Consider the following 288,358-nt stretch of genomic DNA (forward strand, 5'->3'; position numbering starts at 1 on the left):
AACACTTCACTTCCTCCAGTTTTTCTCCATTCAAACTCACCTCCCAATTGACTTGACCCTCACCCCTACTGTACCTAATAACCTTGCTCTTATTCACATTTACTCTCAACTTTCTTCTTCCACACACTTTACCAAACTCAGTCACCAGCTTCTGCAGTTTCTCACATGAATCAGCCACCAGCGCTGTATCATCAGCGAACAACAATTGACTCACTTCCCAAGCTCTCTCATCCCCAACAGACTTCATACTTCATATATATATATATATATATATTTATTTATTTATTTATTTTGCTTTGTCGCTGTCTCCTGCGTTAGCGAGGTAGCGCAAGGAAACAAATGAAAGAATGGCCCACCCCCCCCACACACATATGTATGTACATAAACACCCACACACACACATATACATATCTATACATTTCAATGTATACATACATATTCATACACAGACATATAAATATATACACATGTACATATTCATACATGCTACCTTTATCCATATATGTATATATATATAGAGAGAGAGAGAGGTGTTGCTGGACCCTCAGCTATTTGAGGTTACACCACAAGTGAATAGTCAATTTTGGCAAGTCTTTATCATCTTCAGTTAACAAAAAGAGTACAGTCTTGTCAAAGAACATTTTTCTTCAATGGAGTCCATCCTGTCCTTGGTACTAAGAATAGGACAGCTCTGATATAGTAGGAACCCCTGGATAAAGGGTCTGCTGACACTGGCAGCAACAGTCATTAAGTGTAAGATTATCTTATATGGAACACCTATGATTCCAGCCATCTGTGATAAGTGATGTCTCAATGTCTCTGTAAGCTTAACCCTTTCACTGCAGCAGGCTTAAGTGCTAGAACACATATCCTGTGTGGTAAATTATTTTTGGATGCCATTGTTTGTACCATATCTGTGAAACACCAAGTGGTCCATGGTGTCAGTTGGCATACATGAGTCAGTGTTGGCAGACTTATGCTTCTACTGCACAAGTACAAGAGTGCATATCAGTGTTTGTTTTAGCACTTAACAGTTTATATGGACATCTGTTTAACATGAGCAGTTATATGGAAGATATATATTGAATCCCATACTGCTCTCTTCAACATCTTGAAGGTAATAGACCCAAAGAGGGGAAAAATAACAGATCTGCTGCATATGCTGGGTGGCAGTGGACAATATGAATACTGCTGTTTACATTCCAAAACTTTGTGTGGGATTTTTAGAAGAGATAACCTCTGCTTGTACTATCTGCAATGTATGGAAAAAATTAGAACCCATGTATGCACTAACCACAGTAAAAACATTAATTTTTGTCAGACTAAAGGTAATTCCTTTTTTCATTTTGCCTTTTGCTTGTTGTATTGGAAAACACTGCTTGCTTGTGAACTAAACATTGAATATCAGTCTCAGCCTTTAGATTTTTTCTGGACATTGATTTATCTTTAGTTTCTTCAAAGCAGCTCATAAGGGATATGCATGATTTTAATCCTTGATAATACCTTTACTTACCTCTTCATTAGAACAGGTTATCACAAAAATTCATCTTTTTGAGCTGATTACAAGTTTCACCTTATTCATGCAAGATTATTTTTTGTACTGCATAGAAGTTCAGTCTAAAAAAGTTATATTATGCATTATCATTTGAAACTCATGCAAACCAGACCATCATGATTAGTAAAAGTGGAAGCAAAGGGCTTAAAATGGATCTGAATTATTTTAAGTAAATATCCTATTATACATTACATAGTTTTGCGCCTGTGCATGTGCTGCATATGTATTTGCAATTTGCTGAAGATCTGTTTGGAGTATCTCATGATATTCTACAGTTGGGTGCTGTGCAGCCCATTTACATAATCATGGTACACACATTTATATATTAATATATTACATTAAGCTATTGATATCAGTTTATCAGATGCAGGAGGGACAACTTTTCTATTGATTTTTCTAAAGCTTGCCATGTAGACAATAAAAAAATAATTACTGTATCCAAGCTATTAAGCTCACAGTTGCTTGTTGTCTCTCTGCATCAGTATACTCATAGTCATGGTGCTCTGGTTGATTGGGTGTTTTGGATATAAGTCCATTTTGTATTTCAGTCTTGTAAATTGAGAAATTTGTCACAGATGGAGAATATGTGAGTTAACTATGGCTAGAAGAAAGCTTGTATCTTTTTAAGCATAGTTTATGTAAGACATTGGTGTCATGCAGAAAAACTAAATTCTGTATTCTACAGAGGAGGCATTAAAGATCCTTCATCCACAATGATATGCGTCCTGGTGTGACAGGTGTTTCTGTGGTAGATACTTTTACAGATCCTTAGCCAATGTTCAGGAAGCAATGCCAATAACTCTTTTAGGGAATAATGAAATTAACTTATTTAATTCCTTTTAAGAGTTGCAAGTGACTCACCCACAGAAGAAAGTTGTTGGGAGTATTAGATATTTTGTGAGGAAAGTTAGGATTTCCTTGTCATGGTTCAGCTCCCTTGACTGGGTAAGAGTGTCTGATATAAGCAGGCCCTTCATACCTCTTCAGTCAGAATGTAGAAATTAGTGCAATAAAATGGTAATGATTTGATTTTACAGCTTTTAGAAATACATTTAAGGAGAACCAGAATGTGTGGGTTACACATGTTCACTTTTGAATACGTTGCTCTCACTGTTCCGCACAGTGGTAACCTAGTTATTACATGCATTTATCTCTGTCCCTCACAGTGATGACCCTAGTATAGTTGTATTAGTAAGTATTTTACATGGTTAATCAAAATTATCCATGCACTTGATTGAGAGTTGATATATGGAAAGTGATTGTAAATACTTTTTACTTTATTGAGGTTAACTGATGAGATGTTTTTCACTTACCAAAATGTAAGTCTTGGTTGGCATTTTTGTACTACTGGCAATGGTGTGTTCCATTACTTTTTAAATTTGAAACAGGTGTTTGTTTCAGAATTACTAGTATCATAGACATGAGAAATGTCTCAATGTGCTCTATGTATCACTACCCACAGGTTTGTACAATTTAGTATTACTGACATACCTAAACCCTGATTAACACTGAAGATGCATTCTTCAAAAATTCAACTTGGCTGAATCACTGGATAGTGTATCCCATTTTACCTAGGACTGGAATGGGGTTAATGGGGTTACCTTCTTGGGAGGGATTTCTTAATGTCTTTCACACTTAGGTACAGTATTAATAGAATGCTGGGAAATATGCACTGCAATAGAAGTACTTCATTAATCAAGGTTTTTATTAGAAATTATAGCTTGAAATGATGTTCTCAAAAAGGTATTTTATGTTGATTTTGATTTTCAATCCAAACTAACATTTACTCTTGTTCTTAGCTTTACCTCTAGTGTAAGAGATTTTACTTGCACCCAAAAGCATCATGTTAGAGGTACACTGTCACTGCAAGTTCAGGAATTGCTCTTGCTGGTTCAGTGGACAAGACAAGAGCTTTGGTAATATCAGTAGCACTGTTTAGTATCGGAACCTTTAAAAACGTGTAACTTTGCCTCTGAACTGATGCTCTTCTTTCCACAAGCACATGACTCATAGGCTCTTTCCACTCATGGATGCGGAGGGTTTAAGGAAGTTATAATGAAACTTTTTTCCCATTTGTACATTATTTGATTCGTTTACATGAACACCTTAATGTGTAAGTGAATCACTAAATAGTAAAATATTTTTGACCTAGAGATATCCTCCAGTTTACAGTGATGTATTCCTTGAAAATGTAACAGCAAAGACTATAAAGTAAAAACAGTTATCATAGGATGCAATGAGATAGGGTTGGGGTGGGGGTTGTAGTCTTTTAGGAGATTTCTCATCATAATTCTCATACAGAGTATGAATAAAATATTAAAGAAACATTCTGTACAGTACAGGTATTTATTTATGTGAATGTTTAGATATAAATTAAAGCACACAATGTTGTATTTAAGCATAGTATAATAACTCTTGTTCAAAACAGATCATGATTTTGCATGTCGAGGATGTTGTAGGTAGGGTAGGCGTGGTGCAGTAGTGTAAACAAAGGGCAATGATTGCTTGGCTTTTCATCTAGGAATGGGTATCTGAAGAATTTTTGTAGGAGGTTTGACGAGGTTATCCTGAAACTTTTTTTATTCTGTATCTGTTATATTTTCTTTTTTTATGAGGCTATGTGTGATACCATAGCATAAGAATATGGTCTGTATCAAAACCACATAGCCACATGTTTCAGAATGCATATCTTGCTGGATACCACCACTTGCTAGTGAGGGATATCTGGCAAGGATGATTGTCCACTATAGCTGCACATGGTTTTTGAAACTTTTTAGATTTTATTTTGTCTATTTTCTTTTTTTCATGGAAGACATGTACGCTTTTATTGGTGGTATACCATACAGTGTGGATATCTGTATACTAATATATTTAGGTTTAAACTCCCAAACTGTTTTGGCTTTTTGTACCATATTTCACGCTTGCTAACATTAAAGTATTTAGCACAAACTCAGGCATGCTTTTCTACTTTGAGATTGCTAACGAAAATGTTCAGCATTTATTAAAATAAGGATAATACTTAATGATATTGGTTAAGTAATTTTGTGATTCATTAAAATCAAAAGAGCATGGCATACAAAATAGGAAGAAGTGAATTATCATCAGTGTGTATTCAGCAGATGTTACTTATTTCATTCCAGTGAGCAGACATGATATGAAGATTTTATCTAATGTGCCCCATGTACAGTGTGTTCAAAGTCTATGATGCCTTTTTGAGCTGGAATAACTGGCTGTAATCTGTGAGTAACAGTGATTTTTCAGTATTTTTCATCATTCCTATTGTCAGGAGCTTTAGGCAGTACAGCAAACACATTATAAATCTCACCTCATTTATGAACACATGACTTGTCATTTTTTAGATCATCCTGAAAGTATATAGCTCTTGATATAAAGATCACATCAAATTGCATACTGCATGATGCAAACATAAGTCATTTAGGATATTATTTGACTTTCAGGGTGTTTTAGTATTTGTACTAGGTGCTTAGTAGAGAGAGTTTGGGCTATATTGACAGAATATCATGAGTGAATTCTGTGTACAGATAGAATTTTTGTGTGGATGAAAGAATCAGTTGAGGAAAATGTTTCAGGCTTCTTATAATATGCCTCTCATTCATTGATTAGCTCATTTTGATAAATCACATCTGCAGTTTTCTTTAGTCATATAATTTCTCAGCTGAACCTTTATCCAAAGATATTGAGGTCGAAGTTAAATTTTCTCATTTCATGAGTGATCAATGGTACATTTTATTGAATTGTTTTTTCAAATGATTTTGAAATCACATTATTTCTTCTTTTTATAAATTTCAGTAACTCTGAAAATAAATGTCTCTTCTCTTTCATTTTTGCTTGTGATTTTAGGTTTTGTCTCCTGTGTGTTAAGTGTCTTAACAATGGAAATTACATCTTGGACATGATGGGTCCTGTGATATTTTGAATCTTTGTTGGTAGTGTTGTAGAGTCAAATGGTGTCCAGGACACAGATGAGAAAATGTCACTTATACATGTCTAATGAGTAATTTCAGATTGGTGTATGTCTGCTGGGAGAGAATTTATGACTGGGTTGGGAGGTTTGTAGTTTAATGTTTGCTCAGTTTTTACCATGTGTAGTTTAGTTAATGTCACATTTCTGTTTAGTAGAACACTACCCTTCCATAAATTCACCTTGTTTGTCTCACACCTCACCACTTGTAATCATTTTGATTTTTTCAAATCGCTGTTCTAGATACTTTTTTTCAGATGCTGATGAACTAATCCCTCTGTGATCTGCTCAACTGCAATACATTTGACATATAAACTTACTGTCATTGTATACACCCAATCCATTGGCAACTTAACTTTTTTGCAATCATTCTTACACATACCTGTATTAGTAGAAATATATATATATGTTGCCAAGCCTCCTGTCTCAGCATCTTTTTATTATCATTTGGTCCATTCCAGATGCTTTACCACCTTTTATCTTTAGTGTCATTTCTGATACATCTTATTCCAGCTGCCTTGGACATTTTCCGTACCACCCAGTCTACTTTCTAAACCTACTGTAATTTACCTTTCCCAGTTTTTTCTTAGTAACTGACCCATCCAAGCATATTTCCAATTTTCTGCACACAGACTATCTCATTTTAGAAACCATTATACTATTATCATGCTTTATTTTTCCTTTTGACACTTTTTAACTTATTCCTTAAATGAGTTTAAGTTTCAGAGTGCAGATTTCTCCCCTATCCCTCTTCTGCCATGTTTTTACTGTTCCTTACAACCTTTTTACCTTTTCCTATTTTTCTCCATCTCTCTGTGTTCATTGCCTCTTCATATAATCATTGATCCCTCCTTGTTGTAGCAATGCAAATTTTACGTGAAAAAAACAAAATGTGAACAAAGAATTATGTTTCCCTCAGCAAGTAAACAAAAGAATGGTAAACAGAGGTTAGGAAGCCTGAAAAGACATAGGTAAAAGTAAGGGGAATTATTAAAGACAGAAATAAGATAGTTATGAAGATATATTACAATTTTATTATGCTATTGATGTAACTTTTTGTGGCTAGAGATAAGATGATGCTGATATGAAGAGCAATAGAAGCTGTTAATTTTTTCCCCCAGGATGTAATTTGCTTCTTTGTTTTGAAAGGCTATCAAGCAAACTTGTGTGTTTTCAGTGCAAAGTTGGTGTATGCAAAGTTATTGATGGCTTTAGTTATATATCATTTGTGTTTTTGAATGTGATACAGTGTGAAAGTAAGTACTCAGGACATCATAAAGATTTAGAAAGTGCAATATGTAGAATTGTATATAACATTCTTACATACTTTATTTTACATTATTAGTAAATATGTTCACAGATGGTGTTTTATGTACTTTATGTAGTTACATAATCCTAGGACCTCTTTTATAAGACTCGTGCAGCTTCAAGGCTGTGTTGCAGTCAAAAACAAGAATATCATGGACTCCTTTAGAGTGAGAAGTTTCTTAATGAGATTTTACTTTTTTGTCTACTGACAATTATGCAGCCTCACCAAATGTGTCTTTTCAATTGTGGTGTAAATATGTACAGGCAAATTCTAGTGATGCTTCATTTTTTACTTACAAAGCTTACTTCCTCCTGTCCCAAAAGCTCCTTCTATCTTTTTGAGGCTCCTGTAGTGCTCTGGAAATCAGCTACATACACCAGTTGGGATTATAGGACATACAGTGTAATGATGTGTGTGCATCTATATGCAGAGAGCGCAGGACAGTGGAGTAAAAAGTGCTGGCCATCTTCCTTATGGTAGTTGCATTGTGGTCTAGATGGATCTTCATATATGTTGAAACAATGTTTGTAGTGTTGTAGGGATGGGTAATGTCCAGAGCATAGATGGGATAGTGTGACTCATGTTTTCCTGAAGAGTGTGGTTTCTGATGGGTTTATATCTTTTCTGTTGGGGTTTTAGACTGTGTTGGAAGGTCAGATGACTTCCAATACATGGTCAGATGACTTCCCAACACAGTCTAAAACCCTAACCCAACAGATATAAACCTATCAGAAATCACACTCCTCAGGAAAACATGAATCACACCATCCTCTATTCCGGAGGATGGGGAGAAAGAATACTTCCTACATATTCCCTGTGTTTTGTAAAAGGTGACTGAAAGGGGAGGGAGCCGGGAGCTAGAAATCCTCCCCTCCAGTTTTTACTTTTCCAAAAGAAGGAAGAGAGAAGGCAGCCAAGTGAGGATTTTTCTTCTTTAGCTCAGTCCTCTGTTCTAAACGCTACCTTGCTTATGTGGGAAATGGTGAATATGCATGAAAAAAAATATGTTTGTGTGTGTGTGTAAGGGAGAAAGATTTCCATCTTCCCCCAACCCTTCTTAGCCACCCTATGTGACACACAAGAGGTATGTAGGCAACATTTTTTTCTCCTCCCCCATCCCTGGGGATAGGAAAGTCTGCCAGCATGTAGTTACACCACAAGTGAAAAGGCACTTGTGGCGAGGTTATACCATCAATGAATGAAAAGGATTATAGTCTTGTTAAGGAACTTTTCAACTTTTCACTTCCAAGGAATCCATCATTTCCCTGCTCCTGACTGGAATGCATTATTGATACTGCAAGTGCTCCATAAAAAGGAGCTATGGGATTGTATAATTGTTTTACTTTTTATTTATAATTGCCCCAGTATTGATTGATTATATATTAGTACGCAGTTTGCTAGTCCCATTTACATACTACACTTCATTTACTGTGTATTATGTAGTTTTTGATTACGATATAGAATTGTTGAGTTATTAAACTCAGGTTTTATCCTATTTTTGATATGTTGAAACTAATATATTACCAGTATTTATGCACAGTATTCATATATAACCATGTTGCCTTCATTCAGGTATCACTTATGTCTGCATACATATATGTATAGGCTATGCACAAAATACATGCATTCAGTCAAAGTCATTCTCGTTCTTAAAATTGTTTACTCTCATTCACTGTACATGACTGTCGTCTTTCTGATATCATTCATGTTTATTGTTTGGTACAATTTTAACACCCTCACACCATTTGAATTTAGATATGATGATCTAAGTAATGATGCTTCTTGCCTTTCAAGTTTTTATTGCACCTGTCAGCGTCAAATAGACGTGAATGGCATATGAAAAGTATTCTACCTGAAACTCTGCCTATGATTTATTATCCCCACTTAACCTGTCTTCAAGCTACTGAAGGGCACATGTTTATATGTCATGTACTGTATGAAAGTCTGGGTTTTAACTAATATGTTACCTATATTTTTTCATATATTGTACAACAAATAAAGCTATACTGCATTTCGTGTGGGTTATGAGTATTCTTGAAAATTTTTTTAAATGTTTGTCAGAATGCGAAGTTATAATACCCGTGAATAACATTGAAGGGAAGTACCAGTGAACGCCTCAGAAATAAGGTTAAATGCCATTTACTGAAACTTTGAACAGCTCTCGTGGCTGTGCAGTCACTTCCATTGATACTGAACAATAAGGTAAGAGGTTAGTGCTAAAGCTATTTTTACTTGATGGCGTACAAATAATTTACTCCTGACTTTAAATGGTTACATTTTTAAAGCAACATGATTAGTATGGTGAACACCAATAGTATGTCAAACTCATATATGAAGATCTTGAATTAACGTAAAACTGAACATTGGATGAACATAGTATTACTGCACAGTAGTTTAATATACTTTTCAAGTAAGATGTAGGTCTTGTGTACAAAAGAAATTAGGCATCTCATTTTAATGTTAACTTTTATTGGGAAAGAATTGTACGTTATGAAGAAGTTATGAATATAGAAGGGATAATCAGTCAAGGATGTCAATGGGAAGGCCTTAGTTAAAGGAAGAGTGATGTTAGATAAGTAAGTGTTGGAGGTGGTTTAAGAGCCTCGATGAATTGTAGGGATTGTTCATTGATTACTGCATTGGATAGTTTTGAAGTGGCCAGTGAACTGTATCAGTGGAAGTTAGGAGAATGAAAATATGATTGCTATCCTAAATGCTAACCTAAACTGATAAGTGGAGAATCATTTCATCCTGGCGTGTTAGTACAATACATCAATGGAGGAATATTGTTTCACATGTACATGGAAGACATTTTATGTTAATACAAATTTTTTTTATGACTACATAATCAGATATGAAAGCTAACGGTTTTTACATGATTACATAATCATATATAATAGTTAACAGAGAGGCAGGTATAAATAGTCACTGTTCATAGCACCATGTCATTGAGGAAAGAACGATAGATTACCTTACATACATGCACAAAACTATATATATATATATATATATATATATATATATATATATATATATATATATATATTATCCCTGGGGATAGTGGAGAAAGAATACTTCCCACGTATTCCCTGCTTGTCATAGAAGGCGACTAAAAGGGAAGGGAGCGGGGGGCTGGAAATCCTCCCCTCTCGTTTTTTTTTTTTTTTTTCCAAAAGAAGGAACAGAGAAAGGGGCCAGGTGAGGATATTCCCTCAAAGGCCCAGTCCTCTGTTCTTAACGCTACCTCGCTATCGCGGGAAATGGCGAATAGTGTGAAAAAAAAAAAAAAAAATATATATATATAGTTCCAACAATGTTGTATGGTTGCGAGGCGTGGGCTATGGATAGAGTTGTGCGCAGGAGGATGGATGTGCTGGAAATGAGATGTTTGAGGACAATGTGTGGTGTGAGGTGGTTTGATCGAGTAAGTAACGTAAGGGTAAGAGAGATGTGTGGAAATAAAAAGAGCGTGGTTGAGAGAGCAGAAGAGGGTGTTTTGAAATGGTTTGGGCACATGGAGAGAATGAGTGAGGAAAGATTGACCAAGAGGATATATGTGTCGGAGGTGGAGGGAACGAGGAGAAGAGGGAGACCAAATTGGAGGTGGAAAGATGGAGTGAAAAGGATTTTGTGTGATCGGGGCCTGAACATGCAGGAGGGTGAAAGGAGGGCAAGGAATAGAGTGAATTGGAGCGATGTGGTATACAGGGGTTGACGTGCTGTCAGTGGATTGAATCAAGGCATGTGAAGCGTCCGGGGTAAACCATGGAAAGCTGTGTAGGTATGTATATTTGCGTGTGTGGACGTGTGTATGTACATGTGTATGGGGGGGGTTGGGCCATTTCTTTCGTCTGTTTCCTTGCGCTACCTCGCAAACGCGGGAGACAGCGACAAAGTATAAAAAAAAAAAAAAAAAAAAAAAAAAATATATATATATATATATATATATATATATATACATGTGTATGGGGGTGGGTTGGGCCATTTCTTTCGTCTGTTTCTACCTCGCAAACGCGGGAGACAGCGACAAAGCAAAAAAAAAAAAAAAAAAAAATATATATATATATATATATATATATATATATATATATATATATATATATATATATATATATATATAGACATTAGGTGTTACCAGATCCTTTCAGCAAGAGGTTATGCTGTGAGCAAGAAGTTACCTTTGGGAAGGCTGTACTATTGTCATGACATGGAAAGGAGTACTGTCTTATCAAGAACCTTCTCACTCTAAGGGAGTCCATCGTTTCTCTGTGCCTGCATTAGGTACAGTCTTGCAGCTTCAGGAACTCCATAGAAAGGGGTCGTAAGGTTTTATTATGGTGATAATGTAAACCTTTGCACCCAATTGGTGAACAGAAGGACCCCTAGAACACCATGCATGAACTCTCCTCCAACCACTTAACCATTCTGATATCACGTCAGCTAACCCACCAAACACAGACAGAAAACGAAAGGAAAGCAGATTCGCCAGAATTTACACCATAAATATAGCCCAAGCATCAAATCTAGATAATGGCTCGCTCCTAGACCAACCCACGCTTCATCAACACCATCAACCAAGCCAGCAAAAAGCACATACCACAAAGACATCGAAAGCAAACTTCCCCCCAAGTTACACAACTTATAACGGAAAGAAACACTCAGACAAAGTCACTCATTGTCAATAGAGACTCTAGAACAGATCAAACTCTAAACAATACCACCTCCAATCTAGTCACAACAAACTGGCATTCCACCCTTAATGAACCACAAAACCACTGGCGTCCAACTCTGGTGAATGATAAGAAAATCCACACCATCTAAAACCTCCCACATAAAGCACTTAATCCAACCCTACAATATTCCTTCTAATGAGCTTACAAACTTACTGAAGAAACGATATTCTAATGTCAGCCACAAGTCAAGCACACTTGCACAAGATAGTTATGAAAAACCTTCACACAAAATTCACCCTGAAACTGCTGACCCATTACTAACTGCCTCTGACACTCCTGCAACAGATATTGACAACATATCAAACTTTCTCATAAAACACGACTCGATTGCAGTTCATTCACTTGGATATCTTCAACCACTCCTGGTTACACAACAAATTTACAATCGTCAGAAAACTCACCACCCTTCAAACCACCCAACTCCCTACTACCACCCCATATCACTGCTGTCTTCAAACTCCTTGAAAAACTGATTCAAAATAGAATCAACCAGATTATCTCACTCCCACCTCCACAACACGACTAGGGACTTAATTAATCCACAAGGATGCTTTTCATGCCAATTACCCAAAGGAGCAGTTTCTTCGTCATTCGCTTCAGTCATTTTTTACATGTCCTTCCGCCACCTTCCGCAGAGCGCACTGTGAAAGTTCTCTCACACTCGCGTCTCATTACTATAACAACTCAGACAATAAAAACCATGTAACATAACGTTATCTAAAACACTAGCGAATTTGAAATATCTGCATTCCGTTGTAAATCCCTCTTAACCCCAAACGGACGTAACTCTATTAACCTAAACACTCTCATGACCGTGAATAAACAGCCATTACCACCCAACAAAACTCTACCCTTACCGGTTATCACATACAACACACAGATGAGTCATGCCTCCAGCACCACAAACATCAACACAAAGACCATAAGCAAAATAGAATCCCTGAGACCAATTATCAACTCCAGTTTCGGACAAGGAAAAAGTTCTTAAGCTTTGTCGTTCACAGCCCTCATATGACGGGTCATCCATCCCAGGAAGGAAAAGGAAACGCGAGAATCCTGAGGGCTTTCATGTATAGCCACATCTTCAGAGGAGTAGGTATATACAGAGAAAATAGATACAATGGATGTTAGGTATACGGAACCAGAGGAAACGTGGAATTTGGTCAAGTGACCTTTGTAATTAGCGAGATTGGCACAAGGTTCTGTGTGGTCCATCCGGCAGATCTCAGGTCAAGGTCAGGTAAAGTTGGTGTAGGTTACTTGCAACCTTGACCAAGCACTCTAGTCACCAGTCACGTTACAGGGCAGCCACACATTCTGCCAATCACGTTGACCGACTTTGAATAAGTTCTTGCTGACTTGGCACGTTACGATAATTTTTTTTCTAATCTTGTTTTTATTTGAGTATATCATCCATTTGCCTTCTATAAGTATAACTTTATGGTATTCACTGCTGCTCTTGCTTTCTCTCATCCGCAGGAGAGCGGTGAGAGGCAGCCGACGATCCGCTCAGGGACATCTCCCTCTCAGTCGTCCTCTGACCTTCCTCGCGTTCAGACGTGTGCTCCAGTTTACCCCTGACCGTCTACCACGCCGCCGCCAACCATCCCACGACCCCTTCGACCGACCGGCAGGCAGCGAGCTGCTCTGATCTCATCTTCATCTCTTTTATCAAGAGGAATATAATTATCTTCTCTCCTTCATACTCCACGAAAGGGGACAGTTTACAACTTTGCCTTCATGATGTACGTACGTTTTCCATCACCAGATCAACACCTACAGTGTTAAAAGTTTGACCTCAGTTCCGCTGCGGATCATTTTTTCTTTTTCACCACTAGTGCAATTTGAAGCATTCCCTGCTATTCTTGGCAATAATCTGTTGTCCAGTCCTCCCTTTCACGCGAACTGCAGTAGTCGCTCGTAAGTTTGGATTCTCGACTTGTCTTTTTTTGAAGACAGAATCAAACTCCCCAAACAGATCAACTCCGTCAGTTTGGTTTATAACAAAGTAGGGTCGCTACTGTTGCCGAACCAGTAACAGATATTAGGGCGATCTTGCCCCATGATTAACGCTTGAGCTCCTCATGATCTTACTGGCATTATAATGGCTGACACATGCCTTATGGTTTAAATGATACTCAATTGTTCTGGGTAAGTATGAGACGCCTGTTCCTGAATTGACTCATGGAACGCAAATCAGTTTAATCATTTGATGTTACCAGTTGACACTGTCACTGGAGGGTTGATTCTGGGTCGTCAGGAGGTGATCCGCTGGATGCTATATATAAGGAAAGTCTCTTGTGTCATGAGGGTGTGTTGTCTGTTCCTTTATCTTGTAACTTGAATTCGTTCGACGGTAGTAGCTACGTACATACGAGGTGTGTGTGTGTGTGTGTGTGAAGCGGGTAGTTTGTTTACATACAACCGTCGCCACCTCTGTTTACGTAAGTCACATTCAAGTGATGCCGGTCGCGCTTGCAACACATCTGCTCAGGACCGTGACTGAGGGTTGTAATACCTGGTATACCACTGCTCGACTTGGCACTCTTGATGACCAACAAGTTGGAGGTCAATGTCTCTCGTCGTCTGTTACGTTGCACACATACACACACACACACACACACACGTGTTGATCACTGCGTCATCGTCATTAGCAAGCGGAGGACATTGCGTCATCGTAATGTGTTATTAAAGCTGTGTGTTACTTTTACTGCGACGAATTCAGCACTGCTCCATCGTCACTGTGACGTGTTAGGCACTGCATCATCGTCAGTGCGTCGTGCTGAGCATCGCGTCATTGTTCAGTCGATGCCACGAGTTGCCTCGGGTGAGTACTTCGCCCAGCCCTCCGTCAGCACAGTGTTGAATGGGCGTCAAAGTGTTGCTGGCGCTGCCAACCTAACCTGGCAACCAGAAGTCTACCCAATATCCTCCATCGTTGTCCTGCTGTTCTGTCTTAGAGCCCCTCTAAATGCCCCTTTCTAAGTTGACGGACAACACTAATGCCTCGTGGTGTTCCAGCAAAACCAAAGCCGAAATAGAGTTCATCCTGAATACATTTTCCTTCACCAGTTGTAGTCACATTTCTGAGAGCACACCCACCATAACAGATGAACACAAAGCATAGATATCTTCAAAGGTCTGATGCACGAATTCACAATTCTAACGATGATTCCGCCTGCCCAAGTTAAAGCCGGACTGCTAGAAATATGAATTGCACCGAGAAATATAGAGCAGCAAAACACAAAACAGAACTCAAGACTCACTGTGTAGAAACGGAATAGGTCATTTGAATAAGTTTCTGAGGGATTCTGATTTTGTTATAAGGGATTCTCAGTTTGCCTAGCGCCGTGTTACGTGGAGCTGGCGGGTGTTTGGTACTTTATAGATGTATACAGAGAGTGGTCTGTCCCTCCTGTATACGACCGCCGTTTGTGTTCGTAGGAAATAGACGGGAAGTTCCTCTTACTCAACGCCATGCGAACAGGTACACGACTCACGCAGGAGGAAACAATTGAGAATCGCTATTCCTTCGGGTATGGTGTTCTGGATCGTGGAAAGTGTTTGTAAATAGGACATCGAGTAATCGCTCTATTAACTGCGGTAATTGCCTGTTTCCAGGGCGGGTCTGTTAATTTGCAGGCCAGACTTGTGTCACTGAAGTTTCCCAGGTGAAGCCTTTTGACATCAGACGTTCTATAGGAATTGTAGTTCCGGGTTGAAAGGGACAACATTTGAGTGATATGGAAAGCCGTGTTGCTTCGGCTGGAAACGAGTTATATTTCTAATGTACCACTGCAGTTGGAACCGTCTCTTATTCTGGCCTGTATGAGAAGGGATCTCTGTATAAACAACACTAGTTTCCAGTTCGTCATAATCGTTAGTAGTAACCTATGGTGGAGACTCTAGCGAAGCTGTATTACAGTCTTGGTAGGAGTCCATCATTTCTCTACGACTGGAAGTAGCGTAGCCTTTGAGCAGCAGTGGCGGTATATGTAGTTGTTTGTCTGTTTTTCAAAAGCTGTGGTCATGATCTTCAAGTCTTCACTGATGTTAGGCCTTGCATGAGTACGAAGGGAAAGTTGAAGCAGAGAAGATGCAAAGAAATTACAAAATATGGATATTACCTTTATTATCATTACTATTGTTATCTTAAACCTTATCTCTTATCACAGTCTTATTTTGTGTTTTCCATTATTGTTATTAATACAATGAGAAAACAAGATAGGCCTTAAGAATAGTCACAGTTAATTCGTTATGTGTTTCGAAGCTGTTTCATAAACAATGTGTGTTGATTCGCAAGGCCGACCCTCATGCTATTTGAGTATTGAGCTGGTCGAACGGTGTCTCGAAGCAAGGTGAAATTATTACCGTCATTACGACTGGCCAGATGTGCCTCGTGTAAACAAACATATGGTATTACCCTACAGTGTGACCCACATACCCGACGTCTGGGTTGCCTAAAGAAAACATAGAGAGAGAGAGAGAGAGAGAGAGAGAGAGAGAGAGAGAGAGAGAGAGAGAGAGAGAGAGAATCATAACCACAGGCGACGTAGCCGAAAAAGCTGTCCTGCTCCGACGGATAGTATTTGATAGAAAAATATTTCTAGATGAAAAAAAAAATACAAGCAACGTAACATATTGTGTCATTTGTTATCATGAATCATCATCGTACTGATACAGTCTTAATATTACTCAGAAAATCTCTGAACACTTTGGTGGATCATACTCAGCTCCGGGTATTTTGGTCGAAACTTAATTTGTTTTCTTCAGGTGTTCCTGACGCTGAAGCGAACAATTCAACTGTTTTAGTCGTTAAGTTTAATACAAGTGTAATATTTGTGTTGAGGGGAAAAAATTCAAAAGATCTGTGTGAAGTGCCAAGGAGACGATGTTTTTTCAGTGGGTTGCAGATATTTTTTCAGTGGGTTGTTTTTCTTCGGTTCAGTTAGCCTCCAGCGGGCAGGTGGGATCGATGTCTGGTCTTCACTACCCTAGCGCGCGACACAGGACGTTTTAATTAAACGGGTTCATTAGTGTCCACCATGTGTGTTATTGGTGGATGCAATCGGTTAGATAATCAATCAATCAGTTTAATAGCTTCATAATTAATCAGTAGAGGAAATAAACGCTAGTTAAAGTCAGTAATTAATCTTTTTTTAGATTCGTTGGTGGAGACATTGTCAGTGTTTTCGGTAAAATGTTGACTCGGTTTTGAATGAATACGGAGAGGATTATAAACCTGAGAATATATATATATTTCTCAACATTGGTGTGTGAGATAACTGAGCTGATGCCTGGGCTGACCCTAGAGGATGAGGCCTGGAATGCGAGGCTTGAAGATGCGATTCTTCACCGCTGGCGACGTAGTTGTCCCTGATGGCTTGTGACATTATCTAACGCCACACTAGAAACCACAGCACATAGCAAAGGCTAGCAGCTCCCTTGGAAACAGCGTGCAACTATTGTCCCTAAGCCGAGGGAGTTACTAGCTGAGGGGCGAATGTGAGGGAGTGTGGTGGGACGACACACAAGGAGCGGCGGAAGTGTGGTGACGCTAGCCACACCGGGCTTGATGGATGGAGGAGGTAAGAGGAGGCTGGGGCCTTCAGGAGAGAGCCTCAGACACTGGCTGAGACACTGGGAGTTGGTCACACTGTGTGTCGTTAACAGGGAGCTGCATTTACACTCCTCGTATAGGATGACGGGGTTAACTGGTTATCAAATTCATGGTTGCATGAGTGACGGATGAATTCCGAATATCGTATATGTAAAACAGCAGTTTGTAGCCTAATTACTTAGCTGACATGAACAATGATAATCTCTTGCGTTGTGCAGGATACATTGATATTGACAAAGATAATCTGCACAGCCATAATTGTCGGGGAAAATTCCTGATGATGGAAAACCTGTGAGACGAGTTTGGTGAGGCAGCTTAGGGAAAATTACGAGTTGTTGGTTGTTAATTGTTATGGTATAATCAGGATGTAGGCCACTACTGCTGGCGGAGGGAAGCGGTAGGACACTGCCTGACGCCCCTGGAAGCCTTATCTTACAACATCATACACGAGAGTCATGATTTCTGTGTCACTTTCCAAGCTGAATAGTTTTCCAGCCTTCAGTTTATACTACTCTAGTGAAGTTCACATCGAAATGGGTCTTTCAGTTTCGAACCACCACGAGTTCGAGACCAGTATATGGTGCACTTGTATTGAAAGATGGGCTCATGTAAGGACAAGCTTCGTTGAAGGTTCGATACTGATTTGATCACTTATTGTGAAGCTGATCATGTGAGGCCGGACCAGTGCTGCTTCTGCCTTTGTTCTGTGTCGATTACTGAAAATGTCTGTCATGGTGTAAATGACAATTAGAGAGGTCGCGCCGAAAGAGCTACTTCACAGTAGGTAAGAAATTATTGGTATGTTCCTGAGCTAGAAGGTAACGTGGAAAGCTGTTGAGTGTAGTGTGAGAATATCAAAGGTGAAACTTATCATCTTAGGAAATATATATGATAAAATGTAACGTGCGAATTGAGTGTCACTATATATACATACCATTTACTATCGTACCCTGTATGTAATTCCTTCGCTTATAGTGATTCAGGGGTCAGTAGCTTTCGTGCCTGTGTTGTGCTACCGTAACTCACAGAAGGGACAAGGTATACACTACTTCCAGTGTAGTTTCATCATTCTCTGAATATCGATCTCAACCACTTCTCTTGTTCGTAAAGACCTTCCAAGTTCAGCAGATTATTAGCTTCCCAAACTCAGTTTATCTTTATAAGGTGGAAATGAAAGAAAGAAAACAATTAATTTTGGTACAGTTATCCATGGCAGAACAAATTTCAAAAATCATTTAGTTAGTGTCCCACGCTGTGTAGCTCGGAGCTACGAGTCCTCAGCTCTTATAACACTTGTAATTCAAGCTGTAAGTGGAGGAAATGTTGCAGTCATGCACGTTACTCCACGTATATGTCAAATAATCCTGTCTAGGTTACGACGTCCCTTACCTTCGCTAGAGGCAGTGGCGCACGGTCGGGTGGCCTCCTTCTGCTCCACCGGAGTTAATCATACTGTTACAAACAGTATCTAACCATTTAGATATTCCCGTTGAACGCTCATTCAATATCCTCAGTCTTTATTTATCTATATCCTACGGGAACTTAAGATGTATCGAGCGGTGAGTAAAATACTACCAGTTTTAGAAGACAGTGTAAGTCATGGTGTTGAGAGCGACATGTTAGGAGACGGTACTGGGTTAAAGAAAGATATTTTGCAAAGAGACCTTCGCAAAATGGCAGTCCAGTATTAAATGAGATTTAGGCAGCTTTGTCTCTGATACTATACTCCGGACGACGGAGACGAAGGTGTTGATATTTTCCTTTCTAGTTAATCATAAATAAGATTGTCATATCGGTGGAACTGCAGATGACAGGACCGCCTGTGGCACAGGAGTCCCGGGTTCGATCCTGGCTGTTGGAGGTTTGTATGATATATATATATATATATATATATATATATATATATATATATATATATATATATATATATATATATATATATATTACACCTTTACGTCGAGGTCCCTCTGGTGGGTGTTAGCTACAGAGGCCCCAGTGGTGGATTCTCACTGTAAGGGTGTGGGTGGTGGAGGGTGTGAATCACTGAGCGTCGGCGGCGCGGGGGTTACTTAGTCCACGGGGGTCTTGAGCACGTGACCACGCTCCCATCACCTGCATATTAATACACACAGAGTCATTGTGCTCGCCTTAATACATGCAGATTGGCGCGATTGCTCCTGTCAAACGTTGGGAATAAATTTTATCTGTGGTTGTATCATTTCTGACAACACAACAGCTTCTCATAGCTATATCATGTGTAAATTAAGTGGTGAGTCAGGTCGACACTATGTTTTACTCAATTCAGTCCAATTCAGTTTCGTCTCTTTATTACGTAAGAAGGTAAGGAATAGGATACTAGCGTTGTCACTAGGTACCCCTGTACAATATTACCAAATGCATGTGGTAGATGTTAGACTTAGCTAATACAGTATATATACAATAAATACAATGCTTACAAAAAAACATACGTGGCTTGTGGCTTACTCCTCTGCATTTCTCTACATTATTATGGGTTTTACATACATATAGGTAAATGGAAAGCCAAATATATATACACATCATTCAGGGAATTGATAGACAATAGAGCGAAGAAGTAGACGTTCTGTTCATATGCAAATATCATATCCATACATTTCAATTGACAATTAAGATGACTAATTAATTTTCCTTATTGATAGAAGGGGTAGTGGAGAGCAAATGAAGATAGATTGAGGAGAATATTAGATGTGCAAGAGAGAGAGAGAGAGAGAGAGAGAGAGAGAGAGAGAGAGAGAGAGAGAGAGAGAGAGAGAGAGAGAGAGAGAGAATGTGTAATATCCACCACCACCTGGAACATGTTTAACATTTATGCAAGAAACATGTGAGTGTTGGAGTAAGGAGGAGCACGCAGGAGTGAGGAGGAATAAACAGTCAAGAGTGAAAGGAGGTGAAAGGAGTCGGGGGTGTGGCACCCAGGAAGCAAAATCGTATATCACGTGAAAGCAAGCCTTGAGCAAGCTGTGCTCACCACAGTCATTAATCTTACCTTTGTCTCCCATAAATCATTCCTCTTACGGCTGAACTCACAGTCGCCATTCGTTCACTTACAGACTTTCAATCTTTTACTCTTTAACAATGTCCTCAGCTGCGCAGCTGTGTTACCCGGCTGGTTGTGGCTGCCTTGTGTGTATGCTAGACGCTACGCGAATCTATCATACACGAAGCCCTGAGTCAAAGACTTGGGAAGCTTCATCAACGTATATCTAAAGGGATGTTACTCAATGGTTAAGTCATCCCTGAGGAGTTATCATTGTTTTTCAAGTGTGAAAATGACGTTGAAGAGTTGATGTGTTTTGAAACACGAGTGTCGAACTGGACGACAACATAAGCAGCACATCTGGGCATGGCCCAACGTTGTTCAGTATAGAAAGTACAGTGTGTACGTGAATGTATCAATGGCTTTTGTGTGCTGAATGTGAGGAAATGTTGCCTCATTAAGATCACACGCAAGAAAGTCCCTAATACTGCTCCCCACGTGGAGGAAAGAGTCCCATTATTTCTACGACGCATCAGAGATGATAAAAGATTCATTCAGACTCGAGGGGAAAGAACCAGTTGCTTCGTCATCATCACCAGACGAGCCTTGGGGAGAGCAGTGCCTCCGCCTGCCACACACACACACATCCACGATCGTGTTAGTCGAAAATGTCTTTGAGCGTTGTTACGATACTGATGGACCGTTCTTTCGTAGGTAGTCCAGTAAAGTCTTTGGGTCAAACTGGAATTCAATGAAGGTTACAACGAATGGTAAATATGTACGTCTGTTCGGGCAGGATGATTTTACGGCCGGGTCAACCATGGTTGGTGTGAGAAGCATGGAGGTCTTGGTGGTATGGTCTGCCTCACACTTTACTGAGAGAACAATCAAGAAAACAATAACGTGGGCTAACGTTCCCACCTTTAATGAAACGTTTTGGTAATATCTCAACTGAGGCTGGATAATTTTTTTGGGAGTAATTTGTCTCCTATATTCTTGCGAGGTGATTAATGATGATAGCTAGCTCATTATACCTGAGCGTCTCCAGGATCCACGAGGACAAAAGCAGAGAAAAGTGGCAGGAGCTGCTGCTGCTGCTGCCCGTCCCTGGAACCTTCCTGGAACCTGATGAAGCTGTGGCTCTTGAAACTTGCTGCAGGAAATGGTTGCTGCTGCTGCTGCTGCTGCTGATTCTTCTTCCTCCTCCTCCACCTTCTCCTCCTCCTCCTCCTCCTCCTCTTCTTCTTCTTCTTCTTCTTCTTCTTCTTCTTCTTCTTCTTCTTATATTTTATTGTTGTTGTTACTGCTATTGTGACTCCTGAAGAAGGCGTGGATAACTTTTCTTGATTGTGTATTTGATGATGTATACAGACCGAATGTCTATGCCTGTAAGTATATTTAAACCATATATCTGTGTACACAGACCGTATGTGTTTGTCTGTGTCTATGTATCTATGCAGGCAGAGTCCACGGGTCCGAGACCCACCTGGTGCACACGGCTCCAGGTCGTCCTGGCAGCCCACACCAAAACAGATACTGGAACTCTGATTTATGGTGTGTGGAAGACAAGCTTTAATTAGGAACTCCTCCCCAATTAGACTTGGCTGTTTCCTTCACAGTTTCCGTCAATGTTCCCTCACCGTCCCATCACTATCCCCTTAACTGTCCCCATCACTGTCTCTTCCCCGTCCCCTTCACATCTCTCTTCCTCTGTATGTTTTGTTCCTTCGACTGGTCCCCTCTACCATCCCTTTCATTGCTATCTGCACCAAACCTTTCATTGCTCGTTGGTTTTGTCCCACATCTCCGTATCTCCTTGCACCATACTCCTCCACATTCTCTCATTTCTTCTCTTTACCATCTTTTTAATTTCCTCACGACGTCACTTTCAAAATTTCGCTTACTGTTCCCATCAGAGCCCCATCCAAGATCCCTTAATGTCCCATTTAATTAGTTTACGTACCTTTCCCTTCACCAGTGTATAAATCGTCCCTTCACTGATCCATTCATTTACTGTTCCCTTCGCCAGTTTAGTTCACGAGACCACCTATCCTCCTCTCCATTGGTTTTCGCCGTTGCTAGCTGTTATTCTCGGCTGTACCGTTATGGTTCCTCTGAATCTTCTCGTTTCACTCTTCACTGTACACTTTGACTCTTCCGGGGACGCTGATATCACAGTGTCCACTGTCCACGCCAAGCCTTTTTCTCCAGTAAACTTTCACTGTGGTTCACGTACAGTTCCCTTCAACGCACGGCACAACTCTTTTGCACATCCCCTGCACGTGTTCACGGTCCCTTACAGCGTACCTCCCAGAACTTCAAGCCCTTCCTCAACCATTCCTTTACACTGTACTTCTCCCTTCCTCCCCTCATAACGTCCACGTCCCTTTACGTATTCCATCTCAGTGAAAGGCATGCATTAGACATCATGAAGCTCCTCTTAACGTGTCATCCTTTCCATTACATCCTTATTCCCTCTACCCTGCTTTCATTTCTCCTCTTTACGTCCTTCACGCCGGCTCCCCTCTGCTAATCCCACTTCTTTCATAGCCCATTGCTGATGCAGCGGCCACAAGGGAATCTGGAGATTATCAGAACGGTCATTTACCTACTTATACCACTCTGTGGGGTGGTTCCAGGATTTGTAAAAGGACTCTTCTTCTTCTCTATGAAGTCTTCGGCACTGCTGTCGCTCTTTGTGGTGCCGTGTGTCTGACAGAGCGAGCGAGCGAGCGAGCGAGCGAGAGAGAGAGAGAGAGAGAGAGAGAGAGAGAGAGAGAGAGAGAGAGAGAGAGAGAGAGAGAGAGAGGTCCCATATCCTGGGCATCCCCGTCCTCCCCCACACACACACACATCACATCACATTGTACGTCTTTCCTTACATGCAAGTCTCTTCCTCCAAGATTCCTCCAGGGAACCTCTTACGTTGCTCCTTCAGTATTCCTCTGCCACACATAACATCCTGTACCATCTTAAGGATCCTTCGTTCACATCATCTCCTACCATTTCTTTACTTCAGTGAGTTCAGTCCTACTGGAGCAAAACCCAAGTTCGAAACTTTCCAAACAAATGCTTGACATTAGTGAGGTGTTGGATGACCTGCGACCTTCTGTATTTCAGTTATAATTTAATCATAATCATCTGAAGCCTCACATTAAGCCATTCTCCGGACTGAATGATTATTTACCTCATAATACCTTCATTGATACATTGAAATCGTATTTATTGTTCTCATATGTTCTATCCTCGACCGGATTCCTGACCCAAAGTTACTTTTGATCGTAATGTGACTCGTATCAGGACGCTATTCTGAAAGTTTTTTTTTTATCTAAAGATCGATTTTAATTTTGCTCATATTTCAAGATAACTGACAAGCTCAGGGGCTGAGGCTAATGCATTGCCGGTCAGCCATGGTCGGCAGGAGATGCAGGACCCTGAGGGACCAGACATGTCGACGTTAACCCAGAGTCCTAACCTTTCCCACTGACCCTCAGTCTTGACCTTTCTCACTGACCCCTCAGTCTTGACATTTCCCACTGACCCTCAGTTCTGACCTTTCCCACCAATATGATTTCAGGTCGTGTGCTGTGCCAGGGCGGTGCTGTTCACGAGACTCAGTTCTTAGTGTTCCCCTGTGTCGGTTGTCACAATGTTCCCTTGATTAAGAAGGTGTGATGGCCTTACCTTTGACCTGATTTAGGGTCAGGCAAAGGTCACAAAATGGGTCGTACTATCTTGCTCTATTGTCTCCACGGCGAGCAACGTAAAAAAAAAATGACCCTCACTGAAGCAGGCACTGTACAGAACATTCGACAGACTTTTATTACATTTTGAAAATTTAATCTGATTTCAGATCTTTTGGAGAATTCTGAACATTCTTTTAATTAGTGCAAACCTGAATATATAGCGTGGGTTTCAGCTGATGAGATTACAAGCCATACTTTGGACTAAATTTCTAAATATAACATCGATGCAAAAAAAAAAGAATGTATATATTGTGTATATAATGTCGAGAATATCGTTGGCATAATATATTTTCCCACAGGGATAACGTATCGCATATAAACTCTGGCATCGCAATTTCTCTGTTCACTTTCAAAGCATTTTGGGAACCAGCGTCGTCTAGACTGTATTTATCGGAGGACATAATTCTTAGGCCATGTTTCTGACGTCGATCTTACCACACAGGAGCAGTAGGGAGGGAGTGTGTGTGTGTGTGTGCACCCCCGTGCAGTCTGACCTTGACAACCACGAATTAATATCCACAATTCTCTGACAGCTTGATCGGCGTGAACATTAAGTCATAAAAAAAAGAAATCAGTGGCACGTGAAGTATATAAACACGAATGTACAGGCAACTTAACACATGATTACATGGTGTGGTTTATACCGGAGCGCTTGTCTCTTCAAGAACCACCATGGACAGAGACATCTGTTGACGACCAACTGTACTGGCTTCTCCGCTGACCTGAAAAATGCTACTTTTTAAATTACAGACGATTATTACTTGCTTATACCGTGTATGAACTGGCCTCTCACTGATATATATGAACATATATGTCACAAGTTTATAAGACTATTACGAAATGACCCATGAGTCATAATCTAAACAGATGGTCTACGCCTTTTAAATCAGGAATCATCGGTAACACAGTAAGGTTAGCAATGGCTATGAGGGTGAGGGTGGATTCCACAGCCGTGAACGGAGAGCCGCACATATATACAACGTATATGATCTTTGAATTACCTTGAACACCTGAAGAAGGTGTGGTTATTTCCAAGTTCATCATTACAAAATCAAGTAGACAATCTTCGAAAATGATATATCTGGCAGTCGCTAGACAATGACGAAATGACCCCCCCCCCCCTTAAGCAAAACTCGGCCTCATTGTTTATATTGGTGTGCTCGTGTGTGGGTGAGGTATGGCGCCTCTCTCAGTGACCCGCTTCATTTATCCCAGATCAGGTACACAGAGATACAATATCACGTTATCAAATAATACTTGTAAACTTTCCCACCTTGGGTTGATGATGATTTGGTAAATTAGTGTTAGGTTGGTGTAGGAGTTTGATTGTAATGTGAGAAGGGTCGTTAGCACCAGTTGTTTAAGTCTGCTGTAGCGTATTGGTGTAAGCTTGGAACGGATGGATGTATATATATATATATATATATATATATATATATATATATATATATATATATATTTAGATAATAGATAGATAGATAGATAGGTAGATAATCATGTAACAAGAAATTATATTGGGCAGGTTAACAAGACGTATCTTAATTACGTATTTTAATTACCTCGAATACAACGGTATGATCCCTCAGCATGGCGTGACCCATGGGTATGATGTGACCCTTGACTTGACCCTTAAGGATCAGGTTAAAGGTCAAGTGTCATCCTGTTATGCTAAGTTGAATGAAAGATGTTTCATATGTATCCAACATCCCTTAAGCACGACAGCACGACCCTTCAGCAGCACGACAGCACGACCCTTCAGCAGCACGACAGCACGACCCTTCAGCAGCACGACAGTACGATCTTAGGCACGACAGCACGACCCTTCATCAGCACGACAGTACGGCCCATCAGCAGCACGACCGTACGACCCTCTAACCTGTAGTTACGACCCTTAAGCACGACAGTACGACCCTTCAGGATGATGGCACGACTCTTAAGCACGACAATACGACCTTTAAGCACGACAGTACGACCCTTAAGCACGACAGTACGACTCCATCATGACGATACGACTCCTAAGCACGACGGGCACGGGACGGTTTTGAACGTAGCGTGATCGTGCTGGCCTTTGCAGTGAAGTTGATGTAGTGAAAAGATAACGAACACTAATGATATCTAAGGTCAAGGTCAGCCGAAGGTCAGCCTTGAATGTTGGGTCTGATTCTCTCTGTCTGTCTGTCTGTCTGTCTATGTGTCTGTCTGTTTGTCTGTCTGTCTCCTTTTTATTTCTACATGTAAGTGTTCAGTAATGTTACCAAAAATTATGAAGCACTGTTCCAATCTTTTTTTTTTCATTAAGGCTGTATGATCACCTTTATGCCCTACTGGTTGTCCACTGACGCGATTCCCATTTTTCCAAAGTATTTATCTCTAATCTCCAGACTGAATGGCTCACTTTGATCCTTTTAAATGTCGAGCACTTTTGTCTGTGTGTGTGTGTGTGTGTGTGTGTGTGTATGTGTATGTGTGTGTATATGTGTATGCGTATGTGTGTGTGGAGGGCTCGAACCGGGGCACTAGCTGTCTCGCCCCGTACCACTGTAGGTATGGAGACTTTGTTGCAGTCTAACTGTTTAGAGAAGTTATTATCCTGGTGTACCGAACCTCTTAATATCATTATATCATTCTGGTGACATAAACATCCCACATCATTTTACTGTAAACAACTTTACTACCGTGCCTTAGTGTTTGTACTACGGGATAAGATGGCTAGAATATAGAACATTGTAATATGTTGGTGTCTACAGATTTCGCAAAACCTCATCGAACTCGCACAAATGATGAGCTCAAACGCCAGGCCGTGATACCTCAATGCCGTACTTTTTGTTTTAATAAGGTTGGATCGTCTTTATTAAGGATCAGGCCGTCGTGCTTAAGGGGTTGATACACTGATGATGCTGTGTTCCCGTCTATGACGCAAACAGAGGTTCTGTGTCGAGTACAGTGTTTACTCCTGAAGAAGATTGTTCTTCGCCTGTAAACAGAGGAGCAGTAGTTGTAAATATGGTCATGAGAATATATGTTGTTGGTGCGAGTAAGTTGCTTTATCAACCCCCGAAAAAATGTTGTACCTGTAGTCATTATTAAACAACGTTTTATACTATATAAGACAAATACTCTACACATTCTTGTATTGTGTTCTCAGACGAGACAGTTCTTTGTACTGATGTCTGAACTGACTTTATGGTTTGTGTGAGAGTCCTTGGATCAACATTTGATTATATTTTCAATATCTCTCTTAACTGCCTGGTATAGCTTGCCATGTAAACCCTTGCTCTATACACCTGGACATGCAGTAAAGCGTGTGTATCATGCATGAGCTTCCGTTTGAAACGCTGGGTTCTCCCGACGCAGGCTTGCCTCCGAGATGGTTGGACGTAGTGGCATTCAGTCCATATCAGTGTTGACTCTGATCATCAACAGATACAATATAAACAAGGGTTTTATATTCTTAACAGCAGAGAAGGTGTCTTGCATCTGTTCGTAATTTGTCGCTGTGAATCTCACGGCTGGCAGCTGAATATCCTGGTATATCTTGATTCTCTCCCTCGGGAATAATGAGTCTTCGTTAGATCTATGGTCGGGAATATCTGCCAGTGCGGTCAGGTAGCCACTCATCGGTGCGTCACGTAGAGCAGGGAGGTACAGGTAGGGACTTCCTTTGGCCTCTTTAACAGATCTGTTGGTGATGGCATAGTGGCGCCTTGAGGAGCAAGACCAGGGGACCTCTCTTCCAATACTGCCGCTTAAGATATTCTTTAAACCTTTCGAAATATCTGATCAAATTCTAGAATTCATGGGATATTTTTTTCTCTTCTATTATAGGAGAAAAGAATTTTAGATTGAGTCGGAAATATTAGACGGGAGAAATTTCGGGTCTCAATTTCTACCGGGAGACAATTCTCGAATTTGGCAGAGAATTTCAGATGGGACGGAGGAGGCGAGCTGGGAATTAAAGGATGATAGAAACTCACCCTGAAGATGAAAGTTGGCAGGCTAGCAGAGGGTCTGCTTGTAGGCGATTGGTGAAAGCAAACGCAGGAGCTGCTTGTAACCAGGTGAGGGGGTAGTGGAGCAAGCACAAGGCTCTGCTTGTGGTCGAGCGGGGGAAGAAAACATAAAGTCTGCTTGAGAGCGAGCGGTGGCAACGGCAAGAAAAATGGACTTTCCCTCCCCCCGATTCAGGCTGAAATGTAGACGAAGGTAAAACATTGAAACACGATATAAACGACTCTGAAAAAGCACCCAAAAAGCTTTCCCAGCTCACAGGTTTTCTTATGCCTCCCTCTCCTTCAATATGTCTTTCCAGGTCTATCCTCCTGCCTCCGTCATTCCATCTTTCTTTTCTTTCCCTTCCCTTCCTTCTTGGTTTTCTCACACTGCCTGTCCTTCCTCCTAACTTTTCCCTCCCTGCTTCTTGCCTCTTTCTCCCTGGTTTACTATCCTGCCTTTTCCTTATATAAGACCATGCCCTCAGGACACTACTGTTGTCCTCCTGCAGATAACCTCGTCATGGACCAACAGATCACCTGTCATCTATTCCTCTCGTGTCTTTCTGCATCTACTTTCCCCACTTTCGAATCCTCCTCCTCCTTCCACCTACCTACCCCATCCTTTCTGCTACCACCTGTTTGTTCCTACCTGCCTCCTGCCTCTCCCTTTCTGCTATTTACCTCTCCCTTCCTAACTCCTCCCTTATCCCAACCGGCTTCTTAATGTCTCCTTTTCTACCTTTCACTTTGCGTTTTCATTTCCTGCTCTCCCTGCCTCACTCACCTCTTACTTTTTCCTCTCTCCCTTCGTTCCTCTCGAATCACCCTTAACGCTCTCTTGTTCAGTGTGTGTGTGTGTGTGTGTGTGTGTGTGTGTGTGTGTGTGTGTGATAATAAGTGATGAGGTTAGGTACGGGAGAATACCAATGGAGAATGTGAGTTACTGGAGAGCTCAAGCAATGGAGAGCGTGAGTGAAGGAGGTTGGAACAAATACGAGTAAAGGAGAGATATCACCACCAACCCACTACCAGTAAATCACGGTTAGGATATTGTGGTATTTTCTGGTAAGTCAGACACACACACACACACACACACACACACACACACACACACACACACACACACACACACAGCTGCAGCAAGAATGGGGATGGGTCAGAGGCAGCGGGAGTGTGTAGTAGGACATATAGGAGCCAGAATATATGGTTAAGGGGCTGGAAGAAGGACTTGTAGGTGGAGGATGAGCCAGAGTGAGATCTGGGGAGCCATGAATACCGTTAGGGAAATAATGGAACATTCTAAGGATTTTCACCGGAACGTTTTGGAAATATCGAATCTCTCTTCCAGGATTCTTCTTTCTTTCACTGATTTTTTCCTTGTCGACCATCGACTGAATCCTTGTCTTTGCGCCAGACTGATACGAAAATACTTGTATTATTGACGTGCAAGGGAAAGTTGGATACTTCAGGTGTAATTTGTAATAGATTTAATTGTCTTATTCAGGACTTAATTTCTCTTCTGTGCTGGGGTGTGAATGTGATCGTATAGCAACGTGACTCTGTAATACACTCTTAAATGACCATTAGAGACACTCTGAGAGACTTGTAGAGACTGACTGATTGTTCTATCTTGTGTTTTTGCAGATCACTGGCAAATTGGTGGTTGGAGCGGTAGCAAGCCGAGGGAGATGGGTACAGAGGCTGTCGCATTTGACTTCACCGTTGTGGCTACACACGTAAGTTTCCGGATATGAACGTAATGTTGCACCGTATGTCTGAGGATGACGTAGTAATAGAGGGTATGTATCTTTTGTTCTTTATGCTGGATGACCACTTTACCGAGGGCTGAAGAGGTTTGTGTGTAAGTATAGAACTTTCGTAGCTTTGACGGTGTTAACGTATTTTGCTGAAGTTTGGTTATACAACTGTTACTTTTACATGTGTTCCTTAAGCTCCTTAGAGGATGTTTTATTTTGCTTGCTTCAGTCGTGATGCAGGACCACATCATCAATAGTGAGGTAGGGTCATAATATTAGTGGTGAGGTAGGTTCATAGGATCAGTCGTGAGGCAATGCCATATCCTCATTTGTGAGGCAGGGCCATATACTATCTGTGGTGAGACGTGAGGAGACATCATCAAAGCTGCCAACTCGATTCTGAGGTGATAAGAAACCATGAGAGTTGATACAGCTCACAGCAGGTGGGAGTGTGGTGAGAGCCACCCTGGCGCATTATGCTCTTGACTCGAAATTAATGACGGAACTTACTGTAGACACAGGCGGGCGAGGAGAAGGATCGCCGGTATTTTACATAGTAATGGTGTCTGGTGTGTCGTGGTGGCAGGGCATACACAGGCCTTATCGTTAGTCGTTTGTCAGTTGGTCTACTCCAGCATGGTCCGTCTGCTGCCTCTTCTCTCTCTCTCTCTCTCTCTCTCTCTCTCTCTCTCTCTCTCTCTCTCTCTCTCTCTCTCTCTCTCTCTGTTCTCTCGTAAGTCTAGATTCTCTTGACGAGTTACAATTTCCTGCTGCCTGAACCTCAACTGGCCAACTGCACCTCGTTCTCTTGCCTCAGAGCAGACATTCGCAAGTCTCTTTTTTTTCTTCTTTCTACGAGAGCTTTGCTCAAGATCTGACCTGAGAGGTTTGCTCACTGCTGTCTTGTTCCCCAGATATTTTGAACACTTCCAGCTCCTCTCCCTTTGGATGTCACTGAGCGTTTTCATGAACATGAGCGTCGTGTTGTTTTTTAAATGACTTCTTGAACGACGTTTGCCACTGCCATCTGCTTCATCATTCATTTACCATATCGCACAGTTATCCACAGTCAGCACTTTGCCGTGTTCGTCTTACATTCGTACATTTCAGTTTTTCATAATATTTCTTCGTACATCGTCTCTCAATAGATTAAGTTCTGATCATAAATCTTTCCCGCTGTGGAAATGATGTGGATATGAAACAAGTTCTTTGGTCGGGCTGAGGTCAGACGGGCGGGCTCATGGTTGTGATCGCTTCAGCCAATCGTTGTGCACGACGTCTGCTGCAGGAGAGTCACGCCCCAGTAAGGGTTCACGGGACGTGTTGTGTTGGTAACAGTTTCCGAACTCAAGATGACAATATATCCTCAACGATCCCGGGGATATGGCTTGAAGTCTCACTGTGGGCGAGGGTACTGGACGGATTGGTCGTGTTCTCATCAGCGGATCTGGTTTATGTGAGTTATGTAGCGGGGGAGGCGATGCTCCGTGTTACAAAATTATTGTTCACGTTTTAATTGGCCAAGTTGTTTCCCCAGACCCAGATGGTTCGGTATCTTTATCAACGGTAATGATTTTTACGGTATAGTGAATACACTGAACACAGATCGTGGCGATACCGCAAATACAGTGAATACAGACCTTGGCACTACAGTAGATACAGTGAACACAGACTGTGGCGATACAGTAAATACAGTGAACACAGACTGTGGCGATACAGTAAATACATTGAACAAAGAGCGTGGCTGTTGCACCACTAACCCTTGTACCTCACCAGCGCAATCACCAGAGCACATCAGAAACTGTTCTTGCCTGAGACGTTTCCAATACCATACTATTACTATTCTATTTTCCTGTTATTCCCACACAGTTGAGGGTGGTGCGGGTCGGGATAAGGCATGAGGAACTAACTGCCAAACTTCCTGCCTTAGTGGCAGTACACACACCTCCAGCCACTCGTCTGTTCAACAAACTTTCCCTCATATTTCTCTCCTTTATTCTCTCCCTTACTTCTGGTTCTGCCTCTCCTCTTCACCGATGGTCTGCCTTTCCTCCTCTCTACCCTAGTATTCTTATCCATATTCATATCGCAAGGGAGTTCCATCTCTCCTCTCATCGACCACATCTCGCTCACTTCAGTCTCCCGGCTCATTGTCCATCTCTTATGCTGGGTGGCGCCTTGCGTTGATGCCCTGCTCCTGCAAGCAGCGCCTCCTACCCCGTGTTACCTCGACTGGGTTACACTTCGCCATACCTGAAAGCTTAAACAGTTCCTCCTCTCATTTTCTAGAGATCTCACATCCTCTTTTGAACTAACGTTGACTGGATTTTTTTGTCTTCGCGTCATCTTTTCCATCAGTTATATTCATTTCTGACGCAAATTTCATATATAACCTCTGTTATTTTATCAGCATTTATACGTAAATGCCTAGACAGTAGTGTTCCAGCTTCCTTCACCAGGGACCGTGAGTGCTCACCACACTCCTCTTATATAGTTCTTATTAATATGCAAGAAAATTTCCTTGTTCACTCTCTTCCAGCATAATCAACCTAATTTACATTGTTAGATCTCATTAATGTGCTCCAGTGATATGATTTCCTGTTGGCTTTTGACTCTAAGCCAAACACTGAGGGAAGGATACGTTTCTGTAAGAAAAAAAGAAAGAATTCCCTCTTTTGCTATCAGCTTTTCCATCATCTGTGGCACTTTCGATATCACTCGCAACTCCTCAGCATCCGCTCTGTTGATTCACCTGACCGCACCAGCATACTCTCATGTGACACTACTTCCTCTCTTCTTTTGTACGCACATTGATGTTTCTTACTTTCTCTCGCATCTCACTTACTTCTCTGAGATCAGATAGAATTGGACACACTTCTGGTCGTCAATTGTTACCTCTTTAATCGTTCCTTCCTTGCGATATTTGACCTTGTAATACGTTACTACAGTCTTAAGGTGTCTCACTTGTTACTCCTAGTGCTATGTCCAGCTAGCAGCCTTCATAAAGAGGTCTGAAAACTAGTAAAACATTCCCCCTACTAGATCTTCCCCACACTACTGTCAGCATATTCTTTAGTCTGCCAACATATCATATTTGAAAGGGCTGTATACCTACCATCAACAATATACCACTGGTATTCATCAGTTTGCATCCGACCCTCCACTTCGCACTGTCCAACTAGATGTTCTGTGTAGTCACCCACAAATGTTTATCCTTACTTAACCATACCTACTCCTCAGTGTTGTCATCATATGCCTTATAACATGACTCTACATATTCTCCCGTGCTGTTCCCCCCACACTGTTTTACAAGATCACATATGTTGATGATTTTTCGAGGTGTTGTAGATTTTTCGAGGTGTTGTATCACTTATTAACGACAAGTGCGATACTCTCCCTAAGGATCAAAGTAATCTTACGAATTAGTTTTGGTCAATGCCTTTTTGCATTTTCAAACTCTGGCACTCCGATCTCCAGGCTTATATCTAAGCAACACCATGGTATGGAAACACTTAAGATAAATCATGTCTTGGGAGAACTTAGTACATGTCACGTGGAGGAGTATAAGTAACGTCTCAAGTTAACCTGGAGGAAGCAGCAGAAGCAGTAGCAATAACTGGAAACGAACTTCGAGGCGATAATTATAACAGTCATTTCATGGTCCTTTGTGTAACTTTGACGCTATTAAACCACTTTCACTGAAGGCGCCTCCAACAACAAGTCCAGCACAAGTTATTAGCACACCTCGACACCACTCATGTCAGACCGAAGTGATCGTTGGCTGAACTGCTTCGCCAGGAACCCCGTACGTCGACCTCCATCCTCACGAGTAACATGTAATATGGTTAAGAGGGCCAGAGCCTGGGGACTGGTGCTGAGTGTATTACTAGTGACATAATGCCATTAAGCGTGATGGTGGAGCGACCCATTTGGATACAATGACCTGACCATTGACTTAACCTTTGACAGGTTACTGACCAAAGGTCATGAATTCATGCTTGATGATCGTAGCGTCAAGCCATAGTTTGGCCTTCCTGTTTCATTCTCTTTTTGTCTCGCTATCTCTTTAGAGACGAAGTAGTAGAGGGTATAATGAACTCAATTTTCGTTCTGCGTACACTGGGAGAAAGTCTGGAGAGAAGGAAACCTCTCACCTGCTGAATGCCAAACGAAACAGTCGGTTGTTAAGGTGAGAGCTTCCAGACGCTCAAACTGGCAACTTGTTTACGTCAGAAGAAGGTTTCTTAACGAGTTGTTTAAGGCTCTGTCAAGCTTGCTTTATGTAGGTCCAATGCTCGGGGCTGCTGGAAAGGGAAACTCAACACCCGAAACTTCTGGAAAGGGATTCTCAACACCCGGAGCTACTGGAGAGGTGATTCTTCGTTGGTATATTGAAATATTCCATCATCATCGAATTGCTTTCATGACAGATTTTCGTCAACAAATCGTAAAGTCTTAGCCCAATTCTGGCGTCTGTGCTGGGAGCCTGTGAATTGATCCTACTGTTATTTTACTACGTATCATTTCTTTGGTTTCCAGAAACTGATTTATAATTCCAGCAGAAGTGTTTCTTACTCAGGCTGGGTTAGTGAATGTCAGGGGGTCATTGATTGCGCGGAAGGGGATACAGCATTCCATCTCCAGTGTTTTGATATTGTTTATTAATTATTAAACATACATATAGACCATATAGATTCGAAAGATCGTTTCAGCACAGACATAAACAATCGAAGATCGTTCCACCATAGACATAAACAATCGAAGATCGTTCCACCATAGACATAAGCAATCGAAGATCGTTCCACCATAGACATAAACAATTGAAGATCGTTCCACCATAGACATAAACAATCGAAGATCGTTCTGGTCGCCGGGGAAACACCACCCCTCACCCTTGTCTTGGTTCATCACGATGTTTCTATTCTCAGGAGAAGTTTTGTCTCTCTATCGTGTCCCGATAAACTGCGAACGATTCCCAGCGTGTGGCGTGCGTCCAGCTGGGAAAATCCTCTCAGTAAATCGGTTGCTGTTTGTCTGCTGCACACACCAGCGCGGACCAGCAGCCCTCCCGCTCACCAGTAATGTCTTTTCCTCAGCATTTCATCAGGTTTTTCGTACGATCTTAAGAGTGGCTCTTCTTCTACTCGTAGTTTCTTCTTTCCTATTTCTTTTTTCGCTTTGGTTATTGCACTCATGTCTCTTATATATCTATCTATCTATCTATCTATCTATCTATATATATATATATATATATATATATATATATATATATATATATATATATATTCAGATAATTTCGAGACTTTAAGGTGTTTGGACCGATAAGGGTCAACTCAGCAATATGAACGTAGTTTTATGTAGGTCTCGCTCGTTTGAAAGTTTATGTTTGACTTGTTACTATAATCCTTGTGTGACGTGTTGCTCATGTCAGTAGAACCATAAACGTTTTCTGGTTTTACTAACGTCTCGTTATGTTTAGCACGAATTTGTGTGTCCATTCCAGTATCTCCAGTGATGTTGCATCTCTCTCTCTCTCTCTCTCTCTCTCTCTCTCTCTCTCTCTCTCTCTCTCTCTCTCTCTCTCCTTCTCCTGTTATTCATCCGTTCTTCGTTTCCCTCCGTCCCCTCTCACTAGCTAGGGAACACGTGAACTGGGAAGCCATTTGCATTCTGCATATTTGGAAATGTAAATTTCCATTGCCTCTCCCAATACATCATATATATATATATATATATATATATATATATATATATATATATATATATATATATATAGTGTGTGTGTGTGTGTGTGTGTGTGTGTGTGTGTGTGTGGCGGTAGTGAACATGATGGTTGGTTAACTGATCAGGATGTTATTGTGGTGAAGGCAGCACGGAATTAGCATGAGTAAGTCAGTCAGAGAAAAAGATCAAGCAGGGGAAAGATTCAAGCTGGATGCCAATTCCAGTAAGGGTTTAGATATTGATTAGATAAACAGGTGGATGAGGTTGTAGCACAAACACACACACACACACACACACACACACACACAAACACACACACTCACACGCACACACTCACACGCCAAGGACCACACACCAGGCACTACACACCTGGCACCATATAAATATACTAGGGACCACACACACACACACACACACACACACACACACACACACACACACACACACACCATCACTGAAACGTCTCAGTGATGGTGTTGTCAGTCTTTGCTTGTGAGTTTAATGTTATATTTGGACTTCCCTTGCGCCATTCAAGGCTATGACTGTTTTCACTTCTGCTCCCTTAGACATCCTCATGGTCGCCTAGGCTGTATTTCAAGTCTTCCTCAGGCCATTCAAGCCTACATTTGTCATCAAGCCTAATGTCTTTTAAGTCTGTGGTAGCACCATCCTTATTCTATATAACTATAACTCAAACTGCTCCTCATGACCTATAAGGCTATATGTGGACTGTCTTCATGCTATACAAAGCTGTATTGGAGAATATACTCAGGATATACATATAGCTATATACTAATGCTATTTAAAGCTATAAGTAGACTATCCTTTTGCCATATAAAGCTATATTTGGAGGATAGTCATGATATATAATGCTATATTTGGACTGTCTTCATGCCACATAAAACTGTACACGGACTATAGTAATGCTATATAACGCTATAATTGGACTATAGCTATAGAAAGCAATATTGGGATTATAAATCATGCTCTTGTCTTTAAGGGTCGTGCCGTCGTGCTCAAGGGTCGTGCAGTCGTTATTCAGGGGTCGTACCTTTATGTGTAAAGGTCGTACCGACGTGCCTGAGAATCGTACCATCGTACGTACACAAGAGTCGTAACGTTACGTTTTAAGGAGGTACATCTACGGTCCTTAAGTGCTCAAGGGTCGCACCGTCGTGATCAAGGGTCGTACTATTATGCTCATGAGGTTAAAACAACATAGAGTGAATTTTCAGTGTCTGGACGAACGCTTGGCCCATTTTCTAACTGTGTTCCTGATGGCGACACGTAACCCTTGCAGCCACCGTATGAAGTAAATCTTACCTGCCTTTCTCTTCAGTAAAGTTCCCCAAAGTTTCTTAAACGTCGAATAAATCTATCATTTACGTTTTATTGAATTGGTACAAAGTATAGAGTTATTTCACATGGGGATAAGTCAGTCATCCGTTTGGTAATCTTGAAGTCAATTGAATCTTTGTTAATTAGTCACCAGATGAAGTACTCATATCTTGATCATGGCCGAGTAAGTTGTATTCTTTCGCTTAGTTGTCTGTTTAGTAATCTGATAGGCAAGTTCACCATCTGTTTAGTAATCTGATAGGCAAGTTCACCATCTGTTTAGTAATCTGATAGGCAAGTTCAACATCTGTTTAGTAATCTGATAGGCAAGTTCACCATCTGTGTAGTAATCTGATAGGCAAGTTCACCATCTGTTTAGTAATCTGTTTGATAATCTCTGGATGATAACATTACCCTGTTTACTCATCTTCACGTGAGTTACAGGTTGAGGTCGGTGGGTGATTCTATTTTCTCTTTGGTTACCAGAGGTTAAGTTCAGATCCCCCACAGGGAGATGAATAACAATATGAAGCTTTAGTAGCTGCTGAACGAATCTTAGACATTTATGTAATTCTTTCCGTTGAGTAACTTTATGAATGTGAATAAACAACTCTCAGAATGTTGATGTATACTTGGGAAAAAAGTAAGGACGAAGGTCTCCATGAGACATACCTCGCCAAGAACAGCAAGTCTTTCATGTGTGGCGCGAAAAGAATGAAGAAGGAAAAACAGAACACGACGGCCCCTCACTACCCTCCCATCAACTTCAAAATCATCAAACACAGACCCAGGACGTTGACTTCCCGTCTGAGGCTCAACATTTTCAACATCAAGAGTAAGAAGGTCAAGGAGACATGACGACCATTCACTTCGATAAGTTTTACGAGGTCGCGCCTGTGCCTGGTGGTACATGAGGCTGCCTGACCACAAGAACATTAGATGGGTCGATGGCATCTGGATGTCCTGTGACCACAGGATCTTGAGATCATGAGTTTATACGTTTATGCGATGATGTAGGAACTAAACGTTGAAGTCAGAAGGTTAAGGTTGAAGTCCGAAGGTTAAGGTTGAAGTCAGAAGGTTGAGGTTGAAGTCAGAAGGTTGAGGTTGAAGTCAGAAGGTTGAGGTTGAAGTCAGAAGGTTGAGGTTGAAGTCAGAAGGCTAAGGTTGAAGTTAGGACATTAAACTTGAAGTCAGGAGGTTAATATGTCAGATTATAAAGCTCTGATGTCTCTTCAGAGGTCACGCCACTCGAAGACAAGTATCACAAGGGTTTAAAAGTTCACGAGGTCATCGTTCACGAGGTCATCGTTCACGAGGTCATCGTTCCCGAGGTCATCGTTCACGAGGTCATCGTTCACGAGGTCATCGTTCACGAGGTCATCGTTCACGAGGTCATCGTTTACGAGGTCACCGTTCACGAGGTCATCGTTTACGAGGTCATCTTTCACGAGGTCATCGTTTACAAGGTCATCGTTTACGAGGTCATCGTTCACGAGGTCATCGTTGATAATAGTTATCAAGTGTGTAGCCTGGAATTTTTTTCCCCCATCGAAAGTTCTGTTGTTCATAAGTATATCAGGGAACGTGTAATATATAAATGTATTAGTGTAAGTTTTACAACCCTCGAAAGATGTTGTTGCCAGTGGCTTAAGAGACAGAGGTTCGTATCTCCCGAGTTATTAAGTTCTGGATAACTGGATCGCCAGATGACGCCAGGTGCTGGTAACGAGAGGGAGGTTTCTACTGAATATTTCTGAGCTTATCCCACTGAGGGTTGTGACTCCACATAATAATACACTGAAAGATGAGGTGAGTGAGGGAGGTAGGGAGGGGATGAGAAAGGGACGGGTGGAAGAACGTGGACGATTGGACTGGGGGAGGGAAGGCGGGAGATCTTCAAAGTTGAAGCAGCTTGCTACAGCAACGGCGTTGCACCTGACGGAGGAGGACCTGACCGTAAGTCTGGCCCACGGAAGCAGTGCCTCGCTGCTTCTACAATAAGACATAAATCCTGGTGGGTGTTGGCGCGTCCCGAGGCAGGAGAGATGTGGGGGAAGGACTAGGGATGGGCGTAGGGTTTGGGGAGGGAGGTGGAGAGTGGCCTGAGGATGCGAGGGATTAAGGAAGGAGGTGGGAAGTGGCCTCGGGTGTTTGTGTGTGGGGATAGGGAGGAAGGTGAGGATATGGCCTCGAGGAGTGTGGGTGTTGAAAGAGAGAGAGAGAGAGAGAGAGAGAGAGAGAGAGAGAGAGAGAGAGAGAGAGAGAGAGAGAGGCTGCTGGAAAACTTACAGTCAGGAAGTGAATTATTTCATGTAGTTGTTCTATGATATAATTACATCTGTTTGTGACTTACCTAAGAACGTAGGTTAACTAAACCTGAAACTGTGTCAGGCTCTTTGATTAATCTGATTGCCGTGAGGCCACTTGAGAGAATGATTACCCTGACGATCATTAACTCAATTACACCGTCTCCGTTGCTTTCTCTCGAGAGGACTCGAGTTAGACGAATGAATTGCATACTTTAAACTTGAGTGGCAAGTTCAGTTGTTAATGGACCAAGTTCCCAAGACTTGGTCCCTCAGTCTCTCTCATGGATTCCTCAAGATCGTACATTTTACGAGGGTTTTTCTTGTGTCATATGATAGTCTTTCCTCAGTCAAACGCTTTGGCAGTCGACAGACTTTATATAGAAATTATTTTTTGTCTTGTTGTGTACGGTGGTTTTTGTCTAACGTGTGAAGTGATACAGATTCTTTCATTCATCGCCTCGACCTAAGGATAGAATAAGGTTTCCTATAGTACCTGATTGTATACTGATTGTGACAATCGTCTTCATAACACCAGTAATGGTTGACTCCGTATTGTTCCTGGCTGTATAGGAGTCACACTTCTGTCACTGGTCGTCACATTTGTCGCTTTGGTTCATCATCAGACGTTGGTCGTCGTCTTTTGTCTTTTTAATGGTTCTGGGAGTCATGCTTATACCGTTGCTGGTCTCGATGGAGAGTAAGAACAGCAGGCCAGATTGTTTGAACTCTGACCATATAAAATCATTTACAGAACCCATATAGAAAATGACATGGAGGAGGTATCCACACGTAATGAACCAAGGTAAAAAGCTTATTGGATGTTTGGTCAATTGGCCCTTTATGAAGGAACGACGCGAAACCATGATTATAGAGGAGGAAGAGGAAACTGAGCAGGAGCAATGAGTGGATGATTCCTGTTTTTGGCGAAAGTCGTCTTGTTTGGTTTCCATGGGTATCTCTCCAGGTGCTGCCTGACAGCCTCGCATATGTAAATCTGAGACACTAACTCCAGCACGAGTTAGAGAACAGCCCTTATTCGCGTTATACAGTGAATCATTGTCTTGAATCTTTGGCTCTAACATCTTTTACTGTTTCGTAAGCAGGGATGTATGATGGCGAGCATCCTCCTGAGAATTATTTTTGCACTTCGTAATTTTCTTGCCTCGTACGTGTTATACATCGAAAGGCAACGATCAGTTTTGTTTCGCTGTCTGTTTTATCCGAAGAAAAAAATGTCTTTGACACAGGTCATCCAGGTTACTACGACCTCATCATCGTGATCAGATACTCCAGTTTGCTTTGAATGTTCCATCTTGTATGAGAAAGTTGAGCACGTGGAATGAAGTGTGAGCCTGGCTGCTTCACGCCGTCCCTGCCTTACCAACTCACGTCAGCAGCATCCAGTCATACATTATGAAGTTCCCCTAACATAAGAAAACACTAGGACAGTATAACGTGTGACTTCCATTTCCAGGACCTGGTAGTCCTCCTCAATCTACTCACTGAGTTACGAACTTTGGCGTTACGATCTTCGGTGTTTATGGCGCATGTATCTTGCGTGAACCAATGGCGTTTACTCATTTTTCTCGCGTCTACAGTTATTGGACTTCCAACCCAAGAGTGACTGTTGGTGTTCGCCGGCGAGGCTCCGCGAGTTATGGAGGGGGTGCGAGCCAGGGAAGAGGAAGCCACCGGAGGCTGTGGAAGGAAGTTCTTTTCCATGAATATGGAACTCAAGGGAAAACGACCTTGCTACCTAAAATGCCAAGCTTAGAATATTTCATCCTTGATTCTTAAGATCGTTCAGTGGATGGTATATATAGAAGGTCGTTGCTAATGACCCATCTGGAGTGAGCTCAACAATTGCCGAATCCACAACCTAGAGTCAATAAAGTGAACGGGAGGCATTCCAATGTTTACATTTGTGACAGCCATCAAAGTGACAAACAGTTTGGGAGAGATTACAATAATAACCATCACATTTTTTACGATATAGATGCAAAACTAACATTTGTTTTTCACTCGACAATCCTTTATGTAATGAAGGATTGAGCTGTTTAACGTTATTATGTCATAACGCTCCAGGTTCTGACGGAAATCCTACGTGTGACCAGGTTTTGAGGGAACTATAAAAAGCGCAAGAGAAATAGAGAAGTAAAAAGAAAGAATAACTCGCCTGAGTGTTTTTAAGGAAGATGAAACCATGGAACAACAGAAGAAAGTAAGACAAGAAAGACGTCACACGCGGAACAAGGATATATTTTTTCTACACCTGGGTCGTATGCAAGTGCTACGAGCTAAACAAAGTTGAAATGCAAGCAAATAACACGAGAAAATTGCATGACAAAAATGTGAGGGTAAGAGATGGTGGCCCCACGAGCGTAAAGTTCTTTCATCATATGCATAAATTGCTTATGGTGTATGCACAAGCATACGCTGGTGTGTGTGTGTGTGTGTGTGTGTGTGTGTGTGTGTGTGTGTGTGTGTGTACGTGTATGGTAGTAAAGACAGTACATGTATACAAAGTTCAGAGACGGGGCAACACGAGTGTCATACTCTCCTTGTAACACAGAAGTACCAAAGACATACATACAGACACACAAACACACGCATGATACATAAACACAGACACACAAACACACGCATGATACATAAACACAGACACACAAACACACGCATGATACATAAACACAAATACACGCATGATACATAAACACAGGCACACAAACACACGCATGATACATAAACACAGACACACAAACACACGCATGATACATAAACACAGACACACAAACACACGCATGATACATAAACACAGACACACAAACACACGCATGATACATAAACACAGACACACAAACACACGCATGATACATAAACACAGACAAACAAACACACGCATGATACATAAACACAGACACACACAAACACACGCATGATACATAAACACAGACACACAAACACACGCATGATACATAAACACAGACACACAAACACACGCATGATACATAAACACAGACACACAAACACACGCATGATACATAAACACAGACACACAAACACACGCATGATACATAAACACAGACACACAAACACACGCATGATACATAAACACAGACACACAAACACACGCATGATACATAAACACACACACACAAGTAGATGCGGAAATACAGACAGAGCTGAAGGTACGCAGGTATTTGTTGTCCACAGACACAAGCAAACAGACTCCCTCATTACCTCGAGTCGTCATTCTCGTCTCGGCTGGAGCCTGGAGGGGCCGACTCCCTGGAGGTAGAGAATGCTAATTGTCATGACCTATAATTACCGTTTCACGGTCTAGCGCCTTTCTTTTGTCGTGGACATGTTCGGGGCGTGTTTACCCAGCGGGATACCCACCCCACAACCGATAATCAGCCTTATAGCCGATTCACAAGGGCTAGATTTCTCCATCTCGATTGGCGTTGCAGCCAACAGTAACCCTTACGGACGAGTCATAAGGGTCAGTTTCCGTACACGAGAGGGAGGTCATCACCGTAATGGTCGGTTTACAGTGGTCATAAACCTGTTTGTTTACCTGTCGCAGACCCGTATCCCAACTTGGGTGGCGCCTGGGCACAAGCGCCTCTCCCTCCCTGACTGTGTGTCCCCCCAGGTTGCCTGGTGCGCACATTCCTCCCTCAGGTAACTTCCCTTAAATATTAAAGTAACCAAAAAAAACACGATGACCGTAATGCATGGGAACAGCTGATAGCCGTTGGCTTATGAAGATGATGTGTGATTCACCATTGTCTGTCACCAGTGGTCGGTAGGTTTGATCTGTTGTTAATTTTATGACGATTCGGAAAGGCGTTCCAATATATTTTTGTTTTCAGTTGATGATATCCAAATTTTATAAAAGTAAATGTGAGCGAATGAGGCCCTTTTTTTTCGCCTCTTCCCGACTCTAAGTCGGAAACGGCAAACTAATTAAAAGAAAAGAGAAAAATATTGATTTTTTATCAGGAGTGTTTGCACCAACTTCATCATAATCATATGCGTTTCACTTCCTTTTCATTTACAAGTTAACCACTCGTCATAATTCTGTTCAATGAGGTGGAAGTCAGACTCCAAAGTTCAGTTCAGATTTAAAGACATTTTAACGAAATGCATCCCTCGTACCTGCATGAAGATGCATTTTCGAAAATGCGGATATGAACATCCACACGTCACTGCCCATCACCAGAAAACAGGCATTCGTAAGACCTCGGTGTTGGGCGCAATCAGGACCTGCTGAGCCAGTCATTTAAACTACAACAACAAATATCAAATTAGTCACTTTCCAGCTTCATTTATTCCAGTAAGTAACCAAATCACATTTGTTCGCCTTGATCCTTATCTTACGTTTTAGTATTACAGTGTGATCATCTGTACCTTTGTTTTCGTAATGAGATTTTTCGTCTGAGTTACGATCACCAGGAGCACACACAGACTCGCCTGAAGACTTTGTTGTCATAGCGCCACCGGCGGACCATCTGCCAACTACACAGAGAAAACCCACCCAAGTCCCTCCTTCCCCGTCGCCTTCAGGTGGGACGCGTCATGTCCCAGGAGGCTGAGTGGGGCGATGGTAGCGCCAGGATTTATATGGTCATGAACAGCAATTACCATTTCACGGTCTAGCGCCTTTTCATTGTTCTCGGTCAATTAGGGGCGTGTCAGCACTGCAGGGCGCCCAATCTGCGACCGATTATAGCCCCTATGGCCGATCCATAGGGGCTATATTCCGTCGCGCATTCTCATCCTGCGAGCAAGAATAGTCTCTATGGACGGCCCAGAGTGGTCAGAATCCCTTACCTTAACACCTGAGACGAAAAAAAAATGGAAATCTTTTCTCATTCACCAGAATCACTTAAACTTTTTCTTTCCCGAATGTGACGTATTGTATTGAAGCCAATCATATGCACACAATATTTGCTTTAGCCTGTTGAGTCTTGTGATATTATTGACTAGAAGGACACGTCTCATATAGAAAACACGGCTTATTTACGTGTTTCGAAAATAGCAATGCGTCTCTGAGTAATTCTCCATACGCATGGTGTCTTTTTGAGAGGGTAATGCGTCTGTGAGTGATTCTCCATACGCATGATGTCTTGTTAAGTGAGAGGTAGTGTAAGAATGTTCGCCTCTGCCTCGGAGGACAATATGACGTAGACAAATTTGCCTTTTTTGTCCTCCTCAGGAAATGAAGGTTTGTTATTTCATCTCTCCCGACGTGTTTTATGCGCGTAGCCAAAAATAAAGAATGAAAGAATAACGAGGCGTGGCTCCACAGGAAGCTATAATCATATTTTTATTTATAGGAACGATGCGCTAATGGTCGTAGAACACACACACTGTACGAGGAATGGGAGGATTTCGTGTTTTCTTCTCTTAAACGCTAGGATTGAGCTCGGGGTAGACGAGCGGGTACCTTCCCGAAACACAGTTCAAAACTCGGGGGATTATGCTGATGCCAGGCGTCTGTGGAGGAAAGCTGAGAATATCTCCTTTTACTCTCCCATCAACTGCGTTTTTTTTTTTTTTTTTTTTGCCAGATTTGCCCAGAACCAGATGACTCATGTTATCAGGGGTATGATCTACGAGATCTTCCCCTCGACGTAAGACTCCTGTTGAGTACCGATGGCTGGAAGGATGGTCAAACCGTGCATGTGTATTTCCCAAGTCCTGCCAGCATTTGTAGAGAGGGTAAGAAGCAGCGTTGTGGCTGGCACTCAGCATAAACAGGTGATTCACCGTCAGACATGGAGGCCAGTGGACTCCGTCTCCACACACTGAGGCCAGTGGATTTGTACAGACATAAGTCTTAGCGAGGTCAGGCCTTGCTTTAAAGAGAAAACGGAAAAGATTTGAAAGGAGTGGAGGAATTCGGTGTCAAGTTGGATATTTGTTGAAGAAAGGGAAAGAGATACTTGATGATAAGATGGATGAAGAACGCAACGGTTGGGATAGGATTGCAAGGGACACATTATTAATAAGGAAAGAGGTGGAGACTGATCCATCGATAATTACGGAGATAAACCAGCCAGGGAGGAGGTCAGTAGATATGGGGGAACGGGATGAAGGTGGAAAGTCGAAAGAGAACTTGGAGATAAGGCGTTCGATGCCCCTTCAAGATATCAAAGGCCACATCATAGGATTACTCACTCTCTCTCAGAGAGGATGACCAGATGTTAGTAACATTGGAAAAGATTTCGTTGGTTGATCCCGCTAGAGCCAAACTGATGATCAAAGAGAAGACTGTGAGATTCAAGACGTTTGAGGAAATGTGAGTTGAGGAGAGATTCAAAAGCTCTCGAGACTGTGAGTAATGAAAGTAGTAGGACGATATGTGGTCAGTCTCGTCTGGGATGGACTGCATCAATGGATGTTGCCGAGAGGAAGGGAAGACCTTGGGTTTAGGACATGAGCGAAAGAGACGAACAAGCCCGAGTGAAATTACAGAAGCGCATTTCTTCAAGACACGAGAAAGGTTTCCATGTAGTCCATACGCTTTTTCTTTTCCAGAGAGAGAGAGAGAGAGAGAGAGAGAGAGAGAGAGTGCTCTTCAGACAGTACGAACCGCGATTATAAGATTAGTAAGGATTAGCAAGAATTGTGTCTCAGAGTAGGTGATTATTAGACTAGCCCAGAGTGGAGTACGACGGAAGTTGTCAGCGATACTTTTAGCCAAACACCAGAAATACCGCTTCATTGGTGGGTGGGTCACCTTGGACCCCTATCTCCCCTTTCCCTCCTATAATGAGTAGTCTTGCGTCACCCACCACAGGCTGGGCAGGCAATACCTACACTCTCCGAACTTGAAAACTCCTAATCCTTCGCATCAGAGAGGAAACTAATTGCTCAGGTGGGATTTGGTAACCGAAATTAGTGTCATTTTGGAGGATGAATATTCAATATCAGTTTTACTTTCCCTGCGCTCCTTCACTTTGGGTCTGGCTATTGTTTCGTGATTGATAAGATTTTGCATAATGATGGATAAATGCGGGACCTTGACGGTGTTGCTCGCTTAAATTACCATGCAAGTGTGTTCTACATCAGCAAGTGGACGAGTATATGATGCACGGAAGAGGTCTCAGTAATTCCATGGTATATCCAATATTGTCAGAGCTTTGGGTAATGAAAGTTTTTATCCTTTTTAAGTCTACATCGTCTTCATAATGTTGTTCTTTTAAAATCACAAAAACCTAATGTCAAGTACAATTCACAAACGTCCTTGCAGATTTTGCCTCCCAAATCGCAGCTTAACTGATGATTTAGCTCCTCCTCCTCCTCCTCCTCCTCCTCACTCAATATATTTTCTGACCACGAGCTCCTCTGGTCAAACTGCCAGTGAAGTATTTCAATTGCTTGTCTGTACAGGTGGTATTCCTGGGTGGGAGTGGGATTGTCGACGTTATGAACCACCAGAGAGACTATAGTCGATTGCACAGTGAAGCGCGGTCATAGGGGCTATAGTTGGTTGGCAGGCAAAATACAACTAAGGACTGTGTTCTCAGTGAGCGAACAATAGGGACTATAACCAGGGACTGTGATCCTTATGAGCGAGCAATAAGGACTATAATCGGTCGCAGGGTTGAGTAAAGTGAAACAAGGGAATGTGGTCCCTTTTTCTGACCAACCAAAGGGGCTATAGTCGGTCGCGAATAAGGGTACCCTGTCGGGCCGAAAAGCCCCTAATTAACGGGGAAACAACGGAGAGGCGTTAGAGCGTGAAGTTGTAATTGTAGGTTTGACCAGTTATATCCTGACGGCGTCAGCGCCTCCCTTACCTGCTGAGTTATAGTCGACGAACAGGTTTAGCTGGCTGGAGTCTTTGTTTATAGTTCTTGATTACCTGTTGTCTAAATATACATAGAGTGACGCACTAGGCAGCAAGTTAGCAGGACTTTGATTATGTTGAGAATAGAAGAATAGTACAGTACACTTGTAGACTTCGTTGATTTCCCGAAATGGCTTGGCACATACCTGGGCTGGACGATTCCCTCTGTATCTCTCACGAGGAGGAGAGACACACTGCCAAGCCATACACGTCAGACGGTCATCGAAACATCTTGTGCCATTCCAGGTTTTGCTCTTCCCTTCCTCCCCTCACGTAGCTCGCCGTAAGAGCTGGATGCCTCCTCTGCTGCATTCCATATTTTCTGACCTCCTCGAGTTCCTGGGTCCCCACACTGCCGGGAAAGTATTTTAATAGCTTGTCTATACAAGGGTATGAGGAGGGTTGTCTTGTGAGGCCACAAGGACTACAGACGTCGTAGAGTCAAGTAAAGCTGAAGATAGTAGTCCTTATAGACGGGGTATTAGAGAGCATTGTCGTCTGCGAAGTGAGGATAAGGCGAGGAGTATAATCCCTATGAGGTACCTGGAGGGACCTATGATCAGTAATGGGGGTAGTTACAATCTACAAGGGATTGTGGCCCTTACCAACCATCCATAAGGGCTATAGTCGGTCGCGAAGTAGGGCGTCCCGCTGGGTAGACACGCCCCTAATCGACGGGGGAACAATGGAGAGGCGATAGACCGTGAAGCTGTAATTGTAGGTTTTTGGCCAATTATGTCCTAAAGTTGTCAGCACCTCGCTCACCTGCTGAGTCATGGTCCAAGAGCAGGTATAGAGGGGTAGGGATGGGGGGTAGGGGGGGGAGCAGAGGCCACCAGGACTAGGTGTACCGTTAACGCTCCTCCTCCTCCCTCCTCCCTCCTATATCCCCCCCCACCCCACCCCCTCGGTCACAATGGTAAGATCCTTGTGTGAGTATGTTGTGGGTAAGACCCGTGAACACGACTGCTCGACTCGTGTGCCGTGATAACGTCAACCTTTTTGACCCGATTCTAAGTTTACACATTTCAAGAGCGCTTTTCAGTCTCGTACGAAAGAGACGTTGTTAACGGATAGGGTCATCACTCCTCGAGATGTAGCGAGCCTTAGGAACTTTAGTCAGTCAGGAGTATACATGAAGAGAGGCTACGTGGTCTTTGTGATCGAGTCATATAGCCTTTAGTTGGCTGCGAAGCGAAAAGGCAGGTAAGAACTCTGGTCGCTATAAGCATGACCATAGGGGCTATAACCACTGGTGGGTGAGGAGTGAGGTAGAACAAGGGACTGTAGCCCTTACGAGCCGCCCATAAGGTCTATAGTCGGTCGCGGAGTGGGCGTCCCACTGAGCAGACACGCCCCTAAGTAAACGAAGACAACGGAGAGGTGTAGACCATGAAGAGTTAATTGTAGGTCTTGACCAATTATTTCCTGGAGGTGTCAGCATACCTCCCTCAGCTGCTGATGGTCTGGTCTAGGGGCAGGTATAGCCGAGGGGGAGGAGAGAGAGCCAGCTCGGCGGCCGCGCACCACAAAGACGTCGAGCACAAAAGGTACTCCTTGGGATTAGGAGGATTGCAGACCTTCCGGGCCATCAGTGAGGAATGTGGTCCTTAAGAGCGGGCCATTAGAGACCATAGTTGGTAGCGGAGTGAAAGATAACCAAGGACTTTGGTCCCTATGACCTGTGAGTAAAACCTATTATAGGTGGTGGGGTTGAGTACGGTAGATGTGAATGGGGTCTCTAAGACCTGACCATAGGGGCTATATGTATGCAGTCGGTCCCAGAGGATGCGTCCCGCTGGGTAGAAACATCTCCAAAGTAAAAGGAAACATTGGTTGCGGCAAGAGGTCGTGAAAGCGTAGTTCTGACCACTCATATTCTGGACCTCTCATCATCATCATCCTCAACTGCCCAGCTACGTATGGTTGAGAGTCAGGTTGACAAGGTGGTGTGGGAGAGAACATGGGCCACACGTATAGTGAGAGTGTATGTGGTCTTAGAATTCTCCTTAACACCTGATGATGGTGTCCATCGGTTGATGGATTTAGCTTGACGATGACGACCTTATTGACCCCGGCAATTGATGGTCTGGAAATGTAAGCAAACAGCCAAACCAACTTTGTGTGTGTGTGTGTGTGTGTGTGTGAGAGAGAGAGAGAGAGAGAGAGAGAGAGAGAGAGAGAGAGAGAGAGAGAGAGAGAGAGAGAGAGAACTTTAAGTGCTGACGTCTGAATAATATATAATGTCTGCTCTCTCTCTCTTCTCTCTCAGGCCATTCAGGCGGCTGGGAGGGAGAAGCCTGGCCTCCTTTCTTTGTGAAGTGCAATTTATTGGCTTGAGTGAGGCGACCGCTTGTTATTGGTCAAGTGCTGAGCCTTCGATAAATCTCCGTTGACCTCGAAGACGTCATATTGCCTTGGCCGCTATACACAACGTATAAAGTGCTTTTGCGTATATATATATATATATATATATATATATATATATATATATATATATATATATATATACTGTATTCATTACTATATTATATGCCGAGTTCTGTGTTTATCCTATTGGTACCTGAAGAATGTGGCACCTCGACAATACATGAGATCCACTTAGACTAGTCTGAAGTGGCTCCTCTTATATTAAGTAGTCATTAATCGCTTAATCTAAATATTCCATAATCAAGACTTACAGGGTCATGCCCTTTGAAGAAAATCTATATACAGACTGAGGCCCATTCCAGTCAACTCTGTGATCACAATCTCTTTCACGTCTGAGAAATGTCATTAACTGATCCAGACCTAATGTTGTACAGGTGAAGGCTGAATCTCTTTCTTAATTCCTTCTTTGTTTAGTGTATATTTCTGGACAACATTTTTGTAGAAGTCTCTCTGGAAATCTATCAAAAAAAGATAAATCTAAAATAATCTTTAGAAAGATTCTTTGGATTGTGAGGAATGGCATTAGTGTTAAGAGGAGTCGCTATTTTCGCTCGTGTTACGTTGATCTTGATGGCGGCCCATGATGGCTGCTGCTTTTAGGGCCTCTCTGTGAAGGGTAGTATTTCCCCTGACCGTTGTGGACTGCTTCCTGCAACACAGAAGGGCTGTTCCAGTGCAGCTGGAAGAATTACAGGCCGACCGTGGGACGTTGTGTGCATGTGGGTTTCCAGGAAGCGAAGCCACAACGGATGAGCTGTTTCGTTTCATCAACTGTGGCTGGAACAGGGGGGCGCAGACCGGCACGCTGCTGCTGGGCCAAGGTCGCTCTTGTATGCAACGAGTTGTGCAAATGCAAGGGCGAGGCAGTGGCGCAGAAGGATCGCAGTGGCAGTGAGGAAAACCCCAATACCTACATCACAGAAAAGAGGAAAAAACTAAGAAACACCATCACCAACTTGAGTTTTATGTGTTCGTGTTCTTAAACTCAATGTAGATAAAAGAATACTTTTTCTTATTACATTTGATATGTGTAATAATAATAAAGATAATAATAATAATAATGATAATGATAATAATGATAATTATAATAATAATAATAATAATAATAATAATAATAATAATAATAATAATAATTATAATAATAATAATTATGATGATAATACTTGTAACATATTTACAACATTTTCATTGCAGTCCCATTACTTGAAAATACATTAACACATAATTACATTATTACCGCAGGCAGAGTCCACGGACCGTCAACATGAGGTGAGCTAGAATAGACTAGGGTAAGTCCCTCCTCCCCGGCCACCCTCTCTCTCCTCTCCTCAGACTTAGGTCGTCCATCAGGCGGCAGAGGGAAGGTGCTGACAGCTGTAGGGAGTAGATGGGCAAAAACCATCAATTACAATTTCACGGTCTAGCGCCTTTCCATTGTTCTTGACCAATTAGGGGCGTGTCTACCCAGCGGGGTACCCAGTCCACGATCGACTTTAGTCCTTATGGGCGGCCCATAAGGCCTAAAATCCTTCGTGCCGACTCAGACTACGAGCAAGAATAGCCCTTGCTGACGTGCGGTGGAGATCATTATCTGGTTGCCCGTCGAGACCCACGGGCCAGTTAATAATGGGCGTGTAGGAGCCTCAGACGGTCAGTTAGGCTGGAGCCACGGAGGCGGAGGCTTGCTATGGCGGCTTCACTCACCCACCTTGGCCGGGCATCCTGCATAGCATAATGATACCATTATGTGTCAAGATCACTGGAATACGTTTGTGCCTCATAGCACTGGACAAGTCCCTGGTTTGCATGTCTCTTCTGTATACTGAAGCTGAGGTTTACTATGACGCATTTGAGTGTTGTGAAAGTGACGTTCTTCGCTACAGATCCAGGCTGTGGGGATCCAGTCTCAGCTCACAAACACGGACTCTGGAGCAGAACTACCGATGTTCCAGGAAGTGATGGGATGACTCGCCTACCCTCCAGTTGTCTATCCCATCACTAACCTTTGGGTCCTCCTCTTCTGTCTTGCTCCATCGGTAACCCTTGGGTCATCCACTACTTGCCGACCCCCTCACCGACATTGGAAACTACAAGTTCGTCTATGAAGCCTCCAGACTCTGTTGCTGGCGTTGTGGTGATGGTTAGAAGGAGACTCGCATCCAGACCTGCGAGTATAGACCTCACGGATGGTCTTTTGGTCTATCTCGTTGTGTGCAGCCGCCCAGTATGCACAAGACACGGATGCTTTCAGCATTATCATTAAGACGTGGACTCCGACACCCCGATGTGTGAGGAGAGGCAACATGTTGCCGGTCTCATGTCGGACTTGATTACTGATGTGTTAGTTTCAAAAGCGGTGGTAAATGGTGACACGTTACACGTGCGTTTGTTTTGGATTTACTGTTTGCTTTCACTGAGAGGCAGTCATAAGGTGAAAGTGATAAGAACATGGACTATACACATGCACCGGTATTGTGTATCTTTAATTCCAGGGAGTTTGGACTTGTGTGTACACAACACACCAAATCTGATACTGAAATATAGCTCAGCCTTCAGACTCCCTCCGTAAAGTCAATCTCGTTTCGTCTACTAGTTTGCACTTGTTCAGTGAATAAACTCTTCATATCAGACTTCAGACATCCCAGAGGTTTACATATATATCCATAACAGTATACTTGTCATTGCTCAGATGGTGTCGTTTATTTTGCTCTGCTGGCCCTGTGCCACGTTCTGATCTGCCGGAGGTTAGGTAATGAGATATACAAAGAAGAAAGGAAGTTGACCTCACAAGTTATGAGGATTTACTCCTGTTGTGTCACGATGACGATGGTAGTTTATGTTGTCATACCTCTTTCCTACTCCTCCTGTTGTGTCCAGATAACGTATTGTACTTTGGCTGGTCTTCGAAACTTTTCTTTCGGATATAGAAGTCCTCGAAAATTTCACAGAAGTCCTTTTTAATCCTGGTTCCTCAGAAAGCCACTCGGATAACAGACGAAACTTTCTAGATCAGGGAACATTTGGATAAGAGAGGATCAATACATGTGAAATATATGTCAACGGCAATAGCCATTGGATAAAAAGATTTTTGAAGCATTTTCACGAAAACGAAATATCTTTGAATTAGTAGTATGTAGCCGGCTCCGACACCCTCCATACACGACCTTTTTGAGAACATTTGTCCCCCTTACCCTTCACTAGACATGCTCCCTTACAAATCACATCCCTGGGCACCATACCATTCAGACGCAGACCAGCTATCCACAGAGCAAGCCCTTCCCAACAGCCATCCCACACACCTGCTCACGTTTCGCCTACCACTGCAGCACACTAACACCCACTACACATGATTTCCTCCTCAGTATCAAAAACACCCACAGCCTTCACACGTTTCACGCACTTACCCTGCCTCTGCAGCAGGCACTGCGCCTCACCATCTTCGACATTCACCGCTCCCTCACCAGCCTTGCTGGTCGGAACAGACGAAGTTCCCACACCACCAAACAATTGATTCAAGTCCAACGATGCGCTTAGCAGAGGCACTGGAGGGGGCTTCTCTAGACCAGCGCCTCACTGGACGCTATTATTAGCAAGTTAGATTGATTTTGCACTCCTCGTTTGCTGGTAAACTGACGCTGTTAGGGGAGATTAATCACTGGTCAATACGAGGTCAACATTAGGATTTGTATCACCGAAAGTGAGAGGTGACTATCGATGGGTTGAGGAGAAGTGCGTCTCGCTGGTGTAGTGCTGTGTGCTGTGCTGTTTGTTCCTGCTGTTATTGTGTTGTTGCTGCTGTGATGTTTGCTGCTGTTGTGTTGTTGCTGCTGTGATGTTTGCTGCTGTTGTGGTGTTGCTGCTGCGATGTTTGCTGCTGCTGCACGAGTGATATTGTTCTTTCTGTGTTGTTGTTACTGCTGTGAGGTTACTACTGCTGTGATGTTGCTGCTGTTGGACGAGGAGGAAGGATGGCGTGAAAGATACTTTGAGTCAGAACATGCAGGAGGGTGTGAGGCGTGCATGGTACTGAGCGGTTTAGTATACAGAGGGCGATGTGCTGTCAGTGGGCTGATAGACAAAGCATTTCCGTGAAAGTAAGGGTGAAGGGCACTTATGTATGGGTAGGTGGATGGAAGGATGGAGCGTACAGTAGGTACAAAACACCTTCGGCGAACTGGTTTTATCATCAGTGGGCAAAGTGGAGTACACTCTCGCCAAAAAACTACTAACCCCAAAGCAGTCCATCCTTTTCCTGCTGCTGATTGTAGCGCAGCCTTGAAACTGCAAGAACCCCGAAAAACGGGTCATGGAGTTACATAAATAGAGAATGGTACAGTCAGGCGCATGAATGTATACGAAAATACATGCGCATACATCTGTCTCTCTATGCATTGTTATTGTATTTTTGATCACTCATATATGAACACAAGCTCTTTGTTGCATGTGCAAATCGCGCTTTTGCATGCAAAGGGCTGGCGGACGAGCGTGACCTTAAAGTCATTGTAGTGATCATATCCGAGTGCCTGCCTATCCTGACCGTATTCAGAGACCAGTTACAAGTGGTGTGCCTCACAACGAGAAGTGAAATAACCCGCTAATGTGAGAGCTGCTCACACACATCAGGTGTAGCCGGGACATCCTCCGCAGGGGAAATGAAAGCCCAAGTGGTTCATGTAGTGCCCCTGAGACGTCTGGCTGGACAGTGGTAATAGTGATTTTAAGTCGAGTGTTGACGACACTGAGCGTTTTTTCTTTAATTTCTGGAACGTCTCTGTTTGATTCTATTGATTTCGCGTCACGTAAACAGGTATGGTAAATAGATGATTGTGTGGCGAGTGACTGACACGCTGGTTTTTGAGGGTGGGTTATCTTTTCCTTTGAGCAATACGACCATGCTCTACCCTTGAGCACGACAGTAAGGCCCTTAGCTGCGGTGGGTGGGTGTGGAGGCTACAACCCACCTCAAGAGCCCTACCACTCCCAGCCCTTCTCTGCAACGCCACTTACACTCGCCTGAAAATTATCATATACGCTTAAAAGCTTTTCCATTTTTCTCGTAAGTTAATTCTGTGCAAATTATACATACGATCAGATTTGCCAAAAGTTCATGCAAACTTTGTGTGTAAGCGCACAGTTCCCGTTCTCTCTGAACGTGGCGCTGTTGGTGAAATGGTTTTGTCGTTATCAGTATTCATGCTAGCAATTGTGCTCTTCCCTCCTGGGACGGTTAACAGACTGCTAGACAACGAAGGTTTATCTCGCGTTGTGTAATCTCTCGTATGTAATGAGAGAGCGATTATATCCTCTTTTCTACTCCGATGGTCTATTAATCTGTTTTACTGGTTAACCTCGGTAGAACACAGCTCGTAGTTCTTTGAGCAAACGGTAATTTAATGTATATTCATTTATACTGGTCCACTGTACAGTAAAAGAGGTGAAACACAGGATAGAGAACTTATACAGCGAGAGTCAGAGTAGAACAAGTCATAACCAGTGTGTGTGTGTGTGTGTGTGTGTGTGTGTGTGTGTGTAGGATGCACTGGTTTCCCCTGACCCAGCCTAGCTCTGACGCTGGCAGATTTACAGTATCACCCAGAGGTGGATCGTCCTGCCTAGCCCAACATGTTCGTCTAAGCCTAAGTTTATAACCATATTTACGCAGAGAAAATGCTGGCCCTGAGTTATATAAGGAGCAGTTTTCTCCCCCATTTGAACATAAAGCTGTGCCATTCATCAAGGGAGTTGAGGAAGCTTACCTAAGGACTGGTACATTTATTTACACGAATGAGAATTTCCGGGTTTTCGTAGAATTTCAACTTTTTTTTTCCTCCCGTTCTTACTGAGGACACTAAAACCCATCCAAGGTTATTCTGGTTTATGTTATTCTTGTGCAACATATGTAAGGCTACCCTGGGACGTTCGCTTATAGAAACACTCATCTTATTTTCAACCCTTCCTCCCATGTCTGTGTGTTACTGCCATTTGTTCTTTCTCCATGACAAGACTAACACTGGTAAAGCCAAACGATATATGTGCAGCGGTAAAGCCTGTAAGATCCTCGGGGAAAGTTTACAGACATATAGATATGAAATACAGGTGTAGCAAATTGTGTTCTCTAGGGGAGAAAACTAACAGCCTCCACCAAGACTCGGGCAATACTGATGTAAACATTACAGGAACCATTCCCTCTGGAAGAGGAAAGGCGAACTGCCAACATCAAAGACGCGTATGAATAGTCACGTAACATCTGGGTCTCAAGGGATCTATCTAATTTTCTGTGCCGTACTACTATGGCCGAGGAATTAGAATATGTTATTCAGGGTGTAAGTACGTGTGTGACACTTACACTTATGCCTAGAGATAAGTTTTAGGTTTCATTATTTCACTTTTGTTCCAGTGGCGGAGGTATTTTAGAAGACTTCTTTACATATAGCTTTGTAATAGTAGGTCTATATAGTATTCTTATACTGTTTGTGTATACGATCTAGGGTGTTCTACTGGATATTATGATTGCTGAATATTCTTGTACGCAACTTGAATAGAATAGCGTTGATATAGTCACAATGAAAAAGTGTGTGATGTACAGTAACGGTGATACACCCCAGCGATACACGTAGATGTGGTATTGAGTCGCTGTGAAATACAAAATTGCTAACATACGTCAGAATCTCACGAAACATTACTCATCATGAGGAAAGACACATTTTACGCCACATTTATCTACGTTACGAGCGACGGGAGAAAATGCCAGCTGAATATTAAAGCTGACCTGAATCGCTTATTTCATAAAACTTTGATGAAGAAACACCCCCGACTAGATTAACCAGAATGACCGAATATATAGCCTTGACCCATGCATGAACCGTGATCAGTTGTTGACAAGTTCTGAGCTGCTGGGAGTCCCCGGAATCGAAGTGGTGAAGCGAACAGCTTCGAAGTGATGGACACGGGTAGGCAGGACCGTGAACTGCAGACGGAGATCAAATGGATTCAGGAGGATCTAGGGAAACAGTGTGATAGGAGTGGATGGGTGGAGGAGAGTGAGTGAACGAGACAGTAGGAGTGGGTGGACACTGTCTTTTGGAGGTATTCCCTGTGTACATTATACCTCAGTGATGGAGGTTCTCTGAAAGCCCTTAAAGAGCTACGAACTGCCTCTGAAGAAGTATACCTGTTGTGTCTTGCTCGAAGTAAGGACAATCTGAAGTCCAGGTCACGAGGCCATGTGTTATCAAGGCTGTGTGGTGGTTAGACGAGCGAGTGAAATGGGATGTGCACATCTGCAGAATTTGGTCAAGTATTAGGAATTAGTCCTTAAATCCTTTTGTAAGAAGTGGCAGCGCGCGCGCGGACACACACACACACACACACACACACACACACACACACACACACACACACACACAGACACACACACATTTAAACTTCCACTAATTATACAAAACTAATTTACATATTTCCTGATGTAGTACAAAATTTAGTTATTCACGAGGGAACTAGAATGAAATTAACGTTCATATATGGTTGTTTGTCTTTCCGAGTTCCACTGACGTGTGTGTCTGTGTAAGTTCCACTGACGTGTGTGTCTGTGTAAGTTCCACTGACGTGCCTGTGAGAGCTGCAGTGACGTGTGTTTGTGAGCTTCACTGCCGGGCCTGTGTAAGCTCCTGTGACGTGACCACAAGTAAGAAGTGGGTTAATGAGTCTTTGTAAGTTTCGTACCAGTTTTTCGTTTTCTGACAGGTAAAGAATTCTGAGGATTTTGAGGACTGTGAGTAGGTCTTAATGAACTTAATTTTTCACATTACTATGCTAATTCCTCTCTTACTAATGAGGATCCACCTTTGTTGAATATACGTATATGGAAATTAGTACACATCTAGTCACAAAAACAAACGACAAATGAATGTGAATCGCTTGTTATGTCGTTACATACTACTGAATAGGAAGATTTAAGCTTAGATTCTTGAATCAGTCGCCATATTTTGATAGCATTTTCTAGTTCGTGACGTTAAAAAGAAAATGAGTTTTCCGGGGGCCAAGTGGTAAACAAACACAGAATTTGGAGATCAGAAGAGATTCCTACGCTGTATAATGGAGACGCTTGCGTATTCTGGCGTGTCCAGTCCCCCTCTTGATCGTCTCTCGTCCACTTACCTCTTCCCTCGCCGTACTCAAACGCCTCGAACAGCCATTATGACGAGGGATGGAGACGCTCTTTTCATTCTCCCCATCCCTGATGTGCGGTTCTTATTCAGGTGATGGATATAATCCTCCTCGGAGCTTACATTCTCCTCTGATTCTCGCCACGAAATCCCTCTTTAAGCTTCGACGAAAACTGGTATATGAAGAGGGAGGGAGTGTTACAGAGACGTAAGGTTTGGAGGGAATTCTAAGTTTGATATATTGTCGAGGGAACTAAGGCTTGGTGGATCATCATAAGTTTTCATAAAGCTTGGGGATAAATCTTCTGTTTGTATGTCTATCTGTGTTTCGGGTGCGACTGTCGGAAATGAGAAAGTTTCATCATATGTAGAGTAGTGAGTCGTGGCCAGGTGGGATATAACGAAGTGTTATAACAAAGTCCAAAGAAAAGCAAAGGTTTTCGTCTCTTCAGTATGTCGAGTTGGTGAGCTTCTGTACGCGTATTCTATTCTGTTTATTGCGTATATTCTACGATATTTATTGCTTATTCCACTATGTGTATGATGCTTATGACGTTTCTTTCCGAAGATATAAGTACGAGCAATAAGTGATTGTTGTTGCTATGTTTTGGTTATCGAGGGTAGTGTGAGTGGTGAGGTTTTGAGGGAAAGGAAGTTCTCCATGTTCGGCATTACAGCATGTCCACTGGTAGTCAGGGAATGACTGCTTTACGTGGGAAGTAGATGTGTGATATCTAGCGAGTGCACGAACGCTTAACTTGTGCGCTGACACTCACAAGTGTTTAAACTTTTAAGTAGTGCTCTGACGCTTAACTAGTGCAGAGAGATTTATCTATCGTACCGCCGTGCTTAATATTAAGGCTGCTCTGTCCTATTCATGGGTCGTAACACCGTACTCATGGCTCGTATGCCTTCGTTCTCAAGGGGCTAACGTTATAAAAAGGTTTCCCAAGAAAACCAACGGAAATTCAGGGATCAGCCAGACTCCCTGCGTGTGTTTACTCCAGGCCTAACGACCCTGTGATCTCGGCCAAGACCCACACATCCCTCAGCAGTCTCCTCTTCCCTCACGCTTCTACCACCTGGCCTAGACCAAACTCGCAATGCCGCCTGACCTTGATCACACGATCTCTTGAATTGCAATAGCCCCGTTGCCCACCTCTGCCACAGGGTGTCCCAGGGATCATATGTGGGGCCTGTGCCGGTGATTCGAAAACGAACGCGGTACGAAAATGCGGAGAATTTTGGTCAACACAGGAAATCTGTGGTTAAGGCGAGGGAGCTGCTGGAAAAGGTTTATTATGGTCTTAGATTTTCACAAGAGGATGTGTCCTATCCGAAAAGTTATATGAGAATCCTTATATAAGGAGCGAAAGTACGATAAAGTCATCATATGATAACCCCTCCAGGTGTGTGGATGGTCGACGTCCTCCCAGGGATTCCTACCCTAAGGCTCATACAGAGGAAGAGGCAGATGAGATCGTAACTTCCCAATGGAAAGCTGAGTCAAAGTGGTGCTGGTCATGCGCTGGTAACACGTACGACCATTTGTCTGAGGCTAGACCTGCTCAGGCGTAGATATCCACCGGGAGGGGATGAGGTCCGTGGTTGCCTGTGGGTCAGGGGGTCTGATGATGAGGTCAGGAATGTGTGTTATGATCCAGGACTGGAGATTTTTTTTCATCAAATCCACGAAGTAGCACTGTGGGATTATACTGACTGAAACACTTGATCTTATTGACTCCCACGCATAGAGACGGTAGAATTTGTCTGTAGATATAGACATGGGAACTCAGAGCATAGTTGTAACTGGTTGTAGCAGTGGCCCTTGTCGTTGTTGGGAGTGTCGCATCGCATCTAGTCTCCTCTTTGCAGAATTTTATGACATGCTAGACAAATCAGATCAGAGTCTTAGTGTTCTTCATGGAAGTCAGCGATACCTTCTTAGATAGCGTACGGTTTCTCTCTTCTTCTATGGAAGTGGTTCTTACATTTGCGGGAGGGGAATACGTAGGAGGAGAAGTTGAGGAAGAGGAGGAGGAGGAGGAGGAGGTGCGGATAGTGTGGGTTATGATTAGACGTCAGTGGGGGAAACCTGTATTAAGGACTATATTTCACTCGGCCGATGGGTACATCGTATTACTGCCAGACTGCCGACTGGGAGGGCTAATCATCAGCAGGAGAGCGAGAGATAGTCGGTCATATCAGCAGGGCAGCTGGTTATTGGATAGGTTAAGCGACCTTCCAGACGGGCCTTTGTGTTCAGTGGTCTGGATGATGAACGTAAACTTCGTTTTCTGTTATAAAGAGATAGTGAAATGGTGGGCTATATCCCCGTAGAGTTGTGGGGTCATATTATCATAAATTGATTTACGTATTTCTTTATAACCCATCCTATTTTCTAGACCCTACTCAGACACACACCCGAGGAAGCCACTCTTCTATATTAAACCACTTGTGTGTATGTTACCAAAATCTGGGTTGGCACATACTAAAATAAATTCTGTGGCCTCAGTGTTCTATCTTTGTCCTCCCATGTGAGTGCAGGCTGCAGAATTCACCTTTCTATTTGTGCTTTAATTAGTTTAGAAATGAAACGAAAAGTAATTGTCCTCCTCTTTGTGAGGATTTGGAACGACGAGATGCTGTGTTGCAAGTTGCCAGGGCGCTTCAATCCCAAGAATATTTTCAATAAATGTTTTACTCCTTTTTGTATTAGTATTTGTCCCACTGTTGTTCATTCATTTTTTTTTTTTACGAGCAACGTATCTTAAAGAGTTTCTCCTTTGATTTTTACCACTGGATCATTTTGTGCTCAGAGGAAGCTGTGTCTGATTAATTCACAAGCTGGTATCTGTTGGCCTCGCCAGCCTCCACAAGAGTATTAGGAAATCTTTGCAAAAGGGATCGCGAACATCACATTGAGTGGGAACTGTGGCGAGCAGACGGTGAGGGGTGTTAGCGAGGTTGTGCGTTCATAACCTGGTTCATATTATTACCATTTTCAATTCGCTTCAGATGCGCCTGTGTCTGCTGCCGCGAGAGCTTATCCCGTAGCTTTTCAGGCTTATAAATTGTCACGGAAAGGTTGAAATGCTGTGGATTTATTTCTGCCTACGTGGGACTATGCTATTTTGATATTCATAAGAGTTTCTATGTAGGAGGCGAGGCTGCACAGGGACATGTGTGGGTGGTGTCAGGCTTGACCCGTCTCGTTCAACCACTGTGTCTGGCAGTGCTTGTGTCTCAGGACCTAGATTTTGTGGTGAGAACATCTAGTGTTGTGGTGATGCGGGGATCTAGCGAAAACACACACACACACACACACACACACACACACACACACAGGCAGGCAGGTAAATACACATATAGACTATGAGAGGAAGTTTGTTGTTATTTCCTTCAAAATAAGCTGGGATTTAAGGCCTAGTAATAGATAATCAAGCTTCCCATTGAATGGGGAACTTAAGTTTATATCTCGTAGGTAGTAGCAGTGTTGTACTGTCTCCGGCTGTTTTCGAAATGCATTTACCATGTGGGAAATTAAGACTCGAGGAGACGTGAGGTGCTTTGCTCCATACTGTCATCCTCGTCACATAACATCCTGTCACCAGGGATCCTTCGCTACCAAACCCTGTGTATTTCAGCAGCACAACCACATCGCGTCTACACGAACTCATACAGTCCACCACAACATCAGTCGTGTTGTGTGTGTGTGTGTGTGTGTGTGTGTATGTGTGTAGTTACCCATCTCTGTTGTATGGGGAAGGAATCGTACATCAATGGGACACCATCCATCCCCTCATCTCCTGAACTTTCCCTAGTATCATACAACTTTTTCAACTTGTGTGTGTGTTATTTGCATTCGCAATTTCATCATTCACTTCTTTTTCATCCTTCTTTTCGTGATCACTGATCATGTATGGTGTAGTCCTCATCATCATCTCTCTCCACTCTATTCCTGGGGGTTCGAGCGGTGCTACTGACGAGAAATAATTCCAAGTTCTTCCTCAATCTCATCTTCCCCCCAGACGTCTCATAATAAATCTTGAGTCACGTTCCTCCCAATGCATCATCATCAATCCTCCTTAACCACCACCGTCTGCGGAACCATTCTTCTAACTTTCCTGGGAACTTTTTGATTGTCTTCTTGAATTAGATTGTTGTATATATATTTCACTCACTTTAGTTCTTTCGTAAATTGTTTGGATGGATTTACGATATCTAAATCTCACTCTCATTATTTTTTCTCTTTCTCTTTGAGTGCTTATATTTTTTGTCTTTATTTTTATCTTTTAACCTCGTTTCTTTCCCTTTCTTCCTTCCTTCCTTGTCTCTGTCTCTGTCTCTCTCTCTCTCTCTCTCCCTCCCACTAACTGTCTCTCCTCCCTTTCTTTCTCCTTCCCTCCCTCCATCTCTATCTCCTCTCCGTCTCTCGTCTCGTTGCACTTACCCAATGATCCATCATCTTGTCTGAGACTCTCTCACGATCACCTCGGGTACAGCGTTGTAATAGCAGGTATCACTGCCCGCCATATGTCAGCCTTGAACCACATCCAGTCCTCCTGGCAAGCCAAGGAGGAGTTACGTATGGGACCTGAGAAGCCTGGCGGATTAAAGGTCGAGGATACTGGAAGGTTAATAACAAACACAGAGCTGCCAGTCCTTCATAAGGATGACATCATTAAAGCATTTTTTTCGCCCGGTAATGATTTTTTTTGCGATTTTAATCTTGATGTACACAGAATTAGATTAACTCTTGAGTAATGGAATACCACACGTGCGGGACTCAATCCGGAGCGAGGAAGAAGAAGAAATCTTTATACTTCCTGAAGGAGGAGGACCTCCTTAGGTGAGGTGGCTGTCTAATATTGTAGCACCTTAGCAACCACGTCGTCCTCCAGAGGGCGCTCGCTAGACAAGCGTCCTCAGTGGCTGTAGACGAAGTTGTAGTGAAGAGAGATCGTCACATTCTCTCTCTCTCTCTCTCTCTCTCTCTGTACAGTCAAACACGAGGACTTGATCTTCGATCTTCCACCAATGTCATCAATATTGTCGTCATGTTTTGCTGTACTTCCCTGAGAGAGTTATGAGTTTTGTTCACGATGGTTGTGTAAGTGTGTGAAAGATGAATGAAAACGTATTGAGGCATCAGTTTGATGAATGGAAGAGAGGGGGGAGGGGGGGGGGGAAAGGGGGTTTGATATGTAAAACAGGACGATGAATGGAAGGATTATGAAGATTAGAAAGGAAAGGGACGACTTATAACCACGGTGGTCTCATTCAAGGGCGTGGCTGCGTGGACCAGCTCTTTATGAAGATGATATCAGGAGGATACGTTATGAAATATGGTACATGCATCGCGTTCATTATAGAGAAGACTTAGAGCGAATACGAAATGAGATAACTCACAAGTGAATGAGGTGGGGCCTTTGTAGTCATGGGGGGCTGTGTAATTTAGGTAGGAAACGTAGAGACGATGCTGGAGAAGAGGGTGATGAATGACAGACTAGAACTGGGGTTAGACTGAGTCTATTTATACACCACTGTTCCTGTCTGATATATAATTTTCCACGGGAATGGTATCAGAGTTTATTGCCGGAGCGACAGGTCAAATGTGGTAGGAAAACATGACGGGAGTTGATTGGCTTCTGAGTTGATTAGAAGCTGAGGATGCTGGGATAAGCTGATGGTACTTATATAGTGAGGTGGTTAAAGAAAAAGGTTGATAGGTAGAGTAAGGAAATGTGTTTATGTCTCTTGACTTGCTGGAGGGACAGCTTATCCTGAGTATCATCCGGTATTGGTAACTTTCACGTTAAAAGCTCAGCAAACTAATAAAACTAATGGTGTGGAGCAAGGTAGACGAGCCCATGGGTTGAGTGGCCGCAGGTTTCGGATTGATAGATCGTACTGGAAGGTACCAGGTCGATCAGGAGAGTAGAAATTAGAGGGTGTGATGGTCGAGCTCAGAAGGGACGGGGTTTTAGAGCGGAAGGAGCGAAGGGCGAGCTCAGAGCGGGTGGAGGTCGAGATCAGAAGGAGACGGAGTTTTAGAGCGGAAGGAGCGAAGGGCGAGCTCAGAGCGGGTGGAGGTCGAGCTCAGAAGGAGACGGAGTTTTAGAGCGGAAGGAGCGAAGGGCGAGCTCAGAGCGGGTGGAGGTCGAGCTCAGAAGGAGACGGAGTTTTAGAGCGGAAGGAGCGAAGGGCGAGCTCAGAGCGGGTGGAGGTCGAGCTCAGAAGGGGCGAGGTTTTAGCTTGGAGGAGTCGGAATTCCAGCTCAGATGGAGTGGGGTTTGAACTTGTTAGGGGTGTGGGCTCTACCCGAAAAGGGCAAAGTTTTAGCTCGCAAAGGGCCGGCAGGAGCCGACTCCATTAAGTTGTTATGTTGTTAGCATATCTTGTAAGGGGGAACCAGCACAGCACTTCTGTGTTCCGGAGAGGGAAAACGTTGCTCTTCATACATCGTACCAAGTGCCATCAAGATGCTAGTGCTGTACCAGGGGTGCCACACGACCACTTGGCTGCAGGCTACACCAGAGGTACTATAACTTCGGCTTTATCAGGGGTGCTGATTGGTTATTTTCCCATGGCTTCTGCAAGAGTATTATTGCACTGCTGTACGTTTACGGGATACACCTGTAGTTCTAAATGCCTTCTTAGCTGTAGACTGTACAAAGAAAGCTAGACGGCTAAATACACACACATCTCCTGCGTATTGTAAATAGCAACTACGAGGGACCGGAGAGGGGAAATGGATATCCTCCTCTCATCCATTATTACTTTTCACAGGAAGGACAAGAGGAAGTAGCCAAGCGAGATTATTTTTTTTCGTTCAAGGCCCACTCACATTATTCCTTCCTGAGACATTTCTCTTCCACGTAGAAAGCACTGGTGACTGAGGAGCAAAGGCTGACTTTAGCATACTAATCCCTTGACTGCCCGGCAGAATCATTATTTTACAGGCACAGTCGCTGCTCAGGTGGATGACGAGTGGCATTTTGGCCATATGAACTTCACCAGTGAGACGTGTCCCTCACTGGAGAGGTCGGGCCGAGCGAGGAGATGTAGTCGCTTTTAGCTAGGCCTAAGAACTTTAGGTCGGTCACTAAGTGAGGTAGAGCTAGGGACAATGACCTCTACAAGGAAGACTTAGAGACTATAGTTGGTCGCTGGGTGAGGAAGAGAAAAGAATAATCGCCTCTATGTGTTGTCCATAGGGTCGGTAATCAGTTGTAGGGAGGGCTTCCCGCTGGGTATAGGTGCCCATATTTGAGAACAAGAGAGGCGGGTTCGCAGGGTAGCAAGTCTTCCTCAGGGGACTTTGAGATGCTCCTGTTATTCTAGCGAGCCTGCGAGACAGAGGCTGGGGAACATCGCTCATGCGAATGATCCCAACAAAAGGGGTATGTGACATCAGACAGCTGAGACGCCCCTGCGAGGCACAATTCCTTGTGATGACCACAAACGAATCGTCGTCGTCCAAAGACAAGTCCTCGAACCCAAGCTCCTACTGTCGTGTTCAAGGGTCGTACCGTCGCGGATACACAAGCTTAACTCGTATGTAGCTGATGTGAATATCAAATTTGGATGATGCCTCAATGAATTACTCGCCCGTTTCCTTCGGGATCACGTATAAGCTTTGTTAAAAATCATCTCATAAAGTGGAATGTTACTGTTAATGTTCCTCCTGTGTCTCCAACAGCAGTTCCATCCTCTCTAGGTCGTATGTACGGTATCATTACGCATGTTTACAGTACAGGATGGTGGAACACGGAATGATCATAACATTGATCAGTGATCACTCTTGAAAGCGTAACATCACTGAGTAATTATCTCTCCGTTAACATCCTCAGCACGACGATGCGACCCTGAAGCACAACGGGATAATCCTTGCATTAAAAGAGCGAGTTTCAGTGGTTGTAACACAAGAGAAATGGGTGACTGGGTCAACCCAGGCGTGGCTCCAAATTAAGATATTCCTTACTTGCACCTTCGGCCGGCCTGTAGCTGTAATGTTTCAAGATTCTGACCATTATAGGCCGGTCTTTTATGCGCTTTGGACACGCCAAGTGAGTTCGAGCGGGGGATTGTCGTCCCTATGACCTGGCTATAGGGACTAAAGTCGGTCGCAGAGTGGGGTATCCCGCTGGGTAGACACGCCCCTAATGGACCGAGAACAATGGAAAGGCGCCAGACCATGAAACTTTGATAACAGGTTTTGACTATTTATGTTCTGGAGCTGTCAGCACCTTGCCCCGCTGATGGACGGCCCGCCTTACCTGGTGGTGGCTGGGTGAGGGTGAGGGAGGGTAGGATTCCTTGGGAGCTGACCATCGGCTGTGATGCAGTGCCTCAGTAATAGGGCATCGTAGCAAACTAATGATACCTGATGAAGCTGATGACGCCATATAGACAGCAAAAACAGAATATGATAGCGCACTAACTTTGATCCGATAACCTTAACAGTTTGTGAACTTCTTGATGTAGATGATGCCCTACGACAGCCAGGGAGAGTTTGAAATAGGTAAACGAAACCTGAGACTTTAAGGGGTGTATAATTTTTCAGTTGGTTTGTGGCGCTATCAGCTGGTACTCTATCGTGCACCCTAGGCTCCTCCTGTGAGAGGTAGCGCAATAGGATTACAGAGGTTACAAAGGTGTCCGTGTCAGACGCCACTGAGTAGAAAAATGATCACATGAGTTTGTTCAAGGCTGGTTTATTACTATGTGGTCATCTTCTTTCCCCAAAGACTTGGTCATTCTACAAAGACCGTCAGGTCACAGCTCAGCCTTGTGTTTGTGAGTACGCCACACAGCAGTGTTGACCAGGGTAGATGTCCTTTAAGAGGAGCTTTGTCCTCGAAGGCAAATGTGTCGCATAATTTCAGGTATTTATTGATTACTCATGAACGCTCAACCTCACATTATTCCTCTAAGAAATGTATGAAAAATTAAGAAGGTTCTCAGTGTCAGCTGAGGCTGGCCAACCCATGACCTGGCTTATTCATTATCTCTACCCACAACCGCCACTTATCTGGATGTTATGGGATTTTGACCCCTCGAGATGGGCCATAAAGGCGAATTTTGCTCGGGGGGGGGGGGGGGGGTGAGATAGAGCAAGGGGATCTGGTCCCTATGACTTGGCTATAGGGACTAAAGTCGGTCGCAGAGTGGGGTATCCCGCTGGGTAGACACGCCCCTAATAGACCGAGAACAATGGAAAGGCGCCAGACCATGAAACTTTGATAACAGGTTTTGACCATTTATGTTCTGGAGCTGTCAGCACCTTGCCCCGCTGATGGACGGCCCGCCTTACCTGGTGGTGGCTGGGCGAGGGTGAGGGAGGGGAGGTTGGTTAAGATGGTGGTGTAGGTTGGGTTGTGAGTGCTTTTCCACCACATCCCTGGGACCTGACCATCGGTCTTGGATGTAAAGCTGGATATGTTAGGAGAAAATGGGGAAGGGAGAACGATGATCCACTGATCGCTTTAATCGACCACTTCCTGTTTATAGTGTTGGAGACTGTCTGGCAGTTGGTGCTAAACGAACCTCAGATATTTCCAGACTTTGATAGATATTTCACTTCAAATCCACGATAGACGTCATTAACGCCTCCTAAGCTGTATGAAAAGTTTACAGCATTTTCTGTCTGAAAAAATTTCTTCCTACTCTTACCACACCAATCCATGAGTCTCTGTTCTCGTCTACCATCACAAACAACCTCGTTACGACCCATTGATATGTTGTTGTTTGGATTTATGAGGCAGAAGGATGGGTATCACCTCATTAAAATTCAACTACATAAGATGAACTGCGTTTCTCAAGGAAAATGTTGTCTCATGTTAGTAAACCATTATTGCACGCGCGATGACGATTTCCATGAAGCATTTACGAAATCTTAGATGACGTAGAAAACCCCACAGTAACCACAGGTCTTTGCTTTCAATAATATTTGCCTCGAGGTCGGTAGATTTACCGTGCTCTCATACCCACCGTGTGGGCGGTGGCACAAAATAGGATACAGAGAACGTAAAAACGTCGTGGGGTTGGCTCTCAGAACTGCCATATATTAACCCGTAATAAAGGTTATGGTAGTCTGTCGTGGGTGTGTGGTATAGCGGAGGACTGTGGACCTTATGAACCAACCATAAGGGCTAAAGTCGGTCGCGGATTAGGGCACCCCGCTGGGTAGACACGCCCCCTAATAACTCGGGAATAATGGGAAGCCGCTCGACCGTGAGATGGTAATTTGCTGGTGTTGGCCATTTAAGTCCTGTAGAAGACGTGGTCGGACCTCCTGAGCCGTTTCGCTGTTGCTGGAGACGGCGTGGCGTCGGTGGAGGGAGTGGAAGTCTGGAGACCAAAGCTGATATTCATAATATTGTAATTCCGTTGCAACATATTCACACGCGAAGTACATTTTCTTCAACAGGATTATGTTGATGTATGGAGTGATTGACCGTTTAGGTGGTTGAAAGCATTGCTGTTTAGACTTAGATAAATCTTTCGCTTTAGTTCAACAACTGAAATTATTTGCGCCTCATTAGCTATATTAAATAGTCTATACGTCTCCCTCTTTATAAAAAATCCTGGAGTACTTATCCACGAGTTTCTGTTCTCTTCCTTTATCACAAACAACCCTATTGGCAGTTAGTCTGTTGCTGTTTAGATTCATTTGTATTCATTTCTGTTGCTGGAAATGAGCGAAGCTATCAACATAGCATGGTAGAGAGGTATCGGGTACTTAAATCATGAGGTCCAGGTGGAAAATCTTAACGTTAAGAATTTTTCTCAATTTCAGTCATTCTTTCTCAGTGGGTGAAGTTCGACGGACCGTGTGAGCTGTCTAGTCGAACAGTATTGTAGTTGGTGGGTAAGAAAGCGCGAGGAATATTGTGCGTATCCTTCGTACCTGTAGTGGGAGGTGTAGCTGCTTCTGGTTGGCAGACTCGCTCGTAAATGGATGGCGAGGGAACAATGGGACAGCGTTAGAGCGTGAAGAGTCTGCCTGACGAAGGATGAGTTCAAGTCTCGACGCTGAGGTGAAAGCGAAACAAGAGTTGACAAGAGTTTCCTGAGAGAGAAGTCATGTTGCAGTATAGCAGAGTTAGGGAGCTGCACGGCAGGATTTCCATGTTAGGTCTGACAGCATCTGTCTTTATATATATATATATATATATATATATATATATATATATATATATATATATATATATATATATATATATATATTACTATGGGCTTCCGTAACACATTACAAAACACCTCCCAAGATACAACATTCATACTGAAGGCACTAAACGGTTACTCCCCATTTGTCCATCACTTTCCTCTCACAGATACACAAACCACATTGCTGCGGTAGCCTCCCATAGAAAAGGATCCTTGGGTGGGAATGTAATGCCTTGAGAGTCGTGCATAAGGAAATATTTGAGAGACGTTAACAGGATATCGCCCTCTAGGACTTCGTACTCTAGTTGAACCCCAGACCGCAACTTCGACAAGACGACCTCCTTCTCCTCTTCTTCCTCTTCCTCCTCCTCCGAACTGATCCTCAGCGTCAGACGCCCACACACCCTTCAGGGGATCGAGACCCTTCTTGTCCTTGCCTCAGCATCATTTACCAGCCCAGCCTCTCCTGTATTCATATCCCAGGCATTCAAAACATCTCGTTAATTGTGTATTCCCGCGCACATTTATGGTATGTTTAGAAATCCGCGACTCATGGGTCGTCAAGGGTTGGCAGATGCGAGGACTGTCCTCCCCTCACTCGGCAGGAGAAACGGTCTCGAGATGGTCCACATTACATCACCAACATCTGCGTTGCACCGAAAGGATCAATTCCTATTGCCATAAAGGAAATGACTATCTGTTCAGTAACGGCGCTCATCGAGGTGATGTACCTGATGCCGGGATAGGTGATTGGATCGTATGATGATGCCATCGTGGGATATTCATATCTTTATGTCATTTTAAACTTCGAGTAGCAACGAAACTACTCATTCTCCGATGATAGAAAGGCACTCGATGGGGTCCTGGCTGGTTAGATGCCTTGTGGTGTGCGGTAATAGAGAGAATGTTTGTGTACGTCCACACCATCTGCTGCCTTGATGCAGACTACCTGGTCCATTCCTCGATCTCTTACATTCTGTTCTCAAGTTGTCATAGGTGTTTCCTCTTCAGTCTTGCAAACATTTTGACGGTTTTGCTAACCTGCTGCTTCTGACGAAGACCTGTCTTCAAGCATGAGTATATATATGTAACCAGCATCATGAAACACAAGTGTAACTCCCTGAACGACGGTGGGGGAAGTGACAGGAGGCCTCGGTACGCAGCAAGTGTTGGGAAATCTGTGTTTTGACGAGAGCCATTGCAGAGGGAGAGTTACCATTACTGAGTGGTGAGGTGCAGGTCAGACACAGAGGCTTCATGGTAGCATCAGTTTCTTTCGATGCGGAGTGTTTGAGGAAGTGCCAAAGAACGTTATGCCACTGTTATATATGTTATTCGAAGTGATTCGCGCCGAGTTAGCGAGAGAAACGTGCTCAGACGGTGTTATTGTGTTCTTAGTGTACCAGGTGCTTGTCTTCTCACTGCTATAGGACGGAGAGATCGTGTAAGTCTCTTGTTATTCATCATGTGTGAGCGATCCTCTCCTCTTTCCTCTTGGGTGGAGTCAGAGCTGCTGCCACTGCAGCTTTCTCAAGCACCTAGTGTGGCCTAGAGGCTTAAAGCAACGGAGAAACCTCTGAAGGCAAAGAGCGATGAGAATATAGGTTTATGATGACCAGTAAGCAAATGGTAGGTGGGCAAGTGGTAGGTGGGCGAGAGCAAGGTAGGCAAGTGGTAGGTGGGCAAAATGGCTGGTGGGATGCTTGAGGGCAGGTGGGTGAGTGCCACTCCTGTACAATGGCCTTATTAAACTGCCTCCTGCCCAAGCGCCACTGAGCCTCATTGCCACTAACGACCGCCATAACTTACGAGCGCCCACCGCCATTATGATATAGCCGGGGCAATAAGCGCCCAGGTTAACAATAACCGCTAAAACGCAGCGGAGTTGGTGTCACCTGCCGCTTGAGGAGCATAGGCCAGGGAGCTGAACGTATTCATCAATTCTTACGTCGATTCCAAGATCACTTAAAGAACAAAATGAAGAATCAAGATCTATTTCAAAGAAATTTGAGGGGTTAACTGGAAAGGAAGTCTTTAGAAATAAACTGTATATTTGGTGTATCGAGAGACATCTGGAGGGAGTAATTGGGATGAGGAAAACATGAGAAGCGGGATTATGTTCTGAAATATACGCGGAAAGTGATAGAAATGATAGAAAAACCATTGGAAGGGAATCAACGTATCCAAAAAGGAGGCTTTGAGCTCCTTGACAACGTATAGTGTGAAGGAGCCACCATCAGCAAGGTACATTCGAACCTCATGGTAAACCAACTTGGGACGGACTTGATAAATCAACAGTTGGTGAATTTATGACACCAAACGTTTCACATGACAGAAGTTGTCCTTATTCGAGACAAGCGACCTTCAAGTCAACCAGCAGAAGGACAGGGAAGATCGTACACTTAAGCTTTTCAAGACCTAATCCAAGATAAAACGATTTTAATGGAACTGATGGATTCTCCCGCAGACCTCCCCCACACTGCTACCACGGCGTCCGCATGTGTAACCCAATGTGCAGAGGTAAACACGACATGTTTGCCCAACATTCTTTGATATGAATAAGTTTAGCAGTCAATTACTTCCACCTATCAGGGATGAAAAGGTTTCCTCTCCTCTCAGCCAAGAGTAAACTCGAATATTTTTCCCTCTCCTTACAGCTCACAGGTTCGCTCTAGGATGAGGTACAGGGACGGAGTCCCTCAGCAGACAATTACACAGTTCTGAAAAATATTAGTAACGGTACGTTGCTCTATCCAGAGGGACGGCTATGGATGAAGAGGCCCCTCCCGGTTGCTCTACATTTTCGAGGGAGTTCAAAGTGTCATGTTCTAAGGAAGGGAATCCAGGAAAAAAAGTAAATAATTTTCTCTTTACTATTATCATTGCTGGCGTCTGTGTCCGACCCTTGCGTCTGTGTTCGTCTACTGCTAAGATTTTTAAGGGGACAGCATCTTTTTTTCAGACGACCACCTCGTTCGGAAATTGGGTCTGTATGGTCTATGGCTCTCTCTCTCTCTCTCTCTCTCTCTCTCTCTCTCTCTCTCTCTCTCTCTCTCTCTCTCTCTCTCTCTCTCTCCACCAAACCTTTGGCACTGTCCCTCATGGCCTTAAATCCTCTTATCAAAGCCTTTCTGTACATCTACATTTCTTACCCATGTTGACATCTCGGTGTCCACACACTGTACCTCTGTCATCATTAACGACGTCATCAACGAAAAAAAAGCAAATGTTTGTTTTCCATCAAATTCATCAAGTCCATCAAATACAGCACGACCTTTCCAGCCACATTCCCCTCACGCCCACATCCAGGTACAATGTTGAGAGCACCGAAACCCTTTCCAACCTTTGCAGTCAACCCCACGCCACTCTCCCATACGAAGTGACTCACTTACGCCCCATTTATCCAAAAGAATTCCTTTTTTTAGCTCTTTTTCATCTTTTTTGCTCAGCCTCCATTATCAGTTTAGTCATATATTCACCCAACGCACCATCTGTTGGGTCATGGCCCACTGTCAACTCAAACATTCTATACTCTTTTTTTTTTCTTTCAACTTAATGTGTAGGAACTTTGATTCGATCAACTTTTCTTCCCACCCTCCCTACACACACACACACACACACACACACACACACACACACACACACACACACGGCGCCACATCTTCCTTTGTTCTATCCTTCTACACTCCTTTATCCCTTACGACCTTCCTATTCTCTACGTTTCTCGACCCTTCTAACCCTGATAACATGTCTCTGTCTCTGGCTCCCTTCCTTTGTTCTACCCTCCTCGACTCCTCCATCCCTAACCACATCGTCCAACATAATCTCTCTCTCTCCCTCTTTGGCTCAGCCTCTCCTCTCAACTTAGTCTTCACTTACACACATCACATCCAAATTGCTCCTGTCAGATATATTTTACGTCACTCTCACCCTCTTTACTCTCACCACTCAAGCCACTCACCTCCCAAGCATCCACGGTGGGAAAAGACAGCTTTTTTTTCCCTATGATTTATTTTCTTTAGCGGAGTAGATTTTTTTTTTTTTACTCTTCATGCTCGTCCAATTTTCCAAGCCTGGAAGCTGGGGGTCATGATGGTGACCTTCATGGGTCAAACACACCCACCTGTCTTTTTTTTACGTGAAACTCAAAGATTCTGTATTTGATTGGCGTTGAGTCCTTGAGAACCCCTTCTTTATATGGCTCTTATTTGCCTGACTGTCTTGCGACCTCTGCAGAATAATGAGGGGCGCTATCTGAAAGCTGGCAGCTGGCTATCACAACAGCTATTTTTACATCAGACATAGTATCACACACACACACACACACACACACACCACGATGAGGACCTCTGTGTAGAGTCTTGAGCGTTAAGGAAATGGAAACGATGTGTTCATATTCCTGGTGTGTTCACCAGTCTCCTGAGCGAGAGTCTAGCACAGTGGTGAAGAAGGAGGCACTAGAGGCAGGAGGTGTGGCGTGAGGAATGTGCTGGATTGTAGCATAACAGGTGGTGGTAGCTGTCCTCAGATGGGTTCTTTGTGTCTCTCAGTGGCGTACTGAACCAGCTGCACATCCCACCTTAATTGGGCACTATGACGTGACCTTTATAGGTGCCCTTAAGGGTTAGGTTGAAGGTCAGCCCATCACACCCACTTTAGACTGGGTTACTAGACCAGCTGTCAGGTATTACAGATGGTCTGAGGATGAGCAACAGCTGGTGTGGACCAGGAATTTTTTTTGTCTCTTATCAAGTGCACGTAATGAACCAGCTGAGCAGTGGAGAGGGAGTGGGTAAGCAACAGGTGGTGTGGCAGTGGTGGGTTTCTCTATAAAGCTGGTGAGTGTCGATTCAGCTTCCTGTTGCTATGGAAGTGATGAGAGACGGCAACAGGTGGTGCAATACCATGCAGGATCTCTTTGTGAAAGGTGATGTGTGTGTGTGTGTGTGTGTGTAGATCCAGCTGAGTGTTTCTGTGGAGGCGGTGATGGAGAACAGCTTGGTGGTGTGGCCATCATGGGCTCAGAGATCTGTACAAAGGTAGGGCATTGATCTAGCTCTGTGGGGGATTATGGCAGTGAGGTAGGAGGGAAACCACACTAGCCTGCCATGTCTTTATTTCCAGACTTGGGTTATAGACCGTGTGATTCACGTGGTTGATTCCCTCAAGATGTACGAATTTAAGTCTCTCGACGCAAACTGCTTTCACATCAATCAAGTCTGTCATATGATCATCTTCGTAGAGTCTTAGAGACACACATCTTCAGGAACCTTTAAAAGGATAGTACATGGCTCGCCTTGGCATCCAGACTTTGTGCACAGCGTGACGAGGTAATGCTGTAGGAATATTCAAGGTAATGCTGTAGCGTGACCTGAGTTATGCTGTAACGTGACTCTCCCAGTGACGAGGCATGACGAACTATACTGTAACGCGGCTTCAACTACACCCTAGCGTTATTTGGACTGTACTTAAGCGTGACGAATTGTAGCGTGAGGAGCTATACTGTAGCGTGACGAGCTATACTATATATAACACGACGAACTATGCTGAAACGTGACGAGCTATGCAATAGTGTGATTTGACTGAAATGTCATCAAATAAACACATATAAGATTATCATCATGGAGGGGTGAGTGGGGCCGCTAGAATACTGGGGGAAAAGATTTACTCACTGGGAGAATAGGTGGTGGTGTAAATTATGTCACAGGCTCATATATCAGGCTCATGTGTCGTTATGTTAATCGAGGGAGGGGGAAGCGCGTCTTCTGACGGAACGTAATCTCTCCAGCTGAGTGCACGGATCTCTCATCACTGAGTAAACAAAGATAAAACCGGACTGCAAATGGCACTTAACATATCTCAGTTCCGGGACTTTACACCTGTGTGCGCAAACGTAATCAAGAGATATGAAAATGGGATTATAACAGATTATCTTACATCTGATAAACGTTCATAAACGTGAGTGTAAGTAATCCTGTAAATCTCTAATTTGGAACTTGGAATTCAAGTTGTCTGACGAAGTGCAGCACCTCGATTGGTCAAGTGGAACGGGCTTTGATTGGTCGCTCGAATTTCGTGGTTAAGGTAAAGCGTGTGTCGCAGCCAGGTGTTGTGGGGAGGAGGAGTGAGGAGCCAACACATGCGGTGAGGTGGAAGGTCAAGTGTGTGGAGGAGGGGTGAAGGCCTGAGCATGAGGGTGAGGAGCGAGCAGGTGTGAGGCGCAGCTTCAACAGGGGTAAGGTGCAGGTCAGCCAGCAGGCCAGTCAGTCAGTAGGCCGGGACGGTGGTGGCGCGGAGCACGTACATGTGACTGGCGGTGCCCGCGCCATGGGAAAAAATATTACTTGAGTCAAGATGAGAACTTCGTCATAGGTATGGTACACACACCGCCAGCTTGACTAACAAGTAATGGAACTGATGCTACTGGAAGGTAGAGTAGTTTTGGCTGGTAGGTAGGCCTGCTCCTTGCTCGGGGAGGACCTACTAACGTTTACAGTTGACAGCAAGTCGTCCAGTCGTATCATGTAAGTAGCACATCATTGCATCCACACCATGTCCTTGAGTGCGATGGTACGACCCTTGAGTGCGACGGTGCGATCCTTGAGTGCGACGGTGCGACCCTTGAGTGCGACGGTGCGACCCTTGAACACATTGGCAAAACCTTTAACCACGACGGTACAGTTCGTAATTATGATGACCCGGCCTTTGACTTAACCTAAAGATGTCAGGTCAAAGGTCGGGGTCATCATGCCTAGGGTAGGTGCCATTGTGTTCAAGGATTACAGGGGATGTCTTCACTAGTGAGTGTTTGTCTGTTATCATACTCTCTGATACACGAGAAGGCCAGTCTGTAAGATGAGGCATTAGTCCCTTAGATGCAAACCCTCTTAAACTGTTTTCACCAGTCTGATGATCAATATTCTCCACTCGTTCTCATCCTTGTGTTTTGTTTTTTCCTTCAGTCTCATCCTTCTTCATTCAAACGACCTCTTGATGCCCTCAATCCAGCTCAATCTAGCACGGTATACTGGTTGTCTTCCTTCAGGGGTTTAGTTCAAATTATTCTTGGCAGATTATATTGTTTTCTCCATTGTTTGTTTGTGGCCATACCATTTTGAGGTTGTTCATTTCATTGATTCCTCATTGAGAGTAACGTTCAACCTATTGTTTCTCATTCATTCTAATAACATGTCTAATTACCCTGAGCGTTCTCATTTCGGCACTTTGGACCTGTGATCTTGTCTTGGTCGTAAATGACCATGCATTAACTTATATATAAGAACAGGTCTTAGAATGGTGGTATATGTTACAGTTTTGTATTTCTTGGTATTTGGTAAGCTCCCTCCTTCAGGCTTGTGCCATGAACCAATGTTGTCACGATTTATATAATGGAATTCAGCCCACTGGAGTCTGGCAAAGACCCTTTGTGACCTCTGTAATCCTTTTGCGCTACAGCTAACAGGATGAACGTGGGGTATACAATAAACTTGTTGGTGTTATACTGGTACAAATAAATCAAACCCTCCCTAGTACAGCGGGGCTGGAGAGAGAGAGAGAGAGAGAGAGAGAGAGAGAGAGAGAGAGAGAGAGAGAGAGAGAGAGAGAGAGAGTGATGGTATAGCAGGATCTTTCACCTCCTTTACTACGCTACATACATGTAGGAAGCTCAAGACAGGTTGACAGAACAGTATCACAGTTGTGTTATTCAACCTTCAGTGATATTTACATTATACATTTATGGTTCTAGGTAGGACGAGGTGTGTGTGTGTGTGTGTGTGTGTGTGTGTGTGTGTGTGTGTGTGTTTGTGATGTGTACCTTATACATGAGAGTGGCAGGTAACATATTTGGTGCTGCAGCCAACGTACGATATATTAGTGCAGTTTGGTGAGAGAGTTTCAGTCCTCAGCTGTCTGGGGCAGGACAAGATGAATCGGAAAAATTCCAATTGGATCTTTTAAATCTCACAGCTCGAATTTTTCAGCTGAAGTGACGCTCATATCGGGAAGGACTTTGCTTAAGGTGTGGTCATATATGGTCCTTTGAGCCAGACTATGGACACTTCACCAGATGCATATAAAGACCTTGAATCATATTCTCGAAGTAGACGTGAGGAAAATAAGGTTGATCACATGTTCTTTTTTTTTTTATCATGATAATCAAAAGGTCACAGAACGACGAGGGGCAAAGGTCACGTCCAAGAGATTCTTGACCTCTGATCGCTGTCACCTGCCTTGTTCATGTATGTTCCTCAAGCCTCAGTGTTAGCCAGAGGCAGTCCTGCTTATGGTAAGCGAAAGTTAACACCCTCCCTGAGCCACGGGTAGCTGGATCCCTCTGCACGCTGTGAATTACCGACTGTGTGTGTGTGTGTGTGTGTGTGTGTGTGTGTGTGTGTGGGGTTGGGGGGGGGGGAAGGAAAGATGTTGACAAGGACAGCAGATGTCAGGTGAGTGATACGTAAGGCGACTCATTCCTTATGGAACAGTTTAGAAAGGTCAATATCAGCGTTTTTAAGGATGATTTTCCTCTATACTGATCAACATATCGGCACACAGGCTTGTAGGATAGTCTAAGACGAGGACGGTGAGCTTGTAAACATGCACGTGAGGCTTGTGGCTGAGCAGCGGAGTGTGTGAGGGTAATAAAGGACGACTGTAAACACTGGGAAGGATAACCTCTGTGCTCAGCAGATGGTGAGGTCGGTCATCCGTTGAGACAGGGGAATATCTCATGTTCCTCAGGAGTCTCTTGAAGACCTGCTCTCTCTCTCTCTCTCTCTCTCTCTCTCTCTCTCTCTCTCTCTCTCTCTCTCTCTCTCTCTCTCTCTCTCTCAGTGATCCGGGGATAGAGGAGGGGCGTATCTAAGGGAAATAGCGCCTATGGCAAACAATGAAATTACGTCCCCTGGCTTGATTACAAATGTACGCACAGTGGATGTATATAAGAATATATACAGTGTAATTATAAACTGCTAAAGAGTTAGGCCAAACTTAAATTTATATAGACTCTTAAAGACTTAAAGACTTATTTGATCAAAATTGTAACGTAGAAACGGTAATGTAACTAATAGCAAAATATTACTATTGATGAAAAGTAGGCGATTTTTTTTATCTCAAAAACCAAACCGTTAAAAATGTCAGTCGGGCAGCAAATGTCAAAGAACAAACCTGTTGAGTGGCGTCCACCTTCAAGTGGCGCCAAGGGCACCTGCCCTCCGTGTCATAGCCTAGATACGCCACTGGGGTAGAGTCCTCTACGTACCAGTAGAGCTTAACTTGCACATCAGAAGATGAAGTGATCAGTGATGGCCATAATGTTCTAAGGTGAGGAAGCTGCAACTTATGTGCAGAAGGAGGTGCTCGCACAGAGGAGGAAGTTCTACACACGAGATGTGGTAGGTAGGACCAGCCTCAAAGAGGGACGAGGTGTGTGTGTGTGTGTGTGTGTGTGTGTGTGTGTGTGTGTGTGTTCGTATTGATGGGGAATAACAAAAACGAGTCATATTACTCGTAGATTTATGACCCTGGAAGTACCGATGATGTGATGAAGGAAGGGGAGATGATGGGTATAAGAGGCTGGACGCGTTGCTGACAAAGTAGATATTTCATTTTTTGGACAAGTTCTAAGGCGGAGGGAATGTTGGCGCGTAGAAACCAATAACATTTTCTTTGAGTGAGTAGATGGGATGATCAAAGGTGAGGTTGACCACGGTAAAAAAGGAGCCGTGTTTTTACAAGCGTTCTTACCTATATTAGTTATCGGTTCTCAGGGCTGGCAGAGCTGGCTGGAAGAGGTTGGTTGGCAGGGGCTGGCTGGCAGAGGAAGGCTGGCAGAGCTGGCAGGCTGGGTAGCTGGCTAGTAGGGGCTGGCTGTTAGAGGAAGGTTGGCAGAGCTATATATATATATATATATATATATATATATATATATATATATATATATATATATATATATATATATTCATTCCCATACGAAACTGTCAACACCTCTCCCATCCACTGCCTTTCAATGTCTGGATATGAAAAACTGTTTTGAAAAATTATTTTGCCGTTTTTTCCTAAGCTCGTTGAACGCTATTAACGCCTCTGCAATCCTTTCAGTGTTGTTTATCTTTTGTATATTCATTCATGCCATTCCCTTGTCTGTATTGACTGTTCGATCTGGAAATCCATGACTGATGTGTCCACAAATATTTCGTCAAATTATGTATATATATATATATATATATATATATATATATATATATATATATATATATATATATATATATATATATATGTGTGTGTGTGTGTGTGTGTGTGTATTTCCCACTTAATACTTGTTCTCAGTTTCCCACCTAAGAAAATGGTGGTATCGGCAATATCTCATTTGATTCCCTTCTCTTTCCCTATTTTTGGAAGGTGGTTATGCAGGAGGGGAGGAATTCCGTTCGCTCTCGTATAGATACATACATCAAGAGCACACACACACACACACACACACACACACACACACACACACACACACACACACACACACACAAATATATAGATAAACACACACATAAGCCATGCTGTTACATAGACAAACAAACAAATATAGATAGACACTCTTACACATAAACCATACTATTACATAGACAAACAAACAAATAAATCAAACATCCCACGAAACAAAACAATAGAAAACAAAAACAAAACTTGCCAGATGTCCCCTGAACGAGAAGACGACACCCTCCCACCTCCTGACCCACTGTCTTGTGCCTGACGATGAATGAGACGAGGGAATGACCTGAGATATGGGTTGTAGGACATCTTACAATAGTACGGATGATTACGTTGGCACTATAGACTAATGCGGTTTTCTGTTGCAGGTAAACAGTTCTGGTAATACGTATGAGCTTAATGAAGAGACGATGAGGTTAACCTTATTTTATTTTGGAGCAAGTTTATATATAGTTGACTATCATTCATCATCTGTGTTGGTGGTCATCTATCACCTTTATGTTAAGTTTCTTACAATCGTATGAAGATTCATAGATAAAAATGTATTATTCGCATCATTGACAAAGACACATAGATACAAAATTGAATATCACAGTTACAAATGAATGATTACGTATAAAAGACCCTTCAAGTACATTAATCAACACCCATGCATTGTTCTTTTATCAGTATGTTTCAAAACTCTAATGGCTTTTATACAGCCTTATTTATAGGAAGCAAAATGCTTCAGATATTAATTATGAATTTCACTCAATTCATTTATTTCTTTTTGGAGGACTAAACGTTTTTACAATGCTTTTTTTCATTTATTATTTTTTTATCCTGCAGCTAAAGACATATTAACGCTGAACATTCTATGATAGTCAGTTCAATTTTGTCCAGATTTGAATGCTTTTCATCTCTGTTGTAGTATGATGGTGGGTATTGTAGCGTGACGCTGGCTGTTGTAGTAGTGCGAGGTGGTTTTGTTGCAGTGTGACGCGTCTTGTCATGAAGAGCCTCACTGCGTCACTCTACGTAACATTTGAATTCTCGATTTACTTGATGGATTTAGGAAAATACAAGTACAAGGGAGAAGAAAATAATTGTGGAAAATGTACTTAAATCATAAGACTGAATGATGGGACTTAGATTTTACCACATGTTACGTAATGTCTTCCCATTATCAAACTGTAGTACGATTAAATCAGATAAATGTCCACAGATAATACGATTAAATCAGATAAATGTCCCCAGATAATACGATTGAATCAGATAAATGTCCCCAGATAATACGATTAAATCAGATAAATGTACCAGGAATCGTGATCTATTTTAGATCTTGGTGATAAAATAGCACATGATTTCTCAGCTTCCTCATAAGTGAGGGGTCGAGGTTTGATCTGGAATTGAAGCTCGGAGGAGGGAGAGGCAATTATCGTCGTGATCAAAAGAATCCTCACAATTGACAACACTGAAGATGCTGGCAGTGATAGGTGGGCGGGTGTGGAGGGGATGAAGACACCAGCGAACGTTGCCACACAATTGAGACGTTCCCTCTCAGTAAGAAACGTTCACAGGTCTAAGAAACGTTCACAGGTCCCTGTGTCTTTACGGGTGACGTTTTCCGAGGTATGGTAGTCGTGAAGAATACATAAAAAGGACTTTTTTTTTTAAGCAAAAGACGACAGTCGTCAAACGCTGCATCACGGTGTGCTCGAGCGTTAAAACTGTATCGAAATCCATTTTTGGAGGGTCGAAGTATTTTCTGAAGACTTACTTCTATAGGGATGTCCCACATCTATATAACTCTATGATTTCTGTTCTTTGACGACCACGTTGTCTGCACATTTCTCACATTGTCGATCTTGTGAGTTAGGTATGGAACTCCTTGGTTTCCCAACAATGAATATCTACTCATTATTTTCTTTCCGTGTCAAGATTCGTGCTTTGGAGGAGCCAGGGAGACAGGAGTGCTCCTCCTGGAGTGATCGTGGTGTGTTGAACACTCCTGATAGTATCCTGTGGGATGTGTGGTTTGTCTGCCTCACTCCTTCCCAGGATGTGTGTCCTGCGCGTCGCACAGACTGGCCGGCTGAAGCGCGCGTATCTCCCCCCTTAATATCTTCAAACAGATTCCTTGAGGAAGATCATGTGTTTTTTCCTTTGACAGTCTAAGAAAAGGTATTTTTCTTCAAGATTATCTACAAGCCTTCGTACTGAAGTCACTGATATCCAATATTCATTTGACTGTTTGCCTATCGGTCTGTCTATCTATCTATCTACCTATCTATCTATCTATCTATCTATCTATCTATTACCTATAACGTAATGGTAGTGCTGGGAGTTTTTAGTTCATTAGATGGAAAACTTTCGCATGATCTGGCTGGTTCTGTCATGCAGTTCTCCTGTCATTCAGGAGACTGTACCATCCTTTGCATTGCCAAGGGGTGAACGATCAGTTATAAAAGTTCCTTGTCACGAAATCATAATTATGATGACAGGATACTCTCTCTCTCTCTCTCTCTCTCTCTCTCTCTCTCTCTCTCTCTCTCTCTCTCTCTCTCTCTCTCTGGGTCATAGTGAACCTCTGGTTGGATCGAGCGTGAGGATGGGAGCGAGTGTGGGACACATACACACACACACACTTCAACTACCCAGTAGTCCCTCCCTACACCTCAGCGGTAGTGATGACACACAGGGAGACACACTAGACGCCTCCGACGATTGATTTACGTGGTAATGGCTGGCACTGTTGGCTCAGGTGCCCCTGGTCTGGCTCGTCAGTGAATCACAGCAGCAGGTATATATATATATATATATATATATATATATATATATATATATATATATTGACGTTTGTGTGAATAAATTGTACATTTCCTTTTCCATAGCCAGAGGTTGAACCATTATGTGACATTCATTTTTTCATTCATTTTAAGCTAAAAGTTTGTTTTCTAAATTGTTTCTTACATTTTTCATATGTATATATATGTATGTGTGTGTGTGTGTGTGTATGTGCGTATGTGTGTGTATGTGTGTGTGTGTGTGTATGTATATATATATGTATATTATCCCTGGGGATAGGGGTGAAAGAATACTTCCCACGTATTCCTCGCGTGTCGTAGAAAGCGACTAGAGGGGACGGGAGCGGGGGGCCGGAAATCCTCCCCTCCTTGTATTAACTTTCTAAAATGGGAAACAGAAGAAGGAGTCACGCGGGGAGTGATCATCCTCCTCGAAGGCTCAGAGTGGGGTGCCTAAATGTGTGTGGATGTAACCAAGATGTGAAAAAAGGAGAGATAGGTAGTATGTTTGAGGAAAGGAACCTGGATGTTTTGGCTCTGAGTGAAACGAAGCTCAAGGGTAAAGGGGAAGAGTGGTTTGGAAATGTCTGGGGAGTGAAGTCAGGGGTTAGTGAGAGGACAAGAGCAAGGGAAGGAGTAGCAATACTCCTGAAGCAGGAGTTGTGGGAGTATGTGATAGAATGTAAGAAAGTAAATTCTCGATTAATATGGGTAAAATTGAAAGTTGATGGAGAGAGGTGGGTGATTATTGGTGCATATGCACCTGGGCATGAGAAGAAAGATCATGAGAGGCAAGTGTTTTGGGAGCAGCTGAATGAGTGTGTTAGCGGTTTTGATGCACGAGACCGGGTTATAGTGATGGGTGATTTGAATGCAAAGGTGAGTAATGTGGCAGTTGAGGGAATAATTGGTATGCATGGGGTGTTCAGTGTTGTAAATGGAAATGGTGAAGAGCTTGTAGATTTATGTGCTGAAAAAGGACTGATGATTGGGAATACCTGGTTTAAAAAGCGAGATATACATAAGTATACTTATGTAAGCAGGAGAGATGGCCAGAGAGCGTTATTGGATTACGTGTTAATTGACAGGCGTGCGAAAGAGAGACTTTTGGATGTTAATGTGCTGAGAGGTGCAACTGGAGGGATGTCTGATCATTATCTTGTGGAGGCTAAGGTGAAGATTAGTATGGGTTTTCAGAAAAGAGGAGTGAATGTTGGGGTGAAGAAGGTGGTGAGAGTAAGTGAGCTTGGGAAGGAGACCTGTGTGGGGAAGTACCAGGAGAGACTGTGTACAGAATGGAAAAAGGTGAGAACAATGGAAGTAAGGGGAGTGGGGGAGGAATGGGATGTATTTAGGGAATCAGTGATGGATTGCGCAAAAGATGCTTGTGGCATGAGAAGAGTGGGAGGTGGGCTGTTTAGAAAGGGTAGTGAGTGGTGGGATGAAGAAGTAAGAGTATTAGTGAAAGAGAAGAGAGAGGCATTTGGACGATTTTTGCAGGGAAAAAATGCAATTGAGTGGGAGAAGTATAAAAGAAAGAGACAGAAGGTCAAGAGAAAGGTGCAAGAGGTGAAAAAAAGGGCAAATGAGAGTTGGGGTGAGAGACTATCAGTAAATTTTAGGGAGAATAAAAAGATGCTCTGGAAGGAGGTAAATAGGGTGCGTAAGACAAGGGAGCAAATGGGAACTTCAGTGAAGGGCGTAAATGGGGAGGTGATAACAAGTAGTGGTGATGTGAGAAGGAGATGGAATGAGTATTTTGAAGGTTTGTTGAATGTGTCTGATGACAGAGTGGCAGATATAGGGTGTTTTGGTCGAGGTGGTGTGCAAAGTGAGAGGGTTAGGGAAAATGATTTGGTAAACAGAGAAGAGGTAGTAAAAGCTTTGCGGAAGATGAAAGCCGGCAAGGCAGCAGGTTTGGATGGTATTGCAGTGGAATTTATTAAAAAAGGGGGTGACTGTATTGTTGACTGGTTGGTAAGGTTATTTAATGTATGTATGACTCATGGTGAGGTGCCTGAGGATTGGCGGAATGCGTGCATAGTGCCATTGTACAAAGGCAAAGGGGATAAGAGTGAGTGCTCAAATTACAGAGGTATAAGTTTGTTGAGTATTCCTGGTAAACTATATGGGAGGGTATTGATTGAGAGGGTGAAGGCATGTACAGAGCATCAGATTGGGGAAGAGCAGTGCGGTTTCAGAAGTGGTAGAGGATGTGTGGATCAGGTGTTTGCTTTGAAGAATGTATGTGAGAAATACTTAGAAAAGCAAATGGATTTGTATGTAGCATTTATGGATCTGGAGAAGGCATATGATAGAGTTGATAGAGATGCTCTGTGGAAGGTATTAAGAATATATGGTGTGGGAGGCAAGTTGTTAGAAGCAGTGAAAAGTTTTTATCGAGGATGTAAGGCATGTGTACGTGTAGGAAGAGAGGAAAGTGATTGGTTCTCAGTGAATGTAGGTTTGCGGCAGGGGTGTGTGATGTCTCCATGGTTGTTTAATTTGTTTATGGATGGGGTTGTTAGGGAGGTAAATGCAAGAGTCCTGGAAAGAGGGGCAAGTATGAAGTCTGTTGGGGATGAGAGAGCTTGGGAAGTGAGTCAGTTGTTGTTCGCTGATGATACAGCGCTGGTGGCTGATTCATGTGAGAAACTGCAGAAGCTGGTGACTGAGTTTGGTAAAGTGTGTGGAAGAAGAAAGTTAAGAGTAAATGTGAATAAGAGCAAGGTTATTAGGTACAGTAGGGTTGAGGGTCAAGTCAATTGGGAGGTGAGTTTGAATGGAGAAAAACTGGAGGAAGTGAAGTGTTTTAGATATCTGGGAGTGGATCTGTCAGCGGATGGAACCATGGAAGCGGAAGTGGATCATAGGGTGGGGGAGGGGGCGAAAATTTTGGGAGCCTTGAAAAATGTGTGGAAGTCGAGAACATTATCTCGGAAAGCAAAAATGGGTATGTTTGAAGGAATAGTGGTTCCAACAATGTTGTATGGTTGCGAGGCGTGGGCTATGGATAGAGTTGTGCGCAGGAGGATGGATGTGCTGGAAATGAGATGTTTGAGGACAATGTGTGGTGTGAGGTGGTTTGATCGAGTAAGTAACGTAAGGGTAAGAGAGATGTGTGGAAATAAAAAGAGCGTGGTTGAGAGAGCAGAAGAGGGTGTTTTGAAATGGTTTGGGCACATGGAGAGAATGAGTGAGGAAAGATTGACCAAGAGGATATATGTGTCGGAGGTGGAGGGAACGAGGAGAAGAGGGAGACCAAATTGGAGGTGGAAAGATGGAGTGAAAAAGATTTTGTGTGATCGGGGCCTGAACATGCAGGAGGGTGAAAGGAGGGCAAGGAATAGAGTGAATTGGAGCGATGTGGTATACAGGGGTTGACGTGCTGTCAGTGGATTGAATCAAGGCATGTGAAGCGTCTGGGGTAAACCATGGAAAGCTGTGTAGGTATGTATATTTGCGTGTGTGGACGTGTGTATGTACGTGTGTATGGGGGTTGGGCCATTTCTTTCGTCTGTTTCCTCGCGCTACCTCGCAAACGCGGGAGACAGCGACAAAGTATAAAAAAAAAAAAAAAAAAAAAAAAAATATATATATATATATATATATATATATATATATATATATATATATATATATGAAAGGTTTTCAGTGGCTGAATAAATTTGAAATGCAAATGTTGGGGATTTCCTGAGGATAACGAATCTTGAAGACCGAGTTTAAGTCGCTTTTCTCCTACGGTGCAAGGCTCCTGCAGCAGGTCAAGTTATCGCCTCTACCAGGATCTAAGAGGAGAAGAGAAAATGGGAGAGAAAAGAGGGGAAAAAATGAGATAAGTACGCTACGCCTCCCACGTTACAGATGAGCGGCAACTTTTAAAGCGTTTCCAAAAGGGATGTAAAACACATCACATCAAAAAATGGATTTTCAGGATGCTAGGATCTCTGTAGGGGCTTGAAAGGACGGGAAACCAGGGATAGCCAGGGAAATGATGGGAGAAATTTTTTCTGCAGGGGAAAAAATATATCAGGGAATTCTACCATGTAGGTGGGTTAGGTCGTATTGTGTATATGACGAAGACTTGCAGTAATTGCCTGCCGGTTTAATGACGCAACTTTATACATGGACTACCACCATTTATGGTTGTTTAGTAGACACCAGACACCTACATGTAACAGTCGCATATTCCTCAGACTAACAGGTTGCAGAAGGTCACGAAGTCTCATTGGCTGCTGGAGACTCCTGACATCGTAGATTAGAAAGATCCCTTGTTACGAGCAGTATCATTCGTGTACCACTGGTTACCGGAAACCCTCTAGAAGTCTGGCTCTGGGTTACAGAAGTCTGGCCCTGGGTTACAGAAGTCTGGCCCTGGGTTACAGAAGTCTGGCCCTGGGTTACAGAAGTCTGGCCCTGGGTTACAGAAGTCTAAGACAGCGACAAAGTCGTCACAGCCGACGGAGCTACTGTGTCAAATGCTCTGTGTCTGTGTCTGTGACCGGTAATATAAAATGAGATGCGGGGTTTGGTGAGGTTGAAACCTTGTGATGTATGGTGGTCGGTGTCAAGTGTTGTGGTTGAGTGTTTGGGGTCAGATTGTGAGAGGGAGAAGAAGGGGAAAAGTCTTGGCTGAGTCTATTAAGATTCAGCCTTATAATGACTTTGGGATGGTGGATGGAAGAGGGATCACAGACAGCAGGAAGAGGATTGGTTGGGTTGTCCTACAAGCTTTAGAACTGGTATCTTGTGTTCCAGGTTCGAGATGTTTGGTTATCTGTTGTGGAGCCGAGGGTGATTTCAGGGCTTGAATGGCTGCGAGCTCTTAAATATCTTATCTGAGTTTGAGGAATCTGACTTTCTTAGTGATTGATCGTCTCGCATGTGAAAGCTGGGTTTTAGGTTTGAGTTTGGAGTGAGTTTTGAAGGGTATTTTTGTGGTGTTTCCCGAAACAATACGTCGAACAGAGCAGTCGAACCCTCTTTATGGGAGGTTAATGTATATTCATTAGAGTTAGTGACTCATCTGTCGCAGCCCAGGTCTTTACCTTGAAGTTCGGGTGAGTTGTGGAGGTCTGGACCCTGCACGTTGCCACGGGGAAGTGTTTGATCAGGGATTCTGCGGCTTGCATGGCTCGATGTGTAAAATACTGAGGTCGTCAGGTCGAATTCCACGCATATCGTCATGTTTTTTTCACCATTTTTCTTACGAGAGAGAGAGAGAGAGAGAGAGAGAGAGAGAGAGAGAGAGAGAGAGAGAGAGAGAGAGAGAGAGAGAAATTAGTAGCAGCAACAACATAATTTGGACTCTGTTTTCTAGGCTCGTTCTGTCTTTTTAACCATAGTCTTGGTCGAGGATGAAGATCCGAATCCTTTTATCTATAAGTTCCTGAGTCCTCCCCCACTTCGATGTCTCTATGTGGCTATTCCTCAGCAAGGAGGCAAAACTCATCCAAGAGTCAGCACAAGCGGTGCAGATGGGTAGTTGGGGGGGAATACGTAGGACTGACGCTGAAGAATATTTACTGAATCCCCCTCCCCAACCAGCCAGCGATCCCGGGCAAGACCCGTCCTAGGGAGGAGGAGATGAGCTCCTCGCCCAGTGACAGCCGCTCACCCACACGCGCCCTGAACGTTGAGCAGAGAAAACGATTTGGAACGCTTGTTGCCTACCCATCCCCACGGAAAAGTTATTATTTCCCCCGCGACGATGGAGGGGAGGAGGGAGAGAAAAAGAGAGAGAGAGAAGAGCCGGAAAACTCGACTTGTTTGGGGAAGAAATATTAGATCGAGACCTATATTAACTCTTGAAGGTTTTGTAAGGAATAATTGGGATTTTACATGGAAGAAGAAGCATTTTCAATGAGAGTATTTGTAATGTGTGGGAACAGAGGGAGTGAAGTGGACGACAACACTGTGTGTGTGTGTGTGTGTGTGTGTGTGTGTGTGTGTGAGACTGACTTTTATTCAACTGTCTTTAATATGTTACTGTATTGAAACGATTCATCGTGTGGGAGGCAAGTTCAGTACGTACCTCTCTGCATCGAAAGCTGGTCGAGCTTTTTCGTAATAGGTTACAGAGGCAACGAGAACTGTTCAGGCAGGAAGGAGGATGAGTTCATTTTTATTTCGAAAATGATAAAGTGACTTTTGTTCTCTCGACGGTGTGGTATAACGCGAATTGACGTCTGACCATATTTTTTTACACACGTTTGATATGGCACGCCGGTGCAGCCTAGTATTTTCCAATAGCCTACCTACCTCGGCTGCCAAACCATCGATTATTGTGCATGAATTTTGGTCAGCCAGTTGGAAGCGGTTCTGTAAGATACACATTTCCTTTTAAATCATCAGATCCACCAGTTGTATTTCTCCGTTGATCCTGGACGATCTCATACTATTTTGCTATAGCATTAGGAAGGCATATAGTCACTCTCCATGAATACGACGAGGCTAAGTATTGAAGAAATTAATTCCATCCATCGTGGGGAAGATACCATTGAATTCTATTGTGACAGAAACGTTCAGATTCTGTTCCCATGGCAAAACCCTGTTTGTCTTGTTGACTCCGCTTCTCGTACAGGAATGCAGATGGTTCCGAGTTTTATTTACCGAGTAAGAAATGGAATGATGTTGTTTGTCATAGTTCAGCCGTGGACAAAACGTTCAACCGCCTGGGAAATTTCCTGTGTAATTAATTCCTGACATTCGTCGTTGGAGTCTTATCTCATGTTGTCGTCAACAGCAGCATCTGTTTCTGTTATTACGACGATCCTGGTCAGAGCTTAGCATTGCTATGGTTGATTCATTAGCTACGTGACCTGAAACCTAGTCTCGTGAAACGCTCGTTTGACCCCCTCACACTTTATGACTGTCAGTCACATACATGATCCTCATAAAGACGTATGGACGTTGTGTGAATGTCCTCTGAGCTGTGTGGTCACTCCAGTGCTGGATGTCCTGTGACGTCAGTCGTGACGTTCCTTCCCTGCTGGGCCACAGCGTCCAAGACTGACTCCCTGGAACATGGATGAAGTTGAGAGTTTAATGACTTCAGGTTTCGTTGAGTGTGCAGCCTGGCCACCCGATGTTTAGCCGAATTTTAGACTTTCATCTCAGAATCTTTTATCAACGCCTGCTGAGTATTAACGGGTGAGACTTATTTACTTTAAAGCATTTTGTATATTAAAGAGGAGGACGACTTATGTAGCAACGTCAGTAGCACTCCATCATTAACGAAATCTTTTCGTGTTCTGTTGACGTACTAATTTTGCACCGCGCAACGACCCGTGCAAAGTTAAATACCGAGGCAGCGAAGCTCAAAATCTGCCTCGTTGAGAGAGAGAGAGAGAGAGAGAGAGAGAGAGAGAGAGAGAGAGAGAGAGAATCGAGTTTCTGAAACTTTCAGTGGGATGGCGTCAAAGTTCTTCTCCAGTTCGTAATTCCAGTGGGATTTTTTCCCCTCTCCCTCTTACTTTAATTTAGTGACTGACGCAGGTTCTGGCGATAAAATTTCCGAGGAAAGAAGATGACGCCCCGGAGGAGTCAAGCCCTAATTATGAGACTTGGTGGTTAATGAAGCAGAGATGTGGTATACGTCCTCACCCGTCCATAGTTTGCCCAAGAAAATGCTTCATTAAAAGTCACTGAGGAGAAAAGGTCGTTCAGTCCATAGGGCAAGACGTAATATTCAACTTTCTTCTCTTCACATTGATTTCCCTTCGTAGATACCAAAAAGGCCCTTAATATCCTCTTCATTATAGTCGTTTCCAAGAGGGCGGAACTCTCAGAACCTGAGACAGTGCAGGATGTCATTAGGGGACGTAATGATACCTGAAGACGAGGCTGGCTCGTCAGGTATTTCATATTTCTTGGAGAAGGATACAGGTCATGATGTGACCCTGGTTCAGCATGGGACCCGCCCAGGATCAGGACTGTATCGGTTAGGCCCGCCCGGCGGTCGTGCTCACAGCTAATCCCCAGCTGTTCATCCTCCTTGAACACCAGGGTGTTACAGTTTTATGAAGTGTATGAATATGACTGATTTTTCTCACTCTCAGGATTTACAGTTTCATCGTCAGTGATTTACACCTTGTCGCTATATCCCGATAACAAAGCAAAGTTTGGAAAGGTTTGATTACGTCTGACAAAGTGACCTTTTAAAGCAATTGGTTTCAGATGTATTGCTCGGCAATTTATCCATGTACGTCTCAAGAAATATTTCCGTTAGTTTGAAAGAAATTATACGAGCTTTCACGTTTGTATACAGTATATATATGTTTTGTTGAAGGAAGACACTATAGTTGGACACATCTTTTAAGTTCAGAGTTTTGAAAAATCCAAGTGTATTATTGCAAACTCTTGATATGAGTTTTATCCGGGTCGGGGTATTTGTCACGATATACGACGTGTCATATTACATCTCCAGCGGATCCTATAGTTCGATGAAAATACGCCAAAGAATAGGATTTACGAATCAACCTCAACGACATAAAAAAGGATCAGAAACGATATAAGTCAACCATCACTTCGTCCCTCCAGACTTTTCACTTTGTGTGTGTGTGTTCGGCCGGGGAAGACCTGAGTCGTACAGGTCCGTGGTGCCTTTCCAGGCCCGCAGTAGTGCACTGGAAGACAGCCATGACAAAGGATGAGGCTTGCGAGGGAGGGAAAGAACACTTTTAGAGAACTGATTGAGGGTGATGGTAAAAGAGGCACTGGCGTTGTGGGATCAGAGGTCAGGAGAGCAGCATAGAATGGGTATTGAGAGAGAGGATATCGCTGCAAAGAGCAGTTATCAAAGAGAATAATGGAAAAGCTGGAAGCATGGATTGAATGGCGATCGTGATGAAGAAGAATGGAAATGAAACTTCTGTCCAATATATATATATATATATATATATATATATATATATATATATATATATATATATATATATATCATGAAAAGTGGCGATGCCTGATACTGGACAGTTACTGAGATAAGTCCTCTGGGCGCAGTTTGTAGGGCATTCAGCTGGATTGTGACCTGATTGTGATACAGGGATTAATGAACCTATTGTTGGTGGATGAAAAGGTAGATTAAGGAAGGGGATAGGCGATGAAGAGACTTCTTGGGCAAGAGATGCTGGTACGTATAACCTTCAGGGGATAAAAACAAAAGACTGTAGAATTGATAGGGTAGAAATCCGGGAAATTCGATTCCCTATTGCATGCACGAGAGACATTCGAATTCTTTTCCGAGATTCTATGATGATTGTGATGTATGAGTCGGAGTAAATAGTGGTATGGATGAATAGTCTGAAATAAACGATGGATGCGTCAGGGCTTTGAAAAATATTCCCATGGCTATTCAGTGGTTTTATAGATGGGGCACCACTAAATATTTATGCTTTTTCCAGTTTTACTTTCGAGTGAAACATTCTTATTTGTTGGTCCCTTCTTTATCTGTCCAGCTGCCAGTCTATTGTCGATGTGATCATTTGAATTGTTGTGATCAGTTCTCAGGAAACGTAGTCTATTGTCAGTACAGATCTTGCCCAGGACTTATTCACCTGGTGGAGGATAAGTTAATATTAGTTATTCTTCAAACCTTAATAATGCGTATATTCCATAAGTGGGGTTTAGTACACGACAGAGATGTTCTTTTCCTATTCGTGGACATCTGTGGGACTGAGCAGGCAAATTGCAATTATTCACTGGGATGTGTATACCTACTTCGGCTGAGTTTCGCTTCTCGTATTTCGTTTGGACCAGAAACAGTTTTTGGCGGACGTAATTAGATTACAGTGTTGTCGCGTCGTCGTATGAGTGCAAGTGGTGGTGTTCGTGTGGTTCTGTCGTTTAGAGTCATGAGGTCATTTTAGGACACGATCCCCATGAGAGTAAGCTCCATGCTTTTCAAAGAGAATTTTTCCTCCTTCTTTCTCGTGCTACAAGATAAACTTACATGTAATTTCATATCTCTCATTACTAGGGAAAAATATGAGATAATTTCACCACACGAATGATAGGATGATTAACTAATCTTGTTTGTAATTTAATGACAGGTTCTTTTCCATTTCTCATCTGCTCAGTCGAAAAAAAAAATGAGTATGATTTTTTTTGAATGAATATAATGAGCTGCTATGGAGTCCACATTGAGATTTGGTATTTTCTTTTTTGTATCTAGTTTTCCTTATACATCTTCTGGATTGATTGATTCTGCTTTTTAGATATTCTTTCTAGTTTTTGATCCTTCCTGTATGTGATGTGTACTTTTGTTCTAGATGCGGATTGTCTTATCTGTGTTCATCATTGAGAAAGGCTCGTAAATCATAGTATTCAAAAGGGTCAAATACTTTTCCATCTCTCTGTTACAAACAGTTGTAGATCAATCACAACTTGTGAGGTTTTGAACCCGTTTCACTCCTTCTGTCTTCGAGGACAATCCTTTCATTATCTCTGCCTTCATAATATTTGTGCATCGTTTTGTCTCCTCTTTAGAATTCTGTCCTCCTCTAACGTTAGTGTCTTATGCTAGCAAACTGAATATCACAACCCATCATGGTCTTGCCTACTTCAAAAAATTTTTCATCTTGCAAAATTCATCTGAATCCTCTTACTCATTTCCTCCTTCATTCCTATATCTTCTATCTCTTTAGTCTATGTAACTTTCCCATTTAATTATTTCTGCCAAGTCTTTAGTACTGTGCCTCCCTCACAACCTCCGCCATTGTTGTGAACACTTCCATAATGTATTTCCTGTCATCCTTCACAGTTCCGTCAGTTCTTGCATTCAGCACAGTTTCCTCAGACTTGTTCAGCTGTTATTATCTGTTTCTTCTTCATTGTTTTGTTATCTCTCTCTTCGTCTCGACTCTCTACTGTCACCTGTGAGCTCTCCAGATGTCTGTCTCTCTGTCTCTCTAATTGGATCTCTAGTGATGCTTTGAATGGGATTTCTTTTTGCATTCCTCATCTACCCAATGTCCATAAGATGCTGCCTAATTCCACCTTGTTCTTCAGTGTGTTTCTTAATGATGCTTATTGAATATCTTTAGATTCTCTTTTGACACATCGTTTTCATAGTATTCCTTCATTGGTTTAATCCCACTGAGTCTTCGGCTCTTCTTTTCCCCTCCATTTCAGTCGTGTGTACACAGGTGGTGGTCCCTAGCTTTCTTTCCCGCTCGTCTCGAGCCTCAAACCCTTTTGGACAAATTTTCATTGTGCTTTTACCGTGGCGTGGGTTGTTGCAGCTTAGCCTAGCATGCAACGTAGGAAATCCCCTGTTTTACGCTTCAGACGCATCTTAGTACATTTTTCATCTTTTCTTTCGTCTTCACTTTATCTTATAATCCATCAGGCACTACCAACACCCCACCACCGCCTCGTCATCACGGACGGAAGCTGTCATTTCTAGAATTCGCTCAGTTGAAAGATTCGTAGAAATGTCCACGATGTTAGGCGGGCTCAGGTCGGTGTGGATCCGCTGGAGTTCTGCTTAGTCGGTGGGAACTGAGGGAACGCACCCTCCAGAAGAATTTGAAGTTTGGGGTCGGAACGCCTCCAGATGGACAGATGCCGTTGCTCTTAGGACTGCAAAAGAGAGAAAAATAGAAAATGGGATTGAACGGGTGGAACTTAAGAATCTCATGGTTACGTTCCATCCCTGTCCAAATATATAATATTGATATCCATTACAGGGGAGCAACTAGTGGAACAAACCATGAAGGATTGATCTTTTATTTCTCCCATAGTGAGGAAAATATATGTTACATAAATCTGTGTGATGTGAGGAACGCGGTATGTCTTACCGGTCGCTAACCACACCCTCCTCTCGCTGCAGGATTTCCCTCGCTTTTGCTGCGTCTTTTTTTTTTGGTGTTTTCTTTTGGGGAAATCCACACCATCCTCCTCCTCCTCCTCCTCACGCCGCTTTCTTATCCCTTATGGCTCTTAATATACCATACCAGCTCCAGTGCCATCACCATAACAACCATACTAACCATCGCTGCAACTACAGCTACCATTATTACGCATCGTCAGCGCGTATGCCACCACAAACCCGTCACAACTCTACCACTCCATCGTGCTGCTGGTTACAACCAACACCACTCCATGACCCTTCCCAGCCGCCCCTGCCATGGCCATACCCACCTCACCAGCCAGTTCAGTACCACAGTACATCAGGATCCTCGCCTCCCATCACAGAGGATCTGTAACAAATCTTTTCCATTCCCTGGTGAGGCTCCAGCCTGCCTCTCTCTCTCTCTCTCTCTCTCTCTCTCTCTCTCTCTCTCTCTCTCTCTCTCTCTCTCTCTCTCTCTCTCTCTCTCTCCAGCCCTTCCTAACATTCCCTCTCGTCTCCCCCGAGCTCGCCTGACACTATCATAGGGGCCAATGTCCAGGACTTTGATAGTGCATAAGCGGATTGCAGTTTACGAAGGGGAGGATAACTCCAGAAGCTGTGGGCGAGGGTTCGAGACCTCTCTCTCTCTCTCTCTCTCTCTCTCTCTCTCTCTCTCTCTCTCTCTCTCTCTCTCTCTCTCTCTCTCTCTCTCACTCTCTCACACACACACACACACACACATTCGTTGGTGCACAATGCATAGGCTTAACAAAAATATTCTCTGATGAGAAAAAAAAGGAATGTTTACCTTGTAAATATATCACCAAATGATAATTACTCGTTGTCCTTATCTAGATAAGAAACAGAGAAATGACGTAGATTTCATTTCTTCTTTCGTGATATATTCAGAATATTCAGATCTCGCTTGGTACCTGTAATATATCTTGATTGTATAGGAGGTCCAAACTCTGACAGAGGCTTAGGAGCTTTCTTAAATAAGCAGACCTTTCATGAGGTAAGGTTCAAACGCTTTCGTATTGTAAATAATAAGATGCATCATATTACGTCTAGATTTGAGACTTTATCATCAAACTGAATAACTTGTTTCCACGATAGAGGATTATATACCGTAAAATAGATTATGAATAGATGAAGAAAGGACGGAAGAAAGAGTGAATCTTCAGAATAGTTTGTGATGTGATTTGCCTGCAACCAGCTTGCTGATTTTAGCTTGTGTGTATTTGTGTGTGTGTGTGTGTGTATGTGTGTATGTGTGTGTGTGTGTGTGTGTGTGTGTGTGTGTGTGTGAAAAGAGAGTGGTACGACATATGTAAAAGGACAATGAAGAAGAAGAAGAAGAAGAAGAAGAAGAAGAAGAAGAATAGGAAAAAATGATACATGTCTTCCTTACAGAGAGAGGCATAGTGGCTGTCTATCTCCACATGTGGTATGCAAGATAACAAGTATGACCTTGTGTTTCTTGTGACCTCGTGAGGTGAGGCTCGAGGTGTATCATCAACACGTCGTGAATGACCCAGATCTTAGGTGAGGCGGCCAAGTAAGCGAGCAGTGGGAGGCGTGAGTAAGAGCTGTTTGTCCTCAGGCCTTATTGGGATACGATCCTGAGACGGGTGGCTATTGGAGGGACCTTCGCGTGAAGGCGACCGGGATAAAGGGTAGCGGGCAGGGTAGAGCGAGTTGAAGAGAGAGAGAGAGAGAGAGAGAGAGAGAGAGAGCCAAGGAGAGTGAGCGAGAGAGAGAGAGAGCGTTCATAGGAGAAGGTGGAGAGGGGAGAGCGAAGGGAGACGGGAAGAGCAGTCACTAGAGAAGGCGGGGAGAATGGGAGGGGACGAGAGAGAGTAGTAATGATGGTGGAGAGGTATCTGTCTATCTATATATCTATCTGTCTCTATCTCTCGTAGTTTTTGCACCGCCATGTCTCCCTGTACAATACGCAAATTGTTTTAAAAAGCCACATACTTTGTAACTAGTTCTCTCGCGATCATTTTTACCACTGCACTGTCGTGCCTCACACTCTCATGTGCCGTAGTGAAAAACGTCACGACACCTTCCACAAGGGACCCACCCAACATGTAAGCTGGCATTAATCTTTTCTTTCCTCAGTCACACTTTCCCCCTGAGCACCAGCGGCTCTGCCTGCCTTTCAAGGTTTTCTTTGATACCTCGACCACACTCTTACACCTTCACGGTAAACGAACTTTTCCCTTCTGAAAGTCTGAACTCCGTCCAACCGCTCACACTCTATAAATGTATTCCAGATCAAATTCCTGGTTTCTGAAAGACCACATCACCTTCCTTTAAGCATTCTCTTTTGTCACTGTGAGGCATCGATCAAGGTCAACTTTGGCCCACGTTAGAACATTCATGTCAAGTTTATACTTCACATACAAGACCTCCGTCGCTGTTTGATATCTAAAGACAACAGACACTCGATGGGCCCAAGTTTTTCCCATCTACTCGTCTCAACCTCAACAACCGCTCGTCTGTTCTTCTTTTAGTTCTGACACACACGACGGACTCCCTCACCCACGGGCCATGCCAACTTTCTTAACATAGTGTACGGCGTAGAGTTATCTGCCCTATTGCATTTCTTGCTTACTATTGTATACGTATTTCTTTTTCAACCGAGTTTGTGAGCCGTAAAGCAACATTCAGTCCTAAGCTCACCTCACACATCCCGCTTTTCAGTGCCACTATTTTATTTTCATACCCTGAGATGCCTCTGTACTATACGCTGTAAAGCTTATACTTTCAAGAAAATATAATTCCTGTTAACATTATCCTTTGGGAGAGGGAGGAGAGGGTACCAGTAACCCATGTATCTATTACGTGTCGTACAGGACGACCGAAAGAAGAGGGAGGAGGAGAAGGAAAGCCTCCTCTCTTGTATTGTCACCAACGAAATGAGGCTACAGAGCAAGGAGCAAAGTGGGGATTTTCCCTCGGAGGCTCAGGTCCAGATGCTACAGTACCTCACTACGAATCACATTTGTTTTTAGCGGTTTAACTTACCTGATCCATACAGATTCCTTGTGGATTATCCTCATCTGGTGTCCAATTTATATTTCATGAAAGCGCTTGAGGTAGTGGTGTACATGTAAACTCATGTAAACCACTACCTCCAGTCTCCTTCTTCATCAACTTTCTGGCGAGGGACAGGAACCTGTTTCACGTTTCGTATTTTTCTTTCTCAGTCTCGTTTCCCCAATCCTGATAGCCCTCTTATTCTGATTTTCTCCTGCTCCCAGTGGTTCCACTATCGAAGTCTTTACCCTCGTCTTTGATGCGATCTAGTCTCCCAAGATACCCCATTTCTCTCTTCCGGTATTCATCTAAATTCAAGATAATTTTGCCATCTATATTTTTTTCTCGTCGTCACTCCTCAATATCCAGTGGAAGTCCAGAATGTCCCTTTATTTCCCCCAAATACTTTGCTCTTAAATCTTCATCTGTTTTTTTCTTTTCTTTTTTTGTTTCATTGGAATGTCTTCTATTCCCCTGTTTGTAGAATTGTATATATTTGCTGTTGTCTCTTCCTCTGAAAATGCTCTCATGTTGCATCATTAAACTGAAAGCCTTCATGACATTACCCAATTCGCCACACGTCTCCCTTATCTCTCACTTAGCCCACTCTCAGCACACACCTAGTTGCCTTCTGCCCATAGTAATGCCCCTGGAAAAGCTTCCAAAGACACACAGACTCTCAACTTTCCTCGTTTATAAAAGATCAGAACCGAATGCTTACCTCTCCTTGCTCTATATCCCTGTCTCTCCTCCTCCTCCTCTCTCACCATCATGCACTGGACCTCAGCACTAATCAGATGGGTCATCAATGCTAATAGTAATAACCTGACTGATAGCTGTACCAGCCGAACGCAGCAGCTAATTGCTGGAACTGGTCACGAACCCTGGGTTGAATGCTGATAAATCCCTTCCCCCATCTCAAGCAACGAGCAACAGCTAATGTAACTCTCCTAACCCAACTATTACACTTGATTACATTACACCGATTACATTACACTGATTTCTCTCTCTGGTATCGTAGTAAGTAGTTTCCTACTTTGCTGCAGATACTTACCAGGAGTGAATGGCTCCCTCGGGAGCAGGATTTATTGAGGTTACGAGGGATGGAAAATGGACGAGTGTCAGTGAGGCAGAAATTGTGTTCTTTGTCCTCCACGCGTCTCCCACAGAACATCTAGGACGTGATGGTGGTGCTGGTGAAGCTTTGTCTGGATCCCACGATATTCGTAGCAGTAAGGGAGCAGCATTACCTGGATATGACAAAAGTCAAAGTTTCCCCTTGCAGGGGCTACTGACTACACGTTTTCTAGAAGCAAAAGAGGCGTCATTAAAGAATAGTTACTCACAGTATTGGCCTAATTTAACAAGGTAAAGAGATGTATGATGGTAATTTTGAAACTAGTGATCAGATTCACTTCACTGCAAAGTGAGAGAGAGAGAGAGAGAGAGAGAGAGAGAGAGAGAGAGAGAGAGACGGGCAAGAGGCAACACTACCGTTTTCTTCGCGTTTTGTCTTGAGGCAGATTCGTTGGTCGGTGCGTGAAGGCTGCTCTCTGACAGCTGGCTAAGGTGCCCTTGTGATTGTCAGGTCATTACTGCGCCTCCCTGCAGCAGGCCGGGGGACGGGGGGGGGGGGGGGGGGGGGGTCAGCATTAGCTTGAGCAGCGATAAACAACACGTAGCCTCATTGTGAGGGGCGTCTGACACACTCATTATACTTCCCCTCATCAGCATACCGACTCTATTATCCCTAAATTGATTCAGTCTTGCCCACGAATTGCTCAGGGAACCAGAGGATAAGACTTTGAATATTTTTTTGATTGAGGTTAACGTACTTAACACTTTAGTAAATGGTGAATGCAGTTTTAATCTATCTATCTATCTATTTATCTATCTATCTATCTATATATATATATATATATATATATATATATATATATATATATATATATATATATATGTATATTTATATATATGTGGTAATTGCAATGACAATATTCCACGACTCGTTCTCTTTACCAATGAATATAAACGGATCAAAATGAGTGCTGAAACAGTTTCAGAATTTTGTATTAATTGCGTACTCTTTTTTTTTGTAACTTTTTTTTGTCATTCATTGACAGTGAATTTGATGCGGTGAGCAACATTCATCCTAGTCATGCAATCGACATACAGGTGGCTTTGGCATGCAGATGGCAGTCTCATGCAGATGACTCTTTTTAAGTAACTCTGGCATTCAGGGACGCAGTCATGCAAATACCGCTGTCATGCAACAGACGTCGGTAGGTTAGGTTAGATCACGTCACTTGATGAAAGAGGAATCTGCGAACCATTCTCGCGAAGTTGATGTTAGATATCTCGACCCTCCTCGCTATCTCGACCCTCCTCGCTCTATCTCGACCCTCCTCGCTATCCCGACCCTCCTGCTATCCCGTTCCTCCTCGCTATCTGATGGATATCGTGCAGTGGACCGGGGTCAGTTCATCCCTCAGGATGCTAAAAGATTGACTGAGGCACGTACGGAGATCGAAGAATGGGTGAGTCTTAACCTCAGGCGTATGATATAACCCTCACTATACATCAGTAGCTCATATACGTCAGATACTAAGCTGTGCCTTAATGATCTGCGTCGCCTTAATGTTAATACGACCGGCGCTGCACGCATTACCCTCAGATTTCTAATAGCACCAACGATTTTAAGCCCACACTCTGCTAACCGACCCTCATTCTCGTTTCTATGGCCGCTCTGAGCTCCACTGACGGCTAGCACCGAAGCTGGTGGTGGCTAACGACGCCCTCGTTACGATCGAGAGCTCGCTGGGTCTCTCGCCCATCCAGATGACTACGGAAGTTTCCCATACCAGAGGTATTAGTGTGTGTGTGTGAAGCCCGGTGGCTAGGCCCAAAACGAGACGGCTTTTCAGAAACATTTTCCGGCCTTTTGACTCTGTTTTAACCCAGCGCTTGTCATGGTCTGGGAAATTTTATGGCTAGGTATGAGCCAGAGTTGTTACCACGTCCTTTGGAGGTAATCTAGCAACGTATGGAACATCGTTTTCCATGTCCTTTTGAAGGTAATTGCAGGTGACCTGGCAAAGTATGAAGCAGTGTTACCATTCTCTTTTGGAGGTAGTGTAGCAAAGTACGAACCAGTGCTTGCTGTGTCCTTTAAAGGTACTCTAGTAATATGCAAAGTTGTTGCCTTATATATATATATATATATATGGGAAAATCGCTTTCATTATATTTATGTCTTAAAGTCTTTTGGAGTTTCCAGTGCTTCTGGCATTCACTTTCGCTCGGATTAACTTGCTTCCAAGTGTCAACGTCTCTGTTGCTGAATAGTTGCTTCCTCACCCTCTTCCACACACTCGTCTTGTATATCAACCAGGTAAGTCGTCTTGATCTGGCGTCACTCCAGACTTCAAAGAACTGTTCCATTTTCATGTCTTCGTGGCTTCCTAGAAATTCATACGTCATTATCACGTTCCCTCTCATCCTCTCTTCCTCCAGTGCTGCTGTTAACCCCAGGAATTTCCTCCTCATCTTCGTCCCTCATCCCAATCTGATTCTGAGACCAATCTTGCAGCATTTCTTTGAACCTTTCCCAGCAGCTGCGTGTGACTCTCCAGATGAGGAAACTAGATTAGGGTTAAAATTACATTTTGTTTGTCTTTCCAAACATTTATCTCGATGTCCAAGTGGACTTGGGAGACGATTTTGACGCTGACCAAAATATAGTTTGCTTTCCTAGCGATCGCTGCAGTATTGTGTTCATCATCGTGGATTCATTTCCATAGAGCGATTCTAGCGGTCTGTTAACCCAGTGATGGTCCACACAGTCTGGTCTCTTGGTTCCTTTATCCATCTTCATGAGTTTCCATTTTCCAGGACTGAATTTCATAAGCCATTTGTCTGACCATTGCTGCATTTTGTCTATGTCTCTTTGCTTTATTGTGCATTCTCTTTCACTTCACTCGTCTTTCACAACCTTCAGCTGCAACAAGGCTCTATCATCATCGTCTGTTAACGAAAGACATACCAAACACTTGCTACTTAAATGCCATGTATTTGATAAGCCCAGACAAATCTACAGCGTCTACGCTGTAGATAGTGACACATCCAAATAAACACGTACAAATATATTAGATTCACCTCTGGTGATGAAAGTAAGATCGTATTTTTCATACACTTCTTGTTACTTGAATTTTGTGAGACGATTTGCCGTATAAATAAAACATTAGTTTGTTTAGAATCATATCGATATTTGCATCACATTTTGGATCTACGGTGAGGTAGAAACCATAGGTTTAGTCGCGAATTAAAAAAAAAAAGATGATTCAGAACTCGTTGAATTTCTTAAAAGTTTATTTCACTTCATTCAAGTTTACTAGATTTATTTTACTTCATTTAAGTTTACTGTCTTAAAATCAGTGCATTTTATATCTGTATATTCGTTACTGGGTGCAAACGAGCATGTATGTTCCTCGGAGCTGTTGCTTGAGATTCTACAACTTTGGTCACAATAGTCTCGAGAGCCCCACCAGTTGTGAGGGAGGTCACTACCGAAGATGGAGGTAGGTGGAGTGAGGTCATTTATCAACACATTGAGACGCGAGTGTGTTGGATACAATGGCAGGTGCTCTCAGGATTATTGATAACCACGACAATAGTGAGAGTTGGCTCAAAACTCTGGAGACATATTAGAGAGTAGCAGCTTTATCTTCGGAAGAAAGATATCTTTTTTCCCTCCATCCGTCGTCTCTGCCTAGTGCAGTTGAACCAAATCAGAGACGTTCGCTTTTTGTACGTCTTTTTTTTTTCCTATCAAGTTTAAGATGTCATTTCTGTAATAACAACAATCAAATTAATTAGTTAATCACCCACTCCACGTAAGACTTGATTTAACAGGGAGGGGGTACCAAGCCTTTAGACTTCAGGTTTTACTTTCAAGGGGCGTCTCGCTGACCACATCGTAACCTCCCAGCTCTATCTCCCACCAGCAGTGAGGGTGGAAGAAGCTGCTTAATCAGCCCTGCTTGGCTATCATCATCAGGAAGCGGCTATAGGTAATGCATAACTGCGTCACGGTGTAAGAAGCGTCCAACTCCACAAAGAAAAAGATGACACGCTAATTGGAAGAGGTTTAGGGATGGGTCGTACCACAGTGAGAAGGAAACACTCGAAGGAATTTAAAGGTATCGACAAGCTGACACAAAGTGTTGATAATACTCAGTTAAAGATAGTTAAGTCTACTCAGTCAAATTGTCCCACAGAATGGCGCAGTGCCGACTAGATGTGAAAATCTTATATGTGATGTTTAACATCATCAGCCATCTCATTACAAACTCATACAGCCCTTTTTTCTCTCAGTGGTTGTCGACGTCCATGTTGTTGCCCCATACAGCATATGTGGCAGCATTACTGCGCTATGTATGTCATCCTTATTCTCACACTCACTCACCTCCGTCTCTACTCATACCTTCCTTGACAGTCCTCACAGCACCCATCTTTTCCTCCTCCTCTCGGTGTCTTCCTTTCGTCTCAGTACCCACCACATCATGTAGACAGAATTCTCCAGTACCTCAAGTTCTTTTCTTCCCGCTACGGTACGTACCCTGTGGGAAGGTAGCTTGCTCATTTGTGTTGATTAACTCTACGTTACTCATCCTCAAGGTGAAGTTAATTCGGAAGTTGTGTTGTTTCCGTGTCCGTCCTCATCACCATCCATCCTCCAGTATTGCCACAAAAGGTCCATCAGAGCCTTCGTTCCCCCACTCACACACCCCTTCCCTCATTCTTCATGACTCGCCTCATTGTGTGGTCGACGTAAATACTGAAGAGCGTGGGTGAGTACAGCGTCCTCACTCTGCTCTCTGCTTTAAATCAGTCACTTCGCTAAACATCAACTTTACACACAGCTGCACATACCGTTATACTGGTCCCTAGAGGCACGCCACACTCCTCTGCCACATCTCACCCTCTACAACCCTGGGTCATGTGTGTCTTCTCCTGATCAACCCAACGCAGAATATTAACCTCACAGACCCTCGCCTCCTCTACACTATCTCGCCTCATTGTAAACACTCATGCTACTGTCAGCCCTACCGTTCTAAATCCCATTGCTTCTCAGTTTCCACCAAATCATAAGCTTTCTCGTGTTCAGTATAGTTCATATAAACACCTTATCTGCCAGAAATAGTTACGTGAATACACTATGTTCCTCACACTCTCTCTTACTTTCACACACACACACACACACACACACACACACACACACGCACACACACACACGCACGCACGCACGCACGCACACATATATATATTAGAGACTTCGTCTCAAAGTATTTCAAGACAAGATGAAATTATCTGGAAGAGGAAGATTATGCGAGGAAGTGAATTTCATCTTGAACAGGTTCCTAGAAAATCCCGAGGTTCATTTCGCCCGAGTGTCGTGTGATGGGAGGGGGAGCCTGTGTGCCGCCGTAAGGAATGCCGTTACGGAACACGGGATGCAGATCCGCAAATGGTTCAGGAATGGAAGGGGGAGAGATGAAGCCCAGCCGAGCAGAAATAGAGGCTTGGGTACACACAACCTGCCGATTTCTCTTTGGATATGGATTTTGTTTTACAGTCTTAAAGCAAGGTGGTGTGGCGGGCAGGTGGCAGTGTGGTGGACAGAGAGTGTGGTCAGGTGGTCGTGGCGATGGTGGTGGGGCTGCGAGGCTATGTAGGTGGTGGTGATGGACGGCAAGTGTGGCTTGGTCGTGTGTGTGTGTGGGGAGGAGGAGGAGTACCTAATTAGTACCAAGAACCAGTAACCCTCCGCTGATGGAAGCGGGTCCGTGTGTCCAGCTGATTTTTCTAGGCTGCGAGTGTATATATATATATATATATATATATATATATATATATATATATATATATATATATATATATGTATGTATAATTCCTATCCCAGCACCGGAATTGATAGGAAAATTAAGTCTCAGCTGCTCTTCAAGTACTGACAGATCTGCCAATTTCCAGTTTTGCTGCGAATGCAACATGATTAAGGGATTAACATACCTTGATTAGTTTGATCCTCATTAGCAATCTTTGTCGGCTCAATTGCTCTGTCATGCTTTTATTATTAGTATTCTAGATTTTGTATCTTTTATTTCCCACTCATAAAGATAAGATAGACGGTCAACTTGTGTTACGTACTTATACTACGTACTTATACTGTGATAGATATGAAGGAAATATATCATAGCTATTCTGTTCGTCTGTCTGTTTGTCTGTCTTTCTGTTTGTCTGCCTGTCTGTCTCTCTTATTACCCATCTGGGTATAGGAGGGTTAGTGATACTACGGCTGTCAAATTTCACTCTTTTATGCACTCGCAAATAAGTTAAGCATGTCTCCCTCTCCCTCTCTCTCTCTCTCTCTCTCTCTCTCTCTCTCTCTCTCTCTCTCTCTCTCTCTCTCTCTTGCTCGTCTTTGATTGATTAGGTTTCAGGAAAGACTTCCCTACCCTACACCCAGTGATGGTCCGATGCGCGGCTACGTATGGGCAGGCGTGGAATTTGATCAACTTTTTTTTTCCCACCCCCAGAGTATTTTTTCCAGGAACCTTGTTTACCATATTGGAAGCTCTGCACCTCCCTCCTGGGGTATAGATTTTGTCCAGGATATACGGCTCTATGATTTCCGATACGATCCTCCCTTAATAAAGTTCTTGTTTTACCTATATGTATCTATCTATCTATCTATCTATCTATCTATCGGAATATACGGATTCCTACTCGATACCAATAATGGATTTTCGACCCGTGAAAAATTCATTAGGGCCGACGCTGAACTCTTGCTTCCGGCGCGACAACACACCCGTGTCCAGACCTTTGACACGACTCTCATTACACCACGCCTGCCTCCTCCACGAGACTGACTTGCTGCTCCACTCCTATCATCACTCGCTGAGGTGAGGAGGGGATATTTAAGACGTCAACGCCTCCCTCAGGAGTTCTCAGCTCTCGTGGGGGCGCTTTAAGTATCAGAAAATGATGAAAGACAAATTATAAAAGATGTGGAGATGTGTAAGATTTGACGTTGTTCCCCGTCGTGTTCTGAGGAAAAATGTGGTTTTTGAGAGGGTGTTGTCCTCAGCTAGCCTGTGTGTCTCAGAGGGTCTCCTCAGCGTCTCCCGACTTTTCTTCCCTCAGTGTGATTTTCTTCTTTGTCTTCATATGTGTTCGTCATTTTCCTCACTGCCGTCTGTGTATCGGTGATCGGTCGTCAGCACACGAAGCCTCTGCCAGTACAACTGGGGTTGGGGATGGGGTACATTAAACCTCACACACCACAGCGGGGGTTGGGGGTTAGACCCATATAACCTCGCCGAACACGTACCAGGATTGGGAGTCGGTCGAACACATTTTTTTTTTCAACTTTCGCAGACAACGTCAAAGAACGGAAAGTTTCTTGCTCAAATAAAACTTACTCGTTAAAGCAAGTTTGATTCTCTGCGTATTAAACCTCGCCAAAAAACCTCGAAGGGGTGTAGGGGAGGAGGGCTGAGGCTGAGATCACTCAATCAAACCCATTCGTCACACTGAAAATGAGACGTGACGAACTTAAACCTTACTTACCACACTTAAGAAGAGGGTTGGACCTCCTTAACTTGACGTACTACACATGTGGGAAGACTGCGAAGGGGACTGAGACACCGAGTCAACATTGTAGGGTTGAATAGTCCTCTATGTGGCGTTTATCTCTAGGATAGAATTGTTTCATCTGACACCGCGAGTCAAATGATCAAAACATTATCACTTTGACTCCTAACTAGAGGCAGAATAGCTTTGGCGGAAGACCATCTCATTACGAGGGATTTTCAATGAACCCAGCGGAGAACACTCGTACCTGAGGTATATAGTAATTACAGAGTCTTGGAGACCTTAGACCTTCAGAGAGAATTAGTTTCCTGATAATGAGGATGATGTGTGTGTGTGTGTGTGTGTGTGTGTGTGTGTGTGTGTGTGTGTGTGTGTGTGTGTGTTTGTGTGTGTGTGTGTTACGGGGAAGAGAGCTTTAAACTCGTGTTGCCCCTAGTCTCTTAACCTTGTATATACTGGTATTGATTACCAGTATCAATACCAGGTCAAGTATGTCTCTCATTACCATTACCATTGGCAGCATCGACATTGCACTAGCTGATTACTGCTATTATTGTCAGGATCAGCGTTATGCTAATTACCAGCATCAGGGTCATCCTTAGGCCAAGGGTCAGCGCCGGTAACGAGGTCAGTTTCCACTCCTGTGTTATTACATTGCCGGGGTGAGGGTGAGGAAAGGGGGTTGGGGGGTTGTTGATCCACAAGCATCCTGGTTGAGTATTGCGAGACACTTAGAGCAGTCGAAAAGATTATTCAGCGTGTGTGTGTGTGTGTGTTTGTGTGTGTGTGTGTGTGTGTGTGTGTGTGTGTGTGTGTGTGTGTGTGTGTAATAATCAAAGACAAAGCCAATCGTCACGCCAGTATACATGCCACTGTCAGTGCCAGTCCCCGGTGCCAGTGTCTCGTGACTGTATCAGTGCCACTGTCGCACTCACAGCCAGTAGTCATGGCAGTGTGTTTGTGTGTCAATATGAGCAAAGCACTCTCAGTGTGCCAGAATTAGCACGAGCCTCAGTGCCAACCTCATCTCCATTCTTAGAGCCAGCAGGGGAAGGGGGAGAGGGAGAGGGGGAGAGGGAGAGGGGGAGAGGGAGGGGAAGGGAGAGGGGGAGGGAGGGAGGGAGAGTGGGGAAGGGTTAGTCAGAATGGTGGTATCATCGTAGATCAATGTCATGGTATGTTTACCTCCATTGCATCCAAGAATGTGCGTGGTAGAAATTAGGCAAACGTTGGGAGGGCTCCTAGGCACCTGGCTGTGTGTGTGTGTGTGTGTGTGTGTGTGTGTATGTGTGTTGTGTGTGTGTGTGTGTGTGTGTGTGTGTGTGTGTGTGTGTACACCTTTGTCGCGTTTCTGCACGAGAGAGACTCAGGCAGGTGTGGCAAGAAATATCGTGGCCTCTTAGTCTATCGTGGGTTAACATAAAACTCTAGGATATATTGTAGCACATAAGTCCTTCACATTACCTAGCAGGTTGACGAATATCCTCTTCCACTGAAAGCATCCTACACCACTACAGCATCCTACACCACTACAGCATCCTACACCACTACAGCATCCTACACCACTACAGCATCCTACACCACTACAGCATCCTACACCACTACAGCATCCTACACCACTACAGCCCCCTAGGATAAAGCATCCTACACCACTACAACCCCGTAGGATAAAGCATCCTACACCACTACAGCATCCTACACCACTACAACCCCGTAAGATAAATGACACATATAACCTTAAATGGTTGTTACATCTATTACTGCCTCGACATAGATGATTCTACGGGGCAAAATGTTTTAGATTTAAGATATTATACTTTGAAGGGAAGGATGTAGTGGTCGCTGTTGTTGTATGATCCCTCTCACTAGATGGTAAGTGTTCGAAGCTTTTCTTTTAGCAATATTCACGTGTTATCATCGGTAGTTAAGTCCTGAACTAGTGATAAGAATTGCTCAACAAAATGTAGGGTGACCATACAGGAATGGAAGTGCATGAAAGCCATACAAATAAGAATAATGTATATATATATATATATATATATATATATATATATATATATATATATATATATATGTGTGTGTGTGTGTGTGTGTGTGTGTGTGTGTGTGTGTGTATATGATACATTCTTGGTAAGATCCCTCACAATATACATTATGCAAGGCATTTGGCCATTATGTGTGAGAATTAGAAGACGTTATGGTTGAGAATACTCCAGTATCTCGTGCGATTGTCAGCCGTCTGCCATGAGGATGCTTATGCCGGTCTTCACCACTAGAATGAGAGATATGAGCCATGTCATATGACAATCATCCTAATGTATACCTCTCGTAGAGGCGAGGTGGTGGACACTAACCTCACATAATCCGTTATACATATATACATACATGTATATGTTTATGGGTGACGTATATGTATATTTTCGACCTTTACTAACCCAGTTATCTTCATATTTTCTGATGTGTTTATTGACATGTCCTTACTTCAGAGCAAGTTAGCGATTCACTTACACCTTAAGTAGGAACAGAACCTAACCTAACCAGGTTAATTATCTGATCCACATTTAACTGGAATTACACACACACACACACATACACACACACACACACACACACACACACACAAGATACGTAGCATAGATGGCACGCCAGAGCCCCTGCTTAGGCCTGGACCTGGCGAGTCTTCACACATGATCATAAAATGTCTTAATCACAAGAGCAAGGAAAGCCTCTTGATCTCCTCCCGCACCAGGAAGCGTCCCCTGTGTCCTCACGTCGTCTGGTCATTAATCATTCCCGAGCACAAGACTCATAATGAGTGGATCAGTAGCATCATGGAAGGCGGTGCTGCAGCGGGAAGAGTTCAGTAAATGATTCCATTCTGATATTGTTCATCGTCGACTTTCATATACTCCAGAGCGAGCGAGTGTACGGAGGAGGAGGAGGAGGGTATACACACACACACACACACACACACACACACACACACACAGTATTTCAGAATCATTTCCTTTCGTTAATGTGAGTATATTTCTCTAAGTATATTTCCGACTAGGGTGATTATAAGAGTTTGCTAAACTATCTGATATATTCATTTTTTTTTGGGTAAAACACCTTCGGGTTCATTTACGCACACAAAGCAGTGTCGTGAAGCCTTACCAAGATCCTGAACGGTAAAGGGGCTATGGGTTGCTAACCAAACCATCAATGAAAGTGGAGGGATTAGGATTTTTCCCAAGACATTGCGTAGATCTTGGAAATAAATGATGGTTGCAAGTTTCAACTTATTCATAGAAGACTTAGTTTTAGTTTTTTTTTTGTCTTTTTATATTTCACTTGAAGTAATGATATCACTTTTTATGAACATTTTGTACCGGTTTGTGATACATCCCTCGCGAGGTATGAAGCAGATTCGTCGTGGTCAAAAAACTGTTCAGAATTCGTTTAGAAGTTTTCGATGAAGCGTTATGGAAATCCATTCACGTGGAAAAATGTCTTTCAAGAAATTTTGCCGTTGGGTAAAGAGAGTCTTTGAACTTTCCGATGGTCCGGCATCAAACGATGAAACGAAATTACCAAATCCCATTGAGAGAAATGACTCAAAAAAATGTTTCTGATACCTTAGTGTGCTTGACTGGGGTACTTTGATGGTGCTATGCATTCCCTGTCCTTGAATGTATAAGGTAATATAACGTTGCTGATTGTAAGCATACGAGTGGCGGTACTACAGTTGAGGACATGTAATGTATCGATAGAAATAATGTTGATTAGCTTCATCAATCGCCTCGTCGAAGGAGACTTCTCGCTTGCGATGTTTCCACCTACAGGCAAGGTTCTCATTCACCAAGTTTATCCCTTCGTTTATTCCACTCACTCAACACTCTTATACAACACAAGTACTTCTTTCCCACCTTCTTCTTCTGACAAGTTTCCTTTCTTGATTTCATCTCATGGTCTTTCGTTGTTGTGTCTATGCGTCCTTCGTGCATTACTGACGTCACTACAGACTGTGATACCCGGCCTCAGGAGGTATGTGGCAAGGGGGGACCTCGAGGACCGCATTCAGGCGATATTCAGCCAAGTTTCTATTCTTGGTTACGGGAGCTGTTGATCTCAAGGCCCGAGGTATATACCTCACGCTGGTCCCGAGACACGTCTCCCCTCTCCGCTATGCTCAGAAATACGATCATGCTTTACATTTCTTTTTTTTTCCTTCGTCCGTAATTGTTTATTTGTTAGAGGGCCGAGTTGGTGGAGTAAGCGGGAGAACTCAAGAAGCCGAAACGAATCAAATGCATAAGTGAACGTGGGTAATGGGCCACCTATACTCGTGTTTACTAGTGTAGTCGCGAATGGATGAGACTTGGTATACACTCGCTGACTGGGGCTTGGAATGCTGGGGACTTGAACGTGAAGGAAATGCCGATTTCCATGACGACATCTCCTGTTCCAGTGTTTACAACCTCGACAGATCCAGCTGTGGGAGTTGCCCAAACTATTTACAATGGCCTTTTCCCATTATCATTATTATCATCATTATTATTATTATTATTATTATCATTAGTAGTAGTAGCAGTAGTAGTAGTAGTAGTAGTATCAGCACTATCGTTGCCACTTTTTTATATAATTATACTCTCATGAACTACGATGTTCACATGCTGAGAGGCCATGAATAAATGATTTCGCATGAAATTTCCCATAAGTTATGAATCCTTTAAAGAGTTTATTCACGCATCATTTGAATATTAAAATACTAATGGCTGTGGTTTTCATAAAGTAATTTTTCATCTGCATTCCCTGCCCCGACTCGAATAGGAACTTGTTTCGTGGTAAACAAGTGAGTTATTCCTTTCAAAGTTGGTTATACTGATATGCATATGTACTCCTTTCGGAAGCTGAATACCTATGTACCCTTGATCACGAAGGGGCCCTTGAACATGACGGTGCGACCCTTGAACACGATGGTACGACATTCTAACACAGCTGTAGGACCAGTGAAAATCCTTTGTAGGATATTCTGAACTTTTACATACGTCAGGCCAAAGGTAGTGCCTCCAATTCCCATGTTTGCCTTCCCATGGGTCGTACCACAGTACTCAATCGTCGTACTGTCATTGCACAAGGGTCGTAGTGCTGTAGTCATTGGTCGTACCACTCAAGGACGTAATGACAGTTCCATCCATTTACTGAACGGTCAGAGGAAAGATATAGAATACCTTGAAATCCCTGTAAACCCTCCCAAGTGTCATTCTTCTGGTAGACCCCTGTATGTCATGTATACAGGAGGGAAGACTGAAAACCATTTATAGCTGACATCCCTCTGAAACCTTCGCTTGATCCGCCGAGGTAGAGGTATATATATATATATATATATATATATATATATATATATATATATATATATAGAGAGAGAGAGAGAGAGAGAGAGAGAGAGAGAGAGAGAGAGGATGGTAGGTGAGGGAAACAGAGATACCGGGTGATGGAATTAATGCTTTAAGTCGGTAATGTATGAAATGACAACATCCACAACCAGCCAGGATCCTGAGTGCAACGTGAGTCCCCAGCTCCCACCACTCATGCCTCACCTGTCGTAAACTGGGCGTCGAATTCACTTAGCTCGTGTCGCTGCTGCAATTAAAAGCTAACGAGAAAATAGTTCACGAACAGACGAGACACGAGCCTATAACACCGGTTCCCTTAGCAACAAGAAGCGAACCTTCAATAAACCTGGGTCAGGCGAGGTTCACTAACCCCGCTCCACACCCCAACCCAACACCCCCCCAAGGCCAGGTGGCCTCACGGATAATACCTGGGCTTTGCACCTCCGCTCATGATGGCTCGCTGGGGAGCTTTTTGCACAACGCTCGTCAGGTCAGGGGAGGAGGAGGAGGAGGAGGAGGGAAGATCGGCGGAAGGGGAGGTTTTGCTTGGCGTCGTCATTTCCAGCGTGTTACGCAAAGAAAAGAGGGGAATTCTACCTTCCCTCCCTCCTTTATAAGGTACGTACATCTTGCTGGGGAAAACTATACGCTTTCCTGAAGATTCTCCATCATCGTAAGCAGACAGGAGACGTCTCCTGATGACGTGAAATAAAGGAAGAAAAAAATATAAAACTACGAAGGAAAAAGCTGGAGAAGCATTTCCTCATTAGTGAGGAGAACCTGTTGATGCAACCTCCCCGGCTGGAGAACATCATGCAACATCTCACATCACTGTGGGACATTCTGTGGTTGAAAGTTGAAAGATCATTTGTAGAACATAGCATTTACAACGTTTAGAACATAACACTGACGTGCACTCGGCTCTATAGCCTGCGATATGACAAGACATATATATATATATATATATATATATATATATATATATATATATATATATATATATATATATATATATATTTAACGAAAACTGGAAATGACGTTTTGTTGAAATTGATGCAAATCTGCCGGCATTAACAACAACATTGTTCATTGCAATACATGACACACTTCGAAGTCATCAAAATGTTTAGCCTCTCTAACAGATTAAACACATCATGCGAAAGCACCTGGATCAACTAAATTACACCCCGGATACAAACATAATATCTCAATTAAACACAAATTTCTCCATTGAGCAACACACACACACACACACACACACACACACACACACACACACACACACACACACTATGTGGAAAAACCATCAAATTTCCTCCATCACTTAAGTGGTATGAGCTAGGGAGAAAGAGGGGTAGTATTGACGTTGTCATTATTACCGTTTTCTTATCCTTGGGTGAAGTGATCTAACTCAGCCTCGGTGTCGGTGGTCGGTGTGAGGGACTCCTGCCTGGGGAGGCAGGAGGTCCCCACAGACGTCCGTCCGTCGCTGGCTGGCCATTGCTGCTGTCTTTTTTTGATATCTCCAACTTCGATGTCGCTTTCCCTGACCATCACAGAGCATCACTAGCAGGATACAACCCTATCGTTTATTCAGATCGTGAGAGTTCGTATCCCTGTGCTCTTATCCCTGGATCAGTAATTCATACCGTCATGAATAAAGAACAACCGAAGGTTGTAATTTTAACTCTCTTAAAGAGGAGCATTGTCAGGATCGCCCACACGCGACACAATCTTACAAGAAATCCTATTGATGTTAGAGAGAGAGAGAGAGAGAGAGAGAGAGAGAGAGAGAGAGAGAGAGAGAGAGAGAGAGATGCTGCGGCCTAAGAGCAGTGGAGATATACGAGGCAGAATATTACCAGCAATCATTGATGACGTCTGAGTCTACCACACGCTAGCAACAGCCCTGAGGATGTTCAACTTATTCAGCAAACGGGATGGCATCTGTCATATTCCAAAGCATCGAACTCAAAGAAGATTGATATCATTCTAAGTTTATCTGGCAAAAGCATTGGTCTCATGTGACGGTGGGAGATTAGCCTTTGTGTCAATCACTCAATGTGCTGAAAATCTTGCTTTATACGACGAACCCTTTGAGAACGACTGAACGAGTATTAACTTATAACTATACAACCCTTGAGCACGACAGCGCGATCTTCGAGTACGACGGTACGACCCTTGAGCACGACGGTGTTACTCAAAAGTACATTGGCCTGACCTTTGATCTCACTCTTTAAGAAAGTTAAGCTTAAGGCTTCATGATCTACAGGTCTTGAGCCTGCTGAAGAAACTGCTTCGTGTAAATACTACTCCTCAGTAAGCTTAACATTGAATTCCTTTGGAAAAGGAGATCATTCGTGTCTCTTGTATGTCTCCACCAAGGCACGAATCGTTGCGCGTTTGGAGGACTTACTGCATAACGAATTTAGGGAAGGGATATAAGTTCGCCTGAAGACATAAGAGAGGAATGAGTGTGTGTGTGTGTGTGTGTGTGTGTGTGTGTGTGTGTGTGTGTGAAGGAACCGGGATTAGGCGATCCTGAGAATCTATGCAATTAGCAAAACCTTAGGTATGGAGGACTCAAGTGGTCTTAATGATGGGAAACGGTGAGCTGTTTCGCACCGCATCCATTACAGAGGATGATGAGTGAATCCTGAGACATCTTCTGGTATGATGAGGTTAACCCCCCAGACGTGAGAAAGATTCATCATATCTTACGTAGACCGTCAGTGCAACAGATGTGTGAGGTGACAAGTACAGAAGGAAGGCGGGAAAAGTTCTACGTGAGAAGTGAAATGAAAATCAATGACGACTGTTACTGGGACGAGGATATGTGACTGACACACACACAAAAAAAACATACACAGACGCTGGGGAAACTATACGTGGAATCCCCGAGCGACGTTAAAAGCGAGGAAGTCAAAATATTGCAAAAGAAATAGTTGAAATATTTACGTACGAGACGGATCAGTTTATATAACATATATGAAAAGAGGGGGGAAAGGTGAGGCAGGTTTGTGTGTTCAGGTGGAAATCACAAAATCCAAAAAGAAAGAAAAAAGAAGAGATAAAATTGGGGCAGGCAACAGGATTCGCGGGGGATGATGTCTGGAAAATATATAGAATATCAGAGAGAATATTCAGCAGGACGGAGATATCCATGTGACTGGATTCGAGGATTAGAAACAGGCTTTGCAAGCGCCTCTGTTACATATGCATCTGAGACATGGATGTCACGTATTTGTGAGGCGAGGAGAGCATTGCTGATAATACAGTATAATCGCGTTGTATAGAGCAATATTGTATTATATATATAGGTATGTAAATAGCTGTAATGATTAATATTAAGCAACGAGCTTGTATCTGTCGTCAAAACAGATCATCTGCAAAGAAAGTGGTATGATCTGTACGTACAATACCAATGTGTTCGTGATGCTACGATTGTCCCAGCAGGGGACTAAAAGACAAGATGGGTTGATTAGAAAATGGATCTTTGTGGTTTTCTCTGCCTTTTGTCATTTATCCTCATAATTATTCTTCAAGGCAAAATGTTTATTTTTCTTATGTGTTAAGGGGCATCTGAGATGTGTCCAAGGCCGACCTCCTATGTAAAAGCTGAGTCAATGAATAGGAATTACTATTTTTTTTTCCTTTAATGCTTTTGTTTTGCTTTCTTATTTTCCCGTCGGGTTCGCTGTTAGAGTCACTCGAAGTCAAGAGGTGCATTGATTCTAACTTTCTTATTTTCTTTTGGGTATGAGTACGTGTTCCTGTCCCTTGAATGCTTATTTTTTTCATCAGTTAAGATTCTCATTTCACTTTGTTTCTGTCTCCAATTCACCTTTTTTTTTTTTTTCCTAACTTTTCTTTGCAGTCACTCGCAAGTTCTCCTTTGTTCTCCTTCTTCGTGGTTGAGTGTTTAAAATGTGTGTGGGGGTAGCGCGGTTAGTGTCTGTGTGTGTGTGTGTGGGCGTGTGTGGGCTTGAGATAATCCAGCGATTGTGTTAATGAGAGTGTGAAGGTGCGAGGCAAAGTGAGGAGGGTGTAAATATGAATGCTGGTGAGAGTATGAGTATAGGACGATCCAGGAAGGGTACGAGGATACACTCATATGCATTCATGGTGATGTGCATATAGCTCCCAATATATATATATATATATATATATATATATATATATATATGTACGTGTAGGAAGAGAGGAAAGTGATTGGTTCTCAGTGAATGTAGGTTTGCGGCAGGGGTGTGTGATGTCTCCATGGTTGTTTAATTTGTTTATGGATGGGGTTGTTAGGGAGGTAAAGGCAAGAGTTTTGGAAAGAGGGGCAAGTATGAAGTCTGTTGGGGATGAGAGAGCTTGGGAAGTGAGTCAGTTGTTGTTCGCTGATGATACAGCGCTGGTGGCTGATTCATGTGAGAAACTGCAGAAGCTGGTGACGGAGTTTGATAAAGTGTGTGGAAGAAGAAAGTTAAGAGTAAATGTGAATAAGAGCAAGATTATTAGGTACAGTAGGGTTGAGGGTCAAGTAAATTGGGAGGTGAGTTTGAATGGAGAAAAACTGGAGGAAGTGAAGTGTTTTAGATATCTGGGAGTGGATCTGGCAGCGGATGGAACCATGGAAGCAGAAGTGGACCATAGGGTGGGGGAGGGGGCGAAAATTCTGGGAGCCTTGAAGAATGTGTGGAAGTCGAGAACATTATCTCGGAAAGCAAAAATGGGTATGTTTGAAGGAATAGTGGTTCCAACAATGTTGTATGGTTGCGAGGCGTGGGCTATGGATAGAGTTGTGCGCAGGAGGATGGATGTGCTGGAAATGAGATGTCTGAGGACAATGTGTGGTGTGAGGTGGTTTGATCGAGTAAGTAACGTAAGGGTGAGAGAGATGTGTGGAAATAAAAAGAGCGTGGTTGAGAGAGCAGAAGAGGGTGTTTTGAAATGGTTTGGGCATATGGAGAGAATGAGTGAGGAAAGGTTGACCAAGAGGATATATGTGTCGGAGGTGGAGGGAACGAGGAGAAGAGGGAGACCAAATTGGAGGTGGAAAGATGGAGTGAAAAAGATTTTGTGTGATCGGGGCCTGAACTTGCAGGAGGGTGAAAGGAGGGCAAGGAATAGAGTGAATTGGAGCAATGTGGTATACCGGGGTTGACGTGCTGTCAGTGGATTGAATCAAGACATGTGAAGCGTCTGGGGTAAACCATGGAAAGCTGTGTAGGTATGTATATTTGCGTGTGTGGACGTATGTATATACATGTGTATGGGGGGGGGTTGGGCCATTTCTTTCGTCTGTTTCCTTGCGCTACCTCGCAAACGCGGGAGACAGCGACAAAGTATAAAAAAAAAAAATATATATATATATATATATATATATATATATATATATATATATATATATATATATATATATATACCGATGGTGCTGAGCTGAGCTTAGCCATACATACATTAACAGAGACGACGAGAGCTAGGAATGATCAGCTAAGCGTATGGAGAATCAAATGATGAGGAAGAGCTCTGCTCTGAGTCCACAGGGGTAATGAATTTCGCAGGGAGTCCTGTGTAGGATTTAGGATACTCCGAGACCATACTGGTGGAACTGAGATGAAAGTTTGTTGATGGTCAGAGAGGAAGGATATCTGAAGCCGCTACGTAGGGTGACGTGCTTAGCTTAGCTGGAAGATAGTGAAGATGCTAAATTGAGCTGAAAGTCCGCTGAGTTCGTTCAAACATTAGCTCTAGCCTAATGCCAATTTATCATGCGTTCTTGATTATTTTGGCATAAGTTATTCATGTTGTATAATATTGTAAATTAAGGCATGAAGTTATTCATGTTGTATAATACTGTAAATTAAGGCATGAAGTTATTCATGTTGTATAATACTGTAAATTAAGGCCTACCGTTAGTCTTCTGTGTGTAACTTTCTTGGTAAACAAGTCTGACAAGTGGGCCAGAACAGTGTATGTGTGTGTGTGTATAAGAGGGGAGGAGGTGAATGGAAGACAAGCGAGAGAGAGAGAGAGAGAGAGAGAGAGAGAGAGAGAGAGAGAGAGAGAGAGAGAGAGAGGCTCAGCAAGATGTATTATTAAAGTGAACATTATCGACGGAGGCCTCCCCACCCCCGAGCCTCAGCCATTTCCCCCGGCCGCCACCACAACCATCCTCCCCCTCCTCCTCCTCCTCCTCCCCCCCTCCTCTTCCTCCTCCTCCTCCTCTTCCTCCTCCTCTTCCTCCTCCTCCTCCTCCTCCCCTTCTCCTCCTCCTCCTCCTCCTCCCCCCCCTCCTCCTCCTCCTCCTCCCCCTCCTCCTCCTCCCCTTGCTGAAATAATTTGCCGAGTTCTTACCACGATATAATTAGACTCTGTAAATCAATAGACGCTAAACTCCCATTAGCGAAACTTTGCCTAAGACGCAAGATTTGCATATTTAGATGTTTGCGTATGTTAACACTTGAAATTCCTTACAACCCCGACGTCTCGTAAAGTTACAAATCTAGTTTATCGTATTCACACTGCAAGCCTTGTGATGTACATATTGATTTCTAATCAGAGTGAGAGATTTGTATAGATTCTTAGACTCCTCTGCGTCTCGTGTTTGTCATTTGTTTTAATGTGTGTCGTCACTTGTTTCCAACCTGGGTGGTAAAGGAGCTCTTCGCTTATAGCGCCCAAAACACAGTTTCCAATATCTCTTTCTCCATACATCATGATATGTGATGGCAAGATTTCCTGATGCTAAACAGCTTTTTGGGTGATATGAGAAAACCATAAAGTAAGAAGAGAGAGAGAAAAAAGAATAGATAAAATAAGCCGTCTTAAATGTGGCGGGTGATATTTTTCATTTATACTTTTTTCCCGCGCTTTCAGTAACTCCGTCGCGTGTATGTGAACCATCAGCTTTTACAATATGTGTTTTTTCACGTCAACCACCGGTGTTTCCTGTTATGACGGCCCTTTGTGTATAATTGTTTGACAATACACCTACCAGAACGAGAGCGGCAGTCCCGTTCACAACTCTTTGTCCGCTGGAGTTCCGCCGACGAAGGGGAAACTCAACCACTGCTGAGGGAGGGTCATCCTTGCTTGTGGCTTTTGAGAAATTCCTCAGAAACGAAACGTTTCAAACCTTTCGTTCATTTTGACGTTTTTTTTTTCTCTTAAAATTCGTCTAAGAGTTTTTAGTAGATGAGAGTGGTCTAAGTGGATATATTTCCCTGGGAAAAAGAACGGAGTGAGCGATGTGAAGAGAGATTTGCTGTGGGAGGGGTCCAAGATGTGTACTACATGGCACGTCGGGCGATGGTGGTTCAGTGTTCTCGAAGGCAGTGGCTGGCAGGCTGTCTCCCGCCCGGACGCCACTGCTGGAAACTCTCTGTACCAGTTTCACATACATTTGTCCCACGTTAAGTAAAGCTATAGACGAAAGCTCTACTTAAATATAAAGTATCTTGCGATGTTTACTTAAGACGTAAGATAGTGCGCGAAGTGTAGGAGATACAGGCTAGCGTAACGCGAGTCAGTCAAGAAGGTTAGGAATCACTGCCTCACAACGAACTCTTCATGTGGTTCCCTACGTGTCACTGGCTGGGAGGCTGTAAGTAACTACTGACCAATACTTTATAAAGTAACTCCGCGAGCGTCTGTTGAAATATATCCACTGATAAATGTGGTGAGCCTTTGGGGGGAAAAAAAGAAATCTTCGCTTGGTTCCTTCCTTACATCCTTCTTTTGGAAAGCCATAATACAGGAAGGGAGGATTTACAGGCTGCGAGCCTTCCTCTCAGCCTACTTGCCCTCTACAACATTGCAGGAGGAGATTCTGAGCGCCATGCACAGTCTTGCATATTCCCTAAAGATACACAATAGCATAAATCTTTTCGATGTAAACTTTTTCATATTCTAGTGAGTCGGTATTGTGCACATGACGTGTGTGTGTGTGTGTGTGTGTGTGTGTGTGTGAGAGAGAGAGAGAGAGAGAGAGAGAGAGAGAGAGAGAGAGAGAGAGAGAGAGAGAGAGAGAGAGCCTATCTCCAGTGTATGCTAAGCCGGTCTGTTGCCTGTAGCTGGCTAAGCCAAGCCAGGCCAGGCCAGGCCAGGAGGCTCCTGGCATTAGATCAGAGGCATCAGGAGGTCTTCGTGAAGACACAGCGGCTTTAACCTCCTCGCCACATCTCCTCGTGAGGTCCTGAGCTAAACAGAAAAGTTCTCTACACCGTGTAATTACGCCCTACAATATTCGTATTAAGTCCCTTTTTTTTTTCAATGTTTTCACGATTCTTTTCTTCCGTTTGCTTCCATGATGAACGTAAATTACAGTTTCTTTTTGCTGAAAGACCCGTCTCTCTCTCTCTCTCTCTCTCTCTCTCTCTCTCTCTCTCTCTCTCTCTCTCTCTCTCTCTCTCTCTCTCTCTCTCTCCCATGGCGGTATATATGTCCTTTGCTGAGAAACAGTAAACAGAGCTGGGAATAAATTAATTGAATAGAGGAATTATGTTATGTTGTATATCTGATGTTCTCATTTTCAATTTGTTTGACGCATGAATTTAAAATGGGCCGTAGATGTAAGTCCATGAGAATACTTCATGATGCATGATGAGAGTGTATGAGTGAGGGTCAGAGCGGTAAAGGGAGTGGTGAAGTGAGTATGGTGACCCGGGTGTAAATAACACTCCTAAATGAACGCGTGGAATGTATGGTACATCATGGGTCATACCTGATTGTTGCTGCTATGTACCAAAGATGCTCATAGACACAGGGAAGGCAGGGTTGATTGAACTGTTGTTGGTAATAGGTTGTATTTGTAACGTACAGGCTGATATTACCAGCTGAGGAAGGCTGTATGCTGTGGAGGGAGACTGTGTTATGAAATCGGCGGAAGCCATGAAGTCAAACATTTCTGTAGTCATCTGACTGCATAGTCGTCATCATCAATATCAAACTCATGTTCGAGTCATAACTTAACACACGTGTCACAAGCAAAACCCATTCCCTAAAGGCAACTTCAGTCAAAGTTTTCAGTTTCATGAATGATTCCGTTGTTCTCCACCTCTTACCTGAAGGCGAGCTATGACAGTCAAAATGTAGAACTGGATAGACAAATTAATTTTCACGTATAATGAAAAAAGAAAAAAGAAAAAAGAAATGCTTTACAACACCAGCATTTCTTGAAATCTGAAACGTGACATGATCCAAGTATTTACAGACTGGTTCTTACTCACAGGATGAGCGTGGGGTGCACAATATATCTGCCGGGGTTACCGGCACAAATTCAAATTCAATTTACAACGCGTTCGCTCTGTTAACTCTTGTACCGACCCTGTGTCCGCTTCCTCGCAAGGCCTCGGACTAATTCCCAGCGTCGCCTTTGTTCCTCCCTTCTCTTCCTTCCGTCAGAATGAAGGCATTTCATCCCCCTTTCCCGACCTATCATTATCATTATTGTTACAGTTGGCCGGCGTGTGTGGGGTGCTGAGGGCCAGTGTATGTGCGGTGTTGCCGCTGCTGCTCCTGCTGCTCCTGTTGCTCCTGTTTAGCACTCGTTCACACCCACACTACCACCCACCCGGAGGAGAGATTGTCGAGCTCGGTGTTGCCGCTGCTGCTGCTGCTGCTCCTGCTCCTCCTCCTGTTTAGCACTCGTTCACACCCACACTACCACCCACCCGGAGGAGAGATTGTCGAGCTCAGCGACCGTAGAACCCTCGAGAATGAATGGCCTGGCATTTGGCCTGGCTTTTAATGTCAATGAAATAGGGTCATGTTGTCGTCCTGTTGCAGGGTCGTATCATGATGAGCAAAGGGGTTAAGTTCACGCGTTCAATTTTATTTTTCATTTCATTTCCTAGTGTTTGACCTACTTTTAAACGGCCCTAGTCATTAATTCTCCCGGGGTCAGCATTCTCAACTTCGTCCAGATTAAAGTGGATAATTGACCACCACCACAACCACACGATGAAAGCATCGCCGCCATACAGATCTTTCAGCCAGAGTGAGATAAGATTAGGATTTGGGATTGGATTGCAAGCGATTGAATCTCCTCTCAAAGGACTGTATGCTGAGTAAATACCCACGAACGCCGACTGCAACTCCATCAGTGCTAGAAACCTGTAGAAAAAAAAAAGAACATCGTGTACTCACAGTTGCTGATAATTTGTCTGTTTCCATGGATCATTTTTTTTCTTTGTGAATAATTATGGAATGGTTCTCTCGCTCTCTGCCTCCCGCCCAGCGTAGGGTACTGGATCCATCAACGTAGACCTTCTTTCCGATTGTTTATAGATCCAGATAAGAATTACATTATCTCGGGGGACGCTTCTGTTATCATCTGAAACACTTTTCTGGTGATCCCATTATCAGATTACATTTAAACCTTTCTATATGGATTACAATTAATCTCTTGGTTAATGGGGAAGCTTATTTCTTCTTTTTTTTGCCAGCTCAGAATGACATTGAACATTACTATCTGTCCCTTTATGTTCGTTCTCACTGTGTTAAATGTCTTTACTTGTAAATTAATGGTATTAAGAGGGTAAATGTGTTACGCCACGCTGGTAATGGGGGCAACGGAGGCAAGGGCCCAACCTGGCCTGCAGAAGTGGGAGTCGTATTGGAAGACCTTCCAGCTGATGCTGTCCTTGCGTGTTGTACGCTGAAGAATATATTCTGGCGTACATATACGCACACACACACACACACACACACACACACACACACACACACACACACACACACACACACATATTAATGTTATAGTTTTTATTATAGTTTCTATTATTATTATTATTATTATTATTATTATTATTATTAGTAGTAGTAGTAGTAGTAGTGGTAGTAACGTAGTAGTAGGACTAACAATAGTATTAGTAGTAATGCTCTTGCCGTTCCGTTGGTGGATGTATAGAAAAAGATAATGTTTCTAGATCTTAATCACTTAGCTTAATCACTTAGCTTAATCACTTAGCTTAATTATCATGGCAGATTTAACCTCCAGCACAAGCTCACTCTCCCAGATTATGACCTCATATACTAGTGAAATGACTTCTGATATTTCACACAGTCAAGGAAAGTTTTCCTATTGTGTTTAATGGTCGAACTTATGGCCTAGTGAGTTTAATTGCCTGTGAATGTGCGAAGTTTTCGTGAAAACCGCTTTCGAATGGGTTGCCGTATGTACGGTCCAGTAGCAATGCATTAATGTGTTAGAGAATGATATTTCAGAAGATAATTTTACTGATGAGTTGATTTAAGTTTGTAAGGCCAGTGTGTGAGGGCTTAGGAACAGTTTAAACTCTTGAGCAAAAGGGGATGACCCCTAAGCACGACGGTACGACCCTTGAGCACGACGGCACGACTCTGAGCACGACGCGTCGATAGGCCTCTTGGGCACGAAGCCGCAACGCAATGGTATGATGACATGGCTTTTCACTTGATCTGTAACATGGGTTCGAATCCTGGGCGTGGCATTCGGCCCAAACGCAACCCAGGTGTTCATCATCCCCTCGGAACTGGTCAGTAAATGGGTCCCTGTCTTAGATGTGTGTGTGTTTATGTGTGTGTGTGTGTGTGTGTGTGTGTGTGTGTGTGTGTGTGTGTGTGTGTGTGTGTCTGTGTCTGTGTGTTTGTAAAGACATGGTATACGCAGAGGTACTAACACACAGATACAGACAGATATAAACAGACAGACAGACAGGCACACACACACACACACACACACACACACACACACACACACACACACACACACACACATACCTTCAGAAGTCACGAGAAGCATCATCAAATGGAAGAGCAAACTGAGGCACAGAAAAAAATATATGGAAGAATTCAGAAGGAAAATAATCAAAGGCGAGGAGGCTCGTCACGTGGGAATCCTCAAGGAAAGAGGTCGTCAGGAGCCTCTCAGGGTGTCCCAGATATTGATCAACCTCTCAGGGTGTCCCAGATATTGATCAACCTCTCAGGGTGTCCCAGATATTGATCAACCTCTCAGGGTGTCCTTGATATTGATCAACCTCTCAGGGTGTCCTTGATATTGATCAGCCTCTCAGGGTTTCCCTGATATTGATCAGCCTCTCAGGGTGTCCCTGATATTGATCAACCTCTCAGGGTGTCCCTGATATTGATCAGGCTCTCAGGGTGTCCCTGATATTGATCAACCTCTCAGGGTGTCCCTGATATTGATCAACCTCTCAGGGTGTCCCAGATATTGATCAGTAGAAGAACTACCGATGATACAGCGACCAGAGACTCCTGGCTGAAAACAGGGGACACACGGAACAAGATCAGATCCTACAGATAAACGACAGAGTGAGAGACTATTGACTGATGCTCTAAATCAGAAATCTGTGGACGCTCAAACGGACGTACGTCGTAAATTACTTACATTGGAGAGTGGTAATACGCTGACACAGACAGAGGAACCTGGGAAATCATTGGTTTGTAGGATGGGAAGTTGACGATGTAAGGAGTGTTGAGGATCAGTACCTGTTGGCGGAAATGGAGATTTTTTTAAGAAATAGAGAGATGAAAATCTAACCAAGACGTGGAGGTTGACGAAGCAGCACAGCAGGACTTAACCAACATGTGGGTATCACCAGAACTGAGGACGCTGGTGGTAGGGGGAGATGGGTAGACGTGAGTCATCTGTGGACTAGAGGAAGACCATATTCCGGCCAAGGAGGGGGGAAAAAAAAAAAACCCCGCTGTGATGAAGGTCTTTGGGCAGACTTGTGAGGATAAGGTTAAGAGACCAATGATCTCGAGGATAGAATGAAGACTAGAGTGTGATGATGTCTATTTAAACAGACCTAGATGAACGTGGTCGTGTCATCCTCCACAGTTAACGTGATGTTGAGCATATAGTGAGGAGAGAAATACAATACATTCGCTCGCTCGTGAATGTCTATTTTTTTTTTCTATATTACAAAATCTTTAGGTATGAGTGAACCCCGTAAAATATGTTAGGAGATACAACTTTGGACTTATGAAAGAAATTCGTGAAATGTATCGCAAGTTGCCGTGAGGCATTTGAGATATGCAAAGGAGAAAAATGAGATGTGAAATATCTGCCTTTGGGCAGCTGCGTGAGACAAGTGTGAGACATTAGAACTATGAGTCTTGGTATCACAAGTCTCATAATGTTTCTCATGCGTTGAAAGTTTTATGAGAAAGATTCTCATTGTGTATAATGCTGTCATTTTTTTTTTTCTGCACGTTTCAATTTGAAGAAATGTTGGCTGGAAGGAAGATGAAATGTGTTGGTATAAATCTGGTGTTAAGCTGAGCTTATGTTTGGGATGCTGTTGATGTGGTGGGAGGGGAAGTGTGGGTAGGAATGTGGTTATAATGGGGATGTGGTTATGATGGGAGTGTGGTTATGACGGGAGTGTGGTTATATAATGGGAATGTGGTTATGATGGAAGTGTGGTTATGTGTAGTTATGTGTCTAAACTATGAGTGATGGTATAAGTAAGGGGGAGAGTGTCAGGAGGAGTGAGTTAAAGGTGAGAGTGTCTATGAGGTGAGTATGAGTGGGTGAAGTTGTGGGTTAGGTTCTGAGGTGAGAATTCAGGTGAGTACAAAGATAAGGATGAGGATTGTGTGAGTGCGAGAACGGGAGGAGATTTAACTAGTCAGAGTGTGAGTGAAGGTGATAGAAGAATGTGTGGGTGAAGGTGTGGCTGATGGTATTGAAGAATATGAGTGTAAGAGCGAATTTGAATGACGGAGGAAAGGTATAGGTGAAGTGAAAGTTGAGAATGAAGGTGAGAGAAGTGAAGGTGAGGATGTGAGTGATAGTCTAGGCGCAAGAGAAGTGAAGGTGACATTTTGGGTGATTGCGAATGCGTAGAAGAGATGAAGGTGAGGTTTTGGATGAGAGTGAGGACATGGAAGAGATAAAGGGGAGGCTGTGGACGTAGGAGAAGTGAAGGTAAAGTTGTAGATGATAGTGAGGGCGCACGAGAGGTAAATATGAGGTTTTATGGGAATATGAGGGCGTGGAAGAGACTATAGGTGAAGGTGAAGTGGAGTTGTGGGCGATAGTGAGGACAGACCAGTGGGAGGCACGTTCATTTTGATGACGTAGGGTTCATTATTCATACACAATCCTAATGGGAATTTAGAAAGGTAATTTAAACGTGTTCGGTAAAAGTTGATTTAGCTGATGGCCATACGAGTCAATTATACCAATGAATATGGAAAAAACTCTGAGGTAAGCATTTATTTTAATGGTTAATGAATCTGTGAAATGTATTTATGGAGCAGAGGCTAAATGTGTTTAAATGTACTCAAATTTCTATAGTCGTTCATTGTGCACCCCGGAGATACATCCTGTGGTACTGAGCCTTTTTAAGAAATTTCATTCCCAAATCAGATTCGCTTTAAGCAGAATCATCTCCAAGTATCACCGTACATGGCACCTGAGAAGACATCGTAGAGGCATTTGCTCATACGAGAGGCTGGAAGGACGTGCATGTTCAGAAAATACTTCGAACCTGAAAAAAAGACAAAATGAATAAACTGAAATACGCCTCCCATGTTCTTTGAGATAGCAGGACACCATATTTGGTTTTAAAGATACAATGAAGTGCCTAATGTTTCATAGGGGGGGTTTGTGAGATTAATTATGAAGGGACACCCTGACACACCAACATATCTTGAAAGGAATGGACGACGAGGAGAGACGCGGTGAAAATAGTAGTGTTTCTTGTAAACCACTTATTATGTAAACAGTGGAAAACTGTGGAGGATGAAGTGTCACGTGGGACGTCAATAGGCAGCCAGCCAGCTCCACAACAGTAGGTCACTCTACGCCTGGTGAGAAGCTGAGGGAATGAACGCCAGGAACTATGAACGCTGAAAAGCTGGAATGTCAGATGCGAAAGAATGTCGAGGATGCAATAGATTGCTTCGTTGACACTGGACGGAAAAACAAATTGTAACTGGATGCGCGCGCACACACACACACACACACACACACACACACACGTTCCGTGATGTACTGGATAACGTTACTGATTATAAGTTAGCACGGGTTCACCTGGGGTTGTGTCCAAGTGGGTTCAAATCCTGGGCGCTGCAGCCGGCGGCCCACATACAACCCAGGTACTCGTCCTGACCGAATGTGTGCTGTGAGTAACATGCTGAACTTATCCATATCATTGTGATGAAATACAAGTGTATGTGAGTGTGTATGTTCGTGACTGTGTGCGTGTATGTGCGTTTGTACGTGGTTCATTCGCTCCGTGACTACCTATTTGTATTGAACGACGAGGGAATATTATCTTCTCGTGGGGCGCCATCTCTTAGATATTCTCTTCTATCAATAGAGAATCGTCTATTTCTACTTCCATCCATTAATTTGTATTACTCTGTGTGTGACGTGGTTCAAGGGTGTGTTTAATGATTTTGTGGAGAGAGAGAGAGAGAGAGAGAGAGAGAGAGAGAGAGAGAGAGAGAGAGAGAGAGAGGTTGGATAATGAATGTAATATATTCCCAATCATTAGCATACGAATACTGTCAAATTTAGCTAATTCATTTATTCAAATGTATGTGACCACTTCCAGGATATATGCAGCCTGAGTCAGCATAATCCCCCATCCAGACCCGGTGTAAGCTGTTACAGGTAGCATCAGATCCTAAATTAGTGGTATACAATCCGTAATGAGCATCATTACAAAACCTGGACAGTGTTGCCATCACCCACAATGAGACATACCCATATCACAGTGAACTGTGGTCGGTGGAGATTTCATTGTACAGGATCACATCCTCTAATGTTGTTTTGGTAGCTTTTGCACTGAGGTGTAAAGACTATGAGTCTTGCCTATATGGAGTGATATCGAGGTAGGAGGATCGCCTCTCTTCGCTGAAGGCCATTAGTTTAATGAACCCATCTCACTAGCGTATGTTTCCCTAATGAGGTCTGTGAAAATGGCATGCACAATTACGTACCTTGAATAGATATACGGAAGCCATTTGTCTGATCATTTTCAGATCATAGTCTGACCTGCTCGCATTCCAACCTGGCCGAATATGATCTCTGGACCTAACTTGCACACACACACACACACACACACACACACACACACACAGAGGTATATATATTTATATGTATATATATGGAGTTTTTATCACCATGTACGTGTATAATACGGGTCATGTTTATTACACTCGTGGGTCGTGGGGTCACATATCTTGAACTTACTTTACTACTATGCAACACTTTACAACTATATACTGTCTACAGTTAGAGATTATCTCATTTCATGGATTATTCCATTCCTCCACAATTCTGTTACTGTAACATTACTTTTCCACATCTCGTCTAAGGTTCTTAATTTCTGGCGATGGGTTCTGGTTTCTCGTTCTTTGCATCTTCTGTTGTAGGAAGCTTTTGAGTGGAAGTGTGTGTCAAATGCCTTCTAGCAAACCTGGAATATTCAATTCATCCGTCCATAGTTTTATCTTCTAAAGTCACTTCTTACTCTGGACGGACGACATAGATCAATCATCTTCCTGTAAACTTATGTGTGAGGGATGGACGTTTGTCACACACGGGTGAGCCAGCTGGGACGTCATCAAAACTTAGATCTAACAATCATCAAAACGATTGCCAGTCGCAGAACCGTGATTGCCAAAGTTTTGAGTGGCGCAGCAGCAGCTTTTCTGATGTCTTTACAACACTATACGTACCTGTCCACCTGCGTCGGACCTGATGTGAGGTGCCAGACATAAACATCATAGGAATAACATCACACGTTGTTGCGTTACATGTCACTGACCACAGGCGCCGCCTTTGAACGCGAGCAACATCACTTGACGTATACATCCATCCAGGAACTCAGACGCGGGAAAAGTTTGGAATTGCTAGACGAGAGATGGAACTCAGACTTTCTACACATGATATCAAGCCTCTGTATGGTGGTGGAGCATTATTCACTGGAGAGTGATAGGGAACAAATTGCACCCCAGGGTCTCATAATACAACTGCTGGTGTTTAGAGAACAATACTGGTCATTCTAGATCATTCCTCTGCCTCGTGCGTTCTTTGTTCGCTGCTTCTAAAGTAATTCCCAACTCAGTTCCTTTGCCAACGTCTTAAGTGGTACGGAGACAAATGCATTTTGACAAATGGATACACAAAATTCACTCTTCCTTCTCTTCTGTTCTAAAATGACCTCACTCCCTCATAGAAGTCTGTGTAGTTTAGTGCTCACGACTCCCTTTTCTTGAATCTATGCTGTTTCACACTGGGGTACTTTTTCCTTCTTCAGGTAATCACATATTTTTCTATGTAACGATCTTATCCAGTGTTTTGCTGGCGTCTGGAAGACTTGATCTGTAGTTAAGCTCAATTTCTGAGTCTTCTTTGTCAAAGATGGGTACGATATTTGACCCATTCTACTCCACTTACTTCAGCTACCTTTACCGACATCGCAATCACTGTAAATGATATGAGTTATGTCTGAGATATTATTCCTGAGAAGCTTTAGGGGTTGGAGGGAATGCGATGTGGGGAATGAGGGTTGCTTAAGGATGAGTATCGAGTTATAACTCAGAGGATGGATGGCCGGCTTGTCAAGACTGATGTATGAGTCCTGTTGCAACGACTGCAATTGATGATTAACACCAGTTGGTGATGATCTCTTTGCGCAGTTGAGACGATTAGTTCAGTCTCATTAATCACATTAATCCTCAATCGAGTATTGGATTATCTTGTCATCACACGAGGCAATATTTTCCTCATTAACAAAGTTTGTTTTAATTTCTTGCAAATGAGGTTATTGCTCCCACGAGCACGATGTTACGGTATTCGTACGATCTGACTTCAGCACGACTGTCCTATTCTTGAGCACGGCGGTACGATCACTGAGCACGGCGGTACGATCACTGAGCACGGCGGTACGATCACTGAGCACGTCGGTACGATCCTTGAGCACGACATTACCATAACTTGTTATAAAGTCTTGTTTCTCTCTCTTGTTCACCATGGGTGACGTGTAAACAACTCCAACTGTAATTGTTTTACGAAATTTTACTTTAATGTCTACGTAAATGGAGTCGATATTATCAAAAGCCTCTCCTTTTTTTTTTTTCTTTTAGTCCAGAATTGAGAATATCTTTGACGAAGAGCAAGACACAATTACTTATCATATTTCCTCTTTCACTGTTGAAACCCTGGTATTGCATACGCTACAAAGAATTCTCCAGTTTTGATATCTAACCAAGATTCGAAGATATCAGTTATACCATATTTTTTTTCCTAATGGTACTGTCACTAACACAGTAAAACTGTTTCATATACTGACTGCATTTAAACAAAACAAAACAAATATTCTAACATATAACTGAAGGTTGTAGCGATTTTTTTTTTCATGGAGGTTAACGTGCCTGCTCAACACAGGCTACGTTTTTTTTTTTTTTAATCAAAACACACGACTAGACTCGCTAAGGATACCGATAGATTAAGCAGCGCCTGCATTATTCAGGTGTAGTCTTAACTTCAGAGAGAGACACACACAACGCCTCATACTCCATGCTGTGGATGGCTGATAGATTCACTGTCTAAAAACAATTACATTCATTTTAATCTGTAGCTTTTCTTCATTCCATTGTCATTAGCGTGAAGATTATATAGCTCAAAGAGATTAAATGAAGCTGCAGAAAAATGCTACCTTTTTTTTTTCTCTCTCTCTCTCACGAGGGAAATTGTGACATAATAAGTCACTAGTGTTGTGGAGGTAAAGCATTGCTCGATGTGATGACGTTTCAGTATACACGTAGAGTTGTGGGTTTGTGTGGGTCTGTGTGGAGCTGTGGTCCAGTGTACATGCGCTTGCTTGTGCTTCTGTGTGTGTGTGTGTGTGTGTGTGTGTGTGTGTGTGTGTGTGTGTAAAAGAAGTATATTACATTATGACACACACACACCATACTACCATGTTCTTTTTATTTACTTTTAACTGCCAAAGTTGTACAAAGTGAGATAATCAGAAACTCCTTGCCATTATCATCTTATCCCAGGGTATAAATCAGTGATACGAAAAATGAGTTGTAGCTATAACAGTTTTTACAACGTAAACGTTATGAGAAGTGTCGTTACAATTGAAATGTTAATCACTGGTAATTGAAAATTACAGTATTGTTTCGAGAGATGTTTGTATAAAGTGCATGTATCACTAGGGTCCTCAACACGGATTTCTGTACAATATTCCGTATATAATACATGATCCTGTTATATGCTGTAAAATGCATCAGTTTAATTAACACGTTATACAAAACATATGTTTCAAGGGTCGAGACCATTAAATCCAGCATGATGTTCATGGGATACGCTTCATTAAATGTTTACACATATCCCCCATAACTCAAGGCAAATGGGATATATATATATATATATATATATATATATATATATATATATATATATATATATATATATATATATATATAACCTGGGTTACCGTGAACGGTAAGCGGGCGGCTATGGGCTAAAAGTTATCTCTCTAGAACTGATATCTGCAGCCCCGGGGCTCCATCCACTCACAGTGGGCATGTAAGGGGGTTGACAGGCCGCCCACACTCTGGTATCAAGGACGCCGTAAATCAACTCACATGCAGTTCGGTCATGTCAGTATGATGAGAACATATAATGTTCACGTGTGATGATGATAATCCATCAGGGTTAGGTTGAAGGTGAGGCCATTATACCAAAGGGACGTACCCTCGTGCTTCAAGGTCGTACCGTTAGGTTTCAGGAATCATCAATACCCCATGATGCAAAAGCCTTGTATTTAGATCCCTTATTGCGCATTGGATGCTTTATCAGTCGACTGTAATTCAGTTTACGTTTATTGCTCTCGCTTCGCGTGGGCGCTTGTGGCATCAACACCGTGCATGAGATATGGCGAGGCTGCAGTGGGAATTACCCCCTCCGCTCAGGCAGTGTATGGAATGCACGTCCGTTGCTCCGGACGCTTTTGACATACCTGTTTTGTGCACCGTCGCATCCAGGAAAGTATGTCAGAGATGGAGTGCAGTCGTTTCACACGCGACCGGGGTGGCCTTCATACAATTTTTCTCGTGTTTTGCTCTTTTAACTTTTTTTTTTGTGTGTTTATGTATGTATGTGTGAGTAATTAGGGTATTATTGACCAAAAGATTATTCAACTTTCACACTCGGAATACACTTCTCCACGATACGTATTCTGGCTTCTGGTTCAATGTCTGACAAGCGTTCCATCACCGAACCAATACATACATAATCCCATTTATTCTCTCCTCCTCACCCTGGTTGGAATCCACCCAATCAATATGAACCTCGTTGTAGTAATATTTCCTTCCGTCCCTCCCACATGGCAGTTTCCAGAGCTTAGGAATATGATTATATCTGGGTGAACCGCCTCTAACGTAGACGAGATGCGAAAAAGTACCGAGTAACAAAGCAAGATGTTCATTACAACCAGTTTGCTGGCTCCTGCAGCCCCGAAGGTGCTCTACACAACTCATTAATTAAACATATTTCGTTATGCTGTCTTGAGGGAACGCCATACACCACTTGGAAGACATAAGAAACTGATGAGGTGAGAGAGGTGTTCCCATTACAACGTTTTGTTAAAAAAAAAAATAAATGTTTCTTGACAAACGTGAATCCGTAAAAATTCTCTAGCTCACCGCGTCTCTAAATGATCTCTTCGATATCGTCTTTGTGAATATTGTTAGAGAGTCTGTCACCCTCCCTCACGTTTCGCTCCCCACGAAGCCTTTGCTGTGAATGGCTGGGCCACTCCTCACCCCTCTGTGGCAGCTTGCACCACCACTTCTATCCGCCGTGTATATGTTGAGGTAAACGTTTAAACCGCTTACGTTCCCTTCAAAAACACACGTTGGCCATACCGTCGGCTCGGGAGCTCACACAAGGGGAGCCAGGAGGGTGTCAGATACCAGCAGAACTGAAGTGGCACAGAAATATTTGCACTCCCACTTGCAGAGCATAACTTCTTTAGAGTAAACATACACCATCGATCTATCTATCTATCTATCTGTTATCTATATATAGTGTGTATCTCTCTCTCTCTCTTTCTCCAAGGCGTATAAACTTCACCAGTCTTATACGAAGTTGGTTTCCCCTGTGTATATCAAACTTCGTATGTCATATATCTTCAGAAAATAGTTTACTTTGTGTTTAGGGGCTGCCTATACATTTTATGTACAAACTTTCATAATTTTTCATCCACGCTCATACACAGTACCACACCTAACCTCTGCCTTGTGAGTTGAACAATGATGAGACATCCCTCAGTTATACATCTTTTCTATCACACTGTCCTATACATATACTATCTCATTTCCACATCAGTCACACAGATAGACAGACACAAACATTCTTAGAACTGGTGGTTTTCCTCGGAAATCTATTCCCTTACCTTCTCTGGGAAGTTTATGGAAAATCTTATGCTTCCGGGGTTCCTATTTTCTCTGGAGATTGCATTCACGCTGCAATATTCATAGTCATCACACTAATTACCTCATTTCTCCCACAATGACTTCATTCTCCCGTCATTAGCATCTTTTTCATCACTCCAGACCTCCATTAGCTAATGGATCACCCAATACGATTATATCAACTCTTCAATATATTTACCTTCCTAAATCAACGTCGCCTGTCTTATTCACACTTCCCCACCCACCTCTCATTTTGTTGACTCGTAACACTCTTCTTTATTCGTTTCCATAATCATTGTGACCCATAACAGTTAGAAATTATGATCTGTTCAGATTTTGTAAAGGTTTTTCTAGTTGATTTAACACCTTTTCTGTAACTTTCAATACGTTCAGACACTTTGTAATTGTATCAACAATCCTCTCCTTTATTCCATGATCCTTTCTTTTCTCTCTGTTTATTCCAGTTATGTCCGTATCTCAATCCTGTACGAAACCTTAGTAAATTTAGTTTTGTTATCATTCGATTCAACCCCTTACACACCGTGTTCCTGAATAAAATCATTCTAGAATGTAAAATCTGTTTTCGCTTACATTGTGTCAACACACAGTGTAGCGCTAAAACAATAGGGGAAATATCATAATGGCCGCCAGATATTCTTGCACAGCTCACAAACATTAATTCCCTATGAAATTTAGGACACAAAAAGGGCTTATGATGATATCTGGGACCAAAAGGCTGATTCTTTAGTGCATGTTGGTGATTAACTAGACTTCTCAGGGATCGAGGATGAACCAATCGACCAAGAATATACGCGTTATCATTCCTGATTCTTGTAGACAGTCTTGGTCGAGGAAATATTTCCTGAATTTACGAACATAAGAGCTAACCAGAAGCCTATGACTCTCTCGCTTCTGTAGTGGAAACAAAAAAGTGTTGTAGCTGCAAAGATTGCGAAGAGATTTATAGAGAGCAGGAAATAAAAAAGGACAGTGAAAATGCACCGAGGAAAACTTGCACATACGACAAATGGAAAATAAAAACTTTAGAAAGAGAGTGAGAGAGGGAGGATGGGAGGAAAAGAGGGAGGGAGAGGTTGAAAAAAATTGAATAGGAAGGTGTAGAGGAGGGAAACCGGGACACAGACCAGAGGACTGTACTTTCCTCTCTCTTCATGACGTGCTCTGACCTTGCCTCTGGTGTTTTCTATCAAGTGACTGTCGAAGACTTTAGGTTTTTATCTTGTGCTACAGCCTTTATCTCTGACGTCCACCACGGAGTATGACCATTTAGGGAGCCATCCAGAAAGGTATATAAGACGCCAGGTTCTTAATTCCATTTTCTTTTCTCCTTTCAGAGTGCAGGTCACTGGTGGCTTGAGGAAGGACGGTCAAGAGCTGTGGCTTATCTCAGACACTGATCGATTTACATGACGTCACGGATTCCCTCACTCTCCTCCTCCTACGCTGCCGGGACTGACGCCCAACCAGTAACAAGGAAGCCCAGCCCACACTGCTGGAACGAGGTAAATGCCAAGTTGTCTGGCGAGTGAAGCTCCCGACGCTCACCCCGAGTGTGTAAAGTGTATTGACATCCTTGAGGGAGCAGTTAGGCTGTGAAGTGCGTCGTGTCTTAGGGTCTGTTTGTTCCTTAACTCCGCCTACAGAATATTTTTTCTTCTTCTTTGGGCTGATCTTATGCAAACCTGGGGAGCACACTGGAGACCCCCAGTGGGAGTGTCTGAAGTGGGTTGAGGTTCTCAGAAGATTCACCGAGAGAAAAGTGTATATTTGTGATTCACTGGATATTTGTGTTAGATATTATCCGAACACTGAAATTTGTCCTCGTTTCTGGATGTGCTGGACAAAGATCTAACAAAATCATTCTGTTTTGGTGTGGAGACAAATTATTTCGTGGACTTTCTATCATTTCTGAATATCCCTACCGTGCAAATGGTTTAGAATGTTATTGCAAATGTTTGAAAGATAAAGTTGAAAACAAAAATCTTTGCAGTCTTTCACAGGGGAAAATTTGAGGCACCATCTTGCTTTGTGCATTCAAGTTACACCAGTTAAGAATCACTCACGAAGGCAAAACCCCCAATTTCCTGGCGTCACCTCGGCTCGGACGACCATCTTGAAATCCACTGGACGAAATTGGATCCTAAAAAGCCAGACACGTTCAGGGGTTCCAACACCCGCCATTACGAAGTCGAGACCTCGAAAGCGGTGGCTCTCGGGAGATCCATCCGTTTCCCAGCATTTCCAGAAGGTGGAGCATCGAGAGCTCCGAGGAGTGAAGCTATTAACTAGAGATCGCTTGGGGAAAAAAAAAAGGAGGGGATGAGAGGGGCTTAGATTGGTGTCCAACGAGTTCTGCATTCGACCAAGGTGCCTCCAACCCGCCCTAGACTTTCTTGGCTGACGTGTGATATAAAGGCGTACGGATGCGTCAAGACTGATCCATGTACAAGTCCTGCTCCTCATTATTTTTCCGATCATACGTGTGATTTTATCCCTTGACCTTTAGTCCTCAGAAATACCGTAGCAGGACTGTGGTGTGTAGAGGTTCAGATCCTGTATGTGTAGAGGTTCAGATCCTGTATATGTTGAGGTTCAGATCCTGTATGTGTAGAGGTTCAGATCCTGTATATGTTGAGGTTCAGATCCTGTATGTGTAGAGGTTCAGCTCGTGCAGTTATAGTTAATGAATGTTGTATCAACTATGATGGGGTACCGAGAAACAAACATACACGCAGACAAACAGACAATTAGATAGATAGATAAAGACGAAAGACTCAGTAACTCGGCAACCTAAGGTGAAGTGTTAAGTAAATATGAACCATCTAGTCATGAGATTTGAAAATTCTGAATAGATCTTTCATACGAATGAAAATCATATGTAAAGAAATTTCGGAAATGTCCACATGTGTGATTTTCATTTATATTTAAAGTTACTTATGTAAGATATAGACCCAAGGGACTTTATGTAGACTAATGCCCAACATTGATACATTTAACAATACAGGAAGAGGTAGATTAGGAGACATATTCCCTGTGGTGCACAGGTAATACTCGGGATCAGGTAACGTAAAGAGTTTACAAATTTTGCTCACTAGAATAACATTCTTTCTGAAAGAGATGAAGCTAAAAATTTCAATGAGAACATTGGCTATGAAAAATTAGATATATAGAGAGGTATGGTTAGCTAAAGTATCAATGGCTATATCTCTAAAACCATAACTACCTGATAACTACACCTTGTCCCAGTCGTATATGATCCTGATCCATCTTCCTCCTCCCTCACCCCAGAGCCAGTGAGCCAGTGAGTGCTACTGGGAGTAGGAGGATGTGGCGGCTTGCTGCTGGGCCTCAAGGTCTCCCCTGCTCCGCCACACTTGACCAACCCAGCCGAAGAAGTGGACGACTCTGGCACCATTGACTTCCCATCTCTGGGGAGTGGAGAGCCACCTGCCGCTTGTGACTCACCAGCTCTGTGCAGGAGACAGGATTTCCTCCTACTGCTTGTAACTCACCAACTCGATCACTAGTGACTCTCATACTCCAGTTAGTGCTTCGTTCCCCAGGTAGTGACCCGCTTAATCTAGGGTGTGAACATATCTGGTTTCTGTTCATCATGTACCCTGGGGGGAGTGAGCATCTCTGGAGGTAGTGAACCACCTTCTGTCCTGAGGAAGTGAACACCTTTGAACCACTGATTCACGTACTCTAGGACGTGAACATCTCTAGAGGTGCCAGTGACTCACCTGTCCTGGAGGAGTGAACATTTCTGGGGGCCAGTGACTCACCTCCTTCCCTAAGAGAGTGAAGACTTCTGGTGTTAGTGAATCACTGCACTCTGGTGTTTTAGTGATCTCGTATTCAGTTTAATTGACTAAGAGGCAACAGGAGTATCTCTCAAGTCTTACAAGCAAACAAAAAACAAAAGAAGACATTGCGAATATTACGTACCAGCAAGATAAGCTGTACGCCTGTGTTTGTAGCATGCACGTGGAAAGACTGAGTAATTGCTTGTCACAAGTAACGACAAATATGAATTATAATTCTAACATATAAATGCCATAAAATGCAAAGATGTGTTTTACGAGCAGAAAACAGAAATGTCACAAGCTCATTGAAACCTCAAACAGGGAAAAAATGACCACCTTTTCCCAAACATATCCTAATCTTAAGACGAAACTCTCACCAGCAAAATAAGAAGATCCAAGAGAGGCTAATCTCAGAGCCGCAAGGATCCAGAAGTAACGGGTGCGCTCCGCCGAAGGGGAGGAAGAAGACCTGACCTGCAGAATGAGCACCACGTTCCCTCCCGAGGCCATCGACCTCCTCCTAGAGCTGAATACTTCGAGCGTCCCCTCCTGCAGTAGTATGTACAATGCCACCGACCAGAACACACAGATCAAGTTCTACAGTGTGATACTGCCCGTGAGTTATACTATAACTTTTCGTTACATTCAGATTCGCGTGTTGGTAACAGACTTATTGGTTCCTGGAGGTTTGTGTGTGTGTGTGTGTGTGTGTGTGTGTGTGTGTGTGTGTGTGTGTGTGTGTGTGTGTGTGTGTAATCTGGACATATTTTTTCTACTAGAAGTGACTGTTTGGTATTTGTCTAGTTTTTGCTAACTGTTATATTTTTTTGTCTAATGAGAGTTGAAGTAAGTCTTCTGCCTCACCAACATGACCTGACGTGGGCCATGATGGGCCCTTGCCTCCTCCTCCCGCAGGTGATCATCGCCTTCACGGTGTCGACGTGTGTGGTGAGTGGTGCTGTGGTGTGCTCGGCGCCTTGGGTCAAGCGCCCTATGTCACCCACCATCAGACTCTCCCTATCCCTCGCCGCAGCCAACACCCTATTTTCCGTCACCTGGTTACTATGTGAGTACACTCTTCCTCCCCCCACGTTCATCCCCACCGTTATCCTAGTCTTTTGCATCGTCAACCTCACTTTTGTGTTTATCAGCTTCTTCAATATATCCTTCCGTCATTTCAGCCAAACATTCCAATGTCTTCCCTTTAGTTTTCATTTTATATCCCTTCCACTGTCTCCTGCAACTTCCGTGTTGTATTTCTGTGCTAACCTTCTCCTTTGTTACATTCTCTAATGTTTTTGCTCACCTCGTGTTCACTATCCTTTACCATTACCTTCTCAAGGTCATCCTTGCTCTCATGTCCACCTTTCTCTGTAGCATCTCTCGTGTCTACTTTACCTTCTTCTTTACCATCATCTCTGTTTGCCCTCTTTATTCCTCTCTCGACTTGCATGTCCATCTTCTTCATTTCTCTTGTTTGCTGTTATCAGATAACTCCAGAGCTGGTCAGTAAAGCAAGACCGTCGTTTTCCTGCACTCAAGAATCCCTGTGGTACACCTGAGTCGCTAGTCCCTTATAAGAAGCCCTGTGGTACACCTGAGTCGCTAGTCCCTTATAAAAGATAAAGTCAGACGAGACCTGAATTTGCCTTCAGAGTCTTTCCCAGCGTTTGCACGTTACCCACACAGAAGACGTAATATTTCACAAGTTTCCATTTTAAGAAAACCAGGTCCATTAAGGCTACTTGGGAACCCTTGCATAATGAGCGAGAAAGCTGTAGACGGGCTGCTGTCTGGGGAGGTGTTACCTTCCCAGCCTGCGAGCGTTAATGTGCTGCCTGGAATTATCTTATATCCTCCGTGTGAGGATTTCTGGCCTTACTGTTTCGTTGTAAAGTGAGCTACCAGACTTAGTTTCAACATCTCCACCACACACCTATTCTTCTTATTTTCTCCTTCTGTCTTCTCATATTTCTTTCTTCATTCCATTTTTCTTCTAATTATAACTCATGGGCTTTTCTGAAAAAGCTATGGTCCACTTCCTCTCTTCCTCAGAAGTCCATTTTGCTCATTTCATTTTTTGTCTTCCCGAACATTCAAAAACAAAAACTCATCTATTCGTTGCATTAAGAGGCTTCAAGATTGACATTGCAAACACCAAGGGAATTAAACACAGAATAAACACAGTCTGTCACAACCTGTCACAGGACAAACACAGTCGATCACAGCCTATCATAGTCTGACACAGGACGCAATCTATCATAGCCTAACACAGGACAAACACAGTCTGCCTGAAGGGATAGGCTGGAGATGAAACTTCACACGGATTTACTCTGAGTACAGTTTCAAAAGCTCTCACTCTAGGGTTCTGTACAACAGCAGATCTTCTTAAACAATAGAATACAAAGGAGTTCAAACAGCAGTGGACTATTGGGTGCTTTCGAGGTTGTTTGTGATGGTGGTAGATATCTTCGTCATTTTAGTCAATATATAGGAGCTCATGAGGACAAGCAACCACTCTTCTTCTGTGTCCTGATAGTTTTATACAACTCTTGGTCAAAAGTGTGATGGACGAGAGGTGGGAAACAGGGTAAATATAAAACAACGCCGAGCCAAACAAGGGATGTAAATGCATTTATCCAGTCCTTCCATTTTCTCTTCTGTAAAATAAATTCACAAAAAGATAAAAAGAGAATATGCTGTATAGGGAAGGGTCAGTGAGGAAAAAAGACAACAGAGTTAAGTCTGCTGAGTAAAAAAGAGTTGGCAGGGCTATGGAGGCGAGAGAGGTTGGCAGAGCCAGGTGACCGAGACCAGAGAGGTTGGCAGAGACTCGTCATAACCAATTAGACGATGCAGCAGTTACCATTTATGTGGAAATTACAATAAGGAATGTCTGTGACATGTCTTATCAATGGTCAAAGTACGAAAAAAAAAAGATTGAAAAATAAGACGAAAACAGAACATATGCATTTCTGGTGACGTTTGATGACGTCCCTTCTGGACACGTAATTCATTTGCGACTTCAGAGGGGCACATAGCACAACCAAAGGATCGTCATATGTACACTTAGTACAACGAGGTTTAGATCACAAGCTTTTCTCATAATGTGATGTAATCATATGTAATGTCTTGGAGGATCTGAAAAGAAAGAACAGACCAAAAGTCATTGCCAACCGTAAATCAATCTGACAGTTAACTTATGCTGCGCAGACGTCTTCAGACACATTCCACCTCACTCACCTCGTCCGCACTCATGCTTTCGAAAGCCCAAAACGCGATTATTTCCCTCCAGGAAGTCTTGCTCACTGGAATGAAAGCGCCACCGCCAGGTGACTGGGACTCCGTCATCTTCAGGCGGCCATGTTTGCCAAGCCCATTTCACTTCGACCAGAAGCCCACCATTCACCAGCTTCTTTTCTTATTCAGGCCTTCCAGCACGACCATCATCCTGCATCATCACGGGGACCGGGTGGCACCAAAATAGATTGAGTCCGTAGCGTTTATACTTTCCAGTTTGGGCGCAGGAATTGTAGAAATTCAGACGGAGGTCGGTTGCCGGAGTTACTGCCCGAGTGAGGCTCAGTCAGAGTACTGGGGGATAAGCCTCACTCCCATGGCAGGAACCAGACACCAGAACTCCACAAGTCCGTAAAACTTTCCACAGAATTGATGGATTAGCTGAATGGTAACCATCCATAAAAGCCTAGCCACGACTTAGAGACATTACAATATTTCAGGCAAATTATATACTCAATTAGAATTATATGGCTCCTTGCTCTTTGGCCAGGGTTTTAAGTTCTAAATCAGTATAGTCATAGGGAGCAATATTTCGTCTTTTTCTATGGTAAAGATTGTCGCAACAGAAACCGAAGATATCATACAGCGCCGTCTTACTCAATTCACCTCAACGCCTCAAGAAATATTACACCCATGGAAAGAGACGCGGGGATCCTCACAATGACAGCTCCGTTCCTCAGGAAGATATATTCAAGACAGTTCTTTGCTGAGCACTGAAAGGAGGTGTCAGGGACTCGTAACTTGATGCATGTGGTCATTGAGCCTAAGACAGAGGTAATGTTCTGCTAACAACACTCATGGGTGTCTGTTTTATGATACTATCATAGATGTCTTCTTTTCTGCAAAATGATCCAAGAAGATTCCGCCTTTAGATCTTCCTTATACTTACCTCTATTCTATTTTCTATTTCTTGATGCTGTAAATCCTTCTCTTTCAATATGAGTTGCGTCTGATCACTCCATTTTGAAGACTTCGCAAGCCCCAAGGAATCGCTTCGATGACTTTTACTTCAGCACATATGGTGCTGCTTGGATCACCCTAGTATCTCTTCCATTATAGACCTTGATATGAGTGTGAGAGATAATATCAAACTGTTTCACGCCACAACCGAAATCAAGTCATCCCTCATCCTCTGTCGCGACCTTACTGCACTTCTACATGAAGTATAGAGGATTTTTTGATGGTTGTAAATATAGGTTATGATGATCCATATTGTTGATCCTTTAGCACCATCTATGACCTGTTCCTCAGGACACGATCATAAGCTTATGTTATACCTGAAAACGCAACGCTTTTGTTCTACATTCAACGTCCAGGATGTTTTCTCCAAATAACCTCGACACAAAATCTAATTCCATTGGCCGGGTTTGAAAAAGTATTGGGTTTGTCTGAGTCCCTCTTCTGACTAACGTTCTTAAGCTTCCCTCCAGGACGTTCTCAGGGATTATATCGATGCGTAGCAAGTGATATTCCTGTGTTATCCTTCCAATCTGAACTGTTTTCTTTTTCTTTTTGGATGTGGCTTAAATATGCTGGGGTCATTTTTCTTGAATCTGACCTGTTCCTCAAGCTGTATGAAACATGTCTTTCTCTCATTTGTGTCAGGATCTCTCATATTTCCCATCCATTCTTACGAACTTTTCCAGCCCTGTTTCTCTTCCCTGCGGTTGCACCCTCCTTTTATGCTACATCTGGTAATCTCTCCTCAGTTGCCTTGCCCTCTAACCCCTCGTCCCTGGCCGCATTCAAGGACGAGGAACAATAATCCCTCTGTCTGTCATCTGCATCGTCGGGATTAATCGACAGGTTTCCCAGTACATTTCTAGCTGCTCTTCAGTGCCTGTCTTTTTCCCTTTCTACATCCTTTTTGCCAGACGATATGTATAAGTCGCTTGAGGCCTTCAAAATCTATTTCTGACTCTTGGCCATGTTTCATACCCTCCAAGGAAAAAGATCTATCATTTTTCATTAGTCTTTTCCACTGCTCTCCTGGCAGTCTCATAGAATAGGAAACAGGTCGGTTTATTTGCCTCAAGAAGTGTAGAAGGTTTGGTCATTGACTGGGACGTAAGTGTGTGTATTGTTTGAATGACTCAAGTCGGTTATTCTCTTGCTCTTTTGTTTCCGTTTTTCAGTCTGAAAACATCTTTAGAAACAAATGCATAAGACTGCAAACAGAAACAGACCGTTGGATTGTTTCGTAGTTGTTTGAGATCGTGAGAATTTAGCTGTAGGGAGTGATACATCGTCTTTGATCTTTCTCTTGATAAAACAGGACTGAGAACAGCGTCCACTGTTAGGAATGCAATTGTTTTTGCATCGATTAGTTTTCTCTTAACAAATGCTAAAGGGAAGTCTCACACATGACATGTATATCGATTGTTTGTTGAACATTATCAAAACTCCATTCAGTGTTTATAGACAGTTTGTGATTACCAAACAACATTCAGAAATGTCATGGTGAGCTCGCTGGTGCGGGACACTTCCTCCTCCTCCAGCCACCGTGCCTTACTCCTGCAGGAGAGCAGAGGTTCCTCCACATCTCCACATCATCCTATGTTGAGTGGCGTCACTGTACAATGGACTAGTTTTTATCCTCTACCTAAAGTTACGTGATTCTTTTCCTATCTTTGACGCATACAATTCATTATCCCAAAATACGTACCTTTTCCTGTACTTGATTAATTCCTGTAAGTAATCTTGTATGTACTAACGCAGGTGTGGCTGATTGTATGTACTAACGCAGGTGTGGCTGGTGTTGCAGGTCTGGTGGTGAACATGTACCTACCTACTGTGCAGGGGATGTTCTCGATACCCATATGCGTCAGGCTGTCCCTGGAGGTGTTGAGGCTAGGCAGCATCTTGCTACAGATCCTCCATCTCTTGGTGGTGGCGCTCAATCACTACATCGGCATCATCCGTCCTCTGCACTACGCTGCTATCGTCACCTCGACCACGCTCAAAGCCATCCTGGCAGTCCTGTGGCTCAGCCCTCGTAAGTACCTGGGAGGATGGGAGAGGTGCCCGTGGCCCTCACTCCTGCTGGGTGTGGGAGGGAAGCGGTGCCTGCCTGCGACCCTCACTCCTGCTGTGTGAGGGAGGGAAGAGGTGCCTGCCTGCCACCCTCACTCCTGCTTTGTGAGGGAGGGAAGGGGTGCCTGCCTGCCACCCTCACTCCTGCTGTGTGAGGGTGGGAAGGTGTGCCTGCCTGCCACCCTCACTCCTGGTGTGTGAGGGAGGGAAGGTGTGCCTGCCTGCCACCCTCACTCCTGGTGTGTGAGGGAGGGAAGGGGTGCCTGCCTGCCACCCTCACTCCTGCGTGTGAGGGAGGGAGGGAGAGGGTGCCTGCCAGCGACCCTCGCCCTGCCATCAACGTAAAGGCTGCAGGTGTGAGGGGTTCGGACAGCTGATCTGTCCGGACACACGAATTATCTCTCTCATAAGCGACGTGGTAGGGGATCGAGGGGGAAGGTTAACCCCTTCGTCAAAATCTGAAACAAAGGAAAATATCCGTGACTTGTAGATTTGTGGATAGTCTTTTTTTAAGTTATAGATAACGTATTGAACAGTCAACTAGATAGAGAGATGTTTACCAGTATTATCTTTTATAATCAGAACACCATCAGGGCTCATCTCTTCCACCCCTTCTCTCTCTCTCTCTCTCTCTCTCTCTCTCTCTCTCTCTCTCTCTCTCTCTCTCTCTCTCTCTCTCTCTCTCTCTCTCTCAGGTAGCATGCAGCCACTGACCAAGGAGTTACTATACCGCCTGGGCGCCGGTATGTAAGCAACGGCGCGGCTCAGTGAGCTAGCACTAGATGGGCTGTCAGGATCCCTTCCCTAGCCCAGATCGTTGCACGTTTTCCTTTCTGTATCACCCACACGTTGGGTGCTGGTATTGAGTCAACACACACACACACACACACACACCACGCAGGCAAGTCACACGACCCTAAGTCAACTCATTCGTTTATCTGCTGTGCTTGCTGTGGGCACTCGTTGGTTGGTAAGCACTCCGGTACGTAGCAGGGATAGTGATGAATCATTTTACACCAAACAGGAACCATGGGTGGCCGACAGTGAATGTTAAGGGAAGCAATTTCCGCTGTATAATAGAGCAATGTTTCGCATCTCTGACCTGGAAAATTATCGTACTTTAATAAAGATTATTATTTAAATGTTGCTCCACTCACAGCTGCGTTCATTTCCGGAGTGGAAACCATCATCGGTATGGGAAATATGCACGAGGATTGCAGGCCCACACACACACACACACACACACACACACACACACACACACAACACACACACACACACACACACACACACACACACACACACACAGTTTGTATGTATTAGGGATATATGAGGAAAGAGGAGTGAAAATTCCACGCAAGTATGTCCTGCGTGTCGTAAAAAGGCGACTAACAAGGGCGGGACTGGTAAGCCTCCTCTCTTGCATTATCACTTTCCAAAAACAAAGCGGGGGAAAAGAAAGAGCCAGATGAGGATTCGTTCTAGAAGGCTCAGGCTAGGGACTGTGAATATATGTGGTTGTAACCAAGATGAGACGAAGAGAGAGATGGATGCTTCTTTGACGCGAGGGAACCAGATGTTATTCCTTTGATTGAGACTTAAGCTGAGGGGGAAGAAGGTAGAACGGGCTTTGGGGCATCGGGTTATGAACTTTTAGGAGGACAAGAGTTGCGGACTGGGACTTTATGAACTGGAGATGACGTTCTGTCGATAAGCTGGACCAGGACATATAAGGCGGCTGGGTTGTGGATGGGAGGCTCTGATTTCGGTGCATAAAGCTTACATATACATACATATACGTATATACATACATACATACATACACATTTTTTCCTGTATGAAACATGTAAGATACACAATGTTGATTTCCCTCCTCACTCTGGTAATTACTACGGAAACAAATACCTAAGATCTTTTTTTTTACAATGTGTGTGTGTGTGTGTGTGTGTGTGTGTGTGTGTGTGTGTGTGTGCGTGTGCGTCCACCAGGCGGACTGGAGGATGTGACATGATCTGTTGTCTTCCAGTGGTGGGGATGTTCGTGGCCTTCAGCAGCATTCCTGGCCAGGGCTTCCAGTCGTTCGGGTGCAGGACGAACTACTTCTATGAATGTGGCGTCACGGTAAGCAGAGATGTGCCTAGCTTCACGTGTGCTTGACGTATTCACGTGGGATTCATAATGTAAATATGTACGACAGTGTCGAGCATTTTCAGGCATGTGTGTGTTATGATTATGATAATAGATTTGTTATCGACAATATGTCTTCATCTTTCCCTTAAGGCTTGTCGATAAATGGGTTCCAGTCTTAGGCTATGGTATGTGTATGTGCATATATTTACATAGGAATAAAGACATTACATATGGACAAGGCTAAGAGACGGGGCAACACGGGTGTGAGATTCACTCTCTCTGATAAGCAAATAGTACACACACACACACACACACACACACACACACACACACACACACACACACACACACACACACACTCATATTCAGAACAATAAATTAAACCACAGCTTGGAAATAATCCGTCTTGTATACATCACAGATTTCCCCAGTACAATAATTTATGTATTGTGTAACACATAAAACGTACGATTGCTTTATATATATACCTGCACCTTCCATGATCGTGAAGACATTAGATATAGTTTTCCAGTCAAGTAACACTTCATCCTTTCGGTGCATTACAACAGGTATCAGTGGAATATATAATGACAAAGGGTAAGTCTACAATGATGGGCAACGTAGGATATACGACTGAGGATGAACTTTCTGCAGGTGGTGTACACTGTACTCTGACCGTTGTAAGGATCATGTATTATAGTGACGTTGTCTTGTACAGTTCCGGCTGGTGTGGACGTCCATCTTCTTCGGGCCGACGCTGGTCATCATCGTCGTCTACTGCCACATCTTCCACTTGCTCAATAACCGCAGCCTCTACCTCGTGAGCACCGAGCAGCAGACGCAGCTCAGGAAGAACATTAAGGTAGGAGACACCTTCTCCTGTAGGTTAAGAGGGTTCTTCCCTCACCCGCTTGTTGTGCCGAGTCGTCGAGAATATCACAGGTCTGGAAACAGGTGTTCATGGTGCTCTCTCTCTCTCTCTCTCTCTCTCTCTCTCTCTCTCTCTCTCTCTCTCTCTCTCTCTCTCTCTCTCTCTCGTTGTCTCACCAATATACATTATTTTTGCCTTCTCGATGACCTTAGTGTTATAAAGCCTGTTTTTCAATGCTAGATACAGATCTAAGGTTGAACTATTTTGTTTGACAGGCCATTCAGGCTTGTATTGAAGCATTTAATTGGTGAATTTTTTGAGGATATATTGATTATATTATTGTTGATGGAGTGTGGATGGAGTATTGGTGAAGTGTTGATGGAGTGTAGGAGGAGTGTTGCTGGACTGCGTGTGGAGTGTTGGTGGAGTGTGGGAAGAGTGTGGGTGGACTGTGGGTGGAGTGTTGATGGAATGCTGGTGGAGTGTTGATGGAGTGTTGGTGTAGTGTGGGTGGAGTGTGGTAGGAGTGTTGGCCATCCTCCCTCCCTCGTGTGGGTGGAGTGTGGGAGGAGTGTTGGGCCATCCTCCCTCCCTCGCGTCCTCCCACTCCCGTCCTGGGCCACACGCACAATAAGCTATATCAGGAGTCAATTATTGCGAAGATTCTCGTTTCAGATTAGTCCTCGTATCTCTGAAAATGAAATTAACTTTCCCCTACAAGATATCACTTCACATTTGTTAGTGAAAAATAGACGACATAATTCCTAGCTTTTGTGATAACTCAGAAGCTGTATACTATGTTCAGTTTCCATAAGGACCGATACATTATAACTTTACAGGTTTCCTATGGTTTCTGCAGATCCATACGTATTAATATTTTGTTCGACGTTACTAACGATTTCTCACAGAGAACACAGAAACGGACCGCTGGGGCCTTTTGAGGCTGCTTGTGGCAATGGATGGTATCAGAAAGATAGAAATCTCAGATGTAAAAGAAAAAGAGTTATAATAAATACTTCACGAGAGATGTATATGTATACAGACGCGCGAAGTCTTTTGTCAAGTCAGTTTTTTAGTTAAATCTACGGACGCTCAACTGCTTTAATTGGCGCATTATTCTGTATAGAAACATTCCCGTTAGAGAAAAATGGTTAAGCGTCATGCGAAGTAAACCAGGATACCGGGACATTATAGTTATCCTTAAGACTTTCTTCCCTCAGCTGGTTGCACGTACATAACGACCAGATCAAGAGTACTACGTATGGTCGTTTTGAAAGCTACTTCAGTCTGCCATAAACTGACAGTGCATTCAGACTAAGGACTGACCAGCACTGAGTTACCTGACCTGGAGATCCATACATCATATGTGGACCTCTGTCATTGTACCACCGCCTGGGTACATGTTGCCCTCGAAGGTGACCACTGTCATGGCACGGGAAGCCGAGGACGAGGACAATGAACGTCTGACTGTGCCTCCCCAGGAGGTGCCAGAAGTCATGGTGAGGAGGCTAAGGGTAACCACACGCCAGAGCGTTCTCATTCAGCACAAAGAAGGCAGAGAAACTAAAACCCAGTGGGAATGATAAGTGTATGGACGAAGCTCTGGTCACAAGGTGGTGATTTAATCTTAACTCTTATGGACAGTGATATCCCATGTGCAGAGTCGTGTTGGGTGAAGTACGTGGACTGATTCAAAGTCTTTTCGTCTATCTCGAACAGCAAAAGCCATACGAATCTCCTCATATGTTCACATCTGCCGTATGCTTCTGTTCTGAGTGATGTGACACGCCTCACAGTATTACCTGGTAGGCTTGTGAGCAGTAGTAGTCGGTGGGCTTCTTGTGATCTTGTATCCCCGGTCTTCCAGGCGACTAGAAACGTATAGAAACTTACGGACCCTCTCCGGAGTTGTGGCTTCTACGTTTACGGACCCTCTCCGGGGTTGTGGTTTGTGCGTTTACGGACCCCTCTCCGGGGTTGTGGTTTCTACGTTTACGGACCCTCTCCGGGGTTATGGTTTGTGCGTTTACGGACCCTCTCCGGGGTTGTGGTTTCTACGTTTACGGACCCTCTCCGGGGTTGTGGTTTCTACGTTTACGGACCCTCTCCGGGGTTGTGGTTTCTATATTCAACTTCACAGCTGATGAAGACAGGGACTCACGTTTAAATTGTCTTTGCCTTTTTTTATATTTAGATTTCATCAATGATCCACAAAAGTTATTGAGGAGTTCGGTTTCGTCATCACACAGCGGTTTACACCGAAATAATTTCAGAAAACGTGGATGTCGCCCGATTTAAATTTCCACCGAAATTACATTTTCTTTTTTTTCGCCTATGATGAAAACTGTTTGACGTGATAAACGTATTCAAACCCGATTACGTTTTATATATATATATAGTGGAAAAGGAAAACTCCCAATGGAAAATCATGAAATTAGAATATATATATATATATATATATATATATATATATATATATATATATATATATATATATATATATATATATATTCGGTCGTTAATACCACGTTATTCGACATGTTTGTGGTGGCCAGAGTTTGCTCATATTACTCAGAAACGTTTTTTCCGGATCTACACATTTTGCTTCATTATCCTCAAAAAATCGCGTTTAAGAGGTGATTAGATTATTATACATACGCCTCACCAGCAATTGGGCAGCACGCGCGCGCGCGTGTGTGTGTGTGTGTGTGTACATTTACGTTCATAGTTTTGGTGCCATTGGAGTTCAGTGCTGAGTCTATAGGATTAACAGCTATTTGTATCATATAACACATCACCTTTACAAAGGATTGAATCCGAAGCATAAGGGAACACTGCCTCGCTCTGTGAATCAGTTACGGATTATCGATTTTAGTTTGTTTTTAAACCAGGATCAGATGATGACTTCGAGACTTATGAACGTGAGCAATCAAAAGTGTTTCCTACTCATAATATTCTTAATAAAAAGCTGGATTCGATGAAAGGTTATGTAAGTTGAAATATCTATATTTCAAAAAGAGTTATGAAAGATATATGAGTCTATTTATTGACGTGAAACACAATGAACTTTTGCTGTCGAACAGTTTACGTGTAAAATCACACAAAATGAGACCTTTCATGAGCACTCAGACAAACCACTAAAAAGATATTTCGACAATATCATAAACCATAAAACACGTGCCATACTCCTTTGCCGTTTCCCGCATCAGCAAGGTAGCGCTAGGAACAGGCAAAGAACCTCCTCAAGTCACTCACATTCAGTCTCTAGCTGTTAAGAAATATACGTTAAACTGGAAATTAATTTTATGAAGTGGGAAATCCTCTTTTATGTCCTGCGTTTTGTACATATCTTAGAAGGAAGTTGAAAAAGAAGATTGGTTTTCTGATGTGTGTGTGTTCAGTTGCCCCTCACTGCAAAGAGGTAACATTCCATATTCATAATAAGATTATCTGAAGAGGTACCGCAATCCATTATGTATATCGCAAAGGACAAGTTCTGACCAAGGAAAAAAAAAACACATTCATAAATACATAAGTACATTATATATACATACGTACATGCATACATACGTACGTATATATTCCAATAATATTTTTACATGTTTAAAAACACACACGCGACTGCGTTGCGTAGCTTACATCCGTGAACCTGTGCGGGCGTCAACAGGACGAGATGGTCCTTCTGCAGGTCTCCCTGCCCCGCTGCATCATACGAGGGCCGCCACCAGACTAAAGCTTTGGATCTGAGCCTCTCTTACCTCGGGTTCTTGATGCCTCAGCACACACGACACTGGTCGAGTGGGCCACGCCACTAGCCTGGTAGCACTTGATAAACAAAGTCACCGCTGCCGAAGGGAGGAAAAAGTCACTGAGTTGCGAGTCGGACTGCTACCAATCGTTCTCTGTTCTTAACGCTACCTCGCTTATACGGGAAATGGCGAATATATATATATATATATATATATATATATATATATATATATATATATATATATATATATATATATATATATATAATTGTATCGTATCTATATTAATCAGTTCATCGTTGCATACAAAAAAAAAGGCAGATTTTTGGTGTGGGTGCATAAACGGTTTACTAGCGCGGTGTGGGTGAGGCAGATTAAATTAACGCGGTACAGATCCATAGCCAACAGTCTGTGACAGAGTTCTGTAATTACTTAACTGTGAACGATCGAGTCTGTCCATAGCCCGTTAGGCTGATTGGTCTACAGCATTGATTTAGTTACGATAATAGAGCGTATGGGTCATGGAACCCGGTGGCAGTGTATGGTTGTTAAGTGTGGTCATTCATGAAATCGAGTTTGTTGCGTCATTGGAGTTGGTAGGTAGGTAGGTAGGTAGATCAGTAGGTAGGTAGGTAGATCAGTAGGTAGGTAGGTAGATCAGTAGGTAGGTAGGTAGATCGGTAGAGCTGGTGATTTCCTTAACTGACGGAGGAGAGTGTATTGGGGGGTCCCATGAATGTAGCTGTAAGAATGTATATCTTATACTGTACTGCCCTTTTGGGCTTGCACGTGGATACCCATTTAGGAAGCATATTTTTGGGAACAAAAGAGATGTGTTCACACGTGATCAAACACTAATGTGAACCTGATAAAGACATCATATGAATAAAAAGATATGTGTTATGCATTCCACCTTTGCTGCTCACATGTATGATAATCATATTACTAACAAATATTTCATTATACATTCTTTGGGGAACTCGTTAATACCACACAGCGTAGTCTTCACAGAGACTAATTATACTTCTGCAGACTTTGAGGTCATCATCAACAAGCAGACGGGAAATGTATTCCCGTCAGCTCTCGTCATGATTAATCTCTCGAAGTTTAATCTCGTTCCTCATTAAAGAGTAGACCTGTGATGAATGACTGGCGCTGCTGGCTTCATCAAGATGTATGAAACGTGGATTCCAAAGCTTACGTGAACCCCGAACATGATCCTCCTTGACGTCGGGAGGTCCCAACTTGTGGGACTGGGGTTACGTAAGAGGGGGGTCGGATTCCTCCCTCACCCTTGAGACTTCAGAATCGAGATGTTTTGAGGAGGGATTCCTCCATATGTATCCTCTGTGGGAGCGTGGAGCATGGGAGAATACGGAGGTATTGGAGGTATTCTTTTGCTCATGGATCCCGTGTGCAGTAGTACTGTGGATATGAATTAACAAATTTAAAAAGAAGAATAGTCTAAAGAAACACCTCATAGTCAAATGACCACCTCTGTGGGATAGATGAATCTTATACCAGTGAGTACATGCATATGGCAAGCGAGTATGTTTATGAATGGTAACAAGAAATTGTTTGCGAGATAAGCTATGATTTGACTGCCAGAAGTTGATACACATGGAACAATTGTAAGTCGACATTGTGTAATTTCTGACCACACCAGAATTGGACCACCAAATGGAGGGACTAAAAACAATTATGATTTATAAATGTCTAATGGGTTGAAAAATTCTCAGCTATGATGGCCATTTGCTAAAAATGGCCATCATCTTCTGATGATCTAACTCATACCAGGTATTTGGTCTATTACTCAGAATTGGTCGGTCCAAGGGCATGTCCAGTTAGATTGATCAGTCTCATATTATGGGGGAATACTTATATATATATATATATATATATATATATATATATATATATATATATATATATATATATATATATATATTTATATATATATATATATTTTACTGGGATCTCCTCCCGAGGGGCGCCACTGACAGCCGGCCACCATCTCCTCACTCCCTCCCTCCCTAGCCATCAGCACTGATCTCCCTCTCCTCCGACAGACGGTGAGGACGACAGCGCTGATCGTGGGCACATTTGTGGTCGGCTGGGGCCCGGCGGTGGTCAAGTTCCTGCTGGTGTGTTCCGACTGCGTCATTCAAGAGCTGGACCTTCACACCAACATGTACCTTGGGGCAGCCTTCAACACTCTCTTCTCCCTCAAGGTGGACACACGCCCAACGGTTACCTCTTTTGCTTTTGTCGAAGCAGATTTACTTTACATTTCTTTCTGAAGGAATACCCGTCTTGTATATCATATAATGGTGGTAATGACATTAGTATGATAGTAATAATAGTAAAATAGTACCAGTAATAATGATAATAATAATAATAATGATAATAATGATAATAATTATAATAATATTAATAATAATAATAATGATAATAATGATAATAATAATAATATTAATAATAATAATAATAGTAGATAAGTGTTAATCGAATTAGCCGGGTCTTTAGGCTATAATGAGAAAATAAACACTGTATAGAGAACGGGGCTATGTCAGGGGTGTATGGAGGTTTAAGGAGACAATCTTTACAATAGATTGGGTTTTAGTTCACTATTGTTGATGATGTTCACAGTGGCTGGGGTGGAACTGTTCTCGTAGTGGTGTGCACAAGCTCGGATGGGTTCAGTGCAGTTGTGGTCGCGACTTGCTATTAGGGTACGAGAGATATCAGGTGGCAGGGTGCTGATGGTGGCGAGAATGATGCAGCAACTGTTGTGTGAAGATTAGGTGATGGTCAAAGGAAGTCAGGAGGATAAGCGCGTCGAGTGTCACTTGTTAAGGGGGGTTTGTAAGAGAGGCCGAGTATAATCTTGCATGCCTTTTATCTACTCCTTTCCGAGAAGCCTTTGACGTGCGGTGGATAAAGGAGAGAGACCGAGAGGGGTAAGTGTGGGTGACTTTTAGAAGAATGACGACACACACACAACCTGACGACGCTCACTGAGGAAGTGTGGAAGCCGCCGTGGGATGCAACTTCTCCACCGCCTTAAGTTAGTAGCATTACGTATGATAATCGAAGGTGAGAGCCAGAGATCTTGTGTCTCGCTAGGTCCCGGTGTGTAAAGTTTAGGAAGCGGACGAGGCAGTGGTCGGTATAGAGGAGCTCTTCATATCTACACCGTTGCTGAGGGTTACATAGAACTTGTAATGTTGTGTAACCCGAGATCAACGCGAACCTTTCAAAGCGAAAGCTGGAGTTTGTGGGCTTTGGCAATGGGTTGTATCTCGCTGAGAGATTGTGGGCTTATTGACTTCGATACTCAGGAGAGATATGTTATCTTCCAGTTTTATTTTGTATCATCTTAGTTGTAGGTACCGCCCGTCAGCAGTATCTCCTCCCCAAAAGTAAGTACCTGATATGCGTTATCATACTCTTCTTCGCGTTTGATTTCCATCTTCCTCACGAGGGTAAGAATTCCCTCCCATACTGTACGCAGAAAGCAAGCTATGATTAGGTACTCCACACACACACACACACACACACACACACACACACACAAACAAACACGCGCGCGCGCACACACACATACGTTTATTTGCTCCGCCTACGTTGACAGTCTTCATACTCTATCCCTCTCTACCATTCTCTACTCTGTAGCGCACATATTTTCCCTTTTGCTTCTGAGCAACTCTCACTCACTCAACCCACCCCTCATCCCCAGGTCTTCACGGACACCTTCATCTACGCCATCCGACTACCAGACATCCGGAAGGCGCTGATGACGATGTGGATGCTCTTCCGGAACAGACTGAGGATGCGACGTCGCGGCCTTCGGGAAGGCTCCGCTCGGTCCTCCTCTCGCACCACCTCCACCAGGCTCTCCCTGAGCTCCCCCAGCATTCACAGGTTCCCTTTCCCCTCCTCCCTCCCCAGAGCACGCGCTTGCCCTCAACCATAACCATTAACACTGTAGTCCGTAGCCGTGGTCTGTAGCCACTCCCTCAACCCACGGTGTATAGTCTGTGGCTTGCCTACCCCCGCTGGCTAACCTTGCAGCTTGTAGTGCACATCCCTGCCACTCCTTAGGCCTTTTATAAACCTCTGCTGTATGAGATCCACCCTGGTAGACTCCCAGAGTGTGTCAAGACACTCGCTTACCTGTGGTCTATATGTTAATCGAGCTAGACTGATTAATATAACTGCACTAATCCAACTAGGCTAATGCAGCTGCACTAATCCGTTTGGCTTAATCCAACTTGATTATCCATAGGGTCTAATCCAATCAAACGAATCCCCTGATTGGATAAATCCAAATATGTCACCCTTGTACTAATCCAACTAGTCTAACTGCATTAATCCAGCTTGATTAATCATGAATATTATTTGAGTTTAATTTTAATATTTACGAATCAGAAGTGCTAATCAGCGCAGCAAATGAATAATCAACCACCATATCCACACAATCACTCTGTAATGATTCACTCATTAAGGTATTCCTAAAATCATGTTAATGGGAGAGTAATATTAATCATATAGCACGAGTATTATCAGGGTGATTATTACTTTAGTCACTAATCTAATCTTCATGATTAATTTGCTTTACCAAATTGCAGACAGTCTCTTCCACTTCAGTGATAACAGGAGTTTGATAAATATAGTCAGTTTCCCAAGTAATATGAGTGGTTTGGTAACTACATTTGATTACCTAAGTAACAGGAATGTTTGATAACTACAGTCAGTTTCCAAAGGAACTGGAGTAGTTTGATGATGTTTTGAACTTAGATATGAAACTGTGTCGTACACCTCCTTACTTTGTACGAGCTCTTCAACATTTTAGGACAACTTTAACAAAGCCTTTTATCGCAGGGCATGAATGAAGTACCTCTTTATTACACATATGATATTGTCTTATGAAACACAGTCGATGAACTCACTGGCACTTCCTTGTGTTAAGCTGAAATGAGAATTAAAATCAGTTATTGTAGATTTCAACTCATGCCCTGTTCCAGAGATCTGATTTAACTTGAGTATAACCCAAACTAACTAATCTAACAGCCACCCTTGTACCTCCTTCCCTGGCTGCTCCACTAACCTTCACTGACTAACCCATGCTTAGGTTCCGCTCGTCCTTGAGTCATGGGTCCCCGAGTTCCAGGTCTGGGTCAAGGTCAAGGTCCGCCTCCCCAGCCCTGCAGAACACTCAGGTCAGAAGGTGAGATGTCTCCACATTCCCTTTATGAGTCACGAGAGTCCTGGGATCATAATGGCTGTCTGTTCAAGACTGTGACCAGCTCTGGATGCCTGCAGGGCTGTGTTCCGTCACCGCTTCTCTTCAGTTTACTGCCAACATTGTTTACAGATGTCCTCTCTGTTTTATGAAAGATATTGCTTTAATGCTGTATCTTTACTGTTGTCATAAAAAAACGAGAACAGAGAGCAATTATGAGCACTGGAGGCGGTAGTTGAGGCTAAGAAAGTCCAAGTGCGTGTCGACCAAACAAGGAAAGCATTGGTAATATGTCGTACGGAGGAAAAGAATATATGCATTTTGGCTGAGCAAAACTGTGTTAAATTCTCGATTTACGATAACGATAGACGTAGATGATAAATATCGGCGTTTGCTGGGTACATCTCAAGGGGGAGTAATCCCTTTTGGAGGGCAAGTCATCAGCAGATGCGGAAGGGATGGTTGGTACGCTATCCTCTTTAATGCTGGCCTCGGACCGACACGTTCATTTATTTAATGTTAACCCTTATAAAAATGGTAGAGTAAAACTGTAGTCTAAAACTCGAGTAACTTTCCAAGTCGTTATTAGAGCAAAAACTACATCGAAACGTCTAGCAGAGGGAAAACATACAAATTGTTTTTAGTAAATAACGATGCGAAAAGAAGTTTACAGAACATACGTTAGAAAAACGGTAAATGTGTGTCTGTTATTTTACTAACTGCGGATACGTGTATTGAATAGGCAGCTTCAAAGTAATGCGTGGTGAAATATGCATTGTGGACGTGAAGGAAACACAGTATTCTACATCTTCCGTGCAATACATCTTGCTCAAGAATCACCGTCTAATTCGCGGATATGTTAACGATGTTCATATCGCTGTGAATCTAGTGTATCCAAGTCATGATTTAATGATCTCACCGTGTTATTTGGTCACAAAGATTTCCAATTGTGTCGAAATATGATGCACAGAGCATTGTGGTGGTTATTTCCCGGTTCCACAGAAGCGGTTGTGCGACTTCCTCCAGCTAGACTGTCTGCATGTTGTACCCTAGAGGGATCATGGTTGGTGCATAACTAATGCTTGAATGCAAAACTAATAAACTAACAAATCCATCGACTAATGATTAGAGTTTGATAAGCTTCCTAGCATTATCTAACCTTGAATTAATTAGAATCACAAGCTGATGTTTGATACAAGAACCCAATAACATATGAGAGGTTTCAATTAGTCCCCGTTAGAGCCTGCACTGATTAAAAGATTTATCATGATATCAAAGAAAAAGGTAAATTTCATTTTGATATAAAGTCTAAAGTAATGCAAAGGTTAAATTTTCAAGATATCATAGCACTTTAGCTGTCAGTACCCTGTTTAGTCCAGGTCAAGCTTGCTCAAAGACCATAGATATTCTTGCGTTAGTTGAGCCAGTGGAGTGGCATTAATCCTTTCTCTGTATCAGTAATAAAGAAATTATAGTTTGATGAAAGGGGGACCATTCAAAGACCTGTTTTATCATATAGTCAACCTCAACGTGTCTTCTTAGCAGGTTGTAGCCCTCACTCTGTCAAGCAATGAGAGGATTTAGAAGCTCAGTAAAGCATCAAACATCTTGTTCTAGGGCGCTGCGGGACCTGCGGGTGTCCCTGCAGTGGAAGGGAAGAATCTTCGGGGTGATACCGTGGGAGTGTGTCGTCCCCACCTCACTCACCTCTGCCACCAACGGGACGACGCAGGTCCTGCAGTTGCCTCAGCCCTGTTTCAGCAACGGCCATCAGCAGACGTGCCACCACCATCCCCAGCTTTGTTCCAGCCCCGACCCTCAACACGCACGACACCAGTTCCAGCCTTGCTGTACGGCTGGACTGGAATACGAGGAACACAAGACAACCACAGACCAGCCACCAGCCTCAAAGCCTGAATCATCCACGAGTTATATTATCATCGTCAATGACCCAAGCTTCGCCAGCGACAGTTCTATGGCACTACCAGACGACACATGCTCACCACATGTGCTGGAAATTGCCGTTGAAACTGTCGACTAAATTCAGTTTAGACTCTAGTTTAACCGGGATATTTTTGTAGTGTTTGCCACGACCCATGTAACACGCTATTTACGTTTGGTGAAGCATGATCTGCTTTCCAGTGAAATCGTTATATCAGCGAATAACACCAGCGGACTGGGTTTTATCTAAGTCTCATCAGAAAGGTGGACAATGTTGCATTTCCAACGTGAAGTACAGGAATTTCTGCCACCCAATAGTCCACACTACTCCTAGCTAAAGTATTGCAGTAACTGATTTTGATGTATGTCAATAAGGATCCCGTGATCCAAGTGTGGTTGGGAGTGAGCCAATTGCTCCACAACACCGACACATGGCGTCCAAACGTTACCAAGTTTAGGACAGACTGTGAATAATGGGTCGAAGGTAACTTCTCCCTCAGTGCATCCCCACATGTGTGTGGGGAGAGTCTTTAACACACACCATAAGCCAGTAAAGAAATGTGACAGATGTGGTGGCTGGCTGACGAACATGCTTTATTCTATGTATACAGCATTATTACAGTAACAGTATGTCTTACCCTTCATCAAGTTTTCCATGACAGGTTAGGTGTATAAAAAGTGATTGGTCGATTTGCAATAGATTCAGTTAGCTTTTGTACTGATTTGTCTGTCTTTGGTTTGATATAAGAAATTTAGGTTTGATTTCCGAATCTGAGTGTGTGTGTGTTTGGTTACTTAGAAAATGCATTGTAGCATTTTTGTCAGCCAGTTATCACATTCATTTTGAGCTCATCCATTCATGAAAAAATACCACCTGATACATGTATACGACGTCAGTGCTTCCAGATATAGCTTATGTACACCATAGAGAAGTATGTTCACAGCTGTACATAAGGTTGTCTGTAAACTAACGTTTGCTAACCTGTATTCTGATGTACTTAAAGACTTCTTCCTCACCCCAACTCAAGGCAATTTGTGTTTGAGGTTCATATTGGTTTCTCAAAAAGCCTTATTCTTGGCTAAATCACATCTCGTTACTTTTATGGTGTTTTGTAATGTTATTGGCATTTTACGTTATGATGCATGTACTATGTTGGGAGAGATGGATCATAATCACGAACGCTTCCATACTACAAGTCCTCCGAAGAGAGGATATCTGAACCCTTCATTTGTACTTTAGTCAGTCAGTTGTGCTGGAGGGTTCATGATTGTGGTCCGGGTCTTTCCATCATGTGTGTATGTATGACACTTTTATGTTACACCTTTTCTTCTGTGACTTCTTCAGGCTGACCTCGCTTTCCCCGCTGGGTTCACGTAGGTCACCGGTGAATGTGGAGGTCACAGCCTACACGAACAGCCTCTCGGATGACATCCGTCTCAAGACCCTCGTGGAGGAGACTCCTTTAGACCCCATCTTGGAGGTGGACATTGATCATGTCTGACTCCCACCCTCGCCCACCTGGAGATGCGTTTCTGTATTTTAGTCACTTAACAACTGACATTTTGTATAATTTTTTATCCTTGTCAATGGTTCTGTAAAACGTACTGAACCTCAAGTGGATTCTCTGTGCTGAAGCCTGAAACCCTGCGCGTCAGTTTTCGACTTATGTCCACATCTTATTCAGGGTTTCAGTGTAATGACCACAGAAAACACTGCTCAACCCAAGTGGTCGTTAATTAGCTGGTATATAACATTCACGGGCGTTTAATGGAAGGAACAATGAAGGGGGCCGGGTGAGGATGTTTCCTCAGAGGCCCAGTCCTATGTTCTTAACGCTACCTCGCTGAGGCGGGAAATGGCGAATAGTATGAAATATATATATATTATATAAAGCAATACTGAACTGCATTTAGGTAAATCTCCAGACGGAAAACTATTACACATCTTTAAACGTTAATGCACACGTTTGTGCCCACTTCAAAGTTGTCCAATGTCACACAAGTCATGTGACGATCCGTCAGTTTCTTTACCTACCCTGAGTGACTCCGAACCTCTCGAGACAACCCCCGACCACCACCTATTGCAGGTGGTCGAGGGTTGGCAGTGGGGAGGGAGGTTCCGATATCATTCTGGCCCCTACAGGTCTGCCTCAGTTTGCTGGGCAGAGTAGAGGATCGAATTCCCCCCATGTGAGCTGACAAATGCTCATGTATATACCTACATTGTCATGTAAACATTGTAGAAACCAGTTCCATTGTTAGTCTAATACCCTCTCATTTTCATGGGCTAATGTCATCAAACTCTGGCATTTTCAGGAGCTGGAATATTCATCAGCATTACTGTGTGACCAATTTATCATTTATCAAGGCATATGGAAGGTTCCATTCTTCTTATATAAAAACCAATCCAAAATAAAACGTGTTTCATTCTTTTCCTCCACAAAGGAAAAGTTTAGATGCGATCAGCCTCCACTGAGGAGGATCTCATCCTTACATATGGAACAGGGTTAATACAATATACAGATATACACAAAGTTTAAAGTAAAGATAAAAACTTCAGTACAAAAATTTTATTATTCTTTACAGTATACAAGGTACATAGAGCTTCGTAACAAAAACAGTTTAATATCTGAAGAATAGCATCTCAATGATAAAGGACTGGGATTTCAGATTGGGAGTAATTTGTAAAATCACGTCTGCACTAAAACAAAATGGGTCAAGTACAAGGGTAGTGTTATTAATGATATTGTTCAAGCAGACAAAATTCTACAATCTATGGGGATACATCATGGATAAATAAAGTAGATGGCTTTGACTATTATACATACATAGAGACGTTACAACATACTAAAAGCGAGACTAGTTCAGGCAACAAAAAAAATTCATTAAAGAATAAAAGTTGCTTGATGGGAGACTAGTAAAATATATATATATATATATATATATATATATATATATATATATATATATATATGATACTCCTATGAGTCCACGGAGAAAAATGAAACACGATAGTTCCAAAATGCACTTTCGTTTAATAATCGTATCAGGGAAGACAAGAGAAATATAAGTTGTATATCAACTGATATATTTCTCCCCCCTGATGTGATAATTACACGAAAGTGCACTTGGGAAGTTACCGCGGTTCATTTTCCCCGTGGACTCAGGAATATACTCGATCACGCGCAAAATTGAGTTTTCCATTATATATATATATATATATATATATATATATATATATATATATATATATATATATAAACTAAATTAAGGTCTGGAGGCTCTGCAGTAGAAAAGATGACGCCATATCTGCTAAAGTTGTAATGGGAGGATACTCAGATGAACCTATTTCTTTTTTAAAGATATTGGATGTCTTGTTTGCTTACCAAACAATGAATCCCACAGTTGTCTGAAGGACTGGGGTCAGTGAGGACTTTCAGTGCTACGACTTACTGTACGTGGTACATCTGGGAGTGGAGGTGAAAATTTACGATTCTTTCCCCCTGAGTATCCTTACCCACAATTTATTCAAGTACCCTAAAACAATTTACTCGCAACCACCCTAAAATAATTTACTCGCAACCACCCGAAAACAATTTACTCGCAACCACCCGAAAACAATTCATTTACAAGAACCAACACATGATTTACTCGCAAGTGCCCTAACTCCAAATTTACTTAAGTACCCTAACAATATTCACTCAAGTACCTTAACCACCCTAACCTATTAATCTACTCGGTACCCTAACCCTTAATATACTCCTCAGTACCCTAACCCTTAATTTGCTTACTGGGAAAGGTGTTTCACACCGCATAATCAAAATATAATCATGCTATTCAACGTAAATAGTCGAGATGCAGTTTCCTCCACATCATTTACAACTTCACAATTTCAACGGGTAAGTTATTGAAATTATTGTTGCAAAGTGATAACCTGGTTAAACCATGTAATTTCCCTCTGTGGATCATCTGTACATCATTTTACTAAAACCACAAACCGATTTCACAGACACTTATCACACGGGCTTAGCACTGCGAGAACAAAATTAAGAAATATGCCTTCCTTTTGTGAAGTATTAACGGTTGAGACGTCTAATGTTATACTAGAAAGAACAACCGTTGTAGAATGGTCCTTCCATCGCTTACAAACATGCTTTTGCACGAATGGAATTAAAGAATTTCATGCTCCTTCACCATTCTCAGTGCAACAAAGTTTCCCTTCAAAAGACAAGGGAATTCACATTTTCTTTCACTATAAAATCGTTTTCTATAAAGAATCCTTGGAAAACTATTCTAAATCCTTAAATAGCTTGTCGATAATTCATCGCCTATGTATTTGCAAGAACTAGACTATAGTCCTCAAGCTGCACCCGCTCAATAAGTATACGACCTTTTACTGACGACACACGAGAAACAAACTAGTTCAAGTTTATGATCCAATATGTGTAAATATAGGATGAAGCCTAAGCAAACTAAGGGCTGTGATCGGTCACTAAACGAGAAATTATGATCCCTCACATCACCTTCGGTGATACAGTTTGACCACTACGTGAGAGCATGGGACTACACCCTCTACAAGATGACCATATATGAACCACAATCGATCGCAAAGTAAACTTTCCCGTTTCGCTAGATCGGATTCATGACCCTCAGAAAACATTGAAAGGCGAAAATATGAAATGACAACGAAATATAATAATCTCGTCCAGGAAGTGCTAGCACCTTGTCGAGCTTTTATAAAGACTGACAAGATGGTTCAGCGCTTTTTTTCATCGTTACCTGCTGTTCGATGGGGATACATTATGCTATTGAAAGGCATTGCGTGTTCTTTGAAAGTGCGCGTTCATATACGCAATATTTCATTCATAAACCACTACGCTAACAAATTTGTAAAATAACAGACTGCTGGGTAACGCGAGCCTGACGAGATTTGACCGGTCTAAGCCACGTTGTTCATGGACATTAAACGAAGGGCATTAAACTACTAGTAATCGAATAGTCATTTCGCTATTATGGGCAGCATAGCCGAGTGGTTAGTGTGCCCAGCTACCACGCATATGATACGAGGTTAAAATCCTTGCCGTTGAAGGGCATTCTTATATCAAATGCGTTGAAATACACATTTGTCTATATACATGTTCAAGGCACGTTCTCTCCATAGCATGTGGCAAATAGCTTTGATTGTTAACATTACTTTGCCCAAACTTTAGTAGTGATACGAATTCCAGTTCAGCAAAACAAAAACCTACGTTTACTATACGAGGAAACTACCTGATCTCAACCTCGAATTACCTCTACCCATAAAAGCTTCCATTGGCCTAATGGAAGTTTCCAATAATGTTTTCCAAGATGCTTAAGGTAATTTTCATAGACAAAACTTGGTCTAGCTATGGGGTATTCCCTAATCAAATTCAGATCGACATTATAATTCCTATCGTTAACCATTTCATGATGTGGCTTAGGTACAATTATGTGTCATAGCTAAGACTGTCAGGTTTACCTTAACGAATCTAATATTCTACCTCCCCGCCACCTATGAAATTCACGATTTAATGGGAATATGACGGCAAAATCATAGTTCCTATAATAACTAGATTTGATCACTAACTATAGAAGACTAACGAAGTTATTTTTCCCATGCATCCTGTATATGATCCCACAAGTCTAGAAGATATAATCAAATGTACTTCTAGGAATCTATGTTATCCCAAGTGATCTCTGAACAATATGCAAAGCCGGGAAAATATTCATCCACCAAAAATGAATAAAAGGACGTTAGATCAAAACAGTTGCAATATTCCAACTTGGCTAATGTTGGACATTTCCTTAAAAACTGCTTTTAACGCTACTTTCCAACCTAACACTAACAAGACCTTAAAAGTAGGCCTGAAATTATTAAAATTAGGAGTGTTTACGCTGTCAAATGCAAGGCAAATGTATACATTGGCCCTACAGGTAGTAAAACCGGGCGATGTTACTGGCACAGTAATTCATGACAGAGGTGACCATAGTAATGCTATCGCTAAGTATTGGCAAGAAAATGATCACCCCTGAGGATCTTAGTCAGTACCCCTCTGAATTATGCGACCAGTAATGCCATCGAACGTGTCAACTGCTAATATTAACCTACCCCCTAGATACCTTTTAATCACTTCGTTATAAACCAAATCGTGAATGAGCCATCTCGACAAGACAGCACAAGTTGAACACGCATCAACACAACCCAGGACAACTAACCCCCCTCATACCATCCATTAACTACAACGTACACCTTCCTACGTTCACGACCAGAGACAGTCTGCTCTGTCATGGCTTTATGAACGAGTACAAGTTTGTGAGATTGTTTTAAAACTGACGATGTGGATTTCTCCCATCAAACATCGTAAGTTTCAGTAAACAATTACCTGAACTACTCCAAGTGCAATTACCACATATGTACAACCATGTAATAATGTACATATGATATCTGATGTAGACCCACAATCCTGAAGGTAGAACTCTGGCCCATCTGCGTGGCAGCCACAGGTTACGAACGAGAAGCAGCGTCTCCAGCGCGACCACTCGCCGATTCGAGGCTCCCTCGCTGACGAGTCACGGATCCATACGGGGTGGAAACAGCCGCTCACACTGTGGACATGGAAGAAAGGCTTTTTATTAAAATCCATAGACAATCATAAACCATATAATATACATCTATATAAACTATCTACCCCTTGACAGTGAGCGGCAGACGTGCCGCTCCCTTCTAGACTCGGGAAATATACATCGTTTTGAGGCTTTGAGGATGGTTCAAGACGAGAGGAAGGATTAGAAATGCTCTTCATATGGTTTACGACAATTTACAATTAAATGGGTTTCGTTCACTTAATGTTCGAGTATTAAAGCATGTGGTTAATGATAGCAGATAAATATCAAGCGTTGTTGCAAGCGCTACCTCAGGCACACGGTGTGCGAGACAAAGTTTGTTAATTTGGTTTTAAAAGCTGATAAGTAGTACAGAGCAATGTTCGTAATCTACACGATTATAAGTTACAGTATCCATAGATTGTTTGCTTTTGAAACGAGCAAACGACGTACTGTTCAATCGAATTGCTCTATAGGGAAAAAGGGATGAAGTTACGGTGTATACTTATCAAAATCAAATTATCAAAAATAATCAAACCCAGTACTCAAGAGAAGTCAAATTTCAATGAACTCTTGTCATAACTCAATTTACATTCATAAGTTGCAAGAAATGACTATACAAGCTGCAAGAGATCACAGTGGTGCGAGTGATCTAGCATACGCATATAACCACGAGGAAAATGAAACGCCAAGTTTCCCAAAGTGCAATTTCGTGTAACGAGATCACTACACGAAAGTGCACTTGGGAACTTATCGAGTTTCATTTTCCGTGTAGTTATATACACAAGTTTGTAACAAACACTAGTAACATGTAACGCAATGAACACGACTTACCATAAAGCTTGCAAAATCACAGGAAAAATAGGTACTGGGATACACCACGGTGAAGCGACGGATAAGCCTTTCTCAACCCTCCACTCTGCTGCGCTGTCGGGTACTGACGGTCCACAGGCTTGGGAAGCCGCCGGTGCAGTAGTACGGGAAGTGGCCGCCAGGTGGACTTCCCGCCAAACTTTAGGTGTAACAGCAAACGACCGGAGCTGTCGTTAAGGAGGTTGACCAGTGTCGAGACGTCCATAAGGATGTAATATGAATCAATGTTGCTGGTGTATGAACCTTAAAGGCTGAGTCCGTCACTATGTACATATAGCCTTTCGCTACGGGAGTCTTTATAATAAAAACAGGCCATGGTATAGATAGATAGATAGATAGATATAGATCTTGTGTATTGTTATTAAAGGAAGAGAATAAGGTTACTGCTTTTATTTACCCAGGTAGTTTATATGTAATGATACAGGACAAGGCAGTATTTGAAGAGTATTATGAAATACAGGGTTGTTTTGTCGTTATGGAAACCCAATTAATACCAGATAGAAATAAAGTAGCAGAAGTCAAATGAGAATCTAAACCAAAAACACGACATCTTAACATGTCTTTCCCTTCATACAGGTTATAAGAATTCTCATAACTGCTGGCATACACCCTCTCTGTGTACCTACCTCGGCATGGTTGCTTTTGTGTGCGTGTGTGTGTGTAGTTGAATGGTGTGTATCTATTGGGAGGAAATGGTCTGAATCTACTTCATCAACACGCTCCAAAATAAGGAATACGAGTCATGTTGGGGAGGAGGATAAGGATGGAAATGAAACACCTATATTTGTTATACCCTTTTATTGCTAACTTTAAGAAAACGCAGGGGGAATACATAGACGAGACAATTTTTTTTTTTTAAACTTGTTTCCGGAAGTTCCAACAAGAATGAGGATACAATGTCTTGGTTAGACAGAGAGAGAGAAAAAAAAATATATAGAGGACACCCGTGCGTACAGTCTACAGACAACACGAGCACAGTTGGCAGCGTTATATAAGGGTCCACTGTATCTATTGTTGGCAGCGTTTCATATAAGGTTACACCGTATCTATGTTGGCAGCAAAAAAATCTTTTTTTTTTTCTTCTCTCATTCATAGCTCCATTGTAACTATGACGGCACCATTTCATACAAAGTTCCACTGAACTAATGCATTTCTCTGCCAAGTCTAGTTGCATCCTAGACATTTATTTTTTGTTGACCTTATAGTCTTATATTTACAAAAAAAAAAAAACCTAACTTTATCTCGTAAGAGATAACAAACATCATCATTACTCACTCCAATTTGGTTTAGTTTCTCATACTAACGCTGGCATATTAAAAACCATAAAAAAGACATGATAGAAATTAGTATTACATTTGCCAATAACTGGGAAACATAAATGATCGAATCAGTTATACCTATGCGAACATTTGCGTGAATGCAAGTCAGTAAATTAGAAAATGGCACTGTGTCACTTATCATCAACGTAAGGCAAGAGTTTATTTTTCCCTCCAGGCTCCAAAAAAGAAAAAGAAAATGTGTTTTCCTTAATAGGATATGACTACGAAAGAGAACTTTCCCTGGGAAAATCTGGAAATCCTCCTCCTTCACTGCTGTGACATGACAAGTGACGAACAGGCCCCATACATAAGACCACAACCATTGTTTCTTTTAAACAATTCACCAGGTAGGCTACGTCATATAGTCTGTAAATGATATTCCTTAGCATTTACTTTCTGCAAGGATGGTGGTTTAGAAATCTGTAGTATATGGGGGAGAGAGAGAGAAAAAAAATTGTCAAAAAAAAAACAAAAGAATAATCACAAATATGCTAGATCCTGAGTTCATGTGGCTAAGCCGCTTTAGTTAGTGTCTGCCAATGGCATCAAGTGGGGGAAAAAAAGATTGTTCCATGAAGGTCGTTTCTTGTTATTTATATATATATTTTTATATCCTTTTTTTTTCCTGTTCTTCACCTCGAGGTGACTCGTATAACAGCCAGAGCATTACCAAACTCCTCCTGAAGACCAGCTCTGGCCACCCAAGGTTGCCTCTGTGTCTGGGTATGTGTTGTGTGTGTGTGTATAATGTGTGTATGTATGTGTTTCGTCAACGCTATAAACATTTGAAAGAGCCCGGCTATCGCGTATAAAACTTGACTACAGCTGATCTTCTTGGTATTGTACAGCTATCTATGTACAGTGCAAATCTGGAGATTATGTACAGGTACTAATACTCACCCACGAGGATGGGAAGGGAGAGGAGGAGAGGGATGGAACGAAAAAAATAATAATGATACAAGGGGGTCTTAAAGATTGATACCCATGACTTTGATGTTTTCACTTGTAAACCTTAACAATTATGTAACATTATAAAATATGTCTATTGAACAGAAAACGTTAACAGTCCCAACGAACAGCAAGTTCATCTCTTTTCATGGTACAAAGAAGAAAAAAAAAAAAAAGAAGAAAACATGCTTCTCAAGGGGATGATCATGAAGGATGATGAATAACAAATGTGATGAATGATGAATGGTGGGAACAACTCCTCATACACAACGTAAGAGTATTTTCTTTTTTCTTTTAGATAAAAAAAGAGAAAGAATGAGAGTAGAATCTAGTTAGGATATTTTATGAAGTCTTGGCTTCTAAACAATGATAAAGTAGATCTAGTGTAATAAAAGCCATTCTAAATGATAAGTTCTATATAAATATTTCGACATTGAAGGCACTCTCTGAATGGTTTAGCTATTCCAACTTTTGATTCTACATCAATTAGGCAAACCATTGACTAGCCTTATTGTACTTACTTCACATATTCTCGACTAGATACTGACTAATAGAACCCACGGTGGCAAGGTTGGTGTGATGGTGGCACACAGCACGACCACAGTGGCAGGGATGAGGAGGTGGTGGTGGTGGTGGCGGCACAGAAATACAACCACGGTCGTTATGTGTCGAGTGTCGATGGCAAAAGAAAAAAACTTACACTGTGCCACAGACAAAACTCATTGATGAGGACACACAACACAACTACTGTGGCAAGGATGAGTTGGTGATGGGCACAGAATACAAACACGGAAACAAAATTCAATGTGCTAGAGAAACAAAACACTTAAAGTAAACATACAAGGAATGAGGGTGGACTTTTCTGTATGACTTCCAAAACATTCTGTAAGAGCAGGTCGTTGGAGCAGGAGCTTTGGAGTGGTGCTCGGGTCCTGCTGAAGGGAAGTGTGTGGACAATTGGCCAAAGAGAGAGAGAGAGAGAGTCTCTTTACCAGAATCAATGGTCAAAGACGCGGCCAACCTCGGAACAGTCGCATAGATGACCGTCATCATAAAAGTTAAAGACGCCACCATCACCGAAAAGGTCACATTACTGAGGGGGGGTCAACATCGCAGCAGCACGAGCACCACCATGCCAAAAAGTAAAGTTTGTGCAAAGACTAAACAAGTATAACATGGTCTGTGTGAGGAATGCTCGTGCCCCACGCTCTGAACACGGTTGCCAGGCGTCCTCATGGCTGAGAGAGCGAGGGAGCTCTCCCACACACACACTCACACGCGCGCGGGCTGGCCCTTGGCGGCCGTCCGCCGCGGTGGAACCTGAACGATGGTGACCGGAATTGATTTTAGTGGTGGTAGTGGTGGAGGTGTTGGTGTTGGTAGTGGACGACGTCAGTCAAAGTCACTCAACATGCTGGTGGTATCCGGGCCGCCTGCTGGTCAAGTAGCGAGGCTTCCTGGCCCGGGCCGCCTCACTTAAAAGATAAAGGAACCGTGCTTGCGGCTGCGGCCTGTAGAGGGTGTATGCCAAGCCCGCTATGGACCGCTAGCGAGCCACCCGATTTACGGCATCACAACCACAGCCTAAAGTCTTAAGCAGATGTTTATCCTAGAGATGGGATGAAACCATAAGCTTCGAGAGTCGACATGAGGACGTAGAAGAGCCACAGGAACACCAGGAAGCTGGATGTGAAGATCTTGAAAGCCTTTGGACCGCCCAGCTCACCGCCGATCTTCGGGTGTCGCCTGACCAACATCAAGCCAATGGCTACCAGCGCCTCCACACAGAACAGCGTCACAGAGAAAGCCAGGCTGTGTGGGGATGAGAGTTCGTGTGTGACAATGACTCCGTCAGTTGGAAATGACTGTTTAGCAGCTTTTCAATAAACTGATAAAGAGTAATGCTCCTTCATTTATCCTGTGGTATATAGATACACATATTACAACATTACAGTGAGCACTTTGCATAAGCCCATTTGTATACCTGATGGAGCCATATACTTACTTGCCGGGCAGCACTCTGAAGTCCTCGCCTTGGACGTTGTGGTAGATGGCTGCCATAGTCCACGCGATGCCAATACCGAGGAAGACGTTGACAGCGTTGGAACCAGTGACGTTACCCACGGAGGCGTCAGCGTATGGATCCTGCTGGGCAGCCACTTTGGAGGCGAAGGTATCTAAGGAAGTAGTCACAGGTATGTAATGCACTGGGGAGGGAGGGAGTCGCCGTAGGCTGTTTCTTATCAAGTCTTTCTAGATTGGAAAACTACAGATGAATGTGCAGATAACTTTAATGTGATCGATTTATTTCTTTATATATCACAAAAGTCAGTCTTCTGTATATGTAAACAATCTAATGCAATCATTTATTCAAACTGTATTCAATATGAAATAAACATGATCATTTAGAAAATTACATTACTTGATTACAGGAAATCATGAAACAACAGCAATACCATCTATAGCTAGATTGATTACCTAATACTGCAAAAAAAATGCCACTAATACTCTGGCGTAATTACAAACTTGAATTAAAAAGAAAAGAAAGAATTACCACATCACAACACAAGCACTGAAGCCTTCAGTACTGTCAGAGATGCCATGCATTTAATGAATAAGGACCAGTGGAGTGGGGGTACTAGGATACTTGGCTGGCAAGAGCGGCGGAAGTGCCGTCACTGTTGTTAATCCAACACCCGCCCCTCCTCACTGCTAGCGAGAGAGTCATGGTAACCGAAGGCTTCCACGTTGAAATTATACACCCGTTTAGATATGTGTATATGTATTGTGTATGTAAGTATATATGTATGTATGTATGTATGTACCTGTCTATTATGTATGTTGTATGTATGTGCATATGCTCATACGACTGTAATTAGCTGTTCATATATATATATATATATATATATATATATATATATATATATATATATATATATATATATATATATATATATATATAAACATCATAGAGCAGAGACAAATACATATATCTACTTGTATGCACATTACAACATACTCAGCCAAGTCAACTGAGTTGCTTTTCTAAAGTTGCTGTATATCTGAATAATGTTACTGTGTTGATCCTTCCCAGATACACACTATCAGTGCATCCTGTGGTCTTGAACAGTGTAGAGGGAATTCGTGTAAAAGATATCATAGAAGTTGCTTGGAAGCTGTTTACTGACGATGACCAAGTCATGGTGAACAGATGATACACAAATCAAACATTTTAAAACATCAACTTGAGTGGGCATACGCGCTAGCAGCCTCGCTATCTTTGTTAGCAAGCTGAAGATCGGGGAGCATCAGGGCTGCATGCGCCCGCCCACCTCGTGTGTGTGTGTGTGTGTGTGTGTGTGTGTGTTCCACCGCCCCTCCACAAAGGCGCCGTGGGTATTGTTTACCTGGCACGCTAGTCCCGAGGGCCACAATGGATATGGCCGTCACGGAGTCTTTAAGGCTGATTGTGCAGCCGAAATGACTGGCCACATCGCCGATTAATGCAGTCAAAAATCCAATCGATGCTATAGAGATAACAAAACACGACCATCCACCTTGCCGGTCTGTATGGGTGATGTTAGCACAAAGTTAACATGGTATAAGTTGGTAAATGGTTGACAGGAGACGGGCGATTGCTCTGACAACGCTGGATGGCTCTTAGTCCCGTCACAAATCATAAAACAAATGAGGAATATCAGGAGTCACGTCATGGTGAGCCATTGAATGGGGGTTTTTCCAACACGCAGAATTTGTGACAGAAGACATGAGCCATCCACGTCAATATCGTACAGATCTACAGCAGGTACGGTGTTGGGGGGAAAAAGTTAACAACTCCTACCTAAATGATTAGTAGCCACTGGGCGACTAGCAGCACCTGCTCAAGGGGTAAAAGGTTAATATGAGGTGAAGGCTGAGGTCTTGGGTCGTGGAGGAAAAGGGAAAGGTTTGAACTTACCGAAGTAGCAGAACTGAGTATGTCAGAATAATTATATTTTGTCTCAAGAAAATGGAAGGTATAAATGGTCGAATAGATTACTTCGCCACCAGGAGCTGGCATGTGTGTGTGTGTGTGTGTGTGTGTGTGTGTGTGTGTGTGCGCGCGGGAAGGGTACTTGAAGGCTCACTATGGCAAATGAACGTTGTACTCTACGTAGCTATGAGATAAGGGACAAAGACTGTACTGGTTCGTCCAAACTTCTTTGAGAGGATGAAGCCTTTCTGGATCCTGGACAAATCTTAGAGGAAATATGGATAACTGTGTTATCAGCATTGCGTAAAGGTATCTAATGTCTACACTTCGACTTCAAAGAAGGAGATTCTTGATGACTTTCGTGTGTGTATGTCCCTAGGCAGAGAGCAAAGCAGTGCTCTGGCAGTACCTGAAGGGCGGAGTACCTGGCATTGAGGTTCCGAGAGCCACAAAGGTGGTTGCGGTGACTGAGTCTCTGAGGTAGACGGTGCAGCCTACGTGACTCGCAATGTCACCTATCAAAGCAGTCAAGAAGCCGATTACCGTTATGGCTGTGCAGAAACACGGGTATCCGCCGCCCAGGGCTTGGATAGGTCATGGAGATGGACAAGGTTAGTGTTAGTTGTCGCTCGTGTCACAAGAAGGAGATGAAGAAGTAATAAGGTAAATAATTCCTATATATATAATATTTATCTAAGAGGATAAGGGAACCAGCGAGGAACACCTGGTCGTTATCTGGTATAAGGTTGCTCATGTTATACACGAACTTTGTCCTGTAACAAGAGCATCGCCATTTCAGTAGCCCTTAGGTAAGTAGCACTAACAAAACCAACACTTAACAGCACACCACAGGAAATCAAAAGTCTTTTTTATTTTAGTCTCCCACTAATCATTCACTTTCAAAAACATGCAACAAATGATAAAAGAACACACTTCTAGATTATCTCTCATGCACATGACTCTTTGCCTAAATCATGCCACAAGTCAGAGTCTTAGAGTATTATGGTTTTAGCTGCTCTGCTTGGTGATAAGTTCAGGAACCAGTAAATCCAGCAACTAAAAAGGCATAAGGAGGAGCTGTAATGAAAATGAGGTAAGGCGAATGTGAGAGAACGGAACATGATGAGGGAGAACGCTCCTATTCTCAAGGATCGTCTGAACAAGTTTTCTACGAAACGCGCAATCCAGCGATAGATCCTCAGTCAGCGGTACAAGAGCGTACAGAAGTGTTTAGTGGACGCGCACTACCAAATAAAACGCCATCAAGCGGACACTGATCCAGAAAGTGCTAACTTTTTCCCATCATCAAAAAGCAACACATACTTCCCTACATACATAGAAAGTTGGACTAACTGTCATTCTCTCTAAACAGTGTCATGTTTCCTGAGGATATATATATATAAATATACATATATTTATAATTTTGGTCCAGCTTATTGTAATGAGTTAATGAAAGATTCTCTCGTATATGATAAAAAAGGGATAAAGATTCCTCCTGGAAACCATGACGAGAGATATTTCCTCAAGCTCTGTCATCTCCACCACGTTACCTGGAACGCTCGTGCCCAGAGCAACAAAGCCAATGGCAGTAACTGTGTCCTTAAGTCCTATAGTGCAGCCCACGTGTGAGGCCATGTCACCTATAACTGCAGTGAGTACGCCAATCGCTAGTATGCAGACAACGAATGTCGGGTAGCCCATCAGGAAGTCTGAGTTTGATAAAAGTACATAGAATATAATTAAAGGCATTTGCCACTCTGGAGGTTGGTTCAGGGTATACAATATAACCTCTGGCTAGAGCAAGACTACGTAGAATCAAGTTACAGAGAGAATGGTTGATAAGAGTAAAGCTTGGAGGTTTAGGGAAGACGAATGAATTACATCGATCCAGATCCAAAGAGAATCTTTTAATGGCCTGAGCGGGGACCACAGTCACACTCAACTGATGTACATAGGTCGTTAGTTCGTAGCAGTAACAACTTGACAACAATTCACTAATGCATACAAATTCGATGAATCATCTGATAGTTGCACGGGTTCTGCGTTAAATCTACATGCGATCTATCACGCAGAAACAAAGGAAACACCAACAGAAGCTGGGTGAGTACTGAGTGTGTTACTGTCAGAGAATAAAGAGCTGGTATTCTTCCAGTGTGACCTTATTAGACGGTGTTTAACTGTGCATGAGGAAACCAGTTGCTCTTATGCCTGAGTCTTTCAGTGGCAAACTCAGACCACTGCAACAACAGTACTGGGTGTATCGTGATAACTAAAGCCACCTACGTACGCGATGTCATAAATGTCATACATCAAGAAAAAAGAAATCATGAAATCTGAAGGACTCGGCGTCTGCCATGCCCCTGGGTTACCGTATACTTCTTGATGTAGCAAGTAAGGGCGTCTCTAACAGTCATATCAAATCTATAACCTTAAGGGTTGTGATATCTACGAGTGAAACTTAGAATATCTTTTTTTTTTCTTTCCAAGTAGCACAATACCGTCATCACTGCAAAACACTTTGATCAATCGGGACATCCTAATCATGTTTATGGGGCCGATGACTTTCATGGTATCAGAAGCCAGTGGTTCACAGGTTAAGTTCCTCCCGTCTGATCTAGTCATACGGTGGTGAAAGTTCATGAAGTTTGACAGTGTCAGATTCTACGTGGGCGTGGCTACTGCCAGCCTGCCTGGACCATTACCGAGATCTGTCTAAGACAAGATGGTTTGATGTGGAATTAATGGTAATACTGCTAACCTGTTGGTCGAGATAAATGTTGGTGCAGTAGCCAAAGATGGAGTCATATTGGGGATATATATATATATATATATATATATATATATATATATATATATATATATATATATATATATATATATATCGGGCAATGGAACCATAAATGATTATGTTTGTAGTGTTTTAAGTCCAGCTGAGGTAATGAAGGCGACGTATCCATCATATAATGGTGCCATAGCTTAGGTGGTGCTATGGTTTGGTGCTGGTGAGCCTGGAAATGGGGGGTATTTCCAGGTATAGTTCAGTTTTCCATTCAGCAGCTCAAACTAGAGAACTTACTCCAGATTGGACACGTGTCTACTCAATTCCTACGTACTGTGGTCTTAAGAACATCAGCGATGTACATTGAAAGCCGAATTTTTTTTGGGCAGACTTCCGTCAAAAAAGGGGGGGAAAGCTTAGATATTTTTCACGTCTTAAAATAAAAAAAGAAAAAGTTAAAAAAAAGGGAGAGAAATGTATGATGATTTACCATTTACAGATGGGATGCAGAGGAAGAGAGATAGCAGACTCCATGAACGTAGTTAAGACCATTTAGCAAAATAGACGTTTAGCAAGGGTGATGCGGGCGGAGTGACAATAAAAGGGGGGAGAGGGGGGATTCGCGCAGTTATTAAGGATATTATCATTCATCATATACCACACGATTGGATAAACTCCATTCAAGGGATTGATTTCAAGGACATCAATCTTCAATCTCGGAAAGGCCACTCTCAAGACAGGTTTTTTTTTTTTATCTTTTTTTAAATCATTTTTTTTTTTTTCAAGACGCAGGCTCAGACCTCCTCCGGAGACCACGCATGGTACAGACCACTTCAGCTCTCGTATGGAGACGCTTCAGCTAGACTGTGGCCAACGTGGATCTTCGTCAGGAGAACTATTCATTGCTCCGCTAACGAAGAGGCGCCTCGGTGCCAAAGTTATAGCCAGCGGTGTCCATAGAGAGAGAGGGTGTGGGGACTGCCATGGTCGGTGCCATTTGTGGCTCCGTGGGGCGGCCCGAACTTGGTTGCCTGTCGCCACAACATACCTGGTACACTGGTGCCAAGGGCCACGAAGGCAATGGCAGTGATACCGTCCTTGAGGCCAATAGTACAGCCAAAGTGGGAGGCTATGTCGCCGATAAAGGCAGTAAGAATACCAATGCCAAGAATAGAGATAACAAAGGTGGGATAACCCCTGAAGTAGTCTGTAATTTGAAAGTAAAAGAAGAGATTAAAGTTATGCTTCATTCTGCAACCAAGGATCCAAATGATTTTTATGCACGTATGAAAGTGGCATCTTAAATTATAATAGATTGACGGATAGTTGGGAGTAGGGAGGGGGAAAAAAAGTAATTTTCTCCCCTCCGACTGCATCCACAGCTTTCTCAGTTCTCTCATCTTGAGCTGGTATCAGAAAATCATATATTTATGTAGAACATTGATGAGTGTCGGTGGTACATAGGTCTGCCCACAAAGAGCGAGTTAGTGCCTGGGTTAAAGATGACGATCCAGTCTTAAGGCATGAACTACACATTACCCACAGTTACCATATATCTTTTAAAACCTGTCGATCGACACATCTGAGAGCAATAATGATTGTGATTTCCACCGTGTCTGATTGCTTTATAATCCTTTCTATGTGACTATGATAGTGACAATATGCGCTTTATCCCCTTCCTGTTCAGGGTAATCCGCGTTCTCTAACAAACTTTTAGCACTGAGAACCGTTCGCGTGACCTCAATGATCGTCAAAACCTGCATACATCTATATATCTTTCTTCTCTGTTAACGGGGATTAATAACTGGCTATATGTCAGTCTGTTATTACATAGCGGTTGCATAGCATTTGACGCGGTTCTGTTAATCACCACATATGAAATTAATGGAAGTAGGATGAACTATGCTCGAACTAGTATAGCCACTAAGCTATTGAACTTGTATGAGCTAGAGTATTATGGCACATCCCCACATTACTGATGTGGTGCAAAGCGGCAGGGTGCACCAATAAGCGTTACGGGTTCAAACCGTTTCAGTATCGGTGATAAGCTACCGCTGCGTCGATTGGTTCATCGTGCTCGTATTGCACCACACCACTGAGGGGGCACTGACTCCCTATTGACCAGCCTGGGCACGTTACCTGGTACGCTTGTCCCCAGGGCAACGAACGCAATGGCTGTGATTGGATCCTTTAAGCCAATAGTGCAACCCAGATGAGAGGCTAAGTCGCCAATGAAGGCAGTTACCACACCAATAAGGAGTATTGACACCCAGAAAGTGACCCAGCCGTACAAATAATCTGTTGGAAGAATAGTAAAGATGACTACATCGCGGTAGCCAGTCACGCCAGCCTGAGCCACCAGGCTGTGTAGGTAGGGAGGAGGCAGCAGGGCACGGCTGAAGCAGCTGCATTCAGTACACCAAGCACCAACCAAGTCAATGCAGTTCTTACAGTCTGTGAATCTCACGAAGCAGGAAAAAGAATAATGATTTAAACGAATCAAATAAATAGTAACAGTATAAAATGACTACATAGCACTAAAGAATGACGAAATAATATGTATATATATGAATAAAGACTATAAGATTTTTCTATTATTAATCTGACTAAAGAGAAAGATGGATTATGTTATTGGATCGCATCCTTCTGGCTTAGCAAAACGCTAGCGAGGCCAAGAGCGAGTTACAGTTAACTCGCTCGCTTGGGCAGATGCCACGGAGTGGGTTGCTCTTCGGCGGTAGGGTCATGGGACAAGGAACTATCAATGTGAAAAGTTCTCCACGAAGGGAGGAATGATCCATCACACTCAGTTCACAGCCAGTAGAACATGGACTTGAATCCATCTTGATAACTGACAAAGAGGGGGATGAGAGGTTTTAGAGTAGACAATTGATGGGAATTAATCTTATCCAATTGTTCTCTTTACCTTGTATACTTTGCCTGACACCTATAAGCTGGGTGCCTCAGATGCAAATCATCAAATGAATCTTTGGGTGTCTGACGTTACTGCCAGTCTTCTCTCTGTACCTTCAAGGCTCAGGTACCCCTTTGAGCAACAACCTTCGAAGCATCTGCCGACGACACTGCGCAAGCTGCCACTAAAGGCAAACTACTGCGCACCACTAGATGGTGCTCGTGCATGAGACGTCATGAGAGGAATATGCCGAAGCCAGGTAACACGAGAGATGGGCGGGAAACGAGCAGGAAATATACAGAAGTGGGAGACAGACACGTTCGCCAAGATGTGTGGCGTGCTGGGGTAATTACAAAAAAAAAAAAAAAAAAAAAGAGGACAAGTAGAGATAGATCGACGCTTGTAGGGTACTGCCGGATCGTCTCAGGATGGGCAAAAGATCTTCATCGAGGTGGAGAGAGAGAGAGAGAGAGAGAGAGAGAGAGAGAGAGAGAGAGAGAGAGAGAGAGAGAGAGAGAGAGAGAGAGAGAGAGAGAGAACGACTGACTCAGTGAAAGGAAGAGAACGACACACACACACAAAAAAAAAAAAAAAAGCAAAGACAAAAGCTGTGCGTGAGTGAGGGAGAGGAGGGAGGGACGGGACAAAGTGAGGTAGGTCTTGTGGTCATGAGAATGGGAAGAGGCAATATCTTTTTTTTTTTTTCTTCTGTTGCCTTGCATTCAGGAAGCACATCTCTGCTACGTGCTGTTGTTGTTCTTCTTCTTCTTGACAACGTTAGAGACACACGATTAGTAACAGCCAATATCGCGTTGAAAGTTTCGGTATCGGTTGCAGGTGTCTACATGCACAATCTTTGCTCTAAGTCATTCTCAATTCGTAAAAGCTATGAGTCTCATCATTTCGTTGGAATTAAGAGGAGATAGTGATGATGATGATGGTGAAGGAGGCTATCACCGCCTCGTAACGGTATCCTATATTCATCAAACACTGGGTTAGTCTGACTGGAGTTAGAAGAAATCGTTATTTTCTATACTTCAGCAAAAGGTTTATAGAATCCTTACTCTCTTTCTCAGTGTTTTCTGTCTGTCTACCTGTCTCTCTGTTTGTCTTCTGTCTACCTGTATGTCTGCCTGTCTGTCTGTTTATTTGGCTCTCTCTCCATATGTCCGCCTGTATATCACTCTCTCTCTCTCTCTCTCTCTCTCTCTCTCTCTCTCTCTCTCTCTCTCTCTCTCTCTCTCTCTCTCTCTCTCTCTCAACAATTCTCGTTTTTCTATACCACAAAATGCAAAAAATTCAACGGCAAACATTTTCTAACATTAATAGCTTCATAAATACTAGATAAAGAAATGAAATAACAAGGAAAACCTGAGCTGGAAAATAAAGCTTAATTAGTCGCATATATAACCAGTAATGGATTAATGTTGTAAGCATACTGAAAACCTGTTGAAATATAATCATCACAGAGTTAGTTACATACTAAATATATATATATATATATATATATATATATATATATATATATATATATATATATATATATATATATATCCAAGGTCTATTTTTCATTCATTCTCTCTACCACGCACACACACATACACACACACATCTATATCTATATCTAGCTCTATCTATACATATCTATCCATACATATATATATATATATATATATATATATATATATATATATATATATATATATATATATATATATATATATATATATATATATATATATATATATAATGATAATAATGATAACATTAATAATAATATTAATAGACTACCAAAAATGTCTAAATATGGATCTAACTATATCAATTATATAATAGTTGCGATAAACATAGAAAACAAATTCATAATACTAAACATAATAAAATACTATAGTAACTGAAAAGATATACATCTGAAGATATATTAGTATGCATACATGCATTTCAGTATAATATATATATATATATATATATATATATATATATATATATATATATATATATATATATATATATATATATATTTTGCGTGAACATCAGCTAAAGTTTCTGACACCTGAAATTTAAAAAGAAATTAATTTCCACACGAAAATTAGCACGTTAAGATAAATGATGAACCAAATCTGATAAAAACAAGTTAAATTGATACGACCATCTGTACAAAAATGTGTGAATAACATATACACTGGTTTTGAGGCAGTAACAGAAACAGAGACTGAAGGTTTCCCCGAGAACAAGGTTGACAATGATAACAAACCATTTTCCTTTTTTCTTATAGTCACCATAACAGGAATATTACAAGGGAGACTTTAGGTTGCCTCAATCGTTTCATTAAGAAAATGAATACTGAAGGATATGATAGAGTTGTGGTCATATTCCATGAGGCCATAAGTATTACTGAGAGGGTCAACACGATGGATCTTACCAGTGGGCGGTACAAAGGCAAAGAGCACCTTCCAAAAGACGGTGATGAAGTGCATGACGTAGTCCATGCAGGAGGGAAGCTTCTCCTCGCCACCTTCTTCTTCGTCGTCCCCTTCTTCGCCTGAAGGAGGAAGAGGAGGAGGAGGAGTTACACACACATACATACAGGCCACAGTGCAGGAGAACTACTTTGAAAAAACAAAAAACTGGTGAACTGACAAACTGAAGGTCTAAATTGGGGTTGAGGTCAGCCAGACAGGCGACAAGAATGATAATAATCATTAATGGAAAACGAGATGAGGTTTATAAAGTTATATCATTATTGTTACATTAATGTTATACAATACTTGAAAAATGTGGGTGTGAGGGAGGGAATGGCACACCATATAATGAAAGAGCCTCTATTTCATACGATATCTTTCTCATAAACAATGTGTCTTTTATTAATGAGATTTATAGAATCCTGAGAAAATACCGTGATATATATCCAGGGATTATGTGAATCAGATCACGTTTTGAAAATCCTAAATCAGTTCTATAGATGTTATTTCGATTTGTCATGACCACCTCTCTATTTACTGAACTTTCAAGGATTTTAAATGATGAAAAAGATATCATATGATGCGTTGGACAGCAAAATACTACGAGGGGAAATAATTAGGAAAACTTCACGTATGATGTCAGATATATTCTGTCCTCAAGAAGCCTGGATCGTTTCGCTTTACTACTGTAAACTATCAAAACACAGCGAATGATGATGAGGTTAAGTCTCAGTCCTCAACAACTGGAGGCCCTGGTCCAGTTGATAACTGTATGAGCATCAGTGTCACAAGTGATCTTGAGGACTATAGAAACTATCTGCAGAAACCTATAGATGTAGATTAATGGACGGCACTCTCTCTCTCTCTCTCACTCTCTCTCTCTCACACACACACACACACACACATACACACTGTCTCCCCATACTATACAAATGGGTAATTACCTATACATGTACATACATATACAATATATACATTCCTTATTTTCTCATTTGCTTTAGTGATGTGGAATCAAATACAAACGATCGACTTCTTTATTTGCATATATGCTTTTTTTATCTGTCATATATAATATACCAAAACCAGACACTACCATCCAAAGCCAAGGGTCATATACTATACTCCGTGGTTTACCTTAACCGCTCCATGTGCCCTGGATCAGCCCAATGATAAGTACGTCACCCCCAGTATACCACATAGAACATAGTCATTCTATTCCATGCACGTCACTCAGCCCTTTTCTCTACATGTCCCGGTAACCCAGAACCTCCTCGCTCCATCCTTCCGCTTCGTCTTGAGCCTTCCATTCCTCCTCACCTGACAAAGTCAGTCTCTCTTCCCTTGTCCATCCCACGCGTTCAGACCAATCTGAGCTCAACCTGGGCGAGGCTTTTTCTGTCATTAACACGTCTCTTATCTTACACGCATTACTTATATGGTTATTCCATCTCTCACCACAAGATCTAACACACACACACACACATACACACTCACACACACAAACTGATAAGAAAAATACAGAAGGAACGAATGAATATATAGTTTAAAACTTTTGGATATATGTGCAAAGGTTTGCAAAAATAGTCTTATACACATAAAAAATAAAATACATTCTAGATGTATATATATCTTATAAAATACGCTAATATCAATTGATTACAAAATATCATACATGACTCAAAGTCATTAATGTGGACGAGCAGGCATTACCCGAGGGAACAGGCAAACCTACGTACATGCAGTACCTACGTCTGGCAGGAAACTTGCATGACCACTATGTAAATAAGGGATGTACGAGGGAGGAAGTGAAGTACATGTAGTGGAAGTGATAAAAACATCCAGATTGTAAATAATATATATATTTCTTCGGAAGTAATACACACACACACACACACACACACACACACACACACACACACACACACACACACACACACACACACATACACACAAGCACACATAGAAATTAATATATATATACGTAGAGGGTACAATATTGACAGAGATGGCGAGGGTCCAACAATTAAAGAAAAGTGTAAAATTCACTAAGCATGCTGAAAAAAATGTATTGATCACTAGAAGTTGTATATCTACTAATTACTCGTGTTGTTATCAAACTTGATTTTACACGTGATCATAAATCTCTAAATTATTCACGAAACTGTGAGAGAAGAAAGTAATCTAAGTGTAGTAAAGACGATCATCAAGTTACTGACTGTCAACTTAGGATCAGAAACATTTTTGTCACCGAGAACCTTAAGTGTTACTCTGTTGTTTCGGCTTCTTGTTTCAGATATAAAGTAGTGGATTAATCATAGAGGTAATAAAGACTTTGATGACTGATTTATATCTGGTCTGATCTCTTTTGTTTTCTTGGGAGAAGGGCTCGAAAAATACCCATAGATGCTATTTAACCAATTGCGTGTGGATCTAGGGCCAAAAAGATACATTCCAGTTCATGAATCGTGTCGTAAATATGAACTTTATTCCTTAATTCGTATTAAGCCGTTTTACAATCAGTGAAATTATCAAAAATTTACAGAATATTAAGTTAGTATTGAATGTAAGTATGCGTCGGTTGAGTGGTAATTAACGCCACTGTTACGACTTGTGTGAGAAAAAGAAAAACAACCACTGGAAAAATATGACATAATGCATTACTTTACGGCTAAAAATTTATTTTTTTTGGTTTCATTTGCCAAAATCTCGTACGAGGTGCTATCCAGCAGACTTCTGTCACTCGATGAACTTTCCGACTTCCACAAAGACATTCCTATAAAGTGATGTCTTCTCTCGTGAACTCACCACGTTCAGTGTTTAGGTACAATGCGGCGCTGGGAGGTCAGGTGACGTTACATAGGTGACGAGATCAACTCTCAAAACAAAAGCTTGGAGATGCTCTACAGCAGCGCCAGCTGAGTGGCGAGGAAACCCTGAACTACACTTGCTTCAGCTGCGTTATGCATCGTTATGCGTTATAACAGGATCACATTCCTTTCCGAGTTCATAAGAAATTTCCGAAAAAAAAATTCATTTTTCCCAACCGACTTTAACTTTTCACAGCCCTCACTCCATTACCTCTGTAACTGGTGAGGGTATCAAGGTTCCTCCTTTAGTAGCTTCAAGGAATTAAGTTGCTTAAACTTGTGAGAGGAGGAAGAAAAAAACATTAAATGGTCAGAGTTCTAAACACTGAGTTAAAACTTGGGAGACATGTAGTTATTCGACAATAGGTGTGATCGGGCAAGCCAATGGGTTTGGGAACTACATATACATCAGGTACTGCGAACTTACGAAAACTAAGAAATATATGGAAATATATATATGTATACCATGATTATCTACTTCATTACTTCCTCTCCTTATCTACTACTACCGGTGGGATCTACGAGTAGATGAAAAAATGAGAAATAAAAGAAACAGAGCCAAAGCTATATGATGACTGAGACTACAGCTTCAGGAGCAGACTAAGCTCTGAAGGCATTACAAGCTCTACTTCAGGGAAGTTTACATATCTTATCATATGCAGGAAGACGGACGATACAATGCAGCAATTAGAAGCAACAGACAAGCCAATGGATCATATATGAAGTCCAAAATACATATTGAAAAAAAAAAGGTTATATGTATATATATATATGTACGTACCATAAGTTTATGCAAATGGTTGCATGAAGGAAAGAGTAGTACATGACATAAGCATAATTTGATCATGCAAAAATAAGAGAATAGAAAAAAAAATTGAAAAAAAACCCTGCATTTATTTTCCTTTAAGCAGTAGTGTTCTACTGGCAGACTAATGCAGTCAATTGGACACTATTTATGAGAGATGATATTATCTTTATTGAGATATCAATGTATATATAAAAAAACTTTTACTACACCCCCGGGGTTGATTAAAGAAATGACTCCAATCTCAACCTCAAAAATGAACCACCCATTCTCAAATGACACGTCTAACCTCAAATAAACAATCACTATTGCATGAAATACTTCAGCAGCTTCAGTAAAGGAGAAAAAAAATAATAATAAAAATGAAAGGAGAATATAGATTCTTGTCTTCGTCCCCCTTGTGACTATCATGGACGATGATGGATGACTGTAAGCAAAAACAACGATGATATGCAGCCGGTGGAGCAGTGACGGTGCGTGCACGTCACGTGGCAAGCCAACAACCAAGAGAGAGGCGCGGGCGGCGCGACGGGCACCACCCCTCCACCTACCATGTGGAAGACACGCCCAGCAATGGCACGGGTGGCAGGGGAGGAATCACTCTGTTAGCTGTGGCTGGTAAGTCACATACACTCCTTAGAAGCATCTCAAACCTTATCTATGTTATCAAGGTGGATAGATAAGGAGCCTCGTAAGGATAGAAGGGACTCCTTGGGTGGGAAGTAAGTATATGATATATATATATATATATATATATATATATATATATATATATATATATATATATATATATATATATATATATATATATATATATATGAGACAGAGAGAGGAGGGAAAGAGAGAAATATAGGTAGAGAGAGAGAGAGAGAGAGAGAGAGAGAGAGAGAGAGAGAGAGAGAGAGAGAGAGAGAGAGAGAGAGAGAGAGAGAGAGAGAGAATGTACATTTGCATATCAATGGGAATAATAGATCACATCACACACACACATATATATATATATCAAAATGAACAAACGAATCTCTCGCTGGAAATTGAACTAATCTGAACAAAGCACACGGTAAACCCACCCCTCACTCACTCTGAACATACTACATTTGTTAGAAAAAAAACCATACATGAATAACATGAAAAATACCTAGGAACCAGACACCACATAGATTAAGAATGAGTATCAGTGTGAACACGTGGAACTCATCAATACGTGCTATAGTTACGTGTCTATAGATCACGTGGTGTGCAATACCTCCCTGGACACTGGTGTCCGTCCGAGTCGTGGGGAAATCACCAGGTTTATGTATGGGTGCTATACCTGTCACCACATACACACTCACTCACCACTCGAGACTGAAGTGTACGAGTCTAGTTCACTCGAGACTGAGGTGTACGAGTCTAGTTCACTCGAGACTGAGGTGTACGAGTCTAGTTCTTGTGTTCGAGGACGATCAAGACTTTGCCATTCCGGCCTCACGTCTCAACTATGTGACACTTTTATTGAGGTTTGTGTGTGTGTGTGTGTGTGTGTGTGTGTGTGTGTGTGTGTGTGTGTTTCTATGCACGCTTTTGCGTTCAAAGTGCGAGTCAGTTTAGACGTAACATTCAGCCATGTTGGTGACAGTTTCAGGGAACTCGTATGTAAAACTGGAAGCAAAAATCTCTAAGCCAGACTTCGCTTGAGGAAGGATATTAAATATTAAACTGTTATGGCGATAATATCTTTTTTCTAAATGACATATATTCCTCGTGCGCTGAAAATAATCACAATATAACTTTTGTATAAGTGTTCTTGTTCATATTTACATGCGCGTGTGTGTTATTCCCACGAAGTTATGTATGTATTACTGGGAGAAAGTTCTCTAGCTACTGTGGCCCTGTATCTTAACGTGTGTGTGTGTGTGTGTGTGTGTGTGTGTGTGTGTGTGTGTGTAGGGTAATGAGAAACTGCAGGAAGCCACTTAGGTTTACTGAGCACTACCTTGGGCTTCCTGAAGCCTCCTTCCTCTACCTTATAAACTCCCGATCCACCATCATAATGACCCACTTGCCTCGTCTCCCTGACGTACGTCGATTCGGAACACGGAAGGAAAAGAAATCCATCGATACGGTGGTTTGAAAATGAACTGACGAATGAAATACCGAGGTAGACTGGGAGGTTATGTGACTAATTAAAAACACGAGATCTCAAAGGCCGTGGATATGACAGCAGGCTTAAGTGGTAATACATATTCGTGTGGTTCTCAACGGTTAGAGTTTTACTGAATGCATTATGCTCTCCCGTTCCTCTGGGTTTCAGTTTCCTCGAGGAATGAAGAGATGGACACAATCCACACTGACTCACGCCCCAACACACGTATAGCTTGACTCAAGGACGATATTGCGAGCTTTGTCTGTTTGTGGGATAATGAGGCATAGTCATGGTCATTTGAAATGACCTCATTCTGTATGGCCTGTTTTACCTACAGTTTTATAATTACCTGATACATGTAACAGAAAGGTAATTGGTACATTGTGAGGTTATGATTACAATGAGATTAGTATTATCCTGTACTGGTCATCCACTAATTGCGTTCATTGAGCAACACATGGACTGTACCGAGGCTAGGGTACGACGACGGACCTGCTCCTCAGACACTCTACTACACTGCCTCGGAGAGAGTCAGAGTCAGTCAGACAGTGACGTCGAGCGGTGGGGGCAGTGAACTCACCAGCTTGGACGGTGATGGCTTCGGTGAACTGTTCCCTCCAGGATGAGGAGCCGACCAGCATGGAGGCGTTGGCCTTCTTCACCAGCTTGTCCACCATGTTCTGCAGGGAGAGAGGAGACGGTTTTACAGCCGCTCTGCTCCTGCTGTTGTTCTATATCTCTCTATATATATGGGACGTAAAGGTTCATTGTTAGCTGGGTGAAAAGCAAGTTTTAGTCATTATCCATAGAGTAATAATTATTGCCAAAGCTTAAGGTGATGAAGTTTAAATTCTGAATGATTTCACATGAGAGTGAGAGTGAGAGAGAATCATATCATAAAATTTCCCTAGCGTCTTGTCTACTGGGCCATGATACCAGGGGAGCATGACCAACGTGTTGATCCAACTTACATGTTAGAGGAACCGTGAGTCTTTCCGTAATTACTTTGTTTCTCAAGGCAATGCACTGATGAAACTTGTCAATTGTAGTACAGACCCAGTAGGTGTGAGGTCTACTTCTGCTTTGCCAAAATGAGAAAGAATGAGAGAGAGAAAGAAAGAGTAAAAGAAAAAAAAGATAAAATAAAAGCATATCCACTGGTATCTCAGACTTCATAATACAAGGGACATTACATATGAAGGCACTATATCAGCAAGACTGATCTAAAGCCACCAACAATATATCTGCCAGAAAGCCAGAGAAGCGGAACTTGAGAGCTCATTTGGTTTTGACTGGACCAGCTATGGGAGAGCTAGCGCTACAGTGCGCTCAAGGGACTGATAATTAGGCCTCATGAGTGAAGATGTGTGAGTAATAGTGATGCATTTAAGGTGATGTGCCACTACACATAATGCAACCTTCATGAGTCGAGTGATCATGTATGCCTTTGGCAAGCTTACAGATGTTGTTGACAAGGACCTTCGCAGTTACCATCTGCACGTTACCGTAGCAGACACATCAACAAGGTCTGGTATTGCTAGGTCGAGGTAACGTACTCCTCGTTAGTGATCCCAGTACAATTAAGGCGCAGGCAAATGCTCTCCCACAGAATCGTTAAGGCTGAGTCACACATGCGTTTACACCGAGGAACTTCACCTTAACGGCATAGGTAGTCATTTCACCGTGGTACCAATTTGGATGAAATAACTACCCGTAATAATCTTAATCTAAAAAAAAAAAAAACATTTGGATTATACTGAATCATTGTTTACTCTGATTGGCCCTGCACTCACCTGAACTAGTGGCTCCATCGTTAAGCCTCCCTCCAATTTCCAGCTTAGTTTATACACAACCCTCTTACGGATCCGCCAATGATCGGCTCTTTAACCTCCCAAGCCTCTGCCCCGTACACAGTAAAATCCATCAGCCTCCAACAGAGGCGTGTCAACGTGTGGTGCTCATCTAAGCTTTCATTCATTACTATTCGTTGTGTCGTAAAGAAAAAAGAAAAATCTACTTTTCACGCCAGGGGACTTGATCTGATCTACTCAAACTATTTCAGAACTTCAACAGAAATAGATTCTAACACATGATCCTATTAATCTTATACTAAGGTCTCGTGTGGTCTCCTAGCTTCCAGAGATCTTGGCCAGCGACAGTCTTAGCTTCACTGTGACGTTATATCTACTTACAAAAAAGAAAAAATACGAGCGAACATTTTTTTTTTTCTTTTAACCTTCTCATACTTTCTCTTCAAAAGTTCTGGGCAACTTACTTGCTTACACCCAAGGGCCATGAAAGCTGTGTAAACCATATCCGTTTTCCTTAACGGTTAGAAACAAAAATAAAAAAAAAAATTGTCTATACACTTAAGAAATTCTAACATGCATCCATAATTAAGAGCTTCTAATAAATCTAACAGTTACGGTGATATAGAGGGGAGAGAGAGAGAGAGAGAGAGAGAGAGAGAGAGAGAGAGAGAGAGAGAGAGAGAGAGAGAGAGAGAGAGAGAGAGAGGGGGAGAGAGAGGGGGGGAGAGAGAGGGGAGAGAGAGAGAGAGAGAGAGAGAGAGAGAGAGAGAGAGAGAGAGAGAGAGAGAGAGAGAGAGAGAGAGAGAGAGAGAGAGAAACGTGTGTTTCTGGAGGTCTTTGGGACGAATTTCTAGTTCTGATCTAGTTTATATGACAGCCTCGAGGGCACCTAAAGGATGTCAGACCGAAACTCTGTGACATTTCTTTGGCTAAGATCAATAAGGGTTTTTCCCTCCTGTGTGTCTTTAAGGTTTATAACATGACCTTCAAACTACCAAAGTCTACTGTGCAAAAGGTTTGCAGCTAGCAAAGTCCTGAATGGACTCGCAGGAATGTGTTTTGAATTTGGTTTCAAATGACAAAAAGATCCAGCCTCTCGTCTAAGATGTTAATAGAAAAAAAAAAATAATACTCAAACCCAACCTCCCTATCCGATTTTGTCCCCCCCTAATTAGTAATGCTAATATGTTCCACTGTAGTGGACTGTCATCCCGTTTTCTACATGAAAGAATTGGAGGTTTGTAAGTAGGTTTCTCTCTTCTGCACAAGGACGTGTTCACTCCTCCCCTTTCTGACTGTATTTTGACGTACCAAATGAGCTCTCAGAAAGCATAGATGGCCGTGCACCACGGGCAACAGACTCTACCATACACTGTTATCAAAATGTTACCGGCATTTCCATATGACACAGAAAGTCACTGACCAAGCTGTCCACCATCTTCTGCAATGCGGTGAGAAATTGACGATAAATATATTTGGCCCGTTAGGAAGATGACTTGAAAAAAAAAAAGAATGATGGTTTGTGCGAAGGATGAAGGTTCGTGGCCCGTGTAGATGAGGTGGGGTGAGGGAAGAGTTGTTGGTCATCTGTTGTGGTGGATGACTCGTGTAAGGGGTGGGGAGGGAGTTGTTGGTTAATGGTTGTGGTTAGTGGAACATTGAGGTCAAGGGCGCAATCACTTGGGAAAAACTATATATAACTACTTGCCACTTGATGTGTCCTGGGGGGGATGCATGGGGTTAATGGGGGTTGGGAGGGCTGGGCTGGGCTGGGTTGGGTTAGGGAGGGTGGCTGGTGGGTGGAGCTGCACTGATCTTACCATAGGATACAGGACTTCCCATCTGTCCATACTATAAATCATAATAGAACTGTACTTGCTTCTCTACTTTATAAAGCATGACACTCATAGACTCTGGTAAATATTGGGATTATGATTATATAACATGTGGGGTAACTGATGATACTCACTGCGGTCACACAAAATGAGAAATAATTGTCTCTTTCCTGAGTCCTGGGTAATGATTACCTTTCTGTAACGCTACGGGAAGAATGCCAGAGTGTGTGGCAGTGTGAGCATTATATATACATATCATGTCTGTCTTTTCTCATGAGAAGTTTGACACAGTGTATGAGTGACTCTAGGCTGCTTCTAATGTCATTGGGGATAAGAAGAACAGCTTTGGGGAGATCTGTTGTCTTTTTTTTTTTGTATGACGTGGTGTTGTCTATTACAATGCCAGGTGTAAGTTTGTGGTGGCATGAATGTGAAGATCTTCAACATATGCATGCATACATTCATAATGCACATACATGCAATCATGGTTACATACCTATATACATACATACATTAAAGCATTTATATATATATATATATATATATATATATATATATATATATATATATATATATATATATATATATATATATATATATATATATATATGAATCTAGGATCCTTTTCTTGGGAATCCTGTAGCTTCAAGTCCTCACTACAATCAGGAGCGGAGAAATGATGGACGTCTTTGGAGCGAAAATGTCCTTGACAAAGACTCTACTGTGGCTCTCTCTCGTCTGCACGTGACGAGGAGGCAACAGCGTTAGGAGACGCAACAAGACGGAGGTTACGCAAGAGATGAAAGGGACGTAACAGAGCGTGAAGAAGCAGCAGAGTAAGGAGGCTTAGCAGAGTCATAAGATACAACAGAGTAAGAGGATTCAAGTCAAAAGACTCAGCAGGGCAAAGGGATTCATAAGACTCAGTAGAGTAAGAAGGTTAGCCAGTCATAAGGTACAGCAGAGTAAGAAGATTCAAGACAGTGGTAAGACACGGAACAGCAGTATGGAAATTCAACAATCATAGGACAAGTGACAGATTAAGAAGCATCTAACCAAGTGGGGAAGAGGAAACCGATGAGATAATGAGGCTCAGAGTAACTGTGCCGCCACATCCTAGTCTACAATGAATTCATCGAGGGCGATTCACTAATGACATTGGGCGAGGAGCTGCTGGGGAGTGAGTCCAGCCGTGGCGGTGGTGTGGTGTCTGGGGAGGCGGAAGGGAGAGTATGGAGCGACAGTAGGTGGGTCGAGAGAAGAGAGAGGCTGGAGTTCCAGAGGAAAATGACACTATGACACACACACCTGTGGAAAGTTGGTAATATATATATATATATATATATATATATATATATATATATATATATATATATATATATATATATATATATATATATATATATACATATATATATATACATATATATATATATATATATATATATATATATATATATATATATATATATATATATATATATATATATACATATCTTTCACAAGGTTTGGAGACGTCAGCAGCCCATCCATCTGGGGCTCAGGTCGAGAGGTCAGATAGACCTCCATTTGAGATGATGATGAGGGAGCAGCAGCAGGAGCAGCAGAGAGCAGATGGCAAGATAGCGACGAGGAGAAGACTCCCTGAGGTTTGACAAATAGGAAAGTCACGTAGGTTGACGCGTGTTGACAAGATTGGGAGAGTCATTCGAGTGACAAATGGAAGGTTCTCAAGGTCGCGCCACGCCAGGCTGGCGAGGTGACGAGCACTTCACATTACTAAACGGAACATCTAGTCTCGACCCATCGCCCGTCTGCCGCATGATAGCCTACCACATCACGGGAGATGAGGTGCGACATGTCATTTGAGAACCCACATGATGCTAACAGCAGAAGTAAGCGTCTGATGTGGCAAAGGATGATCACTTGGAAGTCATGTTAGTCTCACACCGTCACCGCTTCTTCTTCGGCTCATGCTGACGGAAGCCGCGTGTCGGTTCTTCAGGAATACAGAGGGTTGACGGCTGGACTTCAGTATGCCACTTATCTGCCTGAAGCTGTATGTGGTTACATTACATATATCTCTCAGAATATCATTCGATTCATCTGTCTGTTTTCAGTTTCCGTATCTTTGTACCTGCTGTTATATATATATATATATATATATATATATATATATATATATATATATATATATATATATATATATATATATATATCATACAAAGGTGCGCGTTCATATACACTTTATTAGATATATATATATATATATACATATATATATATATATATATATATATATATATATATATATATATATATATATATATATATATATATATATATATATATATATATATATCCTGGACTCAGCCTGCTTGTGCCGCGAGTAAAAAGTCACTTTCGGCGAGGCTGTGTCATCGTCTGTTGACGCAGAGGTGCAACAGTCTCGTCGGAAACTTCTCACTCCAAAGAAGTCCATCATAACCCTGCTACTGGAAATAGTATAGCCCTGAAGCTGCATGGGCTCCTGGAAAAGGATTTCTGGAATTAAGCCTGGACCTTTTCAAGGATGGGGTACCGGGACAAAAATTTTATATATATATATATATATATATATATATATATATATATATATATATATATATATATATATATATATATATATATATATATATATATTTGCTGGACTATCTGAATGCAACAAGTGTGTGTGTGACTTATCAACTGATGGTATGACTGGAGGACGTAGATTCCTGTTGTAAATAAAAGCTGTAAAAAGCATGTCAAGTTGATACCAACAGAGGAATGGCGTTCGAGACTACGTGGTTTAAGTAAAGGTAGATACGTGTGTGTACGTGGATGAGTGAAGGTGGCGGCCAACAGGCACTACTGGATGATGCGTTATGGACAGGCGTGCAAGAGAGGTTGTTGGATGTGAACGTGCTCACAGGGGCAGGAGGTAGGGTGTCTGATCATTTCTTGGTGGAGGCGAGTGATGAAGTCTGCCGTAGTTTGGAGGTTTGGTGGATGTGCAGAGGTACCATAGGAGCTTTGAGTTTTAAGTGGCATAGGGTGAGATGATATGAAACAAGGGGAGCGGAAGAGGAGTAAAAAGTATCTAAAAAAGTAATGCTTGAATATGTGGGTAATGTGCATGGCATGCAGAAGGTAGGATGTGGAAGTATAAAAAAAGGAAGCAGTGTGAATAGTTGAGAGGAGGGAGGAGAGCTGAAAAAAGGGGAGGAAAAATGAATGATTAGATGAGAAAGTATCGCTAAACCTCTGGGTGAATGAGAAAATATTTTGAAAAGAGGTAAAATAGTTTGAGAGGAAACAAAACAAATGGGGCTGACAGCGATGAAAATGGGAGGGAAAATGGGAGCAGTAAATATGTATAAGGACTGGTCAACGTATCAGATGATATGAGAAGTGTGTGTGTCATGGACGAAGTGCATCATGGCAAATGGTATAATGAAATTTTGATAAAGAGTGGAAGGGACTGCACTTGAATTTCTCAAGGAAAGGGATGAGCATGCTTCTGATATGTTAAGACATTTGCTCGACATTTTTGTGGCCTAGGGTGAGATGTGTGAAGAATGACAGAGCGCATGTTTATCACCCTGGTTTAAAAGTAAGGGTGAAAGAAGATAATACTGGAATGACAGATATAATTCTGTGATGTTCATCACGTAAGGTGTAAGTGGGAGTGGTGACAAGAGGAGGGTGGCATGCACACGAGCATCTGACTGTGGAGGAGCACTGTAGCTCCAAGAAGAGAGGTATAAGGTGAGGGGACGAGGTGTTTTGTGATTGAGAAATACTTGGAGAGAAACATGTGACTTGTAAGTGGCATTTGTGGATCTGAAAAACAAAGAGGCATGATAGGACTGGTAGAGAAGCCTTGTAGAAGGTTCTACAACCATGTGGCGTTCGTAGGAAGCTACTAAATACCAGTGTCCGTGGGTATATAGATGATGGACTTGATTCACGAGAGGTACCCTCCCACCTGATCTTAAGGTGGACGGGGGAGACTACGTAAAGTCTCTCTGGGTTACATCACACCACTTCACCAAGGCCCTGTGTGTTTGTATACCTTCCTCCGTATAATGTATATATACATATATGTGTGTGTATGTGTGTGTGTGTGTGTGTGTGTGTGTGTGTATTATCCATTTCACCAAGACCATCATTTCAGTATTACAATCAAACTTATAATTGGAGTTCTAATTTCATTTCCTTTTATCAATATAATCTGGGAAAGGAAGCACAAGGAAGTAAATGCTTTCCTGCTACAATTCTTTGTCATAAGTCTGGTAGTTTCACAGGTTCCTGTAGCAAATGATAATGAAAGGCTTCCTTTGGTACTACTGACTGTTAGCAAATGTAATGAAAGGCTTTCTTTAGTACTACTGAGTGTGACCTAACTAGGGGAACCATGAGTCAGTTCTGACCTCAGTAAACAACAATACACAGCAGTGTGTCATGAGAGGTGCACTACTCCTGAATGACATGGAATGAGTAGGGAAAAAAAAGAGAAGAATAATAATTTGTGAAGTAAAGAGGACCTACTAACCCTGTATTCCTTGTTCTCCTTGATTCTGATCTGGGTACGAGTGGCGTTGCCGAGCTTGGGCTTGCCCAGGAGCGCGATCTTCTCCTCTTCGGTCAGTTCGGACTCCTTGTTCTCGAACTCGAAGCCTAGAGAGTCGTCGTCTGCAAGGGTGGAAGGGTCGTGAGTGGACGGAGGGATGGAGGTGGTCTTGGCTGGTGGGTACCGTCTACTCTCGTGCACAGAGGGAGTCTCTACGGGTTCTGGGTCAGGCATATGGCAAAACACCGTGCAAGCATTGCTTGTAAACCGGGTTTCATTTGTTTTTAATGTTGAATGAAGTCTACATTAGCACAGGATGTTACTTATGATTATGACTCGTATTATTTCTTGTTATCTTTAAAAACATCTACATATAAATTCCTGAGTCATGAAAAATATAAGTATAATTTGACGGTAATTCTTTTTTCTTTATCCTAAGCTTCTATTTTGTTTCATGAAAGTTGAAAAAAATGTAACAATTATCTACGGTAATTGACCGTAGTTGTGTACCCCCTCCCTCCCCCCCAGCACCTCACGACTTTTTAACATCCTTTTCTGATGACCTGAACCGCTAGTGTTCCTCTGGCACCAAAGTGACAGACGACCTCAGCCAAACCAACAAGATTGTTCTGGGTTTCAGAATTGCACAACAGCGTTAAGATTGTCTGTCAAGCGCTCTACCAACAGAGTCAGGACTGGGGACATACAGATATCAACAGACATTAGCCAAAAAAAAAAAAAATTATTATCATTTGGAAGGTTTTATTAAAGATAAACATTATCAATATTTATTGTCAATATCTTAACGTGTGATATCTCGGAACATGAAAGACAAATATGTACAAGATTTAATAACATTTTGCTCTATGATATAAGCGAAGCTCAAACAGTTTTATATTCTCTGTAAGAGGAGAGATACCATTAAAAAAAGTGAGGAAGATAGCAAGTGGCACTATTAAGAAATATGATGAATTTACAAGAAGACAAAGCAGTGAATACTAAAATGCTGGACTATACAATCTGTGTGCAGTAATGTTCTTTTTAAAACAAGGCAGAGAATCATAGCTATAATCAATCCTTCCAATTCAATAACTAAAACTTGTATGATACTTACTGGCAGAGTGAATATCACTAACATTACAACCTTCATAATCATCTAATCAACTGGTTATGGAAAATAATAATAATATAATGAACAACAAACGAGGGACAAACCAACGAACACAACCAAAACACAAATGCAAACTGGATTAGTTTACTGTTGCTAGAGGGGTGCAGGACGGTGATAGATATATAGATTATACCTATGACTTAATAAGGAGATAATGATAAACATATACTACAGGGTGATAATAATAATAATAATACTCTTCATGTACTCTCTGTGCTACATGAGTTATATACCTCCTCTCACGGTCTTATTCTTTTTCAGTTTGGCTGGAGCTTCTGCATGAAATTACAAAGAAATTACACTTGAAAAAAAAAAGATAATCAATAGATATTCCTATGTATTAAGAAATGAAGAGAAAACCATATCAACCAATTCATCCTAGATACAAAATAAATGAATGTATTAATGGTAACAATAATGATAGTTCGTATATCAAAGCACTAGGTGTGGGGGGTGTGCAAGCAAGGGTGGATCACCTCTGGCATGCAAGCAAGACTGAGGTCGCTCCAGGCTGACTACAGAGCTCTCTATCTTTCTCTCTACAACTCCTTTTTTTCTTAACAAGAGAAAATAATCTACATCTTACAATTCGTGTATGTCTGCTGTGTGGTGGGAAGGTTTCTTAACCTCAGTTATCTTACTGATGTCTCCCTGTTTATCCTGGAGTGAGGACCTTCCTTCCAAAACAGCAGAAATAAACGGGAGTGACAGAACAGGCATCTGTGTCTACTGACCACGACCAACTTATTATGAAGTAATGTGTGTGTGGTGTGTGTGTGTGTGTGTGTGTGTGTGTGTGTGTGTGTGTGTGTGTGTGTGTGTGTGCGTGTGTAACTACGGTGTTACGATCCTTCTGTATACAGGGCTTATTGGTCTTATATATAGCCTTTCGAGTGTCTATAACCTTCTTGCATGCCTCTGATACATGTTTTCAGCCCTGACTACACCAGATGGTTCCTTGAGGATTATGTTTGAATATATACTTTATTGTGGGAGTGGTAGTAGTGGCTGCAGCCTGGTGGAAGGGGGTGGCTAACTCAAGGGCGTCAGGCTCATTCTGTGTGAGCCAGAGCTGTCACACGTTGGCGAGGCGGTGAACATTACAAAGGTCAACACCACCTACAGGGGGGAGCTGGATGCTAGAGGATGATAACCATTCACAGTTGGGGGTGTTGTTGTGGGGAAGTCAGGGAAAGAAATGGATTACTCGCTTTGTGTCATAATTAGCTTTTTACTGGGGACTGCATAATCAAGGAGGTCATTCTAACCAACAGCTACAAAAGACGATGTTTGCGTAGTGTGATCCTGCATGTCCTGTACACAGCAATTCATAATTGTCGTTTTCTGTTAATTCGCTTTCTATCGATGGAAAGAGAATTTGACTCTATATAAGCAGGATCAACGCTGCGCTGGTTGTGTTTTTTGCGCTGTTGGAGACCCAAGACTCCGCGAATGACATAATCCTGCCGTCTGAATATGATAGAGTGAACCTCAGGAGCTTATTTAAGGACATTCAGATTCAAGATATGATGGGCGAAAGATATGGCCATGAATTCCATGTTTACTGAGGATGAGCAGGACTGGTTATGATCCAATATGAAAGACGGTCTGACGGCAGGACTATGTGCGTCTCTGAACTGCTTGTTGCTGACACAGTTCTCAAGAAGCGTTCTGGGTTGTGGATACACAGACACCATCCGCGGACACTGAGCGAGGTGAACTTAAGAGTAAACAACATTACAATGCCAAAGGGTATACCACTGTGGTAGAGGTTTTACAGTGCTGATGCAAAGTGAACTACTGAACTACATGTGAGGGAGAAAGTCTCAAGCTACTAGCAAGCAACATTCTTCATACACCGCTGAACGAAGACCATGGGCCACTTACATCGATGGGAAACAGGCGATACCAATTGGATTTATTTATACACAGGGCGATGAAGAGAAGAGAGTGGAAAAAACCATTAGATCATTTCAGAACTAAAATATAATTTGCATCTAAGAGTGCTGAGGGCCATATAAACTAAGTCAATGAAGACTAGAGTGTCTTAGCTTGGCTAGTCAGATGTCAACATAGGACTGGGGTGTTTGTGATTCTACTAGACTCGACTGGGCCTCCACTGACGAGCTCTCGAGGTAAACTAGAAGCAAGGTTGGAGGGGGGGGGATATATATATATATCTGGGGGGCGGTACAGTAAACTATGGCAGTGGGGGGAAAATATATATATATATGTATATACATAGCTAAAGGCATGACTCAAAAAACTGAATCCAGATAACAGCTACGTTTACAATAAGGTAACACCTAGAATAGAAAATTGTCAATGCATGGGAGAAAGTGGCTTAAAAAAAAAAAAAAAATTGGACTGGGAGCTGAACTAATTTTTTTCTGCTCAAAATTGATCTTTAAAAAAAGGAAAAAAAAATGAAACTACGCAAAATACTAACTTAAAGATAAAAAGATATGCATCTTGTGGTCAACATCATGTACATAAGAATGACAACAGACTAAAAAAGGAGAATATTCTTGGTCAGTAGGAGCACGGTTTCGACCAGCTCCACCCTCTATAAGTGACAGTGATGCATATCTTTCCCGTTCTTTTAAAATACAGTACACAAGATAATTGATCAGAAATTTACAGAACATACTCTTCATATGAAATATTACAAGTAGATGAAACTAAGTGGTGTTGGCAGGCAACGTAGTCATTGGAATGATAGTAAGGATAAAGACTTTTTACTCTAAGTGTCTAGTGAAACAGCTAAGTTCTTATGTGAAATGAGATAATGACTCGATTATATACAAAGCGAAAACTCTTATGCACGGAAGCTGTTGTACTGTGCATATTAGGAGTGTTAATCTTGTCAAATTTCTTAAAATCAGCTCGACTAATATACTCCAAAAATTTCATGATATATTCATGGGATATTTCTCTCTTTTTTGTGAGTATATTAGGAGTCGTAAAGCAAATAAGCTTTTGTTAATCATTATGTTTGAAATTAACTAACTCGTTAATGCATTAAACGAGATTAATAGCAAGTACAAATGACATCTGTAATAAAAGATAAGCAATATTATGCTTAGAACTAGGTTGCCTATGTTATGGTTTTAATCAAGCTATGTTAACGTTATGCCTTTAGTCACATCTGTGATCCTATCACTGATATCCCTTATCAACCACCACACCACAGCCTCCTTCTGAACTAAGTTCACAATTAGTCAAACTCTATTAGAATATCGATATGAACTAATTAATTTGTTAAGATACTATAGGCAGCTAAATTATACGTAACGTGGAATTCCAATACTGTAAGATATTTTGAATTTGATGGCTAATCTACAGCTTTATTAACCTATCATCAACTAGTGCTTTATGTATTTCAGATCATTTTCCAATAAACTGCCGTTTCTTTATTCATAGAAAAACCTCTATATAAGATCTATAATATATCATTATCATTCATCTAAATGATTTATTGAATCTATGTCAGCCTGAAAAAAAACCCATCATCCTTCAAATATTCTTCTAAAGAGCAACTTCACATACCCAAGACGAACACTACGAGGAGGAACGTAATCTATGAATGTCTCAGAATCTATTTATTCCTATCATAACATAACGATGAGGAAAACCTGCCTCAGATGAATAAGTCTTAGAAAGCTCTGAACCTGAGTGTCCTTTTCATTTACTAATCTTATCTCGTTCTCATCTACCTTAATCCCAGCACCCTCAGTTTCCCCCTCATTCCACCTCATCCTCTTCCTCCTCACCCTCATCATATCCCCGAAATCAGCGACGTCCAAAGCCTAGCCTTTACCCTCCCAGGTCCTACAGTGAACCCCTCCCTAACCGTAGACGAGGTCCTCTATAATGGGTGTCCACCTACCTCCACAGGCTACAGGCTCGTCGATGTCCAGGTAGAAGAGCACGTCTTTCTCGTAGCTGTCTTCCTCGACGATCTGGATCGATACGGTCTTCCTGTGGAGGACATATGGAGGGCATTAGTTACCACACTAACTCCAGGACATATGGAGGGCATTAGTCGGTTCATTTCCTCGAAGATACGTGGAGGGTATTAGTTAGTACAAACTCGAGGACATATGGAGAGTATAAGTTAGCATGATTCCTCGAGGAAATGTGGAGAGCATTATTAGTTCCTACTGTTCCTCAAGGACATATATTTGAACCAGTGGTGCCGAATTGTCGGCAAAATAACCCTGGTGTATGATGTGTCCGCTGATCCAACACCTACGCTGATGCAACCACCTGTCACTTGTGCCATTATGTTACAACAATGTCTTACGTCATAACTTAAATCATGAGTATTACAACCAACGCTATAACAAAGAGGGCGAGTCATACTTACCCCTGTCTTACAACCAAGACTATACCATAACTAACAACCAATGTAAATGTACTAATGCGGAGATATAATACCTCAGTAGTATCTGGAAAGGATCAATAATTTTGGTTCGGTTGACGATTTATCTTCACCACCTTCAGTCAATCCTGCATTATTCCAGTACCTTTATTTACAATGGTGGGTGACGTCTGAGTTGTTCTCAAGTTATATATAAACGCTATATCATCCCATGGATCCCCCGCCATCACACGTCCCCCACAGTCATGCTGGCATCATACAGACTTTTCACTACTCAAGAAACTCCCTTTTCAGTCAATTAACTTTCATAAACGATTAAATATATTCTTTACTCTGCCAAATTCTGCTACCCAGACGAGCCAAATCACAGCAGCGGTAGCTCTGTAAACAGCGAGCTTATATATATATATATATATATATATATATATATATATATATATATATATATATATATATATATATATATATATATATATATATATATATTCTTTTTTCTTTTCTTTCAAACTATTCGCCATTTCCCGCATTAGCGAGGTAGCGTTAAGAACAGAGGACTGGGCCTTTGAGGGAATACCCTCACCTGGCCCAATTCTCTGTTCCTTCTTTTGGAAAATTAAAAAAAAAACGAGAGGGGAGGATTTCCAGCCCCCCGCTCCCTCCCCTTTTAGTCGCCTTCTACGACACGCAGGGAATACGTGGGAAGTATTCTTTCTCCCCTATCCCCAGGGAAATATATATATATATATATATATATATATATATATATATATATATATATATATATATATATATATATATATATTTGCATGCGACCGTAACTAGGACAAGAGGCCGCTAAGACGCGCCTGCAGACAGACACCACTCATCCCAACACGGTGCGATGGCTCAGCCTCACCAGCGGCAAGTGCTCTTCCCTCCCTCCCTGCTGCAGCAGTGGCCTCACATGCTGCGGCCCTTCACACTGGTGCTACTGATACGGTAATGTGTTACTTCGAAAACGAAGGAACCATTATGGAATGAAGCACTTGAGTCCCTTCTGATAAGGAACTGGGTTCCTTTAAGGACTGCGGCAGCAAAGGCGATAGGTTTCATGAGAGGGGCGTCGGCTGCTGGCTTCGCTGATACAATGATCCTCAGGCTTCCTCGGTGGCGTCATGCACTGGCTTGCACACTCGGGGCTTCATTTCCTTGTGTGGGAATGTATCATCTTCCTGTGACTCGGAGCCATTTGCATCTCGTCGGTGGAAGTTGCACACTGCTTTATCTGGCCCCGCTGATGGTTCTGACGCAAGTCTGCAACATAATGCTCACATCTCCGGAGCATTATGCTAGCGAGGAGACAATGTCCCCAGTAATCTCTGCTACTCATATGTGTTGCAGTTGCCGTCGTAATGGGGTTTCTGGCGATGCCCCTGGTCATGTAGCAGTTTCCGCTATGCAAGTGTGGGACAATGTCAGCCTTCTCCCACTTGCAAGCGTCGCTATATGGATCGTCTCGATAGATAACGTGAGAGCAACGGTGCGTTTCATTTGATGTACAGCTTAATTCGAGCGCCAGTCGGATCATCCTAAATAACTAATGGACAACAGAACACCCGGGTCGATTCCTATGATCTGTCTCCTTTCTACTTTTCCTTCGCTTTCTGACTTTCTCTTCGTCACCACACTCTTACGATGCTTCGAATAAAACTCTCTTGGATTCCTGCAAATTCCAGAGCCCCGCCCCTCTAGTCATCAGTCAAGCAAGATACTGAGGCTATATCTCCAGCAGTCTGGCCCTAAAACAACCCATGTTTAAACAAAGTCTTCAGAGATTTAGAGGCAATTATATGGTAGTCACGCCGTGCGTTGTGACTGCCTAACTTGATGTAAGAATGAGATAATGAAGCTCAACATATCGTGGGTCAAGGGTCACAGCATCAGACATCGAGAGGATGTTGCGTGGAGGTTGTGTATATGCTGGTCTTTTGACGGGCACTGGATGTATACGTTACTTATCTAACGGTACGTTGACGTGCTCTTTGTAAGGGACAACAGAATGGTATAATATAACAGATATGGCAGGAGATAGATAGACAGATAGATAGATAAAGATGGAGAGATAGATAGATAGAGAGAGAGAGAGAGAGAGAGAGAGAGAGAGAGAGAGAGAGAGAGAGAGAGAGAGAGAGAGAGAGAGAGAGAGAGAGAGAGAGAGAGAGCTATAAAAGGTGGAAGACATACTACGAAGCGTCCAAGTTAATGAAGAGGGAGCTATGGCCATCTCGCCCTTGTGTTCCATAGAGAATATTCCCATACACTCAGCCCAACGTCTCGTACGTCAACCATGACTGCCAGTTAGTGCCTTCCGTCTGCCGTTCTCAGGGTTACTGACCATTCCTAAACGAACGGATTTTCCCCAACGCATCTCCACCTTTCGTTCCGTTTCTCTAACGTACTTCAGCTGATATTCAGTTCCTCTGAAGTCATCTCCAGCTTCGGTCAGGAACGGCTGAAGAGTCTTGCAGCAAGGTTTGAAGATGATGAAGGAAAAGTATATAAATAATTAGTGTAAATTACATATTTTCATTGATGTATCTGTTTGTAATACACTGGTCGACATATGATCCATTGCTATGTCTTCGAACCGTACAATCAAGTGAGCAGAAGCGTATATGATCACATTAATCTCAAGGAAGATACCTTTCTTTTCGTCTAAAACAAAACACTGCATCACTGTATCTAAGCTCCCTCATCTGACTAAGAGATCGCTTGTAATTACTGCACAGTATCGCTCACGACGTGTTATTGCACTAACGAGATCCTAATTCAGTGGCAAATGGTCCTGATGTGGATAATGCCCAGGTTCCAACTGGCACACCAGCGTCTGACGCGAGGCGGCTGCAAGGAGAGGAAGGACAGATGGTCATTTGTATCACTGTGACATGAGAAATGAGAACCACACTCCCAGGGAACCGCTACCAATGTTCTGAGGAGTTGCTGGTGTCCAGTGCAGCTTATACACACACACACACACACACAATATATATATATATATATATATATATATATATATATATATATATATATATATATATATATATATATATATATATATATATATAATTTCCAATGTGCATCACAAGACTGTACGAGATTCCTACATCAATTTAGATTAGATGGTCGACAAAGGTTCTGTTCTTGGAGAATCATACGATTGTAGATGGAAGAAAATATTTACGATGCAGAGAATGCCTCCTGTCAGTTGCTCCCTCTAGAAGCCTTTGTATGAAACTATGGAGGGACAGGTGTGTGGCAGTCAGGCCTGGCTAAGAGCCATCAACGTCACGTTGTGAATCTGGTCTGTACAGGATCATTAATGCCAGGTGCCTCCGGCAGGACAACGTGTGACAGTCTTGCGGGGAAACTGTCAGGTGGTTTTTTAAAAGAGTTTCCTCCCTGGGCGTCCTACAGCCCCTGGCAATCCAAGCAGAGACACACGAGGTTTCTGATCCAGTCTCGGTCGAGTGAGACAGCTTCTGGAAGACATGATAAGAAAAAAGAAACAATGATCTCACCATCAGAATGATAATAATCATTAAAACCAACTACATATCAAAACGTCTTTTACAAGATGATTTTCCTGACGAAAACACTGAACCCGAGATATGCGAGTCGAACTTCACAGAGACTATGGATAATGAAGTGCTTTAAAAGAAAGTATGTACCCTGTCCTGCAGGAGACTCTGCGTCACCTACTGCTTCTTAGAAAGCTCTAGTTCCGTCTACTACTGCGCTGAGCGGTGCAGCGTTCCGTCTACCCCTGCGCTGAGCGGTGCAGCGTTCCGTCTACCCATGCGCTGAGTGATGCAGCGTTCCGTCCACTTCTGCGCTGAGTGATGCAGCGTTCCGTCTACTCCTGCGCTGAGTGATGCAGCGTTCCGTCTACTCCTGCGCTGAGCGGTGCAGCGTTCCGTTCACGTACGGTTCACCAGCGAGCGATCCATCTTCAGCAGATACAACGAACCAGATGATGCCACGCTTCCTACACCGCCACAGTTCCACTTGTAGTTTGTAAAAGATTCTGTTTTTCTTTTCATTGTGCATGTCAATCGCCTTCGCTTGAGAGAATAGTTAGTTCATCTGGTATCATACTCATTAATCATGCATGTATTTCTTATCTAACAGACAACACAGACCTTGGATTCGAATTTTGATTAATGCAATAAAAGGCATATCTCTGAACTGTCATCTCTCTCGTCGTCTCTTTCTTCTCTGTTTTCTCCAATTATCTCATGAATATCTAGTGGGTTGTGTGACGTCACGAGACCTCGATTCCAACGGGGAGGCGAGGCATTCCCTCCTCCACTCTTGTCTCCTGCCACCAGCGGTGCTCTGGCCTTCCTGAATTCTTACACATATTTTTTGCATTACTTTGTGGACTGTGAGGGCATTATAGCTCTGCCGATTCAGGGGTCTCCTTAACCTTTTCCTGTCTTTTTTTTTTTTTGAGAGAGGGATAGTATGTAAAAGCAGACAGACAGACAGACAGACAGACAGAGGGCCGTCCACTGACCCACTCTTCAGCCCGAGCTTACACTTTTGTGTGGAGGACTAACGTAAACTTTCATCCGGAATGTTTACTTCCCTGCATTCAGCTCTTCATCAGTCCAGTGCGAGAGATAACAAAAATGCCCCCAGTAGAAAGAGAAATATTCATGCGCGAATAAAGCAGAGTGAGCCAGGCACTTCATGCAAGCGGTGGCTGGACGGGACTGATCCTTGCGTCGCAAACCATCGTAGTCTGTCAACTGTGAGATACGTCTATCATGTATCCCGGGATACACTGGGTATTTGCTTCGCTGATACGTTGCCTTGTGGGAAAACCTTCATGTCTCACTTCTTTCATCTAAAAATTGCAAGTAACATAACGATGTTTTCGAGAAGAATTCCTTTTTTTTTAGCAAAGCTTCGTGAGGCAGAGCTGATGAGACCAACAGAATTGGAGGTAAATGAGGAGGGAGTAGCGAGGCGCCGTGAGGCATGGGGTAAGGTAGTGTGGTGTGGGGAGTGGGTGACGGCGCCGTAGACGTACTAATATATGCGTCAAGTTTAAGGCGGGACGCGGACCTGGGGGCGGCTTGTTCATCCTGGGCACGTTAGGTCGACGGGAGAGAAAAAAAAGAAGGTAAGATTTACTTAATGGGCAAAGTTTGGGTAGTCGTCCCGAGGGAGGGGCGCGTGTCTCGCTTAGGGTGGAGGGGGGGAGGGGGAAGGGGGGGGGGAGCCGACAAGGAAGGTAGTGATTACACTGCAATTCTGGCAAAGACTTTGGGAAGAAAATGCACAGCTGTATATGTCTCCTCTGGGTACGTTCTTTACAAGGGAACTGCTTTATGGAAGCGAGATCCGATTCTGCCATAAACCTTTATGAAGATTTCAGGTTCGATGCGCATCATGTCTAAGAGCATCATGGATCTCATCGACGAAACGACTCCTTTCCTTCTATTGAGGATACAAACAGGCTCACCTAAGATGACTTTTCACTTGCAAGCGGAATCCGGCAACTCCCCACTCTCTCTCTCTCTCTCTCTCTCTCTCTCTCTCTCTCTCTCTCTCTCTCTCTTCTCTCTCTCTCTTCTCTCTCTCTCAAAGACTATAGGATACGACCCCATTCTCGAGTAATAAAACTCAAATGAATGTCTCTACGACGATCTCTATGTCTTCAATCTCCCACTCGTTCCCCCTGACGGGCCTTTGGTTGCATCTGTGAACCAAATCCATCCAAAATATATTTAATATAGGGGCTCCTCGGGGCAGCATTGCCTGGTCGAGTGTGTGTGTTTGAGGTGCTACATCAAGAATGCGTTATGCTAAACGAAGGTATTTTCCTCTCCTTTATTATCCTCGAGATTGAGTGGGTCTTTGTCCCTCCCTATAGTGTATGAGATGTCTTGCTATTTACACTGTATCATGATATACATTACCCGGTTGGTGCACCAGTGTGTACGTGTGTGTGTGTGTGTGTGTGTGTGTGTGTGTGTGTGTGTGTGTGTGTGTGTGTGTGTGTGTGTGTGTGTGTGTGTGTGTGTGTGTGTGTGTGTGTGTGTGTGTGTGTGTGTGTGTGTGTTTTGCGATACATTTCACTGTAAATGTGGTTCTGTGCTAACTACTATATATATGTACAGTTCCTTTTTGCATATGATAATATGTTTTTTTTATATATATTTCTATTTATATGGGTAGTCCTACGTTAGCCACTTGTATAGGTACTTCATTAGCATCTTAAAGACGTGTTTCCTCACTGTCTACATCTATGCCTGATTCCTTACTCTTCTCTCTTATACATGGCACCGTATGTATCATCGGTCTCTTTACTGCTATCCCGTAAGTATGGTCCCTTGCTGATATCGAGTTGCCAGTGTGAGTTTGTCCTCTCCAGTGCTTCCCGTGCCGGCATCTTATCATCCACTGATGTTATATGGCTTCTTGTAGCTCAGCAGACGACGGGCGGGGGAAAAAAAAACCCGTGAACACCGTGGCGCCAACATGAACATGACAGGAGCACAAAACTGATCCTTCCTCCGCCGGCGGAAGATGGACGGGGAACATCTACAAACTCCAGTCATCAAGAGGAACAAGAACCACCCTGGCGAAAAGACGTCTGGACGGAAACATAATTTTTTTTTTCTCTCTCTCTCTCTCTCTCTCGTATTCAGACCGAAAGTTTAGACTCGGCGTCTACGGCGGGTACTGATGCAGGGGAGTCTAAGGGTGGCACTGGCGAACGTTGGAAAAAAAAAAAGAGTCTTGTTCGTTACTCACATCAGGTGTGAGAGGAGAGTTTGGACAAGGGTGTGGTACTGCCTCACACACTCATCATGTCTCGTGACTGCCTTACGGAGAGAGGCAACTTGAAGAGGTTCCTCTCTGGTGAAGGAGTAATGGAGTCATGGGTCTGTCTTGGTCGAGTCAGCGAGTTTTAAAAGAGGACGAAAAATCGTGTCACACCCACAGTATGATCTGATGAAAACCGAAAGATACGGTCACTTTGAAAATGTTCTTAATCCAGGCAGTGAACCGGGCAAAAGTCTTGGCAAACAATTCGGTTCTGGAAACAGAGATCCAGGCTATGTTGTCGTTGACTTGCTATCAAGAAACCTTGTATAAATGACAGACATCATGTTGCTATACACTTAGCGAAACCTGTCAGTGTTATCTACAGTCACATTCTGAGGAGAAAGGAGAAACGTATCATTTTCAAAAAATCTTTACGGGAAAAAATGTCTGAAGATCTGTCGCTGCAGAGTGATCCAGAGAAGGACGCAATGTCAAAAACACAAATCTGAAAAATCCTGATCCCTCTCTCAAAGTGCCTCAAGGATTTCTCAACCTCGAGCGTCCAACGTCTGAGGAGAGGCAGGCAGGCAGCGCATCATCCGTCATGCTCAGGAACATGAGACACCATTACCAATACATGTGGGACGACACACACACACAGAGAAACACGTCAAAGAGAATTGACTGATGATCTGGCCGCCCTTGGGCTGTCCACATAATGTGACAGGTCGTAAGGATGTCGCCAGCTGGGCAGGAAAACAAATTCTATCATCGTTTTAGTGAGGTATGACACCCTCACGCTCCCAGGTAGTACAAGACGTTGTTGTCTGTGTGTATTGTGTGTGTGTGTGTGTGTGTGTGTGTGTGTGTGTGTGTGTGTGCGACAGGCAACACTGTTCATGACCCCAGCTGTGTTCTCGCTTAAGACAGAATCATGAAAGAGTGGATGTTTTCCTTCAGTAGTCCCAGATTGTCATAGATATTGTGTTAATGAGGACCAATTTGTTCTCGTATTAACAGTCTTTAGTTTTTTAATGTTGATACGAGACAATTTACTCATTTTAGAAAGTCTTGAGAGACACGATTTCTGTTAGTCCTTGTGCTGGTTTCTATGGCTTTCTATGGGGTTTGGGCAGCTTCAAGGCTGCATTCCACGCAAGAGCAGGGAAATGATGGACTCCCTCAAAGTGAAACGTCTGTACGTACACCCTTTCGTCAAAGGCGAAGGCGACACCTTATCCCCGGTGAAACCACAAGCGGGTATATATCAAAATCAAATTTGCATATATAGCAGACGAATACGGAAGCCACCAAAGCGTCAGTGGCGTCATCACGTATCATCTTGAGACGTGTGACGAAGAACAAGGGTGAGGGAAAATCCACCTCGAGAAGCGTTGCTCTACTGATTACCCAGAGAGAGAGAGAGAGAGAGAGAGAGAGAGAGAGAGAGAGAGAGAGAGAGAGAGAGAGAGAGAGAGAGAGAGAGAGAGAGAAATCCACTCAGATCTGATGGAAAAGGGTAAAAAAAAAAAAAAAAAAAAAGCCGGGATAGTGTTACCTCGTAGTGTCTCCTGTAGTATGGCCAACGCTGCCCGCCTCGAAAGCAGAGTCAACCATGAGAGCAGCAGCATCGGAGTACAAAGTACATTGGACCTGGGGGCCGGCCGCCGCCGCCCCCTCACACACCACTTTCCTCCAATTGGATCAGGGATGTTGGGGTTCCTGGGACACAACTGGCCTTTACTCCCATAATGACCCGGATGCATCAGGGCTATCAGTACGATCACTATCTTTATATCTAATATTTTTTCCTTAATCCTGCGCCTCATTAGAGCTATCTAGCAGGGGAAATTAAGCCACATTATTAGGCCGCATGGTATTCTAATGTCTTCGAGGAACTTCACCAGTTTTAGATCAATTTTCAAATCTCTGAAAACTGCAAGATTTACTTGGACAACTAACTTCTCAAAGACAGGACGGCAAATGATCCAGGCTTATCATTCTTGTATATGGGGGGCGACGACGACGTGTTGTCAATGGACTGAACAGGGAATATGAAATAGCCGGGGAATCCAGGGAAAGCTCCGAGTGGCTTTGCTCTGGATAAGGGGCTATGGTTGTGGTGCATTACACACAACAGATAAAGAAGGAATTAAAAAGGAAAAGAAAATAATGAGGTCTTTCCTGTCTCTGTCCCTAGGCGTTACCCAGCTAACGCAGGAAATGGCGAGCGACTGTGAAATAAAAGTGTGAGAATCGGCTTCACTGTCATGTTCTGGCTTCCTGGTCAAGCAGTGTTTCACCTGACGTAATGAAGATGATGATGACGACAACCACATCCTCACCACACCCGTGTTCGCTGACGACCACATCCTCACCACACCCGTGTTCGCTGACGACCACATCCTCACCACAGCCGTGTTCGCTGACGGCCACATCCTCACCACACCCGTGTTCGCTGACGACCATATCCTCACCACACCCGTGTTCGCTGACGACCATATCCTCACCACAGCCGTGTTCGCTGACGACCACATCCTCACCACACCCGTGTTCGCTCCCGCGTGACTGTCGTCAACAAAGTAATAAACTATAAACCTCCTCCGGTGGTGTATCGGTTATAGCATTTCTGACCGCGACGCATTCACGGGTCGCCCAGGGTCGAGCGCATAGGTTCCAATCCTGGTTACGGCAGTCAGCCCACAGCCAACCCAGCTCTTCATCCATCCTAAGAGATCGGTCGATGAAATGGGTATCTGGCTCAGTCTAGAGTATATATATATATATATATATATATATATATATATATATATATATATATATATATATATATATATATATCGTTAATAGGATGGCCTTGATTAGGGTCTCAACTGGCCGTATCGTCTCAGCTAACATTAAAAAAAAAAAAAAGAAAACGGACCTGAGGTCTCGAGGGGCACCTGACGTAACCGGGTAAAACCATCATCAAAAGTAATTGCTCAAAAATCGAATTCTATCTCCAGTTTCCAATTAAACCCAGGGTATATGCACGACCGGGAATATGTAAGAGAGCAAGTTTCTTTTGGGTCAAATTATTTCTGTTTTCTTCCATCTCTCATACAAGTATTGGCGGACTGACTGTCATGCTCAACTGTGAGTCTCCTCTCTCGTGATGCTGTCGTGTGATCCTGTCTACTGTGTGGGCCTCCTACGGCATCATTTTCTATACGGGTGACCACTATATATATATATATATATATATATATATATATATATATATATATATATATATATATATATATCATTTTATTCTAGTTTTACGTTTCCCGCATATTGAAGTAGCGCTAGGAAGAGACGAAGAGCGGCCTCAATCACTCACTAGTTATTATGCAACACGCACGGAAACCAAGCCTCCTGCCCTACTCCCTCCATCCTCCACCGAGCGTCCACAAGTGAGGGAATTAGAATGTCTATAATCCTCGTCATCAACTGTGTGTAATATCCACGACTATAGGATGACGGTGACTACACCTCCAGGAGGCACGTGAGGACCACATATGATGACCACTCTCGCCAGTAACGCTTGTCCTCACACTTTCCTCCAGCGTCCACGCACCCACCTGACTCTCTCTCTCTCTCTCTCTCTCTCTCTCTCTCTCTCTCTCTCTCTCGCCGTAGGCACACCTGGGCCATCCCTACCAACGACGACGAAAGACTGCTAACGACCAATTACATACTAACTAGCGCCACTCGTACACTCAGACCTCGTCCTGTTTGCTCTGCTCCAGTAACTACCGCGAGCGCTGGTCCGATGCTGCCTCGTATTTTGCATGTCTGAACTAAAGTTCCCTCCGTCAGCACGTCAGCATAACCACCTCTAACTTGCAGTCGTGCCAAAAAAAAATTTAAAGCCTGTCACGCCAGCGAAAAGTTCATCTATCAGTTAAAGGTGAAATATATATATATATATATATATATATATATATATATATATATATATATATATATATATATATATATATATATATTTTTTTTTTTCCGTACTCAACACGACATCATATAAGACTCAGTGGGACACAGGGCCCTGATGTGTTCATGCCTCTCCTCTGGTATGGAAGCGTCTCTGCCGCCACCTGTTGATGACTGCCCCACACACCTGTCTTGTATAATCAATACTAATCTGCTCTCCTCTCTGTCAGCGTCTCCTTGTTGTTGTACCTGTCGGAGTGAGGATACCTGCCGCCTGGATTCCATTTTCGGTTGCTGTGTGGAAAGCAAATGATGCTTGATATCTGTTCATGATGGATGATGTATTACCACTACCACTGTAAACACCCCCCAGGCTGTAACGTATTGAGTGAACTGTAGGATTCGTGAGTGGAATAAGAGAGATGTGTAAACAGTGACGCTGAGTGGTGTATATCAATATACACCGATCATGAAAAATGCACAAACGTGAATAGTTAGGAAAATAGTGAGGTTCTCAAAGCTTCTTTGGTCACTCTCTCTCTCTCTCTCTCTCTCTCTCTCTCTCTCTCTCTCTCTCTCTCTCTCTCTCTCTCTCTCTCTCTCTCTCCGTCTTCCCCCTTCCACTTGTCCTCTTCCAGACCCACCTCTTCTATTGGCTCCGCCTTCCTCACACTGTTCTCGGCCTGGGAGGCTTGTGGCCGCCTATTGCATCACCGGGAAGCGTCGCCTTTGCCAAATTTTAAGGTCAGTCAGCCAGCGGACGACGTACAAAGATGTGCGGTGTTAGGAGCGCCTCCGCTCGCGTCCAGCGTCCCCAGAATGGGAATGGGAGGGACGACCACGGATGGCCGTCGTCCTCCGTCCCTCCCTCCCTGCCAGGCAGGCAGTGCTTCAGCCTCGTTAGTGGAACACTTCGTAAAATTTCAGTGGAATTACCAAGTTCGTCTCCGTAATTTCTTTTATTTTTTATATCTGACACTCCATGACGGCGAATGGCTTCATATTTCTTTTTTTTTTTTGACATGGAAGTTTTAGACTAATTTCTTTCTCTGTTGGCAGAACTATGAAGATCTCCAGGAAGTGATAAATCTATGTTTGTCTTACCAGTGTAACTTCCCTCCATGTTAAGCGCCTCAGCTCAACGTTCGCTGCTACTGAAGTGAATATATGGTTGAAATTGGAGTTCCAAGTCGATATTCCACGGTGAATCCTCACCAACGCTATTGGGATCTTGCATCATCCCTACTGGAACTTGTTATAACCACACTAGGACAATTCTTTCCCAGTCAGAAGCAAGGTAGACTTATGGAAGTCTGTCCATCATCAGCCTTCCTAGTCATTCCTCTCCACTCGTTCCAGTCTTCCTACTCTCCGTTTTCTACGTCTTCCTTCTATTCCTTTTCTCCTCTTCTTTCAAGCGTAGTTCTTGATGAGGTCCTCAATACCTCTCATTCTAAGGACGTCTTGATGGACTCCTTCCTCCTTCAGGAGTCCAGTTCAATGACTTCGAGACATATCTCGTGTCTCTCCTTCCTTGTACCCGACCATACCACCTTAGCTTCTTTTCCATCATTTCTTGTAAGCATGTAATATCTAAATCGTCTCATTCCTCGACGTTCCTCACCTCATTCATTCTTGTAACTTCTCTTGACCTTTGATGGGTCTCTGTATCACTGGGAGTAAAGTGTCGTCAGAGAACGTCTCACTACACACACACACACACACACACACACACACACACACACACACACATGCACACACACACACACGCACACACACACACACACACACACACACACACACACACACACACACACATACACACACACACACAGAAACACACACACACACACACACACACACACAGAAACACACACACACACACATATGTATATATATATATATATATATATATATATATATATATATATATATATATATATATATATATATATATATATATATATATATATATCGGATTTAGGTCCCTCTGCGGATGAAGAAAATGTTGATTTGAAAACTTTCCTGACGTCTCGACACTCGGGATAAAAACTTGTGAAATTATTCCCTGAATGTGTAATGTGAGGCTCACGACGAGAAGTTTGACCGCCCCCCGCCCGCCAAGGCAGAAGCCAGGGTGTGTGTGTGTGTGTGTGTGTGTGTGTGGGGGGGGGGGGGGGGGGGGGGATGCTCCTCAACTCGAACTTGATCATCAGAAGTTACGAATGTTTTAGAAAAAAAAAATATGAAGAAAGAAAAACGGACCCAAAAAGTATATAATTTTCAATTCTGAAACATTTGGGAAAACGAAAACAAATTTGCCAAAGATTGCAACGAAAATGATTGAGATTTTGAGGGTATTTCTCTCGTGTGGCCTTCACTGTTTCAGGTCATGACTGACTAAACGACCTCACTCAACGTTATCACGTATCATGACGTGTGTGAGTCATGCAGTTGTTACCATAGTTCAGAATGAAGTCTTTACGTAGTTACTGCAGCGGTGGACGTGGTGACCCTTTAAAGGTTACAGCCAATTAGGACGTGGGTCTTGGCCAAACGTCTCGACACATCGACGTCGCATATATGCGATACAACACAACACTGGGTTCGTTAACCATCTACACGACACAACACTGGCTTCGTTAACCATCTACACGACACAACACTGGCTTCGTTAACCATCTACACGACACAACACTGGTTTCGTTAACCATCTACACGACACAACACTGGCTTCGTTAACCATCTACACGACACAACACTGGCTTCGTTAACCATCTACACGACACAACACTGGTTTCGTTAACCATCTACACGACACAACACTGGCTTCGTTAACCATCTACACGACACAACACTGGTTTCGTTAACCATCAACAAGACAGAACACGACCAGCACGGCTACAATCTCTCTCTCTCTCTCTCTCTCTCTCTCTCTAACGTTTTCTCCTCAGCTTTGCCTCCATCTGCCAAGCAAAGTGCCTGTGCGTATGAGCACTAGCAAGAGAGAGAGAGAGAGAGAGAGAGAGAGAGAGAGAGAGAGAGAGAGAGAGAGAGAGAGAGAGACTTGATAATACAAGTGTGTTTGACATGTTTATTGGGAGGGCGGCAGACACTGCTCCCAGCGGAGAGCCCCTCCCAGCACACCCTAGTAAAGGGAGGGAGGGAGGGAGGAGGGGAATCCTCCCTCACTGCTTTCATTGGAAAGCGGGGGAGGAGGGGGAGGGAATCCTCCCCTTATTGTCCCCAATATGGGGCTCCTCCCACACCACTTGTCTCAGTTGCTTGGAGCTTCGCCCTAGACTGCTCCCTGCAGCTGGGGGGCGCTTCTCTCACCAGTACCCCCCCTTTCTGGAGGCGTCCCTCCCACACAGCTCAAAAGGGGTATGTTCTACCCCCCCTCCCCACACATCCCCGGGGCCCCCGGCTGATGTTGTCGCTGATGCTGGAGATTCAGCCAGCGGGGGTGACATTGCTCGTGACATCCATATTTCAAAGGGAGGAATTTCGATGCTGTTTGACGCACGCTCGAAAAGTCTCACAGTTTTTATTCTATTAACGGAGAGCCAATGACGAGGAGCCAATGACGAGGAGCCAATGACGAGAGCCAATGACGAAGAGCCAATGACGAGGAGCCAATGACGAGGAGCCAATGAAGAAGAGCCAATGGTATTTCTATTTCATTATTTTGGTGGGATTTAAAATTCTTATAACGTTCCGGACATCAGTCGTTGTTACGCATTATACTTCCACTACCTGATCGAGGAGAGCCTAGGCGGTCTGCCGTCCTATCTGGAATTCCTCGGAGTTATATTTTCTTCTTGGGGGATTTATGATGCTTGCTGATGTTATTTACGACCTTCCACATTTTGAAAATTGTGGTGTTTAGAGAAACAGCTCTGGAACCTCCCTGGGCTGCCTCATGTTTGCCTGGATATTGCCTCTACCGGATCTTTAGTAAAGCAATATTGCTCAGAGCAATGTTTATACGTGAGGAGTCTTGGGTGTGACGGTACAAACATCTTTTTTTTTTTTATGAACGACAAACGACGGAAATAGCGAGATAATACAGCTGTATTCGTTTATCTATCCTACAGTGGAATAAAATGTTACTCAGTACATGTCTATTGATCCAATATGATACAAATAAATCCCTACATCACATATGTAATAAGGCATCTAGACAAGACTAGACTATGGTGATTACGTGTCATATTTCAACTTAATCGGCCGTGCAACAGAGAGCCAGTAACGAGTAGCAATACTCGTGAGGAAATATGAAACAAGACGAGGATAAGATTGTTCTCCAGCTTGAAACGAGTTTTATTATCAGAGTTACCCCCCAAAAAACCATCACAGTTGCTGAAGCCTTTTGTCTGCTGGTTGCCGTCTCCAAGATATCACTCGTGTTGGTCATTTACTTGAGTTATATAAAGTGTTCCGCTAGACTCTGGGCGTTTATGTGTGTATATCTTCACATGTATGTGTACGTAAACCTTACCTCACCCTACCTTACCGCCCCTAGAATCCCCTTCTGTAGGGCTTCCGCGGTGCCCAGGGAGCCAGCCACGTCCACTAGGTGTGACCACAGGATGCGTGGAAAACAATTTAGTGTTAAGGGAGTGCTGTTCTTAACATGGGCATGAGAGGGTGTTCTAATGTACTGCATCCATGTTTGTATTGTTTGTGAGATGTTTGGTGTCCGGAACGCAAGGGAGAAAAAGTAACCCGTACATGCCTGAGGGAACGTAGTTTCAGATAGGTGTATAAATGATGGACTGGAGTTAAAGTCTGGGCTGGAAGGGCTGCCGTGTGGTGCCCCGACGGTGTGTGTGTTGTGTGTGTGTGTGTGTGTGTGTGTGTGTGTGTGTGTGTGTGTGTGAACGTGCTTCTTGGTGCGACCTAGATATTTTTTCTTTCATCTAAGAACATTTCCCCAACTTTTTTTTTTTTCGGCGAAAGGAATTTACCCTTGAGGCTCCGGCCTGATACCAGGATTGTGCCAACACACTAATGAAGGAAAGAGTTTTTCCCTTTATCATCCAGGAGGTCCTGTATCGCTGGGTCTGTGGGGGTCTGTAATGGTGGCCTGAAACTCACATGAATGTTTTTGTTCATTAGAATCTGACAAATGCAGGTTGAAGAGTATTTGTCAGGATATATATATATATATATATATATATATATATATATATATATATATATATATATATATATATATATATATATAGCATTAGAGAATGAGAGAGAGAGAGAGAGAGAGAGAGAGAGAGAGAGAGAGAGAGAGAGAGAGAGAGAGAGAGAGAGAGAGAGAGAGAGAGAGAGAGGAGGGTGGAATGAGTGCTGGGGTGAGAATAAAAGATTAACCCAAGACCTGTAAATCAAAAGTTGTGTTCCTAGCCAAGTTTTGATGACTCTGAGTGATCAATCACTCAATAAAACGACAGAGATCTTTGATCAAAGTCTTCGTTACAGAAATTCGTCGTCCCTTAAGGAAAATATATCCTCTTCAGCACTAAGAATAAGATGAACTGATCTCAATATCTGAAACATAGTTTGGTTCTCCAATTGGAGATTCAAAGGAAGAGATATATCTAGTATGCAATAGGCTAAAGATATCCTAGATAGAATAACTACTCATTAAATATGAGGAGAGAAATTCCTTTAGGAAACATTCATACGGAAATATGTTAAAGATCTCGTAAATGAGGTACTTACTCATAACATATGAGGAGGGGAATTCTACCCAGTCCAACATTTCTTCCCTTTCCTTATCTTCTTTTCCGTCTCACTTTCCCGCCTCCTCTCGACCGGCATGCGAACAGCTCGGGGTCTGGCAGCAAGAACACGACTTATTGCATTCTGTTTCCTCTCATCTCCTCAAATGTGTGACCCTTGGACCGTTCTCCCGTCGAGGAGGTAGTCAAGAAGACCTTTACACCGAGGAAGCTTCCACTATGTGGACCGCCCTCAGCAATAAGCTGGAGCTCGCTGCGCTTCAGCATCCGCGTTGATGCAAAACTCAGGAGGTCATGAAGTAATCTGAACTAATGTCTCCTTCATGTGCAAGCCGGGGCGGCACAATACACCAAGTAGAAATATAAAGATAATTTACATTTTCTCTCATGCAGGAGCTGGGACCAGTTTACGACGTTGGCCAACACATCTCGTCCCTATTTTTTTAATTATCGTGAGAAACAACTTCCATATATTTCCCGGTGGCTGTCTCAGCTTCCCGGAAAATAAAGGGTAAGTGTACAGACATTTCTTGATGCTACTTTCACATAATCCATGACTGTGGGGCTCATATCTGATATGCTGTGAGCTCTCTCAAAACCATATCACTTCCTGGCATTGCGTCTGAGACACAGACAGAGGAAGCGCTTTGAGGAATTCGCAAAAGGTCAGAGAAATTAGGAAATTTTATCGAATCTTGAAGCTCTTCCTAAGAATCCGTAGACATTATCAACACAGGATCTTGAAGTTCTCGAGAGAAATTCATAAACACAGCCAAATAAAGATCTGAAAATGACGTAAGCGCAGTCAAATGAAGATCTTGCAAAGGAGTCATTGAAAGTCGAACGAAACTCTTCTGAAAAATTCATACAATAGACTGACTTTCCACAAATCTATTCAAAATGGATTTCCCAGATCTTTCTCTCATCCTCATACTCTGCTTTCGCTTATCATGGTCTGCCGTAAGATGGACGGAGCACATAGTTCTGCCTCTTTCCAACCTCCATACCAACACGGGAACCTTCCAAAGACTTATATTCATTTTTTTCGTCTCGCTTCGTTAAGCATGGGAGCATCCACGTCCCATGGACTACACTTTCTGTGAGGGATGGTAGCAATATTCCAACCGCGTCCATAGACAGCTCAGACCTAGAATAAAGATTCCCCCAAGGTCTAAAGCGCCTCGTGACTTGAACTCACCAATGACAGATGCAAATGAAATGCGACTCTGAAGGAAATCGTAAAATTTCATGTCCACCCTTCCTCAGTTGTTGGTTTATAATACGTTCCTATATCACTTTTGGATTTACATGTGTATCCTATTTCAAATAAGTAATGCGACTGTGTAAAATTCACGTGGAAGGAATACTTTATCTCAGATACATGACTGTAACGCGTATAAGACGAGTGTGACGCGAGTGTTATGGATGGACGGTGACCTTACGTAACAGATACGAGGACATAAATTGTTTGTCGAGGCTTTTAGATTTCAGCTGCGTCCCAGTGAGTGGGAATCATGGCGGCGCGTGGTGTGACTGACGGCCCCGCCAACGTTCGGCGTTTATGGCTTCCCTTACCTCTCTCTCTCTCTCTCTCTCTCTCTCTCTCTCTCTCTCTCTCTCTCTCTCTCTCTCTCTCTCTCTCTGTCACACACATATACACTTCCACGACTACCACGTTCTTCTATACCTCCCTTTCCCCGACTTTAGTTCCTCCTCCTCCTCCTCATCCTCACCCCACATCTCACGCCTCCCGCCTCCCTCCCCATCCTCCTCCCCTGCAGTGTCTCTGATACTATCATCTCGTATGAGCGTCCGTGGGAGGGTTGTGGGGCAGCGAGGGGCGCCTCTGAGACTGCTCTACCCTAAGAACATAGTCCAAGGTTCTGGTGGCCGCGCTACAGCACAATGCCCACCCCCCGGGGAGGGATCCTCCCTCCTCCTCACGATGATACTAGACCGTTACTGGCCTGGTCACGGCGCCAGCCTCTGATTGCTCTCCACTTGGGCCAAGACCCACTCGAAATATTTATTCAAGAGGAACGAGTTGCATCAATTCAAATCCATTTTTTATTGGTTATTCAAACAGATTTACGAAAGCGGCTGCCAACGAGAGTACAGACTACCAATATTCAAGAATAAGGCGTCATGAAATATACAAATCACATAAGTATCCAACAGGCAATCGACACGTGACGTCGTCCCGCAGTCTACGAGGGAACAGAAGCTGAACCATGAAGACATCAAACCAACCAACGAGTGCCAGGTTCCTTGACAGCTCCCCCACACACAAAGGCTTCAGTCTCTATACTGATGAGCAACAAGGCTGCTTGTACTCATGTATCCACGCGTTGTATATGCTGGACTGTTTTACACCACTCTGTAACAGACTCCGTTGATCCTCGCCGTGTAAAAAGACAGGGAGGGTTTTTATATCACTTTATAAACCGGATTAATGTCATTTATCTGAAGGTGCGGTTTACTTGTGATTGACAGGAGCCGTTCTTCTACAATTTACCGCCCATTAGCATGCGTGTCACGAGCCTTCGTGCTTATTGGGGGACGCGCGTTGCAGCGGCCACACACAGCAATTGGTGAAAGGGGAGAGGCGTGCTAGTGCTCTTGGTGCCAGCAACACGCCTGGTGCTGCCAGTATCATGGTCTTCTATTTCCTGATACCATTCCTGCTGCTGCCAATGCCACGCTTGCTCCTGCCCCTATCTCCTGCACTGGAGCTCCTCCACCAGCCCCTTCTATTATCTGGTGACCAATCTCCCTCACGTAACACATGATACTCTGAGCTCTTGACAAAGACTCTAGTTAAGGACAAAAGTCCTCATCAAAGAAGACAGTCCTTGAATAGAAGAAAAGCCAGGGTTGAGATGAAAATCAGAAGAAAGAGATAAAAAGTATATTCTAGGAATTTTTGAGGATGGAGAAAGCTTGCCTTTGGGAAACATTATATATAACGTGTGGTTAGGGGACAATTGGAAGGTAGAGAGACTCCTTCATTACGGGATCTCTCTGCTGTAGGCTATGAGATCGTTTTCCAAGTAGGAGAACCTTCCTCGTAATCAGACTGGATCCCTGCTTTATATAGATGAAGTAATCATTACTGCTATTTCTTACGTACCTGAAGAAGATAAACTTTACCTACTCCATCAGATTGGATTCGATTTTCAATAATGGGTTTAGCCGAAGGTCATCATAACATCGTGTTTATAGATCTTGAATCTCTGCTCGCTTCTCCCTGCATACTAACATTATTTCAGGTCCTCTACCAACATACTGCGACTATACCAGCCAGGTACACATTCTATAGACCAAACTGCAAGGGTGGATGAACAGCTGGGTTGACAGTGGACCGACTACCGTAAACAGGATTGGAACCTATGCGCTCGACCTTGGGCGAATGCGTCACGGTTAAGAACGTTCACAGATACACCACGGAGGTCCGTCAGATGAATGACTCAAGATTTTCACGTCATTATACTCTCTATATTGTCTAGCGTTCCTCAAAGATATATTTTCTTCCTGCTGGCTGATGAGCAGGAGGGAGCGGTGGGTAGAAAGGAGCCTCCTGCTTTATTGTTCTGTCTCCGTAGGATTATACTGCCATCTTGCCAGAAAGTAACCTCTTCATACACCATCAGGTCGTCTGTCATCTGGTGTTACTATGTACCGTCCTATGCTAATGTTCATGTTAGCATCCACCGTCCTGTGTTAGCATCTACCACACTGTGTTAACATCCGCCACATTGTATAATGATCATCCACCATCTTGTGTCAGCGATTGATCTCCACTGCAGGGGTCTACCAACCCTCTCTCCCAGCTACCAAAACAGGTGACATGTTAAACTGCCGACGACTCACGTCCACTGAATAAGAAAGTAATACTCATACTTTCAGCAACACGTCCTTTCAATTTTCCTCAAAATGACAGATAAACGATGAGGCTTCCGTGAGAGCCTATATCCGTAGCAGCCGTAAGGTGCCAAGTTCAAAATTATCTCTCCTTAAAGTCTGGGTTAGAATTATCACTCGCTTCCATCTCTGTTGTGGACTTTGTGAAGGTGAAACGAGTCAACGCGCTCTCTATGCATCCTTCTGTCCTCAACCTTCCTCACTATCTGACTCATTAGTAAGGTCGACTTCACGTTGGTTCCTCGGCGAGTTTGACTCATCATACGTTTGGGAGCCTCAGCATCAAAAGCGTGCCCTCCTGCCAAGGAACATGCCTAAAAACCTCCAGTTTCTCAGAACGGAATAACTAATTTCCCCAGTTCCTCCCCCTCAACCAACACCCCTAACCCCGCCTCACCCTTCACAGTTCAGCCATTAATGCCAGAACGGTCACAGAAGACATCCCAAACGTGAGCCCTAGGGGACATAACTTTAACCCTGGCACTCACAAGCACATATCACACTGTCAGGCAGAGCCAGACACACTATCAACACCGCGAGGAAAGAATTTCTAAGGTGAAAGAATAAAAAGAAAATCTTCACATCCTGTCCAATGTCTGAGCCTGAGAATAAACTGAATTTTCTTACTAATTTCAATCCACAGCATATCACAAGTGGCCAAGACATCCGCTGCCGTAACTACACTCTGAGATAGACTGATGTCTTTGGGTGTACGTGTGCAATCATCCAGGCAATTACCCTCCATCGCATCTCAGATCCAACAAACGTTCTTCTCATGCCATCACATGAACTGGTTGTCTTTAAAGTCATGCCTGTTCACATGGACCTATACCCTAGTTAGCTCCTGGAATAGCAGCTAAAATCCACCGATTCCACGATGAAAATGGTCCAAGAACAAACCTTTACTCGTATGGAAAATCTTACAAACATTCTCTGTCAACAGCCAGTAGTTGTGCCGACAATTTGAAGACTTTGATAACGAATAAACATCCTGCTGTAGTAACTCCTGTCATCTCACCACATACGTTAGGATTTCAGGATCATATAACTGTCCTTCAATAGATACATTCTTTATTGACCATCAGGAATTCTATCATCTAACATTACCAACTTTAGTGAATTACAATACCTGGACTCTCTTTACCCCCAAGAATGACCATAGACTCTATTGCATGAAAGTTCTGAATACATTACTTTAGTGTGGTGGGAATACTCTCGGGACTAGACACATTTATATGTAACAAGAATACTGACAACTGATGAATAACATAACACAGGTGAAAGATATTCCGATACGCAAGTATCCCGTGGCGTTACAGCTAATGTGATAAGTAATGTTACGTCTACTACAGCTGTAGACTGTGACTGTGGTATACCCAGAAGCCATGACGAGAATACCCAAAACCTGTGACGAAAATACACCGAGACATGTCGTGCGTCACGCCTGCCGCGCGCGTGTAGTCGTGCTGGCGTCACGACTGCCTAGTGTAGTCGTGCGTCACAGCTGCCTCGCGCGTAGTCGTGCTTGCGTCACTGCTGCCTCGCGCGTAGTCGTGCTTGCGTCACTGCTGCCGCGTGTAGTCATGCCTGCGTCACGGTTGCCGAGTGTAGTCGTGCGTCACAGGTGCCTCGCGCGTAGTCGTGCTTGCGTCACGGTTGCCCCGCGCGTGTGGTCGTGCGTCACGACGGCCGCGTGTTGCCGTGTGCTTGAAGGCCGAGGCTGAGCGGCTGAGTTGGTCGCCGTGGTGTTTCATACAAGCAAAGGTAAGAGGGCGTTAGGTTGGCCCCCTGTCCACACACCCTCCTAGTCATGTTGGTGAAGGTTGCGCCTACCTTCATCTGCCTGTATCTCCGGACGGTAATTCAAAAATAGTTTTGTAAGGCTCTGAATTACATCCTGTGCTTGTCTGTCTACAGGTTCCGCCTGTCTCATGCGCTCCTCTGTCTTCAGCCATCATTGATTCTCACTCACTTCCTCTCTCTCTGCATCTGTCATAATGTGTATCATCTCTGTGTCATCTCTCGCACATCCCATACATATTCACAAGCTGTTTCCGTCTTAATCTTTAGTATGCTTACGTAGGTAAACCTATTTTGAACGTCTCGAACACCATTCCTCGTTTCCAATTCACATTCTGATCCTACTTTTCTTTATTCATAGGACGTTTTTCATATCCTTTCTCTGCCTCTCTGATTTATCGCCTTTTAAATCGCGTGCACAAAACAAGTTGACAACCTTTCTTCCTTGAACTTTATGTTTTCCTCTAAATAAACTCCTTTGTCTTTATTTTTTTTCTTGCGATAACTCTCTCTCTCTCTCTCTCTCTCTCTCTCCCTTCCTTACCCCTCCCCCTCTTTCTCTCCCCCACTCTCTCTCTCTCTGCAGAATGATATGGTGTCACCCTGTGTGTGTGTGTGTGTGTGTGTGTGTGTGTGTGTGTGTGTGTGTGTGTGTGTGTGTGTGTGTGTGAGCAGGTGGGGGCAGCGGCTGTTGTCAGCCTCAGTGTGTGCCTGTCAGACCCAAATTGTGTTGCCCGTGTAGGTGTCTTTATGAGAGAGAGAGAGAGAGAGAGAGAGAGAGAGAGAGAGAGGAGAGAGGAGAGAGAGAGAGAGAGAGAGGAGAGAGAGAGAGAGAGAGAGAGAGAGAGAGAGAGAGAGAGAGAGAGAGAGAGAGAGAGACTGGATAATACATTATGTGGAGGGAACCATGCTCTCATGGAACCCCAATTTTTAACACCAATTTTCTAATGCAAAAAAACTTCTGAATATCCCAGCCGATGACCTCACTCGTGACCATCTCCCTCTTCATCCGTTTCCGGTGCAATACTTTTCTTCACACCTCCTCCTCAGTGAGTCTCCCTCTCCCCTCGGCTTGCTCCACGTAGCCACCGTCCGGGTAGTGCTCAGAAAAATGTCTCCTTACGTCCCTCCTAACACTCCCTCACCCACTTCACTCTCCTGTGGTGTTGCTCTGTCTGGTTTCGTTCTCCCTCTAGCCACCAGAGAGCTGGGGGCTGTGTTGATATCATCCTGGCCCCGAAAGAATGGTAAAGGAGAAGGATTACATATGTCTTCTTATTCTTCCTTCCACTCAGTGTGTGTGTGTGTGTGCTTATTTCGAGTGCTTCCCACCTCCTCTCGTAAGTCGTTCCTCTTGATTCTGGCACCACTCTCTGTGTGTCCCATTGGACCACCTCCAGCAGTTGGGTGTTTCTTCATATGATGAGACACTGGTAGATCTGCACCCTAGCAAGGGGCAAACATATACCTCACACATCTCTTCTCGACCTTCTCCCTGTCTTTCTCTACCTCAAGGAACTTCTCAAGTCTGTCAGAATAATGTATAAATCTCTCGCCATCCAATTGATATTCTGGTGACACAGTGGGCATGAATTTCAACACTAGTACCATACACAGGGTGATTCTTCCCACCGTCTCCCCATACAAGAGGTGTTGTTGAATCTTACGTAAGAGTCTGGTAAGATCCGTTGTATGTGTTCCCTTCCCTGTGAATCCATATTAACTCACGTATGTATTTCCAGCCAGCCTAGAGACTTCCCCAAGGAGCGTGCGGATTACGCTTGATAGAGCCACGGTATTGCAGTTCGAGGCTGCTCCCTTACCATCCTTCTTCATGGCAGCCGCTACATTATAGTCTCCTCTATTCTACTGGTTCATAATCATCTTCAATTAAGCTCCTGAACGACTAGAGAGGCCTGTAACTTAGATTTCTCTTCTAAATGTAAGTAAAGACAATGAGACTGCCTACGATATTTCATGTGAGGGGCCTATAGGTCCATTAGGCTTGTGAGGGTCCTGTTCCCTCATATGTCCTGACACTTGATGATCTGTCTTGACCCGGTAGTGCTGGGAGCTGAGAGTTCTTTACAGTGCAAGTGCTTCGTAAAGGGTCCTGCTGTGGTTTATCTGTCTCCCCAGTTATTCCCCCTTCGTGCCTAAAGCCTCCAGAGAGTGGATAATCCCTCATCCCCCACCTCCTCCCTTTACAAACATGTCTTCAGCTTTGTTTATTCTGTGTTTCCTGTCAAACAATTGTCATTAGAACATCGTCTAGAAATTACATTCTTTTTAATTATAGTTCTTTTTTTCCTGTAAACTACATATGATCAAAGATCTTTTTCTTCCCAGTTCATATGTAATTATTCGAACGACATTTGGTTGGATTTGTTGTCTTCGTATCTATCCTTCAGTCTATTATCAGTCTTATACACATGATCCCTGACCTACCCATATGACTTCTCCATCTTTAAGTCGTTGGCCCAAATGCTTCACATTTCCTCCAAGTCATAACCAGTTGGCCATTTTGAGGTTCGGTATTCATCTCTATGACTTCCTTCTCAGGTCCGTAATTTCTTGCCCTCCGCTGTAATACTCTCTGGGCATATATGTGACTTTATCATCCTCTCGGTAATCCTCCAGCTACCACTCTTGCGATTCACTTCATTCAAAAACATCCTCAACTCCCTGGCTCACTTAGGACGTTCCTGGTGACGACTGAGGCCTCTCTATCCAGTTCCCTTTGCTCCTCCAGTTTATTCCTGTGTGATGCTTCCTCTTGTCCAACTTGAGCCGACAGTACTGTAATTCGTCTGGCTTTATTCTCTCTTAACACAGTAACTAAACAGCTCTCTGGACGGTCGATCCACGAGACCTGTTCCATACACGTTTTCAAAACATCTTATCCAGTCCCTTTACTTGATAAGGTCATCGTACCTGATGAAAGGTCAAGAGCCCATGGTGCATTACCTTCCCCTAGGGTATGACAGCGCAGCTTTACCCCCCATTCCTCCCCTTCCCTCGTGACACCTCACTGCTCCACTAAAGAATCTGACCCCAATTTGTTTTCTCACTCTGCCTCCCACTCCAGTCGCCCACCTCCTCACTTCATGATTCACAGACACCCACGGGCAACAGACTCGTCTCCCTGTACACAATATGCTTCGAGCATTTGCTGACTTTGCAGAGATATATGAGAAGAATTCTGATCACCCACGGTCCTGTGTGTGTGTGTGTGTGTGTGTGTGTGTGTGTGTGTGTGTGTGTGTGTGTGTGTGTGTGTGTGTGCGCCTGTGGTGGCATTCGAAAGTATCCCCAGTTTACGTATATATGCACATAAGATCACACCAGAAATCTAGACCTATAACCTGTGCCACACCTTCTCCACCACACCCCTATCATTGCCGTACCCTTTGTTATTCCCCGTGCCACAGTACCTCTCCCACACCCACCCTTCCTACACTCCTTGCCACTACCTGTGCCACATCCTCACCTACCACACCCACCCGTTTCACACACTCAGCAATACAGCAGCTTCCTCCATCACACCCACGTATACCAAACTCACTCCACCATTCCTCCATTTGCAGTATGCCTTATGCTACACCCGTCCTATGCCACAACTGTCCTCGCCACACACACCTGCACCACACTGGTTCTATGCTTATCCCTCCTGTACCACAGCTGTTCTTGCCACACCCACCTGTGCCACACCCACCGCAACACACCCATCTGAGCCGCACTCGCTCCCACCACACATCCCCTCACCTGCCGGGTTCCTCCTCCTCCTCCTTCTCCTCACTACAACACTCACCTGCAAGGAGAGAAAGAGAGAGAGTTAGAACCATAAACACAATGACACAAGTATAACAAAATTCATTATGATATATCATTAAATGATAAGAAATAAAAGCCATAAATATTTTCCCTTGGTATGCAAATGCCACAAAAACAGCCGATATTAAATTCCAAGCCAAGAGCATCCTGATAATAAGGTCAAAATATATTAAAGGATATAGAGCCATTGGCTTAACCAACACGGTCCTTCGTCAGCAATTCATGGGAGCAGCTGGTTCGTATGTTATGGTCTTGTTGCATCGTCACACTCTATGTTAATAGATTATCTTTATACCTCTTACCATCCCCCTGTAGTTCATTCAGTTATCAACATAACATCGTTGGTCAGCATGAAGTGGAAATAGCTATGATGCAAACCTCGTATTCCCAGGGGTCCACCTATGGGTAGTTATTTATCAATTCTGTTCTAGATCTAAGGTAACAGCAGACGAGTAAATGGAGAAAGTTCCTTATGGCATGGAAACTGCAGTAGCTGAACGTAAATCCGGTATCTTTTTCTTAATGATTCTCACTGAAACTGTATTCAAGTACATGTAACCTAAACTAACATCGAGTGGGCTCAGTAAGGGCGTCGTCTTATCTGTTATCTTAAATTCACGCTACTCTGGAAGACGGAGATTTTACTTTAATTCAGCGAAGAAAAGATATGTAGAATCTATTTTTCAAATAATTCTGTCACAGAAAGATTTTAGGATTATCCTATTCGTTATATACGAAGAAAGTTTGTTTTCCTTGGACATCAATGATGAGAATGTGGATCTAAAACGGCGTCTATAACTTTTCCGTGGACTATAGGCTACACTGTCATTAACATCGTAAAATATAGCAACTTAGAATTGGATCTTCTTCTTAGTACTACTGAGATCTAAGCTGCTGTCGTTAACGTCTTGAACACGACGCGGCGGTGCGAGCCAAGCGTGGATGTGATGGCGCCCCAGTATCACACTCTTCTAACTACTTGAATCCTCACTAATGGAAATGGCAGAATTGCCTGATAGGCATTTTCATTCCTTTCAAGCTTTTGCAACCAGTCTGGTCATCAAAATGATCATAACGTATGTTCATATCTCACATTAAACGTTTACTATGAAAATCAAATATCAGACATTAATATAAACACAGATATAAATCAGTTTAGATCTAACAACCTCATTTGCCTCACGAATGTCAACTAAGCTAATGATTGCCAACGTCAGTGTAACCAGTTCCTCTACTTCAAACACAGATCCGTATCATATCACCGATGTTACACAATGGGTAGGTAGTTGTTACGTAGTCGAATCAATTAGTGAGATTAATAATGAATACGATCTGAAATACCTTCTGCTCATCACCCTTGTATGAAAGGACGAATATTTCATCAGACAAATCTCTGAAAAACCAAAAGAAAACAAAACAAAACAGAAAAAAAGAGAATCGCCTAATTCAAAATGCTTCATGAAGATTATCAATAAGAAATTCGAAGCACATTAACAACGTCACTAACAGGCAATTATTCATTAACCTGGCGCTGCCTGTCACACATGAAATGTAATTAAGTAAACACGAGGAACACCTTAAAACCTGCCCTGACCTTGTTCAAACTCTTAACGACCCCAATGCCTGTTTTACTCGTCGCGTTTCGAAGCGGTGTGGGTATTATAAACAGAACCCCATTTTCTATTTTTCATGGTGGCTCTTCCGGGTCAGCTTTGATGGATTAATATTCGTCGATACGATAATTCCATTTATTTCTTTTTGTCAGTTAATGATTTATACTAACCAACGTACCGCAAGATGCATCATATAATTCATAACATACGCCTCCAGACGCTCAATTCACAGCATCAGCCCTGAACTCCTCCACTTTTAACAGAAAACAAGAATACTATCATACCAAATCTGTAAATTTGTCTCTATTTACAAATACCGCACTGCAGAAGAAAAGCAAACAACACGAGCAAACTGTAAATATTTTCAAACATAAATCTCCTAAAGGCAATACGACATCAGAGTAAACGGGAGCTCGTAACGGAGAAATGCAGTAGTCGAATTGTTTCAGGTCGCAACAGGATATGAACAGAACGTTGTCAACAGCCAAGGGGAAACAGAAGGCGTGGAACTTTATGATTATAATCTCGTTCAAAAAAAGAAAAAAAAAGTTTCCAACTTTCCAAAACGGGTAAAATTGATCCAGTTTTCTTTTTCTGAACTTCCATCGTAATTGGTCTTTTCTTTTTGATATAAGCTGCTATTATTTCCTCTTTTTTTTTTTTTTTAAACTACGAGTTTACTAGCGTGTAGTTCGTCAACATTGTGCCAATCTTTGCCCCCCAGGATTCAGGCTTCCTGTGGCGTGTATCGAAACTTCCAATTCAGGTCTTGCCTGTGACTAGACGTCGTGACCTGGGCTTGACCTGGGCTTGCAGAACCGTCTGGCTGACCACGTGCCCTCAGGCAGCACTTGGGTTTCTAAACATTCAGCAAGTTTCAGTGACCAGCAGTCTTATGGTCTTGCTCTGGCCTGCTCCTGTTCCTCTCATCTCTCTCTCTCTCTCTCTCTCTCTCTCTCTCTCTCTCTCTCTCTCTCTCTCTCTCTCTCTCTCTCTCTCTCTCTAAGTCGTCCTCTTTTCCTGACTCCGCTTGCTCAAATTTCACTCTCTCGTCTCACTCCCCTCTTCAGCCGCTCTTATATCACTCCTTTCCATCTGCTCTTACTCTCCTCTCCGCTCCTCTCCTCGTTACTTTTCTCTCTGTCCTTCCCTTGTCCTCTCCTCCCCTATCCTCTCTCGCTGTCGTCTTTCCAGTTTCTCTCCAAGTCAGCCATTACCACCGACCTCATCTTGTCCAGCCAGCTTCCCGCCAGCATACGACGCCCAGGACTCGAGAGAGAGTCGCTCTTCCCACCACCTCTCCAGCATACTATGTGGTGGATATATTCAAGCATACTCGCTCCCACCCTGAACGTACCAGGTCATAACATATTCCACGTATGATGAACGTACTATAAGGAGGTCATGCACGCTCCCTAACGTTCGAAGTCTTGGGTTACATAACCTCAGAGGCGTCCCAACTTACTTCCCTCCCTCCTCCCATCCTCTCTTACAATCATACTATATAAAGAATATGCCCAACATACTCAAGAAATTAAGATATACTTCCCCTCTTTCCAGGCTTACATGTGATGGACATACTCCAAGGGGGCCGTTCTAATCTACTCTCCCTCAGTCAGTTTAAAATTTAAAATGTCAGAAGTAACATTCTCTCCCTAAGGCATACTCCACAGTCGCCCTCATACCTCAGCATTTAGATACGTCAGGTCTTGGAATTTTCTCCTCAAATGGCGTCTGTTATTTCTCTCTTAATGAGTGACATAGATATATGTAACTCATAGATACACAGACTTCATGGTCCAAGCGATAGAGAAGACAGACCCCATGGTCTATGCGAGGTGGTCTGGTCTTAACACTACTGAATAGTCTGGAGTCCCCTTAAAAGGAGTTGGAGAAAAAGAATTCACAGATGTTCCTCTTTGTGTTTCTTCTTCCTAAATAGCGAGATTTTGGAACTCTTTACCTTCTCATATTTCTCTCTCTGCAGGATCGACTTGCCCATTTCCAAGAAACAGGTCTACAACCTCCTCAAAAAAATCTTGAATTATTGTATATATATATATATATATATTCCTCTTATTCCCCCCATTTCTTTAGCCATTTCTTTATCTTTTTATTAAAGGCCCGGTATGGATGAGGCCTTCGGAAGAGCAATAATAAACTGCAATACTTTCTTTCCTTCTTGGTTCGGAACATCTTCCCCGGGGAGCAGCGTCTATCCTTAGCAAGGATTCTTTAATCTTTAATCTGGTCGATGAAATTCATTACTAGGAACATCTGTTGTGTGTGTGTGTGTGTGTGTGTGTGTGTGTGTGTGTGTGTGTGTGTGTGTGTGTGTGTGTGTGCGCGCGCGCGCGCGCGTTTGTTTTACGATTATTTCATACCTTATATTTTGGTAACTTTGGTACGAACATTCACTCACATCTATAATTCTAGCCCACGAATGCGTTGGCGTTCATACTTTGGTTCAAAGTTATAAATGAACTTATGTATGGGTTCTGGAAGCTTTGAATCCTTAAAGTCCTGTATATAACACCACGTGAGTCTGTGTGTATGTACCTGATTCTAGACTTGATGCACAGAGCTCCTCTGACTCTATGATTAATCAGCCATTGGCTTAAGACTCATGAACAACCCAGCAAGACGAACGCTTTTACCAGCGAGCAGTCAGTCGTATGATGACTGGAGTGACGTCGAAAGCAGGAGGACTGTCTTCAATAAGTATTTTATCCCAACTACCGCACCTTTAAACAGCAGAAGCAGCTAGGGCGTGGTTGTCTCTTGCCGCCCCATACAGCTTCTGCTTTCACTCTGAGAACACACACACAAACACAGTATTCCCAAATCTGTTAGCCTCTTTGTTATTTGAAATGATTTGGGAACAAAGAATGAGAGAAAACGGATTATTTACATGTTACATCGCTGTTATGGGGAGTTTGTGTTCGCGATACATCACATAGCGACTTCCAACGTCAGAAAAGGAGGAATGTGATGGAAAACAAAGTCTGTCTGAGGCTGTGTGATGAGAGGCAGTTAAGAAACCCTTCCTGCAGACGAATACACACGCCGGGGGAGGAGATGAACTCACCTCGCCGCCTCTGACCCAGAACTTCGTGAAGAAGTAGGAGAGAGAGAGAGAGAGAGAGAGAGAGAGAGAGAGAGAGAGAGAGAGAGAGAGAGAGAGAGAGAGAGAGAGAGACTAATCCTCCTCTTCCTCCTCCATCCTCCCCCACCCCCAACTCACCCCACACGAAGAAAAAGACTTACTCGGGAAAACAAAAGAAGATTACTCATCGCGTTTCTGTCATGAGAAGTTCCAGAACTTTATATCCCACTTCTGATCTGCTGCTGCTGCTGCTGTAAATTCTTCTGGGAACTTAATCTCTCAGTGTGAGCTGCTGGAGGAAGCTTCCGGTGGTGGTGGCTGGAGGTGGTGGCTGGAGGTACACCAGCCAGACAATTAAAGGTCGGTGTAGGGGCTTCGTGCAGGAGCGTGAAGGGCTTCCCTCTCTCACTGAAATAATGACATCTGCCCCCTTTTTTCTTTTACCCCCCCCCCCCCATCTCTCTGCCATTTTTTTTTCCACTACTAGGAATATTCCTAGAATTCTTGGGCCTTTAAAATCTTAGGTAGTAAAGGTGTTATTTCAGTTACATTACTGATTTGACACTCATTATTCCATAGGGAAAACTATCATAAGAAATCGATTTAAGACAAACTTCGTCCATGAAGAAGGTACTATCATGGTTCGAAACCCACTAAGGAGAAACACTTTTGGACTCTTGATCACACGGCTGTGGGCTTATGGTGCAGGAGTTCCGTGATAAAGCTCTTCATTATACTGGCATCCCCAGGCATCATGATGCTCAAACCTGGGAGTATAATTAACTTTATATTCTGACACTGTGCGTTTATTTATATCTATAAACGATATTCATTCCTCGTGTGTGTGTGTGTGTGTGTGTGTGTGTGTGTGTGTAATCAACTATTTTTACTACAAGGGCGAGGGACTTTTGCGCCCGTGGGATATTTTTTTTTTATTATATAAATTTATTCTTTATTTGATAAAAGCGTGTGATCAGACCTTCGCCTTTTGGCGAAAGAGCGACTGATCACGTCCAGGTGAGGTGTGTGTGTGTGTGTGTGTGTGTGTGTGTGTGTGTGTGTGTGTGTGTGTGTGTGTGTGTGTGCGCAACCCAGGACCCCTTTTATTGGGCTCATGCGGCTTCACGCAGGAGCAGGTAAAGATGGGCTCCTTTGGGACGAGAAGACCCTCTAAAACGCTGTACTCTTGTCCTTCCACTGAGGATGATATAGCTGAAGGTGACTTCTCTCTCTTGCACTGCAACAGCTAGCAGACGACGCCTTGCAACACCCAAATACACATACATGTAGATACCAGAAGGTAAACAGTATTTAAAAAGTAGGTCATTACGGTACAGTTCGTGATGTGGTCGTAACAATAGACCTTTCCTTTAAACGAGACTAAAAATCGTGAGCTTAACACAGGGCCACAGCATCTGTTCCTCGTCTCTCATGGAACGTAAGTCATTCTACAGTCATAGGTTTAGCAGACAGAGAGCTAGTGGGGAGGAATACGAGGCTGCAGAGTTCTGTGCAGTGTGCGCTCCTCTCTCACCACTGGAACCCAGGAACGGGTCCTGTGGTAAAACTTTTAGTGAAGGTATCCAACCTGGGAAGGAGGCCAGAGGCGGGGGCAAAGGGTCGGCTTCGTCCAGGCCAGCGTCAGGAGTGGACCAAGTCTATATATCTTTAAGGAAGTTTAGTTGGATTCTGTGATTCGCTGAAGGTCATAGATGTTGGAAGTGTGGAATGCAGTACAGAGGCCTGCCTGGTTTTAGAGTTGTAGTCTCTGAGGGCCCTGTGAATGAGAGGATTCTCATTTCTGTTACATTAGTTAAGAGGACCTGACAATAGTGGGTGAGTGTGTGGGCAGTACTAGGATGTGGTGTGGGCAGTACTAGGGTGTGGTGTGGGCAGTACTAAGGTGTGGTGTGGATAGTACTGGGCGGGTGTTTAGGCAGTACTGGGTGTAGTGTGTGTTGTACGTACAAACATATACATACACGCGCATACATCATAAGCTTGATACACTGCAAGCGAGAGGGGGGGGGGGGGTGCAGGTTCTACAACCCACACACACACACACACACAAACATAAACCACATTTCAGGTTAGTCTCCTTTCTTCACCTCTCCATCCTAACCACATTATTTCTCTAGAGTTGATAACTTAGATTTTTGTTCGAATTGCTTTTTCGGTCTTCTGTCTTCCCATCACTTTATCTACACCGCATTTCTTTTATGGTTTATCCTCAAACTTCCTAGGAATATCTGTATTACCTGTCAGAGCCTAGTTTAAAGACACATCCATCTTTGTTGGTTTAAGGGATAATAATTTGTCTAAGAGGGAGTGCGACACAGAGTCAGGGTAGTGTGTGTGGTCGCTGGCAGAAGTGATAGTCAGAGCTAGTGTGAGCCAAGGTGAAGTAAGGGTTGTGTCTGATGTAGTGTGAGTCAAATAGTACAAAAACAAAAAGATAAAGAAGGAAAGATGAGGTAGCTCTGTGTGAGCCAGGGAGATGGTCCGTTAAAGTATGAGGCACTCACAGAGAAGGATGAGTGGCTTTAACACTGTGTGACTAGAGAAAGGAGAATGAAATAAAGAGGAGGTGCAGGGGAACGAAGAGTAAGACGAGAGGACGAAGAAAAAAGAAAGAGGAGAAGAGAGAAGAAGAAAGTAAATAGCACTGGATTAAGTGTCTCTTTATACCTACCTTAAAACGAAAATTTCTGTTCTGATTATTTTTCTGTTTGATGTTTGTCCTTCTCAGAGGCGGGGGTGTTGGTGGTAATGAGAGGGAGCAACTGTTGGTGGGTGAGCGTTGGTGATGTGTCTGTGGAAGGAGTGTTGGTGAAGGGAATGTCGGTGAAGGAGTGCTGGTGGATGACGTTTTGGCAATCGTGCTGGTGAGGGGAGTGTTAACTGAAGTGTTGGTGAAGGAAATGTCAGCAGAAGTGTTGGTGAAGGGAAAGTCAGCAGAAGTGTTGGTGAAGGGAGTGTTAGTGAGGGGAGGTTTTGATGCAGAAGAGACAATCACAGTTCCCTGAAGTATTCAGCAGACCCACTTGGCACTGGTTCAGTAGCACTTCATTTCAGTCCATCACCATTTTCATGACGTCATTTACATTAGTCTGTAGGCGATGCCTCATCACCTGGAGTTGTTATCCTTCACTTTAGTTTAAGATTTGCTTCATTTGTTTCATTTTCACGATAGGTTTTTATCATATTTCCTTTATAAACATGAGAGAAATATCTTCAAATATAATATCGTGTTCTACGCAGACTGGCTGCTGATAACTCACACTTCTGTACCAAACTATCCTTTGCTGTCCTTTTCTTCAACTGTTTATGAGCGATTACATCTTTTCCAGTAGTGTTAAGGCTAGATAACACCTCGCTTGGACCTTGGTTCTCTATGTCCTCTATGTATATACGTATCTCAAGATGTAATGCAAAAATCTGCTGTATTCTAATGACTGCATCTGCACCAGTACTCCAGTGCCAAGCCAGCAGTGCCTTGCACCACAGCGTCACAGTGGCGTGGATGGATAGACCTTATTGAGGCCGCCGTGGAGCCAGTAACAGGAGGGGTGGGTGGGGAGGGGTACGTAGAGATGCATGCCTCAGACAAGCGTGTGTGTGTGTGTGTGTGTGTGTGTGTGTGTGTGTGTGTGTGTGTGTGTGTGTGTGTGTGTGTGTGTGTAGCGGCGACCATGGATGGAGCTGGTGTTGGCTGGTGACGAGGTTAAGACTCGCTTATCATTTGTGTATTTTGCATTAATAAGAGTATATACCAAACTTCCCTATTCATCGCAAGAATAAAAGAGCATCTTAGTTTTAACCAGAATATATTACCATCTTTCAAACCGACCACCTAACCTCTCCTTTACTCTCCCAGACAAGCCAAAGCCTCCCCCACTCTTGTCAACTGAGCCAACACTACCCACTCCGAACCAAGAATACAACTCTGCTCTCCCATTCAAGCCAACGCCTCCAGCTCTCCCCCAGCAGTTCCACTCTGAAAACCAAGTCGACACCCACTCTGCTGCAGCCGGGTCACCCACCAGCTCGACCCTTCCTACATCTTCGTTCCCCGAGCTTGGCCACAAACCGAATTTCTCCCAGCCAAGCAAACATTCCCAGTCCCCGAGCCTAGCCACAATTCCACTGTCTCCCACTCGAGTCGTCCCCAAGCCTATCCCTAAGTCCCACTCTTGTAACAAAGCCAATAACCATCACTTATCCCAACCATACGACAACCACAACCACAGTGTAACACTCTCCTCAGAACCAGGACCTTTCCTTCCCTCATCCCCAGCAGACTCCCCTCATCCTCTCCCTGACTGATAATCCCAACATATCCTCCCCCCCTCCCCACTCTCTCCTCCCCAACCCGTCACATCCCAACACCCTGGTCTTCCGCCCCTCCTCCTCCTCCTCCTCCTCTCCCCTCTCCCCAACCCTAAGCTCCGATTTCACGCTCAGGGGTAAACTAGGAAGCGATCTTCGACTCTTTTTATGCCACGGTCCGGATCTGTATTGAGTCGGCCGGGGCTTGCGAGGAGGTCTCTCTCTCTCTCTCTCTCTCTCTCTCTCTCTCTCTCTCTCTCTCTCTCTCTCTCTCTCTCTCTCTCTCTCTCTCTCTCGTTTTCTATTCTATGATATTCCTCTTCTTCTTCTTCTTCTTGTCATATAGAGACACGGATTAAAAGAAAATATATGCCTAATATCATAGATTCTACTTTTTTTTTCTTTCGTTTTCCACTGTGTGTGTGTGTGTGTGTGTGTGTGTGTGTGTGTGTGTGTGTGTGTGTGTGTGTGCTAAAAGGCAGACAGAATACCGGATGGAATATCCTGATTCTGAATCGTTCAAGTAATTCAGTAGCCCTCATCACTGCACTCTCAGTATTCATCATTCATGGTCATCTCGAAGAGCTAAATGCATATGGATTGTGGGTCTGTTTCTGGTGGCCATTTCTAACTACCAACAGAACTGTCGTAAGGTGTGACGTCATTCAGACTTTAACACCGTCTCGTGAACGATAGGCTGGACCCACAAGCACATCATTTTGTTTTACGATGCGATATACAGTGAACGACCAATCGAAGGGATGGGAGCCCAATCACCAAAATTGGTCCGTCTTATTATCTACGATGATTTGTTGTCTTATCACCTTCATTATCAGCATCATCATCATCTTCGCCACCATCAATAACTCATCATGATAATGACCATCAAATCCTCTAATGATGACCGGAGTTATCAGTACGAAACGTTTTAAAAAGATTAACATCAACATGATCACCATAGGATCATTATAATATTACTTGTATTATCACTGAATCATCATGATCATCACTCATCATCTTTTTTTTCTTCATCCCACGGTGACATCATCACTTTCTAATCATCATCATCATCACAGTAATAACATCATCATGTTAACATTATTACCATCATATATTGATATCATCAGATTATTATGCCAATATGATAATTTCTTGCGTCCTTATCATCATTATTGTCATTATCATCATTATCTTAGTAAACTCCACTACCACCAATCCCACAACACAATACCACACTGACACTCAACATCTTTACGATGTCACACGCTCTTCCCTACCTCCCACTGGCTCCAGTACGTGGGTGTCTAAACCCCCTTTTCAGCTCTTGTAGCCTGCTCTGTAGCAGGCCCATAAACTCACCCTTCCCTGTCGCCTCTCCTTGGACGCGCTCCTTCTGTCTTCAGGGTCAACCCCTTCCTCCGTCTCTCGTGTTCCCATCAAGCTTTCTGATGCCATGTACTCTTTTAATCACCCACCGTCCTCCTCGTCGTCTACCTCCTCACGCTCTGCCTTACCCAGAACCGCCCAGTTGCCTGCACGACCATTCCTCCCCCTACCCCTCCTAGAACACCACCCACTCACCTAGACACCAGCCACTCTCTTCGCATTCCCCCCTCACTCAGCACTCCCCTTCCCTGTCCCCTGCACCCTACCTCGTCTTCACTCCACTCATTTTCTTCTCTGTTACTCGTTCTTTCATTTTCCCTTCAATCATCTGTTTAATTTTTTCCTCCTCCACCCTACGATCACCCCCCCCCTTCATCCTCTCAGCCACCCCTGCTCCTCTCTACTTAATATTAATACTGTTCTCTCATGGATGCCAATCCTCCAGGTGGATACACTCGCCTCCATTTCCTCCCTCCATGACCAATGGACTGACCTGCTTTCGTTCCTTCTAGCAGCTGCACCTTCCCCTTCTCCCTTCCCGTTCAGACCAAGTCGTCCGCACGAGATGGCCTGAGCTGCCCTTGGTGGGAGAGGAGGACCTCCTCTTTCCCTTCGGCAGGAGGAGACCTTGTCATCACCACAAAATCACCTCAGCTGCCCCACCCTCGGTTCCAGTCACCCAACAGGCTCTTCCTGAAGCCTCAGGATCGATGCAGGAGGTCCCCGCCCCTCAGCTGCTCCTGACGCTGGCGATGACGAGGGGCGGAACCCCCCACCTCCACACCCCCTAGCAGGCTCGGTGAAGGAGGTTAGGGGCGCTGGGAAATGCCGGAGGAAGTAGAAATAGTGGAGAGATATAGAGGGAGGGTCTCCTACATCATGGGTCTCGATAAATGGCAGACTTGGGAACAATGAGAACAGATAATCGTCCTTATATTTCACCATGTATTGGTTCGTGTTGTCAGGGAGGGAAGGGTGCTAGGCTCTCCAGGTATGTCGTGACTGTGTGTATGATTGTTGGTAGTGTGTGTGTGTGTGTGTAACAGGAAGAGAGTTTTACAATCATGTTGCTCTGTTTTTCAATATTGCATGTGTCTTCTAACGTGTATATATATATATATATATATATATATATATATATATATATATATATATATATATATATATATATATATATATATATATATATATATATACATACATACATACATACATATATATATATATATATATATATATATATATATATATATATATATATATATATATATATATATATATATATATATATATATATATGCTTACCTGAAAAAAAAATATCTATCAATATCGTTTCTCAGTAACTGGCTGTAACAGTATTTAAGTATCTCCTTTCGTATCGAGAGGCGATACTACCCTCTCACTCCTGTTTATGATTTCTACGAATTTCATCCGTACGTCAGACTCGAGACAAATGGAACTCCTCCTCCATATTACCTTCTCATTACAGAGTACCGGAAATAATTTCCTCGACATTAGTGAGACTGAAGACGACCCGACTGCCTGGAATTAGATTCCTCCCCGTCTGCTGTATGCAGATTAACTTAACGGGAAGAACTTTGTTTTTTACGTCCACAAGCGGCTTAGTGTGTGTGTGTGTGTGTGTGTGTGTGTTATTCGGGGAGGGAGACTTGCACTATCGTTGTCCCGTCTTTTAATTTGTGTATACATATATATGTATATATATTTTTTTTCATACTATTCGCCATTTCCCGCGTTAACGAGGTAGCGTTAAGAACAGAGGACCGAGCCTTTGAGGGAATATCCTCACTTGGCCCCCTTTTCTGTTCCTTCTTTTGGAAAATTAAAAACGAGAGGAAAGGATTTCCAGCCCCCCCGCTCCCTCCCCTTTTAGTCGCCTTTTACGACACGCAGGGGATACGTGGCAAGTATTCTTTCTCTCCTATCCCCAGGGATATATATATATATATATATATATATATATATATATATATATATATATATATATATATATATATATATATATCTGCCAGTATTGGTGTGTGTTCACAACAACGGACTCAACACAGGCAAGAGTTCAACATCTCATATCGCCTGTTCAGGCCAGATCAACAAGCCCATGTTCAATACCCTTACTGGGTCATGTACTATGTACTGACAAAAAAAAATGATTAAACTCTTATATTAGAAAAATCTCAAGGGTCTAATCCCTTGCTAGAACAAGTGTGAGTCAGAGAGTAATGCTCTAAGATATTCTAAGATAGGTACGTGTTAGAAAACGAATCTTAGAGAACTATAGTCTAGGTATGTGTGTGCTGGAGGAAGAACTGGACGTTTGTAAGCTAGAGAGGAGATATATGGTGCTAGAGACCGAGAGAACACACATCCCCCCTGGAGGTATCTACGCCAGAGAACGAGTATATTGTGTCTGCCTAGCGACCAGCGACGATAGAAGGATTATAATGCCCTGACCTTGGAGGAGGAGGAGGAGGAGGAGGAGGAGGAGGAGGAGGAGGAGGAGGAGAAGGGCGAGCACGACGATTATTCCTTAGTGCAAGAATATGCTCTCTTGACCCCCCTAGGACCCGTGATGATCAATACCTGAGAGAGAGAGAGAGAGAGAGAGAGAGAGAGAGAGAGAGAGAGAGAGAGAGAGAGAGAGAGAGAGAGAGAGACTCTGTACCATCGACAGGACTTGAACTGAGAGAATGGTGAACAGAAGCGAGTAATTCGTCCTCGTTTCCAGTTCACGGATGGATAACCGAGCGAAGACAGCAGCAGCAGCAGCTGGTGGCACCGGGCTCTGAGCAACGAGCAAATGATTAAAAACGATCGACGAGAAGTGAAGTGCAGACGTTCGTAACTGCCTTTCAAACTTATAATGATCCCTCGATACAGATGGCTTCTCACTTCTCAGGCAACATCCGTCGACTGATATATTTCATGACCGGTAACATTACTTACATGGCTTATCGTTCTTTCCTCCAAAACTGCCTCATAAACTGTTGACTTCTCCTGAAGGGACTAATTATGACGGTGAGGAGAAACGTTAATGATGTGAGATCAGTCATAGAAGCCCTTCCATATACCTGATCTTACGAAAGCGTTTGGCACTAGAGGCACTGAAGGCGAGCCAAGATGACACCATCTCCAGTGATCTCAGCTCATCATGACACACCAACAACCAGCCACCAGTATGACGAGGCTTCCAGCGGGGGGGAACCACCTCCCCCAGAACCGTGAACCTTACAACAGATGGAGCTGCGACTCCCTGTGTTGCTGTGAGCTGCAACACAACAACGGTATCCAGTGTTGTGAAATCATATCACAGGATTGTTTTCTGAGATGCTGTTACCTTCTAACACAGCAACCTTCCTTATGTGGTGGCACTGTGTTGCCAGCCAGAAACCAACCTTCTTTGATGGTCTCTGATCTCACAGCTCAGCAACCCCCCCCTCCAGTGCTTCGGGCTTACGCCGGGCAAGAACCCTCACTCAGTTCTTCAGCGTCAGTCGTGCCTGAAACTAAGCACACACACACACACACACACACACACACACACACACACACACACACACACACACACACACACACACACACACACACACATACACGGGGCAACACACTCTCAGGATAAATGTTTGAAAAGACTGGAGCAAAATCTATTATAGAGAACACTCGTCTGTTCTTGAGACATCCAACAGGGACGCCAGCAGCGGGGGGTATAGAACGAGGACAATGGGTCTACAATATCATGGTGTCCTCTTACTTATACACGTTCTCCTTCCCCGCCTGAGCAACGCAGCGTCAGGAGCAGATGACCGAGCCTTCCATTGGAAGTAGTATCCTCTCTTAGCTCCTTCCATTATTCCTACTTTTGGAGAGTGATATAACTCAGGACGACAGAAATTCCATCCAGCCCCCCCATCGCTATCCCTCCAGTCTTGGACACCTTCAGGACACAGAATATAAACATGGTTACTACTACCTCTCCCTCTATCCTCAGGGAGGGAGGATAACCTCCGTCAAATTGCCTCACCAGATCCATACCTACTATTATTCCATCTAATCTAACTAACTTAGGCTGTTTGATCTGGTTGTTAACGAGGAAAGTTTTGTTTGGAAGAAAAAAGAAAAAAAAAAAACAATCCCCGACCCCATGTAAACTTAACCAGTCTTAATCGCGTCTACTTTACGGTGTGTTAGGTGAGCTACGGTAGCTCTGGTTAGGCTTCTTAACGACAGGTTTGGTTAGGTTATTAATGACGTTACTCTCACGCAAACCGCCACAGCCAATCGGGTGCGAACAGACGAGTCAGTGGGTCCAGTGGCACTCACGTGTGCCACTGATGGAAGCCCACTGGACCTGTCGAAGCTACATCACTCTAGGGAACGGGTGTATTGAGAGCATCCATCACAAGGGTGTTGACTGGTGTCAGGCTCTGGCTATAACGTGGAAGACAAGCAAGGGATGGCCCTACCCGGAGCAGTGTCGTCTCCAGCCACCCAAAACGTCGAAAGGAAAAAGGTAAAAAAGAAAAAAGGAATCTTAGTTGACATTTGGCCAGCTGTGCTGTACATGCTACTACATACGTTGGTGTTAGTTACATGTTTACTGCTGGCTCTGTTGGACGTGTGGCGCTGGGGAACTCGACCATGGCTGGGGAACGCGTGACCGAAATATTCGTATGAATTTATTCCATATTACAGTCCCATGAATTCAAGCTTTATGATACTGTTAACATTACAGGTAAAAATAGACATAAAAATGTGATAAATCATTTAGTAACATTTATTCATAATTTCGTTGTAAGGTAACAAACTATCACCGTTATCTTCCTCCCTTATCAATACTGTGATCAATTTCTTGACGGATTATCCTAAAGTTACTTTAAACCGCAATGGCGTGATTTTTGACTCTTTCTCACCAGACAAAGGCGTTAAACAAGTGGTAATTCCAAGTCCTCTTGTGGAGTTTCCAATGGTCTTATGTTATAGGAGATTAGAGTTGGTAAACTCGAGTTTCACACACGGCATTTGGTGTGCGAGTTTGTCTCTATGATTTGTCAACGGCTCACCTTGCAAGGTATAAGGTGGGCTAATACACACTTGTGGCGGGTATTATTGTGTCACGAGCAACCTTACCTTCAGCAACATTGCATATGCTGTGACCATGTTCCTCTTTTCACGAAGTGACAGTTATATGGAGTTGAATACGAAGGTTTCTCCTATATGAGGCTGAAGAAGAAGCATCTAAGCAACTGTCCCTCGAGTAGTAATGCGTTTAATATTTTCTCCTTGACACTATAAAGGAAGAGGCGTGTTGTAACTAATGTTACCACGCTTGAATGTGTTCACACTGACTCTTGGTCTAGTGTTACGGTCTTTGGTGGTCAGTGTTTTGGACTCTGTGGCCCTAAACTGTGAGACATCTGGGATAAAGAAAAGTTTAGGAAACTTAACAAAGAGTGGAAAAAGCGATTTAGCCTCAATCCTCCTCGGCTTCCACCCAGTTCTTTAAATGGCCTTAGCACTAAATGTTACCTCGCTCAGGGCAGTATTTCAGAATGGAGTGATCCCTTCCTGTTGTGAGGAAATACATCATCTACATACAAGCATTAGATCCCCTTTTTAAGTAACGGTTTGATCAGTGTAATTCAATTCTCTTCTGGAAAAAAAAATCATGATGACACTGAGGGAATATGATATGCAACATGATTTCGGATCCAATTATGTCATCAGCGTCATGAAAAAAGCTCTGAATACGAGGACCGTTCTGATCTGGTTAATTCCCTTATTGGAGGACCGCTTGTGGCGGAGAGATGGCTTGTGAGTGACCTAATCTTCAAGGAAATCAACCCATGTTTAGCTTCCTGTGTCTGTATGGTGACGTTGCTTCCTAAGGAAATAACTTTTGATAATGGTAAGTCATTCATCGTCATTTGTGATATACACTGGTGTTTTTCTTCTAGTATGAGACACAAGTTGAGCAAGTGCTGTAAGCTGCTCAATCTCCGTTTGTCTGTCTGTCTGTTTCAGTATAGTTTTCCCTCTTGTTCCTGAAACAGTTGTTTGAAAGTACGAGTATTTTAAGAATATCTGAGATGTGATCACTTCTAGTGTCACTCGAGTTAATAGGATACTGCTGGGCAGTTAATCCTCATTAAGTCTGCCTCTATTAGACTTACAGTAATATCATAATGATCAGGCAAGTGGAATTTTAATTCTTATCACTTTTTGGCTGTTGTATGAATCACATTTTCCTTGCTGTTACCTCATTTCATCAAACTGTAACTTCATTATTCGTTTTCCATATGTGATTCGAAAGATGTTGCTTCAATATTCAGTTGTGTGTCGCTCTTTGCTCTTAAAAAAAATGAATTATATTATCTTTTTGCCGTGGCTGAGTAATATCAAGCATTTCTGCCGTTAGCTATCTACATGTACGTCCGTCTTTCTGTCTCCGCTTATTATCCATTGCTTTATGGACTATTTTCCTTTGATTTATCAAGATTTATAGCTATATAACATCACTTATATCATAAGACGACAGGAGAAGTTCTTTAAATGAAATCGTCTGGATATATGTATGGCATTTTACTAAACTGATTCAGTGATCCGCATGGAATTTATTGATCTTAAAAGCTTAGCAGAACATTCTATATATATATATGTTTCGCAAGTCTGACGACTACTGTGGGTGTTGATGTTTTGTGTAAGAGCATCACCTCCTACTCCACCACCACCCTACACACACACGCACACACACACACACAACCAAAAGCTGCTTAATCCTAAGGTGATGGAGAGAGAGAGAGAGAGAGAGAGAGAGAGAGAGAGAGAGAGAGAGAGAGAGAGAGAGAGAGAGAGACACCCCATACCATCGCCAGAGCTGCGCACACCCGCCTGGCTCGTGGATTTATCACCCTACAGATTAGGGTCGCGGCAGACTTGACCTAATATTGTATGGCTGCTGACCTATTCTCACCTGGCTTGCCTGCCTGCCTGCTCCTACCCTTCTTAAGCTGGCCAACCTTCCAGCGTCTGACAGATGGCCTTCATGTCATGAACGATACTGTGGGGTAACGTCAATGCTAGTGTCTCTCCTCCTGTAGGAGGGTGGACGAGCATTTGACCTTTACTAACCAATGACCTAAAACTTCAACAACCCACACTTGACCCCACGACCATACGTGGTATGAATGACTATTCACACGAATAATGTTTCTGGGTTCACCACTGCGAATGGGTACTTTACGTAAGACTTACTAAATCTTTGAATAATTTAGAATCATTCGTAAGTATTTGATCTTATATACAAGCAGTGCTGGATATTTGAACTTGCTTTCATGCAATTCAAAGCGCCTGACTTTACGAGAGACCACCTCTCACCATCTGACTTCACATACGAGCAGTCGCCGTCAGCCAGCTAACTAGAAATCAGCGAATATTTTGGGCTTCGGTAGGCAAAGGCCAGGAGCCTTTACACCCAGAGAAGACCTCACAGCTCCACGACTGTTCGCCAGCGAGGCGTGCACGGCAACGTTCGCCAGGATCTGGCTGGTTCCTGATATGATCTCGCCTGACGTTCGCTGCTGCAAAGCATACAACGAATTCATCAGCGTTACCTTCACGCATTTGCAATTTATAGCACACTCTACATCCATACAGCATATACACAACAGCACAACACGCGTCACACCCTCAGAGCAGAATGTGTGGCGAATGGTGGGAGTGTGTTGCCACTCTTTAACACATACAACACATTGCGAAATAACAGCAGAAAACGAGGAACGAACACCACCTCTGATGGGACCACTGAGAAAAGCGTATTTCAGTTCTATTCAGTTCAATAAGTGAATACGTCAGCCACTGGAAACGACTGAATACTTAACAATTACGTCAGTGCCGCAACCACCACACGACCTGCCATGGCTGTGCCTGCACCAGGAACCCTCTACTGAGAACCAGCGACCAGAAAGTCTGATAAATAGAAAGACGGATGGATGAAATGGAGAAGAAATAGATATGGCTAGACGAGAGAGAGAGAGAGAGAGAGAGAGAGAGAGAGAGAGAGAGAGAGAGAGAGAGAGAGAGAGAGAGAGAGAGAGAGAGAGTACAAAAGTGAGAAATGACGGAAAACGAAAGGAAACCTGTGCCATTTACACCAACCATCCTCCTCCACAAGAGAAAAAAAAAACCCGCCCAGTAAACAACTGCGAATTCTCTGCGTTGCGATTTATAACCCCTGAGGGGTTGTCTGGATGGGGCTGCCCGTCACTAACGCTCGTAAAAAGAAGAAAAAATGCCCAGAAAATCGTTTGGCTTCCGTCAAACCTTAAAGGCGTTTCGAATTTGCTCCGACTATTTTCTTTTTTTTTTTTTGGAAGGAATCAGTGTGGCGAAGTCTCTATACCGAGGGAGCTTGATCCCGTACCAGCCTGCGTTCCAGGGGAACAAACGGAGATTGCATAAAAGATTCACCTGCTTGTCTCCACGGAATATGCTGTTGTCTTCTCACCCGAGTCTCCTCCCTTCGTCCCAGATCCCCAGTCCTTGCCTGAATTCGCCCTCAAGCTCCCTCTGTCTATCTAAACTCGTGTTGCTTTTTGCTCCCATCCGTTCGCAAAAAACTCCTTCAGTCTTCCCCAACTCACGTGATTTAATATCAACTCTTTCCCGCCAAGCCTCCTCCCGTCTGTCAAAAACTTGCATCCCTTCTTTCTTCCCGCTCGCTTCAGACTTCTGTCTCCTCACGCATTCCTCAGTCTTGCCTCTCCTCGCTCCAGTCTCCTCTGGACGTCTCTTCAGTATTTCTCACTCTTCTGTTCCCTCAGCTCTCCGGTTGCTCAATATCCCTACCACCCCTCTCGCTCCTTACTCATATCCTCCCCCTATGTCCTGCCTCACTATCTCTCCAGCATCCTCACGCCTCTTCCCTTAGACCCAGAGGAAATGAGAATCGCACTCCACTTCTTACTAATTCTGATCACCTACAGCTCACCCGACCCTTCGTTATCTGTTGTGAGCTCTCTCTCTCTCTCTCTCTCTCATCCTCTCGTCCCTATCTTTAATTATCTCGTCGACATTTATCTGCATCACTCATCCCTCTGTAACGCTATCCTGCCTCTATTAGTTAGGATTAGGATAACCTCGTCATGGACTATCAGGTCTTCTGTAATCTGGTTCTTCCACTGTACTCTCGTTACTCTCTCTCCCTGATTCTACCCTCCACAGCTGTACAATTCTCCATCTATTTTCAGCCTCCTTCCCTTCCCCTCACAGGTCGTCCCCTCGATACTACCATTGTGTTGCTAAACTGAAAGCCTGTTGCCCTCCCCTCAACAATCTAAAGTGATATCCTCTCTCCTCACACTGACGAGTTAAACTGGTACCCCATCACCCTCACACTGACGACTTATACTGATACCCCATCACCCTCATACGGATGACTTAAACTGGTACCCCATCACCCTCACATGGACGAGTTAAACTGGTACCCCATCATCCTCACACTGACGACTTAAACTGGCACCCCATCACCCTCACACTGACGATTTAAAGTGGCACCCCATCACCCTCACACTGACGACCGAAACTAATTTTGATCAGTCTCTCAGCACACATACGCAGACAGACAGGCACACAGACAGAAAGACGGACACAAAATCATCCTCGGGAAAAGATGAGCAAAGGCGAAAATTACAGAAAAATAATCGTTCTCATAAGATATGAAAAAAAAAATTAGATAAAACCCCAAAAAGATGAACGCAAATCTGAGCAATTTATCCTCATATTGTTTCCCATTTTTTTTCCTCATAGTTTGCTTTTTCAGTCCACATCGGACATTTGGAGTGTTGCGACCGTGTCTGCAAACTGAGTCACGAGACCTGAAGAATGTTTCCCCACGCCTCTCAAGTCCGCTACCGTCACCATGGAGTGTCACTTGAGCTACTCGTTTTTTCCCTGTCTTAAAGATCGGGATCGGGATGAAGCGTATTCAGAGATACGCCAGAAGATGCGAATGTCTTTGTTTACACACCAGAGGATCTGAATCTCTATCTCTGTGTTTTTATTCAAGCGTCAACATTCTGTTGAACTTATGAATCCATAACTTCTTTGAAATCTCGGTCGAGCTTTGTAATTCCTCTGATGACGTAAGTGATCTTTCGGAACAACACCTTTGTTTTCGAAAGATGAAAAAGGATTGAAGTGTTGTATAAAAACAGACTCGTTAGAAGCAAAATAGCACCTCCTTGAAAAAATGTATAAGGACTCCATTTTGTCTATTTTGATATCCAAACCATATATATATATATATATATATATATATATATATATATATATATATATATATATATATATATATATATATATATATATATATATATATATATCCTCTGTCGTACTGAAGAAATTTTTTTTTTCCCTATCGCTATTTAGTTTTCATCTTGCCCCACTGTCGCTAGGCTCCCTGTAACCCTCCCTCAGGCGGGTGTTCGCTCCTTGGTAAGGGAACATCCTTTAGCGGGGATATGGCGTGGTCTTCCCTCAGCGGCCTGATATACGACGATTTATCGCCTCGCTCACTCCCTCCCGGCACACGGACCATAGTGGTTTAATTTCTCACCCCCCAATCTGTTTTGCCTCCTCTCTCTCTCTCTCTCTCTCTCTCTCTCTCTCTCTCTCTCTCTCTCTCTTTGTATTGGTCTTGCCCTCGTATCCCTCCTCTTTTTTTTTTTTCTTATCTCTTCAAACTATTCGTGGTTTTGCTCCTCACGTCATCCTACTTATTTGCATCTCATTAACCAAGGCTTTTGATGAACGTGGATCCCCTCCTGTTCTCGCGTGCATAATCTCGTATGTTCTATACTTAGGTTTCTCTCTCTCTCTCTCTCTCTCTCTCTCTCTCTCTCTCTCTCTCTCTCTCTCTCTCTCTCTCTCTCCCCAAATGAGCACATTATTCCCTCCTTCCTCGACCAGGTGGCGTTGCTTCTATGGCGTGCCTAGGTCGCTCCCCGCTTTTCTATTTCCCCACCAAGCATCGTATACACTGTGTCCTCTCCACTGTTCGCGGACCTGTTAGCAGCCTTTGCTCTCTGCTCTACTGTTTGTAGTCTCTGCTTAGCATCGCGCTGTCTGCAGCACCTGCTCTATAGAGCAATGTTTGTGGCGCCTGCTCTATAGTGTGCTGTTTGTAGCCCATGCTTTGCAGGAAAGGGTATGAAACTCTACTCTACACTACACTGTTTGTAGCCCCCGCTCTAGAATACATTAAAGCCCCCTCTTCCTCCATGAGACTGCAGCTCCCCTGCTCTATATTACCCTGTAGCCCCCGCTCTGTATCACAATGTGGCCCCCTCTCTATATTACAGTGTAGCCCCCGCTCTATATTACGCTGTAACCCCCGCTCTATATTACACTGTAGCCCCTGCTCTATATTACAGTGTATCCCCCGCTCCATATTTACGTCCCCCTGCAATCTTGCCGCTAATTAACTTCCTTACCCTCACTAAATGGTGTCCTCTCTTCCTGTTCTTTTCCTCCTCACCCTGCTCGTCTCCTCATCGCCCTCACCCCTATATTGTGTGGTGGTGTGGTGGGACTGGCTCTGTGCACCACATCCTGGCCCCTGTCTGTGGTGGTGTAGTGGGAGACTGGCTCTGTGCCTACCACACAAAGCTCAGTTCTGCTTATCGAACCACCTCCCTCTCTTTTATCCCGCTCGGTTCTCTCAATCACTGGGTGGGGTTTGGACGCTGGGCTTCGAGGGGAAAGAGGGAGGAGGAGGAGGGGGAAAAAACACACTCACATAAGAAACGGTGACCGGTTGGCTGTCCTTGACCGCTGGTGAAACAATAGTCGTTAGTTTTGCCTTTGTGAGGCGCGGGCTGAACATCCGTCCGCTTGGAGCAGTGCCAGGCGGGGCGGGCCGAGTCTGGCGAGCGGCTCAGCCCCGCTACGCCGCCATAACTATCACCGACCGACTGACTGCCACCGGGAGTCGTCGTCGCTACATCGCACATAGTTTTAAGGTTTCGCTCGGGGATGATTGACTACTATAACGGACCTCCGCATTGATCTCCATGGGTGCCATAGCAACTAAAGCCCTCCTTTTTTTATCCGTCAGGAGGGCTGACGACCTCGTCTTGACACGTCCCTACTGACCAGCCTCGTCTCTTGTGTGTCCTATTGCGGTAGCACCAACTGCCTCTCTCTCTCTCTCTCTCTCTCTCTCTCTCTCTCTCTCTCTCTCTCTCTCTCTCTCTCTCTCTCTCAGAGTCTACCTTTCCCTAACCTCTCGACGGCAGCTTCTTCCTCCTGAAGCCAGCCCGTTGAGCGCGACAGCACGTCCACTGAGCACGACAATGCTACCCTCCAATGACCAGATCAAAGACCAGACTGTCATACCTTCGCGTTATGTCATACCGTTGTTTTCACGAGGTCGAGGAGACGACCATCCATAGATGCCGAGCGCCGCCATTGGTCAGCGACACTCCACACTCCTCCGTGTCTTGAGACCAAGTCCCCTTCTGAGAACCAGTTCGTTTTAAACGACGGCTCTCCTCTCGTCCCTCTTCTTAGCCTGCCTTAACTAGAGACAATGGACAATTTACATGTATAAACCCTTGAATATGTTCTTATTAACCTGAAACTCTCAACACTTTCGTCGTAAATTCACACAGAATTTCTCAGAGGAAAGTTCCCAGCCAGGCCGTACGCGGCACCAGGCGACGGAAACAAAGGACACCGCTGGACCGGTATTTGTGTGATTACTTCCCTCGGCCGCTGTGTCGCGGCTTCTTCCCCTGGACGATATAGGCCCTGGCTACTTCCCTGTACTCTAACCCCTGGCTACTTCTCCTGGACGATATAGGCCCTGGCTACTTCCCTTAGAAGCTGTAGGCCCTGGCTACTTCTCTGTCCTATAACCCCTGGCTCCTTCCCTTGGCCACAAAGCCCCGGCTACACCATTTGGCCAACACACCCTTCCCTACCTCACGTGGCCAACACACCCTTCCCTACCTCACGTGGCCAACACACCCTTCCCTACCTCACGTGGCCAACTCGTTCTTGGCAGCCCTTTTACCCCCCGCACCTTGGCATCTCCCTTTTCCCTTAAGACATACAATCTTCTGACCGGAGGAAATCTTAAGCATAATATATGTATGTTATCGGAACAGCATATGTATATATATATATATATATATATATATATATATATATATATATATATATATATATATATATATATATATATATATATATTTATATATATATTTGTATTGTTTGCTGGATAGACTAAAATCCTTTTCCGAATTTTAGTAGAACCTTTCTCTACACTTTTGCAATGAACATCAGAGAAAATATAACAGGATCTAGCGAAAAGCGAAGCAGGTGATGTTAGTGGTGCACACTGCTCACACAAGCGGTGCACACTGCTCACACAAGCGGTGCACACTGCTCACACAAGGGGTACACACTGCTCTCATAAGCGGTGCACACTGCTAACACACAAGCGGTGCACACTGCTAACACACAAGCGGTGCACACTGCTCACACAAGAGGTTCACAGTATGCATATAAGCAGTGATCATTGCTCACACTCCTACAGACGACCAGTCATCTGTTGGGACTTTACGTTACGCTGCCTTAAGCAAGGCAGCAAGCTGGTCCTCCTCCTCCTCCTCTCTCTAAACAGACCCAGCTCTCCGTCGTCAGGACGCGTAGTTCACCGTGCGGTGTCATCTTCACCAGGAAAGATAGAGGCACACTATTCCGAGAGGAACCCCCACAGGTTGTGAGAGGCATGAGGGTGGAGGGACGTGTAAGCTGAAGATGTAGGGTGCCCTATTGTTCCGGTGTATCACAGTAGGGGTATAACCTGGCTGCTAGTAATACGTCTTGAAGATCCTACGGCGAACTGGTGGTGGTGGCAGCGGTATCTCCTCGAAGACAAAGAGGGGAATAGTAAGACAAAAGAGGGGAACGGTAAGAAGGGTGGCGGAAGTATATGGCGATGGTTATTGTTTCCTCCTGTGGTATACAGAAGTGATGGGAGAAGAGAGGTTTCCCTTCTCCTTTTCCCCGTTTTCCTTACGTCTTCCCACTTTCTTGAAGATATGGCAAAAAAAAAAAAAAAGAATAATGCTCTTGAAACCGATCAATGACGAGGCTAAATGCTTCATTGCATACCTGGTATAGGATGACGGCAGATATAGCTCAAACTACTTCAGTACCAGATGCCTGAAGCAGATGGTAAATTTAGTACCAACTGAGAATCAGATTGTTTACAACTTAATGTTATTCAGATGAATGATCGTCAGACACTAAATAGTTTGTGAACAGATCAGTTGCTGGTGATGTGATTGGTGACCTTTCGAGTCATTAGTGGCTGTTCTCCCCAGGGACAGTACGACCTCCCCAGCAGGGCAGGTCATGGGCGGAGCACAGGGCAACTCCACTCAACCCGCATGTAACGTGAAGTAGAAAAGACCAGGGATGGACTGAGCCACGTAAAAAACAAGATATCCCGTGCCAGGCTGAGTGAGGCCTGACGCATCATTCACAACAGCAGGGCCTCCCTCTACAGACATACACCTGGGACACGTGCATCCAACACGGGTGTTGACACTTGGCTAAACCCTCTCTGATCCACGGAGGTCTGATGTAGTCGTACATAGCAGTCGGAGCTAAGGACTTTTCCCGCCGTCTTTACGGAGGTGCTGTGTCTTCCACGGTGACTGAGTCACCACGTCCTCGATGTCTTACAGTGTCTCTGAAGTACAAGGAGGAAGGAACGCCTCCACAGAGGCTGGAGTTCGCCGGCCCTCGCTGGTGGGGCGTGGAGATCGTAGTCAGTAGGCCATAGTTGCCGTGGTTACATGATAGGCCAGATCATGGCAGATGACTGACCCTTACCCTACACCACACAATGCATCTCCGCCCACGACTGACACTATTCGTGCCTCCGGAGTCATAAATATCACACAGGTATTCCCCTCCATCATGGTCTTCGCTTTGTCTCTCTCTCTCTCTTTTTTTTCCCCATCCGTACTGAACTTTTTCTGAATTCTCCTCACATCACGAGCAACCTCGGGAGGACCAAGTGGTCTGTTGATACTTGCATTACTCATACGAATACTGACATCGTATGGGGAAAAAATAGGGGGGAAAACCGAACACGTGTGATGAGTATGTGCCTCTCTCTCTCTCTCTCTCTCTCTCTCTCTCTCTCTCTCTCTCTCTCTCTCTCTCTCTCTCTTAAAAAAGGGGAAACTAAGATACAAACTTGTTTTTTCATGCATAAACTTTTCCACTCTCCCGCCCTTTAGCCAGAAACATGTACATAATCACCTCCGTCCAAAAAAGAAAAAAAAAAAAAGAAAAAAAAGAAACAAGGTCGAAGTTTCGTTGCTCTCTCTCTCTCTCTCTCTCTCTCTCTCTCTCTAACGTCTATTCTTAGAGGTACCTATGGTTCTCCCATCATCAACTCTGACAAGTCGTTCCAAAATATTAGTCCTGCTGAAGATCTGACAACGAACATGGAAAATATGGTTATATGAAATGCCAAAAAAAAAAAAGGTCTTGCATTATTTCTTGTGAGAGAGAGAGAGAGAGAGAGAGAGAGAGAGAGAGAGAGAGAGAGAGAGAGAGAGAGAGAGAGAGAGAGAGAGAGAGAGAGAGAGAGAAAGTCATGCACTTCAAAAAGTAACATTGGCTTGCTGGAGAAGAGGTGAGTGTGATCGCATCGTCTATATGCTTCACAAATCTTCACAATGATGAGGGATCACTTAAGGAAAAGACGATCGAACGCGCAGGTTCCACTCATCCGCATCCCTCCCATTCTCCGTTTTCTTATCGGGTAATTAACCACCATTTTTCATATTTGACGTTAAGCAAATTGGTAAATCTAATTCCTATTATCTTGATTTTTTTTTTATGGGATCCCTAATGAGATGGGCACTGAAGCTAATCAGCCTTGAAATATTCCCCACAACCGAGCACGGAGTTTAATCACACACAATCTGTTCCAAGAAAATGAGCATAGAACCTAATTAGATACGATGTTTTTCCATTGCAATGAGCAATGAACCTAATTACATTAGATATTTTTTACTCTAAACAAACCAAGCAGAGAACCTAATTACTTTACGTTCTCGTCAGTTAAGGTAATCGTTGTGACCTCATTATAGACAGAGGCGAAAATCACGTGAAGTCACTGTTGCAACAGCCCCATATACTCTCTCTCTCTCTCTCTCTACCGCTGGATGCAAGCGATACTATCAGTCCTTTGAACACGACGCGACAATGTCATCCTCTACCGCAAAGATGAGACCTTCGAGCATCTCTGGCTTGTGGGTTCGGGTGGCGTGGTATAGTGGTCAGGTCCACAAAGTCTTACCGTCATACCTAGGGTTCGATCCCTCGTACTCAAGGGTCGTACCGTCGTACTCAAAGGTCGCACTGTCGTACTCAAAGGTCGTGTCGTCGTACTCAAAGGTCGCACTGTCGTACTCAAAGGTCGTGTCGTCGTATTCAAAGGTCGTGTCGTTGTACTCAAGGGTCGTACCGTCGTACTCAAGGGTCGCACTGTCGTACTCAAAGGTCGTGTCGTCGTACTCAAAGGTCGCACTGTCGTACTCAAAGGTCGTATCGTCGTATTCAAGGGTCGTGTCGTCGTACTTAAGGGACGTGCCGTCGTGCTCAAGGGTGTTGTTGTCGTGCTCAAGGGTCTGGTTGTCGTGCTCAAGGGTCCTACCGTCGTGTCCAAAAGGTCAAAACAACATCTCAGGATAAACACCATCGTGAAAACAGAACCATCAGGGGAGGAGCAGGTCCTGGTGAAAAGGACCTACTTTCTTTTTCGGGGGGAAGGTGGAGGAGGAACCTGGTATCGTTAACGTCAAAGACAGCCCTCCAGTCGCTCCTCTGTATATTAAGACCCGAGTGGTGTAGGTTCATCTTCTAAACGCTACTGGAATTTCATTCTTCTATATAACTTCACCTACACACACACACACACACACACACACACGTATAAGAGGTAATTCTGCGGGCAATTAATAACCGGAGCAAGAGTAGGGAGGGAGTAATGATGCGATATCTCCTACGACCATCTTGAAATATTAGATCCTCATTGTGTCGCGGGCGAAGATAAACCCAGCCTCAACCCCCTCCCCTCCCCCCCTCATATACCCAGAATTTGTTGGATCTTTTAGCGCTCAACCGAGCGAGGTCAGAACAAACAAAGGTTCCCCCCCAAAAAAAAAAAGAGATGATGTATTCTTTCCTCGTCTGTTAACTCGGCTTTATTGTGTGTCATGAAGGTATTCCTCAACACCGGGAGCTTCCTCACCCGCCTTCTATGATGGGGATGACTTTATATACTCACTTAAGACAAACCTCAGCTTAAAGAGGAAAGACAATTAGCAATTATGCTTCGTGTGTGTGTGTGTGTGTGTGTGTGTGTGTGTGTGTGTGTGTGTGATACTGGTGAAGGTGGTGATGGACCTTGGACAACCAGGTCTTGAAGGAGACCGTCATTAGCTCGGCTATGGTCATCGTGTCCGTCTGTGTGTGCCAGGGTAGTTTTCCAAATGATGTGATTACGACAGTAACCCTCGCCCGGCCGTGTTCCTTCCTGACGAGGGGCAGGGTAAAGACAAAGTGGTTGAGGTTCATCATAATCGCTCGCAAACCTCTGTTCCTCAATGATTTTCACTCTCAGCAACTTGCTTCCCTTGTTGTTTAATATCGCCTTCATCTGCCTAATGTGTCATAATTCGTCGTCCTTTGGTACAATCAGAAATACAATCACCGTTGTGGTCCTGGGTTAAAAGATGCTTAAAAAGAGGTTTAGAAAGGATCTGTAACACTACAACACTCAGAGCTTTGAGAAAGACGGTGGCGTTCATCCTTCATTCCTCCAGTAACACTCGCGTCATCTCCGTTTGATTATAGCTATACTCTGAGGACCACTGTATAACTGTTTCTTTCACTTCAGGATTATTTATGAATCATGACGAAAGACTCAGTTAAAAATTCTTAATGATTCATGAGGAGCCAAGAAGGAAGAAGCGGTGTTAAGACATTATACTAACAACAGATGAGCGATAAACAAACATCGCGCTATTCCCTGTCGTCATGCTCAAGTATCGCTATAGCATGTGGGTACGACACGAAATTACGACACGAAGTTACGACATGGAGTTACGACACAAAGTTACGACATGAAATCGTTCATGTCTAAGTGCTGGAGAGGCTTTCTTTGCATCACTTCAGTCATATCGTTAGCTCTACGTAATATCCAAGCACATTGCACCGTTGTATGATGCCCAAATAAAGTTACGGTACAGAAGTTGGGTCAAGTCTGCTCTTAATTCCCCGGGCAGGGATCACGCGGCGGTGAAGCAGAACGTCGTAAACTTGAGCAAGTCAGGGGAAGTCGTCTATTCCATTAACTTCGACAAAATTATTGATGGGAAGTTCGAAAGGCTTTCTGACTGATTTTTTTCCCCCCCAATTCCTCTTCATTTCTCTGTTTAAAGGATGAACATCTCTTTGTATCCAATGTCTCGTCGTTACTTTCCTCTGCCTGGGTGGTGACTCTACCCTTAGGTTCACCCTGAACTAGCCTTCCAGAAGGACGGGCATGGCCTGTGTGTGTGTGTGTGTGTGTGTGTGTGTGTGTGTGTGTGTGTGTGTGTGTGTGTGTGTGTGTGTGTGTGTGTGTGTGTGTGTGTGTGCTCTAAACACCTCGACCTACCTACTCAGGTATTCAAAATCAGCAAATTGAAAACCCAATGGTCTTAAGACTAGATCAGTCTGATTCCACTGACAGTAATGGATACAAATTCGAAGACAAGCGTTTTACATCTGAATAAGGCAAAGTTCTCATTCTTCAGCGGGACTGTGAACACACCGTGAAAGACACTAACAAGTGCAGTTGGAAGCAATACCAAAAGTAAATTTAAAAATATGAGGTGAAAATTCTTCAGCGTCAGGTCCACGACTAGCGCGGAAGTATGCCTCATTAGTCATAAACGTAGAGTCATTTCTCCTCTTAATCTTGTAGTCTTTTAATCATCACTTTTCCACATTAATCTCTGAGTATCTGATTTCCTCTCCCGTCACAAACGGCCTCGTTAAGACCCAGCGCGCTGTTTGCTCTCTGCATATCTCTGTATTCCTTTACATCTCGTCCTGCGAGGCTCTCTTGTATCAGCTTGATTGGCGAAGCATCGCGTCACAACAATTAGCATTCTGACCTAACCCATTTCCAAGTGCCCGTCGTGACGTGGACACTACAGTATTGCATTTGGATACCACTTGTCCTTTCCCAGACTGTTTGGGAAATTACCAAGTTTTTGAACTTATGGAATAAGCAGCTGTGACAGTTAGACACTCCGAGGAAGTCTGTCATGGGCAACTTTTTTGGGGGTGGAGAGTGTGGGGGGTGAGGGGTCTCGTGCAGACATGAAAGATCAATAAGGAAAGTAAGGGTTCTGCTGTGGCTTCAAAAATCTCGAGTAATCTACGGTGTGAGGAAAACGTGTAATTTCCAGCCTGCTGGTGTTGCCGAGGTCCTCCAGAAGTGGAGAGCTGCCAGAACTTGGACACTTAAGGTTAACAAAGTCACAACCGCGAAGATAGTCCCTAAAACCACTGAAGTGAGGAAGGAAGGAAGGAAGGAAGGAAGGGTGCAAAAGGGAGGTGGAGGTGGGGGACGTGAGTGCCTCATATCTGATAATAAAGGTGGCAAAATATCGTCCTCCGCCCTGCCTCATGCCTGCTCCTCACAAGACCCTTTTAACCCATGGTCGTCCCCCTGACGTCTCGTCTTGCCCCTGCCACTGGTGATATGCGTTCGTAATGCAGTCTCCCTTCTCCCTGTACTTTTCAAAACATTTTCTCATATATATATATATATATATATATATATATATATATATATATATATATATATATATATATATATATATATATATATATATAGTTATATGTACCCTAATATATTCATTCACTTACTTAACAATTAATATGCATTGATTCATAAGCATGTATTAGATGCACATACACATAAATATGCAATAAGATTTGGACACACACACACACACACACACACACACACACACACACACACACACACACACACACACACAGCCTGCAGCTGTCTCCGTCACGACACAAAACCCCTGAGTGAGTGATCGTCGTACATGGGTGGCGATCTTGAAGCCAGGACGATGTTTACCACAGCAGATACATCCCTTGAGGCCGGGCGGTGGCATCCACAAGGAGATCCACCCACGTCCACAGGCCTGCTTCATCTACGCTCCTAAATGTTAGAAAACATTTGAACTTTTTGTTGCGTTCGCAGCATGACACAATCCGGGTCGCTCGTAGGGTGTCGACAGTGGAAGGACATGGATCATCAGGATCCCAGCCAAGTGGGAACCTGGATCACTGGAAGGACGTGGCTTGAGGAAGGACTTGGATCACTGAAAGGATCAAAAAAAAAAAAAATGGACAAGGACCTGGATCACTACCAGGACAACAAGCGACCGACAAAGGTCCTTTGGCCACTGGAAGGACACGTAAGGACCATAAAAAAGACCCTGATTTAGTGGAAGGAAACGTGGGCGATCGATGAAGGCCCTAGCTCACTTGGGAGGATATCGATGGATGGAGAGGAACTCTGGCTCCCTTGAGGTTTGAGGAAAAAAGAGGATCCGAAGAGGTTCCTGGATAACTGGGTCGACAGAGCAGATGTAGGTCAAAGAAGAGGTTTTTTACCCGGATCTGATGAATGTAAGAGCAACAGGATTCACCGATACATCATTTACTGGCAGATGAGTTACGTAAAAGACGAGAAGAGTCTAAGTCACAAAGGAAACAAGGTTGTAAGAAAGAGAACAAACACACGTAGCAAAATATTAGTACCACGTCAGTAGAGGGAAGAACATAACCATGTGCACACACTGTCTGTGGTCAGTAATGAGCGGAAATAAATTTTCGCGAATAAACGAAACAATGAAAAATGAAACGAAATAAAGATGAAAAATAGATGTCATGACCCGAGGGCTGCCTTTCTCTCTCCCTCCCTCCCCTGCCACCTCGCCCAGGTCCTCAACCATTCTTGCGCGCTACTAATGGAATCTGACTTTTATGCAGTTATCGACCAACAGCGGCGCTTCAGAACTGTGCAAAAGTGACTGTTGATAATCCTTGTTTTGCTGCGTGACCCGGACGCTAAGGGCGGACGCCTTTCTATTAACCATAACACTGCCTCTGCTACTGTGTGGGGCGCCCCGGGGTATGTATGATGCCTCAGCCGCGAACCTCTGCTTCGCTTAGACCTTATACCAAATTTCGGCAGATGTTTGTCGTCTCGTCAGCAACTATCTGTTCTGATACTGATCTAAGATGGACTGAAGATGTGCAGGAGAAAAGCGGGAGAAATTTAAAGACCCAAATATCATCACACACGCCTGAAAATGATGACATAAGATGCGAGAGTCAGGTCTTGAGGATGTTATAATTACATTATACGTGTTACACGTGAGAATGAGGATGTTATAATTACATTAGATGTGTTAGACGCAAGAATGAGGATCTGGAGTAAGAAAGACAGAGTTATCGGCTTCGTGGGGGAAATAATGATGCGAAGAAGAAATGGTATAAGAAAAGATAATAAATACATTAGCACGAAGGTTCGAGGTCCGCTGCGTCTATTATTGAATTCTTGACATTATCTTCCCCCCCACCTGGCAGCACCCCTTCCCCCTTTCACCCCCCCTCCTCCTCACCACCACCACCCCTTTCCACCTCACTTCCTCGTGGTGATGTGTCTGCATCTTACGTCATCTCTCGAGGCTTTTGCGACTTCAATTTCATGTTCTACTCCCCTCCCTCCCCCAGCACAATCATGTTCATCAGAGTCCTTTTCTATTTACTTTAGCATGTTCACCTTGTTCTTCACACCCTGGTCCCCTCATCTTCGTGTTACAGTCGCTCCGCATCTCACTAGCGTCACATCTTCAATGTTCTTTCTTCTTTCTTACGAAAATGGTCGTTTATCCTTATCTTCCCGCGTCCGTGATATTCGATCTGCCTTGTTTCCGCTGTTGATCGTGCGCGCGCTACTTCCCTTGATCGTTGCACTTCGCTGATGACGCCGTCCCGACAATTTATCACACGTCCCCTTGGGAGCACCCGAGGTCGACCTTCATGAAATATGTACTCAATAGTAATTTCGTTCTCGTGTAGCCTAATTTTCATTACATATATATATATATATATATATATATATATATATATATATATATATATATATATATATATATATATATATATATATTTCTTTTTTTTTCAAACTATTCGCCATTTCCCGCGTTAGCGAGGTAGCGTTAAGAACAGAGGACTGGGCCTTTGAGGGAATATCCTCATCTGGCCCCCTTCTCTGTTCCTTCTTTTGGAAAATAAAGAAAAAAACGAGAGGGGAGGATTTCCAGCCCCCCGCTCCCTCCCCTTTTAGTCGCCTTCTACGACACGCAGGGAATACGTGGGAAGTATTCTTTCTCCCCTATCCCCAGGGATATATATATATATATATATATATATATATATATATATATATATATATATATATATATATATATATATATATATTGTAAATCCAGAAATGCTAGGAAGTTTAAATACGCACACAAGAACAATGAATTGACTTGAAGACTGATACAAATTTAGACATTAAAGCTTCCGTAAACGTATCACACACTGATTAGTTATGTATCACTTATTACTTATCAATTTAGCAATGTCTACTTATCAATTTACTTATGTACTTCACTAGTTATCAATACTTTGCACTTAGTCTTTCCACTCGATTATCAGAAAAGCTTTTCCACTCTCGATCGTGTCTTGAGACAACAGATGTGCCTCTTACAATGCTAGAGTTCCCAGACGAGACGTGCTCGACCTGTCCTCACCTACCATCCTCACGATGGAGCCTCTCACGACACACTTACAGACTTTTACACACAGTTTACAGACAGTGGTAAAGTCCTGTCTGTAAACAAACTACTGAGATAAACTTGAAACACAAAAAAACCATCTCTGATATTAATCTGATTCGTCTTTTCTCTTCTCTTGTCCTCGTGTGCTCAGACATACACACGAGACTCCTTGGTGACCTTAAGTCAACAAGGGCACATCACGGGTCGGGCCCATATGGGTTCTAATTCTGGGAGCGGCGACCATCCCAAACCCAACCCAGGTGTTAGTCCTCTCCTCAAAGCTGGTCGATACATGGGTAACTAGCTCAGGCTGTATGTGTGCTTATGTGGATATACACAAGAGCAGATATATAATACATGTACTCAAAGTTAAAAGACGGAGCCACACGAGGGTGAAACTGTATCCCAGTAATACATAAGTAGTATTCACACACACACACACACACACATCTGTCTATCTATGTATATATATATATATATATATATATATATATATATATATATATATATATATATATATAACTGCATGACCCCTTTAACGGGGCTCTAGCAGCTTCAAGGCTGCGGCACAATCAGTGGCAGGAAAAGGATTGAATCCTTCGGAGTGAGAGAACTTTAGGGCCAGATTACATTTCTTTTCGTCGAGCAACGATGATACAATTCGCGAGGCAACTGCAGGCAAGTTGAATTCGCCATCATATATATATATATATATATATATATATATATATGCTGCGTTTTGCTGGGCTCCTTGTACCTAAGGCGGAGGGACATGTGTATAGGTTAGAGTGGGGAGGGATGCAGGATGGTGGGGGCAGGGAGTATGTAGGGGATGGGTGTACAAGGGAAGGCAGGTTCCCAGGTCCCCAGCCTATTGTCTGAGGTGATGTGGCCTACCTGACTTTCCGGCATCACAGCCTCCCTCCACTGGATCACTTACCTGTAATTAAAACATTATGTTAATGAGCAATCAAGTGATCGCGCCAACTTCTTATATGGATAAAATAGATGTGATCATATTACTGTAATTAAATCTGATCTATGTTAAGGTGTACATGTAATTCATGAGTGAATTAGTCAATGAAATGAGTAGAAATTCCACGTCAAATGCAGTTTCCAATGAAGCACAGATAAGAATTAACATATACATGACATGGGGTACTAAACATATTTTAAAAAGGGTCATATAAGCGTTGAAATGAGTCACACATATGTGTGTGAAGAAGTAAAGAAATATGTAAAAAAATGAAAGATAACGAAATCGCCCACATGTCAACATACATCTCACGAAAGCAGAGACACGCACATACCACACATACATGCACACACGGCAGACCTCTTATCTCTTCCACTTTGTCTCTCCCACTCTGTCCCTCCTGCTCTATCCCTCCCTGCGTCCTGCGCTGGACGCTGTATGAACTGTAGACTATGAGACAGAAGAAGAAGAAATTTCCCGCATAAACCCTCCAGAAGACGACCAGCTCATGGAACACCGCCCCTGGCGCGAGACTTGTTGCTGAACACGTTACGATGCTTCGACCGCGAGACCCGCCAGTGTCCTTTGTGAGACGATGGTTCTTTACGAAGCCTCTGCGGGCGCCCGAGGCAAGAAGATCCGGTGCTCCCATAAGACCCATGTCTGGCCAACATGCTATTTTCCTGGACCGTCCAGTAAATGCCTGGAAGAGGGCTACGTCACTCATAAAAGCTCCAGCGGCGTTCAGGAGGGGGAGAAGAAAATAAAGGACGTCCCTTCCAGGCTCCCACGAGAACATTTCGTTATAAAAATTCCCTGGAAGCTACACTTTTTTTCTTTTCCCCCCCACCCACCGAGTGTCCTCAATCACTTAAACGAGCTGATTTTATGCCATAAACATGGGCAAACATATTTTGTTTCAAAATCTAACTTCAACTTTAACGGTGACTTTGACAGAGTCACTACCATCAAGCACTATTGACACCCACAGTGCCAATGCGGTGGCTTTAGCGACGTGCTCACGCTGGGACCTGAGGTGACACAGGTCTATATACCGATTTCCAATGTACATGAGGAGTCTGTGGCTGAGCTGGAGGTTGCCTGAATTGGTGAGGGGAAGGGAAGAAAGGAAACGAAGGAAGAGCCACATCAAGTGGAAGATTGCCTGAGCTAGTAAGAGAAGGGAAGAAAGAAAAGGTCACAGGAAAGTGGTAGAGTAGGGACTAAAGGAATGAGAATAATGAGGGATATATACACAGCACAGACACATGCAACGCCACACCTCCTCATGAGTCCACACGAAAATAATGAGAGGCTAAACCTCGCCTCCAGAACCAGTACGTGACCAAATGCTCAACGACGCCTTGAGCTCGCGAGAGTCCCGTGCTGTTAGACTATTGCCGCGAAATAAACGACCCTGGTTAATGGGAGTCCGGACTATACTGTTTCATTTAATCGAGACGCTCGGATGACGGGTTCAAACTTAGTGTTTCAGTAATCAGGCTCTTAATCAATAGCTTACGACCCACTCCACTGGGTATGTCCTTCTACCAACTATTCCTTGATAAAGCTACTGTCATTTAAGATCATGCCACCATTAGCAAGTTACCAGGAGCGCCACGTCAACCCATGTCCTCACCATTCATCCACCATGTCATCTAACCACACTTCACCAACACTGCAGAATGACCACAGATCACCAGTACTATCAAATTAGTATAGGTCAACGGCAGCATCAGGTCATTACAGGTCATCAGCAGTGCTAGGTCAACTAAAGGTGGAGTGTCAGGTCGCGACAAGGTCACTAGCAATCCCACCTGACTTCAGATCTCAAGTTCCCTTAGATCACAGTCTCCCCCATAATCACCAACTTGGACTTCTGTAGTGGAAAGTTGCTTCACAGTGTCAGCGTCGTTTTGGCTTCGCGAACTCCCTAGTGGGCGAACTTAACCGTGTGTTATAAACCTATTCATACGGTACGAGAGGATGGAGTTCTTACAGTCGTGGGGGGCCACTCACACCACTTCAAGTCACTGTATGACCGTATAATCATCTCTCTATAATGCCCGTATTGACACCCTCTCATTGCTCAGAGCCCTCCAGCCATCCATTGCTCTAATAACTATCCCTTTTTCAAAATGTTTGCTGCTTAAATATCATGCTATGTTTTGTTTGATAGTCGAGTATGTTCACAAATTCTAAATTGACTTCCAGCAAGAAAAAAAAAAGATGGCATTAAGCATCCGATTGGGACAGCATCGCAAGTGATTAAATCCCAAATGAAAGACTATCTAATGTCTTACAGAGATTCAGATGATTTACCACCATGATTTAGAGTTATAGGATATGGACTCCACTGCAGACGCATGCAAAATAATGTATTTTGATAGTCAAGTACAAAACATAATTATAAGATGTTTGGTTTTACATCTTTAGAAGAACAAGAAGAAAAAGACATCGGAAGGATAGTTAGAGATGCCCTAAAATGCTTTCTTGTCTTCATCTGACTGGGGATGTAAGACCTCATTGCTCTCCCCCAGCAGCAGATAACATCGTCATAGACCACCAGGTCGTCTGTTATTTGCCCTCCTCCATGTGCTTCCCGTGTACCTCCCCAACCCCTCCCACCCCACTCCCAAAAGTCTGCTCTCCCCTCGGTGGCACCAGACCCACCCCACTCCACCCCAGCAGTGTGGTACCAATTTGACCGAACTCCACCACTATATTGGAGGTTTTCGTAATAAAGAAAGTGAATCTGCATAATGAAACTATCGTGGATGTTATATTTGCTCCATGTACTACGGCCTTGCTCCCCAGTACCCGAACAAGAGGGGAGGTTAGGCGCTGCTCGATCACCAGAACAGCTCACACTGGCCCTACATACTTTCTTCATCACGGGTCAGCTTTTAAGAAACTTGGAAAACAGTGGCGAATCATTATTCATATTTCTTGAAAAAAACACATGAAATAATATGGGAATGTTTGTGCAACATATTGGGAAAGTTTGTATCACAGGACAAGCTTCCCCCACACTACTACGCTAAGCTAGGAAAGACAAGGTGTGGAATATCGTCACTATCATATACACACGACTGATTCGCCTGATGCTGCTAAGCCTTGGGAAAAAAATATAATTCTTAATGAAAACGTTCAGGAAAACGTAAGGAAATGCATCAGCAGAGAGAGAGAGAGAGAGAGAGAGAGAGAGAGAGAGAGAGAGAGAGAGAACACCACCTAAGCAGTAACCCAAAGTTGATGATATTAGCCCTGAAGCAAAGTGTTATGTTTATCAGGATTCAACGAGGAGTGCGATACGTTTCACGAGCCAGTGTGTCATCTGCGGCCGAGAAGGTTTGTTGGTAACATCGAAGCGACGACCTACTCAGTGTCCTGCTGCGTGACCAGGACAGGAATGTCAAGCGCATCGATTCCACTGTAGCAGCCAGAAGGCCGGGTTTAGCCAGGGCTATTTCGCCACCCATTTCCAAGCTTAGAGTCCATTGAAACTTCGTAACAAGTTCGTAAAATGTGCAGTCTGCCATCACACTAAGTGTCCACTGGCGAAGTTCCAACCGCGTCCTAGGATTCTAGACTCGTCAGAGACACTAGGCAAATCGATATTGCTACTTGGAGCAGCAGCTGGGTGATAACCACATTCATATCTATATACAGGATCGAATTCCTATATACAGGATCGAATTCCTATATACAGGATCGAATTCCTATATACAGGATCGAATTCAAGTCGACATTAATTGTTTTACTGGTGGTGGTGGTGAGGGGTGACTTTCAGGGAGAGAGGATTGTACAATGACTTAAAGTTCGGGTCGTAAGGTCCTATGATGGCTGGCAATTTTGTTCGGCCTTCCGCCCAACCACACTTTACCGTCTCTCTCTCTCTCTCTCTCTCTCTCTCTCTCTCTCTCTCTCTCTCTCTCTCTCTCCCTCTTACTGCTTCCTCCCTCTACCTCAGCTGTCTATCCCACCCTCGCACTTTCGTACTCCTCGTATCGACCTGTTGATATGCTCCTTGCCCCAGTACCATGCAGTGTACATTGTCCCTTAAAAAAACGCTCGAGCGCGCACATCCACACAGAGTCATCTTTCCAATCCCGAATCGATACCATGCCTGATATGGATGGCGTCCTGTCTATCGTGGATTTCCTGAACGTATCCACTCACTGGCCGACCACGCAACGCCGCTTCTAACCTTCCACGTTAACTGCTACGACCAAAGGCGACGAGACTTGAAACCAACACGGACACTTTCAGAACCTTGCTGTCAAATCACATCTCCCTCCAGCCTACACCACTCTCGTCCTGCCCATCCCCCTCTCTTATGCAACACCTCCTCTCTCTCTCTCTCTCTCTCTCTCTCTCTCTCTCTCTATCTCTCTCTCTCTCTCTCTCTCTCTCTCAACTACCTTGCTCTGTGCCGTAGTGCAACTCCTAACGTGAGGCCAGACCCCGGCAACCCTCCCTTCAGAATATAGGATTCATCTCCCAGGGTCCTCGGCACAGTCCTTTCATCCTGTCCTAACATTTCCTTTTCCCCAGATAATAATCTTTTTATGAGGAAAAGATTGCCCATCTATCATCATGGGGAAGGAGGGTAATATGGAGCTGGAGAAGCCATTTTAGATATTTTGATGTTCACTTTCGATTTCACTGTAGCAAGTGACGGCATATCCACGAATGTGAGTATCATTTAGTGTTTCATCATCTAAGCTCTTCTGTTCATCCATGTCATCCCAGTTCGCTCTTTCTATCAGTATAAAAGCGTCGTGTGTGTGTGTGTGTGTGTGTGTGTGTGTGTGTCTAAGTTGTGCCCATTTTACATCATATTTTACTACAATACCACAACACACCGACCCACAGCCACAACCACCCACCACCACCACCTGCCTGACGCATATCGACCAGTGTGTGGTCAGGGGCTACCCCCCTCCCTCATCTGGCCGTCCACGGGGGTCAGTCCTTGATGGCTATGCTCCCTCCTCGTCCATCCCTCCTCTAAACACCTCCTTTGTATATCTTCCCACGACAATGCAGGAGCGAACTGTTGACCAGTTCGAGATTTTACACTGGGACGAGGGTGGAGCAGGCAGTGTATGGTCATTAAGGGGAAGGTCCTCAGACTTAATGGGTCATCACTGTGAGGGTGAAGGCTCCAGCTGCGTCGCTTTACCCAAAAGACATTCTATTCTGAAAACAAAAGATCTGATCTTATAGAATTTCGATCGTCTGGTGTACGAAGGTACAGCAGTGCACAGATGCCTCCGAACCTGACATGATCATCATGGCTGCGGATCTGGTCGTCAACCCGGATCATGTCTTTGAAAATACTGACGATCGTAAACCCAAGGATCGTACAGCTCCCCCACCCTCGTAAGGACGACATCATGCACTTAACTGTACCTGAGATGGTACCTGCTGACTATTTCACTGTTATGTCCTTCCACTGTGAAGGCTTCATACCCCGTATTGACGACTTTGTTAACAACCGCTGCATAAATTGTGTGTTACTTTCACCTCAGGAGCACTGGCTGATGCAAGAGAGGTACTTTCCAACACTGTTGTCTGCTACATGTTGTAAGACTGAGTGATGGAGAAGACACTCGTACAGACGCTCTACTTTTGCATCATAAGAACATACTAGATATGTAAGGCATTATCTACAATGCATCTTGTTGGCTCGAAACTGATTTAATGTCTGAGATATCGAAAGAAAATCTTAATATCTGTAAACCCAGGGGTAACTACTGTGATATCTGGTGACCTTATGGCTGAGGTTGCAAAGATATATATAGTTATTTATGGCATTGCTGACATGATCGTCTAAACATTTAAGAAAAGCGCTAGATCTTCAACATCTACGTTTACTGAGTTCGTGTAACATAGACTCATAAACAGATAATTGACGACGTAATCATTACACGAAAGTGCACCAGGGGACTCATCGTGTTTTATTTTTCCTGTGGTTATCAGCAAATACTAGATCACGCCCACCACTGTGACCTCTTGCAATATATATATATATATATATATATATATATATATATATATATATATATATATATATATATATATATATATTCCATGTAAACAGGAACATTTGGTTCAAAAAATTGGCTCAGTTCCTTACACCTTTAACATCTGGGTCCTCTCCATCCTGCTTCTGGAGTCTTTAATAATGATGGTCTACTTCCAGACCTACATTTCACCTTACATAGATGAGATCCATATTTTCTATATGGCTAGAAAAAAATAGTGATCCCTGACTCTTCCAAACTGCCTTGAGTCAATGGAATTCAATGCCTCTGTCTTACTAATTCCTCTCACTTACACAATCAGGACCATCCTAGAGGCAAGGTAAAGGGAAGTGTGTCCTCAACCAACAGGAGGGAATAACCTACCCATTCATCCCTCGCGGTACGTGTGGCAAAATGTGTTTTATGACTCAAAGCCTCAAACCCAGAATGAGGAAATTCACAGGATTATCTAAATTCTTTGCACCAGTCCTCCTCCTCCTCCTCCCCTAACGGTATAAGCAGCACTTCCCAGTGATATCATTCACCCCACGAGTGCGTTCATGATGGAAAAGAAATATCATAAGCCAGGATCATCCAGTAATCCTCAGATTCATTTTTCGTCTGAATGCCAGGCCTCCAAGAAGGAGGAGGAAAGGAGGGAAGCAGGCAAAGAAAGGAAGGTGAAAGCAGATGAAATAAATATATTCTAAAAACTTAAGGGTTTTCTTCTTTAATCTCCTGAAATTTAATATGCAATTTGCAACATCTGAAACTATTTTTCAGCCAGTGTGGGCCGCATGCATAAATCTCCTGGCGCCTCTTATGACATTCCTGTCTTTCGGATCTCCAGAAAGAAGAATTTACCTTTTCATCTGCAAGGATGATTATATATATATATATATATATATATATATATATATATATATATATATATATATATATATATATATATATATATATCCTTCCTCCTCTAGCTCCTTGAGGAATCAGATCTACCAGAAGCCCAGATACACAAGCAAGAAGATGGATCAGTTCGTAGGTGGTCAGTCTCTTAGTGCTGCAACAAGCAGGACAAAAGACGATCTGGGACTACGACAGTCTGTCATGAGGATCTTGATGAGGGAGGGTTGAGTCTTCGGTGATCAGATGGTGGCCAGTGTGAGCTTGTCCCGTCAGAATGGGATGGAAGAAATACCTTTGGACGTAAACAGTCCAACTAGATCCTACGTGGAGCGTAGGGATGTGATTTGCTAGGTTCTCCTCCATCCGCTCTTGCAAGAGTTGTCTCCCCACGACTCCTTCTCTTGACCAGGTCATGGTGTTCTGGTATCTAGTCGGCTCTCCTCAACCCCCCCTTCGTATCTCTTTCCTTAACCGCAGACAAATCTTGAAAATTCCTCCGAATCCAACTTTCCAAAGCCAACTTCTCAGGTCCAGTCTGGTCAATTTTCTCAATCTGTATTATTTTTTTTTTTACTTTATATTATTTTGTATTCATTTCCAAATATATTTTGTTCTTGTTATATCTCTTGTCTAAAGTTTACGACATTTTAGAACCCGAAGATTATCGTTTGCAGGTCAGTATGTGGAAGAAGAAGAAGGAGAAGGAGATGGAGGAGAAGGAAAAGGAGGAGGAGGAAGAGGCAAGGGTCTGCCAAAATATAAACCAGCTTTATTTCTTCCTCTGATTCTATTTCATCTTAAATTATCTTAAATTACTCTTGCCTTTATTCATTCGGATCCGTTTCTGATACAGGTTCAGTTTCAATGTCTTCAGTCTCCTGCACTTCCTGAGCCGCAGATGAGTCTTTCCAGGCTTTGAGGTGTCCTCACACTGAGGCACTGGACCAAGTTAAAAGACTCTGGAAAGTTATTATTAGCTTCTTTCTGCTTCAGGCGAGAGAAGTCACGTTAATGACGCTTTGACAAGAAATCTCTCATTACACAAATGATATCAATCATGTCATTAACTGATGAGAAATTATTTTTTTCATAATTTTTTCCTCCGTCTTTTACTCCCTCACAGATCATCAGCGGACTATCATACGTATCACAATGTAAGATGAGATCTCCTCCTCAAAAATCATAAGTTTCACCCCATTGTTTGTGAGGATGAGCACCTCCTATCTTTACTATAAACCTAGTACTTATCTATATAGTGTCACATAGCAGAATCTTTCAAGACTCCTTGTTTAGAAATTCATAAGCCTCTTCTGTGTACAAGGAGTAAGATCCACTTGTACTTCCCTTTAAGAATTAAGATTGGATTCGAATTATAAATTCTTGAAAAGTGGATCATGTCTTTTCCACTCCCTCTCAGCTCTGTATGTCTGTGATCTCTGAGGTGCTACCCTCACATCCAGTGGTTCCTATTAAGCTAGAGCGGTACAGCGTCTTCCATTTGTTTCACGTTCCTCACGGTTCTCCTGTATAAAGTCCCACAAGTGGCTACATATCTCTTTATCAGCATTAAGATATGGATCCTTTTTTCTTCTAAAATTGCGACGTCTTCGTTTTCCTCCTTATCTTCGCCCCTATTATTCAGGTAGGTATCCCTTTCAGTGACCCTTACCTCATCCATGGAAACCTCTGCTATGATATAGGAGAGGATCTATCCCCTGGGTTAATGGAAGAAGCACTCCCGAGGGGCCATTCTCCTTCCCACCCCATCAGTGTGATGCGATGGACTTGGGAAAGCGACATCTTGGTTGCCACGAATCATTTGGACGGTGTAGAATGGTCTCAGTATGGCTGAGATAAGGTTAGGGTACACATTTTAAACCTTGTCAGAGAGGTTCTGGCCACTTCGAAAGGAGTCCAACGATAGACTTCGAGGTCCCCCCCAAAATCCAGGGGTATAGCCTCTTTTGTGTCGAAGTACGTACATACCTTTTCCTTACGATCCTAAAACCCACAATAGATAGCCATAGCCTTTGTGATTAAGCTCGTATATATCACATGGTATAAATTTTCTTTGGCTTTGTGCCGTGATATTTCTTACGTCAGTGATTATCACCGTTTGGTATATGAATGATATACTACCAAGACTTTGTGATTGACTGATGTCACTGATGTCTAAATTGGGATTCTAGTCTGGTCTCTCATGACGGAGACGTCTGTGCAGTAATGGTGGTAACCACATGATAGTAGAGGGAATACGTCTCCTGATTCTGAGAGGCAAGACTGGGCTATATAACTGTCCACCTATCCAACTCACTACAAGTACCTACGAGGAGATTTTGCCATAAGGCAGGCCTATGGAATTTCTATAGTTTTATCTCTCTCTCTCTCTCTCTCTCTCTCTCTCTCTCTCTCTCTCTCTCTCTCTCTCTCTATATATATATATATATATATATATATATATATATATATATGAAATTTTGACGCACGGGAAATAAGGTAGTGTGTCTAATGCTTGATTCTCATTCTTAAATTTTTCCCCTGAAATCATCGAGTGATATATGCAGATTGCTTAGCCAAAAGTCGCTGACATTCCCTCCAGCTGGTCTTTACGTTATGGTCAGTTGAAATAATAAAGCGAGAGCCAAGTTTTCTGACGACCGTAAAGTATGATGAAACACCATATTCCCTCTGGTGTGGGCCTGGCAAGTGTGTGGCCTGGGTGAGTGTGTGGCCTGGGTGAGTGTGTAGCCAGGCTGAGTGGGTGTGTAGCCAGGCTGAGTGTGTGGGAGAAAGAAAGGGGACCACGTTGCTCCTAGTATCATGGGGGACGTGTGGGCGGTGTGTCTCAGTGTTATTTCTCAACCCCGCCTCCTCGGCGGCCAGACTCCGGATATTACACCACCTCCAGACCCGCCTGGTTAATACTTCCTGGACCCCGGGAACGAGGTGGATACGCTAAGACGTGGTGCCGTCTCCTCTAAGATTACTTCCACGAGTTTACACCCACTGGTTCTCTAAAACATTTACGGGAGATAATCTAGAATTTTATGGTTTCCAGTCTAAATCGTACCCGACTGTATCCAAACATGTCAGACTTAGATAAGAAAAAGACGTGTTACTGATAATTCTACGGACATGTCTTGCCTGAGTAAGGTTTCCGCTACAGAATGCATTTACTGGTTCTTCAATCCTATGGTGTCGAGGGATAGGCCGCCCGATCCCATGACCCATGTAGTTTCTGAGTCTCCTGGCTGAAACTGTCTTCGTGGACTCTAACCGCAGTGCTCTGTTTGACAGCCAGGGAGGAGCTGTTCGCCTGACCTATATACCATCTATATGAGTTATATCCTTCGCTCTTATAGTTGTATTACAAGCTAGACAGCTACATTTTCTGAGGTCGTGCGACGCTGTAGTGCAACCTCCTTGAAGGTATATCCATATTAGACTATGAATCAAAGTTTTGAAAATGGAGTATGCCAATACACATTGATATTTTCGATGCCACATCATGCGCACGAGTCAACACACTCACAAGCGTGCAGGCGCGTGTAAACGCAAGCATGCATCAGACCCATAACACCTGGACTCACAGCTGGCAGCGAAGGGAGGGGCAGCACCTGGCACCCCTTCCTCACCACCTCATCCCCTCCCCCAACATCCCTTTAATCCTATTTACTGATGGCGTATGTTATTTCCTTTGTTTTCATTCCCTTAATACCAATCTGTTCTCATGAGCTTTCTCCTTTGTAGGACCGAGCGTACGTATAATGATCCCAAGCTTCGCACTTACCACACAGCCATAGCTATCACAAAGCTGTTAAGCGAACCTTTTCTTCTCTTTAACCAAATCCTAAACTTCAGCTTCGTGATCCAGGTCAGATTTTACTACGGTCATCTCAAGAGAAAGAGAAGAAATTTTCGTTCCACACTACTGCTGTTCTCTCCGTCTGTTCTAATAAACGTCATATAAATATCTAAATTGCAGGTAAGAAAATTGGCAAAATTCCCTTGTATCACCGTTCCCTGTAATTATGCATGGACTGAGCTATGGTCTTGCCGAGTGACTATCAAGCAGATAAAAATGGGAAAAAAGATTATCATATCAATTTTATCATCATATCACCTGCCTCTAGGCTAATGGGTGTTGTGTCATCTGTTTGTTGTATGTATCTACTCGTACGCAACATACTGCGAAATGCTGTGTGGTGACAGGGTACCCGGCAAGGTGTCGTGGGTTAAAAAAAAGAAATGTATTCCCAGTTGGCATCAGGTTCAGTCATATATCAACCACGTACATCTGGCTGAGTCCCTCCCACCTCCATTAGTGGGAACTGAAATAAACTGTAAACAATGATAAACGTCAATCGAGGTTCATTAGTTCCAACTGTACGGGTTGTACCGTAGAATTTACGACTTTACATGATTTTCTACATTGAATGTTTTCATCCCTTTTTCTTTATTCGTCCGTAAATCATAGATAATAATTGGACAATATCAAGAAGCTGTGCCCTTACTTGAAATTTGAAACTTTAATCGTAAGGTAACCGCAAGTCCTTCTATCTCCCATTTTCTTCGTTGTTTCTTTACTCCACCAAAATCCTTCAGTTCCTCCGTGTTCTCTCTTCCCAATTCTTGCTTCCCCTCCTGTGTCTCAAGGCAGAGGGCAATGTCCTTGTGCCTCACGCACACACACACACACGTTCCCTACCCACACCACTACCAGCTTTCCCATGTGACTCTCTGTCGCCCAGATCCGTTCCCTTCCACGCCAGCAGCAGCAGCAGCAGCAGGTAATCCAGGTGCCTCCCTCTCTCACGCACATTCCCTCCCCTGTGATATGAGGATGACGTCACTAATTACCCATTAATTCTCTCCCCCCCAACACTGCTCGACAAACTCCATGTATATATGTATGTATGTGTGTATGTATGTATGTGTGTATGTAGGCAGGTTGGTAGGAATGTGCATAAGAATGTATCAGTGAATGTATGTATGTTTGCATGTATTCTCATACGAATATAAGCAAGCTTTATTAATGAAATCATGAGAGTTCGACATCATGGCTATTCGAGGAAACAAGGAGGTACCATAACGGTTAATCCTCGTGTGGTCGGTCTTCATACAGAAACTATGGGAAGGAGCGGTCACTATCGTTCCACGATGCCAAGCCTTGGTGGCAGAGACGCATGCAGGTAGCTCACGAGAGCAGTGGCCGAAATGATACCTGTAGAACAGGGAGAAGACATCGACATGGCGGACAATGGAGGGAGAGGCTTTCAGATAAGCGAGCAGTTCATTATGATCTGTTGCCTGAGATGAAACGAAGCGAAGTTACTTCGAAAGTTTTGTGAAATATCGAACTGGTTATTCTTACATTTTCTACTGTTTCTATACATATCTCAAGCTATTATTCAACTGGTGTCTCTGAAAGATTATTTCCATTGTTTGCATTTAACAATCTTGCATCTAGTCCCCCCCCTCTTCCCTCAACCTGCCCAGTTGGAGAGGCTCTTCGCCAACACCACCCTCCCTCCCTTCACACCATCACTCAACCTGTGATCATTATCTCGCGCTACAGGTGCGACGCTCTCATGTTCTCGGCTCATTACCAGTATCTGTTCTTATCCACGTGAAGGACGGCTAACGGGGACACCCAGAGAAGACAGACCCAAGAGAAGAACTGTCGATGTTGTGAGTGTTGTGATCACTACGCAAGGTCAGGGAATCATAGATCCATGAAGGCTAGATCGGCGAGTGGAGGTTACAGAATTCATTTGTTTATACTCTGGTGTTGACTGGAGACTTGATGGAGTATCTTGCCCTCCTTGTGGCGTTACGTCTGATCTCATTTCTAAAAGTCGACAAAAGCAGGTCAAAGAGTTTTTGGAATCCACTTCATTAACACCTAACCAGACATTCCTCTCGCGACCTTACAGTGGGTAAGTCACATAGGTCTTCCGTCCTCTCTTGTGGTATCTGTCACCGACCCCCCCTTCAGCAGAAGGTGTGGGGTCGAGGGTCCGACGGTGAGGGTGTGGAACCGACCTCCAGCAACAGCCGGTGAGAGACGTAGGTACCAGGGCGAGGGTGAGTGCCACCGCTCCAGCAGTGGATTACGGCTCCGTATATTAGGATTAAGCTGTTGGTTGCGGTTAAGCTTCGCTGATATAGAGCTGGGATATGGCAGTGTGCAGTGGTTCGCTGGCAACAATGAAGGGCGGTAAGGGGGATTTTCGTGGATGTGTTTACAAACTTGCCAGGTTAGACACTGAGTTTCCAGAATGTTGAATCGATTGATTTCTGTTTTGTTATTTACTTACCAGCCAGCCAGAGTCAGTGTTGGGTATTCGAGACCTTCACCAACTATAAAAGTCCACGTTCGATATGTTATTGGCGCTCTGAGGTGTGCACTTTCTCCGTTACGTTATTATTACGAATCATTTTTTTTACTGCTTCTGTTTGTCCATGAGTGGCCTTGTGTGTGTGTGTGTGTGTGTGTGTGTGTGTGTGTGTGTGTGTGTGTGTGTAAATGACATTCAGTTCAAGTTACGACCAATTTATTTCACCATCGGGCCTAAACCAATGATGAATAACAAAGCCTCATGAGAGTGAAGATTCCCCCTACATCGTCCACCCACAAGTCCCCACATCGAGACTGGTGGAGGAGGAGGAGGAGGAGCAGGGCAGACAGCGTGACACCAGCACCTCGAGAAAGGTGATCCTGGGCGACGGAGGCGAAGATGGCCATAGTTAGCAAGATGGAGGTCGGAAAGTTAGGGGTAAGGGGGTGTCCCCATAGGGGTGGAGGTGAAGTGAGGGAGAGGGAATGGGTAATGGAGGAATGGGAGAGGAGAGAGGGATACTGGAGGAACGGAAGAAGGAAGGGGAGGGGTATGTGAGGAGTGGACGAGGTGGGAGGAAGGTCATGCATAAAGATTTGGTCTCTTGTGTTATTACAGGTGGTCAGGTCAGCTGTGTGTTTCTTGGCGCTGAGTTATACACCTTTATTTACAACGACTGTGGCGGCTGTGCACAGAACGTGTGCATATAAGAGGCAAGCTCGTGTTTGCGTGTAAGAAGCTTCAAGTGGTGCAAGTGGAAGAGACGTCATGACGGTATCAGATCGCCTCCTCCTCCTCCTGCCCGCCACTTCGGGAGGCGGAGGTAAAGTTTGAGGTGAGTTTACACAACATCGGGAGGTGAAGGTACAAAGTTAGAATTGTAAAGAAAAAAAAAAGCGATCGGAAAATGGACTCGTAATAGCAGGACGGAGGGTGAAAACACGACCAATACCCTCGCCTGGGCAGTCATCCGATACAGGAATGACGCAGTGAGACACAGAAAAATATACAGTTTTTGAGATACAGACAATAATTTTCTGATATATTACTTTATACAGAGAAGGACATAGCAGAGGAGGGACACCTGTAGAGATACAGATGTCGGGGATGTGTCATAGATGCATAATTCAACATGGACTGTGAGAATGACTTCAAAAAATAAACATCGGTTTTTTGGGGAGGAGCTTCGTGACCGGAGAAGCTGTGTGTGTGTGTGTCCAAGTTAGTGTGGCCATTCAGGGTTTACTGTACCCACTGTGGGCTCTATACGCTTCCATCTCCCTCCTTCTGTGTCTTTGACCCACACTATCAGAGAGGTACTTCTGTCTATGTTAACTTCAACAAATAAAGGCATTAGCTAAAAAAATAATTCCTGGTCATCAAACTTGCCTGATTATATGCATATGAATGTATGTTTGATCCCCTTATATTTACTGTAACATATTACGTCACACGTGTGAAAAAATGATGAAATGTATGTGTGATAGAACCTTATCTGCTATATTTGTGTTGTAGTTATGTACACACACACACACACACACACACACACACACACACACACACACACGAGATGGGGCCACGAGAGTGCAGAACTCCCTCCTGGTACAGTGTAATTCGGTGAGTACACACACTCAGGGAAGGAGATGGAGACATAACTAACCACATTTATCTAACTGGTTTACTACATCTCAGTGTCGCCTCTTTCTTCCACAGTATGCAACAGAACTGAGAAAAAATGCACCTTCTTAGATGTCTGACGGGAAAGTCTGGAAAATCATCTAATTGAAGAAAATAAGTTACTAATGGTAAGAAAGCGTGTTGGGGGAGTGGTAGCGTGGCCAGCATGAGGGTTCAGTAAGAGTGATGGCGTGCCAGCGTGAGGGTTCAAGGAAGAGTGACAGTATGCTAAGCTTGAGGATCCAGCATGAACGACAGTGTGTCAGACATGAAGCTTCTGTGATCATGTTCAGCACTCATTATGCTTTCGCTCGGCTCTTGAATCTAACAATCCCATGAGGCGAAGGTGGATGTATTGCCTCATCATCCCTCATGAAGTCATTAGTCTACTGTTAAGCAACGACCTTTTAATGTTTCTAAAGAGAAATAGCTTCAGCAATCATCGGTCAGAATCGAAAAGTAACGAGTAATGCTTTCCATTAACACAAATGATTTGGATTCTCAAAAAACACACGTATCCCATTATCATAGACGGAAATTATACATTTGCTTTTGCAGTATTGAAAGTGGTCCTAGATGGGTTATATCATAGGTGGGCCACACCTTCTTGATGGTGTATAAATTTGTCATCTTTCAGGTATCAGCAGGTGGTGTTCAACAGAATAAATTGCATCTCACAGCTCATCGTTGCCTAATGGTCAACATATCACATAACTATTATAACTGTTATACGGCGTAAGATTCGAAAATCCTCTTGATAATCAAACGATTTTCTCGCTGATATTTGAAGATGAAATTGCACCATGGTTGTACTTGTTGAATTTCAGATCTTGTTGCAACATCCTGTGCCTGAGGAAGCCTGGCTAGTCTACCCATGCAGACAAGCAACAGCTTATAATATTTAAAGCATTCCACGAAATATCTCTCACGTCAGCGAGCACATTCGAGTATAACATTTGCTGCTGCCATTCCCTGTGGTTGAGGCATATACCCGGGGACATAAGAGGTGAGTGGAGCGCGGTCGTAGGAGGCCAACACACGACAATCTGGGCCACGGGGAGCACGGCGCGCCGCTAGCTAGCCACACCCCGTCACGCTATATGCCTCACACTCCTCCTCCTCCACCGCTCTCATGGGGTCATACTCGCACTGCCTCAGCTCCTTGCTGCTGCCGCCTTGTTTCTATTGGTTAAATTACACCAGAGATAAGGAATGAATAAACCGTTTGGAGCGCAGTCGCAGAGTCAAGGAAGCCTCACAAAAAGGGGTCCTGGGGTTGTATAACTGTATGTCAATTATATATATATCGATCAAGAGACATATTTTCTATTCCCTAACACAGACAAACTCTTCAGCTACGGCATAGATATCTGAACTCCGGCTAGTATCTCATAAAGCGCGGGTCCCGAAGCAACTACCTTGCACGTCTTCACCTAAGACCGGTAATGATTACCTCCCGAGAACGCTGAATGGATCTATCTGCCTCCCCGACCCACGCAGCAAGCCGACCACAGCGACCAGCCAGCTACCTTCTTGGCTCGGATCAGATTAATGAACCGAACACCTTTGACGTCCTGCCCAGAGGCTGTCTACCATCACCTATGCTGGTATGGTGGTGGCACTACACCCGTGAAGGATGATCACCAACTGTCTACTGCTTTATGGACTCCTCCTGTGTCTTATGAGGACACTGCAAGACAATTACTTGGTAAGCCCTTAAGATTATCTTCGGCTGAGTTTTCGTAGCGAATTTTACGGCGTCTCCTCGCACGTCGTAATTGTTTATGACGATGGTAATGGTCCATATCCTCTCCTTTTGCTCGAGGATCTTTTTCTGATCCATTTGCTTCTCCTCTCACGCCACCACTACCATCTACCTCCTCAAACCTCTCATTTCCCTTACTCGTCATTTCTTATGGTCTCTCTGTCAGATTATCTTCCCCGCTTACATTTTGTCATATGTTCTGACTTGTAGATGTGTTCCCAGTATGATCAACCTGTACTAGTCTATCATAAAGTCTACTCGACGTCTGATCCTCTCTTAACCATTCCAGACCTAACCAGATTTCTAACCTCCTCCTTCATCTTCTCCTAATCCTCACCCCTCAGTCATCCAGCCTCTCCTCCATCATCCAAACCTCCCCTCCACCATCCATACCTCCCCCTCTATCGTGCTATCCCGCTGTCATCCACATTGTCCCTCTATCATCTTAATCATCCCCGTTCCATCATCGAAACACCCATCCCCATCACCCTAACCTCCCCTACTCCATCAACCCAGACCCTCCTCACCCATCATCCCACCCTCTCCCGTCTACCCTGCCATCCTCACACATCCCCGCATCCCAGAGCACCTAGCCTCGCCTAGCCTTGCCTGACCGACCCAGGGCGACAGGCGCTGACTTCTCATTTAGAGTTTTTCCCTCCACTGTGAACCCTAATTAACTCTCCCGTCCTGAACCTCTCCCTACTGTTGCTTTAAATCATTATTACCAACGGAAGACTCAGACAATGAAGGTCCAAGTACTACCTGGCCTCACTTTCCAGTGTTCCTCCCTCGTTCTCACTGCTTCACCAAAACCCTCACCACCTTTGCCTGACAGTCTATCTCAACCAGTGTCGCACTGTTGTTCCATCATACACTCCACTATTCCATCCTTGAGAGAATCGAAAATTTTGCTCTCATTATACCTCGTATCACCCGCCTCTATAGCTCAATCCTGGGGCACCAGTCACCAGTCTTCGAATTTTCTCACTCTTCACTACATTTCCTCAACTGGGCACTCATCTTAAACTCTTCTGATGACCTCTTGAGATGGGTTATGTGTGTGCGGAGCGATCCTGTGGAGGAGCATACTATCTCCCACAAGTTGGTCTGTGATGGCTCTTATCTCCCAAAGAAATGTCCTTGGAGTACTCGCAGATAATCCTTTGGTCTCTTCCAAAGCCAACAACTCTTTCAGGAACCAGTTCAAAGCCTCGATCTTTTTAGATCTCGACTCCGAAGACTCGGAACTGTGCCGGGTCGGAGTAATCAGGCATGGGTCCAGGCAGAGTCCCCTGACGTGAACTTCGCAGGATCAGACTCTCAGACATTTCAGGGTCTTCCCCTCTGGGTGCTGTTAGGTCGTCGGAGAGCCAGGTTGTGGTCCTTCCTTCGCCTCCATCCTCTAAAAGGTCTTTATTATCTTTCCTCCTTCGTGTCTCACAATATCTGGGATTCTCTAAGTACTGTGCCTTATCATGCAAGTCTCTTATCCACAGTGCACTGTCGTCTTTCCTTATTCGTACTCTTCGTTGCATCTCTACTAAGGTTTATCCCTCGATGTTATCACCAACCATTTCAATTTCTTCCTTTATCATCCATGTTTTTTTCTTCATCGTTTTCATCAACGAGACAAAGGTTTATTTCTTACTGAGAGACCATCTTTACTTAATGGTTCACATTCACTTCACCCCCTCAACACCTTATCTTTTAAGGTCTCTCCATAAACGTTTGTTCTGAACGATTGATCATCTCTGTTCCATACTTATTGCTAGCTTTGCGCTCCATTGTGCTCTCTGTGCTCTACATCCTTCTCCTTTCCTTCCGTTTTCTTTTGCTCTTCTCGTGACCAAACACACTTAGCGAAAACTTCGGTGAGCGCCTCTTGACCTTTGTTTCCAGACATGTAAATTTACCGTATTTTACACAACTAAAAGAAATGTCGTTTTCCAACAAACGGACCCTCTTTCCCCTCCAAACTAGTTCATTTCTTCTTCAATAACGACAGTTTACTTGAGCGGGCGGATCTTTCCCCCTCCAACATCGGAACTTCCTCTCCAACAATTGGATGGTCTTTCTTACACAAGCCGGGCCTCCCACAAACACTCCAATAGCCGAACTTCTCTCTCCTCTGGCCCCTCCATCAGCCTGATCTTCCACACCTCTTCACACAGTCACACTTCCTACTCCCTCCTCAGCAACCGGACCTTCCTCTCCAGTAGCCGACCGTGAACAAGTCTACCTGCTGCCCGATCTCCACTTACCTCCTCTCTCTATCGACCGCGCCTCCTATCCTTTCCCGTCGAAAGAGCCATGCCTCCTGTAATCAGACCCTCCCTCCCTCTTGACACAGAACCTCACATATGAACCCTGGAAGTGGAGCAACCCCTCCTCATTTTCTTGCACAGTCACAGATGTCCATTTCTCCAACAGCCTGAACAGGGCCGTTCTGCCCTTCCAGAGTTTTACTCTCTTTTTCCCCAGCTCAACTAGACGTTTCCATTAAGCAAGTACCCCACCCCTGTCGCCTTCCTTCCAGCGACTAACTGGACCTACCTCCCTACGCTAAAAATCACACACCTCCCCTCTCCTCTAAAATCTTTCATCCCCTCCCTCCAATATCCCCTCCATCTGAGGGGCTGTCCTACCCAGGTGTGTCCTTGATACGCCTCTATTAGTGGGGCTTCCATGGCCTTCAGCCCCTCGATTAACTTATGGCTACACTCGTCTGGAATGATTGGAGCCTATCGTGAATGCTGGCGACTTATTACCCAATCTCGGTCTTCAACATCCGGGGACTTGCCATGAAAAGAAATATCCTGAGCCACGATGTTGTCCGTCCATCCGTTTACTAGGAAGGTTTTCCATAAGACAACAATTCTTTTTTTCTTCCTGATCTCTAGTGTGTTTTGTGTAGGTTTGGGTTTGTTCCAGATATCGACGGGTTGACTGAGCCATTTCTAATAACCATAAGTCACCATTATATTCTTAAATATGAGGAGCATCGCTGCGGTCGACCCACAGACTCACATAAAATGTGTAGCTTCGCTACGTTCCATCTACAAGACCCATAGATTTACATAAGATTTGGGAGGAAAAAAAGGTTTATTGTACACACTACAATATTTTACGTATAGTGTGGGTGTTGGAGTGAAGTTTATAACATGTGTTGTGGATATATATTAGAACACAGCTTTTTTGCATAAGTGGTTGAAAATAAGAAAGAGCAACGTATTTGCTGCTCTTATTAGTGAGTGGGTGAAATCTAGATTGCAACTTCTTACCTGCATCAGTGATACGTAGATTGCAACTTATTACCTACTAAATCGTCTCTCTCTCTATAGGAGAGTTGTCATCTTCAACATCCTTGTCTTAGAAATCTTTATGTTCTTGAATACATAACAAAGAAATTCACTGTCGACATCTGTTTCTCTAGAGCATTCCAAAACTTGTCTCTCTGTTCCTCGACCACATCTGTCAAACATCTTCCTTGATGACGTAGACCCATAACCGACCGAGCTACCAAGATGTAACCTGAATTTTTCGTAATTCCAAATTTCATTCAAGGCCAGAACAAGGGTCCTCTCAGACATATAGATACTGGACTCGCCGTCTACTGGATGGGGTAGGGGAGAGGAGCCTCAAACCCTCAGAGATGAATTGGATCCATATATAATCCATATCCACTTCTGCAAGAAGTGTGGGAAGAGAACGGAATAGTTCCATCTTTAATTGGTTTGGGGTGAGAGAAGTGAATGAGACAGCATAAGTCCTCTATCTACACACAGGATCGAACAAATCCCTCCTGGGTCCATGTTGATGGGCAAGGATACAGAGGATCTCTGGCAAACACAACTGTGATTCGATATCAAATCCTGTATTCAGATATCAGAGTTTCTCTCATTCTTCTTTTCCTGTTTTTTCTTTCTTGTTCCTTCATCTTCCGTCCTTCTTTCATCTTCTTCCCGACGTATATTCATAATACATAAATGTAATCAAATCAGAGAGCAAGAGAGCAAGGGGGACAAGGTTGCCTCCCCTGCCAGACACTCCTGTAGACCCTCACTGGGTGATTCAGAGTGAGAGATGTTGCTAATCAAGGTTGTCACTCAGCTGGCGTGCGGCTGCGACGGGAAGGCAGACGTCGGAGTCTCTTGTGAGACCGCTGGAGAAGCAGCGTCCTCCTCCTCCTGCCCTTCTTCACCAGCCCTGGTGCAGGGGACCGACAAAGGATTAAATTGGGAACGTGTTATCAGGAGTCATTACGACAATGCCCTGTGGTTATGAGTAGATCGAGGTCGATAGACTCACCAGGAGTAGCAATCAATTCCTAATAACCTGAACTGTAGTTTTGAATACTAAGAGGAACAATTATAATACAGCAGCAAAAAAGCCAGAGGGATTTCACACTGGGACAAAGACGTTAACAAGAGAATTACGGATCCTACAGCCATAGAGAACTCAAAGGAGGATCCAGGAGAGTTAAGAGGCTTGAGCTATCGTTTTTCAGACACGAATTGAGTATGAGAAGATTGCGATCAATCAATGATATATATATATAGAGTCAAAGGGATTTACCTGTACTTTGAATCCATGTGAGGGTATTTTCCCCCCGTCCTTCGTGAGGTCGTGGAACGGTTTGTGGGGTCTGGCAACGCGCCTCATTACAGCCGAGGGACGAGGTATGGCCATGATTATCAGGAAAGTAACTCGGATTCAGAGTCTGATGTTCCAAGTTAGTAATTGCGCTTTAGTTTGCCGGAGCTTCGGCATAATAGCGGGGTGCCTTGTCGTTGACCTCCCTGCTGACGTCATAAAGTCATGGGTTATCAAAGGTCAGAGGCCAACAACATGCAGTCAATAAAGGCTCAAGGCTATATAACAGGAGTGCACTTATTTCCAGTAAAAGTAAGCGTACGTATGTAAGAAAAGAGTGCACTTATTTCCAGTAAAAGTAAGCGTACGTATGTAAGAAAAAAGTTTGCTATCGTAAGATCATCGCTATCGTAAGACTGTCGAGCTTTTGCTATCGTAAGATCGATTTTCCGTTATCGTGGGATTGTAATGGGACCCAGCAGCTTCCCATAGCAGAACTGTACAACCTGCCTTTGGGATGAACTCTATAACAACGCTGTTTTTTCGCTGGGAAATGTTATTCCCACATTCACAAACACATACGACTGGATAAATGCCATTCCCACAGTGAACAAACTGGTACCAAAACACACACCAACGCATATACGTATAGAAACACACACAAAAAAAATATATAATAAAATAATATTAAGACATAAAAAAAAAGTAGATTATCGGGGAGAGAGAGAGAGAGAGAGAGAGAGAGAGAGAGAGAGAGAGAGAGAGAGAGAGAGAGAGAGAGAGAGAGAGAGAAGGCAATCGTGCCAGACCCCGTGACTTCTCCCTGGTGTTTCAAGGTGAGACGTCTTGCTAATGAATGCTCACAGTCACCTGTTTTACCTCTCTGTCTGAGGCAGAGAGTGGTGGCGACCGTGAGGACTCCCTGAGGGAGAGGATCTTGCGCCTGATGCCGTTAAATGAGACAGGATTGGACTGCCAGTGTTCGGGTGGTGTACGCATGACCTGTGCTTCCGCGTCGCAAGGCCAGGGAATCTGGGGATAATTCAAGCGGTTGCAAGCGCGTTCCGTTGTAGTCACATTGTGATGAGAGTAGTTAGGGATGCTTGGGAAATGACTGTAGAATTGTAGACTCGATGTTTCTTAAGCCATTTGATAGTAAAGGTGGTGTGGAATTCTATAGTGTTGTGATCAGAATGGAATTTTGGTTAAGATAAAAATAGAGGGATTCTATTTCTGATTGACGAGAGTTTCATTTTAGATTTCTACACGAATGATAATGGGTCATCATCCCAAGCTATCTTTGCGGGATACATATGTGGGATACGATCCCGTAATCAGTCTCATACATCCTAAAGATGAGACTGGCTCTGGGTTATGATTATTGAGTTGTGATTCCTACAAACACCCATGGCGTCAATTCCAAAATGTAGTTCTGGAACTTGATTTTTTTTCCTGAGAAGTTAGGGTGAAGGGAGAACACAAGGGACCTGCTGTCTCGTAGCATTTGCTCCTCGAACCAGTGGGTTCGAAACACTCGCTTTTGCTCGAGTCGCATTCCGGAGCAGCTCGAAGCCCCGAGGGCAACACACGAGCACGCTCGCCGGTCTCAACTCCAAAACAAAATATGAGAATGAATCATTACAAGAGTGATGTAAATATCATCCATAGTGATACACACAACAAATACAATTCAGATAACTCCAACTGCGTCGTAATGACGGGGTACGTTGCCCGTGACCTCACTCATGACGTCAGAGCATTACCGTCTCAAAGGTCAGGGTTCAGAAAGAATGAGTTTTCGTGCCTGGAAATGCTTGACTCACGCAGGCGACAGATATCGAAGGTTAGCCACATCGCTGAACAGACCCCGTGTGTTCATATGAACCTGTGTGATTAACGTGGATTATTGATGAACTGTTCTCGATAATTCCCGCCCCTTCTGCTCGTCCCATACTGCGGGAGAGGGAGGGTTTGGGTATATGTTTGGGGTTCCAACCCTGGGTAATGTTTTCCTGCCCCTACGTACACACACACACACACACACACACACACACACACAGAGGAGATGGGTCCCCACGAGTACAAAACTCCTCTCTGTACAGTACGATAGGTTAATTACACTTGAAGTAATAAATGTAAATTGTAAAGATAATCCAATAGTAGGGAACCAAAGATGGACCTAATTAAGAGATGGGAGCCACGTGAGAATAGATGGCAACCCTAGAATTCTCTATAAACAGCAGGTCATGATGACACATTTTCGATTCCCCAGTAGAAACGGTAAGTGGGATACTAACTTCAAGATCCTTGGAACTGTGGCTGGAACCATTGGTCTCTGGGGTCTGACACAGACTCTCTGTGGCCTTTGTAATCCTTTTACGCTACATCTCACAGGGGAAGTATGGGGTGTACAATAGATTGGTCGATGATAATGCCAAAAATTATATTCTAAAAGATAACTAGAGGCCAAAAGAGGCTATACGAAAGAAGAGTTAGCAAAGATCTTATTAAATTGTCTTATGCAACAGTATACTAATGAAATAAACTTACTGAAAGGGTGAATGATTTGGCCCCCAATCCTAACTGAACAAGAATATATATATATATATATATATATATATATATATATATATATATATATGAATATACACACGAGGGTCCAATGTATTATAAAACATGCTCCTTGTGTACGCAAATTGGTAACCACTCAATCACACACAAACAAACGTTCAAGTTTGCATTTACGAATATGCATGAACTCGGTATGTAAATGGCATCACGTATCTATTCATCCTGTCGCTCTACATCTGGAGTAATGTACACATTGACTCAGTCATTAAGTCACACTTGCTCACTTCAGTCGACACACCTGAGTAGTTCGGGTGCCCATCTCGAACACTTACCTGTGAAGAGGGAGAGAGAGAAATGATATTTTAGTAAGTGAGGAACTAATATGATTAATGCATAAGTATTTTCATTTCATAATCTGAACAAGATGGCAAAGAGAGCAAACTGTTACACGAAGCGTTAAGCGACATCTGCCGGATACGCTGTCTGGACGAGGAAGGGAGGCAGTGTAAACTTGTCTCCTTTCCTCGTCTTTCCCTCTTCAACCCCTTCTATAACTCTTTATCCCTCCCATTTCTCCGTTCCTCCTCCTCTTTTGACCCTTTCGACACTTGTCTCCCTTCTCCTCACCCTATCAGATAATTTCCCTCCCTCACATCATCCCTTATCTTTCTCCTCGAAGTCTCATCCTTCCCCCACCTCTCTTTTTCCCCATCGTCCCACCTCCCAACCAGACTTGGTGACCTTCAGCAAGGTAGTGAGGGATGGGGGCGGTGGGGACTCATCACACTTCCCCCCACCAACTCCTCCCAACCAGACCGGCCGGGAGACGAGCTGGGAGGCGATGGAGTCGGAAGGTTTGGAGGCGGAGGTGGGTGTGTAGTGGCAGTGCCGACGGTCCAGCTCACCCCTTCACACTCAGCACTTCAAAGAGCTGTGTGCCGGCACAAATATCCTCCCTCTATCGCGGAGGGAACCCGACCCGTGTGAAAAAAAACCCTGAAATATTTGTTATGGTGACTTGCCTGAAGTTGTCCCCTGGTCAGTAAACCAGCAGGAGTGTTGCAGTGGGACGGTCTGCACAATATACTGGCTCTGTCCAGAGTCCACAGTCACAGGATGGATTTCCTTGTCTTACCTTTTGTTCAATATATGACCAAAATATAGGACATGAACTTTATACATACCATGAGTCTAAACGCCCCACATATACTACATGGACATGCATGTTCAAGTCGTGAACAGTGAACAATTATTGGACAAAGTGCAAGGAGGGAATTGTGTCTCTGAGTAGCCCGGACTTTGGAAACAAGCTGTACATTATGTATCTTACCACATCCTCATTCACTGCTCATTTATGCACCAGGATTGTTAATCAGTCTCATGCCTCCGTTCAGTGCACTTAATTACGAGCAGATCTGTGGCCTCCACAAGTCTGTTTAGGAGCATATTGCTTGACTGGGTGGAAATTCTCACCGACTTCCCTGCTCTTCTTTTATCTTCTTCTCTTTACTCGTCCTCCCATCCACTTTTTATATGCTTTTGTCAACACACAGACACCCACACACACACATACACACACACACACACACACACACACACACACACACACACCCCTCCTCCCCCACCCTCTTCGCTCCTCTCTCTCCAGCACACGCCCGGCTGGCGAAAACGCAGGGGGTGGGCGGGGTAAAGCAGGGGGTGGGCGGGGTAGAGCAGAGGGTGGGCGGGGTAGAGCAGGGGGTGGGCGGGGTAAAGCAGGGGGTGGGTGGGGTTAAAAATCGATTCTAGCTATCAGCTGTTCGAAGACTTCCACCCCGTTGGCGGTGCTGCTGGTGGCCTTGCCTCCACCCACGCACTGCCCATAGCGACGTTTACGTACATACGATGCTACATACAGCACGGTCACTACATGTCCTCTTTGCATGTATATAATTCTCTCTCTCTCTCTCTCTCTCTCTCTCTCTCTCTCTCTCTCTCTCTCTCTCTCTCTCTCTCTCTCACAGACACACACACATATCTTGTACGTTCATCCATACGTCTTCAAACAACCCCACTTTTATATCCTTCTCTGCAGATATACATAAAGACATACATAGAAACGGACATATATATAAAAGCACATGCACTCCTGTGTATATATATATATATATATATATATATATATATATATATATATATATATATATATATATATAGTTTGCTGAATTTGTCACCTGGTGATGAAGAACGAAAACAGCTTTCGAGAACTGCCCTATTCAGGGGCAATCAATTATAGACACGGAGGCGGACTCCCAACCTGCATAGCAATATTGGAGTTGACCTGGTAACCCCACACCACACCTACTCTCTCTCTCTCTCTCTCTCTCTCTCTCTCTCTCTCTCTCTCTCTCTCTCTCTCTCTCTCTCTCTCTCTCTCTCTCTCTCTATTTTTCTTCGTTGTCTCTTTTAACCAACCTCTTTTCTCCCCTTTCTATCCATTTATATTTTTTTTCTTTTGTTCTTTCTTTCTTTCTCATCTTCTGTCCATCTTACCTCTCGTTTTCCCCATCTTCAGTCCTGCTCACTATGTCTCGTCGCCACGTCTTCGGTTCTGCTTATTCTCTCTCTCTCTCTCTCTCTCTCTCTCTCTCTCTCTCTCTCTCTCTCTCTCTCTCTCTCTCTCTCTCTCTCGACCTCATCTCACAGTCCTCCCTGGGCCTCGTGTAGGCTAACGAGGTCATCCGATTAGGGTCTTTCGCACAGAAACTGCAGTAATTAATACAGCCTTAATAACCGAGGAGAATCCTTACGTCCCTTTTTTGTCGTATATGACTCCATTTCCTCGACGATTTTTGAGGTCTTCGTGAAAGAAGAAATCGAGAGATAATGGAGAAGGATTGAATAAGGTAAAGGATTCAATACAATCAGAAAACAAAAGACTAGACTATTCGCGGCGTGCAGAGGGCCATTCGAAACCAGGGAATGTAATGTTAAGTGATATTCCGTAGAGAGAAAAAAATAACGATAAGGATATTCGGAACGGCTATGAGATGCTGCTGAAGTTAAGGCGAAGTTCTGAGGAAAATATAAGCGTCAGCTTAGTCGTAGGATGGCTAGGCGGGAATACGGACAGCGCCGCTGGAATCCCCGGTGATACATGGCAATATAATCCCTCCGTGTTACGAATATCCGAAATGAATCTAGACAAGAACTGACACCGAGTTGGGAAATGATTCAAGCTTTTTGTTCACCAATGGTGACATAAATCAAGATAAGAAAAAAAGGATAAATTAAGCTTTAGAATTATCACTGTAAAGACGAGCGATGGTTCTGGTCTAAGACTATCCAGAGACTTGGAGATGATGAACAGCATCATACGTCAGGTACAGAGATGGGCTTAGAGATGAGGCTGTGGACGCTGAAGGAAAAGGTGGTAAGGCTGTCGGTGCTGAAGGGAGAGAGGAAGTCATGGGCGGCAAAGGAAAAATATGAAGGTGTTGATACCGATGGAAAAAGTAAAAATGGACGTCAGCGCAGAGAGAGAAAAAGAGAAAGTTTTCGATGTTGACGAGAATGGTGGCAAGTGCAAAGGCCTAAGGGAAAAGGTGATGGTTTTCTACGATGAAAGAAAACGTTAAGGAAGGTCCTACAGCAGCGGATACTGAGGTATGTATTTTCCTGGAGGGGGAGGACGTGGGGAAGGGTTCTGAAGGCTACCATGTACAGTGAGTCGGGAATGTGCCATGGACGGAAACAAGTTGGATGGGTGTGTAGAGGGAGGGAGGGAGAGGTTGAATGTGAGGACGACCAGAAACACGAGGCTTGTCGTCACTTGCGGGGCTTCGGACATGAAACTGATGGGATATGTTCCAGTCAGCGACTGTCTCGGACCTCAGATGGGAATACAGGATTTTGCACTTGAGGACTGTACTGGAGATGGTGAAACATCCATGAACAGATCAAGCTCAAAATTCTAGCAGACTTCTGACTGCAAACATCACTGATTTCAAGCCCGGCTCAGGTGAATGACACAGAGATGACTGATATGTGGTGAAGATCTAACAATATGACCTGAATGTGTCAAGGGACAACAAACTAAGTGCTGACACTCTTTACCTCGACTCGTCTTAGGTCAAACGTGTGAAGAAAATGAAGATAATACACACTGTTTGGCCATCATATATAAAAGGTACATTAGCTTTGAAATGAAGGCTAGATCTGGAAAGGGCTCCTCTAAAAAAGCACCTAATATAGAAAAAAGATAAAATGTTAGTAAGCTCTGGACTTTCAAAATTCCTATAGCAGTATAGATGTAAATCAACTGTTAAGTAATATAGCAATTCAAAGGGAACCTGTAGAATCTATAGTATATGATGTAAACAAAACTAAAATGGTTGTGAAAAAGGGATAATCATTGGACCATACACTCATAACAGACACGTGAAGTGGGTTGGTCAAGTGCTTGGTGTTGGGGAGTCTATGAGGGCATACGAGGAGGGAGCAGAGTGTCCACGAGAGGGGTGATTGGAGGGAGAGAGTGGGGAGGAGCCAGACATCTGGGGGAGCGTTGGCGAGAAGTCACATGTGTAAAGGGAGGTGTGGAGAGGAATGAAACATCTGGAGGGAGGCGTGGAGAGGAATGAAACATCTGGAGGGAGGCGTGGAGAGGAATGAAACACCTGGAGTGAACCAATATGCACTGAGAACATCCTGTTGGCCAGACATTTCAAGGATGTGTAACTCATTTGGTGTCTGACTGTCTGTGTTTGTCAAGCCTAAACACTCCATTTGCTGTGAATATAACATTGATAAAAATGAAGTTTCGTTGTTGTGAGGCTTTTTCATTCACGGATTTCCTTTGGTGCTTCGTCCGCTCCCAGCACTCCCAGGTTACGACCTATGTGGAGAGAACAGCGTGGGAGGGATTGACACTAACTACACAAGGTGTCTGAACTCCACTCTCCTGTAATTTTGTCTGTGTGAGACGTGCAGCTAAGTGCATTCGTCGACAAATTCCTCTTTTTTTTCCTTATAAAAAGCCACAGATCAGAGTTGTTATATGTTGACCCAGTCGTCTATCACACACAGTGAGCGGGAAGGTTCCACTGATGAAACAAGCACCAAACCAAGGCTCTGGATGGGGTAATCGGATCCCACAGAAAAAATTGAATAGGATTGGATCCCCATCTCCTGCAAGCCCCAGAGTGGTCGATCACACTGAGATGGAAACTATATCACCAGCAACCTGCTCGAAACGAACTACAGTCTGGGGTGTCCCCACCGATATGCTCTATCGTTTGGCTCAGAAGGTGATTGCTCGCTCTTTTACTCCGTATACCCAGACGTTGCGAACATGGCTCTAAAAGGCTAAAGGTAGGACTTCAGGAGCTGGCTCTTCAATCTTTGAACACAAGGTTCATCCACAGCTACAACTTAGAGGTGACAGAAAGTCATGGTAAGTCACTTTTCTCGCTCTGGGATTATCAGTCCACCAGTCACAGCTTCATCTACACGTATCTGATTCTCATAATCATTTTTTCTTTGATGCCTGATTCACCAGTCACTGCGCTGTCGCTTCCCAGTCTGCGTCATTGATAAAGGTACCAGTTTCCTGGCTGACTAACGTGACCCATTGGCTCCATGGAGTGCGATGGAACCATCATTCCAAGTTGCTTGTGATGTATATATATATATATATATAAATACATGTCCATGGGGCGTATAGGTGGACATGACCGTGGCAATATCACTCAAGCACCAACCGTCTTGCAAAAGCATTCACAACTGTCTAGATGAGACCTAGAAAAAGAGAAGCGATGCACCGCCAGCCATCACGAAGATGGCACCGTGCTCCCGCCCCACAACTTTCCCCCCCTCACTCACGTAGAGATGCCCAGCACACAGCGAGGCAACAGGAACAGGAAGAGTCGGCAGGCGACATATAGCACCAGCAGCAGGGGAGGGTGGGTGAGTGAGGTGGGGTATCGGAGGGAAATGACCTGCCACCATCGAGGAGACCAAGTCATGACTTACCACCTGGGTCTTCACGCGTCATTTTGATCATGGCACCCTCGATGGGCGGAGG

The 288,358-nt window shown here is 43.3% G+C and overlaps 2 protein-coding genes and 1 long non-coding RNA gene across 14 annotated transcripts in view; 1 reads left to right on the forward strand and 2 right to left on the reverse strand.

Annotated features, from left to right (window-relative positions):
- The first annotated feature begins 13,107 nt into the window (after window positions 1-13,107).
- Window positions 13,108-158,852, forward strand: LOC139760637 (uncharacterized). Of its 7 annotated transcripts, none has more exons than XR_011715375.1 (12): window positions 13,108-13,324; window positions 29,598-29,689; window positions 133,694-133,861; window positions 135,648-136,781; window positions 137,081-137,231; window positions 142,230-142,460; window positions 144,525-144,619; window positions 145,347-145,490; window positions 151,318-151,479; window positions 152,988-153,172; window positions 156,111-156,918; window positions 157,780-158,852. XR_011715375.1 is itself a non-coding variant. In XM_071684053.1 (12 exons), the coding sequence occupies exons 4-12, from the start codon at window positions 136,647-136,649 to the stop codon at window positions 157,934-157,936; spliced, it is 1,356 nt and encodes a 451-aa protein (XP_071540154.1). In that variant the 5' UTR covers window positions 13,123-13,324; window positions 29,598-29,689; window positions 133,694-133,861; window positions 135,648-136,646; the 3' UTR covers window positions 157,937-158,852. The 7 variants fall into 7 exon arrangements, 6 of the variants coding, with proteins under 6 accessions (XP_071540154.1, XP_071540149.1, XP_071540153.1 ...); XM_071684053.1 differs by lacking the exon at window positions 156,111-156,918 and adding an exon at window positions 154,383-154,478 and having other exon boundaries at window positions 13,123-13,324; XM_071684048.1 differs by having other exon boundaries at window positions 13,123-13,324; window positions 156,111-158,852.
- A 5,862-nt stretch (window positions 158,853-164,714) lies between these two features.
- Calx (sodium/calcium exchanger 3) overlaps window positions 164,715-288,358 on the reverse strand; it is a 277,683-nt gene continuing 154,039 nt past the window's right edge. Inside the window, exons 2-8 of one of the 6 annotated variants that reach the window (XM_071684056.1) lie at window positions 197,424-197,515; window positions 192,346-192,485; window positions 184,704-184,803; window positions 178,287-178,406; window positions 169,606-169,764; window positions 168,204-168,375; window positions 164,715-168,010 (exon numbers count right to left, since the gene is read on the reverse strand). In XM_071684056.1, coding sequence (XP_071540157.1) covers window positions 167,803-168,010; window positions 168,204-168,375; window positions 169,606-169,764; window positions 178,287-178,406; window positions 184,704-184,803; window positions 192,346-192,485; window positions 197,424-197,515 — 991 coding nt within the window. In that variant the 3' untranslated portion in view covers window positions 164,715-167,802. Of the gene's footprint in view, window positions 168,011-168,203; window positions 168,376-169,605; window positions 169,765-173,998; window positions 174,158-175,089; window positions 175,249-178,286; window positions 178,407-184,703; window positions 184,804-192,345; window positions 192,486-197,423; window positions 197,516-288,358 lie in introns of all 6 variants that reach the window. The other 5 variants (XM_071684055.1, XM_071684060.1, XM_071684058.1 and 2 more) reach the window with 5 other exon arrangements.
- Window positions 258,082-288,358, reverse strand: part of LOC139760640 (uncharacterized) — a 96,113-nt gene continuing 65,836 nt past the window's right edge. Inside the window, exon 3 of the long non-coding RNA XR_011715376.1 lies at window positions 258,082-258,373. This is a non-coding gene — a long non-coding RNA (uncharacterized lncRNA). The remainder of the gene's footprint in view (window positions 258,374-288,358) is intronic.

Source organism: Panulirus ornatus, chromosome 37 (genome assembly GCF_036320965.1).
Source record: "Panulirus ornatus isolate Po-2019 chromosome 37, ASM3632096v1, whole genome shotgun sequence".
NCBI classification, from domain to species: Eukaryota; Metazoa; Arthropoda; class Malacostraca; order Decapoda; family Palinuridae; genus Panulirus; species Panulirus ornatus.

Bases quoted from the DNA above. Each gene is read 5' to 3' on its own strand.
- LOC139760637 (XM_071684048.1), top strand. From the start codon at position 136,647: ATGAGCACCACGTTCCCTCCCGAGGCCATCGACCTCCTCCTAGAGCTG. The intron at 136,782-137,080 runs GTGAGTTATACT...CTCCTCCCGCAG, and splicing joins TCTACAGTGTGATACTGCCC to GTGATCATCGCCTTCACGGT. The intron at 145,491-151,317 runs GTAGGAGACACC...CTCCTCCGACAG, and splicing joins AGCTCAGGAAGAACATTAAG to ACGGTGAGGACGACAGCGCT.